At 42.2% G+C, this 288,358-nt stretch overlaps 5 protein-coding genes across 6 annotated transcripts; 4 read left to right on the top strand and 1 right to left on the bottom strand.

Annotated features, from left to right (window-relative positions):
* Window positions 1-56,070: 56,070 nt before the first annotated feature.
* On the bottom strand, window positions 56,071-61,016 carry LOC311503307 (uncharacterized protein). Its single transcript, XM_084565955.1, has 4 exons — window positions 58,959-61,016; window positions 58,620-58,806; window positions 58,162-58,289; window positions 56,071-57,888 (listed from the first exon to the last, which is right to left on the bottom strand). The coding sequence occupies exons 1-4, from the start codon at window positions 59,187-59,189 to the stop codon at window positions 57,571-57,573; spliced, it is 864 nt and encodes a 287-aa protein (XP_084422081.1). The 5' UTR covers window positions 59,190-61,016; the 3' UTR covers window positions 56,071-57,570.
* An 18,499-nt stretch (window positions 61,017-79,515) lies between these two features.
* Window positions 79,516-81,593, top strand: LOC311497627 (myeloid-associated differentiation marker-like). Its single transcript, XM_084557959.1, has one exon. It carries the CDS (start codon window positions 80,067-80,069, stop codon window positions 80,943-80,945), a length of 879 nt encoding a protein of 292 aa, XP_084414085.1. The 5' UTR covers window positions 79,516-80,066; the 3' UTR covers window positions 80,946-81,593.
* Window positions 81,594-82,027: 434 nt separating this feature from the next.
* On the top strand, window positions 82,028-172,525 carry LOC311495821 (testis-expressed protein 2-like). 2 transcript variants are annotated; one of them, XM_084555436.1, is made up of 13 exons: window positions 82,028-82,567; window positions 82,993-83,085; window positions 120,015-121,581; window positions 121,801-122,001; window positions 122,466-122,796; window positions 132,855-133,093; window positions 137,455-137,640; window positions 140,395-140,494; window positions 143,356-143,482; window positions 145,572-145,685; window positions 169,785-169,994; window positions 170,302-170,422; window positions 170,706-172,525. In XM_084555436.1, exons 3-13 carry the CDS (start codon window positions 120,040-120,042, stop codon window positions 170,886-170,888), a joined length of 3,354 nt encoding a protein of 1,117 aa, XP_084411562.1. In that variant the 5' UTR covers window positions 82,028-82,567; window positions 82,993-83,085; window positions 120,015-120,039; the 3' UTR covers window positions 170,889-172,525. The 2 variants fall into 2 exon arrangements, with proteins under 2 accessions (XP_084411562.1, XP_084411561.1); XM_084555435.1 differs by having other exon boundaries at window positions 82,969-83,085.
* A 2,463-nt stretch (window positions 172,526-174,988) lies between these two features.
* On the top strand, window positions 174,989-205,589 carry ccdc40 (coiled-coil domain 40 molecular ruler complex subunit; the record flags this gene model as incomplete). The annotated part of the gene is made up of 18 exons (XM_084566866.1): window positions 174,989-175,120; window positions 176,174-176,267; window positions 176,786-176,916; window positions 177,127-177,210; window positions 177,647-177,866; window positions 178,381-178,538; window positions 178,646-178,768; window positions 185,214-185,335; window positions 193,812-194,055; window positions 194,171-194,353; window positions 201,814-202,059; window positions 202,183-202,396; window positions 202,590-202,759; window positions 202,849-202,940; window positions 203,252-203,372; window positions 204,095-204,283; window positions 204,372-204,530; window positions 204,950-205,589. The coding sequence occupies 18 exons, from the start codon at window positions 174,989-174,991 to the stop codon at window positions 205,175-205,177; spliced, it is 2,910 nt and encodes a 969-aa protein (XP_084422992.1). The 3' UTR covers window positions 205,178-205,589.
* Window positions 205,590-209,180: 3,591 nt separating this feature from the next.
* On the top strand, window positions 209,181-212,720 carry card14 (caspase recruitment domain family, member 14; the record flags this gene model as incomplete). The annotated part of the gene is given in 6 exon segments (XM_084554477.1): window positions 209,181-210,235; window positions 210,239-210,323; window positions 210,727-210,864; window positions 210,951-211,152; window positions 211,154-211,271; window positions 212,553-212,720. Coding segments are annotated over 6 exon segments (837 nt in total). The 5' UTR covers window positions 209,181-210,109.
* Window positions 212,721-288,358: the final 75,638 nt, after the last annotated feature.

The raw sequence follows: 288,358 nt of genomic DNA, 5'->3' as shown, positions 1-288,358 counted from the left end.
GCATTGGCAAAGCAAAGCACCGAATACCGGACCTATACAGGCCGTCGGCCGGCACCTCGCAACCAGCTTCTCCCTTTTACTTTTACTCAAAAACTGAACGATATCAGTCTGTCATATAAACAACTTGACAACTCCGCCAAGGGACTCACAGTCCCCGAGAATGTTCGCTCAAAACCTAAACCGTCCGACGCAACTCAACCACCGCTACCATCCAACCACTGAAATGATCAAAGTAAGCTGCAGGTCTGATCTCACTGGATATATGCCATGCTTGTTTGTTGCTGCTATGTTGCGTTTGGGTTTAAATAAATGTAACGGAAACTGAGAAACCGGAGTCTGCTACTTTTCTCGGCATCATCCAGCCGCTCAAGGGTCATCCATTTCACAATGTTTCTGATTGATGTGATGTTTTGGCCCGCCATTCAGTTGCTCGGAAAAAAATTGGCCCCAGGCCAAACGTACTTGCCGACCCCTGGTCTAGGATTTTTAACAGGTGGGTTACAGATCTCTAAGTCACTACTAAACCAGATTGGATGCATTTCAAATGCATGAATTTGTATCCAAGGGATGTGTAATGAGGGGAAAACCATTATTTTTATCCTCCACGAGAGGGGGCCTGCGGCCGTCCAATTGGCTGAACGCCCACTTTCGTGGAGGATAAAAATAATGCAACAAGTCCTCCAACTTCTACGACCACGGTGGTCGTTTGTACATGCACTGTAAAACGACCCACTTGGTCGTTTTCCTTTCTTGCACTAGCGCTCCTACCGGTAACAGGAGAGTATTGCGGATTGCGGGGATTAATCCACTGCATCGGTATGTCATAGTTGGACGAATTAAGGTAAGTACAGCAAATGTGTTTAACATTTGAGAACAATATAACATGTTGTCAGCTCGTTTTAATGTTGATTCGCCTTCTACTATCTAGAATTACTACGGGGGATAATTAACGTTATAAGAGCTAACGTTAAATTAAAACAACTAGCCAAAAGTTTTTTTTTTTTTTTAAAGGTAGCTAGCTAGCTAGCTATCATGATAACAGTTACGTAAATATGACTTTTAGACAGGGTTGGGTCAGATTACTTTGAAATGTAATCGATTACTGATTACAGATTACATGGCAAATTTTGTAATCAGTAACGTAATCTGATTACTTTAGGATTACTTTTTACACAACTTGTACAAGACATACACAATCTTATTTTCCTCTGTCTTTAATTCAAAGTTGTGGCGATGTTGCCAAGTACTGAACGTATTTTTGCCGACTGGAACAGGTCTATTCCCAGATAGCAAGAGGCTGGCGGACCACCGTCAGCCCACTGGGGATAGACCTGGCAGTCCGCTGGAGTTTTGCTCATCGGTTCACTGGCGAGCGAGTTGTCGTCAAATGCCCCAATATTTTGTCACTATTGGTCTAAAACCTTTTTCATTTATTCAGTTATACTTCATCCATCACTTTAATAACATTTCATGTATTTTCTTAATATTCATGATAAGTTAAATTTCAAGAGATGGTGGACCACAAGTGGCATGCCACCAGCGGTCTGCTATCTGCCAATCTGTTTTTTTGCTATCTGGGTTGGTTGACGTTGACGGTTCCTCCATCTTGGGTTTTGATTTGAACCTTTTTCTTGTCAAGAAACTACACAGGCAAATGGATGATAATGACATCTAGTGAACAAACAAATGGGCTGCTTGTCAAATGAAAACACTGGCTAGGCTATCATAAAAAAGTTGCATTGTTTGCATGATAAAATGTAATCAGGTAATCCCCAACAATGTAACTGTAATCTAATTACGCATTTTTGTATTGTAGTCTGGGCTGATTACAGTTACTTGATTTTTGTAATCTGATTACGTAATCTAGATTACATGTAATCAGTTACTACCCAACCCTGCTTTTAGAAGACGTCAGGACATGCACAGGTGAATATCATGTTTGTAACCATGTTGCTAAAGCTAAATAAAGTTGTTTAAAAAGTGAAAACCTGGAATGGAAAAGGACAGACAGATAAGACAGGTGTCCATTGGTGTCTGTAAGCCGATTTTCAAATGTTATTATCATACTTTACATACTTAATTTACCAATCACAGTATCTATTGTTCTGAAGAGAAAGCGTTTGTTGAAGTAGTTAAGTAATATATTAATATAACTGCCCTATGTCTGAAATCAGGCATGGTCCCTGAGAACCTGAGGCCCTCATGACAGGTCAGAGTGATCATTGGATCATTTTAAAGTGTGAAGTAGTACACAATGTACATACTAGATTGTGTACTACATGCATACTGTGTTACATAATGCACCTTTTTGTCTAACTTGGCTACACTAATTTATCGCGTCATCTTCAAATACAGACTTTTGCATACATAGCCAGGTATTATGATTACAAAATATCTGCATACCTGAGGAATGTGTCGTCGTACATTTTCCAATACTCTTAAAGCAATTTAACAGTAATACTTAATGCTGTCTGTCTGTCTTGCAGTGGGACAAAGTGGAAAAACTCCTGGGAGCCAAAAGACAACATTCAAAGGTAACATCCTGAAATAGCCAATAAATTGTTTGACACTGTTACTGTGTCATAGGGATTTTGTTATTGTTGCTGTGTTGTATGCCAGTTATGGAGACTGACAGTTATATATTATTTGATATATTTGCTTTATGATCTGTTTTGCTTGATCTTTGAGGAGACAGGCTACATGAATTCATTCATTCATTCCTCTTCTATACCCGCTTATTCCTGTTAAGGGTCGCGGGGTCTGCTGGAGCCTATCCCAGCTGTCATCGGGCGAGAGGCGGGGTACACCCTGGACAGGTCGGCAGTCTATCGCAGGGCTAACATAGAGAGACAGACAACCATACAGAATTCCTTACTCAAGGAAAAGACACCTTTAAACTCAGCTTAATAGTTAATTTTCTAGCTCCAAGGTTCCTGTCTCCAAACATTAACCTCAGTCAGTCAGTCAGTCGTTTTTTATTCAGACATTTAAACATTTAACAGATAAAGACATAAATAAACATCAAGTCTGAAATGGAATAGGCAGAAGCTAAAGCTTATTGCGCCTATCCCAGTGAACATTTGGCCGTTTTCACACCTGACCTTTAACCGCTTGTCCTTCAACTATCCCTTATCTTTTCTTCTTCTTCTGTTCTTAATCTGTTGGACTGTCTATTTCCTAACCCTACCATAAACACTGACTGCCTTATCCATTGCCTTGGTCCACATCCTATGAATGGTTAACTTCACAGAATGTTTCTTTTGAAATATACCTCACGGGAGTACCCGGAGAGAATCCACGCAGACACAGGGAGAACATACAAACTCCACACAGAAAGGAACCAGTCGGCCCATGGATTCGAACCGGTGACCTTCTCGCTGTGAGGCATCAGTGCTAACCACCCTGGCTACATGAATGATAAATGTTAATGTCTGGTAATGTTTTAAAATAAAATACCTGCCACCTGTCTCTGTCTGTGTTCATTTCCATTCAATTCAGTTTCATGATTGTTTACAGTTTATAAATTAGCAGCCTGAATAGGTTTGTTTTCACTAAAAAAGGGTGAGGGGTTAACAGACAACTTCATCCAATCACACCCATTACAGTAGTTTAGCCAGCATAAAAGACAAGCCCATGTCATCGAGAAGTACATTCTTACCCATCAGCTGAATTTTTGTGCTTATATTGCTTGTTAATTACTCAGAATTGATTTAGTTTTGATTAACATTTATTGTTAAAGGCATAAGCTGTGAACCAGTAGTTACACTATAGGTGAGGATAGAAGTTACAATATTCTGAAATCAAGGAATGCCCTCTGTCGCATATCCTCATTAGTGTTTTGTTGAGATGCTGTTTTTTCATTGAAACACACAGATGTCAGAAATGACCTATTGGACATCATAACAACGGTATGTGTAACTGATTTACTCAAAGTCCCTTGACAAATAGCTGTTGTGATGTTAGTTTACACACAGGTTCAAAATGTCTGGTGGAATTAATTGGCAAAAACAAATGAGCAGATACAATATAAATTACTAATTCAGTTGTAAATCTATCAGATATGATTACCTTACATGATTTTTTCTCATTGTTAAAAAAAAATACTTATATCATGGGCTGAGCCCTCAAAAGGCTCTCTGAATCTAAGCCTGTGCACAGCTGTGTTCATGAAATGTGAAAATCCATACTTTGTTGTAGGACTATAATAAAGATATTGTTGGAAAGATCTCAACGTGGGGAATAACATATGTTAGTTTAGGGGTTGTAACTGACTCCTTCTTTGAACAATTGACCTTTGAACCCTGACTTCTGAGAATTTTTGAAGGCTTGTAATTCTGCATCAAAAGGGGCTATAGACATGGGACAAAGTACTGTAGAAAGCTTATGATGGTATCTTTTCACCCACTTGACAATTATATGCTTAAAGTCTGGTAAGAAATGTGTTTCCCACACCCTTAAACCCCCGGCTATGTATTCATTTTATTATTTATAACCTCCTATTCAAGGAAATCACTAATCGTTGTAGAAACTACAAATCCCTTGAGCTGCGACATACAGCTTGATACTAAGTCACGTGATATTTGTAGTTTTTTCAGTTTTCAAACACATGTTAAAATAGGGTTGTAAAAAGATATATATACTGATTACATCGAATATCTGGTATTGCCGAAGTAGCGATGACATTGCTTTAAGTCGATATATGTAAAGAAAAAGTAAAGAGAGTTTATTTAGGATGTGTTTAGAACCGCGCAATATAGATTTACGCCAAACAGCATTGCAGTTTGGTTCTCCCGCTTCAGTAGGCTTGTAGGTTTGGATTGGTTTATCTGCTGAACACATGAAATATTTACTACAGCCGAACTTGTAACGGCAGTGATTATAGTTGCTTTAAGTTAAGAAATGACACACAACACTGCATTTGAGTCGTTTATTTGAAAATATTATGAAGCTTTGCTGTAGCTTGGTTGAGCGGCAGAAACCGAACCCAGCCAATCCAGGGCGGACAGCTATAGACAGGAATCGAATGAGTCCAACTACGTCACTAGGCTTTCTGCCGACCTCATAAGATTCTTTTAATAATACAGTTCAAAATGCACGTGTGGACCAGGTTTAACGAATGCATTGAGTAATATGGCATTACTAGCATTCACTTTGAGGATGTGGGTAGTATTTTTACACTAATCGGCTCGTTTTCTACCCCGGGATGACGACGGAGGTTGACCGGCGGATCACATCAGGAGGCCGGCCGTTCGTCTCTGAGATGACCCGCCGCCCCCGGTTCCACAGGTGGCGCTTCACTTCTCCGAAATCATCGGAGCAAACTTCCAACCAGGCGTTATTTGGATAAACTGATCACATATTGGGGATCTGCACCGTTACTTTCTAGCATGAAAAAATATTAAAACTTAATAAAGTGACGTATTAACAGCTATAGAGCGGGAATTAAAACAACTTTTAGCCTGCTTATTACAATGCCGCTAGAGGGCACTAGCGCGGCTAGTCACCCCCAAACGTAACACTGGGTCGTAATTTGGGTGCAGGAAAAACGACAACTGTGGTCGTTCTGTAGAGGAGGACAGTCCGGAATCAAGAAAATTCCGCTTTTATTTTATTTTTATCTTTTCTAAATAAAAGGTCTGAATTCTCTATGGAATTGTCGTTTTTGTGATACTAAATAATTTTAAAACTTTTTTCTTTTAAATCAGATTTTCAATGTCATCTGGTGGGCCAGATATTACTGGAAGCGGGCCAATTTTGGCCCACGGGCCGCCAGTTGCCGACCACTGATCTATACAGTATGTGACATCGTCTGTCCTTAGACCCTAAATTTCGCTGAGGAACAACTACTATGATTTGTGTAGGGAAACCAAATTCTGACACAAGTTTCTGCAGTACATTATATTTCTGATGTTAGAAGCATTATGAGTAATGTTATACTGCAAATTGAAAACATGACATGTTTGTACCTTGTAGGTGCCTGACTACATAGTATGCACGTTGTGTACTACATGCATACTGTGTTACATAATGCACTTTTTTTTTTATCTAACTTGGCTACACTAACTTATCGCGTCTTCCTATATCTTCAGATATAGGCTGTTGTATACAAAAACAGAATGTGGATCATTTTACCAGGTATTACAAAATGCCTGTGTAGCAGTATAGAGATCTGTGGGTTTTAATTGACATTAATACAGCCAACCAGTGGGGGCGCACAGACCTATAAAACGTTTGATCCCCTTCCCCGGCGCCAGTTCTCTCTCTGCTCCCCGACTGGGTACGTCATTTCCGGTTCGGAACTTCTGCCTCGGGCAGAGCGTCTGATTGGGTGCCTCCTGTACTCCTGTGTGTGTGCTACTTAATTTTTTATTTTTTTTCCCTTTATTGCAAGATGCAAAAACACAATACACAAAAGCATATTCAAATACAATTACAGAACGTTGTTGCTTTCAGAACTGAGCGTGGCATTTCTTACATTCACAAAAAAGAAAGGATATAAACAGAACAATAATAGAAAGTAAAGCAATAGAAAAGAAAATCTTAAAGGGGATCAATCAAAAGTAAATGTTGATAAACTGTCATACAGCTGTAGGGCTTTCTTTGATTTCATAAATTTTAATGAATCAAAGTAGAGGCGCAGATCTTTTAAAAAAAATGTTGAAATGTGGGGTAGTTTTTGAAAATTTACATTTGTGTAGAAAGTATTTAGCGAGTATAACCAGGTTATTTATGTTATATTCTAACTTTCTGTCCTCCATTATGAAACCAAATCTCACATTATTATAGGTTAGGGGTGGTACATCTATATGATTATAGGTTATCCAATTTTTGAAGTCCTTCCAAAACAAATCAGATAGATTGCAAGAGAATATTAAATGTTCAAGTGTTTCTGCTTCTGTAAAAGGCACATTCATTACAATCCAAATTAAATTTAAGTCTTAGGAATTCACCGCAAGGATAAATGTCATTTATTGTTTTGAAGTGTACCTCTTTCGCTTTAGGGGGGATGGGAAAGCTAAGGAATTTACATCTAATTCTCTTGGCATCCAAGGTGGAGTATTCTTTTAATATATGTTTTCTTTTGAAAGAAAATGGAAAAAATTCTTTGGTGAGAGTAGATCTCAGAAATTTGTTATTACATTTTTTCTCTAATAAAGGTTGGTTATTTATGGACAGGGTGAGTAATTCAGGTGTTATCTGCATGTACATTAAAGTGCCCTTAATCATACAGATGAGAGCCTGTGGAATTACTTTAATTACCGCCCAGTAGTCGTTTCTGGAGCAATCAATATTATATTTATGGTTAAAATCATCAAAATCTAATATGTTACCTCTCCCATCCATAAGATGTTGGATGGACCAAATTCCACTTTCCTTCCATTCTTTAAAATAAATTGACTTCTTTTTTATTAGTATGTACCGGTTGTTCCAAATTGGGGTATTATGTGGAGAAAAATTGTGTTTGTAGATAAGTTTCCAATAATGGAGGACTTGCTGGTGAAATTTAGACAGCTTAATTGGCAGTTTGCTAATCTCAAAATCACATGTTAATAAAAATGTAATACCTCCAACATCCATAAATATTTTTGAAGGCAAATGAAACCAAAAGTGTTCATACTGCGTTATGAAACTTTTTAACCATTTTAGCTTCAGGGTTCCATTCATGGGGTCAAAGTCGATAGCATTTAGCCCTCCTTCTTCTATTGACTTAACTATGTCACCCTTTCTCATATAATGATGTCTATTCTTCCAAATGAAGTTATAAATAATTTGGTTGATGTTTTTAATCATGTTAGTAGGGATAGCTAAGGAGTATGCTGGATAATTAAAACGTGAGAGAGCTTCCATTTTAGATAATAAAACCCTTCCAAATATAGACAAATGTCTTTGCAACCATGAATTTAGAATTGTTTTACTCTTCAACATAATATTGTCAATATTGAATTTCTCTCTATAGTGTAAGTCCTTAGAGATAATAATGCCAAGATATTTAACCTCCTTTTTGATTGCAATGCCTTGAATAGACACCAGGGGGTGATCATGAATTGCCATTAATTCACATTTACTGAGATTCAAATAGAGCCCTGAAGCCTTGGAGAAAACAGATACAACCCTTAAAGCTTCTGGTACCTGTGTTGCATTTTTTAGGAAGAGAGTCGTATCATCCGCCAGTTGGCTTATGATTAGAGGTCTTCCCATAACATTTAACTGCTGTATATTTTCTGAATGTTTAATCATAACTGCTAACACTTCTGCAACTAAAATAAAAAGTAAAGGTGAGGCCGGACATCCTTGACGGATTCCCCTATTCACTGTAAATCTTTTACATGTTCCAGTCGGTAGAATTACAGCACTATTTATGTCTTTATAGAACATCTTAATTACCTCTCCGAAGCATTTACCAAAACCAAAATATTTCAATGTATCCATCATGAAACCATGTTCAACTGTATCAAAAGCTTTACAGAAATCCAAAAACAAAATGAAACCATCATCTTCAATCTTATCTGCATAGTCTAATAAGTCTAGTACTAATCTAATGTTGTTGTGAATTGACCGTTCTCTAAGGAAACCAGATTGGGATTCACTAATAACATGAGGCAAACATTCTTTTAACCTGTTGGCAAAGATATGGGCAAATAGTTTATAATCGACATTAAGTAATGTTATTGGTCTCAGATTATCTATACATTTTTTATCCTTTCCAGGTTTAGGGATGAGTGTTATTAATCCTTGTTTCATTGTAGGCATCATGACTTTATTCATAAAACATTCCCGAATGGCGTAAAATAACAGTTCTTTGATATCTTGCCAGAAAAATTTGTAAAAATTTGAGGTTAGTCCATCCTGTCCTGGAGATTTTCCGACTGAAATATTTTTAACTACTTTTTCCAGTTCCCACATTTCAATTTCAGAATCACACATCTCAACAAAGTCAATATTAAGAGAAGGAAGGTGAGTTTTTATATTCTCAAAGAGACCAATGGAACTTTCTCTGGAATATGAAGAAGTATATAAAGCTGAATAGAATCTGTGTACTTCTTCAGATATCAGTTTATGATCTGTACACTCTGAATTATTAATCATAAGAACATTAATAGCATTCCTCACTTGTCTTCTTTTTTCTAGTGCACAGAAATAAGCAGTATTTTTTTCCCCCTCTTCTATCCATTTTGCTCTGGATCTAATGAAAGCACCATGGGCTCTTCTTAGATATAAATCATCTAATTTGGATTGGAGAATCATAAAGTTAGACATATCTGCATTTGACATTGGTGATCTTTTACAGCATTTATCACTTTCTTGAACTAAGTAAAGTTCTTGTTCTTGTACATCTTTGCTTCTTTGTTTACCAAATTTGATAGAGAATTGCCGAACTTTATATTTGAAAAATTCCCATCTATTACTATAACTCCCAATAGTTGTGTCAAATTTAATCTCTAGTAGTAATTCTTTGATTTTTTTGCAATAGTGTTCAGACTTTAGTAAATCTGCATTAAATTTCCAATTAATATTTCTTTTCTCAGGACTTAATTTTGGTTTCAGTTCCAAATATAATGAGCAGTGATCTGTTAGAGGTGCACTTGACATAGAGACCTTTGAAACATGTTCAGAAACATCCAGTGTAGATAGCCATAAATCAATTCTTGACATACAACTTCCATTGGGTTTTAGCCATGAGAATTGCTTAACCATTAAATTTTTACTTCTCCATATGTCAATTAAAGAATGTGTATTGCAAAATTCAAGAAATAATGTGTTGAAATGATGATCTGCAAATTTTGAGGGACATCTGTCCAGCCAATCATCAGGTGCAATATTCAGATCACCACCGAGCAAAATTAAATTTGTGTTATAACAGGTTTTATATTGATTTATAGCCTCAGAGACCTCTAAAAGTAAGCGTCTATTCTGACTAAAGTTATTATATCCATAAACATTCATTATAATAATAAAACAACCTTCAATATTTAGAACAGCTGCCAACCAATGGCCTTTCTCGTCTGGTTTGTGCGTTATCACATTTCCCGGACATTTATTAAAACAAATAGCAACCCCTGCGGATTTGTTTGATCCATGACTAAACAGTATCTTATCTCCCCACTGGTTCGACCAGAAGGAGCAGTCTGCAGCACTTGAGTGAGTTTCTTGAAGAAAAGTGCAATGTGCTTTTCGCCCTTTACAAAACAGAAATATAGCTTTTCGCTTCACATTGTCTTTGAGTCCCCTTGTGTTCAATGAAACAAAAGATAAATTAGTGTTTAAACAGACCATCTGCTGGAAAACGTCACAGCAGTGTAAACATCAATTAACAGTTTAACAAAAGGTGCTTTGGTGTTGTAAACTAGTTAGAGTGTCTCCTCCTCAGATAAATTTCTCCGTATACCTGTTCATTGTAGATGTGTCAGACGTTCAGCGTTTATCTTCAGCTTGGATGCGGCGACCGTTTATAAATCCAAAAGGACCGCGGAAGTAGGCTTTTTCCCCATTCTTCCTCGCCTGGTCGATGCGGGGCCAGAGAGCTTCTCTCGCCATCCTGTCCTCCTTCGTGAGGTCCTCCATAAACCTGATACCTGCTTCAGTGCAGACCCTGGATTCCTTCATCAGTTTCCAAAACGCGTCTCTGTGTTGTCGTCTTGTAAACTGGATGATGATTTGTTGTGTTTTGTTTTCCGTCTTTCTGCCGATCCGATGAACAGTGTCCACAATGTCCTCCATATTTTCCTCCCATTGAGGGGCTATCTTGGTCAGTAATTGAATCACATCTTTCCTGGTGTCTTCGTTCATCTTTTCTTTCATTCCTCTGATTCTCAGGTTCCATCTCCGTTTATATCTGTCTTGCTCACTTGCTTTTTCTTTTATTTCAGCATTTACTGCCCTCAGGTGTTCCACTTCTTTTTCCAGCATTGAGACTCTTGTCTTACAATCTTTGACCTCTGCAGCATTGAAGTCAGAAGCTCTGGTCAAACTAGCAATCATCGCACAGTTTTGTTTTAGTTGCACGCCAAATTCTTCAAACCTTTGTTCTTGTGTGTCAAATCTCGCCACCAGTGTGTTAATTGCTGCAAGTATTTCGGAGTTTGATACCTCGTCTTCATTTGGTTTTGGTATTTTCCGAGTGTGAGCTCCTTTGGACGGGGTAGAAGGACCGGACTCACCGGCTTCCTCTAACGACCGTTTATCCCCACTTTTGTCGGTGTCCATCAAAGCCTCTGAGGCATATTCGTGGTCCCTCATGTGGGAGCGTGATGAAAAGTTCTCTTTAGGCTCTTGCTGAGACATTTTACGGTCGTTTTTACTGAAAAACTACTCATAGAGTACTTACAGACTTTAAAGGTATGTTCAGGGAGGATATACCTTCAATAAGACGAGTTTGGAGGAGTTTTGTGTGAGAGCCCGTGACGTGCGACCACTCAGTTCGCCATCTTGCCGACCACCACGGCTGCAGACCACGGCTGCAGACCGTGTGTGCTACTTAAATGGCCTTCGGTGGTGAGCGTCTCACTCTCTCTGCACAGTTGATTGCTGCTAGTTAGCGGCAGCTAATTGTCATATGATCACACCTGTGATCATATGATAATATGATAATATGATAATATGATGATACAATATGATCATAATATGATGATAATATGATAACCATCTACCTAGATGGTAGCTGTGCAGCACGCTCTTCTCCCTGCAGTGTGTTATGACCAGCCAACCCTGCTAGTATGTAGCCTCTTGACCTTTCCCACTTTGGTACACCTATGCTAGCTATCATTAACCGATTTATTGGGTCCCCAGATCCCCGTGGTCAACGTGGATCTAGGCAACGGGTGACGTCAGCATCAGCTGACAGGGCCGTGTGACGCTAATCACGCTACACATCGTTACGAGCTACGGGGGACCGCTGCTGTTTTGCTTTGCTGCTTTGCTATTATTGGCTTGATGCTGTGCTTTATGCATTGGATCATTTTCGCTGCTTTTATATTGTCTCTCCTGGTGTTTAGCTGCCCGTTGGGCGGCTCGGCCGTAGATCGTTTCGTGCATCAAGGAGATTCACATTTAATGGTTGATAGTGGGGTGAACTCCCCTTTATGTTCGATTATTTTGTTTTCTTTCTATAGTTTACTCAGTTTATTCCGCCTGTTTATTGGATTTGTTGTTTTTCTTTATTTTTGATATTCTGTTTGGTGGATTCCTTTGTATTTTTCATTATTCCTTTCTAGACCTGGCAATTGGCCGTTTGTATTTTTGTTTTGTTTATTGATTGATATTGTTTGCCAACTGCCTGTTTGATTAGAGTTTGGGTGTTTTTGTTATGTTTGTGTGCAATGTAGTGGAAATTTTCTGAGTACTGACTATCATAACAAAATATTGATGAAATGAACGTGTTTTTTGGCAGATAGTGTGTTATTTAGAAGCTGTGTTTCGATGCCCCATTCACTCCCGTAGTGGCGAAATTCCTTAAGCACTGACTGTCTTGTTTTTGCTCACACAAACCAAAACATATCTGCACCTGCTCAGCCGTTTCTGTGAGAACCTTCTCAAGGTCCCACGGTTGTTGAGAAAACTGATAGAGACAAAACCTCCTACGAGAGGAACAAGAACCAATGAGCAGAATGTACTTGTACAACGCCTTGTTTCAAAGATAAAAACTGTCTGCAAAACTAAAACTGGGGAGAGAATCTGCGGAGTTTTTCACAGATGTTTCTTCCCCCTTCATGAACGGTATACCACATGTACACTTTAGTCAGATATGTGTATCTATGACAGATGTATGTTTATCTTGCTGTTCTCTTCTCTCTTTGCTGTTCTCTTCTCTCTTTCTTCTGTCTGTACCCGGCTGGCCTTAGGCAGATGGGTCCCTCCATATGAGCTGGGTTCTGCTCGAGGTTTCTTCCTGTTAAAAGGGAGTTTTTCCTTGCCACCGTTGCCTTCAGGCTTGCTCTGGGGGTTTCAGGCCGGGTTTTTGTAAAGCGTCTTGAGACGATTTGTATTGTTATTGACGCTATATAAATAAAATTGAATTGAAATTGAATTGAATATACCTTTGTTTTCTGCAATAAAACTCACAAAGACAAAACCTTTGTTTTGAGATCTTTTTATTCGAAGTAGTGAAAAAAATCCACTACAAACTTGGTGTCAGAAGTGGGATTCCAGGCTGATCGCCGGATCCACGGCAGACGGCGACTGGCCATCCAGGACTCAGACAAACTGACGATCCTACCTCAACCCTGACAGCTTAAAGGTCGAGAGGGCTGACTGCGTGGACTGCAGCTGTCACCTCGGAATCCAACGAACCAACAAACCGCCAAAATAAACGGTAAAGACATTCTGATCTCCTAAAATTTATTCAAAGGCTGTTGTGTGTTTTGTTGCAAATTCAAAGACACATATTTTGTTTTTTTACAAAGGGTAAAAGAAATACAAAACAATTAAATTCGGTTTGTGACTTCGGTTTGTTTTGTTCTTACGTTCCAAACTTACTTAAAGGGAGTCCCCTTTGAGGACTCGCCAGGTCCGGTAAAGAGTTGATAGTGTCCTCTTTAAAACCGGGGTATCAACCTGGAGACACCCAGAGATAGAGAAATTAGAAAGTAAGGAAAAGGAGTCAGGGACTCGCCAGGTCCGGTAAAGAGCTTGGGTAACTCTTACAATCCGGGGTATCCACCTGGAAAAACCAGTGTAACGGTAGAAGTTTACACAGATTGATCGGGGACGCCTGATAATCTTCAGGAATAGACACCATGGGGTCTAATGGAAGTAAGAACCAGCCAACCGAACTCCGGGGTCCAATTTTCGATGTCATGAGAAAGAAATATGGGGAAACAAGTTTAAATTGTGCTTAATATTGGATAAAGGAATGAATGCCTTGATCTGGGAAAAGACGGTTTAGATGTTGATTTTTATGTAATATTTGAGTTTCTGCTGAATATGCAGCCTCATTCTATAGATGACTGATATTATAAGACTTTAAATTAAATCAGGTTGTTGATTATATTATTATATAATATAATTATATAATAATTATTATTATAATTCTCAAAGGCAGTTTTAGCATGAAACAACTGCAACAGTTGCAAACCTGTCTAAAAAAGAAAGAGGGGGATATTAAGTCAAAAAGAAAGATCAGGAGGGAGTCGTTAGAATGTACAGAGGAAAATGTGAGATGTCTTAAACAGTGGATAATGGAAGCGGAAAGTAGAGACAGAAGAAAGACAGGAAAAATGTTACCAAAGATAGATAAGAAAAGGGAGGAGAAGACAGAGATAACCGAAAATAATGCTTGTACTGATACACCACACTGTCCCACTTCTCTTTTTCCCTCTCTGTCCGGTGGGGTCCGAGGCAAAAAAGACGACGATTACGTACCAATATATCATCCCGCCCTGCCTGATCGCCTACCTGATGGACAACAAGGACAACAACCTCCGCCATACTTCGGACAGCAACACTTGCAAGACCCCGTCCTGATTCAGCCCGGAGCGCCTCCTCTCCCTCCGCCTCCACCCAAGGAGGAAGATAGAGAGGATGAAAAATCAGCTGTGGCTTCAGCACAACCGCGTGCAGACGAACATTCATCTGACTTAGATGGAAAAGAAGAACCTACTATAGAAATGCTCCCCCCTTTACCCGCAAGGGGAAGGGGGAGAGGGGCTTTCTTTACCCCCTTTTCCCGCAGAGGTAGCAGGGAAAGAAAACCTCCAACACGTTTTGATGACGGCTCCTTCTTGGCCCCCATGGTCGAGTACCCAGCAGGAGCTGAAGGCAACGCAGTCCTCATCTTCCGCCCAAGCGATGATGACATGAAGGAGGCTGCGAAAGACCTGCCGCCCATAGAAAAAGGAGGAACGGAATTAGCAGACACTCTCCGTCTGTTTTGTGGCATGTGGCGACCAACAGGACCAGAACTGCGGAGACTACTGCTGAGACATTTAGGACCCACGGAATATGCAAAGATTCAAACCACCGTGGAGACACCAGATTATAACAACCTGAAAGCCGAGAGGGCCTTATGGGACCCTGCTAAGGAATGGGAACGATGGGTGACAGCCATATGTCAAAAAATGCGTGAATCATTCCCCGTAAAGGTGGATTACAGCAAACTTCGAGACTGTATTCAAAAGGAAGGCGAAACGGTCGCGGACTATTTCCACCGCCTGCTCGATGTTTGTGTTCGCCATTCGGGCCAGAATAAACCCGCAAACTGGGACGGAGCGGAAACGGCCTTCGAAAACATCATGAAAATGGCCTTCGGAGAAGGCGGGTGGGCTGATAACAGGCTCTCGGAGCTCCTCAGACACGCCAAACACGCAGAGCAAAAAGAAAAAGAAAAGAAAGATAAAGCCTCCAAGCAAATGCATGCAGCCACTCTGAATGCTCAGCTGGCCTTGGCTCATCTGGATGAGCGTCCATTCAACAGGCTAAACAGGGGACGTAGACGTGGGAGAGGCAGGAGACGAGGATGAGAATATGGCCGCGGTTACAGCCAGTATGAACCCAACAAATGCTTCGCATGCGGCAAAGATGGCCATTGGGCCAGAGACTGTCCGGAGGTGCCATGGGGGAATGACAGAGGAAATCGCAGAGGCGGGCGGGACCCTCAGCTCGGACGGACCTCCTTTGCCTCGGACTGACCATCACAGAGAGGAGTTGGTAATGTAACCGCACATACAACAACACCCGCACCCGCTTCTTGCAAAGAAGAGCTGCTTTGCACTGATACAATGCTTGGCTTAGTACAGGATGAGATAAGGGATTTAGAGAAGCCCCCAGAGCAGGGAACATATGCATGTCTGTCCTCCTCAGGTTATAAAGAAATGCCCATAATAACATGTAGTATCCAAGGTCAGGACTTAGAATTCTTAGTTGATTCCGGGGCAACACACTCGGTGTTAAGAACCTCTGAAATGTCCCTGCCCCCTAGCGGTCGCTATACTTTCTCTATGAGTGCTTGTGGTTCCCGTACGAAAGAAAATTATAGCAAGCCAGTTACTTGCTCCTGGGTTTTTGAAGGGAGCACCTGTAAAACCAAACACTCCTTTTTGATGTCTGACATGTGTCCGGTGAATCTTCTGGGTCGAGACCTGATGTGTGCATTCGGTATTGTGTTGATTTGCACCCCCTCTGGAATACAAGTGACTCGTCCCAAATTAGAAACAGATGAATCTCTGCCTTTCACTTGTGTGAAGGTCAGCCCAAACACACCGCTGTATGCTTATCAGTGGTGGATGAATCATGATTCCTCAAAATATTTGACCGCCACAGCTGCCCCCCTGATCACCGCCTCTGCAGAGTGCATGAAACCAGAAAACTTACATTGTACCTCTTTTGTAAGCAAAGGAGGCCCAGACCCTGAGTATGAAAAGAAATTCTTTAAAGATTAGAATGATCAACTGACAATCACTGATATTTACACTAATGGCATACGCAGTGCTGCAGCAGTGGCACTCACACCTGCTCAGAAGAAACTCTATGATGTTCATGACTCTCATCCACACATTTCACTGTCTAAAGCTCCATCTGAACAGTGGCGTGATTTAGGTTCATTTGTAAGACTGTGTAAGGAAGCAAACGACTGGGTTCCCTCCCCCATACATAGGGGAGCTTTTTTCTCTTTCTCTCTTCAAGCTCACAGACATCCTCTCATAATGAGAGTTCACTGTCAGCGAGCGACTCATTTAGTTGATGATCTGCGCAGACGAGTGTCCACTTCCGCATTTTTATCTGCTGCACACACACATGCAGTGAAACCGACAGAGATCTCTCCGCTGCTCGCACAAGTCCCAAGTACATTATGGGCAGCGCACAAACATGATGTTGGCCTTATACGAAATTGTGAACCGGTTCAAATCACCCCCAAATCTGTGTACAGGCCTCAACAGCGCCAGTACCCTTTGCGCAAAGAAGCGATAGATGGCATTACTCCTGTTTTTGAATCCCTTCTCAAAGCAGGAATTATAATACCATGCGAAGACTCCCCTGTACAAACTCCCATTTTTCCAGTGAAAAAGATCCGCTGAGAAGGCCAGCCCACTTAGTGGCGTTTTGTTCAAGACCTACAAGCTGTAAATTCTGCTATTATTGCACCTACTCTGAATGTTCCCAACCCTTACACTATCTTGAGCCAAGTGCCCTCCATGTCTCAGTGGTTTTCTGTGGTTGATCTCTCAAATGCTTTCTTTTCAATTCCAGTGCATGAAGACTCCCAGTTTTGGTTCGCGTTCCAATTCAGAGGAAAGAGATATACCTGGACCAGACTTTGCCAGGGGCTCACTTGCAGCCCCACCCTTTTCTGTCAAGCTTTGTCTCGAAGTCTCTCTTCTCTCACACTCTCCCCAGGATCAGTTTTGCTGCAATATGTTGATGACCTTCTCATCGCAGCCCCCACGAAGGAACAGTGTGAGACAGACACCATCCTGCTCTTGCGCCATCTGGCGACAGAAGGACACAAAGCCTCTTTGTCTAAACTGCAGTTCGTGCAACAGCAGGACACATTTTTGGGTCACATTCTTACCCCTGGCGGCAAATCCCTCTCTCCCTTACGTGTTGAGGCGGTGGTTAACACTCCGAAACCGAAAACTAAAAAACAGGTTCTCTCATTTCTAGGCATGTGTTCCTACTGCCGCCATTTTATTCCCAGTTTTTCGGAGAGAGAGCGTCCGCTGAGGGATATTGCCTATCAGAGGGACCTGACGGCCCACAGCCTTGTCACGTGGACCCCAGAGGCAGACGCAGCGTTTGAAGACCTCAAACTGGCCCTGCAGTCCACCCCTACGTTGGGGATCCCTGACCCTGAAAAACCATTCACTCAGTTTGTGGATGAAAAACATGGTTGTATGACCTCTGTTCTCTAAAGCCAACTACAGAGTCAAACTTGAATGCAAACTTCAAGATCACAACATCAAGGGAGTCTGGCAGGGCCTACAGGCGATCACTGACTACAAGACAAAACAACATATTCATGACTGTGACCCCTCCCTGCCAGAGCGGCTTAATGACTTTTTTTGCCGCTTTGAGAACAACAGTGCTCAGGCGAGCGCTCTCTCTCACCTGCTGGGGGTGGGGCACTCTCCCCCTTCCATCACGGAGCATGATGTCCGCAGACTGCTGCGGAAACAGAACACCAACAAAGCTGCCGGGCCTGATGGTGTGACACCAGCTACACTAAAGAACTGTGCGGACGAGCTTGCTCCTATTCTCACCTACATCTTCAACTGGTCCCTTAACAGTACAATGGTACCTGCATGCTTTAAATCAGCTCTGATCATCCCAGTACCCAAGAAAACTAACATTACCTGTCTCAATGATTATAGGCCTGTTGCACTCACTTCTGTGGTCATGAAAATTTTTGAACGTCTAGTCTGTAGATACCTGTCACATATCACGCTAGACCCTCACCAATTTGCATACAGGGTAAATAGGGGAGTGGACGATGCAGTCTCACTCTGCACACATTTCATCCTACAACATCTTGATTCTAAGTCCACCTACGCCCGTGTACTGTTCATTGACTTTAGTTCAGCTTTCAACACCATACTGCCGGTCAAACTGTACAATTCTCTCCTGTCCATGGGAGCTAATCCCTCACTCTGTCAGTGGTTACTGAACTTTCTGTCTTGCAGGACACAGCGTGTTAAAATCCAGAACAATGTGTCATCACCCAGGGTTCTGAACACTGGCGCCCCACAAGGGTGTGTCTTATCACCACTGTTATTCTCTCTTTACACAAACAATTGTATATCAAATTCTGCATCTGTCAAACTGCTTAAGTTTGCAGACGACACCACTGTTATTGGCCTCATACGCGATGGGGATGAATCTTCCTATCGGGGTGAGGTTGAACAACTTGTGCAGTGGTGTGCAGACAATAATCTAATCCTCAATATAACCAAAACCAAAGAACTCATAGTTGACTTCAGGAAAAAGGCAGACCAGCACCTTCCCATCTCCATCAATGGCCAGATAGTGGAGTGGGTCCCCTCCTTCCGTTTCTTAGGCACCACTATCCATCAGTCCCTATCATGGAACCTGAACATTAGTCTCATTATTTCCAAAGCCCACCAGAGGTTACACTTTCTCCGTCAGCTGAGGAAATTTGGGGTCAGTAAAGCAGGCATGATCCACTTCTATCGGGCTACCATTGAAAGTGTACTCACCTTCTCCATCTTGGTCTGGTATGGTAGTGCCACCAGCCAGGACAAACAACGGCTTGAGAGGGTAGTGCGCAGAGCCTCAAAAATCATTGGCTGTAGTCTGCCTACCAAAGCCTCACATTTCATAACCAGAATTTCAAGGAAAGCCGAAAACATCATTTCTGACATCTCCCATCCAGCACACCATCTATTCACACCGTTACCATCAGGGAGAAGGTTCAGGAGCATAACATGTAAAACATCACGTTTTAGGGATAGTACCTATCCACAAGCTATTCGCCACCTGAACATGCACTAAGCACTAAGCACTTTATGAGTTAACTCCATAACCTCATTTACCTCCAACCTTACTGCTGCTTCTGTACACCATGCACTTTTTCTATGTGTGTTAAGTGTTGTTACCTCTGCTATTTATGTGCCTATTCTTTTTTGGCTTTAGTACTGTGATGCTGTGTTGTCATTATGTGTGTTACATGTGAGCATACCAAAACACATTCCTATCAACTGTATTGTTATATTGTTGAAATGGCTATAATAAACTTGAACTTGAACTTGAACTCTTACAGGAACACGGCGGTCAGCTCAAACAAGTGGGTTACTTCTCCCGTCTCCTAGATCCAGTGGCCAGAGGCCTCCCATTGTGCTTGCGTGCCGTAGCAGCCTGTGAATCCGCAGTGTTGGCCTCACGTGACTTTGTGGGTTATAACCACCTTAACCTCTTTGTACCCCACTCTGTGGCACACATTTTGCAAGAACAGAAAACCTCACACCTCACGCCAGCACGGTGGCTCAGATATCACACCACACTCTTAGGGCTTCCAAATGTTCAGGTTAAGAAATGTTCTGTGCTTAATCCTGCTACTCTCATGCCTCTGCCAGACGACGGCGAACCTCACTCTTGTATTGCAGAACTCCAGCACACCTGCACTCCAAGACCAGACTTAAAGGATACCCCTCTAACTAACCCGGATCTAATCTTTTATGTTGATGGTTCTGCTTTCAGAGATCCTGAGCGAGGAACGGCCCACGCTGGCTTTGCTGTTGTTGATGATGTTTCTGTGGTCTGTTCGTCTCCTCTACCTTCTCATTACTCTGCACAGGCAGCAGAACTTGTGGCCCTGACTGAGGCGTGCAAACTAGCCAGTGGGAAATCCGTTAATATCTACACTGATTCTCGTTACGCCTTAGGGGTTGTGCAAAATTCCTTAAATCTGATGGTAAACCTATTCTCCACCATGACAAAATAGCGGCATTATTGGAGGCTATCCTGTTACCCTCCAATGTAGCTGTCTGTCGGTGCCCCGCTCACACCTCCTCCCGAGACGCAGTGTCCTTGGGGAATGCACGAGCGGATGCGGCTGCCAAGAGTGCTGCTTCTCGTGTACAGCCTGCCTCCCTATCTTACTCTGACTCACCTCCCTCCTCATCACAATCTCCAGACTCCTCTCCCACTGCCTCTCTCTCTGCCCTCGCTTCACTCTCTACTCCAGCTGAGAGACGCCTGTGGGCCCAGCACGGCTGTGTGTTTTCGGAAGGCGTATGGAGGGGCCCTGACCAGAAGCCGTGTTTGCCTAGAAAGCTGTTTTTGCCTTATGCTAAGTTGTCTCATGGTCTTGACCATTCGTCAAAAGGAGGGATGTGTGCTATAGTGCAAAGACACTGGTACACAAAAGGCTTTTCAACATTTGCAGATGATTTTTGTAAAAACTGTCTGATTTGTGCCCAAAACAACCCAGGCAGACCAAAACCTCTGACACATCAAGCAGCACATCCTGCACCAGACAGACCATTTCAGCATGTTATGATGGATTTTATTGAACTCACCCCAAGCGAAGGTAAGAAATACTGCCTGGTGATGGTGGATATGTTCTCAAAATGGATTGAAGCGTTTCCAGCCAAACATGCAACCGCCGCGGTAGTGGCGAAAGCGCTGTTGACAGAAATCATTCCCAGATGGGGAATCCCTGAGAAACTGTCCTCCGACAATGGCTCCCACTTTGTTAACGAAGCCATACACCAGCTGTCCGCACAGCTTAAATTTGACCTCAAAGTACATTGCTCCTACCATCCACAATCGGGGGGCGCTGTAGAGAGGCAAAATGGCATGTTGAGACAAAAATTAGTCAAGTGTTGCCAAGACACCAACCTCAGCTGGCCCAAATGTCTGCCTATTGTGCTTATGTACATGAGAATGCGAGTGCGCATGCGATGTAACCTGTCCCCTTTTGAGATCTTGTTTGCAGGAACTCCGAATGTTGGGGTGGGACCTCCGGGACCCCCAATGGACACCATTCTCTGTGAAGGGAATCTGATAACTTATTGTATTTCTCTAACAAAATGTCTGTCTAAAATCAGAGAACAGGTAAAAGCAACCCTACCACCCTCTGCTGAGACCCCGCTGCATCCATTCAAACCTGGGGACTACGTGGTCGTTAAGAACTTCAGACGAAAGACGTGGAGGCATCAGCGCTGGCTGGGACCGTACCAGATCCTCCTCACCACCCACACGGCTGTGAAGGTTACTGAGAGGGCCACTTGGATACACGCCACCCACTGCAAACGGGTCCCCGAGCCGACAACGAGCGTAGACACCTCCCACTAGAGACGGAGCATCACTCTTCCTGCCATTGACTGAGAGGCAGAACAACATGGAAAGACCACGCCCCTGGCACCCCTTCAGACATCCTGGGCTCTGCGGTCTGCGAGGAACGACCTGCGTTCTCCTGATCCTGTCTGTCGTCATAATCACCCCATGGCTGTGGCTGCGACTGAAAGACCCTGCACCCACCTCCATCCCATCCACAACAACCCATCCAGCCGACACACCACTAAATGTCTCTAAGCGATCTGTGTCTAGGACGGACGCCTCCGGCTTCGTCGTCATCCATTGTGTTCAAGAACCTCTCTGTGGCCACTCTGGACGAGTCCTGTCATCACCTCCACTACAGCTATCCACCGGTTGCACAGGGCCCTACCGACCCTTCTCAGATGCATGTCTACCGCTCCAAGCGTGACATCGTACGCCCTGGAGGTACATTTGACCCCCACATCTATCTCGATGGGATAGGAGTTCCCTGCGGAGTCCCAGATGAATTTAAGGCTAGAAATCAGGTAGCTGCAGGATTTGAATCAATGCTTTTCTGGTGGTCTACAGTTAATAAAAATGTTGACTGGCTTAATTACATATATTACAATCAGCAGCGTTTTATCAACTACACCCGCAACGCTATTCATGGCATTCATCCCCAATTAGATCGAACCAGTCTTATGTCCTGGCAAAATCGACTGGCGCTGGATATGCTGCTGGCCAAGAAAGGCGGCGTCTGTAAGATGTTTGGTGATTCCTGTTGTACCTTTATCCCCAACAATACAGCTCCAGATGGTTCCGTGACCCGAGCCCTTGCGGGTCTAACCTCTTTAAGCGAGGAGCTGGCTACAAACTCCGGCATAGATAACCCGTTCTCTTCTTGGATGGCTAACACGTTTGGTAAATGGAAATCTCTCATTATGTCTGTCTTGTGTTCCTTGGGCATAATGATAGCAATACTGGTTACTTGTGGTTGTTGCTTAATTCCCTGTGCTCGTGCTCTGATAGAACGTTTAATCTCGACGGCATTTAGTAAGACCCCCTATACTCTACTGCAGCAGACTGACGTTCCTGTGCCGCAGGAGCAACCCCAGTTCCCCTCAGACTCCCCCGACTGTTCTTCTGACTCTGACGATGATACTAACGTTTGAGAAGAAGGTTTGTGTGTGATTTTCTTTCTGCCTTAAGCTTCGCCATACCATAGAGATACCTATGTCTCGAAAAAACAAAGCTCTTCTTTCTTACAATTTTTTTTTTTATGAAGTGTACTCTTAAACCTGTTTGGTGTGCGTACATGGATGCTAGATAGATTCTGTATTTCTATACAAATACATATATATTCTACATATTTTTTATTACATATATTTTGATTTTTTTTTACCTTTGATTTGACATATTACAGTGTTTTATATACTCTGTATTTGTCTATATATTTGACATATGAGGAGAAGTTGAAGATCAAGGAGATGGATTCCATACCATGCATCGTATGTGCTAGTAACCTCTCCATGGTGGTGGCCCTCTACTGTGCACTCAGCACATGGGTTGAAGATCATTCCTCCTATCAACTGCTACTACTATTAGATTATTATGATTGCTTTGTTTTGTTTACGGTAATTCCACTTTGAAGGTTTCATATTTACCTTCATACATTTAGTCTGATACTGATAGCCTGTAATTGTCACATTGAATTGTTATGTAATCTTCATATATTACTGTTATTGATTAATGTGTTGTACCAAGTAAGTGATTACACACCCTTATGACATCATCTGGATGAGACTAGACTTTGGGTTTTCCTCCATGACATTGAGGTTTTTCCCGTAGGTCTGACTCCATGGTTAGAATAGTTAGCGCAGGGGTCTTTTTGCCTCCTCTCGTCAAGAAAGGGGGGGTTTTTGGCTTCCTGTAAGTAGGTTCATGTGGCTGTGTTTTCCATCGTGAGCCCTTCTAACACTTAGGTGTTTCAGGGGTTCTTTATCCATTGAGGGTTTGCCTCCAGCGGTCCTTGTTGACGGGAAGGTGGGGTTCATGGATCACATGTTAGATAAGCTGACATGCTATATAAGAAGGGTGTGAATATTACTTCATGATATTATTTCACGTGAGTCAAACAATAATAACGTGATTCTGTGTTTAATTGTGTTTTATTTTACAACACCATCTTTATCAATGTTGATGCATTTATTTGTTTAATTGTTTATTACTTGTTTCACATTTGATCTCATTGGATTCTTGTGTTGCGTGATGGTCTTTGATTCTGATGGCTTGACATTTTGTTATATATACATATATTGTGTTGATTACATGTAATCAAAAGGAGGGAATTGTAGTGGAAATTTTCTGAGTACTGACTATCATAACAAAATATTGATGAAATGAACGTGTTTTTTAGCAGATAGTGTGTTATTTAGAAGCTGTGTTTCGATGCCCCATTCACTCCCGTAGTGGCGAAATTCCTTAAGCACTGACTGTCTTGTTTTTGCTCACACAAACCAAAACATATCTGCACCTGCTCAGCCGTTTCTGTGAGAACCTTCTCAAGGTCCCACGGTTGTTGAGAAAACTGATAGAGACAAAACTTCCTACGAGAGGAACAAGAACCAATGAGCAGAATGTACTTGTACAACGCCTTGTTTCAAAGATAAAAACCGTCTGCAAAACTAAAACTGGGGAGAGAATCTGCGGAGTTTTTCACAGATGTTTCTTCCCTCTTCATGAACGGTATACCTTTGTTTTCTGCAATAAAACTCACAATGACCAAACCTTTGTTTTGAGATCTTTTTATTCGAAGTAGTGAAAAAAATCCACTACAGCAACCCCACTGATTTCCCTGTTTTTCTTCTTTAGTTGCTGAGGTCCGGTGGTGGCGCTGGTGGTCTGGTGGTGGGATCCCCCCCGTTTGGTGTGCTGTGCTCCCCTTGGTTCTGGGTCTCTTCACCGATTTTGTGTGTGCATGTGTGGGCGACTGGCATGAGTGTCTGGGTGCTTATTGTTTTAGTTGGGTGTCTCCGTCCCAGCCCTTAGCTCCAACACACCAGGAGCCTCAGCATCCATTTTTTTCCCATTAGTTTCCCCTGAGTGAATGGTGTTTTTACTGTGTGTTTAAGACCATTTTTGTAATAAAGTATATACATAATTCCTTCACAAGTGAAATGTGTCTCTTGCCTTGAGTAAAACGAACCTGTACTTAAGGTTACTTAATACTGTCTGTCTATCTATCTGTCTTGCAGTAGGACAAAGTGGAAAAACTCCTGGGAGCCAAAACACAACATTCAAAGCTAACATCCTCAAATAGACTGTTACTGTGTCATATTGATTTTGTTATTGTTGCTGTGTTGTATGGCAGTTATGGAGACTGACAGGGGATTATGCCATATTGTGGAAATCAAAAATGTTCAAGTATAGACATGTTTCTTTTTTAATTAATTTTTATTGTTTGATTCAGACTGGTATTTAATTGATGACAAGTGAAAATCAGTTATTATATATCTTTGATATAACTTCTTTATGATCTGTTTTGCTTGATCTTTGAGGAGGCAGGCTACATGAATGATAAATATTAATGTCTGGTAATGTTTTGAAATAAAATACCTGCCGCCTGTCTCTGTCTGTGTTCATTTGAGACTGTCCTCCTCGAAAAAACGACCACATGAGTCATGTGTACAACTGCGAATTACGACCTCATGTTACGTTTCAAACTTAAGCGACCCCGAGCGGTCGAGTAAATATCGACACAGTTGTCGTTTTGCGTGCACCCAAATTACGACTCACTGTTACGTTTGAGGGTGAGTAGCTCAAAGTGATCATTGGATCATTTAAAAGTGTGTCATCAGTAATTTTATTATCACTATATGTATACCTGTCAAACTGTTTCAGTGAGAACAGTCTCATTCTAGCCTTCTCTTAACCCATAGCCTGCATCACTGTTTGACTGGCCATGATTTCTACAAAGGAACATAACATGCATATAATAGTAAGATACTGACTGGAAAATAAGGGGTAAACATGAAGTTAAACAGACAGGTAGCCCCTTGATTAGACAGTTTTGCTGATGTCATCCAGCATCAAAAGGACTTAAAGTCAAATCTAATTTTATTTATATAGCCCAAAATCAAATCAATTCAATTTGTCCCACGGGGTTTACAATCTATACAGTATGTGACATCCTCTGTCCTTAGACCCTCAATTTCATGAAGGAACAACTTCTATGATTTGTGTTGGGAAACTAAATTCTGACATAAGTTTCTGCAGTACATTATATTTCTGATGTTAGAAGCATTATGAGTAAAGTTATACTGCAAATTGAAAACATGACATGTTTGTATCTTGTAGGTGCCTGACTACATAGTATGTACGTTGTGTACTACATGCATACTGTGTTACATAATGCACTTTTTTATCTAACTTGGCTACACTAATTTATCGCGTTATCTTCAAATATAGGCTGTTGCATACACATACAGAATGTGGATCATTTTACCAGGTATTACAAAATGCCTGCATAACTGAGGAATCAATGTGTCATTGGAAACTGTACATTTTCCAGTAATTTTCAAACAATTTAACAGTAATACTTAATGCTGTCTATCTGTCTGTCTTGCAGTGGGACAAAGTGGAAAAACTCCTGGGAGCCAAAAGACAACATTCAAAGCTAACATCCTGAAATAGACTGTTACTGTGTCATATTGATTTTGTTGTTGTTGCTGTGTTGTATTGTTTGTTATTGTTGCTGTGATGACGGTTATGGAGACTGACAGAGGATTATGCCATACTGTGGGAATCAAAAATGTTCAAGTATAGACATGTTTCTTTTTTAATAATTAATTTTTAATGTTTGATTCAGACTAGTATTTAATTGATGACAAGAGTGAAAATCAGTTATATATTCTTTGATATAACTGCTTTATGATCTGTTTTGCTTGATCTTTGAGGAGGCAGGCTACATGAATGATAAATGTTAATGTCTGGTAATGTTTTAAAATAAAATACCTGCCACCTGCCTCTGTCTGTGTTCATTTCCATCCAATTCAGTTTCATGATTGTTAACAGTTTATAAATTAGCAGCCTGAATAGGTTTGTTTTCACTAAAAAAGGGTGAGGGGTTAACAGACAACTTCATCCAATCACACCCAATACAGTGGCTTAGCCAGCATAAAAGACAAGCCCATGTTATCAAGAAGTACATTCTTATCCATCAGCTGTGCTTATATCGCTTGTTAATTACTAAGAATTGATTTAGTTTTGATTAACATTTATTGTTAAAGGCATAAGTTGTGAATCTGTAGTTACACTATAGGTGAGGATAGAAGTTACAATATTCTGAAATCAAGGAATGCCCCTGTTGCATATCCTCATTAGTGTTTTGTTGAGATGCTGTTTTTTCATTGAAACACACAGATGTCAGAAATGACGTATTGGACATCATAACAACGGTATGTGTAACTGATTTACTCAAAGTCCCTTCACAAATAGCTGTTGTGATGTTAGTTTACACATGGGTTCAAGATGTCTGGTGGACTTAATTAATTGGCAAAAACAAATGAGCAGATACAATATAAATTACTAATTCAGTTGTCAGATATGATTACCTTACATGATTTTTCTCACTGTTATTTAAAAAAAAAATAAAAATTCTTATTTCATGGGCTGAGCCCTCAAAAGGCTCTCTGAATCTAAGCCTGTGCACAGCTGTGTCCATGAAATGTGAAAATCCATACTTTGTTGTAGGACTATAATAAAGATATCATTGGAAAGGGCTCAACCTGGGGAATAGCATATGTTAGTTAGGGGATTGTAAATGGCTCCTTCTTTGAACTATTGACCTTTGAACCCTGACTTCTGAGAAGTTCTGAAGGGCTGTAATTCTGCATCAAAAGGGGCTATAGACATGGGACAAAGTGCTGTAGAAAGCTTATGAACTCAGCTGTGTGACTATACTGAGTGGATATAGACAGAGAGTGGGGGCGCTGTTCAAAATGGTAAACATATCTTTTCACCCACTTGACAATTATATACTTAACTTCTGGTCACAGAAATGTGTTTCCCACACCCTTAAACCCCCGGCTATGCATTCATTTTATTATTTATAACCTCCTATTCTAGGAAATCACTAATCGTTGTAGAAACTACAAATCCCTTGAGCTGCGACATGTCGCTTGATACCAAGTCACGTGATATTTGTAGTTTTTCGGTTTTCAAACACATGTTAAAATAGGGTTGTAAAAAAGATATACTGATTACATCGAATATGTGTAATGAGGGAAAAAACATTATTTTTATCCTCCACGAGAGTGCGCGTTCAGCCGGATCAATTGGACGGCCGCAGGCCCCCTCTCGTGGAGGATAAAAATAATGGTTTTTCCCTCATTACACAACCCATTCGAGCTTATTATAATAACACCTGATCCAAATCCTATATTGCAGTTCAATATTAAGTGAAGAACGGGTGTTTTCAGTGAAAATGCAAAAAAAGCTCTCTCTCTGCCTGAGCGTCTATTTTTCTGTCCACACCACATTAGAGACTGTCCTCCTCGAAAAAACGACCACATGAGTCGTGTGTACAAGCGGTGAATTATAACCTCATGTTACGTTTCAAAGTTAAGCGACCTCTAGCGGTCGAGTAAATATCGACACTCCGGTCACAGTTGTCATTTTGCATGCACCGAAATTACATTTGAGGGTGACTCGCCGCGCTGTTTTAATTCGCGCTCTAGAGCTGTTGATACGTCACTTAATTAAGTTTTAATATTTTTTCATGCGAGAAAGTAACCGTGTAGATCCCGAATATGTGATCAGTTTATTCAAATAACGCCTGTTTGGAAGTTTGCTCGGACGTTTTCGGAGAAGTGAAGCGCCACCTGTGGAACCGGGGGCGGCGGCCGGCCTCCTGAGGTGATGGCCGGTCAACCTCCGTCGTCATCCCGGGGTAGAAAACGAGCCGATTAGTGTGAAAATACTACCCACACCCTCAAAGTGAATGCTACTAATGCCGTGTTACTCAATGCATTCGTTAAACCTGGCACATTTTAAACTGTATTATTAAAAGAAGGCTTATGAGATCGACAGAAGGCCTAGTGACGTAGTTGGACTCATTCTATTCCTGTCTATAGCTGTCTGCCGCGGATTGTCTGCGTTCGGTTTCTGCCGCTCAACCAAGCTCCAGCAAAGCTTCATAATATTTTCAAATAAACGACTCAAATGCAGTGTTGTGTGTCCTTTCTTGACGGAAAGCAACTATAATCACTGCCATTACAAGTTCGGCTGTAGTTAATATTTCATATGTTAATCAGATAAACCAATCCTAACCCTATCTACTGTTCTATAAAGCCAGAGAACCAAACTGTATTGCTTTTTGGCGTAAATATTGGGCGGTTCTAAACACATCTTAAATAAACTATCGTTACTTTTTCTTAACATATATCAGTTTAAAGCAATGTCATCGCTAGTTCGGCAGTACTAGATATTTGATGTAATCAGTATATATACACTATATTACCAAAAGTATTCGCTCACCCATTCAAATGATCAGAATCAGGTGTTCTAATCACTTGGCCTGGCCCCAGGTGTATAAATTCAAGCACTCAGGCATGCAGACTGTGAAACAAGACATTTGTGAAAGAATGGGCCGCTCTCAGGAGCTCAGTGAATTCCAGCGTGGAACTGTCATAGGATGCCACTTGTGCAACAAATCCAGTCGTGAAATTTCCTCGCTCCTAAATATTCCACAGTCAACTGTCAGCTCTATTATAACAAAATGGAAGCGTTTGGGAAAAACAGCAACTCAGCCACGAAGTGGTAGGCCACGTAAAGTGACGGAGAGGGGTCAGCGGATGCTGAAGCGCATAGTGCAAAGAGGTCGCCGACTTTCTGCACAGTCAATTGCTACAGAGCTACAAACTTCATGTGACCTTCAGATTAGCCCAAGTACAGTACGCAGAGAGCTTCATGGAATGGGTTTCCATGGCCGAGCAGCTGCAGCCAAGCCACACATCACCAAGTGCAATGCAAGGCGTCGGATGCAATGGTGTAAAGCACGCCGCCACTGGCCTCTAGAGCAGTGGAGACGCGTTCTCTGGAGTGATGAATCACGCTTTTCCATCTGGCAATCTGATGGACGAGTCTGGGTTTGGAGGTTGCCAGGAGAACGGTACATTTCAGATTGCATTGTGCCAACTGTGAAATTTGGTGGAGGAGGAATTATGGTATGGGGTTGTTTTTCAGGAGCTGGGCTTGGCCCCTTAGTTCCAGTGAAAGGAACATTGAATGCTTCAGGATACCAAAACATTTTGGACAATTCCATGCTCCCAACCTTGTGGGAACAGTTTGGAGCGGGCCCCTTCCTCTTCCAACATGACTGTGCACCAGTGCACAAAGCAAGGTCCATAAAGACGTGGATGACAGAGTCTGGTGTGGATGAACTTGACTGGCCTGCACAGAGTCCTGACCTGAACCCGATAGAACACCTTTGGGATGAATTAGAGCGGAGACTGAGAGCCAGGCCTTCTCGACCAACATCAGTGTGTGACCTCACCAATGCGCTTTTGGAAGAATGGTCAAAAATTCCTATAAACACTCTCCTCAACCTTGTGGACAGTCTTCCCAGAAGAGTTGAAGCTGTAATAGCTGCAAAAGGTGGACCGACATCATATTGAATTCTATGAGTTAGGAATGGGATGGCACTTCAGTTCATAGAATGAGTAAAGGCAGGTGAGCGAATACTTTTGGTAATATAGTGTATCTTTTTTACAACCCTATTTTAACATGTGTTTGAAAACTGAAAAACTACAAATATCACGTGACTTGGTATCAAGCTACATGTCGCAGCTCAAGGGATTTGTAGTTTCTACAACGATTAGTGATTTCCTAGAATAGGAGGTTATAAATAATAAAATGAATAATACATAGCCGGGGGTTTAAGGGTGTGGGAAACACATTTCTGTGACCAGAAGTTAAGTATATAATTGTCAAGTGGGTGAAAATATATGTTTACCATCTTGAACAGTGCCCCCACTTTCTGTCTACAGCTGAGTTCATAAGCTTTCTAGAACACTTTGTCCTATGTCTATAGCCCCTTTTGATGCAGAATTACAGCCCTTCAGAACTTCTCAGAAGTCAGGGTTCAAAGGTCAATAGTTCAAAGAAGGAGGCATTTACAATCCCCTAACTGACATTGTTAAATCCCAAGTCCCCATCTCACCTGTCTCCTCCTCAACTACCTCATCACTGACCACACCTACCCGGACCACACCCCCCTACCTTATATAATCCGGCCCTTCAGCCCTTTGACCCCTCTCTTTTCCCTCCAAACCATCCCACGAGAACAAAGAGATACTGGATGTGAGTTGTATGGGCTTTCACCTTTCTGATATTCATTTGGTTGATATTGCATATTGTTTGATTTATTCATTGTTTGTGTTTCATGATAATAGATTCCTAAGTTTAATCCTTTACCGGTAGAAAAAGGTGATTGTGGATGCATTACTGATGCAAGTGTAAAGACAACCTCATTTCTTATAATATATTTGATACTCTCTAGATTTATAATATTTCCTTTATTATTTTTTGTATTGACAAAATCATCCACCTTTATCATCCACCTCTACCATTCAGCTTTACCATTCATCACCAACAAACAACTGTTAAACTTCATCAAAATAAACTATTGGAACTTGGAACGCTGTCCGGATCCTGTGTTTAAATGTGCACCCAACATCTGATGTTCAGTGAATGAGCGACATAAGGATACATCTAGTTTACAGTTTTTTCAGACATGCTATTCCCCAGGTTGAGACTTTTCCAATGATTATTTATTATAGTCCTACAACATAATATGGATTTTCACATTTCATGGACACAGCTATGTTCAGGCTTAGATTCAGAGAGCCTTTTGCAGGCTCAGCCCATGAAATAAGGATTTTTTAATTTTTTTTTTAATTACAATGAGAAAAGTCATGTAAGGTAATCATATCTGACATTTTTACAACTGAATTAGTAATTTATATTGTATCTGCTCATTTGTTTTTGCCAATTAATTAATTCCACCAGACATCTTGAACCTGTATGACACACATACCTTTGTTATGATGTCCTATAGGTAATTTCTGACATCTGTGTGTTTCAATGAAAAAACAGCATCTCAAAACACTAATGAGGATATGCGACAGGGGCATTCCTTGATTTCAGAATATTGTAACTTCTGTTCTCACCTATAGTGTAACTACAGATTCACGGCTTATGCCTTTAACAATAAATGTTGATCAAAACTAAATAAATTCTGAGTGATTTACAAGCAATATAAGCACAAACATTCAGCTGATGGGTAGGAATGTACTTCCCGATGACATGGGCTTGTCTTTTATGCTGGCTAAGCTACTGTAATGGGTGTGATTGGATGAAGTTGTCTGTTAACCCCTCACCTTTTCTTAGTGAAGACAAACCTATTCAGGCTGTTAATTTAACCGTAAACAATCATGAAACTAAACTGAATGGAAATGAACACAGACAGAGACAGGTGGCAGGTATTTTATTTCAAAAACATTACCAGACATTAACATTTATCATTCATGTAGCCTGCCTCCTCAAAGATCAAGCAAAACGGATCATAAAGAAGTTATATCAAAGAATATATAATAACTGATTTTCACTTGTCATCAATTAAATACCAGTCTGAATCAAACAATAAAAATTAAAAAAGAAACATGTCTATACTTGAACATTTTTGATTTCCACAATATGGCATAATCCCCTGTCAGTCTCCATAACTGCCATACAACACAGCAACAATAACAAAATCAATATGACACAGTAACGGTCTATTTCAGGATGTTAGCTTTGAATGTTGTCTTTTGGCTCCCAGGAATTTTTCCACTTTGTCCCACTGCAAGACAGATAGATAGATAGTATTAAGTATTATTGTTAAATTGTTTGAAAATGATTGGAAAATGTACAATTTCCAATGACTCGTTGATTCCTCAGTTTTGTGGTCGGGGGAGTTATAGAGAAGTCTGTGTATGGTTATATTATCATGGAGAGAACAGTCACCGACAACGCCACCTGGGGAATTTCGCCCCAGGAAGTAGTTTTGAGTCCCAGCCACCTTAAAGGGGAACTCCGGCGCAAAATGAACCTGGTGTTAAGAACACATGTGTACCGAGTTCGACCGTTCTCTGGTATTTGTTTTCTGAACTCTCTTCGTTCAGTGCTTATCTATGCTCTCAGTGCTTTCATCCAGCAACAGACAGTTCAGTTTCCCCAAGATGGCGCCCGCCTGGATATGCGAGCCAGACGCGAACGGTACTGTGTTCCTTTTTTAATAAACTGCCTGTATACTTGCAAAGTTCTCAATGCTTCGGTTTACATGTAGAGACCCTAGTTATGCTACCGTGTAAGTGTGTAACTATACCTTGTTAGTGGTATAGAAATAGCGATTTCTTTTTATGTGTAGGTGTGCCCCGAAGGCTAGCGTTATACGCTAAATAGCGGTTTGCAAGAAAACTGGTCACATTTGACTAACAAAACAAATGCATGAAAACACATACCAGAGAACGGTCGAACTCGGTACACATGTGTTATTAACCCCAGGTTCATTTTGCGCCGGAGTTCCCCTTTAAGGACACACAGGTTCGGTTTACTCAAGGCAAGAGACACATTTCACTTGTGAAGGAATTATGTATATACTTTATTACAAAAATGGTCTAAAACACACAGTAAAAAACACCATTCACTCAGGGGAAACTAATGGGAAAAAAATGGATGCTGAGGCTTACCAGTGTGTTGGAGCTAAGGGCTGGGGCGGAGACACCCAACTAAAACAATAAGCACCCAGACACTCATGCCAGTCGCCCACACATGCACACACAAAATCGGTGAAGAGACCCAGAACCAAGGGGAGCACAGCACACCAAACGGGGGGGATCCCACCACCAGACCACCAGCGCCACCACCGGACCTCAGCAACTAAAGAAGAAAAACAGGGAAATCAGTGGGGTTGCACTAACACACAAACATAACAAAAACACCCAAACTCTAATCAAACAGGCAGTTGGCAAACAATATCAATCAATAAACAAAACAAAAATACAAACGGCCGATTGCCAGGTCGAGAAAGGAATAATGAAAAATACAAAGGAATCCACCAAACAGAATATCAAAAATAAAGAAAAATAACAAATCCAATAAACAGGCGGAATAAACTGGGTAAACTATAGAAAGAAAACAAAATAATCGAACATAAAGGGGAGTTCACCCCACTACTCAATCAACCATTAAATGTGAATCTCCTTGATGCACGAAACGATCTACGCCTGAGCCGCCCAACGGGCAGCTAAACACCAGGAGAGACAATATAAAAGCAGCGAAAATGATGCAATGCATAAAGTAGCATAAAGCTAACTAGACAATTCCCCTGCGGGAAATCGCGAGAGTGATGCAGTGGCCGCAGCAGTCTGCGATACCATGCTATATTGCTGCGACAGTACGATGCTACGATGCTATGATGATGCTACTATGCCAAGATGCTACTACAATGCTATGATGCTAAGATACTAAGATGCTATGATACTAAGATGCTACAAAGCTAAGATACTATGTTGCTACGATGCTAAGATGCTACAATGCAATTGTACCAAGATGCTATGATGCTTTAATGATCACCTGTTCATATAGTCATAATATAATCCTGGTGAAAATATTTGCGATTTACGTTGCAAATAATTTCATGTTTGACTACAAAAAGTAATGGTCAGGTCAAGACAGGTATGAAAGTATTCGCGACTTACGTCGCGAATGTCTTTACTAAATAGCATGTCTTTACTACCATGAGCAGCAGCTATAACAAAAAGCACAACTCAAATAGTCATTTAAGGCCTGGTTCCTTCTGACTGGATGGGTGTGAGTTTGATGTCATGCAGGGTACAACAAACCAAACAGGATGAGGAGGATGCAGTAGGCCTGGCTGAGAGAGAGAGACACTGAGAAGGGTCGTCCTTTATGCTTCGCCTTCTACAAACTGAAGGGCAGGTACAGGCAGCAGACCCCTCCCAGCTCCACCTGAAAGCCAGCATCAAATAAGGAAGAGAGTGGGAGGGATCGTCACACCCCCACCAGGATTATATTATGACTATATGAACAGGTGAATTATTATGATTAACGATCAATTATTACAATTTGCTCGTTAATCATAATAATTTTAACAATAAAACTCATTACTCCTACCTGAGCAATAGTTTAACAGTTTACGGCACAGTCTTACAGTTAGATAAACAATAATATTAAACTTAACACATCCAGGCTGTAACAAGGAATCAGCGATGAAGTGAAGACCTTCAAATTGTCCTGCGAGTCCAGCTCTTTGTCTCATGTTGGACGTCACTGCAGTCTGTCTGGATCAGCTGGAGGAAAACTATAGGCAGACAAATAGACATGTCAAATAATGTTATGTAACATACTTAATATAACTCTTATGAGTGTTCAACAGCTCATTATTTATTTCATTAAAAACATCATATTATATTAAATTACTCCAATTATATATATATACTGTCATTAATGTTGTTACAAGCCATAAACGTTTCCTACTTTATGTGATGGAATAATATATTTTTCAGTTTGACACAGTTTTAGTGGCTAACCCCACTAGCCTCCGCGTTAGCTCGCGGCTAACTCCCGCGGCTAACTCGCGGTTAAGTCCCGCGGGTCCGCAGTTAAATCCCGGTTAGCTCGCGGTTAAGTCCCGGTTAGCTCGTGGTTAAATCCCGGTTAGCTTGCGGTTAGCTCGAGGCTAGCTAGCGGTTAGCTCGCGGTTAGCTCGAGGCTAACTCCGCGGTTTAGTCCGCGGCGGTTAGCTAGCTGCTAGCTCCGCTAGCTCGCTAACATACATGAGCTATGCTGGAAGGCTAGCCTAAGGCTAAAACATTGGGCGGCGAGTAGTTAACTTCTATTAACAGTTCAGCTATGTTGGGCACAAACACTTAACATATAAATAATTCTAGAAATTCAATTACCTAATAAAGTGATAGCACCAACAGAGGAGGGAGGGAGAGAGAGAGGGAAGGAGGGAGGGGGGGGGGGGGGGGGGGGGGGGTCATGGAGTGTTCTGTCTCCCCATTGTAACAGTCTGAGAGTCCCTAATGTTTTGTCAGTCTGTGTCTGTAATGCTATAGTGGGAGGGGAGGTGGGGGGGTTGGAGTGGGGGGGGTCATAGTGTCAGGTTCTGGCTCCCTACTATAGTCCTGTAATGGGTTGAGGGGTCATAATGTTTTGGCAGTCTGTGTCTGTAATGCTATAGTGGGAGGGGGGTGGGGGGGTTGGAGTGGGGGGGGTCATAATGTCAGGTTCTGGCCCCCTACAGTACTGCAGTAATGGTTTGGGGGGTTTTAATGTTTTGGCAGATACTGTTATCCACTGAGAACTGTTTTCCCGCCTCTGGTCTGGTTGTCATGGCTACCAGGGTCAACTGCTGCTCCTTCTCCTTCTCCCTCTCACCTCTGCCTGAGTCAGAGGGAAAGTGCAAACTAGGATTTGCCCTCCGAACAAATGCTCATAAATCAAAAACTACAAGTCCTATCGGGAAAACGAACACATCGTGAGCGTCAGCCGAGGGTTTTCTACAATTTAGTGTTGTTCCCACGTGCCTACTGCGAAAATTGTGGCCGTAGTCGTTTTAGAAAAAAAGTATGCGACGTGAAAAATCGTCGAAAAATCGCTCTCGCTTTCCACATACACACACATGGGGAAAAATTCGAAAACTGGTCGGCGCACTCCTCGCTCGGAGGAGCCTGCAGCCCAAACCGTACGTCCCACACAAATAAAACCCACACCATCTGAAAGCCAACAAAAATCCCTACGTTTTTACATATTTTTTATCTCTGTACCTCAAAAACTGTGGCCACCACGTGAGATTGAACCTTTTTTTTTCAGAATATCACCGAAACTCTGAAGTTAGAGTGTCGGTTAGAGTGGGCCATAGAGCCCCATTATAAACGCTGATTTTTAATTTTTTCCCCCAAATTTCACCAAAACGTAAACTGCGACCCTGACCAAACCGTAAAAGGTATCGAAACGCCGTTTTCAGGAAGAGAAAGCTACACTTCCCGTGCCTCGTACAAACTTCCAAGCAAGTTTCTACAACAAAGCATGGCCGAGTAATCACTCGACAAAGCCAAGCTGTAAATTTTGGAATGTTGCCGCTTTTTTCGGGCTTCTCCATTCATTTCAATGGGAGATTTATCGCGGTTTTTCGCGAATAAATTTGCGAAAAAATCTTGTTTGAAAAAACTGTATAGAAGCACACCGAGTCCGATCGAGACGCACGTTTTGATGTATTTTGTGTCTGTGTGCGACGAACGGTATTTGAGTTGAAAAGTTTCGAAAAATCGGGTGTGGAAAAAGTTTAATAATAAGAAGAAAAACGTAGTGAAGAACAATAGTTTGCAGTGCTTCGCACTGCAAACTATTGACTCCCATAGCTTTGCTATGAGGGTCAATAGTTTGCATTGCGTAGCACTGCATCACTAACTAGACAATTCCCCTGCGGGAAATCGCGAGAGTGATGCAGTGGCCGCAGCAGTCTGCGATACCATGCTATATTGCTGTGATAGTACGATGCTACGATGATGCTACTATGCCAAGATGCTACTACAATGCTATGATGCTAAGATACTAAGATGCTATGATACTAAGATGCTACAAAGCTAAGATACTATGTTGCTACGATGCTAAGATGTTACAATGCAATTATACTAAGATGCTATGATGCTTTAATGATCACCTATTCATATAGTCATAATATAATCCTGGTGAAAATATTTGCGACTTACGTTGCAAATAATTTCATGTTTGACTACAAAAAGTAATGGTCAGGTCAAGACAGGTATGAAAGTATTCGTATACTTACGTTGCGAATGTCTTTACTAAGTAGCATGTCTTTACTACCATGAGCAGCAGCTATAACAAAAAGCACAACTCAAATAGTCATTTAAGGCCTGGTTCCTTCTGACTGGATGGGTGTGAGTTTGATGTCATGCAGGGTACAACAAACCAAACAGGATGAGGAGGATGCAGTAGGCCTGGCTGAGAGAGAGAGACACTGAGAAATGGTCGTCCTTTACGCCCTTCTACAAACTGAAGGGCAGGTACAGGCAGCAGACCCCTCCCAGCTCCACCTGAAAGCCAGCATCAAATAAGGAAGAGAGTGGGAGGGATCTCACTAGGATCCCCAGACAAAGAACGAGCAAATCGTAACAATTGATCGTTAATCATAATAATTTTAACAATAAAACTCATTACTCCTACCTGAGCAATAGTTTAACAGTTTACGGCACAGTCTTACAGTTAGAAAAACATCAATATTAAACTTAACACATCCAGGCTGTAACAAGGAATCAGCGATGAAGTGAAGACCTTCAAAATGTCCTGTTAGTCCAGCTCTTTGTCTCATGTTGGACGTCACTGCAGTCTGTCTGGATCAGCTGGAGGAAAACTATACACAGACAAATAGACATGTCAAATAATGTTATGTAACATACTTAATATAACTCTTATGAGTGTTCAACAGCTTATTATTTATTTAATTAAAAATATCATATTATATTAAATGACTCCAATTATAAATATATACTGTCATTAATGTTGTTACAAGCCATAAACGTTTCCTACTTTATGTGATGGAATAATATATTTTTCAGTTTGACACAGTTTTAGTGGCTAACCCCACTAGCCTCCGCGTTAGCTCGGGGCTAACTCCCGCGGCTAACTCGCGGTTAAGTCCCGCGGGTCCGCGGTTAAATCCCGGTTAGCTCGCGGTTAAGTCCCGGTTAGCTCGTGGTTAAATCCCGGTTAGCTCGCGGTTAGCTCGAGGCTAGCTCGCGGTTAGCTCGAGGCTAGCTCGCGGTTAGCTCGAGGCTAACTCCGCGGTTTAGTCCGCGGCGGTTAGCTAGCTGCTAGCTCCGCTAGCTCGCTAACATACATGAGCTATGTTGGAAGGCTAGCCTAAGGCTAAAACATTGGGCGGCGAGTAGTTAACTTCTATTAACAGTTCAGCTATGTTGGGCACAAACACTTAACATATAAATAATTCTAGAAATTCACTTACCTAATAAAGTGATAGCACCAACAGAGGAGGGAGGGAGAGAGAGAGGGAAGGAGGGAGAGATGGGGGGGGGGGTCATGGAGTGTTCTGTCTCCCCATTGTAACAGTCTGAGAGTCCCTAATGTTTTGTCAGTCTGTGTCTGTAATGCTATAGTGGGAGGGGAGGTGGGGGGGTTGGAGTGGGGGGGTCATAGTGTCAGATTCTGCCACCCTACTATAGTCCTGTAATGGGTTGAGGGGTCATAATGTTTTGGCAGTCTGTGTCTGTAATGCTATAGTGGGAGGGGGGTGGGGGGGTTGGAGTGGGGGGGTCATAATGTCAGGTTCTGGCCCCCTACAGTACTGCAGTAATGGTTTGGGGGGTTTTAATGTTTTGGCAGATACTGTTATCCACTGAGAACTGTTTTCCTGCCTCGGGTCTGGTTGTCATGGCTACCAGGGTCAACTGCTGCTCCTTCTCCTTCTCCCTCTCACCTCTGCCTGAGTCAGAGGGAAAGTGCAGACAAGGATTTGCCCTCCGAACAAATGCTTGTATCTCAAAAACTACAAGTGCTATCGAGAAAACAAACACATCGTGAGCGTCAGCCAAGGGTTTTCTACAATTTAGTGTTGTTGCCACGCGCGTACTGCCAAAATTGTGGCCGTAGTCGTTTTGGAAAGAAAGTATGCGACACGAAAATCGTCGAGAAATCCCTCTCGATTTCCACATACACACACATGGGGAAAAATTCGAAAAGCTGTCGCCGCACTCCTCGCTCAGAGGAGCCTCCAGTCCAAACCGTACGTCCCACACAAATCAAACCAACACCATCTTAAAGCCAACAAAAATCCCTACGTTTTTATGTATTTTTTATCTCTCTACCTCAAAAACTGTGGCCACCACATGAGATTGAACCTTTTTTTTTCAGAATATCACCGAAACTCTGAAGTTAGAGTGAGGGGTCAGAGGGAGGGATTTTTAATTTTTTTCCCCAGATTTCACCAAACGTAAACTGCGACCCTGACCAAACCGTAAAAGGTATTGAAACGCCGTTTTCAGGAAGAGAAAGCTACACTTCCCGTGCCTCGTACAAACTTCCAAGCAAGTTTCTACTACAAAGCATGGCCGAGTAATCGCTGGACAAAGCCAAGCTGGACATTTTGGAATGTTGCCGCTTTTTTCGGGCTTCTCCATTCATTTCAATGGGAAATTGATCGCGTTTTTTTCGCGACTACGTCGCGAAAAAATCTTGTTTGAAAGAACTGTATAGAAGCACACCGAGTCCGATCGAGACGCACGTTTTGATGTATTTTGTGTCTGTGTGCGACGAACGGTATTTGAGTTGAAAGGTTTCGAAAATCGGCCGTAGGAAAAAGTTTAATAATAACTAGACAATTCCCCTGCGGGAAATCGCGAGAGTGATGCAGTGGCCGCAGCAGTCTGCGATACCATGCTATATTGCTGCGACAGTACGATGCTACGATGCTATGATGATGCTACTATGCCGAGATGCTACTACAATGCTATGATGCTAAGATACTAAGATGCTATGATACTAAGATGCTACAAAGCTAAGATACTATGTTGCTACGATGCTAAGATGCTACAATGCAATTATACTAAGATGCTATGATGCTTTAATGATCACCTGTTCATATAGTCATAATATAATCCTGGTGAAAATATTTGCGACTAACGTTGCAAATAATTTCATGTTTGACTACAAAAAGTAATGGTCAGGTCAAGACAGGTATGAAAGTATTCGCGACTTACGTCGCGAATGTCTTTACTAAGTAGCATGTCTTTACTACCATGAGCAGCAGCTATAACAAAAAGCACAACTCAAATAGTCATTTAAGGCCTGCTTCCTTCTGACTGGATGGGTGTGAGTTTGATGTCATGCAGGGTACAACAAACCAAACAGGATGAGGAGGATGCAGTAGGCCTGGCTGAGAGAGAGAGACACTGAGAAGGGTCGTCCTTTATGCTTCGCCTTCTACAAACTGAAGGGCAGGTACAGGCAGCAGAGCCCTCCCAGCTCCACCTGAAAGCCAGCATCAAATAAGGAAGAGAGTGGGAGGGATCTCACTAGGATCCCCAGACAAAGAACGAGCAAATCGTAACAATTGATCGTTAATCATAATAATTTTAACAATAAAACTCATTACTCCAACCTGAGCAATAGTTGAACAGTTTACGGCACAGTCTTACAGTTAGATAAACAATAATATTAAACTTAACACATCCAGGCTGTAACAAGGAATCAGCGATGAAGTGAAGACCTTCAAATTGTCCTGCGAGTCCAGCTCATTGTCTCATGTTGGACGTCACTGCAGTCTGTCTGGATCAGCTGGAGGAAAACTATAGGCAGACAAATAGACATGTCAAATAATGTTATGTAACATACTTAATATAACTCTTATGAGTGTTCAACAGCTCATTATTTATTTAATTAAAAACATCATATTATATTAAATTACTCCAATTATATATATATACTGTCATTAATGTTGTTGCAAGCCATAAATGTTTCCTACTTTATGTGGTGGAATAATATATTTTTCAGTTTGACACAGTTTAATTTAAAAATATCTTCCCTTTAAATTGTAAAACTTCAACATTATTACTGTGATAAGCACCCGCTAGCAAGGCGGCGAATTAGCCGGCGGCTAACCCCACTAGCCTCCGCGTTAGCTCACGGCGAACTGCCGCGGCTAATTCGTGTTTAACTCCCACGGGTCCGCGGTTAAATCCCGGTTAGCTAGCGGTTAGTTAGCGGTTAGCTCGAGGCTAACTCCGCGGTTGAGTCCGCGGCGTTAAGGTAGCGGCTAGCTAGCTCCGTTAGCTCCGCTAGCTTGCTAACATACATGAGCTATGCTGGAAGGCTAGTCGTCGGCTAAATCACTGGGCGGCTGGTCGTTAGCGTCTGTTAGCAGTTGAGCTATTCACTGACCTAATAAGATGAAGGAAACGGGTCAGGGATGTTGTGTCAGGAGTTTCAGCAAAGCAGCCAGATATAATTTGTGTTTAAAATAAAGGAAACGGTCATAATGTCAGGTTCTGGCCCCCTACAGTACTGCAGTAATGGTTTGGGGGGTTTTAATGTTTTGGCAGATCATGTTTTCCACTGAGAGCTCTTTTCCCGCCTCTCGTCCCCAGCAGCTGCGTGTGTGAACGTGTGTAAGCTGGTTGGGGTCTGGTTGTCATGGCTACCAGGGTCAACTGCTCCTGTTAGAATGTCAGTTGGAAGACGGGGAAAGAGAGAGAAAATGCTGAAAAATGGCCTCGAACAGGAAGGACTTGTGGCCAAACCGTATTTCCAATCATTGAACCGACTTAACTTTGGGCATCTTGAGGCTTTCCTGAACGTCTAGATGTGTAATTTGTAGGTAAAATGAAGAAATGTGACCTATTCAAAGCGATTCAAAGAAAGGTTACGTCTGCTTTCCTCCAGAAATTTCCCTGCCTTTTTAACATGGCAGTCTATGGAGCTGTGGGTGGGTGTTGCTGGCGCATCTTTGTGTCTGACGCCAAAACTATAAGACTTACAGCTTTAGCAGACGAATTTGAGTGAGAAGACACATTTTCCTACGTTTCTATGTATAAATTATGTCTGTCGTGTGAAATTTGTGGCCACGGGAGCAGTTTCTGTGCAGTTTTTTGACTAACTTTCTTCTCCCCTCCTCACTCTAGCTGATGATGTCATCCACTCTAGCACAAACATTCCGCGCAATACACACCCATTATAAACCCTGAAATTTGAGTAAAAACCTACACAACTCTGAGGCTTCATAGTTTAAAAACGGTAAAAGTTGTCGACAAGTGAAGTGAATCTCTGAAGAGAAGGCAAGAGTACCTACGTTTTAAAGTTTAAATGAAGTCTCTCGGTTAAAGTATGCCAGAGCAGTTCATTGTTGAAAATGTCTGTTGAATTTTAATTTTTTTCGGGCTTCTCCATTCATTTCAATTGGGAAATTTGTCGCAGTTTTTTCGCGACTACGTCGCGAAAAAATCTTGTTTGAAAGAACTGTATAGAAGCACACCGAGTCCGATCGAGACGCACGTTTTGATGTATTTTGACCTGTGTGCGACGAACGGTATTTGAGTTGAAAGGTTTCGAAAATGCGTAGGAAAAAGTTTAATAATAACTAGACAATTCCCCTGCGGGAAATCGCGAGAGTGATGCAGTGGCCGCAGCAGTCTGCGATACCATGCTATATTGCTGCGACAGTACGATGCTACGATGCTATGATGATGCTACTATGCCGAGATGCTACTACAATGCTATGATGCTAAGATACTAAGATGCTATGATACTAAGATGCTACAAAGCTAAGATACTATGTTGCTACGATGCTAAGATGCTACAATGCAATTATACTAAGATGCTATGATGCTTTAATGATCACCTGTTCATATAGTCATAATATAATCCTGGTGAAAATATTTGCGACTTACGTTGCAAATAATTTCATGTTTGACTACAAAAAGTAATGGTCAGGTCAAGACAGGTATGAAAGTATTCGCGACTTACGTCGCGAATGTCTTTACTAAGTAGCATGTCTTTACTACCATGAGCAGCAGCTATAACAAAAAGCACAACTCAAATAGTCATTTAAGGCCTGGTTCCTTCTGACTGGATGGGTGTGAGTTTGATGTCATGCAGGGTACAACAAACCAAACAGGATGAGGAGGATGCAGTAGGCCTGGCTGAGAGAGAGAGACACTGAGAAGGGTCGTCCTTTACGCCCTTCTACAAACTGAAGGGCAGGTACAGGCGGCAGACCCCTCCCAGCTCCACCTGAAAGCCAGCATCAAATAAGGAAGAGAGTGGGAGGGATCTCACTAGGATCCCCAGACAAAGAACGAGCAAATCGTAACAGTTGATCGTTAATCATAATAATTTTAACAATAAAACTCATTACTCCTACCTGAGCAATAGTTTAACAGTTTACAGCACAGTCTTACAGTTAGAAAAACAATAATATTAAACTTAACACATCCAGGCTGTAACAAGGAATCAGCGATGAAGTGAAGACCTTCAAATTGTCCTGCGAGTCCAGCTCTTTGTCTCATGTTGGACGTCACTGCAGTCTGTCTGGATCAGCTGGAGGAAAACTATAGGCAGACAAATAGACATGTCAAATAATGTTATGTAACATACTTAATATAACTCTTATGAGTGTTCAACAGCTCATTATTTATTTAATTAAAAACATCATATTATATTAAATTACTCCAATTATATATATACTGTCATTAATGTTGTTGCAAGCCATAAATGTTTCCTACTTTATGTGGTGGAATAATATATTTTTCAGTTTGACACAGTTTCATTTAAAAATATCTTCCCTTTAAATTGTAAAACTTCAACATTATTACTGTGATAAGCCCCCGGCTTGCAACGCGGCGAATTAGCCGGCGGCTAACCCCACTAGCCTCCGCGTTAGCTCACGGCTAACTGCCGCGGCTAATTCGTGTTTAACTCCCGCGGGTCCGCGGTTAAATCGCGGTTAGCTAGCGGTTAGCTAGCGGTTAGCTCGAGGCTAACTCCACGGTTGAGTCCGCGGCGTTAAGGTAGCGGCTAGCTAGCTCTGTTAGCTCCGCTAGCTTGCTAACATACATGCGCTATGCTGGAAGGCTAGTCGTCGGCTAAATCACTGGGCGGCTAGTCGTTAGCGTCTGTTAGCAGTTAAGCTATTCACTGACCTAATAAGATGAAGGAAACGGGTCAGGGATGTTGTGTCAGGAGTTTCAGCAAAGCAGCCAGATATAATTTGTGTTTAAAATAAAGGAAAAGGTCAAACATGACTGAGAAATTGTCATTCAGTCAATGAGAAGAGCTATAGCTAAGAGGCCCAGCAGCTGTGTGAAAGCACCAAGGGAGACAGCGATGGTTTGGGGGGTTTTAATGTTTTGGCAGATCATGTTTTCCACTGAGAGCTCTTTTCCCGCCTCTCGTCCCCAGCAGCTGCGTGTGTGAACGTGTGTAAGCTGGTTGGGGTCTGGTTGTCATGGCTACCAGGGTCAACTGCTCCTGTTAGAATGTCAGTTGGAAGACGGGGAAAGAGAGAGAAAATGCTGAAAAATCGCCTCGAACAGGAAGGACTTGTGGCCAAACCGTATTTCCAATCATTGAACCGACTTAACTTTGGGCATCTTGAGGCTTTCCTGAACGTCTAGATGTGTAATTTGTAGGTAAAATGAAGAAATGTGACCTATTCAAAGCGATTCAAAGAAAGGTTACGTCTGCTTTCCTCCAGAAATTTCCCTGCCTTTTTAACATGGCAGTCTATGGAGCTGTGGGTGGGTGTTGCTGGCGCATCTTTGTGTCTGACGCCAAAACTATAAGACTTACAGCTTTAGCAGACGAATTTGAGTGAGAAGACACATTTTCCTACGTTTCTATGTATAAATTATGTCTGTCGTGTGAAATTTGTGGCCACGGGAGCAGTTTCTGTGCAGTTTTTTGACTAACTTTCTTCTCCCCTCCTCACTCTAGCTGATGATGTCATCCACTCTAGCACAAACATTCCGCGCAATACACACCCATTATAAACCCTGAAATTTGAGTAAAAACCTACACAACTCTGAGGCTTCATAGTTTAAAAACGGTAAAAGTTGTCGCTAAGTGAAGTGAATCTCTGAAGAGAAGGCAAGAGTACCTACGTTTTAAAGTTTAAATGAAGTCTCTCGGTTAAAGTATGCCAGAGCAGTTCATTGTTGAAAATGTCTGTTGAATTTTTTTTTTTTTCGGGCTTCTCCATTCATTTCAATAGGGAAATTTGTCGCAGTTTTTTCACGACTATGTCGCGAAAAAATCTTGTTTGAAAGAACTGTATAGAAGCACACCGAGTCCGATCGAGACGCACGTTTTGATGTATTTTGTGTCTGTGTGCGACGAACGGTATTTGAGTTGAAAGGTTTCGAAAATGCGTAGGAAAAAGTTTAATAATAACTAGACAATTCCCCTGCGGGAAATCGCGAGAGTGATGCAGTGGCCGCAGCAGTCTGCGATACCATGCTATATTGCTGCGACAGTACGATGCTACGATGCTATGATGATGCTACTATGCCGAGATGCTACTACAATGCTATGATGCTAAGATACTAAGATGCTATGATACTAAGATGCTACAAAGCTAAGATACTATGTTGCTACGATGCTAAGATGCTACAATGCAATTATACTAAGATGCTATGATGCTTTAATGATCACCTGTTCATATAGTCATAATATAATCCTGGTGAAAATATTTGCGACTTACGTTGCAAATAATTTCATGTTTGACTACAAAAAGTAATGGTCAGGTCAAGACAGGTATGAAAGTATTCGCGACTTACGTCGCGAATGTCTTTACTAAGTAGCATGTCTTTACTACCATGAGCAGCAGCTATAACAAAAAGCACAACTCAAATAGTCATTTAAGGCCTGGTTCCTACTGACTGGATGGGTGTGAGTTTGATGTCATGCAGGGTACAACAAACCAAACAGGATGAGGAGGATGCAGTAGGCCTGGCTGAGAGAGAGAGACACTGAGAAGGGTCGTCCTTTACGCCCTTCTACAAACTGAAGGGCAGGTACAGGCAGCAGACCCCTCCCAGCTCCACCTGAAAGCCAGCATCACATAAGGAAGAGAGTGGGAGGGATCGTCACACCCCCACCAGGATTATATTATGACTATATGAACAGGTGAATTATTATGATTAATGATCAATTATTACAATTTGCTCGTTAATCATAATAATTTTAACAATAAAACTCATTACTCCTACCTGAGCAATAGTTTAACAGTTTACGGCACAGTCTTACAGTTAGAAAAACAATAATATTAAACTTAACACATCCAGGCTGTAACAAGGAACCAGCGATGAAGTGAAGACCTTCAAATTGTCCTGCGAGTCCAGCTCTTTGTCTCACGTTGGACGTCACTGCAGTCTGTCTGGATCAGCTGGAGGAAAACTATAGGCAGACAAATAGACATGTCAAATAATGTTATGTAACATACTTAATATAACTCTTATGAGTGTTCAACAGCTCATTATTTATTTAATTAAAAACATCATATTATATTAAATTACTCCAATTATATATATACTGTCATTAATGTTGTTGCAAGCCATAAATGTTTCCTACTTTATGTGGTGGAATAATATATTTTTCAGTTTGACACAGTTTAATTTAAAAATATCTTCCCTTTAAATTGTAAAACTTCAACATTATTACTGTGATAAGCACCCGCTAGCAAGGCGGCGAATTAGCCGGCGGCTAACCCCACTAGCCTCCGCGTTAGCTCACGGCTAACTGCCGCGGCTAATTCGTGTTTAACTCCCGCGGGTCCGCGGTTAAATCCCGGTTAGCTAGCGGTTAGCTAGCGGTTAGCTCGAGGCTAACTCCGCGGTTGAGTCCGCGGCGTTAAGGTAGCGGCTAGCTAGCTCCGTTAGCTCCGCTAGCTTGCTAACATACATGAGCTATGCTGGAAGGCTAGTCGTCGGCTAAATCACTGGGCGGCTAGTCGTTAGCGTCTGTTAGCAGTTAAGCTATTCACTGACCTAATAAGATGAAGGAAACGGGTCAGGGATGTTGTGTCAGGAGTTAAAGCAAAGCAGCCAGATATAATTTGTGTTTAAAATAAAGGAAAAGGTCAAACATGACTGAGAAATTGTCAGTCAGTCAATGAGAAGAGCTATAGCTAAGAGGCCCAGCAGCTGTGTGAAAGCACCAAGGGAGACAGCTATGGTTTGGGGGGTTTTAATGTTTTGGCAGATCATGTTTTCCACTGAGAGCTCTTTTCCCGCCTCTCGTCCCCTCCTGCTGCGTGTGTAAGCTGGTTGGGGTCTGGTTGTCATGGCTACCAGGGTCAACTGACGCTGAAGTCTCCTTCTCTCTCTCACCTCTGCCTGAGTCAGAGGGAAAGTGCAAACTAGGATTTGCCCTCCGAACAAATGCTCATAAATCAAAAACTACAAGTCCTATCGGGAAAACAAACACATCGTGAGCGTCAGCCAAGGGTTTTCTACAATTTAGTGTTGTTCCCACGCGCCTACTGCGAAATTTGTGGCCGTAGTCGTTTTAGAAAAAAAGTATGCGACGTGAAAAATCGTCGAAAAATCGCTCTCGCTTTCCACATACACACACATGGGGAAAAATTCGAAAACTGGTCGGCGCACTCCTCGCTCGGAGGAGCCTGCAGCCCAAACCGTACGTCCCACACAAATAAAACCCACACCATCTGAAAGCCAACAAAAATCCCTACGTTTTTACGTATTTTTTATCTCTGTACCTCAAAATCTGTGGCCACCACGTGAGATTGAACCTTTTTTTTTCCAGACTATCACCGAAACTCTGAAGTTAGAGTGTCGGTCAGAGTGGGCCCATAGAGCCCCATTATAAACGCTGATTTTTAATTTTTTTCCCCAAATTTCACCAAAACGTAAACAGCGACCCTGACCAAACCGTAAAAGGTATCGAAACCCCGTTTTCAGGAAGAGAAAGCTACACTTCCCGTGCCTCGTACAAACTTCCAAGCAAGTTTCTACTACAAAGCATGGCCGAGTAATCACTCGACAAAGCCAAGCTGTAAATTTTGGAATGTTGCCGCTTTTTTCGGGCTTCTCCATTCATTTCAATGGGAAATTTATCGCAGTTTTTTCGCGACTACGTCGCGAAAAAATCTTGTTTGAAAGAACTGTATAGAAGCACACCGAGTCCGATCGAGACGCACGTTTTGATGTATTTTGTGTCTGTGTGCGACGAACGGTATTTGAGTTGAAAAGTTTCGAAAATCCGTAGGAAAAAGTTTAATAATAATAAGAAGAAAAAACGTAGTGAAGAACAATAGTTTGCAGTGCTTCGCACTGCAAACTATTGACTCCCATAGCTTTGCTATGAGGGTCAATAGTTTGCATTGCGTAGCACTGCATCACTAACTAGACAATTCCCCTGCGGGAAATCGCGAGAGTGATGCAGTGGCCGCAGCAGTCTGCGATACCATGCTATATTGCTGTGATAGTACGATGCTACGATGCTATGATGATGCTACTATGCCAAGATGCTACAATGCTATGATGCTAAGATACTAAGATGCTACTCAACTCAACTCAACTCAGCTTTATTTATAAAGCCCTTTAAAACAGCTGTGGCTGACACAAAGTGCTATACATAAAATATAACCTAAAATATAAGACATCAAACATAAGAGACAATATAAAAGCAATAAAAACAATATAAAAACAATAATAAATGATAAACAGTATTAAAATAATAATAAAACAGAACAGAAAACAGGGTCTCATGCTGTGTTAAAGGCCAAAGAATAAAAATGGGTCTTAAGATGTGTTTTAAAAATGGACAGCGAAGGGGCTTGTCTGATGTGTAGGGGGAGATCGTTCCATAATTTAGGTAACATGCTATGCTACTAAGATGCTACAAAGCTAAGATACTATGTTGCTACGATGCTAAGATGCTACAATGCAATTATACTAAGATGCTATGATGCTAAGATACTACAATGCATCATAGCATTGTAGCATCATTAAAGCATTATAGCATGGTAGCATCATTAAAGCATCTTAGCATCATAGCATTGTAGCATCTTAGCATCATAGCATTCAAATAGTCATTTAAGGCCTGGTTCCTACTGACTGGATGGGTGTGAGTTTGATGTCATGCAGGGTACAACAAACCAAACAGGATGAGGAGGATGCAGTAGGCCTGGCTGAGAGAGAGAGACACTGAGAAGGGTCGTCCTTTATGCTTCGCCTTCTACAAACTGAAGGGCAGGTACAGGCAGCAGAGCCCTCCCAGCTCCACCTGAAAGCCAGCATCAAATAAGGAAGAGAGTGGGAGGGATCGTCACACCCCCACCTTTAAGAAGGCTGTCCTCACTAGGATCCCCAGACAAGGAACGAGCAAATCCTCGTCAGTCAAACATGACTGAGAAGTTGTCATTCAGTCAATGAGAGGAGCTATAGCTAAGAGGCCCAGCAGCTGTGTGGAAGCACCAACTGAGGAGGGAGGGAGAGAGGGAGAGAGGGGGGTTCATGGGGTGTTCTGCCTCCCTACTGTAATGAATGTAATGCTGTGAGAGTCCCTAATGTTTTGTCGGTCTGTGTCTGTAATGCTATAGTGGGAGGGGAGGTGGGAGGTTGGAGTGGGGGGGTCATAGTGTCAGGTTCTGGCTCCCTACTATAGTCCTGTAATGGGTTTAGGGGGTCATAATGTTTTGGCAGTCTATTACTGTAATGCTTAAATGGAGTGGAGGGGGGTCATAGTGTCAGATTCTGCAGCCCAACTATAGTCCTGTAATGGGTTAAGTGGTCATAATGTTTTGGCAGTCTCTTACTGTAATGGTTAAATGGAGTGGGGGGGGGGGGGTCATAGTGTCAGATTCTGCCACCCTACTATAGTCCTGTAATGGGTTGAGGGGTCATAATGTTTTGGCAGTCTGTGTCTGTAATGCTATAGTGGGAGGGGGGGTGGGGGGGTTGGAGTGGGGGGGTCATAATGTCAGGTTCTGGCCCCCTACAGTACTGCAGTAATGGTTTGGGGGGTTTTAATGTTTTGGCAGATACTGTTTTCCACTGAGAGCTCTTTTCCCGCCTCTGGTCCCCTTCTGCTGCGTGTGTAAGCTGGTTGGGGTCTGGTTGTCATGGCTACCAGGGTCAACTGCTGCTGAAGTCTCCCTCTCACCTCTGCCTGAGTCAGAGGGAAAGTGCAAACTAGGATTTGCCCTCCGAACAAATGCTTGTATCTCAAAAACTACAAGTGCTATCGAGAAAACAAACACATCGTGAGCGTCAGCCAAGGGTTTTCTACAATTTAGTGTTGTTGCCACGCGCGTACTGCCAAAATTGTGGCCGTAGTCGTTTTGGAAAGAAAGTATGCGACACGAAAATCGTCGATAAATCCCTCTCGATTTCCACATACACACACATGGGGAAAAATTCGAAAAGCTGTCGCCGCACTCCTCGCTCAGAGGAGCCTCCAGTCCAGACCGTACGTCCCACACAAATCAAACCAACACCATCTTAAAGCCAACAAAAATCCCTACGTTTTTATGTATTTTTTATCTCTGTACCTCAAAAACTGTGGCCACCACGTGAGATTGAACCTTTTTTTTTCAGAATATCACCGAAACTCTGAAGTTCGAGTGAGGGTCAGAGGGAGGGATTTTTAATCCCAAATTTCACCAAACGTAAACTGCGACCCTGACCAAACCGTAAAAGGTATCGAAACGCCGTTTTCAGGAAGAGAAAGCTACACTTCCCGTGCCTCGTACAAACTTCCAAGCAAGTTTCTACTACAGCTACGAGCAAATCGTAACAATTGATCGTTAATCATAATAATTTTAACAATAAAACTCATTACTCCTACCTGAGCAATAGTTTAACAGTTTACGGCACAGTCTTACAGTTAGAAAAACAATAATATTAAACTTAACACATCCAGGCTGTAACAAGGAATCAGCGATGAAGTGAAGACCTTCAAATTGTCCTGCGAGTCCAGCTCTTTGTCTCATGTTGGACGTCACTGCAGTCTGTCTGGATCAGCTGGAGGAAAACTATAGGCAGACAAATAGACATGTCAAATAATGTTATGTAACATACTTAATATAACTCTTATGAGTGTTCAACAGCTCATTATTTATTTCATTAAAAACATCATATTATATTAAATTACTCCAATTATATATATATATACTGTTGTTGCAAGCCATAAATGTTTCCTACTTTATGTGGTGGAATAATATATTTTTCAGTTTGACACAGTTTAATTTAAAAATATCTTCCCTTTAAATTGTAAAACTTCAACATTATTACTGTGATAAGCCCCCGGCTTGCAACGCGGCGAATTAGCCGGCGGCTAACCCCACTAGCCTCCGCGTTAGCTCATGGCTAACTGCCGCGGCTAATTCGTGTTTAACTCCCGCGGGTCCGCGATTAAATCCCGGTTAGCTAGCGGTTAAATCCCGGTTAGCTCGCGGTTAGCTCGAGGCTAACTCCGCGGTTGAGTCCGCGGCGTTAAGGTAGCGGCTAGCTAGCTCCGTTAGCTCCGCTAGCTTGCTAACATACGTGCGCTATGCTGGAAGGCTAGTCGTCGGCTAAATCACTGGGCGGCTAGTCGTTAGCGTCTGTTAGCAGTTGAGCTATTCACTGACCTAATAAGATGAAGGAAACGGGTCCGGGATGTTGGGTCAGGAGTTTCAGCAAAGCAGCCAGATATAATTTGTGTTTAAAATAAAGGAAAAGGTCAAACATGACTGAGAAATTGTCATTCAGTCAATGAGAAGAGCTATAGCTAAGAGGCCCAGCAGCTGTGTGAAAGCACCATGGGAGAAAAGGGATGGTTTGGGGGGTTTTAATGTTTTGGCAGATCATGTTTTCCACTGAGAGCTCTTTTCCCGCCTCTCGTCCCCTGCAGCTGCGTGTGTGAACGTGTGTAAGCTGGTTGGGGTCTGGTTGTCATGGCTACCAGGGTCAACTGCTCCTGTTAGAATGTCAGTTGGAAGACGGGGGGAGAGAGAGAGAAAATGCTGAAATATCGCCTCGAACAGGAAGGACTTGTGGCCAAACCGTATTTCCAATCATTGAACCGACTTAACTTTGGGCATCTTGAGGCTTTCCTGAACGTCTAGATATTGAATTTGTGGGTAAAATGAAGAAATGTGACCTATTTAAAGCGATTCAAAGAAAGGTTACGTCTGCTTTCCTCCAGAAATTTCCCTGCCTTTTTAACATGGCAGTCTATGGAGCTGTGGGTGGGTGTTGCTGGCGCATCTTTGTGTCTGTGGCCAAAACTATAAGACTTACAGCTTTAGCAGACGAATTTGAGTGAGAAGACACATTTTCCTACGTTTCTATGTATAAATTATGTCTGTCGTGTGAAATTTGTGGCCACGGGAGCAGTTTCTGTGCAGTTTTTTGACTAACTTTCTTCTCCCCTCCTCACTCTAGCTGATGATGTCATCCACTCTAGCACAAACATTCCGCGCAATACACACCCATTATAAACCCTGAAATTTGAGTAAAAACCTACACAACTCTGAGGCTTCATAGTTTAAAAACGGTAAAAGTTGTCGACAAGTGAAGTGAATCTCTGAAGAGAAGGCAAGAGTACCTACGTTTTAAAGTATAAATGAAGTCTCTCGGTTAAAGTATGCCAGAGCAGTTAATTGTTGAAAATGTCTGTTGAAATTTTTTTTTTTTCGGGCTTCTCCATTCATTTCAATTGGGAAATTTGTCGCAGTTTTTTCGCGACTACGTCGCGAAAAAATCTTGTTTGAAAGAACTGTATAGAAGCACACCGAGTCCGATCGAGACGCACGTTTTGATGTATTTTGTGTCTGTGTGCGACGAACGGTATTTGAGTTGAAAGGTTTCGAAAATGCGTAGGAAAAAGTTTAATAATAATAATAATAAGAAGAAAAACGTAGTGAAGAACAATAGTTTGCAGTGCTTCGCACTGCAAACTATTGACCCCCATAGCTTTGCTATGAGGGGGTCAATAGTTTGCATTGCGTAGCACTGCATCACTAATAATAACTAGACAATTCCCCTGCGGGAAATCGCGAGAGTGATGCAGTGGCCGCAGCAGTCTGCGATACCATGCTATATTGCTGTGATAGTACGATGCTATGATGATGCTACTATGCCAAGATGCTACAATGCTATGATGCTAAGATACTTAGATGCTATGATACTAAGATGCTACAAAGCTAAGATACTATGTTGCTACGATGCTAAGATGCTACAATGCAATTATACTAAGATGCTATGATGCTTTAATGATCACCTGTTCATATAGTCATAATATAATCCTGGTGAAAATATTTGCGACTTACGTTGCAAATAATTTCATGTTTGACTACAAAGAGTAATGGTCAGGTCAAGACAGGTATGAAAGTATTCGCGACTTACGTCACAAATGTCTTTACTAAGTAGCATGTCTTTACTACCATGAGCAGCAGCTATAACAAAAAGCACAACTCAAATAGTCATTTAAGGCCTGGTTCCTTCTGACTGGATGGGTGTGAGTTTGATGTCATGCAGGGTACAACAAACCAAACAGGATGAGGAGGATGCAGTAGGCCTGGCTGAGAGAGAGAGACACTGAGAAGGGTCGTCCTTTATGCTTCGCCTTCTACAAACTGAAGGGCAGGTACAGGCAGCAGACCCCTCCCAGCTCCACCTGAAAGCCAGCATCAAATAAGGAAGAGAGTGGGAGGGATCTCACTAGGATCCCCAGACAAAGAACGAGCAAATCGTAACAATTGATCGTTAATCATAATAATTTTAACAATAAAACTCATTACTCCTACCTGAGCAATAGTTTAACAGTTTACGGCACAGTCTTACAGTTAGATAAACAATAATATTAAACTTAACACATCCAGGCTGTAACAAGGAATCAGCGATGAAGTGAAGACCTTCAAATTGTCCTGCGAGTCCAGCTCTTTGTCTCATATTGGACGTCACTGCAGTCTGTCTGGATCAGCTGGAGGAAAACTATACGCAGACAAATAGACCTGTCAAATAATGTTATGTAACATACTTAATATAAATCTTATGAGTGTTCAACAGCTCATTATTTATTTAATTAAAAACATCATATTATATTAAATTACTCCAATTATATATATACTGTCATTAATGTTGTTGCAAGCCATAAATGTTTCCTACTTTATGTGGTGGAATAATATATTTTTCAGTTTGACACAGTTTAATTTAAAAATATCTTCCCTTTAAATTGTAAAACTTCAACATTATTACTGTGATAAGCACCCACTAGCAAAGCGGCGAATTAGCCGGCGGCTAACCCCACTAGCCTCCGCGTTAGCTCACGGCGAACTGCCGCGGCTAATTCGTGTTTAACTCCCGCGGGTCCGCGGTTAAATCCCGGTTAGCTAGCGGTTAGCTCGAGGCTAACTCCGCGATTGAGTCCGCGGCGTTAAGGTAGCGGCTAGCTAGCTCCGTTAGCTCCGCTAGCTTGCTAACATACATGCGCTATGCTGGAAGGCTAGTCGTCGGCTAAATCACTGGGCGGCTAGTCGTTAGCGTCTGTTAGCAGTTAAGCTATTCACTGACCTAATGAGATGAAGGAAACGGGTCAGGGATGTTGTGTCAGGAGTTTCAGCAAAGCAGCCAGATATAATTTGTGTTTAAAATAAAGGAAAAGGTCAAACATGAAGTTGTCATTCAGTCAATGAGAAGAGCTATAGCTAAGAGGCCCAGCAGCTGTGTGAAAGCACCATGGGAGACGGTTTGGGAGGTTTTAATGTTTTGGCAGATCATGTTTTCCACTGAGAGCTCTTTTCCCGCCTCTCGTCCCCAGCAGCTGCGTGTGTGAACGTGTGTAAGCTGGTTGGGGTCTGGTTGTCATGGCTACCAGGGTCAACTGCTCCTGTTTGAATGTCAGTTGGAAGACGGGGAGAGAGAGAGAAAATGCTGAAAAAACGCCTCGAACAGGAAGGACTTGTGGCCAAACCGTATTTCCAATCATTGAACCGACTTAACTTTGGGCATCTTGAGGCTTTCCTGAACGTCTACATATGCAATTTGTGGGTAAAATGAAGAAATGTGACCTATTTAGAGCGATTCAAAGAAAGGTTACGTCTGCTTTCCTCCAGAAATTTCCCTGCCTTTTTAACATGGCAGCCTATGGAGCTGTGGATGGGTGTTGCTGGCGCATCTTTGTGTCTGACGCCAAAACTATAAGACTTACAGCTTTAGCAGACGAATTTGAGTGAGAAGACAAATTTTCCTACGTTTCTATGTATAAATTATGTCTGTCGTGTGAAATTTGTGGCCACGGGAGCAGTTTCTGTACAGTTTTTTGACTAATTTTCTTCTCTCCTCCTCACTCTAGCTGATGATGTCATCCACTCTAGCACAAACATTCCGCGCAATACACACCCATTATAAACCCTGAAATTTGAGTAAAAACCTACACAACTCTGAGGCTTCATAGTTTAAAAACGGTAAAAGTTGTCGATAAGTGAAGTGAATCTCTGAAGAGAAGGCAAGAGTACCTACGTTTTAAAGTTGAAATGAAGTCTCTCGGTTAAAGTATGCCAGAGCAGTTCATTGTTGAAAATGTCTGTTGAATTTTTTTTTTTTTCGGGCTTCTCCATTCATTTCAATTGGGAAATTTGTCGCAGTTTTTTCGCGACTACGTCGCGAAAAAATCTTGTTTGAAAGAACTGTATAGAAGCACACCGAGTCCGATCGACACGCACGTTTTGATGTATTTTGACCTGTGTGCGACGGACGGTATTTGAGTTGAAAAGTTTCGAAAATGCGTAGGAAAAAGTTTAATAATAACTAGAAAATTCCCGCAGGAAATTTTGAGAGTGACTCGAGGGCTGCTGCCGGGGTTATTAAAAAAAGAAAAGGAAAAAGATGTTAGCATTACCAATACTAATGTTGGCATTACCATTTGCCACGCTAACGCGCGGCGCTGACGCACTAAACTACACAGTAAATTTTGCAGTGTTAAAGTAACACTTAAAGAGTTAAATTTAACACCATTTCCGAGTGTATTTGGTCCAACTCGGAATTAGTGTTAAATTAACTCTTACCATAGTGTTTAGAATTTAGAGTTAAATTAACTCTAAATAGAGTAAAAATTTAACACTCGCTTACACTGAATAGTGTTATTGAAATTTTACACCAAAGGTTAAATAACACTGAAGAGTGTAAATATTATTCTTGGTAGAGTTGATAATTCACTCTTCTATGGTGTCAAATCAATTCTGATTGAGTTCCATTCCAGTACAGATTAACACTCTAATAAGTGTTGATATTACACACTACTGTGTTGATAATTTACTCTCTTGCAGTGAAAAACAAGCTCTTATAGAGTAAAATTCTAACACTGTATAGTGTGAATGAAATTTGACACCATTTCTGAAAATAAATCTTAGCAGTGTTAATTTTACACTTTTGTAGTGTCAACTTACATGCAACACCATTAAGTGAGTAAAAATCACAAGTTTCCACAAAATAATGCATTTAAGAACTTTATTAGCAGCTCTCAACTATGTCAGGCTGAAATATCATCTCATCAAAACATCTCATGTAGAATACAAATCTATATTTAAAACATTGACCTTAAGTCTGCATAAAATGACAATATGGAACAACATAGAAAGAAGAATCTGTCGTTCCATACTTCAATTGTACATCAAATGGTCTGAAGTAACGCAGCTCATTTATGTTCAACATCTTTAGAACCCTGTCAGGATGCAGCCTGACCTCTGTTTCCTGTGGAGATAAGCACTGTAAAGCTGCATCTTTAGCTTGACTATGAATCTCAGAACACACTTCTTCCATAGAGGAAACAAAACTATTTACAGCAGATTGACTTAATCCGGCTGCCTTGAGTTGTGCAACAGCAGAAGCACACATATCTAGAGTGCTCCTATTGGAGTTTCTCAACAGTTCAGATGTTGTGGTTACCTCATCTTTGTTACCCGTCAGCGATGTTGTGGCTGTCTCATCTACATTAGCTGTCACCACCTCTCCTGTGCTCAAATTAACATCAGTGTCAACCTCCTGGTCAATATACTCAGTGTGTTTGGTGTTTAAATGTTTCCTAAAACCAGAAAATGTACCAAACACACATCCACATCCAGTCTGGGCACATTTAAGCCTGAGATTTTTTCCAGGTAAGTAACCATGAACTAATCGTAAATGCCTAACAAGCATATTTGAACTTGTTAACTCAGCCTGACAAACAAAACACTGCATGATAGAGGAGAAACTTCAAGCACTAATGAAGCAACCTCGCCCTAACTTCAGAGACACGAGGACTTTCCTTGACCTTGCCGACATCAATGTTGTACACTGTGGTTTGGATAAAAGTGTACATGTTGTGGAGCATGCTGTTGTATGATGTGCCAAACACAAAATGAGCCTTAAACAGTTCATCAAAGGCACCAAGAGAAGAGGTTGACCTGCAAGGTATGGCATTCTTGTCAAGAATGATGAAGAACTGATGGATTGCATTCTTCTTAACTCCAACAGCCAGGAGATAGGGTTGAGCTCTGGTGGTGATGGCATCGAGATGCTCTTGAATGTTTGTTCCACTCTGCGAAGACAAACACATGAAGATATGATTACAATTGGACAATTGTAATACATAAAACCAAAACAAAAAGAACAGAAAAACTAAATAATAATACTTTAAGTGAGACATATTCACCACCAACTAGTTGCTTATTAGAATACACGTTAGCATCATATTGGCTGTCAGTACTCATTACAAAGCACTTTATTAATGCCTTATTGTGCATGACCATATTCTACAACTATTAGGCAATTATATAAGATTTGTCCCTCAATAACCTCCAAAAACACAAACCTTCTTGAAGACCACAAGATGCTTCTCTGCTTGGGATGCCGAAACCTTTCCTGGTCTCTTCCGACCCTGAGCAGAGGGTGGAATCAGGTGTAGCAGCAATAAAACCGACGAAAGGTCACTGTCCCAACCTGTAACAACAATCGTGTGTTCAATCTCAACACACTTCAGTTATGCGGGCTGTCAACAAAATTCAGTGGCTCTGCAATGGCAGTAGCATTTAAATAAATAAAAAAAAAAACAATAACGGAAAGATAGCAGTTTTATATCATCACAAGAAGTTATCCAAATCAAACCATGGGACAAACACTTCAGTGCTTTTGAAGTTTTGTTCAATATACTGCGTACATAATGTCCTCTTACATTTATCACACATCCAGATATGTAAATGTTTAGATATGATAATTATATATTCCAAGTATATGAGAGCAGCAGAAGAAGAACACGAACAATTATCTTACCAAAGTCAACATCAACTTCAGTGCCATCCTCAGGAGGATCAGCTGCCAGCAAGAGTTCTTCAAGCTCACTTGTGGATAGAAGCTTTCTGCATTGTTGGATGATCTTTTTCTTGAACATGACCGGCCACCTCTCCAGAAGCTTGCTTGAGGTATCCTCTCCAAACATCAGAATGAAATCCTGTTCAACCTGGGGTGGGGTGGTGATGGGTGACAATTTCAATTTCAGGCAACCAAAGTTAACGGGTGATAGTTATTGGGGTATTACTACAACGCCTGTCTACCGTCTTATAAAAACTATTCAACTGTCATAATGTTTTCAAAATAATGATAGATAATTACCAAGCCTTTGACGTCTTTAAAACGTGGAAAGTCAGACAGTATGTTGCTCGACTGCTGGGGGTCAAGGACCATGTTGCGGCGATACACAAACGTCAGTTTCATTTTCTTCTTGACAGTGTCCTCATCAGCTGAATGTTTCATCAATGAGATTGCTTCGTTGCACTCATCTTCAGTCAGGGCAGTCTCTGGATCGAACTCGGACTCTCGTCTGACAGTTGGTCCTCCAGACATGGCTTCACCAGATGATCCTTTGGCTGATTCTACATAACATGGGAAAATACAGTATTATAAATACTGATATCAAAAACAGTTTTAGAAACCTGGCAAACTTTTAAAGAGGTACTCTTTACTCTTTATACCAAAAGTATAAACTTAATTACTGACTGTACTGTGATGAAACATATCAGTGCTGGTGTTAATATTGACATTTTTTTCTTCACAACTTATGATTATTACTATTATTTTGTGCATTGAAAGTGGCTCAAAATGTCTACTGTTTTGAATCACCCTAAAATTTGCCATGCCAGCCTGTAGACAAAGTCAGAGGAATTGAAGGGTGTAGTTAGACTTCAAGAAAAATATTGTATTATTTTAAACATTATGTGCAACAAATGCAATAACTGATCTTGCGACTGTTTTGTTCCATACATTTTTCCAGTATTACCTCCAAACGACGATCGCCTGTCTTTAGCTGTGCCTCTCTGAATAGTTTTAATCCTCCAGGCCAAGTACCCAGTTCCACTCTCACCATCATAATAGTGCTCCTTGGAGGATGAAAGGATAACAAAAAAAAAGACATTCATTAATAACATTTAAAAGTGAAAACAACAGGCTCCGATAGGATTCAAAATTTTTCAATACAGCATTTAACATTACTACAACCATTACTGTGTGCAACTCACATAGCCACTCTTAGAGAATGGGTCACTGAGGTAGGGGAATAAGGTCACTATTCCTCTGGCGTACATTTCTTTCACTTGTCTGGGTGGGGATGTACTGCAAGGAGAAAGGGGTTTGCGGTTATATTCACTGGATTTAATTTCGATTTCAAATTAATCTCTAAGCAGAACACAAGGACTGTTAACAAATTACCCATTCTTTTCTGTCATGTCAGCTGCTAGTATGTTGACCATTTTTCGTCTGGTTTCATCAGTCAAGGATTTGGTTCGCCTGTATTCATTTATTACACGTTCCCCACCAGGTTTGTTGGTAAGAACGGATTCCACCAACTTGAAACACAATACAAAACAATTCAGCACATTAGGACTATATCCACTGCAAATCAGAGTTCACTTAAATGCTGGAAATAAATTCATATCATGGCTAAAGATGTCCCGATTCAATCTCAAAGATATCGGCGGAACAATCAGCAGACTACAGACAGTTTATTAATTCAGGTAAAGGCTGCACCGAAGTAACAAACACTGAAGAGCTCCATCCAGACAGTGACAAGGTTATAAGGATTACAGAGAGGATTTGTTAATTTATATTTTATTGTTAAAGATAATAATAATAAAAACAAGCATATAAATTTAATTGATTTTAATAACTTTGATGTACTTGAAGTGTACACTTTATTATAATAAAATAAAAAACTTTCAGGAGCTAAAAAACAAAAAACTTCAAGACATAATGAGATCAACAATGTCTTCCAACCACGTAAATGTCATAAGAACTTATTTCTAAGAACTTACTTGCTCAGCTTCTGCGTCCAACCTCTGGCGTTTTCTGGAGGGACTATCGGAAATGATGTCTGTGTCCTCAGAGTCCAAGGAATTGAGGGATGATGGTTGGGATTGCTCAGGAGAGGCTACCGTGGAAACAGATTCTAATCATGAATTGAGAAATCGAAATAAGAACACATTATATAGAGTTTGCTGATAACCCTAACCTGTCACTTCTAATAAACATCATAACATAATAGAAATTTAACAGAAACAAACCTGAGTCATATTTGATGGTTAACACCCCAGTGGAGGGATCCGTTACTACATCCTGAAAAACATCTTCATCCTACTCAGTCCCTGAACTGTCGACAACTTTCACACCTTCTGTTACAGCTGGGACACCAAACTTTGCAAATGCTGGGACACAGGAACGAAAGCTTGTGTAAACAAGAAAACCATTGCTTATCTAATGATAACATTTCACTACTCACTTAATATTCACTGAATCTGGATTACCTTTTACAGTAGGGCTCAAACAAACATTTAATGTGAATTAAAATTATTTTTTATGTTTTTGTACCAACTATACTTTAAGCAATGCATCCAAAGTTAAGGGTGTGGTTAGAAAGGGTAACACAAAACACATATAGACGTTTGTAAGATATTGATTCATTCCAAAATCCAAGAACTTAAAATTTTCCATCATTTTATATTAATATTCCAGTATATCAATTTTAAACAGCTACTATTACTATTAGCATTTAAAGCTCCTTGTGCAAATCTTAATTCCCTGCAGAGAGTATCAGCACAGTTCATGGTTAAAGTTCATGTGCTCATTATTACAATAAACAAAAACTATATGCACTGTATTCCCTCAAATTTGAGAATATACATAACATACATAAGAATATCATGCATTTCAACTGAACAGTCCAGAAGCGAGGCCACCTTTTGAGGTGAATCACGTTCACTTTGAATATAATAAAGTTTGTTTCAAGCCACCAAACTGCTGGGAAATAATCAGCTATTTTGCAGAAATGACCAGTAAGATTTAATTTAACTTAATCATGTCATCTTCCTGAAGGTGCCCAACTGTCATACGGATTTACTTTACATTGCTGTAGTAACGTTACTTAATCCTACCGTTACAATACAAAAACCACCGGGCGCGTCCGCATTACATGTGCTATTCAATGTTTCAAAACCCACCGGCAGCCGTGGTACGGGAAGCGTCACCAAAGCGGGCCTCCGCTGATCTATTTTTGACGGACACCGCGGGCAGCCCGCTTCAACACAGAGCACCTCGAGCGGGCAGAAGCCGGACACAGAAAAAGCAGAGAGGATCCGGTCGATTTTCAAAATAAAACACCCCGCGCAAACTACCGGTAGTAAAAACAGACAAAAGAGAAACTAATTAACTACGTAGCATATTTACACACGGAGAAGCAGATCTAGAAGCACATAAACGAAAGAAAATGACAAAAATCTGAGCAAGTAAACAAAGTCTGGCGGGCTAATCACTTCTGAAACGCTCCCGCTAGGGTTTGAAGTCGCGTGCAGGACCGACCAAAACAGCGTCACGTGACAGAGACGTGCGGGTTTCGGGGTTAAATTTAATGTCTCCAACACATTAAAAACGACAACGTCTGTCAGTAACACCTGCGGTAACTTTAAAATACAAAAGACAACGCTTACTCAGTACCCAGAGTTAATGTCTACCCGCTCATGCAAAGGCAACGGATAGTCCAGCTAACATGAACTTTAGCTAGTTTAGCCAGTTCCCCGTATTAACAAAGTTAACATAACTCTTGATAATTTGAGTGTTTGCTAGTTAATGTTAATTAGCTAACGTTAGCTACCTTAATGCTGCTCGCACAAGGACTTGACATTCACTCGGCCACTACACATTAGCCGTCTGAAATTCGGCATTTGAAGACATAAAACGAGTTAAAGTTCACAGTTAACAGTGATATAAAGTCATTCTAAAATGCTGCTTCTGTTGAAAGGACAAATAATGCGTTTAATAGTCAATTAGGAGACACTTACCGCAGTCCTTCGGCACGAAGAAAATGGCGGCCTGAAATTTCCATTAGACGAGGGGGGTGGGCGGAGCTTTCCAGAGTACGTTTGACACTCCGTAGTTTAACGACGTATATTTTCACCAACACTGGGCGGTATCTTACTCCAGCTGTTGTTGTAATAACTCTGAAGGAGTCAATGTACTTTGACACTGCATATTTAACACTGTAGAATTTACTTTGAGCTAAGGGTAGAGATTAGCACAGTCACGCACACACACAATAGAAAACATTCAGCTCAGATGTACACACAGAGCAAGCAGAGTGACAGTCACCTCAAAAAATGTCTTGCTTTACCTCTCTGTTACTGCCTGTCTGTCTTTTACCCTCTCTCTCTCTCTTTCTTTGTTATTTACTTAAATAAACTGAAATTAACTGCCAAGGACTACAAAAATGGCTGCAGCTGTGGCCCTGGCCTGAGGCTGCCATGGTGACTCTGCTGGTTGCCATGACTACTCACAGACACAGGAGAGGAGAAGGAAGAAATTTTGATTTTTTGCCCTCTGACAGTCCTCGCATTTGGGCTCACTGAGGCAAAACCAAAGCTCACATCAGAAAAAAAAATCAGACAGTGATTGGCAGGAGAAGTTCCCGAACACACTGATGTAATTTTGGTGTCTCTGGAGTAAATATTGTGGAAACTGTGGCGAGTATAAGAAGAGGGTGGATTCAGCTTTCCTCGAAAATCAGCTTCATATTTTGAATGGGAGTTTATTGGCAGTTGGAGCGGGACACTCCTCACTCTGGGTCACGCCATTCAAATTCAGAAAATGTCTCGTCTTAGGCGAGCACATTGTATGAATCAGGACAAGTTCCTCTACAAAAGTGGAAAAAATCTAATGTCTACGATGTAAGATGTGCCCAGGAGCAGCGTGGAAAGAGAAAAATTTCAGTGAATTTCAGACAGCCTCTACCACTCTAGCCTCTGAGGTCTCCCACTCTACGCCGAACATTCCACGCAATACACACCCATTATAAACTCAGAAATTTCACATGATTGATCACGATGATTGACGAGTGATTGATCGAAAAGTATAAAAGATATCAAAAATCTGAATAGAACTTTTATAGAGGACAAATTTACCTACATTTTAAAGTTTAAATGAAGTCTCTAGGTGAAATTTTGCGGGAGGAGTTAGCTTTTGAAAATGCCCCTCAAAAGTGTCAGTTTTTTCGTTTTTTCGCAGTTTCCCATTCATTTCAATGGGACGATTTTCGCAGTTTTTCGCGAATAAATTCGCGAAAAATTCGTGGATTCCTTATAAAAGTAATAGCACACCATTCCCGATAAAGGCGCACGTTTTGATGTAATTTTTGTCGGTGTCGCCCCAAAATTGCGGGGCGAGTTAGAGACCGAAAAAAGGTACGGAAGATGAATAATAATATAGAAGAAACACGCAGAAGAACAATAGTGTCTCGTGGCTTCGCCACGAGACACGACTCCCCATATAGCTTAGAGCTATATGGGGAGTCGTGTCTCGTGCGTAGCCTCGAGTCACTAATAATAACTAGACAATTCCCCTGCGGGAAATCGCGAGAGTGATGCAGTGGCCGCAGCAGTCTGCGATACCATGCTATATTGCTGTGATAGTACGATGCTACGATGCTATGATGATGCTACTATGCCAAGATGCTACTACAATGCTATGATGCTAAGATACTAAGATGCTATGATACTAAGATGCTACAAAGCTAAGATACTATGTTCCTACGATGCTAAAATGCTACAATGCAATTATACTAAGATGCTATGATGCTTTAATGATCACCTGTTCATATAGTCATAATATAATCCTGGTGAAAATATTTGCGACTTACGTTGCAAATAATTTCATGTTTGACTACAAAAAGTAATGGTCAGGTCAAGACAGGTATGAAAGTATTCGCGACTTACGTCGCGAATGTCTTTACTAAGTAGCATGTCTTTACTACCATGAGCAGCAGCTATAACAAAAAGCACAACTCAAATAGTCATTTAAGGCCTGGTTCCTTCTGACTGGATGGGTGTGAGTTTGATGTCATGCAGGGTACAACAAACCAAACAGGATGAGGAGGATGCAGTAGGCCTGGCTGAGAGAGAGAGACACTGAGAAGGGTCGTCCTTTATGCTTCGCCTTCTACAAACTGAAGGGCAGGTACAGGCAGCAGACCCCTCCCAGCTCCACCTGAAAGCCAGCATCAAATAAGGAAGAGAGTGGGAGGGATCTCACTAGGATCCCCAGACAAAGAACGAGCAAATCGTAACAATTGATCGTTAATCATAATAATTTTAACAATAACACTCATTACTCCTACCTGAGCAATAGTTTAACAGTTTACGGCACAGTCTTAGTTAGATAAACAATAATATTAAACTTAACACATCCAGGCTGTAACAAGGAATCAGCGATGAAGTGAAGACCTTCAAATTGTCCTGCGAGTCCAGCTCTTTGTCTCATGTTGGACGTCACTGCAGTCTGTCTGGATCAGCTGGAGGAAAACTATAGGCAGACAAACAGACATGTCAAATAATGTTATGTAACATACTTAATATAACTCTTATGAGTGTTCAACAGCTCATTATTTATTTAATTAAAAACATCATATTATATTAAATTACTCCAATTATATATATACTGTCATTAATGTTGTTGCAAGCCATAAATGTTTCCTACTTTATGTGGTGGAATAATATATTTTTCAGTTTGACACAGTTTAATTTAAAAATATCTTCCCTTTAAATTGTAAAACTTCAACATTATTACTGTGATAAGCACCCGCTAGCAAGGCGGCGAATTAGCCGGCGGCTAACCCCACTAGCCTCCGCGTTAGCTCACGGCGAACTGCCGCGGCTAATTCGTGTTTAACTCCCGCGGGTCCGCGGTTAAATCCCGGTTAGCTAGCGGTTAGTTAGCGGTTAGCTCGAGGCTAACTCCGCGGTTGAGTCCGCGGCGTTAAGGTAGCGGCTAGCTAGCTCCGTTAGCTCCGCTAGCTTGCTAACATACATGAGCTATGCTGGAAGGCTAGTCGTCGGCTAAATCACTGGGCGGCTAGTCGTTAGCGTCTGTTAGCAGTTTAGCTATTCACTGACCTAATAAGATGAAGGAAACGGGTCAGGGATGTTGTGTCAGGAGTTTCAGCAAAGCAGCCAGATATAATTTGTGTTTAAAATAAAGGAAAAGGTCATAATGTCAGGTTCTGGCCCCCTACAGTACTGCAGTAATGGTTTGGGGGGTTTTAATGTTTTGGCAGATCATGTTTTCCACTGAGAGCTCTTTTCCCGCCTCTCGTCCCCAGCAGCTGCGTGTGTGAACGTGTGTAAGCTGGTTGGGGTCTGGTTGTCATGGCTACCAGGGTCAACTGCTCCTGTTCGAATGTCAGTTGGAAGACGGGGAGAGAGAGAGAAAATGCTGAAAAATCGCCTCGAATAGGAAGGACTTGTGGCCAAACCGTATTTCCAATCATTGAACCGACTTAACTTTGGGCATCTTGAGGCTTTCCTGAACGTCTACATATGCAGTTTGTGGGTAAAATGAAGAAATGTGACCTATTAAAGCGATTCAAAGAAAGGTTACGTCTGCTTTCCTCCAGAAATTTCCCTGCCTTTTTAACATGGCAGTCTATGGAGCTGTGGGTGGGTGTTGCTGGCGCATCTTTGTGTCTGACGCCAAAACTATAAGACTTACAGCTTTAGCAGACAAATTTGAGTGAGAAGACAAATTTTCCTACGTTTCTATGTATAAATTATGTCTGTCGTGTGAAATTTGTGGCCACGGGAGCAGTTTCTGTGCAGTTTTTTGACTAACTTTCTTCTCCCCTCCTCACTCTAGCTGATGATGTCATCCACTCTAGCACAAACATTCCGCGCAATACACACCCATTATAAACCCTGAAATTTGAGTAAAAACCTACACAACTCTGAGGCTTCATAGTTTAAAAACGGTAAAAGTTGTCGACAAGTGAAGTGAATCTCTGAAGAGAAGGCAAGAGTACCTACGTTTTAAAGTTTAAATGAAGTCTCTCGGTTAAAGTATGCCAGAGCAGTTCATTGTTGAAAATGTCTGTTGAATTTTTATTTTTTTCGGGCTTCTCCATTCATTTCAATTGGGAAATTTGTCGCAGTTTTTTCGCGACTACGTCGCGAAAAAATCTTGTTTGAAAGAACTGTATAGAAGCACACCGAGTCCGATCGAGACGCACGTTTTGATGTATTTTGACCTGTGTGCGACGAACGGTATTTGAGTTGAAAGGTTTCGAAAATGCGTAGGAAAAAGTTTAATAATAATAATAATAATAAGAAGAAAAAACGTAGTGAAGAACAATAGTTTGCAGTGCTTCGCACTGCAAACTATTGACTCCCATAGCTTTGCTATGAGGGTCAATAGTTTGCATTGCGTAGCACTGCATCACTAATAATAAGAAGAAAAACGTAGTGAAGAACAATAGTTTGCAGTGCTTCACACTGCAAACTATTGACTCCCATAGCTTTGCTATGAGGGTCAATAGTTTGCATTGCGTAGCACTGCATCACTAACTAGAAAATTCCCGCGGAAATTTTTGAAGTGCCGAGTGGGCTGTTGCCGGGGTTCTGTATTGAAAAAGCACACCTCAAATAGCCACAAATGTTAGCAATTAGCATGTCTTTACATGCAGTCAAGCATTAGCCGCTAATGTTAGCAATTAGCATGTCTTTACTACCATGAGCAGCTGGCACGCTGGATGCTCTTGGTAGTAAAGCATTAGCCACTAATGTTAGCAATTAGCATGTCTTTACTAAGTAGCATGTCTTTACTACCATGAGCAGCAGCTATAACAAAAAGCACAACTCAAATAGTCATTTAAGGCCTGGTTCCTACTGACAGGATGGGTGTGAGTTTGATGTCATGCAGGGTACAACAAACCAAACAGGATGAGGAGGATGCAGTAGGCCTGGCTGAGAGAGAGAGACACTGAGAAGGGTCGTCCTTTATGCTTCGCCTTCTACAAACTGAAGGACAGGTACAGGCAGCAGACCCCTCCCAGCTCCACCTGAAAGCCAGCATCAAATAAGGAAGAGAGCGAGACGGATCGTCACACCCCCACCTTTAAGAGGGGTGTCCTCACTAGGATCCCCAGACAAAGAACAGCAAATCGTGATAATTGATCGTTAATCATAATAATTTTAACAATAAAACTCATTACTCCTGCCTGAGCAATAGTTTAACAGTTCACGGCACAGTCTTACAGTTAGAAAAACATCAATATTAAACTTAACACATCCAGGCTGTAACAAGGAATCAGCGATGAAGTGAAGACCTTCAAATTGTCCTGTGAGTCCAGCTCTTCGTCTCACGTTGGACGTCACTGCAGTCTGTCTGGATCAGCTGGAGGAATACTATACGCAGACAAATAGACCTGTCAAATAATGTTATGTAACATACTTAATATAACTCTTATGAGTGTTCAACAGCTCATTATTTATTTAATTAAAAACATCATATATTAAATTACTCCAATTATATATATATACTGTCATTAATGTTGTTGCAAGCCATAAATGTTTCCTACTTTATGTGGTGGAATAATATATTTTTCAGTTTGACACAGTTTAATTTAAAAATATCTTCCCTTTAAATTGTAAAACGTCAACATTATTACTGTGATAAGCTCCCGCGAGCAACGCGGCGAATTAGCCGGCGGCTAACCCCACTAGCCTCCGCATTAGCTCACGGCTAACCACCGCGGCTAATTCGTGTTTAACTCCCGCGGGTCTGCGGTTAAATCCCGGTTAGCTAGCGGTTAGCTAGCGGTTAGCTCGAGGCTAACTCCGCGGTTGAGTCCGCGGCGTTAAGGTAGCGGCTAGCTAGCTCCGTTAGCTCCGCTAGCTCGCTAACATACATGAGCTATGGTGGACGGCTAGTCGTTAGCGTCTGTTAGCAGTTTAGCTATTCACTGACCTAATAAGATTAAGGAAACGGGTCAGGGATGTTGTGTCAGGAGTTTCAGCAAAGCAGCCAGATATAATTTGTGTTTAAAATAAAGAAAAAAGGTCAAACATGACTGAGAAGTTGTCATTCAGTCAATGAGAAGAGCAATAGCTAAGAGGCCCAGCAGCTGTGTGAAAGCACCAAGGGAGACAGGGATGGTTTGGGGGGTTTTAATGTTTTGGCAGATCCTGTTTTCCACTGGGAGCTTAAATAGTGGCTAGCGCTGACGCGCTAGCTGCTCTGCTTTCTCTGTCTGTCATTTTACACACGCAGATTCAAATTAAGTGCTAAGAACTACTAAAATGGCTGCCTAATGTTAGCATTAGGTTAATGCATGTCTTTAATTTTTAGTGGCAAGAAATTAGTGGCTAGCTATTCGCTAACATGCTAATGGTGCCACTAATGCTACCACCAATTTCTACCACTAAAAATTAGCATTAGCCGCTAATGGTAACAATTAACATGACGCGCTAGCCACTAATTTTAACATTGGTTTAGTGTTAGCATGTCTTTTAAGCCACTAAAAATTAAATACATGCTAATTGCTAACATGCTAATTGCTAATATGCTATTCGCTAACATGCTAATGCTGCCACTAATGCTACCACCAATTTCTTGCCACTAAAAAGTAGCATTAGCCGCTAATGGTAACAATTAACATGACGCGCTAGCCACTAATTTTAACATTGGTTTAGTGTTAGCATGTCTTTTAAGCCACTAAAAATTAAATACATGCTAATTGCTAACATGCTAATTGCTAATATGCTATTCGCTAACATGCTAATGCTGCCACTAATGCTACCACCAATTTCTTGCCACTAAAAAGTAGCATTAGCCGCTAATGTTAGCAATTAACATGACGCGCTAGCCAATGACAGACAGACACCTGTCATTGTTCAACTTAGGTGCCAAAAGCCAAAATGGCTGCCCCACATACCAGTTACTTATGTCAGTTGGAAGTTTCCCGCCTCTTTCTGTGGAGACCCTCCTCTTCTGCTGCGTGTGAGCGTGTGTATGCCCGTTGGGGCCTTGTTGTCACGGTTACCAGTTTGAATTTCAGTTAGAAGATGGCTAGAGGGAGAGAAAATGCTGAAACAAACCTCCTCGAACAGGAAGGCCTTGTGGCCAAACCGTGTTTCCAATCATTGAACCGACTTCACTTTGGGCATCTTGAGTCTTTCCTGAACGTCTAGATATGCAGTTTGTGGGTAAAATGAAGAAATGTGAGCTATAAAGAGCGATTCAAAGAAAGGATTGCTTCTGCTTTGCTCCAGAAATTTAACATGGCAGTCTATGAAGCTGTGGATGGGTGTTGCTGGCGCATCTTTGCGTCTCACGCCAAAACTATAAGACTTTACAGCTTTAGCAGACGAATTTGAGCGAGAAGACAAATTTTCCTACGTTTCTATGTATAAATTATGTCTGAGGTGTGAAATTTGTGGCCACGGGAGCAGTTTCTGTTTTATTTTTTGCCTATTTTCTTCTCTCCTCCTCACTCTACCTGCCACTCTAGCACCAACATTCCGCGCAATACACACCCATTATAAACCCTGAAATTTGAGTAAAAACCTACACAACTCTGAGGCTTCATAGTTTAAAAACGGTAAAAGTTGTCGATAAGTGAAGTGAATCGCTGAAGAGAAGGCAAGAGTACCTACGTTTTAAAATTTAAATGGAGTCTCTCGGTGAAAGTATGCCAGAGCAGTTCATTGTTGAAAATGTCTGTTGATTTTTTTTTTTTTTTCGGGCTTCTCCATTCATTTCAATGGGAAATTTCTCGCGGTTTTTCGCGAATAAACTCGTCAATCCCTTATAAAAGTAATAGCACGGGATTCGGGATCAAAACACACGTTTTGATATATCATGTGTTGGGGTCCTCTCGCCGGTTCGGGCCGCATTAATCGGCGAAAAAGGGCGGAAAATGAATAATAAGTAAAAAAAAAAATAAAACTGCAAAGAAACACGCAGAAGATCAATAGTGGCCTCGTGCCTATGGCACGAGGCCACTCCTCCCATAGCTTGCTATGGGAGGAGTGGCCTCGTGTCATAGGCACTCGGCACTAATAATAAGAAAAAACGTAGTGAAGAACAATAGTTTGCAGTGCTTCGCACTGCAAACTATTGACTCCCACAGCTTTGCTATGAGGGTCAATAGTTTGCATTGCGTAGCACTGCATCACTAATAAGAAAAAACGTAGTGAAGAACAATAGTTTGCATTGCGTAGCACTGCATCACTAATAATAAGAAGAAAAACGTAGTGAAGAACAATAGTTTGCAGTGCTTCGCACTGCAAACTATTGACTCCCATAGCTTTGCTATGAGGGTCAATAGTTTGCATTGCGTAGCACTGCATCACTAATAATAGTAAAGCAGCAAAGCAAAACAGCAGCGGTCCCCCGTAGCTCGTAACGATGTGTAGCGCGATTAGCGTCACACGACCCTGTCAGCTGATGCTGACGTCGCCCGTTCCCCAGCAAGACCTAATAAATCGGTTAATGCTAGCACAGATGTACCAAAGTGGGAAAGATCAAGGGGCTACATACCAGTTAGCAGGGTTGGCTAGTCATAACACACCGCAGGGAGAGGACAAGAGCGTGCTGCACAGCTACCGGCATCTACCTGTGATATGATAATTAGCTGCCGCTAACTAGCAGCAATCAACTGTGCAGAGAGAGGGACAGGTTATTATCTTACTGGTCCGGCCCGCTTGAGATCAAATTGGGAATGTATGTGGCTCTCAAACTAAAATGAGTTTGACGCCCCTGATCTAGCAGAACAAGTATAGAGACAAGTCCACTGTCTGAAACCATGAGGAGAACGTTGGTAACTTTAATGAGAGAAAAAAGAAGCTCAGGCCGAGAGGAAGCTTTTTTTTTTTTTGCATTTTAAATAAAAACGCCCGTTCTTCACTTAATATTGAACTGCAATATATGATTTGGATCAGGTTTTATTATAATAAGCTCGAATGGGATGTGTAATGAGGGAAATACCATTATTTCAGACTGTCCTCCTCTACAGAACGACCACAGTTGTCGTTTTTCCTGCACCCAAATTACGACCCAGTGTTGTTTGGGGGTGACTAGCCGCGCTAGTGCCCTCTAGCGGCATTGTAATAAGCAGGCTAAAAGTTGTTTTAATTCCCGCTCTATAGCTGTTAATACGTCACTTTATTAAGTTTTAATATTTTTTCATGCTAGAAAGTAACGGTGCAGATCCCCAATATGTGATCAGTTTATCCAAATAACGCCTGGTTGGAAGTTTGCTCCGATGATTTCGGAGAAGTGAAGCGCCACCTGTGGAACAGTGGGCGGCGGGTCATCTCAGAGACGAACGGCCGGCCTCCTGATGTGATCCGCCGGTCAACCTCCGTCGTCATCCCGGGGTAGAAAACGAGCCGATTAGTGTAAAAATACTACCCACATCCTCAAAGTGAATGCTAGTAATGCCATATTACTCAATGCATTCGTTAAACCTGGTCCACACGTGCATTTTGAACTGTATTATTAAAAGAATCTTATGAGGTCGGCAGAAAGCCTAGTGACGTAGTTGGACTCATTCGATTCCTGTCTATAGCTGTCCGCCCTGGATTGGCTGCGTTCGGTTTCTGCCGCTCAACCAAGCTACAGCAAAGCTTCATAATATTTTCAAATAAACGACTCAAATGCAGTGTTGTGTGTCATTTCTTAACTTAAAGCAACTATAATCACTGCCGTTACAAGTTCGGCTGTAGTAAATATTTCATGTGTTCAGCAGATAAACCAATCCAAACCTACAAGCCTACTGAAGCGGGAGAACCAAACTGCAATGCTGTTTGGCGTAAATCTATATTGCGTGGTTCTAAACACATCCTAAATAAACTCTCTTTACTTTTTCTTTACATATATCGACTTAAAGCAATGTCATCGCTAGTTCGGCAATACCAGATATTCGATGTAATCAGTATATATATCTTTTTACAACCCTATGTTAAATGTGTTTGAAAGCTGAAAAAACTACAAATATCACGTGACTTGGTATCAAGCTATATGTCGCAGCTCAAGGGATTTGTAGTTTCTACCACGATTAGTGATTTCCTTGAATAGGAGGTTATAAATAATAAAATGAATACATAGCCGGGGGTTTAAGGGTGTGGGAAACACATTTCTTACCAGACTTTAAGCATATAATTGTCAAGTGGGTGAAAAGATACCATAGATACCATAGATACCAAGATACCATCATAAGCTTTCTACAGTACTTTGTCCCATGTCTATAGCCCCTTTTGATGCAGAATTACAAGCCTTCAAAAATTCTCAGAAGTCAGGGTTCAAAGGTCAATAGTTCAAAGAAGGAGTCAGTTACAACCCCTAAACTAACATATGTTATTCCCCACGTTGAGACCTTTCCAACAATATCTTTATTATAATCCTACAACAACGTATGGATTTTCACATTTCATGAACACAGCTGTGCACAGGCTTAGATTCAGAGAGCCTTTTGAGGGCTCAGCCCATGATATAAGTATTTTTTTTTAACAATGAGAAAAAATCATGTAAGGTAATCATATCTGATTGATTTACAACTGAATTAGTAATTTATATTGTATCTGCTCATTTGTTTTTGCCAATTAATTCCACCAGACATTTTGAACCTGTGTGTAAACTAACATCACAACAGCTATTTGTCAAGGGACTTTGAGTAAATCAGTTACACATACCGTTGTTATGATGTCCAATAGGTCATTTCTGACATCTGTGTGTTTCAATGAAAAAACAGCATCTCAACAAAACACTAATGAGGATATGCGACAGAGGGCATTCCTTGATTTCAGAATATTGTAACTTCTATCCTCACCTATAGTGTAACTACTGGTTCACAGCTTATGCCTTTAACAATAAATGTTAATCAAAACTAAATCAATTCTGAGTAATTAACAAGCAATATAAGCACAAAAATTCAGCTGATGGGTAAGAATGTACTTCTCGATGACATGGGCTTGTCTTTTATGCTGGCTAAGCTACTGTAATGGGTGTGATTGGATGAAGTTGTCTGTTAACCCCTCACCCTTTTTTAGTGAAAACAAACCTATTCAGGCTGCTAATTTATAAACTGTAAACAATCATGAAACTGAATTGAATGGAAATGAACACAGACAGAGACAGGTGGCAGGTATTTTATTTTAAAACATTACCAGACATTAACATTTATCATTCATGTAGCCAGGGTGGTTAGCACTGATGCCTCACACCGAGAAGGTCACCGGTTCGAATCCATGGGCCGACTGGTTCCTTTCTGTGTGGAGTTTGTATGTTCTCCCTGTGTCTGCGTGGGTTCTCTCCGGGTACTCCCGCTTCTTCCTGCCGTCCAGAGCCATGCTGGTTCGGTTCATTGGTGATTCTAATTGGTCATAGGTGTGCACGTGAGTGTGAATGGTTGTCTGTCTCTCTATGTTAGCCCTGCGATAGACTGGCGACCTGTCCAGGGTGTACCCCGCCTCTCGCCCGATGACAGCTGGGATAGGCTCCAGCAGACCCCGCGACCCTTAACAGGAATAAGCGGGTATAGAAGATGAATGAATGAATGAATTCATGTAGCCTGTCTCCTCAAAGATCAAGCAAAACAGATCATAAAGCAAATATATCAAAGAATATATAATAACTGTCAGTCTCCATAACTGGCATACAACACAGCAACAATAACAAAATCACTATGACACAGTAACAAACAATTTATTGGCTATTTCAGGATGTTACCTTTGAATGTTGTCTTTTGGCTCCCAGGAGTTTTTCCACTTTGTCCCACTGCAAGACAGACAGATAGACAGCATTAAGTATTACTGTTAAATTGCTTTAAGAGTATTGGAAAATGTACGACGACACATTCCTCAGGTATGCAGATATTTTGTAATCATAATACTTGGCTATGTATGCAAAAGTCTGTATTTGAAGATGACGCGATAAATTAGTGTAGCCAAGTTAGACAAAAAGGTGCATTATGTAACACAGTATACATGTAGTACACAATCTAGTATGTACATTGTGTACTACTTCACACTTTAAAATGATCCAATGATCACTCTGACCTGTCATGAGGGCCTCAGGTTCTCAGGGACCATGCCTGATTTCAGACATAGGGCAGTTATATTAATATATTACTTAACTACTTCAACAAACGCTTTCTCTTCAGAACAATAGATACTGTGATTGGCAGTGTTTGGAATAACGCCGTTTAAAAGAACGGCGTTAGGTAACGCCGTCATTTTTTCAGTAACGGGGTAATCTAACTAATTACTTTTCTCGTCGTTACAACGCCGTTAACGTTACTGGACGTTAAATGCGGTGCGTTACTATACATCGATTGAATAAACTGTGTAATCCGAACGCACCCCTGGCTCACCGCTAGTGAGGAGGTGGGTTAATAACGAGGTAAGCGATTATGATTGGCTAAGGCAGAGTCATGTTTCATGGTAGCCAATCAGAGCCAGTGGTTTTACACACATGACAGCACACGCGCCACACACACACGCACACAACAGCTAAACAGAGATTCGATGAAGCGGCAGAGATGGCGAGTCAGGAGCAATCCGATGAAAAGTTGGCATTTTCAAGGTGGAGATAAGCACTACTTCAATAAATAAAAAAAAATCATTGTGGTCAAAGGGAGGAACGTGCATGTAATGTGTACATTATGTCCAGGAGCAAAGACTTTCTCGACATCCGTTGTAAGCAACTCTAAATGAATGAAGCATCTCACAACGACACACGCATCTACAAAGCTAGTGGCCAAAAACACCGATACCTCCACCACAGACGATAGCTCGCCGTCTAAACCCTACCGAAATATAAATATTATAAAAATAAATTTAATATAAATATAATTATAAAATATATATATAAATATCAAAAGTTATGTACAAACACCTGTCTGTTCTACTCATTTCAACTGACTTGTGAAAACTGCTCAAAAAAATCCAAATTCTTTGACATATAGCAACTTTTTTTTTTTAACAGTAACGCAAATAGTTACTTTCCCTGGTAACGAATTACTTTTATTATAGAGTAATTCAGTTACTAACTCAGTTACTTTTTGGAACAAGTAGTGAGTAACTATAACTAATTACTTTTTTAAAGTAACGTTCCCAACACTGGTGATTGGTAAATTAAGTATGTAAAGTATGATAATAACATTTGAAAATCGGATTACAGACACCAATGGACACCTGTCTTATCTGTCTGTCCTTTTCCATTCCAGGTTTTCACTTTTTAAACAACTTTATTTAGCTTTAGCAACATGGTTACAGACATGATATTCACCTGTGCATGTCCTGACGTCTTCTAAAAGTCATATTTACGTAACTGTTATCATGATAGCTAGCTAGCTAGCTACCTTTTAAAAAAATAACTTTTGGCTAGTTGTTTTAATTTAACGATAGCTTTTATAACGTTAATTATCCCCCGTAGTAATTCTAGATAGCATACTAGAAGGCGAATCAACATTAAAACGAGCTGACAACATGTTATATTGTTCTCAAATGTTAATTAAACACATTTGCTGTACTTACCTTAATTCGTCCAACTATGACATACCGTAGTGGATTAATCCCCGCAATCCGCAATACTGTCCTGTTACCGGTAGGAGCGCTATAGTGCAAGAAAGCAGTGCATGTACAAACGACCACTGTGGTCGTATGAGTTGGAGGACTTGTTGGTTTGAAAACCGAAAAACTACAAATATCACGTGACTTTGTATGAAGCTACATGTCGCAGCTCACGGGATTTGTAGTTTTTACAATGATTAGTGATTTCCTAGAAGTTATAAATAGTAAAATGAATACATAGCCGGGTTTTTAAGGGTGTGGGCAGCCCCCCCCCAGCTCCAAATGCAGACTGAGAGGAGACGTCTAATGCACATGTACCACAGTGAGTCGAGGGCCGTTCACTGACCAAAATAAAAACATGTTCTCATAAAAATAAAGGTACATAAAATATTACTCCCCTTGTTGCTGGAAACAGTCTCTACAGGTTGGCCTATTTTTATATTTTATATAGTGGTGGGGTTGCCGGGGCAGAAGTGACGGGCCTGCCGGTGGGCGGTCTAGGGGTGCCATATGCTGCAGGTTAATTTTCTGTGTCAATTTACTTACTGCCCTTGAGTTATTCCCACCAGTTCTTCTGTGGTTTAGTGAGGTTTTAGTGAGTAAAGAATTCCACTAAAATGTTACAGTTTTTTAAAATCACTTTGCTACTATTTTCAGAACCTTGATGTCATTTTTCACAACTCTAGACACAAAACTCACAACCAATGATCAAAATGCATTTTTCAAAACTCTAACCCTTTTCTCAATTGCTTGGATACAATACACATAAAACTTAAAAATCCAAAAAAAGAAATTACAGAGGCACTCTGAAGTGGAAGAAGTATCAAAAAAAGCCTTTAATTTAACATGGCACATCCCATTTTTAACCTACTAGTTGGTCACATGGTGTGTGACATAATGGGAAGGCTCCACCCACTAAACACCCAAGGGTGTCCATTTTAAGCTGTGATCTACTTCCTGTGTCTATGCCCTGATGAAGGCCAAGATGGCCGCAACGCGTAGGCTCATGTGCTTTTAATCAGTCCGTGCCATGTTAAATTAAAGGCTTTTTTTGATACTTCTTCCACTTCGGAGTGCCTCTGTAATTTATTTTTTTGGATTATTACTTCACCCATCGCAGAAGAGCACCTAAGCTACAAACTTTTTGAAGTCTCCTGAGCGCCCTCAGCCCCTTTGTGTCTTCTTACACATAAAACTTAGATCATTTGTTCATTCAAAAAAAAAATCACCTGTTCAATATGATACAACTTAACATCAAAATACTAATATTTCAAAAGGCAATTCACACATTACATTTCAAATGAGTGTCTATTCATTTTCTTAAAATGATCTAACTATCAATTGATACAACTGCTCAAAATGATAAGTAACTGTTGCAAGTAAACATTGCACCTGCAATGACATCACAGCAGACCACTGTCAGGCCTGGATTCGCCATGGATTTCTTACATGTACAGTACAAGCAAGCAAGTTGAGGAACACTGCATTTGATGTTTTATAGTACTGTCCTTTATTTTCTACTGTATTTCATAGCTAATTACAATATTTTTGCTTTGATTCAAATACTGTAAACCTATGTTGTGATTGTACTGTCTTGAATTTCCCCTTGGGGATCAATAAAGTATCTATCTATCTATCTATCTATCTATCTATCTATCTATCTATCTATCTATCTAGTGTTTTGCATCAATATACTGTATTACAAACTTTGTTCAATGATTCCACTGTGTCTGTAGTATTCTCTCTACTACTGCAGTACTTTTACAGAGATGTATTTACTGTACTGTACATGTAGTACCATAATGAAACCTGTATCACCTATTTTGTTCTACAATATTTAATGATTGTACGAACAATGACACAGTGAAACTATCGGTTGCTTGTGTGTGGGTGATCTATAGTTCTGTTTCAATGGTATTTCACAGTAAATTTGTTTTTTGAACCAATGATTGTGCAAGTGCAAGATTTATTTAAAGATGTGAATGCACAATGCAATGTTTTGAACATTAGACAGCCTGTGTTACAAGTGATAACCGTTTTGAGTTTTGTGTCTAGAGTTGTGAAAAATGACATCAAGGTTCTGAAAATAGTAGCAAAGTGATTGTAAAAAACTGTCATAGATTTGAGTTTTCTCTCCACTGCACTGTTTTCATGGTATGAAGAAGCCTGCTCCCTGCTGCTGCCTGCCGGAAACTACAAGTATCCTTCTATCTGTGCTGTGATCTCCGAAAAGCTGCAGTTCACGTGGTTACAACAGGAGGGCGCACACAGTGACACCAAAACATACTGTATGTTGAAGTTGAAGGGTTTCTCTCTGTCAGTCTAGCATGAAGAAATAAACAGTTAACTGTTTCAGTGCAAGAGCAATAATGGATAAATAAAGGAAACACTGTGTCTAGTCTGTTTTTCAAGCATCTCACAGTGAAATGTCATGACTTCCATTTTTTCTGCAATAACGTACAGTGACAAAAATAAAAAAGCACCAAATCGATCATTAAAGCCATATAGAAAAGAATACAACCCCTCACCAACACATTATGCCTATCACCATTTATCAGCAGTCTGTCTTTGTGGAGAGTGCCTGCTCTCAAAACAGAAGTTTTTGTACTTGAGCTGCACAGCATGAGGGAATTGATGTATCCACTGTCTATTTACATGTATAACACAGAGAGCAGATGTGCCAATGCACAGAGGCAAAGTGATAGGTCAGGAACCTCAGAAAACTCTTTGAGCAAGTGTAGTGTCAACAGTACGCACAACACATTTACATCTTTGTTCTGTAAACCCTTTTACACTGCATGCACCTATGTTTGCAAGGCAAAGGAATTCACATGCAATCACACACCTACACTTATTTCCATTCTCACAACTTCATCTTCTGTAACCGCTTGTCCTGTGAAAGGGCACAGTGGCACTGGAGCCCATCCCAGCTGTCATCAGGCAAGAAGTAGGGTACACCCTAGACAGGTTGCCAGTCTGTCACAGGGCTAACACAGAGAGACAGGCAACCATTCACACTAACATGCACACCTACAGCCAACTAAGAATCACCAATGAACCTAACATTTCAGTTAGGGAGTGGGAGGAACAAATGCAGATACAGGGAGCCAATGGATTCAAACCCGGAACCTTCGTGCTGTGTGGTATCAGTGCTAACCACTGTGCCGACCTATTCACACAACTTAAATATTTTTAATATAAAATATAACTTAAAAGGAGAAACCAGATGCTTTTCACAAATTCACCTTCTCCCTTTAGCAGAGAGCAGACGCTGACAAACAGACCCACTGTGCAATACTTGGATGGTCTCAACAAATTGTGCCAAGCATACAACTTCACACAGTGCTTGATGAGGCTGTAGTTTATTACTGGGGCTTCGGAAAAAATGAACATCATTTCATGAGAAATGAAAGTGGGAGGAAGAGAGGTTTGTTTGCTTTTGCTTTTTATTGTGGTCATTTGCACCTACCTCTCGTAAGAATGAAAGTGCACTGCTGCAACCTCAAAAAGGAAGTAGGCGAGGTCTATTTTGACACAAACTGTGCTTCAGAATATACTCCAACAGACATTATTTCAAACTTTTACTCTGAGTGTAATTAAAGAAGCACTGAACAGGCACAAAAGGACTTGATGGTTCACATGATTTTTGTTTGAGCTGGTTGCTTCCATGGACTCTACTGGACTAGCTTTCTCAACTGAAGATTTGGTGGATATTTTTGGATTCATACCAGCAATTTGAGTTTTGAAAAGATAAATCAAGAGGAACCCAAATTGAGGTATTATTTGACACCTGCTATTCTGTCTCCTGGATACTGGATTATTAAGGTTCACCACTGTGGCAATGCCTGTGATTGTACTAGAGGCCAGAGACTTCACCAGCCCCCTTTTCTTGGTGCGAACATGTGAAGTCTTATCTAGTTGTACTGCCTTCAGTCTTGTGGCCTCACTGGAACAGCAGGACTTAAAACCTACTAATGACCCTAACTCATTTAGGATCTTCTGCATGTTTACCTGGTGCTTCTTCTTCACCCTTACCCTCCTCATACACATTCTCAGCATCATCCAGTTCCACAGCCTTATTCCGATATCTTGGAAGAACCTGACTATGACGGTGGCAGTGTTAGGAGCACTGATGAGTCTCAGCACCTCTGTGGTTTTCCCTTGGATTGTCATGAACCATCTAAATGTGTTGCCGCGCCCTGTTGCAGCTGCCGTGGCCTCCTGCTTCACCACCCTGGCCTACATGTCTGAGTTTTTCATGCTACGTACCCAAGCCCAAGAGCAAAGAGGCTACATGGGCAGCGTGCCTGGTCTCCTGAAGATTCTCCAGCTGTGGGGAAGCTGTCAGATGATTCCTCTGGTCTGTGAACTGCTTACTGGAGTACATTTTTGGCAGCTATGGGTGTCAGGTGTGTCATATGGTGTATGTATCCTCATGTCTCTGGTCACACTCGTGGTAATATTAGGAGACCTTGCAGGGAGATGTCTCCTACCTTTTGATCGCTTTCTGGCTGGCTTCAGTCTGACTGGAGTGTTGCTCTACATGTTGACAACGGTGATTTGTTTTACCAAGATACTGCAGCTGAGAGGCCGTGATCACAGCCTCAGTAATACAATGTTTGTTATCATGGAAACAGTGGTGTCCAGTATTACACTGTTAGCATACACAGTGGACCTTGCCTTCTCCATCAAACAGCTCTGTGACAGGAGTCTTGTGTGAAGTAGCAAATACAGTTCATCATGTGTTATCTATAAATCATTATATAATATTGTATGAAACCATCAACATAAATGAACTACACTGTGCAAGTTTTCTCTGTATAAAACTTAAAATGAAGAAACTGTATAAAGCTTACCATCATTATCACCTCATGTTGAGTTCTACACATTTTTACAGCGGTTTTATTGGTGTGACAGTGTTATATGATACTCATACCACAGTTCAAAATACAACCATTAAACCTCAACTATGTCACAGGTGCACTGAAGCAAACAGCATAATTTATGGACATGTTGTATGTACTGCTATTGTATGTACTGCTTTATTGGTCATCATTTAGAATACAGAGTCTTCACATAAAGAAGAAACTTGACCCTCAAAAGTTTCAAAGTAACAATAAAATTGTTGCTCTTACTAGGGAAAATTCACATTCCAAGTCTTATGTTTTCTGTCTGATGCCTGCACATTAATACCTCAGTATATTAAGACCAATTGCCTTTTACCAACACTAGATGGCAACATTACCTTAGCATAGACCCTATTAAAATCACAAGACTGAACCTAAAGTGTAGCATATGATATACATGTAACAGAAAATCATCTTCTATGATTGTTGGATGCTTGTTTTGTCGGCAAAACTACATTCACTTGATAGTTCATTAGGTACACTAACAACAAATGCATTCTAATGTAACAGTCCAGCACTAAATCTTAGACTCATGAAAGTTATGGTATTCAGCATCTGTTTAAAATAACAGAGAGCTGTTGATTCAACTGCATTTTCATTTTAAAGTACTATTGAATTGTATTGTACCGACACATTATTTTGACAACCTAATTTTAGTGGGCTAGGCTGTAGAAACACTTTAGTATTCAATTCAGTCCAGTTTAACAGCACCACAAATGACATCTTCCAAAATGACCATCCAGTTTAATCGTGATGCTGTTTCAATATCAGTAGAACATTAGAACAGTCACAAAGGAGGGTTTAGTACAGGACTGTTACATTATATGCACTAATTTTCACTAGTGTACCTAATGTTTTGTCAATCGAGTATATATTTTTCTGAAGGGCTTGTAACATGGCTTAAATCTTGAGTCTGTCTGTGAAGGTTCTCAGTCATCCAGGTCATGATATATCCAAAAAAAGTTTTAAAAAAGGCAACTGGACTTTTTTGGATAAATCTTGAGTCCTTTTAACCTTGCGTTATTCTCAAAATGTTCGTATTTTTTTCGTCTCCTGCGTTGATAAGCCAGAAAAAAAACTCTGTGCAACATGGTTTACTTATTTACATTTTACATTGTTTACCTTCTTAGATCTGCCTCATCTGCACTAGGCCTGTAAAGCAGATAGATCGAAAGCTCGATGGTCGGCGTGCAACCGCATAACAAGTTCTGCAATCCTGCGATCCTGAGTTTGATTACTCCAGCCTGGATATACTCCAGTGCGTTTTTTTCCTTTAAGGAACTGAATCCAGTTAGTCGTTGTCAACAGGCTGAGCGAGAAAATGAGGCGTTGAAACAAGTTGGTACGTGGATAACGCACTAAATTACTTTATGTCGTTTGCCTCTTTTTGGATCGTTATTTGGTGTATTTTGACGAAAAAAGTCCTCTACAAACGGTAAGCTATGTATGACTTGTCTCTCTTTTCTGAACAGTTCAATATCATCTCGCCCAGACTTTAAAAGAAATTCACTTTGAAACGAGCTAATTTTTCTTATGAAGCCTTTACGTTGTTACCTTCTTGTCTTGGCTTTAATAGCAAACATAGCATCGTCTGGTTTCACTAGTCGATTCTGATTGTCATTAAAGCTCAAATGTATCTAGTTAAAACTCACATTAGCTTATATAATCTATTCCAACAACAGTCTCATACAAACTACTATTGGAAAAGCCCTTTATTTTGCCATATGGTTGGGTCCCAGTCCGCAAAAAGTGTGCACTAAGGCTACCTACGAAGACGAATACGCCTCAGTTTAAATTGCTAATATTCCTGTTTTGTTTTCCTTCTGATTTGCACAGTTCTCTTGCTCATGTGTTTCTCAGACGACCCCCTGAGAACCGTGGACTTGTGAAATCTGACTCTGCAGCAGGCAGATGCAAGTCCCTGCCTGGATTGAATGGCACTGAGGATACAAGGTAAGCACTTAGCCAGTAAATCTGAACTCATTATTGATCCATCTCCTGAGCTATGTATTTCCTTAGTGAGGGAAAAGCCTGGATAGATACAGACAGAGAATAGAGAGGGAGACAGGAAGGACAAACATATTGCTGAATAATGAAGAGCAGAAGAAAATTATCTTAAGAAAATAAGAAACTTTCGAGGATCAAAAGAAACATCTGTCATACTGCTGTGAGGCTGTCCAACCAAGCCTGCTCCCAGTAGATCAGATTTGTAGAACTGCTGTGGTATTTAATTTGCTATTTTTGTATTTATTTACTGTTTATTTTTCCTTGTCTGTTCACTGTCCTTAACTGTCATGAAACCTGGCTACTTGATGGCAGGCTGTTCAGTGCCTTTTCCACATACCTTGAATGAGCACAGAAATATTACAAGTGTAAAACACAGCTTCATCAAAGTCAATAGCAGCAAGGGGTTTTACAGGTTTCTTTGCACACTCTGACCTCAAGGTATATTTAAAATGTCAGCTGACGTGTTACGGATAGTGACTTTCTCTCTTCTCTACATATTGTTCCTCAGCGATCTGGGGATTTGGCTACAACCCCCTTCCCCTCCAAAATGCTTACATTGACCTTGTTGTTTTGGGTTGTAAAGTCATGTAATGATGATGATGACGGAAGCTGTTGACATATGACACGCTGTACACAGCTGTACCCAACATGTTTTATTTTTGGTGCTTTCGGGTTATCTAAGATTACTTTTATCCATCACATGATCGTTGTCACGATTTCTCGGTGATGATATAACACTATCATTATTCTTGCAATCCTACACTATTCTATTGTGTTGCTCAAATCACTCAATTGCCTTGCCGTGTCCTATGCTAGACCTTATACTCTTTCTTGGTTCATAAAGTACTTTCTGTATAATTAATAGATCTTGTGTGATGTGAGTAGACTGCTACTTGGAATGGTTACTTTATTCTGAAAAACTAAATTCTGTTTCAGGGTAGTCAGGTTCAGGAACTGTGAATAAGAACATTTCTTCTTGACATTTAAGTCTACACTGAATTGTAGATATTTAGAAGCCATGACAATGCCCATTCGCTATTGTGTGACGATTCAGCCTTGGAGTTTTGGGGCTTTGCATCCGGCGGATATAGGGATTAAGACTACCTATTTGATACTGCAGTCACTGTTTACAGTGTCCATCTTAACTTGAGATGTGATAGTTTAGTTGGAGTTAAGAGACAACATTTACAACCAGAATTTCACTTGGTTAACAGTTTAAAACTGCTACAGTTACTTTGTTTGAGATATTTGTTTGACAAATATGTTGTTACCTTGCGTGCTGACAAAGTATGACAGGGCGTTCCGCCTCTTTTGTTCTCAGCATGGCTTGTTTACCTACATGAATTCAAACCCCACTGAAACGTTGTTGGCCAGTACTACTCGGACTAAATATGGAGATTGCATCTGGATTATGCATATTCATATGCAAATATCTATTTATAGATATTAATTCTCCTATTGCACATAAAAGTCGAATATTGCTATGTTTGCCATAGCAGCACCTAAGCTGAAATGTGTTTTTTGTGGTTCTCAGAAACAAAAACAAATCAAATTTAAAACATACATGACAGAAAATTTACAAAAAAAATGTAAAGTTTGTTTTCTGACTTTTTGTTTTGTTTGTGAAAAATAGAATGCGAATGATGATAAAAGAATAAAGATGTGTATGTACATGTGTATTTTGCTAGAAAAAGCAAAATCAGGATTCTGAACAAGGGTCGGAGCAGCAGATGCTGTGAAAAGAGATGTCACACTTCTTGTGTCTCTGCAGTACATCCGGCATCATATCTAAGTGGTTTGGAAAAGGATCAGGTCTTCATTTCCTGTCTCTGAAAATGTGTTAAAAATAAATGTGTTCTTGGCCTCTGAGCTGCTGGGCTCTTTAAAACTGCTCCTGCCATCTCTAATTTTAGTCCAGCATGCTCTACTTTGTTAACAAAATATTTCTGCTTTCTTTGTAATGCAGTAAAACGGGTATAGGCAGTGCATTTTCTCAAATCGCGTGTGTCATGTTCTTTCATTTTGAGACAAGAAGCATGTGCTGCTTGTCATGTGTCGGAGCTGGCCTACATGCCTGGTAACTGTACACCTGTTTATAGCTTTGACTCATTAGATTTGTTTGTTTGTTACGTGATTTGTTTGTTTGTTATGTGGTTCAGTCCGCATCAACGGGCCGAACCATGGTAGATTTGTTTGTTTGTTACGTGGTTCAGTCCGCATCAACGGGGCGAATCACGGTAGATTTGTTTGTTTGTTTCGTGGTTCAGTCCGCATCAACGGGGCGAATCACGGTAGATTTGTTTGTTTGGCTCGTGGTTCATAAAAGGACTAGGCTAATGATTGAAATATTAGTCGTTGATAGACATTGAATGGTGAGGAAAACGGGGTTTTGCAGTGGCAGTGTGGAGGGGGGGTGACTCCAGGACGCTGGAAGTCACTGTTAAGCCTTCTCGAGGTGTCGTGGGCCTAACTTAACGAAAACATCGGTTAAGGGAGGTGCCCACTTGAAAACCCCAATGACATGCTGAATACTGCTGTTGTTTAGGCCAGGTTCCTGATGTCTTCATGTTGCTTGGTAGCTATGGTTAGCTGCTGAGCGGGACATACAAGCCAGCAGCGTTAGGTTAGCTTATATTTCACAAGGTTCAAATTATCCTCTGTTGCTCTGTGGGCCTACAAGCCAGCAGCATTTACTTAGTTCATTTAGATTGTAGGTTAAGCTAGCCAGCAGCATTTGGTTAGCTTATATTTCACAAGGTTTGAGTTAGCGTCTGCTGCTGAGCGGGTCATACAAGCCAGCAGCATTTACTTAGTTCATTTAGATGGTAGGTTAAGCGTCATATCACATGACTATAGGTTTATTAGGGTTTCTCAGTTGGACAGGGCCTCTAAATGTGTTTTGCCTGGGATTTTGGCACAAGGGATTGTAACATCTAATCCTGTGTATTAATGAATGTTTCACTTTTTATTACGACATGCCTGTTCAGTGGCACACATCCACAGCCACGCACAACTTCAATTAAGACTACCGTCTTTCTTAAAGGGACAGCGCTATTTTTCTAAAGGTGCAGTGCATAAATTTTTCTTAATAAAAATAAAATAAATATGCTCAGTCTAACCGCACAGTGGATCGATGCTGATTTCCAGCTGCAAAATTTCTGCTCCATTTTATTATTTAATGTACACATGAGTGGGGTCAAGTTAAACATTTAATTTTGAATTTTATTTTATTTAATATTGTGCATTGTTGGAATGTGCTAAATAAATATTTTCATAATTTTGTAATTGATTTATTCTTTGAAACATTACTATTAATTTATGAAATTGCAATGCCTTGATTTTAGTGAGATTCGTACGCGGTCATAGCCATAAATCCAATGTTACTAATAATCGTCATAATAATTTCTTTCGGCGTTTCGACCTTGGGCTCTTCATTTTCGGTTTTCGGTTTCAGCCAAGAATTTTCATTTCGGTGCATCCCTAATTGTGATGTTGGTCAAAAAGTTGCAGCTGCCATCAAACATTTTTCTGTAGACAAAGGCAGCTCCCTACCTCGGGTATCCAGCTGCAGAAATAATGACCATTACTGAGACAATAGAAAAATATGTCAGACTGTCAACTAGCAGAGATTTCAGGCCTGTTTCAGGTGCTGTCTGCCTTGTGCAGTAACCCTACCTTTTATTTCACTGCCCCGTCAAAATAAGCACTTGTTCACAGAGAAAAGAGACAGAGGCAACGTAGGAGGGACGTAGCAGAGATGTACAAATATGGTTTATAAATATTGCTTCAGAGTTCCTCAGTTGAAAATTAGGCATCATTCTCAAAGCTGCAATGCATTCAGCATTTTGCATAAATAAACGCCAATAAACTGCTTTAACACTGTAGTCATTTGTTATCACAGTTTGACTAAGAAATGCATGACCTGATTCCTTTCACTCTGCCCAACACTGATAGCAATAAATACACAATCATATCATTCTAGGCTTTCCATTTGAATTATTGTTGGCCAGCTGTAAACAGATGAAAATGAGATGACAAAGCAATCTTTTTTTTCCTTTCTGTTCAACATTTTAGTTAGTTTTATTCACTTCTGGAGTAGCTTCTCAATCGTGTTTGATGTCTCATGGGTTCTTCTGAAGCCAGTTGTATTTAGAACTATATTTAGAAGCATGAAATTTAATTTGACAGGTGTGGTGAACATAATCAGAAAACAGGAAATCTGCATTATCCTATGGGATAATTCTGCTGTAAGACAGTCTCATAAACTGTGGTGGTTTACATATTTATCTCTTTTCATTCTGTATTTGGGAAAACGTATGAATATGTAACATGCTGACATTTGGCAATAGCCAGGAACAGAACTATGGACCATGACTAAACCGAGCACCAAGTCAAGCTCTCATGAAAAGAGCCCTGCATAGCACTAATAGCCTGTGTGTAAAACATTATTACATGGTGGCCCTCTTGAGCTCAGTACAACTAAACTCTTCTTTGTTTCTGTAACCACTGTCTAGTCAAGAAGAACTGGACATGTGGCCTGCTGCTTCAGGGTTATAACTGAAACAAGCCCGGTTTGTTAAAATACTATTGAAGAGAATCCTAAATAAAAAGACTAACAAAGAAGCTAAAACTTGGGCTTTGAAAATTACTTTAAGTGCTGTTGAAAAGGTCCATCACACCTCTTAAGTTTGAAGTGAAATTAGAGGAAGAACAATTATCTCCTCTGGGCACTGCTGTTAATGCTGACTGAGCCATACTTCTGTCACCGCTGCAGCCAGGAAAATCATTTAAAAATAATGAGAGCTGCTTGAAATAATGCAGTTTTGGCTGGGTGGCTGTGTCTCTTTTTTTTCCTATTTCTCCCTCTATGTCTAATACTTAAAACACAATTTTCATTTACTTCTTATTTTTGGTGGAAGCTCAGTCACATGCTCTTCACAAGCCAGTTTGTTTTCACTGTTGTCATCAACAGCTGAGACATTGTGGACAGCATAATTGAGCAATCCTACCATCTTGGTGACCTTGTAAGTAAGTCTTTACTCCTTGACTTCTCTCATAACATAAGACATAAATGTCATTTTCACAAGAACATTTGAATATTAGCAATACAAAAGGAGAAACTACCAACTTAATTCAATACTACTTGAATATAGTTTCTTAAGCCATATTTGTACTGGATTAGTGTTACCTGGGGACCTCTAGTAATTTGTAATGATTGTTATCTTAATCTCTCGCAAAAAGGCAAGAATGTCTGTTTTTTGTAAAATGAAGATTACACCTCAAATTACCTACCATATTTCTCCAGAGAGTTAAAGAGTTGTTGTTGGTTCTTATTCTTTGCCTTTTCCCACTTGAGAATAATGCAGTCTCGACAATTATAAATAACACGTTTGGAAAACAGTTTGGGCGCAAAGTTATGGGGCTAAAACACTGACCGTAAACACTACCATTGAAAGTAGAAATTGGCATTGATAACAAAAACTTGAACTGAAATATCTAGTATTGGCAGTGAAACATTTGTATTGAAAAAAGTTGTCAATCTTAAGTTATTTCACTAATCTCTTGCATTTTTATGTGTCAGTATTAATTCTCTGGTTTTCATTTCAAACTCAAACTGTCAGCGTTTCAATGTCTGGAGGAGGGGCTTATGGGGAGGGACATAGAAATGCTCATAACATATCATTTGCATATCACGGTCATAGGCAAGAAAGCGACAGCCTATGGGTCTGAAAAGTGAAGGCAGTGTGGACGAGCCTTCAAACGGAGTCATTTCATGAAATTTTGACAGGTGCCTGAGCTGTCAGAGGCCACTAGCCGTTAGCTGTGGTCTCTCTGCTAATCCACACCTGAGCTAATGACAACCCCCCCGGCCATGTTTGTGGTTTTAGTACCATTGGATGACTTTTGATACGAATAATACCTGACCGCTATAGTACCAACAGAACATCCAACATGTCCTCCAGTTTTATCGGTAAGTGAATTTCGAGTTGTCATTGGCCAACATGGCTGACCTGGTAGCTGAAGTGGTGAATTAGGAAAGGCTCCCCTCTTCTTTTTCCACTTGCTGTGATGAAGAGCAGAACTGAATGTCCTCATCTTCCTCTGTGGTGGTAGCGACATGGGGGAGGTCAGCAGCATCAAGCTTGTTATGATCATATTTTTGCAGAGCGAGAGCCGCATATTAGATGTGTCAGACTGACTGTTGATGGTGTTGGTGTGGGCTACGGGTGACAGTAGTCCATGTTCAAGCTTCAGTTACCTTGCAGAAAAGCCTCCGTAGGAGAATATAGATTTCATTAGGGCTGAATGATTTGGGAAAATAATCTAATTGCGATTTTTTTTCCCCCAGTATTGCAATTGCAATTTAATACGCGATTTTTTATTTTTTTTAATTTTATCCTTTTTTTCCCCCAACAAAACATAATGAATTCATAATGAATCATTCTGATTCTGATGAATGATTTACAATGATTTACAAATGACTAACACAATATTAGATACATTTAGTGTAAAATGTTCTTTCCCATAGGCTGGGCTCATTTGTTAGAATTACATTAAAAGATGTATGACTTGAAATAAATTACATTTTTATTTAACTGCTCATTACAGAAACATCTGTGGCTTTGCCACTGTGCATTTAAAGGGGAACTACTGTTTTTTTACAACCTGGACCTTATTTCTAGCATAAAATACCATTGTTTCCTCACCAGTATCACTTTTGTTTCACTTGCACTTGTTCAGGAGATAATTAGATCAGCGTATATCCATATAGCGGGAGTGGTCAGGGCATTGAAACGCAGCCTCTTAATAACGCATTATCTGCAGCGAAACTCGTTAATTTCGCCAATACTTTGTTATGATACGCTAGTTGGATACGGTGGAGTCCCGCCCCCTGCACGGCGGCCTCCCCCACCGAGTCCAAGGGGCAGCCCAGGATAGAGCTGGACTTCCTGATGATCTTATCCAGCGTCTTCCTTTCCCTCTCTGCTATGCCACTGCTCCAGCAGACCACTCCACACAGGATGGCCGACCCCACCACAGAGCCTGCAGAGTGTGGCCAGTTCGAACGTCTTATATGGCAGCGATCTCACGTTGCCCATGGTAACGGAGGGGAGAACAGCGCTGAGAAGTGAAGCGTCTCCTCTTTTCCCGATGCTGTTTTCCTGCTCTGCATCCACGGCGGGTGCCACGAAGTATCTCCGTGGGGATCTCATGTCTGTCCCCAGGGAACACCACAGCGCTACACAGGCCGATCAGCTGCTTCCTCCTGTGTGCACGCTGGCCGCTTCTTGCATAGTTATAGTTAGGATGACCAGTTTGATGTTGCTGACCTCCACCATGTCCCTGCCACCTCAGAAGATGATGAGGATGTTCATTGCTTCTCTTACTCACAGGGAGTGGGAAAAGAGCTAGTCCACACCAGCCAAACAACAGATGCATATGTCCAACCTGTAGAGGTTACTGCCAAAGGTCTCTGTAGCTCTCTAGGCCCCACGCTGGACAAATATGTCACCAATGATCCACATTGTAATTATTGGCGGAAAATAAAAGTATATCAGTATGAAGTTGACTATTCAGTCACATCTGTGGGATAAAAGAAAACAATGAAAACTTTGAAATATAAGTGATATTTATTAGATAGTTTGTAGACCAGCTACAGAAAGAGCTACTGAAAGAGACAATCATCTTGTAATAAATATAAATGCGCCTTTCTTTCATATCAAAAATAATAATGTCTCAGTGTAGTTGATAGCAGTTTTTAGTCAAAATCATAAATATGTACCCTGTTATCAGTTGCATCTTATTACCTTAATAGGAGCAGTCATACATCCATTTACAATCAAGCTTCTGATTTTTTTATTTTCTTGTTTGTTATAATTTCTTTATAGGTAAAAAAGTAAACCAGTATCATCAAAAACTCATTTACAAGAATTATAAATAGCAACATTGAATGTATTAAATAAAAGTATAGTTAAGTATAATGGCTTGGCTCAACAAAAGTAAAAATCTGATTTGATTGAATAATGTATTTTTAGACATGTAATACATGCTATGCTAATTAAGACGACTCTAGCAAAAGTTCTGCAATACTTAACAAAATCTACAAAAATCCATGGGCCGACTGGGCCTTTCTGTGTGGAGTTTGCACGTTCTCCCTGTGTCTGCATGGGTTCTCTCCGGGTACTCCGGCTTCCTCCCACCGTCCGAAGACATGCTCATTAAGGTAATTGGTGATTCTAAATTGGCTGTAGGTGTGCATGTGAGTGTGAATGGTTGTCTGTCTCTCTGTGTTAGCCCTGCGATAGACTGGCGACCTGTCCAGGCCGATAACAGCTTGGATAGGCTCCAGCACCCCCTGCGACCCTTCACAGGACTAGCGGTTACAGAAGATGAGTGAGAATTTAAATAACACAACTCATCAAGAGTGGTGTAGTTTCAGGTTAACTTACCTCAAGTAATGTTTTGAACAAAACATCAAACTGAACCAGTCTAGCATTAGCGTTCTTTTACCATTATCTTAATCGTTTGGAAAAAGTAATGTTAACATCAGCAATGGATTAATAGTTTCCAACGTCATACAGATGCCCTTTTTTTGAAAGTATCCTCATCATAAATTCTAGCTCTTCAATATTTTTGTTTGGGTGCGTGCTAGTTTGATAACTGTGACAAGCTCCCAGAGGCTATCTGGTTAGCCTTGTTAACACCACCGTAATCTTGCTGGAAGGCTAGCCTAAAGCAAATTAGCTGGCTTATCAGACAGTTAACTTAATTTACAGGCCAGCTATGTTGGGCGCAAGCACATAACATATACTTGAAATTCAGTTACCACACTTCTTCGATGTTCTGTTAGCAACTGCAGCAAAGCAGCCATATATTTGTATTCAAAATGGATAAAAACCACAAACAACCAAGAGGCTGTCATTAGCTCAGGTGAGGATTAGCAGAAAGACCAAGGCTAGCAGCTAGTGACCTCTGACAGCTACCATCCCTCACCTGTCACTCAAGTGCACAATCCCGCTGATTGTGCACAACTTTAAACCTGAATAAAAAATAAACGGGATGAGTTATAAAAAGAATCCACTCCTCGTACAGTTGTCATGAGTAGCAAAATAAGATACTGAGAGTAAAACTTTTTGTTTACTAGGCTAGATATTTTAACATTGGGGTCTATGGGGATTTCCTCCCCTCTGGAGTCAACCTCAAACGGTCACTCTATGAACTGCAGTCTGCAAACTGTCCATTTACGATTTATAAACTCATATCAAACACGGACACAACAATTACAATACCAAATAGCAAGACAAAATGGGAAAATGATCTTGCTTTCTCCCCCAGCCTCGACTCTTGGACAGAAATCTAGGTAGGTGTGGATCAACCTTTGTTGAGAGTTTTTTCCAATTGGAAACCAGTCAGAACAGAGGCCATGAAGGGTTGAGAACTCTAGTTTAAGCTACTGAGAGCAACTTTTTTTTTTTTTTTTTTTTTTTACTAGGCTGTTAACATATTTAACACACTGTAGTTGTGGCTTATAGCCCAACAGCTACAGTGTAGAACAATGATCAGATGAACAGTTATGAGATCAACACTCTGGATTCCTTTGCAGAAACACCCTTGATCTTTCCTATACTTTTCAACCCATCTCTAATGGTTGGATGTCATGTTATAGCACTAACAATACAGTGGGGGCACAAACTGAATTTTCGTCACATTATGTTTTGGACAAGATAGAAACCATTTGTCACTCCATATAAAAAAATGTTCTGAATGATGAGTACATCTCTCCAAGAGCCTGTTTGCAACTTGCTGCTGGTGCAGAATGCTGCAGCTTGTCGTTTTAGGATTTTTGATGCACTGACCACCTGTCCTCTACTTGTTTGTCTCATCATCGGTAAATGACTTGTTATGCTATTGTGATTTCAAAGCAGCAATTTTTCTCTGATGGGCCTCTGACTGTTCAGAATATGACTCATTTAAACTTCCATGCTTTGTGTTGTGGTGATGCTTCAGATTATATTCTTAAGTGACAGTAACAGTTTTGTTGCAATTGAGGCACACAGGCACAGCATTTCTAAAAGTTGGCACTACAAATACGTACTTATCAGTCCATTCTTTATGAAAGCTGCAGTTGTCTGCATCAACTTTCCTCATAAGGCTCTTTGAGAGTGCTTGAAATATATTCAGAAGGCCTTTCCTCTGCCAGTGTTCTCCACAAAGTATGACCTTACATGTGGGAATGACGGACATCATGACACAAACATGATGCCTATAATATTGCAACGGCCCCTTAGAGGCTTGCTGTAGTACAGGTAATATGAGCCTGTTAACACTGGCAAAGGCTAAAAAATAAAATTGCTGAGGTCGGAGATGTAGGGAGTGAGGAGGCCAATAATTTTGGAGGCATTGTGTGTAAAGTGCTTTGAGTTTGCAAATGGCAGATAGTCTCTGATGGCAGCGTTTGTGGGTGTGTGTCAGTGATGTGTTTCTCAAAGCAAAGCTCGCGTTGTGTTTTTCCTATTGCTCCCAAAAGCACCTCTCCCCCCAGACCCTCCATTCCCTTACTGAATTTAACTGACACAGAAAACAGCACGGACAAGTTATGTAATATGAAGCTATTTGTGTTGTTCACTAATAAAAACTGACGTTAGTGTCACCGTTTAAAATCCATTTTTGTGCTCTTGATTTTATTCAGACCATGCAGATTTACAATTATATTAAGAGAATAGGTCAAAACTTGGAGGAACTGACTCCAGGCATAACGTGAACTAGCTTAGATTTATAAGAGCTAACACAGATAAATTGAAAGTCAAGTGTTTACTATAAATTCGCTATATTCACTCATACTTTATTTAATATTTGATAAATCTGTCGTCTCAGCATTATCTTTAGTACTCCTGTTTATGGATGGCATTATTATGGTAATGACGGACTGATAAAAAAACGCATGCTCTCATTTTACTTTAAGACATTTCATATACTGTATAAACTGTTTTCAACAGTTGGAATAGCCCATAATTGTGGGCTTTTGTTAAGACAATAGAATTTAAAATAATCTCATAACGAATTGCAAATACTTTTGCACGTTTCAAATAACGTTGTGTTTGTTTTGTGGTTTTCCTATTGGTCCCGAAATCATCTCTAGCCAAATTTTAGATCAGAGGTGTCAAACATACAAAACCGATCTGCCAGAGGATCCAATCTGGCACGAGACATGAATTTGCAAAGTGCAAAATGCGGAAATTATATAGAATACTGGTATTTGAGAAGGTTCATTAAGTATGTGGAATGTCCTATGTTCAACATAGTTCCTGGATGCAACATAGTCTTGTGTTGTTCTGTTGGTACAACTGCAGCACGACATTACTTGTATCTAAAGTAGGGCTGTAGCAAATAATTCTATTTTTTAATATATGAATAAATTGATTCTTAATTTTTCGATTAGTCGACTAATCTATCAATTATTTTTTCTATTGTATTGACTATTTTCTGGGTAGTTGATCATAGCAATACATATAACTGAACTTTTCCAAGTAAATGTGATTATTCAAATTGAACATAATGATGACATATTTAAACATGATGTCTATGAATTTACTATGCAACAAATGGATTTATTTAGTGTAATTAAGATGTTTTTACTATTTTCTGTCATGTATTCTGTGTAGTTAACATGCATAAGTATGTTTTAGCTTAAGTGCTGATTGTAATTGGTAATCTGCCAGTATTACCCTGTAGTAGTGTGTCATCATTCTTACTAACATTAACCTGCATGACTATGTGAGAGGAAACAAAGCAGACACAGGGAAAACATGGAAACTCCACAAAGAAAAATATCCATGCTTTGATGATAACCTCAGGCTGTTTTCACCCACATAGAATGGACTGTTCATAGAAATACAGAAATTCACGTTTAGTTTTAGAGGTCTATACGTGCCGAAACGATCTGCTTCTGTGCTGACATGCTAGCGATTAGCATCTGCTCGAGTCTGTGTTGAGTTATATTCTTAAAAACAACAACTCCTAGGCTCTGACCATCAACTAACAATCCAACTAGGGCCTTATCTAATAAACACTGTGATAATTTGACGTATTTTATGTAAATGAGTGTATTAAAGCAATCAGTGTAATCAATGACATCAACAAGCCATTGCAGCCTTAAACTAAAATCATCCAAGGGAAGCAAAACCATAAGCACGGCCGAAGGGTTGTCATTAGTTAAAGTAAGGATTAGACTGGAGCCTATCCCAGCTGTCATCAGGTGAGAGGCGGGGCACACTTGGAACAGGTCGCCAGTCTATCGCAGAGCTAACACAGAGAGACAGACAACCATTCACACTCACATGCACACCTACGGCCACTTTAGAATCACCAATTACCTAACGAGCATGTCAAGCCAAGTTGGGTCGAACCCTGTCACCCGATGGTGGCTGACTTGCGCTGCTTGTCGGGGGGAGGGGGTGCAACAGGTGGGCTACTGCTCTGCTCTGTGCTTGATGCAGCAGCGGCAGAGCTACTCTGGCTAGTAGCAGAGCTAACATTTGCCTCGCCAGAATCACTTATGGTGTGCTTAAAAATGTGGATATTTTCGCCTGTTCTTCAGGCAGTGGGGGTCGACGCGACATGTTGTCCTCTTCTCTCTCTGTCTGGCTATAAGTGTGTGTTCATGTGTTTGTTTGTGTGTACGTCGGTGCAGAGCTCCACATATCGTAAAACGGAGAGCAGAGGAAAAGCGTAGATGTGTGATGATGACGAAAAGGAAATGAAATTAGATCAGTAACATTATTATTTATTAAAAGAACACAGCCCAGATGTGTTCTATAGGAAAAGTGACCTGAAATGACTTTTGTGACGTGCTGATATAAGTAAAATTAACTTGACTTTCGGGGGGCACACCTCCCCAATATAATGGTATATATAATGGTAGGGGAAGCACTGGGGGCATATCAATTTTAACATTATCTTTAACTTTCAGTCAAATCCCAGTGTGGGTGACCTGAGAATCTTTATTGCCATCAATTGTTTTCTTATCCATTATGCTAGATTGACACAGCTGATGTTCTCTGATAAAGTACTGCCAAGGGACAGAAGCCTTGTATTTATAAGGAATTTAGAATTACTTATTCATTCACACTCTTAAAACTGTAAAATGTAAATTTAGGAAAGAAGCAATAGAACAAAAGGAACCATTATTTTATTTAAAGCATTGATAATGAAAGATTTGGCACAGAATACAGTGGTACACTGAACTTCTAAGAGCAATAACATGATCTTACTTGTCAGCACAGTATGCTGGTTATGTTGCTTCATTGGTTCTAGTTGGCAAAGGAGTGCTGGGAGACAGTTGATACCCATTATGATCTCACCACCCAACATTTCATCCCTGCCTCTCTGACCAGTTTCTCAACATTCTTGAGAACAGTTTCACATTTTTTGTTTATTCATCTGCAGAACAGGAAACCTGAAAGGACTTTGTGAAATGCATTTACCAGTTTACCACTTCTTTGTCTCTTAGACACACAAACACAGTCCCTCATAGATTCGGTAAATCACATCAAGCTCTGTACTGTTCTGCTCATATTGCATGTATTTCTTAGGGGCATTATGGTGAGCGCTGGGTAGTGAGACACTTTCCTTAGCAAGTACAAGCACCAGGAAAGCCATTACTGCGATTAGTGCAAATAAACAGCAGGATTCAAAGTGGGGCTTTCTCTAATCCCTTCCTTGGCAACCTGAAAAGTGTTCTGTCATCTCATTATATCTTTTGCTGGTGTCTTTTCCTCTTGTTGTTCAGTCTCCATTCACACAATGTTCCGTGGTCCACAAGTGAAACATGAGATTCATATAAAGGAACCGTGGAAAAAAATCCTGACTTTTTGTAGCTTTTCCTGCATTCAGTACAGTGTGTGGCTTTTTCTGCCAGTTCGGAAAAACTGATAAAAATTGATGCAGCCAGTTTGTTATGAGTGGTCTGAGAGTGAAACGCTGTTATTCAGCGAGCCGTTTCAAATTTGAGCCTGTAATGACGTAGAAAGTTTGTATATTGATGGGCCACACACAAAATAAGTAGTATAACCACAATCCTCTGAGTAGCATGACTTTTACTAGCCAGTTTTGTTGCTAATGTGCTTGAAGAACGAGTTGAAGTGTTAGAATGACACATGACATGAGGGAGGGTTCGTTTCCTTTCCTACAGTTGCATTTATGGCTTCAGACTGGTTGACAGTGTGATTTGGATCTTCTGATGAGGTCATGCAGTAGTCATAGTAGATATTGAGTCATGCTACTGTAAAAACTGGGTATTAAGGAATCCAAAGTCCAAACATGACAGCGTGTTTTGAGGAAGAATTTCTAAAGATATATGTGATGTTGTAGTAGAATTCTCACTTCAATCATTGATATTCAACATATGCTATCCTTTGTGAACCCACTTTTCCTTGTCTGCTACAATTAGATACTACTTCAGTTCAAAGATGGCGCGAGCTGAGTGGACGTCTAAAAATGAGATTTTTTTTCTGAGTGTGATGTACACTTCACGTGTACGTTCTTGCCTTTTACCTCAAAGAGGTTAATGTAGTGCCTATACATCCACCTTGAAAAGGCAACTTTACCTCTGAATGCTGACGAACTCGCCATTGCTGCAGACTATCTCTGATCGCTTGTATGATACTGCTTTGTGCTCGTTTGTATGTAAACAACACCCACCCAACTGAACACTGCCCTGCCGCTGATTGGCTTACCATCTTACCCACCTTAGCCAATCATCATCACTTATGCGGCTACCGGGCCCACCCCACCCCACCCAGAGGAAAAAAAAAAAAAACACCTTTGCAGCTCTTGTGGCTGGCTGACAGTGCAAGTAACGCACCACATTTAACTGTTGGTAACGGTAGCGGCGTTGTAACGGAGGAAATGGTAATTAGTTAGATTACTCGTTACTGAAAAAAATAACGCTGTTAGTAACACCGTTTATTTTATGGTTTTGAACGCCGTTATTCCCATCACTGGTCACAAAGGAATCCTAACCAGGGCCGAATTAAAGCTCTTCAGTTGAAACTCGCGAACATTGAGTCACCGAGCGCTAGCAACAAAGCTAGGTCTGGCAGCCAAGCTATGGAGACTGATGAGGCTAATGCTAGCTCAACTCAAGAGGACACAGTGGCGGATACAAACAATGCCACAACTGTGGAACAGTCCATTCCTATGCCGGTTACCGTTTTGGAAGCTATTAACAACATGAAAACTGAGTGTTGTTCTTCATAATATTCACTCGGTGTCTCGCTATGGGATGCAGCCTCCTGCAGCCCTGATAGAAGCATTTATCTCAATCCGCCAATCCTGATTGGCCGGTGAAGGTGTTCATCCGCGCCTCACCCAGTAGTCCCACCTACTATATATAGTGTGCGCGGATAACACTCCCTCAATTCAAAACCTCTTCTCACCTGAGAGCTTATCTCATGTTAGAGCTTTCACTGGCTTAACTGTCCACCAGACAGATCTTCCTAGCTTCCGTCACCGGACGCTAGTGTTGTGCTCTGGCTTCTGCCTTGTCCGTTTCATACCAGACCGGACCGGTGTATTTCTTTTTTCCAGCCCCTCCACGGCGGAATTTCTCTCGGCTCCCCTCCACGGACGCTCGAGTCGGTCGAGCTAAGCTAGCACACCAGCTACTCCTCTCGACCCCAAGCTAGCACACCAGCTAGCTACGACCTTTCCCCACTAGCACTCCAGCTCGTCGGCGAAATGGCCTCCATTAACAACCCTCACACCAGAGGAGATTCTCGGCTCTGTTCCTGCGGGAATAAAATCTCGGGGAGGGACACCCACTCGGTGTGCAGTACCTGTCTGGGGGTTGACCACGCCAGGTTAGCCCTCGAAATTCCCGGGTCCTGTGGACACTGCAAAGTGTTCACGGTCAAGAGCCTCAGACGCAGGCTAGCCCGCCAAGTTAGCCTCGCGGACCGTGACCCGTTTCTCCCCACCGCTGACCAAGGCGCAGCCGCGGAGGAAGGCGAGGACATGGCCGGGGAAGCTCTGGAGACTGGCTACGACTGGGCCGCCCAGTGCGAGCAGCTCCAAGCTCCCCCGTTTCCCGAGGAAGACATTCTGGAAATTGGCCCCACGGAGGATGACGATGACGCCTCGTTCCTCGTATCAGAGGACGAGGAGGAAGACGACACCTTCGTGGCCCCAGCCCTGGCTGAAAAGCCGAAGCTGACCAATTCTACCAACAGGGAGGAAGGCGAGGCGAGCTCTCCAGCTCCTTCCCTCCATGTGGACCTGCTTAACATGTGCAAACGTGCGGCAGAGAAGCTGGAGGTCCCCTGGCCGGTTGCAATAGCGGAACCCACCCGGTCCCGCTACGAAGGCAAGTGGCTTCCCCTGGCCCGTAGTGCGGTGAAACAGCTTCTTCCTGTCTTCCCCGAGTTGCTGGCCGAGCTGTCCAAAATCTGGAGTAATTGCCCGTACAGCAACAGGAGCCCCATCCCGGGCGCAGCATCCCTCGACTGCGAGGCGATGGAAGCCCATGGTCTCCTCTCGATGCCTCCGGTGGAAGCCCCCGAAAAGCACCCACCCCTTCACCTCCAGTGCAGCGCAAATCATTTGCTCAAGCTGCTTCCCAGCCGCCGCATTTCAGGATACCGAAGCGGCCGCAACAGCCCGGCCCGCCCCCCCCCGCCGAGGAGGGAGCCCGGGGCCGGCTGGCACAGAAAATCTCCCGCCCCGACCGCAACCCCGCCGCCTACTCCGGCTGCCGCAGCTTCGGTCCCCCAGGCGAGAAAGAAAAAGAGGGCGGCCTGACAGCCTTCCTCTCTTCGGGTGGAGCATCCGACCGTTCCCCGTTACGGAGGCCCACCGTGGCTTGTTCGTGTGCGTCCCACGCCGCCGCCGCCCACTCCAGAGCCGGTCCGCGGGAGGAGAGACATCGCCTCGGAGGTTTCCCCGCTCTACCGCAAGGGGGCGCCACAGCACCGCTGTCGGAGCGGGGGCTGCAATACGCTTCTCCTCTTTCTCTCAAGTGGGAAAAGTGGAAAGCAACCGCAGCTTCGCCCTGGGTGTTACGCACGATTTCTCGGGGATACAGGCTCCAGTTCGCCGCTGTCCCTCCCCGTTTCTCTGCCGTAATACAGTCACAAGCACAGGGAGAATTAGCTCGAATCTTACAGGAAGAAATCCTCTCTCTGTTAGAAAAAAGAGCAATTTCTGTCGTATCTCCCGAGCAGAGTCTGTCAGGCTTTTACTCCAGATATTTCCTCGTTCCCAAACGGGGGGGAAGAGGAATCCGCCCTATTCTGGACCTGCGGGCTCTGAACAAATTTCTGCGGAAATACAAATTCAGGATGCTGACACATGCGGCACTGCTGCGTCTGGTAAGACCGAACGATTGGTTTTCGTCCGTGGATCTGAAAGACGCGTATTTCCACATTCCCATTTACCCCCCTCACAGACAATATCTCCGATTCGCCTTTCAGGGGGTGTGCTACGAATACCGGGTTCTCCCATTCGGCCTGTCTCTCAGCCCGAGGGTTTTCACATGGTGCACGGAGGCCGCTGTGGCCCCGCTCAGACGCCAGGGCGTACGGCTGGCCACATATTTGGACGACTGGCTCCTGTTGGCGCAGTCAGAACAGGAGGCCAGGGTTCACACGCGCATTGTCACAGAACACCTAATGGATTTGGGTTTTGTGATAAATACAGAGAAGAGCCAACTCTCTCCGACGCAGGAGATATCCTTTTTGGGATTATCCCTGCGCTCCGTGCCATTCACTGCTCGCCTCTCGAAGGAGAGAGTGAAAACTTTCAAAGCTTGTCTCGCGCGCTTCCGTCGACACAGGTCTGTCCAGTTCAGAGTGTGTCTTCGGCTGCTGGGTCTGATGGCTTCAGCCATCCTCGTTATCCGTCTCGGCCGTCTTCACATGCGGGAATTTCAGCGCTGGTCGCCTCACTCAGGTTGGATCCCGTGCGTCATGGCGCACGGTGGATAACGGTCACGGCGGATTGCGTGACGGCTCTGCGCCACTGGCGCGCCCCGGCTTTCCTCACTCAGGGGGTGTCCATGGGCACCGTTTCGTCCAGAAAGGTGGTCACCACGGATGCCAGCCTATCCGGCTGGGGTGGCATTTACGAGGGCAGGTCTGTGAGAGGACGCTGGAGCCAGGCTCTCCAACGTCTTCACATAAACTTTCTCGAGCTCTCAGCTGTGTTTCTGTCCCTGAAACACTTCCTCCCGTTCCTCTCGGGCCACCACGTCCTGCTGAGGACGGATAACACAACGACAGTAGCGTATATAAACCGCCAAGGTGGTTTGCGCTCTCGTGTGTTGCACACTCTGGCACGCAAACTGATCCTCTGGAGCAGTGTGCACTTTCTCTCCCTGAGGGCGACTCACGTCCCGGGGACCCTGAACACAGGTGCCGACCTGCTGTCCAGGGGCGCGCCGATGTACAGGGAATGGATGCTACACCCGCAGGTCATGGAGCAGATATGGGCGCGCTACAGCCGCGCCAGGGTAGATCTGTTCGCGTCCAGAGAAAACGCTCAGAGCGAGCTGTTCTTCTCTCTGCACACTCTGGACGCTCCCCTGGGCGTAGACGCACTAGCGCACGCTTGGCCGCACAAGCTGCTCTACGCGTTTCCCCCACTCGCCCTGATACCCCCCACTCTCGCCAGAGTGAGGGGGCACAATCACAAGCTGATCCTGATAGCTCCGCACTGGCCAGTGCTGCACTGGCTAGCGGAGATATATCAGATGCTGTGCGCCCAGCCGTGGCAGCTGCCGGTGCGCAGGGATTTGCTCTCGCAGGGGCGGGGAACGGTGTTCCACCCGCACCCGACTGCGACTGCAGCTGTGGGCCTGGCCCGTGAGTGGCTCAATTTGACCACTGCTGGGCTCCCTCAGAACGTGGTTAACACTATACAAAACGCCAGAGCTCCATCCACTAGGTCTCTGTACGGTTCCAAGTGGGGAGTGTTTGAGCGGTGGTGTCTCGAACGGGGCCACATACCTTTTCAGTGTTCTGTGCCAGCGATACTGTCGTTTTTACAGGACCTGATTGATAAAGGAAAAGCCTTTTCCACGGTTAAAGTTTATCTGGCAGCTATAGCGGCTTGCCATATAGGATTTGGGGACAAAACAGCGGGCCAACACCCTTTGGTGTGCCGGTTTATGAGGGGCGCGCGCAGGCTTCTCCCTGTCTCCAGACCACTGATACCTCCGTGGGATTTAGCGGTGGTTCTGGAGGGGCTTAAAGGCCCCCCATTTGAGCCATTGCTGGGAGCGAGTCTCAAATACCTGTCCCTTAAGACAGTGTTGTTACTGGCTCTCGCCTCTGCAAAGCGAGTGAGTGATATCCATGCGCTCTCTGTGAGCCCTGTGTGCGCTCAGTTCGCCCCGGGGAATACGCGTATGGTTCTGAAGCCCAACCCGGTCTTTGTACCTAAGGCGGTGGGTTCATGTTCTCCGATTGAGCTCGCGGCGTTCACCACTTCTCCGGGTGAGCAGCGAGCGCACATGCTGTGTCCGGTTCGAGCTGTGCGCTCTTATATGGACAGGACACAGAGCATCAGGAGGAGCGATCAGCTGTTTGTCTCCTGGGCTGAACCCCGAAAGGGGCAGCCGATCACAAAGCAGCACCTCGCCCACTGGGTGGTGGAGGCTATAGCTTTGGCGTATACGAGCAGGGGACTGCAGCCACCGGCGGGTGTGCGTGCGCACTCTACCCGCGGGATGGCCGCATCCTGGGCTTTGTTTAGGGGAGTGTCTGTTCAGGACATTTGTTCAGCAGCGAGTTGGTCCTCGCCTCTGACTTTTGTTCGGTTCTACATGCTTGACGTGTCAGGGCCGTGCGTGGCAAGCGCGGTCCTGGAGTCCTAACTGGAACCCATTCTAGGATCTCGGTGGCTTCTAGTGGTGGAAAAAACATTCAGGATCCAGCTCATTTAACCGGCCACCAAAGACAACTCAAGAATCATGAATCTAGACGTCTATTTAGCCAGGTCAGTTGAGTCCTTCCACATTTGATTGATATTACGGCACCATTCAAACATCTTACATCTAGCAGAGAAACAAAACTTACTTGACCAGAAAGTTTTATTTCTCTGCCGAGTGAGTCAGGGAGTGAAGCGTCATTCTCATCTCAGAGAAAGCACTGTTGCCACCTATAGACCATATTTTAAAATTTAGACCATTAACCACAGACTGTTTTCTTCTAGACTGTAATGTTATAATACTTAATCTCACTGGAACATATATATATATATATATATATATATGTGTGTGTGTGTGTATATATGTGTGTATGTATATATATATATATATATACAGTCATGGACGAAAGTATTGGCACCCCTGGAACTTTTCCAGAAAATGCACCATTTCTCCCAGAAAAGTGTTGAAATTACAAATGTTTTGGTATACACGTTTATTTCCTTTAAGTGCATTGGGACAACACAAAAAAGCAGAAGAAAAAAGCCAAATTTGACATAATTTTACACAAAACTCAAAAATTGACTGGACAAAATCATTGGCACCCTCAACTTAATATTTGGTTGCACACCCTTTGGACAAAATAACTGAAACCAATCGCTTCCTATAACCATCAACAAGTTTCTTACACCTCTCAACTGGAATTTTGGACCACTCTTCTTTTGCAAACTGTTCCAGGTCTCTCAGATTTGAAGGGTGCCTTCTCGCAACAGCAATTTTTAGATCTTTCCATAGGTGTTCAATGGGATTTAGATCCGGACTCATTGCTGGCCACTTCAGAATTCTCCAGCGCTTTGTCTCCAACCATTTCTGGGTGCTTTGTGAGGTGTGTTTTGGATCATTGTCCTGCTGGAACACCCATGACCTCTGATGCAGACCCAGCTTTCTGACACTAGGCCCTACATTACGGGCCAGAATGTTTTGATAGTCTCCAGATTTCATGATTCCTTGCACACAATCAATGCACCCAGTCCCAGAGGCAGCAAAACAACCCCAAAACATCTTTGAACCCCCACCGTATTTGACTGTAGGTACCGTGTTCTTTTCTTTGTAGGCCTCATTCGGTTTTCTGTAAACAGTAGAATGACGTGCTTTGCTAAAAAGCTCTACCTTAGTCTCATCTGTCCACAAAACATTGTCCCAGAAGGATTGAGGCTTACTCAGGTATGTTCTTGCAAACTGCAGTCTTGCTTTTTTATGCCTCTGTGTCAGAAGTGGGGTTCTCCTCGGTCTCCTGCCATAGCGCTTCATCTCATTCAGACGACGACGTATTGTTCGAGCTGACACCGTTGCACCCTGAGTCTGCAAGACAGCCTGAATTTGTGTGGAAGTTGACTGAGGTTGTTTATCCACCATTCGAACAATCCTGCGTTGCATTTTTGCATCAATTTTTCTCTTTCGTCCACGTCCAGGGAGATTTGCCACAGTTCCATGGGTTAAAAACTTCTTGATTATATTGCGCACAGTTGACAAAGGAACTTTAAGATCTCTGGAGATTGACTTGTAACCTTGAGATTGTTGATATTTTTCCACAATTTTGCTTCTTAAGTCCTCAGACAATTCTCAGCTCTTCTTTCTCTTCTCCATGCTTGGTGTGGCATACACAGGCAAACAACACAAAGGTTGAGTCAACATTTATACATTCCAACTGGCTTCAGTTTTGATTTCTATATTGCCAGCACCTGTTACTTGCCACAGGTGAGTTTAAATGAGGATCACATGCTTGAAATGAAATTCTTTACCCACAGTTTTAATAGGGTGCCAATGATTTTGTCCAGTCAATTTTTGAGTTTTGTGTAAAATTATGTCAAATTTGGCTTTTTTCTTCTGCTTTTTTGTGTTGTTCCAATGCACTTAAAGGAAATAAACGTGTATACCAAAACATTTGTAATTTCAACACTTTTCTGGGAGAAATGGTGCATTTTCTGGAAAAATTCCAGGGGTGCCAATACTTTCGTCCATGACTGTATATATATGTGTGTGTATATATGTGTGTATATATATATATGTGTGTGTGTGTATATATATGTATATGTATATGTATATATATATATATATGTGTATATGTATAAAATCAACAAACGAGTATTATAAGCAAATGTTTATTTTTTTTTTAGTCATGTCAACACAGTACACACACCTGCACATTTAACAAACATTTAACAAATTTAAATTTTAAAAAACTGTACATTTATGATTCTACACATTTCCATAAACTTGATAAATTGGATTCTCCCCATTCTCAGCACGTGTTTAAGATATGGTGCTGTCCATTCCCTGCTTTCTCTTCATCTTCTCCAGTCTGCCACCATTTCTGTCTGGAGAGAGATGTGACCATCATTTGATGGTCGAGACGATTTCCCGGTCCGTGGCCCCAGATGTTAGGCGGTTAGGCCTTACAGCAGCTGAAACATAAACGCACAAAGCACAAATGATTGGAAATTAACATTTTTGTATCACTAGGTAATATGGCTACTGTAATTCTATTAAAACTGATCCTGATGACAATCAATTCAATTCAAAGTTTATTCTGGTGTCACATCTCAAGTGTTTCCCCAGTGTTAAACAAACTGTGAGTAGTCAGTATCATTATGTAATCAATGTTTAAGATTCTTAAAAATAGAGTCTGTAGGTTTGTTAATTGCAGTTTGTAAACACAACATTTAAACTGACCCCCTGCTCTCTGGCTCAACTGTGCACCCCATCTGCCCCTGACAGCAGTTGTCAGGACTGACCCATGTTCAGCTGCTGTTCACTTTGAACCCTTCTCTGCTTTGGCCCCCAAAGTTCTCCTTTGAATATTTAGTCAAAGGAGAACTTATTTATATAAAGTCGCCACCTGGATTTAACTAACCAAAGAGGTACGAGCCTCCTATTGGATAATTACTGCATGGGTAATTATCTTTCAGCAGGTAACAAGTTATTTAACCCCAACTGATGCAATGAGTAGCTTCTCATTTCTTAAACAACCATGTCGAAAGACACATCCCGTGGCCATGGAAAAGATGTTAGTCTGTTTGAGAAGGGTCAAATCATTGGCATGCATCAAGCAGAAAAAACAATTGGGTTAAGAATTGTCCAACGCATTATTAAAAACTGGAAGGATAATGGGGAACCATCGTCTTCGAGGAAGAAATGTGATCGGAAATAAATCCTGATTGATTGTGATCTGTGATCACTTACATGTTTGGTGAAATCAAATCAAAGAAAAACAACAGCAGAAATCAGGGCTATGTTTAATAGTGAAAGTAAGAGCATTTCGACACGTACAATGTGAAGGGAAGTCAACGGATTGGGACTGAACAGCTGTGTAACCTTAAGAAAACCACTAATCAGTGAGGCTAACCAGAAAAAGGGCTTCAATTTGCTAGGGAGCATAAAGAATGGTCTCTGGAGCAATGGAAGAAGATCATGTGGTCTGATGAGTCCAGATTTACCCTGTTCCAGAGTGATTTGCGCATCAGGGTAAGAAAAGAGGCAGATGAAGTGATGCACCCATCATGCCTATTGCCTACTGTATAAGCCTGTGGGGGCAGTGCTATGATCTGTTCAGCAACATTATGTGCCCAAAGACTGAGGTCATCTGACTACCTGAATATACTGAATGACCAGGTTATTCCATCAATGGATTTTTTCTTCCCTGATGGCACGGACAAATTCCAAGATGACAATGCCAGGATTCATCAGGCTCAAATTGTGAAAGAGTGGTTCAGGGAGCATGAGACATCATTCTCACACATGGATTGGCCACCACAGAGTCCAGACCTTAACCCCATTGAGAATCTTTGGGATGTGCTGGAGAAGGCTTTGCGCAGTGGTCAGACTCTCTCATCATCAATACAAGATCTTGGTGAAAAATGAATGCAACACTGGATGGAAATAAATCTTGAAATAAATCCAAAACAATGCCACAGCGAATGTGTGCTGTAATCAAAGTTAAAGGCGGTCCAACAACCTTTTTTGTTGGTGGTGACTTTTTTTTTGACCAGGCAGTGTATTTCTTCGCTTTAATGTTCTGCGTACCTACAAAGGTCTGCCCAGGACAAACTGCAAGGGCGAAGCGCATCAAACCTGGCAACTTGGTAGAAGTCCACTTTGTCAAGGTGTCAATACACATGCCTACAGCTAGGTGGCGCTGTAATAAGTCAATTTACGTTTATGCTCATATCTCGAGAACCGTGTGCCCTAGAAACAAAATTCTTTCTCCCTCTGATTCCTTACATAGCCCTGGTTGTAATGGACTAGACCACCCTCATTTCTGTCTGCCATTTTTGTTCTGACATTTTGAAAAAAATTGCACCTCAAAGCAAAATCAACTCCTCCTAGCCCATTCATCAAATTCTCACCAAACTTGGCATGTACCATTTATGGACAAAGATAATGAAAATTCTTCAAAACAACTTCAGCAGGGTTATTGATTACAAAGTTAATGGCTAATTTATTTTTACGGCGTGCAACAGTATAACTCCAAAGCTAATACTGTGAAGTATATACCCAAACTTAATCGAACTTCATATCATTGATAATAACATGATTCTGTACAAGCACCCCAACTTTTGTGACCCTTGGTCTCTAGGGGGCGTTACAAAGGTAACATTTCAATATCTCCAAAACTGCAATAGCTAACTTCATGAAATTTGGCATACACAACCTGTAACATATTGTGTGGACACCCATCAAGTTGCGTGACATTACATCTACAGGGGGCGCTACACGTGACACACTTATATGACTTTAAGGCCTATAACTTTTGAAGTATTCACCCAATCCTTGTGAAACTTAGCAACCATCATTATAATATGCTTGCGTACAATCATGTCAAGTTTCGTGAAATTCGGGCCGTAGGGGGCGCTACAACGACTACATATTTATATCTCACAAACCACCACAGTCAACTACTTGAAATTTGACTATAATAATCTGTGGATGACTCCTTACAAGCCCACCGTTTCGTGCAATACGGTCTATAGAGGGCAGTACTGGTGGCTTATGCCTCTGCGCCCCGCTCGGGGGCGACTTCGCCACAGCCTGGACCCCTTTATGATCCCTTGCAATCATCTAGTTCTTCTTTTTTTTTTCCAGAGAAATAAATAAAGACACTGGAAAAGTTGTTAAAGTTTCAAGACAAAAAAAACTGCACTGGTTTATAGTTGTTACACAAACAAGCAAGTTTCATTAGAAGTTCCTAAACCTCAAACTTCCCACCAGTCCCCTAGAACTGAAGAAGCTACTCGGAGGAGTTGTGAAACGTCTTCTCAAAAACAAAAAGGACTCTACAAGTCCACAGTTGCCTTTTTTAAACTCTTTTTTGGATGGAAGCACAATATATCTGCAATTGCTAGGCCAGCAGAAAAAAAAAGACAAATGGTCAGCTGGCAGCTGAAGCAGAATCTATGGCAGAAGCCCTAATGTTTAACTAGCTGGAAAAAAATGTGGAAAAAGAAAACAACCCCTGCTAGTGCCTACGACAAAACGTCTGCTATTTTAGGTTCATCTTCTATATTTATTCAAAATGAATAAGCAGGTTTAACAACAAAACAGTGCAGTCCATCCTTTCCTGAGCCACATTTTAGGCTAACGCTAATCGTTAGCCACATAGCTAAATGCTAGCGTCCTTGTTTAAATTCAGGCTCGACTCTAGACACAAATTATCTTTGTATTCCAACTGCCAACGCTTTGTCTCAAAAACAAACGTTATCATAAACATAAAATTGATGCATTTCACTCACCACGTCTTTGTTGTCTGTCTCACCGGAGTGCATGGGCAGTCATCAGCACTGGCCACAATGACATCAGTGGTGTCAGTCACCTGGACCGTTACGTGGCCTATGTTGAGCGGCTATTGATGAATTTGAAATGGTAGCTGGTTGACCGTTGAAAGTCCGCTGTTGTAAGATTTAACTTTAAAATTTCAGATCAACTGGATATTGTGATATCCGTCCTGTTTCGACAAGAACGCTATAGTTAAGGGTGGTAGTTGATTTTGATTGACATCGATAATATATCATAAGACCGTTTTATTTGTTTATTTTTATCAAATCTGTGACCAATGTAGCGTTTACTACACTTTTCAAATGTATCGTTAGGGCACCGCTTCCTTTTATTGTAGGAAGAACACGGTTTAAATCAATTTATCAGTCTCGGTTAAATCATTTGCATATCTGAAGGAGTGAATCCTTTTCTACAATTTGTATCTTGCCGGCTGAACGCCACCTGTGCCAGCTTTAAGCCAGACCTGGGCCAAATAATAATAATAATAATAATAATAATAATACATTTTATTTCTAGGCGCCTTTCAGAACACCCAAGGTCACCGTACAGGTAAAACAGGGTTTAAAATACATTACAGAAATCAAAAGCATTTAACAAACTATAATACACTAAAAGATACAACAAAGAGATAAAAGATTTGGTTTAAAAATTAAAAATCTGGAGAGAGTGACAGTCAAGGAGGGTATGATTGGAGAAAAAGGTGGGTTTTGAGATGAGATTTGAAAATTGCCAAAGTGTCGATGTTGCGGATGATGGGTGGAAGGGAATTCCAGAGGCGGGGGGCGGAACGGCTGAAGGCTCTGGACCCCATGGTGGTCATGCGGGCAGGAGGGATGGTGAGGCTGATGGATGAAGATGATCTAAGAGTCAGGCTGGGTGTGTTGACGTGGAGAAGTTCTGTCAGATAAGGAGGGGCGAGGTTGTGGAGGGCTTTGAATGTTAAGAGCAGAATTTTATAGGTGATGCGGTGGGTGATGGGAAGCCAGTGAAGCTGCTGGAGAATAGGGGTGATGTGATGAGAAGAAGGGGTCCTGGTGATAATCCGGGCAGCAGCATTTTGCACAAGCTGTAGTTTACGGAGGGACTTGAGGGGGAGACCAGTGAGAAGTGAGTTGCAGTAATCCAGGCGGGAGGTGACGAGGGAATGGGCCAGGATGGCGGTGTTGTCGGCGGTGAGGGACTGGCGGAGACGGTTGATGTTGCGGAGATGGAAATATGCAGACCGGGTAATGTTATTAATGTGAGAGTGGAAAGACAGAGTGCCGTCCAGGACGACACCCAAACTCTTGACTTGAGGGGAGGGGGAGACAGAGGAGTTGTCAATGGTGATGGTGAAACTGTTAGCTTTGGAGAGGGTGGATTTAGAACCAATGAGAAGAACCTCAGTTTTGTCACTGTTCAGTTTGAGAAAGTTGGAGGAGAACCAAGTTTTGATTTCTTGGAGGCAGTCACAGAGGGAGGTGGGAGGGAGGATGGAGGTGGGGTTAGAGGAAAGGTAGAGCTGGGTGTCGTCCGCATAGCAGTGAAAGTGGATATTGTATTTATGGAATATGTGACCAAGGGGGAGGAGGTAAATAATGAAGAGGACTGGACCAAGGACAGAACCTTGTGGTACACCAGAGGAGATGGGAGATGGCTGGGATGCAAAAGTTTTTAGTTGAATGAATTGAGTTCGGCCAGTGAGATAAGAGTGAAACCAGTCCAGGGGTGTGCCAGATAGTCCAATGGATGCCAGTCTATGGAGAAGGATGGAGTGGGAGATAGTGTCAAAAGCTGCGGTAAGGTCAAGGAGGATGAGAATAGATAGGAGTCCAGAGTCTGCTGCCAGGAGGAGGTCGTTGGTTATTTTGAGTAGAGCTGTTTCAGTGCTGTGATGGGGACGAAAACCGGATTGGAACTGTTCGTAGAGGTTATTGTCGGAGAGATGAGAGTGGAGTTGGGATGCAACTGTTTTTTCAAGGATTTTAGAAAGGAATGGCAGATTGGAAATAGGCCGGAGGTTATTGAAATTGCTGGGGTCTGAACCAGGTTTCTTGAGAATCGGAGTTACTGCAGCACATTTGAGAGATGGTGGGACAGATCCAGAGGTGAGGGAGGAGTGGATGATGGTGGTGATCAGAGAAGACAGGTGGGGGAGACAGGCTTTGACCAGGGGTGTCGGAAGGGGGTCGAGTTGACAGGTGGATGGTTTTGATTTTCTGATAAGTTCCGATACATCAGTAACAGAAGGAAGGTGGAAATTAGAGAATGGTTGAAAGGAAGGGGGTCGGGGGGGAACAGGAGGGAGTGCACTGTAAGAGATGTGAGAGTCCAGTTGCTGATGGATAGTTTCAGTTTTACCATTGAAAAAGTTCATGAGTGAATTACATTGTTGAGCAGAGTAGAAGTGTTGGGGGAAGTTGTCCGGAGGGTGTAGGGAGTTGTTAAGTAGAGAAAACAGAGTCCGAGTGTTCCCATCACCAGCGTTGATGAGACCTGCATAGTGTTGTGATTTGGCTGTGTTGATTGAGTCCTTATAATGGAGGATGTGGAGGTGATACATTTCCTTATGAACGGTGAGACGGGTTTTATTGTAGAGACGTTCCAGTTGTCGTCCTTTAGTTTTGAGGAGGCGGAGTTGAGGTGTAAACCAGGGAGCAGAGCGGGTGAATGATACAGTCCGGGTTTTTATGGGAGCAAGTGAAGTCAACAGTGAGTGGAGACTGTTGTTGTAGTGGAGAACGAGTTCATCAGATGTGGAAGGGGAGGTGATGCTGGGAAGTGATTCTATGGCCGTGGTGAGGGTTGTCAGATTAATGTCCTTGATGTTACGGAAAGTGATTATACGTGATGGTTTAGTTTTGGAAATGGACAAATTCAGATTAAATGATATGAACATATGGTCAGAGATGGGGAGATGAGTAGAAGAGCAGTTAAAAGGGGTGACACCAGAGCAGCACACCAGATCAAGGATATGGCCCTTGGAATGGGTGGGGAAATTAATATGTTGCTTAAAATCAAAACTGTCCAAGCATGATGTAAAATCCTTCGTGAAAATATGGTTGATGCTGTCCATGTGTATATTAAAATCACCAAGCACAATGGCATTGGGAGAGTGTGTGCAGAGGAGAGTGAGAAGAGAGGAGAACTCATCAATAAAATCCTTGTTGGGTTTGGGAGGACGATAAACAGCAGCTACTACAGTTGGTGTTGGTCCAGTAATTTGCAGAGCCACTGATTCAAATGATGAGTATGTGGGAAGAGAGAGAGGCGACACGCGCCATTTGTCGTGGTGAATTATCGCGAGACCTCCTCCTCGACCGGTGAGGCGGGGCTGACAAAGGTAAACAAACCCAGGTGGAGTGGATTCATTTAACTGGGAAAAGTCGTTCGGTTGCTGCCATGTCTCTGTCAAGCATAGAAAATCCAGTTTGGAATCGAGGAGGAGGTCCTGGAGAAGAAGTCCTTTGCCCGTGAGTGAGCGGATGTTGAAGAGTCCGAAGTTGACATCACTGCAAACGGAGGTGGAGACATGGTTAGCCGACTTGGCTAGGTTGGCTAACATGCCGCAGTTCGCTCGTCTGTCGGGTTTTCTGCGAGGACGGCGAGTTGTGGACCAGATGGAGTTGATGGCAGATGAGTGGTTGATGTGGAGTCTCAGGCGGGACCCGCGGTGGATGTATTTCCGACGGGGGAGCCGAGCAATGTCCGGGTAGAGATGTAGCACCGGTGGAGGATCTGACAGGTGGATCCGCAGCTGGAGGAGCTCGGCAGCTGTGTACTGGTGAAGGGCTGTCGATGGACCTAGTATACTGGATAGGACAATCCAGACTAGGATAAACCATACTGCCAATCCGTTATTCCACATGATGGACGAGTGGAGGTGGTAGCTAGCAGGTAGCCGCAGCCAGGTGAGGAGTGGGAGTCCAGCAACACGCCACAGGTAGTGTAGTCAATATTATTATTATATTCAGTCTGTCCGTTTACCAAAACGGGCAGATCAGACTGTTTCAAAGCCACTGCACCAGCATAAACCAAAGTCTATTAGGTCGCAAGACCATAATGACGTTCAAGACAAAAAAAGTTACCGGCGAGCAGCGGCAGCAAGTCACGCCAGCGTTCACTCGACCGGTTACGTGGTGGTTGATGTCACTGCTATGTGGGCGTTTACATGATCACAATGAACTGATAAATGGCAATAACAGGTAACTGTAATAATCCATTGTTAGGTGTTTACTATGCTGTATTATGTCTCGAGTGAATGTACTGGAAAAACTTTCTTTCGCAAACTTTCTGTCCTAAAATGTAATCTGTAATGTATTCCCTTGGATTACTCAAGTAAAGTAATGTATTCTAAATACTTTTGGATTACTTCTAGCTCACTTCAAAATCGTCTAGCTGTGCATGTTTATCTGGGACACTGAACACATGCTTTAGAGAACGATCTAATTACTGTCTTCAGAGAAAAAGTTATGCAAGTACACAAAACACAAATGTGGTCACAAAATAGAATAGTCTTCAGTTTCCTTTACCTTTATTAATTTCCACAGCTCAGAAATGAGGGAAATTAAAGTGCAACATGGCTGCTTTAACAAGCAGGTGTGTAACAAAGCAAAATTATTTGGCATGGACACAACTTGACACAGTCCTCAACCAATAACTCTACGGCATATTTGCTATTAATATCATTTCTTCTTCCCTTTTTTTAAATAATATTATCTTAATTTTATTTATTTTGTTTATTATTTTCCATGTATTTTTATATATATGTGAACATGTTGGGGGTGGGAAATTGTTATGTTTTAGGACGTGCTGTGTATGTTCAGATGTGTTTGCTCTGCGCAGTGCGTGTTTGTTAAACTGTGTTAAAATAAAGATATTGTTGGGGGGGGAGATACCGCTTCTGTTAGACCTGTACCTGTAATTAATTTATGACACTGGCTGTGAACTCTTAAATTGAACTCAGTAGTTATTGGTGGAGAGAACAGTAGGGACACACAGATCAGCCACTGTAAACCACTGACAGGAGAAGTAAATAACATTGACCATCTTGTGACAATGCAATGTTCTGCTGGGAAACCTTTGGACTTGGCATTCATGTGGATGTTACTTAGACCTGTACCATTCACCTAGACCAGACAAGGTACCCACACCCCATAGCAATGACACTCCTTGATGGCAGCAGTCATCCCTAGCAGGATTCAACCTGACACAGGTACACAAAAGCGGTATAGGAACAACTCAAAAAAAAAAAAAAACACAAGATATTGACCTGGCCTCCGAATTCCCTAGATCCCAAACTGATCAAGTATCTGTGGGATACCCTGGAACAAGCCTGATCCACAGAGACCCTCCCCTCAACCCATAGGACCTGAAGGCCCCAGTAACAACATTCAGTTACCAGACACCACAGAACACCCTCAGAAGGCCCATGTCCATTCTCTGATGAGTCAGGACTGTTTTGGAGGCGTAAGGGAGACTTACACAGTATTAGGCAGGTGGTCATTATGTTATGCCTGATCTGTATAGCAGTGACAATACATCCATCTAACAAAATGTCAATGGCCAAACTGCACTGTGACTTTCAGTGGAATGTCTTTTTACCTGAATGAGGAATCATGTACCTTTTCCTGACCTATCATGTAGCTAACAGACCTACATGGTTATAGCTAACACACAGAGAGGGATTCTATTTTTAAGGCCAGCAAACTTATGTTCATCAACTATTTTCACTTACTAGTTATTTTCGTTGATTCGTTTGTGGATTTTTGTAATTGTCCAGCCTAAAATAACACTACTGAAAGTAATTTCTTATTTTCTTTGGATTCCGTTCAACTGTCCCAAACCACCTAAAGTTTATTTTATTTTTAGATAAAAGCACCTTTACTCATCTATGTCAGGCTGGAATCTTGTTTAAAGTAACGTCTTGAACAGTAAAATGATTAAATGATCAAAATAGCTCCTGATTTATTTTCTGTTCAATGATCGTAGCCTTAACCTATAATACTCAATATTACATGAAGTAAATGGAAAACTAAATAAAACTTTCCATTGTAAAGTCCAGGCCTGTTTCTCTGGAAAATAGAAATTTTATACCAAATGTTTTCAATTACAGCTATATCTTCTTATGTTTACGTCCTTAAGATAAGATATGATGATCCTTTATTTATCCCACAATGGGCATACATTGAACAGCTGGTGAGTCTCATTGCTGGTTAGTGCTGCTTTATAAGGATGAACTGCTGTGTGAACACATCCCTAATGAGTGCAAAACGTTAGTGTTAATGAGGCTGGCTTGTTTCTGTAAATGGCTTCATTTGAATTAGTGGCAAGACTGCATTCTGCACTGTCTGCTGGGTCTGTCCTTTGGCTCGTGGAAAAGCTCTGGGGACCCAAGACAAACAGGATTCTCCCGTCAGTGTGTGCAGATGCATACTTAGATGGACAGCCAAATACATATTAAATGAAGTACACATGTCCGCTCTTCCGATATGTTTGTTTCATTTCCAGAGTTCTTAATTGGGAAGCAGAACTAGCTTTAAACTGTACACACAAACACATGCATACTTACCCTCCTTATCGCTAATCCTAATGTGCTGTTAGCAAATACTGCTAATTACTTTGAATTTTGCATGTTAAAATGAAATCCATGTCCAGCTGACTATCCATTAGAATGGCCTCATTGTGCTACTGCTGTCCAAAGGCTGCCAAGCAAAGGACAGAGGTGGCTGGCAGACTGCCTAACTGCATAAAAACCTCACTCGTGACCCATGTAACAATGTGTGGTTATGTTGAGTCTGTAAATGTGTGAGCCAGCATGACCTAATGTCACCCCTGTTAACAGTACAGAATATTTGTCAGGTGGACAGGCTAGACAGGCATTTCCATAATTATGTTTTCACTACCAAAAATGTGCCATTTCAAAATACTTAAAAATTTTCACTATACAAAGTAATAATTGAGGTTATAATCATTAATTTTTCTGATACCTAAGATGTCTTTGAATAAGGAAGCGTGTAGCTTAGGAAAAGTACACTTCAAACAACAAATCCTTTTAAATATTACTTCATCATTCTGCATTACACTAGGCAGTTTAGCATTCATTAATACACAGGATTAGATGTTAGAATCCCTTGTGCCAAAATCCCAGGCAGAACACATTTAGAGGCCCTGTCCAACTGAGAAACCCTAATAAACCTATAGTCATGTGATATGACGCTTAACCTACAATCTAAATGAACTAAGTAAATGCTGCTGGCTTGTATGGTCCGCTCAGCAGCAGACGCTAACTCAAACCTTGTGAAATATAAGCTAAGCAAAAGCTGCTGGCTAGCTTTACCTACAATCTATCTATCAAATCACTGTAGTACTTATTTTTTTACTACTGGCTGCAGGTACAAGAATACATTTCACTGTGCATTGTACTATGTATAACTGTGCATGTGACAAATAAAACCTATCTATCTATCTATCTATCTATCTATCTATCTATCTAAATAAATAAATAAATAAATAAATAAATAAACATAAACTTCTGCTTTGAGAACACCATTCCCTCCAGGGTGGTATGGCGCTTCTCAAATAACAAGCCGTGGATTAACCCTGAGATTAAAGCTCTGCTGAAGGAGAAGAAGAGGGCTTTCAGATCAGGGAATAAGGAGGAGCTGAGGACTGTGCAGAAGGAGCTGAGAAAGAAGATCAGGGAGGGAAAGGCTACAGGAGGATGATGGAGGAGCAACTGCAGCGGCAGGACATCAGAGGGGTGTGAAACCTGGAAACCATCTCAGGCTACAAAACACCCCATGCACAGGTTGAGGGGGATCGACAGTGGGTCAACGATCTAAATCTACATTTCAACAGGTTTGATCAAGCACCCACTCCTCCCCCCATGCAGCCGCTCCCTCACTTGCTGACACCTGGCTTATGCCCTCCTCACGCAGCCCCTCACACCTCTGGCTCATCAGACAATACAACCACTTCAGATAAAAGCGAGGAAAGCAGCTGGACCGGACGGTATCAGCTCCAGGCTCCTTAAGTCCTGTGCAAACGAACTGTCTGGAGTTATGGAGCATGTCTTCAACCTGAGCCTTGAGCTGAGAGTGGTACCACAGATTTGGAAGACCAGTGCCCAAAACATTGCACCCTAAAGACCTCAGCAGCTACAGACCGGTGGCTCTAACATCCCACCTGATGAAGACACTGGAGAGACTGATACTGGGACATCTCCGCTCTGAGGTGGGCCCCTCCATGGACCCACTACAGTTTGCCTACCGTCCTAATGTTGGAGTGGAGGACGCCGTTATCTTCCTGCTACACCGAGCTCTCTCTCACCTGAAAAAGCCCGGCAGCACTGTGAGAATCACCTTTTTTGATTTCTCCAGTGCGTTCAACACCATCCAGCCGGTGATTCTGAGAGACAAACTGGAGAGGATGGGTGTGGACCACCAGCTGTCTACATGGATTCTGGACTACCTCACAGACCGACCACAGTTTGTGAGAAACAGGAACTGTGTGTCTGACCTGCTCACCGGTAGCACGGGTGCCCCCCAGGGGACTGTTCTTGCCCCCTTTCTTTTCGCCCTCTACACAGCAGACTTCAGACACAACACAGACAGCTGTGTACTGCAGAAGTTCTCCGACAACTCTGCGATTGGTGGCCTCATCAGAGGACGACGATGCAGAGTACAGAGGACTGACGGGGAACTTTGTGGAATGGTGTCAACGAAACCACCTCCTGATCAACGCGGGGAAGACCAAGAAGATGGTGGTGGATTTCCGTAGACGTCGTTCTGCCCTCCCCTCACCAGTGAACATCCAGGGAATGGACATTGAGCAAGTGGACTCTTATAAGTACCTGGGTGTTCACCTCAACACCAAACTGGACTGGACTCACCACACTGACGCACTCTACAGGAAGGGACAGAGCAGGCTCTACCTTCTGAGGAGACTGAGGTCTTTTGGAGTGAAAGGGGCACTCCTGAAGACCTTCTTTGACTCTGTAGTGGCATCAGCCATCCTGCACGGAGTGGTCTGCTGGAACAGTGGCATCACAGAGAGGGACAGGAAGAAGCTGGATAAGATCATCAGGAAATCCAGCTCTGTCCTGGGCTGCCCTCTGGACTCAGAGGGGGAGGTGGGTGACAGGAGAGTTCTGGATAAACTGTCATCCATGCTGAACAATGAGTCCCACCCCCTGCACGGTGATCTGACAGGACTGAGGAGCAGCTTTAGTGACAGACTGCTTCACCCTCCATGTGTAAAGGAAAGATACAGAAGGTCTTTCCTTCCTGCTGCTGTTAGGCTCCACAACGTACAATCTTAATATGTGCAATAGTATTACACCATAAGTGTAAAAACATTTTTACAACTCAACCCGTGCAATATTACAACTCAATCTGTGCAATATTCCTAGCTGATTCTGTTCCACTATTTATCTTTATAGCTACCATTTTGCTCTTGCTATTTTTTTATTCTGCATCTTTCTGTAAGCTGTTGTGAACTGCAATTTCCCCATTGCGGGACTAATAAAGGTTTTTCTTTTCTTATTCTTATCTATCTATCAATCAGTCAATCAATCAATCAACTGAACCAGGAACCAAACCGACCACATCTATATTGATGTGAAAACATACTAAAGTCACGCAGCCATCTTTACCTTTAGCTAGTTCCCCAGCTAGCATGCTTCCTACGTACCCATAGCCACTCGCTTGCTCTCTCTGCTGCCCGGGACATGTTGCATACCGCAGTCCTTTGGCTTTTTCCACATATGCCCAGCTCGCTCAGAAGAGCAATCGCAGACTTTGCCACAAATCCACGGCAACACACTTCTACCGGGCGGAGATAAGCCTTCCAGCCATGCTAACTCTGCATACTTAGCTCTCTTATGCTCGTTAGCCTCCTCAACTCTATTTTCCCACGGGACAGTCAGCTCTATGAAATAGACTACTTTCTCTGGCTCAGACCACAACTACAGATCTGGCCGTAGTCGGGTGCTAGCTATCTCGGCTGGATTAACTAGTTGTCCATTTAAATCCGCCCTCATCTCCCAGGCTCCTCCTACTCTTAGCTGTCCCGTGTTATGCCTGATGCCTGCTTGTCTAGCCTTTTCTCCCTCCCGTACAAACTTAATGCGTCTATTTTCTCTGTTAACGGCCATGGAATTTACATTCACCCGTTTTTCCTCAATTGTAGCTGCTAAACATTTCAGTACCTGATTGTGACTCCAGGTGTAACGTCCTTGGGAAAGACTAACCTTACAACCTGTCAGAACACCGTAAAATCACAATTGTAGATATCGATCTAAATTCAGAGATGAAGAAATAGTGAGAACTGACCTGTAAACTCAAAAATTCCCACATTTGCATGCTCTGTGCGAGAGGTTGAGGCAAATCCGCTCGTGGCATTACTTCTACTGTGCGATACCTTTATGAGGAGCGACCAGGATTTCAAACAAGTTTGATTTTCTTGCGAACACACAATTTGTGATTGGGAGGTTGTCGTGAGGTGTTAATCTCTCCCCGTTACCCCACGTATACTGCATGAAGCACAACATGCGTTTGAGCCGAAATTCGGCCCGATTCAAAAAATAGTCGCACGAGTGGCAAATCGCACAGTGTATGCCCGGCCTTATCGATTTTTGCTGAATATGAGAATGTGGTAGGTATTTGCAAAATTGTCACAAGGGTGGTGTGTGAGATTTGGGGCTCTATACACTTGGCTTGTGTCTTGATATCAAGGTGCCTGATAGCTGCTGAACTTAAGTCTAACCATACAGCACTTGATTTGCAAGCACCCACACCGCAGTCACACATGCAAATATACATCTTTTAAAGAATATACGCTAGTTCATAAAATCCAGGAGGAGATGATATACCATTTATCACTAGCATGAGAAATGATGTATCTTCTCCTCCTAGATTCAATTTAGGAATTTTCACCCCTTTAGTGTCCCCAACAGGAATGGCAGATTCTCTGTGCGGGGGCTTCCTAGGGATTATTCCTCTAACTTGAAGTGAAGTTTCTGTGCTGGTGTTCAGACCAGCCTGTTGGATTTTCAAGTGCAGTGCTATTTATAGTTGTGTTGTTAATTAGTAATCAAAATAGATGATTATTTTCCTGTTGGTTCTTGTTGCCTCCTTTGCAGACTGTGACTCGGTGGGAGTACTGAAATGAACAGCCAGCATCCTAGCCATGCAGAGAGCAGTCCCTCCACAAATAAACAGCCCACCGCTTTGGCCCCCAAACTCCAAGTCCAGCGATCACTGTCAAAGGAGAACATTACCATCCACTTCTCAGCTCTTGGGAAGGAGGAAGAGGAGGATGAAGAAGAGCTGTACAAGACAATTTCCTCCACTACCTCAGCCACCATGGATGACTCAAATATTGTGACAGCCTTAGAAGCATGTGAGGAGATGATTGAAGAGATGCCATTGGACTCTGCTGCCGAGGTTGTAATTACTGAATCACCTAGACTTTCTCCTGTTTCTAGACAACATTTTTCTCCCACACAAACTCTGTCTTCACATATTTCTGAGCAAAAAGGCTCAACTTCCAGTTCCTCTCCTACAAAATCTTTTAGCTTTCCCTCCAGTGACAAACCTTTTATAAGCTTGGTAAAGTCTTTCTCCTCTGACGCTGAGTCTCATGATGGGATCTCTTCTGTTCCTGCTCCGTCATTAAGTCATAGGCATCTCATGAAGACTCTGGTCAAATCATTGTCTTCAAATATATCTCAGGACCCACCCTCCTCCTCCACACCCTACCGTCTTCCAGAATCCCGCCTTAACCTGCAACTTTTTAAGCAATTTGCACAATCCCGGATGCCATCTGCTGCCGTGTCATCAGCCGGTGATTCTAAAACTGCCCCCTGCTCGCCACTAAACTCACCAGATAACAGGAGCTTCTTCAAAGTCTCAGAAGTCGAGGCACGAATTGAAGACACCAAGCGTCGTCTTTCTGAAGCCATTGCAGAACCGTTCCAACTCCTGAGTAAGATCATGGATGAAAAGAGTGGTAGCTTAGTTGGCAGCAGCATTTACCGGCCCAAGTCTCTCTCTGCCAGTGCCTTAGAACCCTCAAACATTACTTCAGTCAATGGTCACCTCGAGAGCAACAACAATTACTTCATCAAGGAGGAAGAAGGAGGTGACTTGGAGGCCGAAAGCCCCAACAGCAGAGCTTCTGGTACAATTGAATCACCTATGAACCCTTCTGTTGACACTAAAAGCCCAAACAAATCATCTTTACTTTCTATGTCATTGGATAAGTGTACGATGTCCGCTCTTGCTAAACAGGAGGATGAAGACTTTTGCATCCTGCATAGCGATGACTTAGACACTTGCACTGTCACAGAAGGTGAAGGTGTTGATAGATCTGATAATACAGGAACTGGTAGTCATACTAAAATGCCACTAAGTGGTAGTACTGAACCATGCAGGGAAGATGAATCTAGAAGTACTGAGCAGGCACCTAGTGTTCCCCACTATACTCTCATCATCCTGACCCTATTGATCTATGGGTATTTTGTATTACCTCTGCCTACTTACATTGGAGGAATGATGCTTGGGATTGGACTGGGATTCTTTTTAGCCATTGGTCTTGTGTGGGTGACCGGACCAAAACATTCTGAAAATGACAAAAGACATTCCAGACACCACGGGAAGCTGTGGAATCTGACCAAGTTGGACATCAAGGAACCAGAAATTTGTAAGGTCAGTAAATCTTTAACTCCTTGGTCAGATTCATTTTGTCATACTGCAGTGTCCGTCGCAAGATATTCAATATTTTGACCATTTAGAAATGAAATCAAACTGTCGAGATTACAAAACATCCACAAAAGTTCATTCAAGTAGCTTTTTCAATTCTAGGTGACCACTCAGTCCTTTGAATGCCATACACTTTATGTAAAATCAACAATGTCCTCCTTGTAGGGCTGGATGAATGAGATACTGAACTATGACCCAGAGACATACCATGCCACACTGACGCACTCTGTGTATGTCCGCTTGGAGGGCTCCATCATTCGTCTGTCTAAACCCAACCACAACATTGCCCGCCGTGCTGCACACAATGAACCAAAACCAGATGTAAGCTTCATCAGCCAGAAGATCTATGACCTCACCAACAGCAAAGTATGTGGGTATATCGCTATTACACATCCAACAGCTCTGAAGTCCTATTAAAGTTGTTCTTTAGACTCTGTAACATGTCCAAGCAGTGAATGTCAATTAACATTAGCTCAGAAATCTTCATAGATATATGGTAAATGGCCTTGCTTTTATACAGCGCTGTTCTACCTATTGGTACTCAAAGCACTTTACAGTCACAGACACATCTACCCATTCGCTCACACAAGCACTCACACATTTACACAGCAGCAACTGGGGGTTCAGTGTCTTGCTCAAGGACACTTCGGCATGTGGCACATTCCGAGGATCGAACCGCTAACCCTCTGGTTCGTGGAAAGCCCGCTCTACCTACTGAGCCACTGAGCCGCCCCCTAAAAACAGCAGATCATAGAATATGGTCAATTTTGATTGACTCTGAAGAAATTAATCAAGAATGAGACTCAGATTTTTTCCCAATTTTTTCCCAGGTGTATCTGGCACCACTGAACCTTGCAAGGAAGCGAATATGGAACAAAAAATACCCGATCTGCATTGAACTTTGTAAACAAGATGACTTCATGTCAAAGGCAGAAGAAGACAGGTGGGAGGCCAGTGATGGCATTAGCACAAAGGCCAGAGTAGAAGGGAATGGAGGACCACAGGAGCAAAGATTGTCCTCCACTTCCAGCAGAGACCTGACCATCTACCTGTTCGGAAGGACTGGGAGGGACAAGGAGGAATGGTTCCAGAGGTTTCTTGCAGCCTCTAAGCTCAAGGCAGACTTGAAAAAAGGTTCCTGTGTTGTTGGGAGTAAGAGAGGTGAGTGAATGTGCATCTATTTGTTTGTTGAGCATAGATTAACCCTCCGGCCTTGTTCAGAAACGCTGTTCACTCATCTTGTTCGTGGCCAAAAATGGTCACTTACAGATTGAGTCTGTATTTTTTTTTAGAGTTTTTGTTTTTACTGCATTAAGCTTTTAACTAAAATCAGTTCTTGTACTAAGTATAACAAATTAATTCCTTTTTATTGTTTTAACCCTTCAAGTGTCAGTTTGTTTGACCATGCACATGTTGGAAAACAACCTCAAAAATTACCATTTGCTATATTCTCAGAGCAGGACACAGAGGCATAAGTCACCAGTAGCGCCCCCTATAGACCCTATTGCACGAAACTTGGTGGGCTTGTAAGGAGTCGTCCACAGATTATTATTGCCAATTTTCAAGCAGTTTACTATGGTGGTTTGTGAGATATAAACATGTAGTCATTGTAGAGCCCCTAAAGCCTGAATTTCATGAAACTTGGCATGGTTGTACGCAAGCATATTATAATGTCAGTTGCTATGTTTCATAAGGATTGGGTGAATACTTCAAAAGTTATAGGCCTTAAAGTCATGTGAAATGTTTCCATGTCACCTGTAGCACCCCCTGCGGACGTAATGTCACGCAACTTGATGGGCGTCTACACAGTATTTTACAGAGTGTGCAGGCCAAATTTCATGAAGTTAGCTATTGCAGTTTTTGAGATATTGAAATATTGCTTGTGTAGCGCCCCCAAGAGACCAAGGGCCACAAAAGTTGGGGTGCTTGTACAGAATCATATTATTATCAATGATATGAAGTTTGATTAAGTTTGGGTATATACTTCACAAAATATTAGCTTTGGAGTTATACTGTGCCATGCCGTAAAAAATAATTACCCAGTGACTTTGTAATTAATAACCCTGCTAAAATTCTTTTGAGAACTTTACATTATCTTTGTCCATAAATGGTACATGCCAAGTTTGGTGAGAATTGGATGAACGGGCTTGGAGGAGTTGATTTTGCTTTGAGGTGCAATTCATTTCAAAATGCCGGAAGAAAATGGCAGGCGGAAATGGGCGTGGCCTAGTGCATTAGAACCAGTGCTATGTAAGGAATCAGAAAAATAATTTTGTTTCTAGGGCACACGGTTCTCGAGATATGAGCCAAAACATAAATTGACTTATTATAGCGTCACCTAGCTGCACGCATGTGTATTTTTATGTTTGATTTTCACTGCTTGTTTGTTAGTGTTGTTTGTCTGTGTTGATCACTATGACGTGTGTTGCTGCCTTTCTTGGCCAGGTCACCCTTATGAAAGAGGTCTTGATCTCAATGGGTTTTTTATCTTGTTAAATAAAGGTTATAATAATTGACACCTTGGCAAAGTGACATGCTAGGACTTCTACCAAGTTACCAGGTTTGATGCCTTTTGCCCTTGCAGTTGGTCCTGGGCAGACACTTTAGCTATGCAGAATGAGATAAATCATAATAATAAGAAGAATAAAAATCACAACATTAGATGATTACAAGTGATCATAAAGGGGTCCATGCTGTGGTGAAGTCGTCCCTGAGCGGGACGCTTATAGTCAAATTTCAAGCAGGTGACTGTGCTGGTTTGTGAGATATAAATACATAGTCGTTGTAGTGCACTCTACAGCCCGAATTTCACGAAACTTGCCATGATTGTATGCAAACATAATGACAGTTGCTAAGTTTCATAAGGATTGGGTGAATACTTCAAATGTTATAGGCCTTAAAGTCATACGATATGTTTCCATTGTTGGGACCCTAACCTGGTGGCGAGCTATGGAAGCTCACCATGCATAACCAAGTTAACCACATGTTTGTCTTTGTCTTGGAAACAAAGGCAAGCACCAGAACTCTAAGTCCCACAATCCTCCAGGTGTGAAAACTGACCCAGCAGTTATCACCGGCTGACAGTGGCATGTGACCTCTGAGGTTATCAGGTCATCAACAATGCTCTGTTTGGCCTGTGTTCTCTCTCTTGCTCTCTTCCACCTCTTGTCCTCCACTCCACACCTCCACGTGGAGACCCCCAGCTGCTCAGCTGCAGATGGCTACCAGGTAGTCTGCTAACAAAGAGCAGCTACTCCAGGCATGTTCTCCTTGCAGCAGCGAAGCGAGATCCTGCTTGAGGAATCTGCACCAGCAAGTCTTTTAGCTAACAAACAGAAGGTTGGCAGGCTAAACCCCCAAACAACAGGAGCCACACGGCTAGTTAGCACCGAGCTGCTAACAAGCTACTTCAAAGGACTTCAAGGAGCGGCTGGTTTCCCTCCAACGTCTGCCATCAGGAACACACAGCAAAGACTTCCAACTTTTCCCAGCTCGGCCCTTCCATCAGGAACCGCCAGCTACAGGAGCAACACAACAGAAATGGACTTTTCCACCAAAGCTGGTAGTATGACCTGGGCCTAGTCAAGCTAAGTTAAGCATTGAACTCTTAAGATTTGACTTGATGTGATATTTGTTTTTATTGAGTTGTTGTGATCGTTCGGTTGTAAGGTTAGAGTATTGTTAAGTTGATGTTAGTTTAGATTATGCAACACATAGACTCAGGGTCTCTTGCATGCTAAACTAACCATCCTTCCTCTAACCTGGCACTGTGTCTGTGTCATAAAACTCTTATCACATTCCACACACGCACTCAGCCAGCACATGGCACATGAGTGTCCCTACTCAGCAGCCATCTTGTTTTGTGTTCAAGGCCCCAGCAGCCATTTTGACACACACACACCCGTATAAAGTACACTGTAGTTAGATCGTATGTTTTTACTTTTATTCTTGTTAATAAATGTCTTTTAAACATACCTGTTGTCTGTTTAATGTTGTACAAGAATGAATTTTGCCAACTTCTACACTGTCAAGAACTCCAAATTCCTTCACTTGAACTATTTGTTAATGTGGTAATTTTGATAGATAGATAGATAGATAGATACTTTATTAATCCCGAGGGAAATTCAAGCATCCAGTAGCAGTTACAAACATTGAACATAAAATACAAAAGCTATATAAAAAATAGAAAGTGACTAGAAATAAAATGTTTATACAACTATAAACTATGTTAAAAATATAAAGTGACCTGTTAGAAAATATAAATATAAAGTGACCTGTTAGAAATATAAAGTGACCAGTAGAAGTAGAAGGTTTTTTTTTTAATTTTTTTTTTTATATAAATATGAGAGCTACAAATGGGAAAAAATGAATGAAAATCACAGTCACCAGATGTAGCAGAGGTAGACAGACATGGTAAATGACAGAGTGTCCAGTAAGTAGGTGCAAAAGATTTGTCCATTGTCTATTGTGTCTCCAGCCATCACTGAGAGCTGTTGTACAGCCTGATGGCCAGGGGGACGAAAGAGTTCTTCAGTCTGTTGGTGGAGCAGGATTGAGACAGCAGCCTGCCACTGAACACACTCCTCTGCCTGATGAAGGTGTTGTGCAGAGGGTGGTGGGCGTTGTCCAGTATGGACAGCAGTTTGTTCAGGGTCCTTCTCTCTGCCACTGTCACCAGAGAGTCCAGCTCTGTGCCCACCACTGAGCCAGCCCTCCTCACCAGTCTGTCCAGTCGAGCAGCGTCCCTCTTCTTGCTGCTTCCTCCCCAGCAAACCACAGCATAGAAGAGGACGCTGGCCACCACAGACTGGTAAAACATCTGCAGCAGTTTTTTGCAGACGTTGAAGGACCCCAGCCTTCTCAGGAAGTACAGACGGCTCTGTCCTTTCCTGTGAAGTGTGTCCATGTTTGTTGTCCAGTCCAGCCTGTCGTCCAGCTGCAGCCCCAGATATTTGTAAGTCCGGACCACCTCCACATCCCAGCTGCAGCCCCAGATATTTGTAAGTCCGGACCACCTCCACATCGACCCCGTTGATGGAGATGTGATTTCTTCCTTCTGAAGTCCACCACCATCTCCTTGGTCTTGGAGGTGTTCAGCTGCAGATGGTTGGACCTGCACCACCTCATGAAGTCCGCGACCAGGCTCCTGTACTCCTCCTCCCGTCCATCCTTGATACAGCCAACTATCGCATTGTCATCTGAGTATTTCTGCATGTGGCAGAGCTCAGAGTTGTACTGGAAGTCAGATGTGTACAAGGTGAAGAGGATGGGAGAGAGCACAGTCCCCTGTGGTGCTCCGGTGCTGCTGACCACAGTGTCCGACGTGCAGTCCTTCAGTCTGACGTACTGTGGTCTCTCTGTGAGGTAGTCTGTAATCCATCTCACCAGGTGTGAGTCCACCCTCATCTCTGTCAGCTTGTCTCTCAGCAGGAAGGGCCGGATGGTGTTGAAGGCGCTGGAAAAATCAAAAAACATGATTCTCACAGCACCGCTCTCCTTGTCCAGATGAGAATAAGCCCTGTGTAACAGATAGAGGATGGCATCCTCTACGCCCACCTTCTCCTGGTATCCAAACTGCAGTGGATCCTGGGCGTGGTGGACCTGGGGTCTGAGCAGATGGAGCAGCAGCCGTTCAAAAGTCTTCATGATGTGGGATGTTAATGCAACTGGTCTGAAGTCACCCGGCTCCCTGGGGTGTTTTGTTTTGGGAACCGGGATGAGACATGAAGTCTTCCAGAGCACAGGGACCCTCCCCAGCTGCAGGCTCAGGTTGAAGACATGCTGAAGCGGCTCTCCCAATTCAGCAGAGCAGGCCTTGAGCATCCTTGGACACACTTTGTCTGGGCCCGCTGCTTTCCTTGGGCGCAGCCTCCTCAGCTCTCTGCTCACCTGATCCTTGGTGATGGTGAAGGGGAGGGGGGTTGAACTGTCCGTGGTGGTGGTGGGGAGGGGGAGGTGGGTTGAACTGTCCGTGGTGGTGGTGGGGAGGGGGAGGTGGGTTGAACTGTCTGTGGGGGTGGTAGGTGGGAGAGCTCTGCAGTCCGAGGTGATGATGGACGTGATGGGGGTGTGGAGTGGGCAGTCACTGTCTGTGGGAGCTGGAGTATCGAACCTGTTAAAAAACAGGTTCAGCTGGTTTGCTCTCTCAGCATCCCCCTCTTCTGTGCTGCTGCCCTTCTTCTTGCAGCCTGTGATGGTTTTCATGCCATCCCAGACCTCCCTCATGTTGTTGTGCTGCAGCTTCTGTTCCACCTTCCTTCTGTACTCCTCCTTTGCCTCTCTCAGCTGGACCTTGAGTTCCCCCTGTACACGCTTCAGCTCGTCTCGGTCACCATCCTTGAATGCCCTCTTCTTCCTGTTAAGGATGTCCTTGACATCACTGGTGATCCAGGGTTTGTTGTTCGGGAAGCAGCGTACAGTCCTAATGGGGACCACAACATCCATACAGAAGTTCAGGTAGTCAGTAGTGCAGTGGGTGACCCCCTCGATGTCCTCACCATGTGCGTCCTGCAGGACGTTCCAGTCAGTAGATTGAAAGCAGTCCCTCAGAGCCTCCACTGCCTCAGGAAACCACTTCCTGAAGGAGCGTGTGGTTGTGGACTGTCTCTGGATCTTTGCCTTGTAGTGTGGTGTGAGCAGGACCAGGTTATGGTCAGACTTTCCCAGTGGGGGCAGAGGAGTGGCAGTGTAAGCTTCCTTCACGTTGGCGTACAGGAGGTCTAATGTCCTGTTCTTCCTGGTGGGGCAGCTTACAAACTGGTGAAAGTCTGGTAGTGTGGAGTCCAGTGTGACATGATTAAAATCCCCAGAGATGGCGATGAAGGCGTCTGGGTGTTGTGTTTGCAGTCCCGCTACGGTGGAGTGGATGACGTCACACGCGGTCTCGGCGTGTGCACGCGGAGGGACGTAAACACAAACAACAATGGCGTGGGAGAACTCTCTGGGCATGTAATACGGTCTGAGACCTACCGCCAGCAACTCGATGTCTCTGTTGCACACAATCTCCTTCAACGTAACATGCCCCGGGTTGCACCACCTGATGTTAATAAACAGTGCGAGTCCTCCACCTTTGCGTTTGCCGCTGCGTCTGCAGTCCCTGTCCGCTCTCACCGTCGTGAATCCAGGTACATCCACATTAGCGTCCGGTGTGTTCTGGGTGAAGTTTCAGAGAGACACAGTAAACTGCTCTCCCTGAATGTCCTGTCGGTCCTCACAAGGGCCGCCAGCTCGTCCGTCTTGTTGGTGAGACAGTTAACATTCCCCATAATGATCGAAGGAACCGAGGGCTTGTACTTCCACCGCTTAGCCTCTAGCCTAGCCTTCACCTTCGCCCCGGCTCTGCGGCCTTGTCGCCTCCTCCTCAGCTCCTCAGGTATGGGGTGAACAATGCCGGCTCGTCCCGTTGTTTGGAGTAAAAGCAGCTTCTCCCTTGAATAAACAAGTTGTCCACCGCTGTGTTGCCGGTAAAAAGACATTGTATCCATAGGATATATAAAGTTACACAGCAAGTGTAGTTAAAAAAAGAAAAAAAGTTGAAAAAAACACACTTTAAGCACTAAAAACGACACGACACGTACGGAGCTACTGGATCGGCGTCCTGCTCGCGCCGGCGCCGGAAATAACATTTTGGTTATAGTTATTAAGTTAATTATTAATCAGAAATCCAAATTAACAATTTAGTCAGTTATGAGACTGATTTGATGAATTGGCTATCTTTTCCCTTCGTAGAAGGGTGGTGCCCCGAGGTGATCTAGTAATTCAGATCGAATTACTCAATAATAAATAATTATTTTTGATAATTATTAATTATTTATGATAGCCAAACAATATTAACAATATTGAGTGCCTTAGTACACAGGCCCAACACTGTGTCACCTGTAGCGCCCCCTGTTGACGTAATGTCATGCATCTTGATGGGCGTCTACACAATATTTTAGAGATTGTGTATGCCAAATTTTATGAAGTTAGCTATTGCAGTTTTGGAAATATTGAAATGTTGCTTTTGTAACACCCCCTAGAGACTAAGGGTCACAAAAGTGGTGCTTGTACAGAATCATATTATTATCAATGATCTGAAGTTTGATTAAGTTTGGGTATATACTTCAGAAAATATTACCTTTTGAGTTATACTGTTGCACGAAATAAAAATTAATTAGCCATTAACTTTTTAATCAATAGCCCTGCTAAAGTTCTTTTGAGAACTTTTCATTATCTTTGTCCATAAATGATACATGCCAAGTTTGGTGAGAATTGGATGAACGGGCTAGGAGGAATTGATTTTGCTTTGAGGTGCAATTTTTTCAAAATGGTGAAAAAAATGGCATGCGGAAATGGGCCTAGTCCATTACAACCAGTGCTATCTAAGGAATCAGAGGGAGAAAGAATTTTGTTTCTAGGGCACACAGTTCACGAGATATGAGCCAAAACGTAAATTGGCCTGCCTGCCACCTAGCTGCAGGTATGTGTATTGACACCTTGTCAAAGTGACATGCTAGGACTTCTACCAGGTTTGATGCCTTTCGCTCTTGCAGTTTGTCCTGGGCAGACACTTTAGCTACGCAGAAAAAGATAAATCATCATTATTATTATTATAAGAAGAAGAAGAAGAAAAATTGCAACACAATCAATAGGGTTCCTGCAACTTGTTTTGCATGGACCCCAAAAAATCAATAGGGGTCCTCATCAGTCCTGGTCATGAAAACCAACATTTCATTTAAATTCAAAATTTTAACCCTATAAATGCCTTTTAGATTATATAATGCTAATGGAGACATAAAATCTAATTTTTTTGCCAAGTAATACATGCTAACCATCATTGCAGCTAAATGTATGCCAATAATTAACAGTATCATTATTGTTTTGTGCAGTGACAGAAAAACATAAGCCTCCCACTTAGCATGTTCATGGACAAAAATGTCCATCTCCTATTTCCTTTTACAAAATACTTAATTTGGCACCAGTCCTAATCATGAAATATACAATTTTAATTACAGAATTTTAAGTTAGTTACAAGTATTTGGTTGTAAGTAGTGCTTCAAAATGCAAAATGCAAAAAAAAAAAAAAAAAACTCCAGCAGGCTGTTCAGCAGCTGATCAAAACTTTAATACCATAGCCTTAAAAAGACAAAATTTAAACATGGCAGGATTGATGACCAGCACAAGCAAGGCCTCTCGCACAGTCATCTTAAATTTCTTCAAAGATCTTGAGGGTTATGAGACAAAGGGGTCAAGTGGTAGACCCAAAAGCATTACACACGCACTGAGCCAGAGGATCTGGCGTGCTGTTGGTGAAAACACAATGCCGATCCTCGACCCAAATTAATGCTCTTACTGATGCTGGCTACAGTCCGATAACCATAAGACGGCATCTGCGAAAGGAGGGCTTAAAGAACAAAAAACATCTTCAAAGGCCACGTCTCCTCCCATGACACAGAAGGGAAAAGGAGCACCAAACTTGGGACATTGACGGGTGAAAGAAAGTTTTATGCTCTGACGAGAAAAATATTAACTTGGACGACTTCAAACGTTTCTGACATAAGGAGATCCCACTGGAGATGTTTTCTACGTGGCACAGTGGAGGAGGCTCCATCATGATCTGGGGTGCTTTTTTTTTGAAAGTTCCTACTTCAGGTGGTGCAGGGGCGTCAAACAGCGGCTGACTATGAGGAGATGATGGAGCAGGCATCCCTCTTGACTGAGGGCCCTCGTCTAGGCGGTAATGACTTGGTATTTCAACAGGACAATGCTGCAACTCACAATGCCCACCTAACAAGCACTTCTTCCAGGAGAATAACGTTGCTCTTTTGGACCACCCTGCATGTTCCCCTGATCTAAATCCCGTAGAGAACGTTTGGGGATGAATGTCAGGGAAAGTTTACAAAAAAACGGATATCAGTTCCAGACCCTCGATGCCCTTTGTATATTTTGTAGCTCTGCTTACAGTCTGGTTATGATCCAACAGTGCGAAATGCAAATTTTTGTAATTTTTCCCATGGTCTTAAGATTTTGTTCAGGAGTGTACTTGATGGAACCTAATATTTTTTTAATCATCATTGCAGGTCAGTACCAGGAACAGTAACAAAGATTTCTGTTTTTGTTTGCATTATTACTTTTTTTGAGCAGTGACAAAAAAGGCAGAAACTCTCAGCTGGCTTATCAGTGGCCAAAAATGGCCATTTACTGTTTGTTTTTACAAAATGATATTATAAAGATAATTTTCTGCTTTCAACCGCTATTATTAGAGTCGGTTTTGACCATGAAATCCAAAATTGCATTAAATTTCGGAATTGTAAACCTTTAAATTTGATTTGAAAAGTAAAGCAGTACTTGTCTACATTTATCATCATCAAAGAGAACAACAACAGCATATGTAAATGTGTGTGTGTGTGCATTAGTGTATGAGGGAGTGAGAATATTAAATTGTTTCAATGAGAGTGTGTGTGTGCGGGTGTGTTTGTGTTTGTGTGTGCATGCCCTAGGACCAACAGGATGTGCAAACCACAGTAGAGTGGCCCTTGCAGACATTAAAACCCTGTTTTACCTGTACGGTGACCTTGGGTGTTCTGAAAGGCGCCTAGAAATAAAATGTATTATTATTATTATTATTATTATTATTTGAGCTGCAATTTCACTAACATTTGTCATGCACCAACACAAATTATTATCTGACATCCTTAAACTCACACAGTCAGAATTGTGTCACTCATTTACTCAATTGGAGTGTAGTAAGCCATCATACGGCCCTACTGGAAACTAACAATAATACATGAAATTGCTTCCTTGGCCAAAAATGGACAAATGACATAATCTGGAGGAAAACATTAAAACCTACAATTTTCAAGTGTTGAGTTTAGAATAAAAGCCATTTTACCTAAATTCTTATAATTTCATGCTGTAAATAATGAGGCATTATTAGGTGGCCAAAAGTGGCCATGATAGAGCCAAGTTGTACAATTGTATGTATACAGTATATTATTTATATATTTAAAGAGCTGATGTTGAATTTAAAATATCTGAAAAAAAATCTAGACCCTTGGGAAATTTTCATTAATTGCATTAACAAATGGTCAAAAAAAGTAAGTGAAATTGTCACAAATGGCCAGCATAGAGGTCAGAGGGATAAGAAATTGTTCTGTATTTGTTCATTATGTTTCTAAAATGGCCACAAATAAAAACTGAAGCCTCTAATTGTGTTTTCTGATGTTTGCTGTGACCTCCAGCTGTGAACACTCACAGTCGCAACAGCAGCCGCAGCAGTCTGGATGAGGTGCTGGCATGTCAGCTAAGGTCAAAGGAATTATCAGTCTGCCCTGCATCTGCTGGCAGTGCCAAAACTAAGACTATGTTGGACTACAATGTCTACATGGGCTCTTTACTGCCACAGCAGTCGGCAGTCAGTCCTTCAGCTGCCAGTCCTATTCTCCAGAGTCCACAGAGCAGCCCCGGGGCTGATAAGAAGGTAGCACATACTATATTAACATTTTATTCTTTCTAATTTCCTATAATCTGCAGTTTAACCTTGCTGTTAAAAACACAACAAATGTCTGTGAAGATTATCTGTCATCCAGGTCATTCATGCATTTGGTGGGAGGAATCCAGAGTACCCAGAGAGCCCTCAAAGACACAGAGAGTACATACACATTCCACACATAAAGGCCCCAGTAACTGGACTTGTAGAGTTTCTTGAAGACATTCCTCCACTCATCTAAGTAGCTTCTTCAGTTTGAAATGACTGGTGAGGAGTTGGGGTTTAAATCGAAACATCTGTCGGTGTAGCCCATCAGATACTCGCTTGATTAGTGTCTGTCAATGACCTGTTGTTGGGGGAGACTATTTGGCCCTGCCCTTTCTCCAATGAATGGTGCGCTAACAAACCATTATCATTCAAATGATCCAGTTTCAAGGTGTGAACGGGGGTGGAACTACTTGGGTTCAGATACAGTCTTAACTTTATTGTAAAATGATGGCAGATTATATCTCAGTCTGTCTCTCTTGTTGAGAGAAAGATTTTCCAGGTTTGACATAGACCGTTTCTAACTCATCTTTCAAACCATCGGTCTTTTCTGGCTAAAATATGGACATTGTTGTCTTCAAAGGAGTGTGCTTTGTCCTTCAAGAGAGGTGGACCATTGAATTGTTTCCTGACAAGCTGGCTCTCCTGTGTTGATCCATGCATTTGTGGATGGGTTGTTTTGTTTCCCTACTGTTCAAGTCTGTGCACTCATCATTGCACTGAATAGCATGAACTATGTTTCTCTGTTTTTGCCTGGGTGTTTTGCAGTGTTGTGGGTAATGCGTTACAAAGTAACTTTTTTCGTGTAACTTGTAACGCGTTAGTTTCGTGCGTTAAGTAATCAGTAACTTCGTTATTTTTTTAAAAAGTAATCCGTTGCTTTAAGAATTACTCCGGATAAGGAAAGAAAAATTCCGACTGCAGCTTGCTTTTTGTCAGACAGTGCTGTGCGGATGTGTCAGCGGAGGCGCAGCGCTGTGATGATGCGTCTGTGCCCTGCTAACCAACGTTACCTGTGTGTGTGTGTGTGTGTGTGTGTGTGTGTGTGTGTGTGAGTGTTTTTGAACCGCCGGCAGGATGGCAGAGAGGACAGCTTTTGAATCGTGGAAGTACGCACATTATTTTCAATTCGCCAGCGAAAAGGACAAGAACAACATAACGGAAAAATGCACACTCTGCGTTGGTGAAAAGCTTCTGTCGACCGCAAAAAATTCCACTTCCAATTAAAAAAAAAACATCTTGTATCCAAGCACCACTCTGTCACCCTGGTATTGTTATCCTGCAGAGTTAATTTGGTTGGATGAATGACGTTATTCATTGTCAGGACTTCTCGGTGCATTTAAAAGAGGCTGTGTGTCGCTGAGTTGCAGCATGTGCGAGGTGCTGCAAACGGCTTTTAGTTTTTGGTAACGCATGAGTACTCTAACGCGTTACTTTTATTCATAGGTAACGCTGTAACGTAACAGATTACCTTTAATTGATGGTAACGTTGTAACCTAATTAACTACTTTCCAAAGTAACTATACCCAACACTGGTGTTTTGTCACTGGGGTGAACAAGTTTCTACCTTAGTGTGTTACCGGGTTTGAAATGAACAGGAATGTGGTGTTTCCTGAAAATTGTCTTTAAGGTTTATATGGTCTGTTTTTGCTCCTTCTCCTTACTTTCCATCATCATGGGTACAGTCTGTGCTCAGTGCTGATGACAACCCCCAGTTTAATGTTCAGGGGGTGGTGCTGAATTACAAAATAGGTGCTGGTTGATTGTGAGTTTTCTATATACTCCAATGTTGAGGCTTCTGTCTTCTTCAACATGCACAATGCAGTCCAAGAAGGCCAAACTATCTCCACTGATGTCCTCTCAAATAAACTTGATGTTGTTGTCCACTGCATTGATGCGCCGTGTGAACTATTCCACCTCCTGTGTTCTGATTTTAACTCAAGTGTCGTCCACATGGACGTGATTCCTGTGAAAGAGTTCAAGGCTTTGATCTCTACTTCCTCCATATATACGTTGGTCACTATCAATGAAAGGGGTGACCCTATCACACAGCCGTGTTTTTGCCTATCAAAACCTCCATTAAAATGGAAATAGCTGGAAGTCAGGTACAGGTCGAGCAACACGCAGACTTGGTCTGTGGGTGAGGTTTTGCCAAGGTGCCGTCCTTTAAACTCAAGAGAGTTTTCGATGTGGTGAGGAGTAGGGAGGTGGTTGCCAGGTGCTTGGCGATGTTATATGTGACAGAGGTTATGCTGCTGACAATAGGTCTGAGTGGGGCTCCTTCCTGGGGGAGTCTATAAATGCAAGAGGTGGTTTCTCCAGGGTTCAACCTGTAGTACAGTCCCTGACAAAAGTCTTGTCACTTATCCATTTTGTAGAAACAACAGTTTATAACCTGACTTTTAATTAATCCATTGGTTTTAGAAATGGCTCATATGAATGCTAAAACCCTCCCAAATTATGTTTGATATACTAAAATAAATTTGCTTCACTGAAGAAAGATTGATCATTTAATGAACACAGAAAGGTCAGATTTTGGCAAGACAAAAGTTTTGTCGCCTACAGAAAGTAATGTGAAAATTGAACAAATCATTTACTTCAAATACAAAAATATGATGCATAACATCAGTGAATGAAGTACTGGTGCTGTGAGATCCATATTTAACATCTTGTATGACTTCCATGAGCTTGAAGGACTGCATCCATGCGGTTCGACAATGATTCATACAATTTATTGATGAAGTCATCAGGAATAGCAAAGAAAGCAGTCTTACATGCCTCCCAGAGTTCATCAAGATGCTTTGGTTTCGTCTTCCATGCTTCCTCTTTCATTCTTCCCCAGACATGCTCAATGATGTTCATGTCTGGTGACTGGGCTGGCCAGTCCTGGAGCACCTTGATCTTCTTCGCCTTGAGGAACTTTGATGTAGAGATGGAAGTATGCGATGGAGCACCATCCTACTGCAAAATTTGACCCCTTTTATGGTTGGGAATGTAAGAGGTAGCTAATACTTCTTGATATTTTACGCTATTGATATTGCCTTCCACCCTGCAAATCTCTTGCACACCCCCATACTGGATGTAACCCCAGACCATGATTTTTCCGCCACCAAATTTAACTGTTTTCTGGGTGAATCTCGGATCCATGCGAGCTCCAGTAGGTCTCCTGCAATATTTGCGGCGGCTGTGATGTAATTCAACCGAAGATTCATCTGAGAAATCCACCTTCTGCCACTTTTCCAGCGTCCATCCTTTTAGCAGGCTGTGGGCCTTGGCAAATGCCACACGTTTTTTTAATTGCCTTTTGTTTAGTGCTGGTTTCTGGGCACTGATTCTACCATGGAGGCCATTTCGAGACAGGATTCTACAAACTGTTCTGGTTGACACGGGGACTTGAGGTGACCAGGCCTGGTGGAGCTCTGCTGCAGTGGAAAAGGGGCTGGCCTTGGATTTTCGAGCCAACAAACGGTCCTCCCGAGCAGTTGTCTTGCGGGGTCTGCCGGACCTGGGCTTGTCAAAAACATCTCCAGTCTCTTCAAATCTTTTTCTTATTCTTGTAAGACTGCTTTCTTTGCTATTCCTGATGACTTCATCAATAAATTGTATGAATCATTGTCGAACCGCATGGATGCAGTCCTTCAAGCTCATGGAAGTCATACAAGATATTAAATATGGATCTCACAGCACCAGTACTTAATTCACTGATGTTATGCATCATATTTTTGTATTTGAAGTAAATGATTTGTTCAATTTTCACATTACTTTCTGTAGGCGACAAAACTTTTGTCTTGCCAAAATCTGACCTTTCTGTGTTCATTAAATGATCAATCTTTCTTCAGTGAAGCAAATTTATTTTAGTATATCAAACATAATTTGGGAGGGTTTTAGCTTTCATATGAGCCATTTCTAAAACCAATGGATTATTTAAAGGTCAGGTTATAAACTGTTGTTTCTACAAAATGGATAAGTGACAAGACTTTTGTCAGGGACTGTATAGATGTCTATCAATTACCTTTTTCTTTTCCAGTTGTTGTAGGTAGTTAATTATTTTTCGTCTTGTATGTGTTCACGTCTTCAAGAAACTTTAAAAGTCCAGTTACCTTTTTTTTTTAACAATTTTGGAAACACAACAAATATTGTGACATACCCATGCAAAAGCTGTAGTCAGATGAGTAAGAATAGTTGTATTGGTAGGGGATTCTTTTTTTTTTTTTTTTTTTTTTTTTTTTTTTAAATCCAGCAGAGACATGTAGGATTCATCTAATTTTCTCCTATTGTTTATGGTAACTCATCTGCTTTGCCTTTAGCTTCAGGGTACTTCGGCTCAGGTGCAGCCCAGGGGAGAGGAGGAGGAGGAGAAGGAGGAGGAGGAGGAGGATAATGTTGCCTGGGTGAATGCGGCTCTTGGCCGGATCTTCTGGGACTTCCTGACCAAACCCTGCTGGTCTGAACTGGTCTCCAAGAAGATTCAGATGAAGCTCAGCAAGATACGGGTAAGTGGAACAAAGCCTATAACAAAAAGTCACTTTAGAATAGAACCTAAAACAGCAGATGATAGAAAAAGGCAAAAAGAAGATCTTCACCTTCCTGCTGACAACTTGTGTCCAGGCACACCCTACACACACAGATAAGGTCTTCAAATGTCACTGAGGATCTCTTTGCAGCTCTTTGAATGTCCTTGCAGCTTCATACTGGGTTTACAAGCGGAGGAAACCCAGTATGAAGCTGCTTGTAAACCCAGTATGAAGCTGGGTTTACAAGCAGAGGAAAAGAGTCAGTAATATGTTTTGATTTGTGTGAATACCCACAACTTCCTGTGGAAACCTTGTAGTCTAAGAACAAGTGTGGAAAATGTTTTGTTCTGTCCCTTGAGGACTGAACAATATGCTCTGCTTGCAGCCATGTATTTTAAGTGCAGAAAAACTGAAAGATGATTTAGATCTCTTCCGGGAAGACTGAAACATCTCAAACAAACTAAACTGAGGTCAGTTGCCTCGGTTTTACACAAGCTGTATAAACAGAGATGTGCAAATTAATACAGAGATACTTATCTGCAAGCAAGCTAACACGTCTTGCTTGTCAAGCAAATACCTTACCGTGCTTTTACTCCTCATTATTCCAAAACCGGGATTATTTATCCCTTAGGTTGGTTAATTTGGGCTGGTCCTGGGGTTGCGTTAACCGAATATTTTACGTCATTGACTGTTTTTTTAAAACTGTGACGGAAAAATCTGTAGGCCATTTGTCATTTTGACAGAACAAACTAAAAATTTAGACAATAACAAGGATAGCCCCAAATAACAAAAATTGACAATGTCAGTAGCGAGTGTTTCCACCATTTGCCGCAATGACAGCTTGACAGCGACGTCTCATGCTCCTCACTAGCCTCATGATGTTGTTCTGAGGCAATGCGTTCCACTCTTCCACAAGTGCTACATGCAGTTCTGCCAGGTCACGTGGGGCTGGGGTACGATTATCCAGTCTCTGCTTCAGCTGGTCCCAGACATGCTCTATAGGGTTCAGGTCTGGGGACATTGCTGGCCATACCATATGAGGCACTCCGACTTCCTGAAGTCGAGCTGTGACAATTCTGGCACGATGTGGTGGAGCATTATCATCCATGAACATAAAGTTGGGGGTGTGCTGGTGGAATTGGGGGATGATGATGGGTTCTATGATGTCTCTGCGGTAAGAATGTGCAGTGACTGAGCCATCTACAATAACCAAATCTGTTTTGCGCTGACTGGTGATGCCTGTTGAAGACTGTTGCACCTCCTCCACCAAAGCGAACCCTGGGGACCATGTTGACCTCGGCGTATCGCTCACCTCGCCTTCTCCAGCAACGCTGACGACCATCATTTCTGTGCAAGGTGACCCGACACTCATCAGTGAACAGGACGGTAGACCACTGCTGCATTGTCCAGGTCACATGATCTTGTGCCCACTGCAAACGTTCACGGCGGTGTCTTGGTGTCAGTGGAATCACCTGCAACGGTCGTCTGGCATTCAAGCCAAAGCGGTGGAGTCGGTTGCGAATGGTTTGTCTGGAAACCCTAGTACCCCTCACATCTCGTAAACGGGCCTGCAGCTGTGTGGCAGTTGCATAACGATGTCTGAGTGCATAGGTCCTTAGGTACTGGTCATCGTTGCGGTCTGTCACTCGTGGGGCTCCACTCCTGGGCCTGTCACCGACCCGAAGGCGCGCTATGGCCAGGTGGCACTGCTCGTCCGTTAAGTGACGTCGTGTGTTCATGGCTGTTTGAATGATGAACTTGGAATGACTTACTGACAATACCAGCTTTTTATACCCACAGAATGTTGAAATTGATGCCACATTGAAAAGGGTTGTCTTTTAGTATTTTTTGGTATTGGCCTTCATGGCTTCACGGCAGTGCCTGCGGCCATCTTGTGTGACGTGTGGATGCTGCAGCAAAAAGTGACAGAGTGACAATGAGTCAGGCTGCTTTTTATGGATTTTTATGACCCTGTCAGTCAAAATGACAGACAACGGAAAAGTCTTGCGCAACCTCTGGCTCAGCAGTGACACTCCATTCTGGAACAAATAAACAGAGTTGAGCCCCGTTACAGAAGGTTGCAGTTGCTTCCCAGGGAGTTTCGTTTGCAGTGTGAACACACATTGCCCATGGACTAATACAACTACTAAGTAGTTATAAGTATAAATGCAAATGTAAACAAGTTTAAATGCCAGTACCCACACTCCTAATTGAAAGTGAAGACTATGCTTCACTTTGTTATTTTCTGACTTCCTGAAATCAGTTTTCCACCAGCCAACTTTATGAAAAATCACAAAACTGTTTGCAAGAACATAGTATTGAGAGTACGTCAGAACTTTGTCTTGATTGCCCTGTGAACATGAACCAAACCAAGGTTAAATGCAATACCGTATTAATGCAATACTGTATCAATTACTGCCTGTATCGGAATGAAATAAAAGTGTGAAAGCATCTGAGACAAAGCGGTAATAGTGGTATAAACTTGTCAACTAGAATCTCACACTTGTTTCCAAGGTTGTAGTGCAACAGGCATTATTAGGCCTGTTTTTGTCCCTCTGTTATCCAGATATCCATGCTACACTGAAAGCTCCTAAAAATCGGGCACTGTAGTCCTCTATATCTGCTATGGATTTTATTTGTTTAGATTTGTTCTCAAACAGGCTTTGTTATGTTCTTGAAATTAATTATGCACACAAGTTGTCCTGATCCCAGTTTTATGCTTGTCTCTTTCAGTTGCCTTACTTCATGAATGAGCTTACTCTGACAGAACTGGACATGGGCTCAGCCACTCCCAGAATCCTTGGAGCTTCTAAACCCTGTGTTGATTGTCGAGGCAAGAGAGAGATCAGTTTAAAAATCATAACGCACACCTGCACACACACACACACACACACACCCACACACACACACACACCCATGCACACACACACACACACACCCACACGCACACACTGAAATTTCTGGTCAGTAACATTAACCATGAGCTCTGTATTTTCTCCCAGTCTCCCAGTAGAAGAGAGTAGAGTAGAAGTGTTCAGTTGTTGGTCAGGATACATACTGTATGCTGCAGCCTTCATCATATGCTTCCTTCCTAGGCAATCTAACCGCACGTGACCAACTTAAAGTGCAAGTGTGAACACACCCAGGATGCATTTGAGTGATTCCATTATTCTGCATTCCTGTGGTAGTGTGAACACACAATGCCTCTTAAGTCACATTAACCAGTAACTAGAGTTTTGCCTCATTCATTACAAACATTTTTTTTGAATTATTGCCAGGAAAGCCACCATAGCACCTAAGCTTCTCAGAAGAAAGAAAAATACTGCCTTTCAAAATCACAATTTGTCTCTGCATAAACAGCTTCCCTGCTCTTCTTTTAGAGAACTGAGAAAGACTTAACCAGTGAACTGTAGATAACTTCAAATCATGTCATCCTTGCAACCCCACAGATGCACAGATGTGACATTTTGTCTCATGACTAGCCATTGTGGCACTCTTTCTCTCACCAACATCACAATGCTGAGGCTGTGCACCGGTGATCACCAATAACTATAGACAACCAATTAAATATTAGATACAATATTTTAAACTCACATTTTATAATTTAAATCATTTATTAAAATACTGCAATATTTATATGGGGAAATGGTGACAAAAACTATTCCGCTGAACATGCATAGGCTAAATGGGGATTAATGTCATTTCACTGGAGCATAACATGTACTTACACCCACTGAGCTTGTCAGGCTGTGGTACACTGGATCTCAGAAAGACTTGCACACTGGTTAAATAAAGTGCAAACCTTTTGCCTCCTTCATAGCTGCTGCCAAATTGTCTGACTTACAGTAGCAATGCTCAGAGCTCAAGAATACAGATGAAATCTATGGATGTAAGACATTTGTGCTTGACTGCTGTAAATAAATCTGCTTTACTGAAGGTGTTGCATAGTGTAGATCCTGGAAAATGCTTCCTGAGTAAAAACTTTGTTTTCAGAGGGCGAATGGAATTTGATTGGTTAGTGGTCTCTTACAGGCAGGCTCAAAGCATATTCACAATTCTTATGGTTATTTGTGGACTAGGTGAATTGAAACTTGACTTTGTGCGGTCTTAGTTCTACCCGACTGTGCAGGCTCAAGGTGGCTAAAGTGTCAGCCAAACATGTTCTACAGTCCCGGCTTCTCTCTCCCTCCCTCCTGAGCTATGAGTCACTGCCTCATGTTTATCACTGCAGTACTCACATAACCATGTAAACCATGTAATGAGAGCACAAACTGATTGCATCTCCAACTGAGATAGCGACAGTGTTCCTTGGATCAGTTCCAGGCAAAACCTTAGAATGCACTTCAAACTCTATCACAGTGCAGGTTTCATTGATGTTGTTTACACATTGCCAGCGTTAATTGCACTTATATTCAGAAATGGCAATATGTTGACAAATGTTTTTATCTCTTTCTAACACATGTACATGAATCACATGTTCATCACAGGCCTCATTTTTTAAAAATATTTAGGAGGTGAGAGGAAGGAAGCAGGCAAGAGGTGTATGCTTCAAACAAAAGACTCACTGTCCGTTTAATTACTGAAAGTTTTTAGCTTTACTAAACCCTGCGCCTATTTCTGGAAAGAAAACAAACCCAACATATACCAATCCTGCTGTATACCATTAAAACCAACCAACTGGTGAAGTGAATGAATAACACTGATAATCTCATTACAATGTAATGTTCTTCTGGTAAACCTGTATCCAGGCATCACGTATCATGTGCCACCACCTGAACATTGCTGCAGACCAAGCACACCCCCAACTTCTTCCATTGCTCCATGGTCAAATTCTGATGCTCATGTGTCCATTGTAGGAGCTTTCATCAGTGGACAGGGGTCAGCATGGACACCCTGACTGGTCAACAGCAAGGCAGCCCCATACAAAACAAACTGTAATCCACTGTCTGTTCTGACACCTTTCTATCAGAACCAGCATGATGTTTTTCAGCAATTTAAGCTACAGGAATTCATCTTTGGGACCAGACCACACAGACCAGCCTTCACTCTCCACGTGAACCAATGAGCCTTCACGACCATTACCTTGTTGTCAGTTCACCCCTTTTCCTTCCTTGGACCACTTTTGATAGCTTACTGACCAATGCATACCAGGAGCACAACACAAGAGCTGCAGTGTTGGCGAAGCTCTGAGCCAGTAGCCTGGCATAGCTAGACTGTTATCAGAATATGAGTCTGGTAACACACAATTGTGATCTGATTATGGGGCATGTTTCAACTGATTCCTACAACTAATCAGAGCCATTTTGTTGTAAACAGATTCAGCTCCACGGTGCTCAGATGTCATGTGTAACGACGTTGCTGTTACTGTTTTGTCCACTTAAAGCCCATCCAGATGATTTCACTGGCCTTTTCCATTCAGCATTCCATCTGATTTGCGATCGGATTTCCCAGATCGGATTTTAATTCAAGGTCTGAACAGACCCGAAGTTTGCTTATTTCAACTAGTATCATTCCTAAATTTGAATGAATAGATATTTACAATGAGACAAAGCAGAACTGGAGGAGGAGGATGGACGGAGTATCTGTTTCCCCTTAAATTTGATCTTACATCCCCAAATTTGACACTTCACACTTTCACTTCTTCTTTTTTCTCTCAGATCAATTGATTTTTAATCATTGCTGTGTATTTATCAGGTCTATGGTTTGACCTTGAAGTCTCCTATAGTGGCTCCTTCCTGATGACCCTGGAAACTAAGATGAACCTTATCCGCCTGGGCAAGGAGGGAGAAAGCCTCCGCTTAGGGGAATTTGGCAAAGATGGGTAAGGCAGTCAAACTCCCATCACGCCACACACACATCTTTTAACATCCTGGATTTGATGCAACTTCCCCCTTTACCTAAGTCCCTTTCTAGTCACTTCTCTCACCTGTTTCACTGAGTTCTATGTATATTTTCTGTCTCTCTACCTTTTGGATTCTACCTTTATTCTGCTGTTACTTGGATGTCTTTATGCCCTTGGTGAGTGCTTCTTGACTTTCAACAGTAAGCTCTTCTAATCAGCTTTCATTTTCCAGTTAAAACGGGAGTTATCGCATTTCCTAATCCACACAATGCATCCAGTCATTAAATATTAATTTCTTCTTAAAGGGGAACTATCGTTTTTTACAACCTGGACCTTATTTCTGGCATAAAATACGACCGTTTACTCACCCATATAACTTTGGTGTTATTTGGAGTCCTTCGATATGTAGCTCCAGCGGAGCGCCGCGTATATCCATATAGTGGGAGTGATCGGGGTACCAAAACGCAGCCTCTAAATAATGCATTGTCTGCTGCGAAACTCGTGCATTTCACCAATATTTTGTCATGATACCCTAGTGCTATTCCCCATTGAGTCTGGAGTTGCCTGTTATCTTTTTGCGGTTATCTTTTAATGCGTTGTTTGTGCCCCATATATATCATATTTTATGCCAGAAATAAGGTCCAGGTTGTAAAAACCGGTAGTTCCCCTTTAATGTATTTAGTGCTCTCATCATCGTATTTCCCTGCTTTCAACCTCCAACTTCATTTTAAGCAACAAAGAGGAGAATAATGAGTTTATATACGATCACAAAACTACTGCACAGATGGTACAAATACCACTTTTTCTCTCTTGGATACTTCAGCTCATGTTATGGCACAGTCTAGTAATGTGGCACTGAAATTAAGTAAATACACTGCTCAAAAAAATTAAAGGAACCCACAAAGACATCAGATCTCAATGGGAAAATATTATGCTGGAAATTTATACTGATATTAGCTGGGTACTGCGTTAGGAAGGAAAGGATGCCACATCGTTTGGTGGAAATTAACATTATCAACCTATAGAGGGCTGAATTCAAAGAGGCAGTCAGGATGCTGCTGTTTAGGCTGTAGAAGTCTGTGTGTTTCTTCATGGATATGCCTCCCTAGACCATCACTGACCCACCACCAAACTGGTCATGCTGAACAATGTTACAGGCAGCATACCATTTTCCACGGCTTCTCCAGATTATTTCACTTCTGTCACATGTGCTCAGGGTGAACCTGTTTTCATCTGTGGAAATCAAAGAACGCCAGTGGCAGACCTGACAATTCTGGTAATCTATGGCAAATGCCAATCGAACTCCACGGTGCCAGGCAGTGAGTATAGGGCCTCCTGTCTCCTGGAATCTCCTCTTCTCTGTACTGGGACACGCAGCAAACCTTCTGACAATGCCACATATTGATGTGCCATCCTGGAAGAGTTGGACTGTCTGTGCAACCTTTATAGGATCCAGGTATCGCCTCATGCTACCAGTAGTGACACTGTCCCAAGCTATATGCAAAACTAATGAAAAAAGGTCAGAAAAGAAGAGGAGGAAAAAAATGTCAGTGGCCTCCATGTGAAAAAAAATAATTCCTTGGGGGTTGTTGCATTGTTGCCCCTCTAGTGCACCTGTTGTTAATTTCATTAACACCAAAGCAGCAGAAAATGATTAACAACCCCCGCTGACCAGATAAATTCATTCATTCTTTCTTCTGTAACCACTTGTCCTATGAAGGGTCGCTGGGCAGATAAATATCACACAAGTTTAATTGAACTGATGCTATACTCTGATTAAACAGTGTTCCTTTCATTTTCTTAAACAGTATATATCGGACAGAGGAAACACGGGATTTCGTGACACAGAGGAAGAAACACTTGCATTATATTGGACTGGTGCATCTACCTCATATGTCCACAGTATATTTCTCTCAGGATTAGGCTGGTTTCCAGTAAATGAGAACTGAGACTGGAAACGAGTTCAGATGCAATTTGACATAAATTCAGACCAGAGAAGTCAATAGAGAGAGGTCAACACATGTAACTTAAGATAGCATCCCTAATCCATTTGTTCATATGTTCCCAGATACAGGCCACGCACTTACTGCCTTGCTGATAGTGATGAAGAGTCATCCAGCGCAGGTTCATCTGATGAGGAAGACTCCTCTGACCTTTCAAATGATTTGGCTGGAGCAGAGGGGTAAGGATGTACAGTACATTTCTCTGTGCTTACTTTATTCATTAATAATCACAGTTTCTTTAAATGTGTACCAGTGTTAATTTTGACACCACCTTTTTAGACTAAGTCTTAGTCTTCAGATGAAAATGCTTAGACAGTTCAGAATCAGAATACTTTATTAATCCTTCAAGGAAATTATTTTGCTGCTGTTGCTCCCCTAAAGTGACAGTTGCTAGTTGAAAATACAAATACAATAGAATAAAAGTAATACAAAAATTTATGAAAAATAAAGTAAGATGCATTTAAAGTAAAAGAAACAGTATTGCACAAGTATTCACAATATACAGAGGTAAAGAGTTTGCAAATAAATTAACAGCGTCTGAAGTGTTGACAGTGTTAAGAGTGACCAACACTCAGCGGGAGGAGTTATATAGTTTGATGTTTCATAGTTTTATTCGAGTTTTAGTCAACAAAAAGTCATTGCACTTTTAATTATTGACTTTAATTATGTCATTGTAACTAACAGTATTAATTTTGGCACCTATTTTATATGTCATCTTTAGAAATTTTCTGCAACGTAAAAATTAAAGTGCAATAAACACAGATGTTGAAAAGCAGTACAATGGCTGAACACATATTCCTGAGATATCTCTGCCAGTGTATTTGAGAGGGCAGTACTCTTACCAAGTATTGTTTAGGTAATTCCATTATATAACATAATTAAGTAAAACCATGCATGTACACATTTTAAAGTAAAATAACATTCCAAGTATTAAAGAATTGTTGGGCACTCAATATTGAGGTTTGGCTATCACAAATAATTAATAATTATCAAAAATAATTATTTATTATTAAATAATTGGATCTGAATTACTAGATCACCTCGGGGCACCACCCTTCTAAGAAGGGAAAAGATAGCCAATTAATCAAATCAGTCTCATAAATTACACTAAATTGTCAATTTGGAATTCTGATTAATAATTAACTTAATACCTATAACCAAAATTACCACATTAACAACTAGTTAAGGTGAAGGAATTTGGAGTTCTTGACAGTGTAGAGGTTGTGCAACATTAAACAGACAACATGTATGTTTAAAAGACATTTATTAACAAGAATAAAAGTAAAAACATACGATCTAACTACAGTGTACTTTATACAGTGGTGTGTGTGTGTGTGTGTCTATGTGGGTGTGGGTGTGTCAAGATGGCCGCTGGGGCCTTGAGGCCTTGAACACAAAAGAAACAAGATGGCTGCTGAGTAGGGACACTCACGTGCCATGTGCTGGCTGTGCCTGTGTGGAATGTGATAAGAGTTTATGACGTGCCAGGTTGAAGGAAGAATGGTTAGTTAGCATGCAAGAGACCCTGAGTCTGTGTGTTGCATAACCCTCAACTAACATCAAATCACTATCAGTGTTGGGCAAGTTACTTCAAAAACGTGATACATTATGTATTACTTGTTACTGTCATTTCAAAGTAATTTGTTACATTAGAATATTACTGTCTCTGAATTGTAAGGCATTACACTACTACTGCATTACTTTTAAGTTACTTTCACCAAAATAAGTGGAAATATATATATACTTATCTAAATGTATCTTACAGTGGCGAGGTGGTTAGCATTGATGCCTCACAGCGAGAAGGTCCCGGGTTCGACTCCATGGGCCGACTGGCCTCTCTGTGTGGAGTTTGCATATTCTCCCTGTGTCTGCGTGGGTTCTCTCCGGGTACTCTGGCTTCCTCCCACCATCCAAAGACATACTCATTAGGTTAATTGGTGATTCTAAATTGACTGTAGGTGTGCGTGTGAATGGTTGTCTGTCTCTTTATGTGATAGACTGGAGACCTGTCAAGGGTGTACCCTGCCTCTCACCCGATGACAGCTGGGATAGGCTCCAGCTGACCCCGCGACCCTTAACAGGAATAAGCGGGTACAGAAGATCAATGAATGAATGAATAAATGTATCTTATTATGCTCCTTAAGCCTTAAGCCTAACAACAGAAGAATGTAATAGGCGCAGTAAGGGGCGATTCGAGGGTCAGAGCTTTAGGAGCTTTTAGCAGCCCCCACCAAAGACTGGACAGACACATCTTCCTTTAATGTCAAACTACTGTGTCACAAAGCTATCATTTGGTTTAAAAAATTAAGAAAAGAAATTGAATTTAAATGAGAAGATGAGGTAGGAACAATAAGTGCAAAACAGACTTAAGGTCAATAAACGTCAAAAAAGCAACCCCGCCTAACATCCTGACTACCAGGAAAAAAAATATTATCCAATCACAATTTTTTTAATTCCCCAGTCTTTGTAAGGTAATTAGAATGCTGAAAACATTTTTATTTTTTTAAAAATAAGTTTTTATTTTTAAGATTTCATATAACTGATGAAAAGCTTAATATAAACTGTGGACAGTGGTTGATTGACAACCTGCACTGTTAGCTTACCAGAGAGAGAAAAAAAACGTCAGCTAGTAAACTCCTACTGAACAATAACAACAACAGTAGAAGTTAGGGCTGTTGCTAATGAGAGTACATGGGAGAGGGAGGGGTAAACGAGAGAGGTGGATTATACCACATACTTTCTTCGATTGTGCTATAATAATCACATTTTTTTTTTTTCAACTCTTATTTTTAGGGGTGCTGGGACAAAGTTTAGGGGTGCTCAAGGGAAAAAAAAGGGGCTTGACACGCCTATGGGCGCAGGGATGGCTCGTAATGCAGTACAAGGAACAATCATAGCCAGGATTTAGTTAAAAACAGACCTTTAACTGCTTTCGACCTCAGTTTGCTTTCTTTTCACTAACTTAATGTTAGCGTGGCACCGCTCTAAATGTTTCGTTGGATTACTTGTGCTATTTCGCGATGTAGATAGATCTTTTGGTTTCACACATAAAGTGCACTTAACTACTATGCTCCTCATATCTTTGTCTCTAACAAACTGAAAATAATGAGAGTATGCCCATCTCGAAAATGTACTGTCCCGAGCTTGCTTCAGCCGTAGTCGTCTTTTACCAGTAACGTAACACAGGAAGAAACGTTTTACAATTTGCGCCGAATTTTTCCTCCTCTGCTGATCTCGCGGTGTTATTGGCGATAGTATAAAAACAAAGCACCACTTAATTTCGGGTTAAAATACATTGTAACGCGCGTTACTGACCTTTGTACCGAGTAAAATATTACCCAATTTTTTTTTGGAATGCCTTACATTACTGCGTTACAGCAAAAAGCAATACATTACAGTAATTATAATTTTTTTATTATTTATTATTTATTTTTTTATTATTAGTTTATTTGTCAGGGACAATGCAGCGCAATACATACATAGCTATCACAGTCAATGCCATAACAATGTCTGTAGATGTGTTACATAAAAGGTTTTGCAACCCCAGTCCCTGGTCAGACCTTTCTGTAAACATGTTGTAGTCTAAAAGTTCTATAAATTCTAAAAGTGTAGTATATGTGTACAAACACCTCTCTATGCACATAGAAACCAACAAAACATCAAGGGTAATTTTAGTGTTCACATCCTAACCATACACAACAGAATAACCACAACATACCAGTCACAACATACGCCAATACAATAACACAGAAAGCAAATCACATACGATACAACCCCCAGATACCTAGCCGCCCGCAAACTCTCACCTATGGGAGCAGCCAGTCACACACACAACACAGGCAGCAAAACATCACATCACGTAAGACCCAGTCCCCAGATACCCAACCGCCCGCAAACTCTCACCTATGCGAACAGCCAGGCATCAGCACAGACAGTACAATAAAACATAGACAATAGAGTATGTGTATGTGTGTGTGTGTGCGTGTGTGTGTGCATGCGTGCGCACATGTCTTAATGGTCACAACCCTGATTTACTTTCAGCCAGTGTTTTACCTTACTGTTAAATGTTTTCAGTTGTGTTTGTTTTTAGTTCTATCGGTAAGTCGTTCCAAAAACGGGTTCCTATTACTGAAAAACATGACTGGCCGAAAGAAGTTTTGCGCCCCTCTACTGTGCAGTTGACACCCACTGCTCCCCTTGTGGCCACGCCCCTTGCCTTTGTTTTCATGACAAATGGACAGAGTACAGAGTATTACTTTTGTAACGCGTTACTCCCAACGCTGATCACTATTATAACCTTACTATCAACTCAGTAAAAACAAATATCACATCAAATCAAATCTTAAGAGTTCAATGCTTAGCTTTGCGAGACTAGGCCCAGGTCAGTTTGGTGTAAAGTCCATTTTGGCGTGTTGCTCCTTAAGCTGGCGGTTCCTGATGGAAGGGCCGAGCTGGGAAAAGTCGGAAGTCTTTATGTGTGTTCCTGATGGCAGACGTTGGAAGGAAACCAGCCTCTCCTTGAAGTCCTTTGAAGTGGCTTGTTAGCAGCTCGGTGCTAACTAGCCGTGTGGCTCCTGTTGTTCGGGGGTTTAGCCTGCAAACCTTCTGTTTGTTGGCTAAAAGAGCTGGTGCAGATTCCTCAAGCAGGATCTCGCTTTGCTGCTGTAAGGAGAACAGGCTCTGTTCTCTTTGTTAGCAGGCTACCTCACAGCCAGCTGCAGCCGAGCAGCTGGGGGTCTCCATGTGGAGGTGTGGAAGACAGTCAGAGAGAACACAGGCCAAACAGCGCATTTTATATCACCTGATGACCTCAGAGGTCACATGCCACTGTCAGCCAGTGAACTGCTGGGTCAGTTTTCACACCTGGAGGATTGTGGGACTTGAGGTTTCCAGTGCTTCCCTTTGTTTCCAAGACAAAGACAAACATGTTGTTAACTTGGTTATGCATGGTGAGCTTCCATAGCTCACCACCAGGTTCAGGTCAGGTCACAATAAATTGCCGTCTTGCAACTTGAATGCTTTTCTGTATTACTTTGTATTTGGACTTATATACAACAAGGATTCATTACAGGGACTACATTTATAGACCATTTTAGTTAGCTAAATGCCAATCTATTAAACACTACTGTACATTGTTTAAAATGTACAGCAACTTGAAAAGTACTACACTTATTTAACTTAATAGTAAGCTAACTTGCCGTGATGGAGGCTCATAAATGGCTGCATGATGCGCCTTCAAATGCCATATTCTTCTCAGCTAATTTGTTGCCATAGGGCTTGTGGCAGTACGCTAGTTTGGTAGGCTACTGTCAACTTAGATCCAATCCAATGACAGGAATGCACATTCAGTCAGCATGACAGTCATGAATTTTGAATGTCCAATATTTAAATAACATTGCATTATCAGTAGATTAATGTTGATTGCATTAGTACCCCCTTTTGAGTTAACTGAGGTATAACAAGGTTGAAACAGGAAGTAGGCTGCATGTTGCGGGAAGTAAAGGTGATGCCAGTGTTAAGAGAGATGCTAGTAGAGCAGCATGGTGTGCCAATATCTATTGTAATCCTGTGATTTGCCCCACCTAAAGCGTTGTCTGTGCGGAATTCTTTGTTCTTTAATGATGAATCTTAGTCATTGATGGGATGTTATTGTTCTGTTTTGTTGATGATAATGTCAGACAGGTTTTTTTAAGCTTATAATATGCCCAGTTTATCATACCTCAGTGAAATACAGTTAATATTAGTAAATAAATGAATTACTGTACATTGTATTTTGGACAGTTTGTATAGTTAGTATGTATATAGAACATGTTGAAGGAAAAAAACAATCCAAGTCTTAGTTCCAAGTTTGCTGAAGTGGTGGAGGTTTATTGGAGTTCCAGGTCATGGTGAGCCTACCGACACAGAGTGGATCTGAGACCAGAGACCGACCCTGAATGCAGGGCCAGAGCACAGATATACCCTGTCCCTGGGTGTGGTTGCAGACAGTTCCTGATTAGATCGTATAGTGGATGTATATTGGTCAGCTGAGGGCAACTTTACACAGGAGGGTGAACTCAGTAGGGGGCAGGGGTGGCTCCCAGACGTGGTCAAACAAAGGGCAAAAGGACAAAGGAGTGACACTCAGGTAGTCTGATCAAGGCTCTGATCAGCAGGGGAGAGGAGATGGGGAGGGTAGACAAAGGAGTTTGATCAGGAAACTCTGATCGGCAGGGGAGCAGAGACAGGAGAGATTAACATATGGTTGGAATTGCCCCAGACGTGTCAATTCCTAATGTCTCTTCGAAGTTTACTTCTTCAATCCACCCTTTTTTTTTCTTTTGTTTTTCCAAATAACAAAAGATAACCATAAAGCAAAGCAAACGAAAGACAACCATATAACAAAACCAAACATTAGGAAGATAGAGCAATGTCAGTTTTCACACTTAATCAAAATCAATTTCAATTTTGTACAAAAAGTCAGAATTCTCATCTTCTAGTTGTAGGTTGCATTCAGTTGTGGTTGTAGCCGAATACATGATTGTAGCACTTGTTTTAGTAATCAGTGATTTACAAACAGATTTGAGGCAGGTAACTAAAAGACTGAGAATAAGCATTGCACCAACTCCAAGTAATGCAAATTCAAAGATTAAGTAGCCCACAAATCCCAATTTCCCTTTAAGCCAATCAAACAAACTGGTGTCAACAGGATGATGTAAAGTCTTAGCAATGTTGTTCATGTGATTGGTTATTTCTTGAATGGTAGCATTGTGATCAGGTATGAATGTGCAACACTCAGTTCCAACAGTGGCACATGTTCCTCCTTGGGAGGCCAATAGATAGTCCAGTGCGGCACGATTCTGTAGAGACATCATTCTGATGGCAGTCATTTCTTGTGAGAGTGTGGCTATGCCCTCTGCAGTCAAATGACAGCACCAAAAATCTTGTCCATGACGTTTGTGTATGCGTGAATAAGTCCTTCTTCACAATGTGGACCAGAGGGGGCAGAGTAAGGACTCACATGGCTGGTACTGCATGACCAAGACCATACACTCTGACCACCCCTTTTGATAAGTATTCATACGCTTTCATGTCACAAATCCAATATTTGCCTTTTGGTAAAGGTATGGAACATAGGCTTGCTCTGACAGCAGGATGGTAGTGATCCTCATCTGTTCCTTCACCTGTGATTTGGGGTCGTTCAGGTCGTTCATCTTCTGGTGTACAGAAAAGTCCCATTTAGTCAGATGTAATCCACTCAGGTTGAATCCTGGTATCTGGAGATGCGCTTCACCGTCTTTTCCTGGGACACCGGTGCCAGCGCTGCTCCTCTGTCTCTCCACCATTTGTTGCCATTCTGAAGAATGCCTTTCATCTGCTTCTGGGACTTTGGTGCCAGCTTTATCCTGTGGGGGAGGGGGTCCTTCTATTGACCCGATGGTGACATCTTTTGGGAAATCTCCGACAACTTGTTTGAGCTCCTGCCGGTTCCAAGGCTTGTAGACCATGTCCTTTCTTATGGTCATGAGCGGCTCAAGTGTTGTTGCAGCTGGTTTCCTTTGTCTTCCCGCTTTCCTCATTGTAGCCGATTCCTCTGTAGTGCTCTGGATCGCCATTTCAGCTCTTCTGTACTCCAAAACAAGATCATCGTCATCGTCATCGTCCTCGCCGTCGTCGTCGTCGTCATCGTCATCAGCAGTATTGCAGTCCTTTAAGCTTTTTAAAGGGTTAAGATGCTGGACATGTTCAGCTCTGGTCGGTGGCTCATCTACCTGGCGATCTGCTTTAGTTCTTATCTGCGTTGTGTTACATTCTTCCAGTTGGGCCAGTAACTTTTTGTTTTGGTCAGTGAGAGAAGCAATTTGTGATTCAACATGGAGACGTCTACTCTCATCCCTCCAAAGCCTCAGAGAGAGAAAATGCTTTTTCTTGTCTTTACGACAACTCAGTCTCCCTCTCAAATTCTCTAACCTGTGCTGGTCAAAAGTGCCATTCGGAGGGAATTTTAGGTGGCCATCATCAATCGTTATCTTGGCCCATGTTGTCACAAACTTTAAACTCTCTCCACCGTAACTGTCAAACATGTGTTTTGCAGGACCAGTCAGCTCTCTCTCTAACCTTCCACTGAAACAACATCCCATTGTCTGTCTGTAAGATCTTAAAAAAAACTTCAATACCGCTTGCTACTGCTCACAATCACTTTCAATCAAAGCTCTGCTCAGAATCTACAGGTCAGTTTACACAAAATGGACGACCAAATCAGCCCCACGGCTATAGGTCCAATTAGTCTCTCTCTCTGGACTAAACTCAAAGTGTTCCAAACACTGAGGACCACGTCCACATCAGCCCCACGGCTGTGGTTCCAATAAGTCCCTCTCTGGACTAAACTCAAAGTGTTCCTAACACTTTCCAGCTACCTGGAATATTTTGACCATCACCTCAAAAGCAGTCAGATTCTAGCATGAAAGGCAAACAAGCTTACAAACAAGTTACTCAGACAGACACAGTTACCCTATCATCACTCCTACTCACAACCACACAGCAAACTTACTTAAAATCACGGATGGCGTCAACTTCTTTGGATTTCCAACTTCACAGACTTTCCAACAGCACATGGCAGCACTAAATGGGTTCTCAAAAAGGTACCTCACCTTTTAGTCAACTTAGAATTCTCAATTCAGTGGTGTGTCTTTGGTCTGGAAGAAGGAGTCTCCGTGGAAGTATGTTGCCATCCGGGTCACGGCACCATATTGTTGAAGGAAAAAAACAATCCAAGTCTTAGTTCCAAGTTTGCTGAAGTGGTGGAGGTTTATTGGAGTTCCAGGTCATGGTGAGCCTACCAACACAGAGTGGATCTGAGACCAGAGACTGACCCTGAATGCAGGGCCAGAGCACGGATATACCCTGTCCCTGGGTGTGGTTGCAGACAGTTCCTGATTAGATCGTATAGTGGATGTATATTGGTCAGCCGAGGGCAACTTTACACAGGAGGGTGAACTCAGTAGGGGGCAGGGGTGGCTCCCAGACGTGGTCAAACAAAGGGCAAAAGGACAAAGGAGTGACACTCAGGTAGTCTGATCAAGGCTCTGTTCAGCAATGGAGAGGAGATGGGGAGGGTAGACAAAGGAGTTTGATCAGGAAACTCTGATCGGCAGGGGAGCAGAGACAGGAGAGATTAACATATGGTTGGAATTGCCCCAGACGTGTCAATTCCTAATGTCTCTTCGAAGTTTACTTCTTCAAACACTAGTGGGTACAGTGCAATGTTTGTATTGAAACTGAACATATGTTTCCTTGTTTAGTCATTCTTTATCTGGATCACCACATTGCCAGAGTCTTCATTAAATAAAAGGCTTTAAGGTTACATTTTCTGACTCTCATGTTGTTCATTGAGGGAGTTTTGCTGCCTGTATACTGTTGGTTAAGCCAGGGGTTCTTAACCTTTTTGACCGCGGGGCCCAGTTTTCCCAGTACAAAGTGTTCCGGGGCCCATTCCAATATTAACACTTTCATTTTAATTGATCCGCGTCTTGGTTTGATTTGTAACCAATGACTAATTCAAAATAGTGATGGTTTAACAAGCTAAAACCTTGTGAAATAAATGATATGATACACTGTGACCATCTCAAAGACATTTATTTATATCCTGTATGTAAACCTGCACATACAACAACACTGAACAGCATAGCAATTATAACATATCAAGTTGCTACAAGAAAAAATATAAAGGCTCAAGGCTCAATATTTACATTTAGATAGACTCTAAAAAAAAAACTATGAAAAATTCTGATAACTAAAAGTCTGTGGTAATAAAATAAATACATTCAAAATAATAAAAGTTTCAAATTAAATACACTATAAATAAAATATAAATAAAGTGCAAATTAAAATATTGCATTATAACCTACTGATGAATTTGACAATTTAGCAGTCTTCATTTTTGCATGGCAGAACTAGAAGTTACTCTTCAAATCTGTGACAAATGAACAATAACAACAGTCACAGCCAGGGTTACCAACCGCCCCTTGTAAAACGGAATTGTCCCGTATTTAGAAACAAAAGTACACGTCCCGTATGGAGCTGAAACGGCACACACTTTGCCCCGTATTACAGTGAGAATCAAAAATAGTGTGTAAAATGTCAATGGAATGAATGAATAACACGGCGCTTTATATGAACATATATTAATCAAATGTGGTAGGACTCAACTGAGCCGGTTCAATAGATGTCTAGATTCATGATTCTTGAGTCTTCTTTGGTGGCCGGTTCAATGAGCCGGATCCCGAATCTTTTTTCCACCGCTAGTGACCAATGAGCTGACAGAGGGAATCCCGCTCATCTCATTGGTCGAGGTATGGTCGCTTACTTAAGCCGGGCATACACTGTGCGATTGTCGGCTCATTTTGAGACGATTTGCCACTCGTGCGACCATTTTTTGAATTGGGCCGAATTTCGACTCAATCGCGTGTCGTGCTTCGTGCAGTATACGTGGGGTAACGAGGAGAGATTAACACTTTACGACGAGCTCCCGATCACAAATCGCGTGCTCACAAGAAAATCAAACTTGTTTGAAATCCTGGTCGCTCCTTGTGAAGGTATCGCACAGTAGAAGCAGTGCCACGAGCCGATTTGCCTCAACCTCTCGCACAGAGCATGTGCGATCGCTGAAGTTACGTCAAAACAACTTCGATGTGCGTCTCCCACTTCCGGGTTCCTCTTCTTCCTCTACTTCTTTTTGACGTTGCAGTTCCGGATACAAAAGTCCGACGTGTGGTATATGGACGTACAGTGTGAGCAGTCAAGTCGCATCAGAGCATCAGGCCGTATAGGGTGAGAACATGATTTGTAGACTGTGAACTTTTGAACTCAGCGATCTAGTCGTGCAGCTTGAGACGGAGCTGAATCAAGGGATTTAAAATATCTTACAGTGTATGCCCGGCCTTAGAAGATACTGACAAAAGATCACTTGTTTTGCATGTGGGGTGGCACAATGGCGAGGTGGTTAGCACTGATGCCTCACAGCGCGAAGGTCACTGGTTCGAATCCATGGGCCGGCTGGGCCTTTCTGTGTGGAGTTTGCATGTTCTCCATGTGTCTACGTGGGTTCTCTCCGGATACTCCGGCTTCCTCCCACCATCCAACCAATTAACCTAATGAGCATCCAAAGACATGCTCATTAGGTTAATTGGTGATTCTAAATTGTCTCTCTGTGTTAGCCCTGCGATGGACTGGCGACCTGTCCAGTGTGTACCCCCGCCTCTCGCCCGATGACAGCAGACCCCTGCTTAGTCTAAGTGGGTATAGAGAATGAATGAATGTTTTGCATGTGTTCACTCAAAAATATGCATCTAATTCAACTCAGGTTCGAGTCAAATAGTTAAAAAAAATCGTTTCACACCGGTTCGAATCCATGGGCCGGCTGGACTCTTCACCCTTCCACGTCTGCCGGCCCTGCCAGTGAGGTGTCCCTTTTTATTTTTCAGGGAGTTGGTAACCCTAGTCACAACAGTCCATCCTCCGCTATGGTGAAGGCTTTCTTACCCTGCGCCACACGTCTGGCTACGATATAGCTGGCTTTCAAAGCACATTTAGCGTTGCCAGTCAGTGACACGATAGACTCTCGGGTATGCCTCGCTACCTCCATTCACAAAGCCGAACTTAATAAAGTCAGGGTTGCGCACAAATTTAGCCTTTTAGGAGGGGTTGGCATCACTTTCATCTTCATTTTTTGGTTTAAAAACTTCTCCATCACTTCAGGAAAAAGATCGCAGCTAGCTTCTTCTGCTGCTGCTCATTGGAGTGTGCTAAACAACTGGCTGACGCATCACTGCCACCAAGAGGTGGGAAGCTGCATTGCGGTCCCGCGGCCCTCGCGGCCCACAAGTGCAGAACTGAAAGTTTTTTGCAGCCCAGTAGTTGCCGCTCGCGGTGTGAACTGAGCGAACTGAAATGATGAACAAAATAGTGAACAAACCTCTCAATTCAGTGCGAGCAGTAACCATACATCTGCATCATCGGCCAGTACAGCAGCAAGAGCTTGAGCAAAGGCAGAAGCAGCTTGTGGGAGAGGGAGTGCAGAGAGGGAGGCTAAGTTAAAGCTAGCACAGGCTGAAAGAGAAGCAAAACATAAAACTGAGGAAGCAAAGGCAGTCCTGGATAAAGCAAGTCTGAATGCTGACATAGGAGCGTTGGTTCTTCAGAGAGAAGCGGCTGCTGCAGTAGTTAAAGCAGGTCTTAAAGACAATTGAAGAGCAGGTCAGAAAACCTTCTGCAAAGCCAGTAGAATATCTTTAGAGAAAGAGATTGACTATTGTACAATCCATATGATAGTCAATCATATGTAAGACAATAAAATGCATTGCGGACTGAAAGCCATGCTGATGACAGCCTAGTCACCTGGGGAACATACACTGCCCGGCCAAAAAAAAAGAAAGAGGTACGAGACTCCTATTGGATATTTATTGCATGAGTGATTATCTTTCAGCTGACAACAAATTATTTAACCCCAGCTGATGCAATGAGTAGAGAGGACAGCTTTTGAATCATGGAAGTACGCACAATATTTTCAATTCGCCAGTGAAAAGGACAAGAACAACATAATGGTAAAATGCACACCCTACGTTAGTGAAAAGCTTCTGTCGACCGCAAAAAATTCCACTTCCAGTTTAAAAAAAAAAACATCTTGTATCCAAGCACCACTCTATCACCCTGGTATTGTTATCCTGCAGAGTTAATTTGGTTGGATGAATGACTTTATTCATTGTCAGGACTTCTCGGTGCATTTAAAGGAGGCTGTGTGTCTGTGTCAGTTAAGTTGCAGCATGTGCACCACCCGCAGGAGGAATATGAAGGGTCCGGTGCAATGTGGATCGGGCAGCAGACCAAGGCGGGGGCCTTGGCGGTCTTGTCCTCAGTTATGGAAGCTGGCTTTCGGAACATGGAACGTCACCTCTCTGGCGGGGAAGGAACCGGAGCTTGTGGAAGAGGTTGAGCGCTATCGACTAGAAATAGTCGGCCTCACCTCGACACATAGCGTCGGCTCTGGAACCCAAGTCCTTGAGAGGGGTTGGACTCTCTTCTTTGCTGGAGTTGCTCCGGGTGAGAGGCGGAAGGCCGGGGTGCGCTTTTTGCTTGCCCCTGGACTATCGGCCTGTACGTTGGGGTTTTCCCGGGTGGACGAAAGGGTTGCTTCCATGCGCCTTCAGGTCGGGGAACGGGTCCTGACTGTTGTCTGCGCGTATGCGCCAAACAGCAGTTCAGAGTACCCGCCCTTTTTGGAGTCCTTAGGACGGACGCTGGATGGCGCCCCGACTGGGGACTCCATTGTCGTGCTGGGAGACTTCAACGCTCATGTGGGCAACGACAGCGTGACCTGGAGGGGCGTGATTGGGAGGAACGCCCTGCCTGATCTGAACCCGAGTGGTGTTCAGTTATTGGACTTCTGTGCGAGTCGCAGTTTGTCCATAACTAACACCATGTTCGAACATAAGGTTGTTCATCGGTGCTCTTGGCACCATGACGGCCTAGGTCGTAGGTCGATGATTGACTTTGTAGTCGTATCATCTGACCTGCGACCGTATGTTCTGGACACTCGGGTAAAGAGAGGAGCAGAGCTGTCAACTGATCACACTCCTCAGCCTCCCCGGCAAGGTCTATACCAGGGTGCTGGAAAAGAGGGTCCGGTCGATCGTTGAACCTAAGATCGAGGAGGAACAATGCGGTTTTCATCCCGGACGTGGAACCATGGACCAGCTCTTTACACTCACTAGGGCGCTGGGGGGGAGATGGGAGTTTGCCCAACCAGTCCACATGTGTTTTGTGGATCTGGAGAAGGCTTATGACCGTGTCCCCAGGAGCATCCTGTGGGGGGTGCTCCGGGAGTATGGGGTGGATGGCTCCTTACTAAGGGCCATTCAGTCCCTGTACCAAAGGAGCGGGAGTTTGGTCCGTGTAGCCGGTAGTAAGTCGGACCTGTTCCCAGTGAGGGTTGGACTCCGCCAGGGCTGCCCTTTGTCACCGGTTCTGTTCATAATTTTTATGGACAGAATTTCTAGGCGCAGCCGGGTGGGGGAGGGTGTCGTGTTCGGTGATCGGAGGATCTCGTCCCTGCTTTTCGCGGATGACGTGGTCCTCTTAGCTTCATCGAACAACGACCTCCAGCTCCTGCTGGGGCGGTTCGCAGCCGAGTGTGAAGCGGCTGGGATGAAGATCAGCACCTCCAAGTCTGAGGCCATGGTCCTCAGTCAGAAAAGGGTGGATTGCCCACTCCGGGTCGGGGAGGAGGTCCTGCTTCAAGTGGAGGAGTTCAAGTATCTCGGGGTATTTCGGGCATGTCCCACCGGTAGGAGACCTCGAGGCCGACCCAGGATACGATGGAGGGATTATATCTCTCGTCTGGCCTGGGAACGCCTGGGGGTTCCTTCGGAGGACCTGGCTGAAGTGGCTGGGGAGAGGGCTGTCTGGGCTTCCCTGCTGAAGCTGTTGCCCCCGCGACCCGGACCCGGATAAGCGGAAGACGACGAGTACGAGTACGAGTACTATACCCAACACTGTTAGGGAAAGACTTAGTGACAGAATGGAAAGACAGCTGACAGGAGGGAACAGTCCCCGCCGGGGCTACAATGGGTTAGCAGCTCATTGTGGCAGTAGCCCAGGCTTTAATAAGCCGTGGGCTACACCCCACTTCGCTACAAATGTAAATATCGATAAAATACCCCTAGAGTCTGCGAGAGCAGGGGCGGAAGATGACTCACCTTTGACTGATACGGTTTTTGACTCTGGAACGAACTTGACACTGAGTAGGCAAAGCATGTTGTTGGAAGCCACTAATTCAGATGGAGATGGGAAGAAGCAGCAGGTTTGTGTGTGTGGCTGGCAAAAGGTAACAACGGTAAAGGGCCTCAGAATCCATCAAGGGAGTAACACAGGGACCCCACATTGATATCTACAGTGGCTTGCAAAAGTATTCATACCCCTTGAACTTTTCCACATTTTGTCACATTACGACCACAAACATGAATATATTTTATTGGAATTTTATGAGAAAGACTGACACAGAGTGGCACACAATTGTGAAGTACAAAGAAAATTATACATGATTTTAATATTTTTTTACAAATAAAAAACTGAAAAGTGCAGTGTGCAAAAGTATTCAGCCCCCCTGAGTCAATACTTTGTGGAACCGCCTTTTGCTGAAATTACAGCTGCAAGTCTTTTGATGTATGTCTCTACCAACCTTGCACATCTAGAGACTGCAAATTTTGCCCATTCTTCTTTGCAAAACGCCTCAGTCAGCTCAGTCAGATTAGATGGAGAGCGTTTGTGAATGGCTGTTTTCCGATTTTACTACAGATTCTCAGTTGGACTTAGGTGTGGACTTTGACTGGGCCATTCCAACACATGAATATGTTTTGTTTTAAACCATTCCATTGTTGCCCTGGCTTTATGTTTAGGGTCGTTGTCTTCCTGAAAGGTGAACCTCCGCCCCAGTCTCAAGTCTTTTGCAGACTCCAACAGGTTTTCTTCCAAGATTGCGCTGTATTTGGCTCCATCCATCTTCCCATCAACTCTGACTATCTTCCCTGTCCCTGCCAAAGAGAAGCACCCCCAGAACATGATGCTGCCACCACCATGTTTGACAGGGGGGATGGTGTGTTCAGAGTGATGTGCAGTGTTAGTTTTTGCATTCAGGCCAAAAAGTTCAATTTTGGGCTCATCTGACCAGAGCACCTTCTGCCAGATGTTTGCTGTGTCCTCCACATAGCTTCTGGCAAACATCAAACGGCACTTCTTGTGGTTTTCTTTTAACAATGGCTTTTTTCTTGCCACTCTTCCAAAAGGGCCAGATTTGTGCAGTGCATGGCCAATAGTTGTCCTGTGGACAGATTCCCCCACCTGAGCTGTGGACCTCTGCAGTTCGTCCAGAGTCACCATGGGCCTCTTGGCTGCATCTCTGATCAATGCTCTCCCTGTTCAGCCTGTAAGTTTAGGTGGACAGCTGTGTCTTGGTAGGTTTGCAGTTGTGCTATACTCTTTCCATTTCCGGATGATGGATTGAACAGTGCTCCGTGAGATGTTCAAAGCTTGAGAAACCTTTTTTATAGCCTAACCCTGCTTTAAACTTCTCCGCAACATTATCTGACCTGTCTGGTATGTTCCTTGGACTTCATGATGCTGTTTTCTCCCCAGTATTCTCTTAACAAACCTCTGAGGCCGTCACAGAACAGCTGTGTTTGTACTGAGATACACACAGGTGGACTCTATTTAGTCATTAGGTCAACATTCGGTCATTCAGCAATCGTCAGGTGACTTCTGAAGGCAATTGGTTGCACTCAGAGAAAAGGGGGATGAATGCTTTTACACACCGCACTTTTCAGTTTTTTTGTTTGTAAAAAAAATAAATAAAATCATGTATAATTTTCTTTGTACTTCACAATTGTGTGCCACTCTGTGTCAGTCTTTCTCATAAAATTCCAATAAAATATGTTCATGTTTGTGGTCGTAATGTGACAAAATGTGGAAAAGTTCAAGGGGTATGAATACTTTTGCAAGCCACTGTACTTTCTTTATTCTTTCTTTATTCTTTATTTCAAGGATAGCCCCTTGAGATGCACCATCTCATTTTCGAGGGGGTCCTTACAATAATGACAAACAGTACAAAGATGATAGGCTAAAAAGTAAGTACTAAACATGATTCCAAAACACATAAACACAAAGACACTCACACACTCACATACCCACACACACTCCAACAATGCTCCCCAAAGCTAACCCCCCATCTCCACCTCCACCAGCCCGTATTACACAAACAGGGTACGATCAGAGAAATAAATAAATCCCTCTGCGAGAAATAGAAGTAAATTTGTACACATAGGCATACTATACACACAAATAAATACATTTGTTATGCACACGTAAGGTATAAGGTACATAATTGTACACAAATGCACACATATTTACAGTACAGTAGACAAAAGGAAAACAAGTATGAGTAGAGTGAGTCCTAGAGAGAAAAGTTAAGACAGATCAGAAACAAGAGCAGGATATTTGAAAATGCGTAATTAAAGATGATTTGAAGATATGAAAAGAAGTCAACGACCTAAGTGAGGAAGGAAGGTTGTTCCAATCTGATGGAGCTTTAAATTTGAATGCCCGACGACCAATTTCTTTGCTGATTCTAGGTGTAACTAGAAACAAATGGTCCGTATGCCGTAGGCTATACTGAGAACTAAAAGGGATTAAAAGTTCTTTCAAATATGAAGGGAAATTAAAATGAATACATTTGAAAATAAGTGTTAACCAATGGAGTTGCCTTCTGGACTTGGGGGCAGGCCAGTTCAAGGACTCATACATTAGACAGTGATGGGTTCTATAAGGACACCTGAGCACAAATCTACAGAGACTATTATATACTACATTAAGAGGACGGAGATTTGATTCAAAGGTGTTACCATAGATCACATCAGCATAGTCCAGTATTGGGAAAATTAATTGTGTTATAATTCTTTTCCGGACTTCTTGTGAGAAGCAGTCAACAGAACGATAAAGTGATTTCAGACAACTAAATATTTTCTTGGTGATTGAATTAATATGAAATTTAAAAGATAGCTGGGAATCAAGCCAGAGGCCTAGATATTTAAATTCTTCAACTTTTTCAATTGATGTTCCATCAAGAAGGCTAATGGACCAGTTATTTAACAGCGAAGGATCAGGTCGAGTGCAAAACAACATATTATATGATTTCCTTTTGTTCAAGAGAAGCTTGTTTGAAGAAAACCATCTTTGAACCAGATTGAAATCAGATTGTAGAGAATGTTGAATTTGTGAGATATCAGAGCTGGAAGAGTATAATACAGTGTCATCTGCATATAAATGAAGTTGGCAGTCAGAACAGATTTGAGGGAGATCGTTAATAAAGATCGAGAACAACAGAGGACCTAGGGAGGAGCCCTGTGGAACACCTTTATCAATGATCTTAAAATCTGACTGACTTCCCAGAACAGAAACACACTGACTTCTATGATGAAGAAATGAATTAAAAAATAATAAAGAGTTAGTAGAGAGACCAATAGCATACAATTTGTCTCAGAAGAAGATAATGATCAACCATATCAAATGCTTTTGAAAGGTCAATAAATATAGCACCTGTAGGCATATTGCTGTCAGCTGCTGACAGTATGTCATTTGTAAATTTTAAAAGAGCAGTGGTGGTTGAATGGCTAGGTCGATAACCTGATTGGTATGGAGATAGTATATTATAGTCTGTAAGATATGTAGATAATTGATTAAATATTAATTTTTCAAATATTTTTGTTATGCTATTGATAATCGAAATTGGTCTATAATTATCTATGTCTGAGGTGTCACCTCCCTTATGAAGAGGGGTTAATCTAGCACTTTTCCATGAAGAGGGTGTTTCACAAGTTGCGAAGGATAAATTGAATAAGTCAGCTAGTGGAAATGACAAAACTTGAGAGGCAATCTTAAAGAACTTAATTTCCAAACCATCTGGACCAGCACTGCATCCAGAGTTTAAATTATCAATAACCCGCTGAACGTCAGTTGGAGAGATAGTTTTAAAGCAAAAGGAGCTGCCACACCTAGTCGATGTGAGACCAGAGTAAGTGTAACCAGACAGAGAGCTGCCAATAGTGGAAAAGTGCTCACTGAATGCCTCTGCAATTAATAAAGGTTCACACACAGTTTGATTGTTTAATCTAATATGCATTGTAGGGCTTTTTGTGGATTTATTGGTTATACTATTGATTCCCTTCCAGAATTTCTTTGGATTCTTAAAATCAGTTGATAAGCAGTCCTTATAATAATTTGCCTTTGCATTTCTTGTGTTAGTTTTACATTTATTCCGTAACTCCCTATAAGCATTCCAGTCAGCAGGATCCTTCGTTTTACGGTATTTTTTCCAAGCCTTGTCTCTTTGTTTGAATAAGTGTATGAGATCTCCCTTGATCCAAGGTAGATGTCTGCCTTTGACCCTAACTGATATCCAAGGAGCATGCTTGTCGATAATCTCGACAAACTCGGTATAAAAGAAATTCCAAGCATCTTCAACAGTTGGAATTAATTGAAATCTCTCCCAATTTATATTTAATATGTCCTGAATGAAGTGTTCAGGGTTCATTTTATGAAAGTGTCTTACTTTAATCAATTTAGAAGGAAGATGAGGTATTTTGATTTTCCAAATACAAAAAACCATAGAGTGGTCACTAAAAGAGTCAGGTAAAACCCCAGATTGTAAAATTCTACCAGGATGTGAGACTAAAATCCAGTCAAGCAAAGAAGAAGAACTGGGACCGACTCTAGTGGGTTCAGTTATGAGTTGTGTTAGATTTATACTATTAAAGAGATTGCGATCTTTTTGAGAGGAGCGATCCAGCCAATTAGAATTGAAGCCACCTAATATGATCTTTTCACTGGTGCAGTCTAAAGAATTAATAGTAGACAAAATACAATCAGTAGTTTCTGCTGGAGCAGATGGGGGTTTATAAATATTTCCAATGATTAGTTGTTTATTTTCATGAAAAATTATTTTCACGAAAAGGGCTTCAAAATGCAGGGGATTCTCATTTGGAAGAATAGGTTCAACAGTCAAAGTTGAGGATACATATGTTAAGAGGCCCCCACCTCTTGAGCCTCTATCGTTCCTAAATAGAACATAATTGTCAAGTTTAGCTTCATCATCAGGAATATTGCTGTTTAGCCAAGTTTCAGACAGAGTGATGCCATGGGGTTTATTATAGGTAAGCCAGGCTCTCAATAAATCAATTTTAGATGGCAAGCTCCTAATGTTCAGATGAATAACATGCAGCCCTTTAGCACACTTCATTATTCCAAGATAACTGAATAAGTATGCGCAAAATCTGGCAGTAGGAATGCACACAGAGCATCATCGCAATGATGGAGGTAGTGACTGGTGAGCATTGGGGGGAGGCGGCGATAGAGCCGAGTGAGACACAAACTAAGAACATATACACACACACACACATACAGATGGACGTACACATACAAAACAGAAAGCAGGGGAAGCATAAGGCACGTTCACAGGCCGTGTTACTCCTCACAGCTCACTGCCTGGTCTGCTTGGCTCATGATAATAACAACCAATGGAAGAGAGAAAAAAAAAAAAAAAAAAAAAAGCAGTCTTGGTAAAGAGAAAGTAAATTAGAGTTGTAGGGAGAATCATCACCACCATTATCATAGTCGTAAAGTAGATAACTGCCTATTATTTAGCTTAAGCTAAGCTTTAACAATAATTTCAAAAACAAAAACAGAAAACAAAACAAAGTCCTATTCCTTTTAGATCCTTTTATTTATTTTTCATATTTTTCCTTATCCCTTTTCTTCTCCCTTTCTTCCTTCCTCTCTTCCATCATTTAACATTTCCTTCATTTCATTTAGAACTTTAACGTCTTTCCTTTTTACCCATAAGTTTTACGACGTGTCACTTTACCCACGTTTTACGTCGCCGGGTCCGTCACCATTTACGGCAAACAAAGGAGGCATCAAGCCAGGTATATCATGCAGTCATGCTGAATGCATACTTCTTAAGAAGTGCATTAAGTCAGTCGGTTGAAGTCCAACAACAGGAAATAATCCACATTTCACAGAACATGAGCACCCCGAACGTTCAGGCAGGTACAAGCACTGAGGCGGACAGAGAGGCCAGCCAGCTAAAGAGGGAGAAAATTAGTGGTCAGAAACCAAGGGTTAAATAGACAGGTGCAGCAGAAAATAACGATGGGGCTAGTGCGCTAGGTAGGCTTAAAGGGACGGCAGAGAACAAGTTGAAGAAAATGGGAGATCTCATTTACGATTATGGTAAGGAAAGATTTGGCGTGGCTGAGAAACGGAAGAAACTAGGTCGGCGTTTCCGATGCCTGAGGACAAAGACTGAGAGGCTGAAGAAGAGTTTCTACCCACATGCCATCCGCCTGCTCAACTCTGAGCCTTAACCGGACTTAAACACCACTGCACCACTGCACTTTACTCACATAGCTGCTTAATACTGTAAATGTGTGTATATATACAAACTACCCCCCCTCTAAGTTTACACTGGAGTTTTACGGTCTATATTTTATTCTATATTACAATCTGTATTTTATTCTGTTTTTCTCGGTGTACATTACACCTTGTGTGTTAAGGAATTTGCAGTTACTACTGTTTTACTGTAGTACTTACTTTTGAATAATATCGAAAAATATTCAGCCATGTTGCAAAAAACTAGCAGTAGCAAATTACAGGTAAACACGCTGACTGTCACGGGTGTGCGCAGCGCTCAGAGACGACATCATCCGGGGTGTGTAGGTCAATCACAGACCCCGGATGATGATAACAGGCAATTCCGGACCCGGGAATAGCACTAGTACGATAACAAAATATTGGTGCTGCTTTTTCCTGCATAAATCTCTTAAACCACAAAGCACTTTTCAAAACTACCAAACATTCAATTATTTTGAGGATTTTTAACCCTTTAAATGCCAGTTTGATTGCTTAAAGTCACTGTTATTATTCATGAAAAAACACAAAAATTTGTTATTTTCCATAAAACTAATGTGGAGGGGCTAGAGAATTTTTTTTAAATCAGACTTGGACGTGACCAAGATTATCTAAAATATTGTCTTTAATGTGTTATTAGTTTTTGTGTGGGATCAGATTTAAAATGTACTACCCTTGAGTCAGTGGAAAAAAATATAGACAAATATAAATATATAAAAAATAGACCGTACTGCAGGAAACTTGGTGGGCTTGAAAGGAGTCATCCACAAATTATTATTGTCAAATTTCAAGCAGTTTACTGTGGTGGTTTGTGAGATATAAATATGTAGTCATTGTAGCACCCCCTCGAGCCCGAATTTCACGAAACTCAGCATGATTGTACGCAAGTATATTATAATGACAGTTGCTAAGTTTCATAAAGATTAGGTGAATACTTCAAACGCAATATGTTACAGATTGTGTATGACAAATTTCATGAAGCTAGCTATTTCAGTTTTTGAGATATTGAAATGTTGCTTTTGTATATATACTTCACAAAATATTAGCTTTGGAATTATACCGTGCCATGCGGTAAAAATTAATTAGCCATTAACTTTGTAATCAATACCCTTGCTAAAGTTCTTTTGAGAACTTTTCATTATCTTTGTCCATAAATGATACATGCCAAGTTTGGTGAGAATTGGATGAACAGGCTAGGAGGAGTTAATTTTGCTTTGAGGTGTAATTTTTTCAAAATGGTGGAAAAAAATGGCAGGCAGAAAAGGGCGTGGCCTAGTCCATTAGAACCAGGGCTATGTAGGGAATCAGAGGGAGAAAGAATTTTGTTTCCAGGGCTCAAGGTTCTCGAGATATGAGCCAAAACGTAAAGTGGCTTATTATAGCGCCACCTAGCTGTATGCATGTGTATTGACACCTTGGCAAAGTGGAACGCTAGGACTTCTACCAAGTTACCAACTTTGATGCCTTTTGCCCTTGCAGTTTGTCATGGGCAGACACTTTTAGCTAAGCAGAAACAGAAGAATAAAAATCGCAGCAAGATCAATAGAGATCCTGCAACGTTTTGCATGGAACCCTAAAAAAAATGCAACAAAATCAATAGTGATCCTGCAACTTCGTTGCATGGACCCCTAACTAACAGGCAGAGCACTCTTCAAAAGGTATTAGACAGAGCATGTGAATATTTTTGGTAAAAATGCGTACAGACTAAGTATATATGTATATTTTTATATAATGTATGTACACGTCTCTTTGTCTATTTCTCTACATGTATTTAAATGTAACAAATCTCAGTTTTAGAACATAGTGGAAAAAATGTATCTGTCTTCCACTGTGTTGCGAAAATCATTCTTACAGCTGCTGACGTTTTATTTGGAATGGCTGTTTTTGTCGAAAGACATATCCTGTGGTCGGGGAAAAGAGGTTAGTCTGTTTGCGAAGGGTCAAATCATTGGCAATGCATCAAGCAAAGAAAACATCTAAGGAGATTGCAGAAACTACTAAAACTGAGTTAAAAACTGTCCAACACATTATTAAAAACTGGAAGTATAGTGGGGAACCATCGTCTTCAAAGGAGAAATGTGGCTGGAAAAAAAACTTGATTGATCGTGATCAGCGAACACTTAAACGTTTAGTGAAATCAAATTGCAGAAAATCACCACTAGAACTCAGGACCATGTTTAATAGTGAAAATAAGAGCATTTCCACACGTACAATGCAAAGGGAACTCAAGGGATTGGGAATGAACAGCTGTGTAGCCTTAACAAAACCATTAATCAGTGAGGCTAACCAGAAAACAATTTGCTAGAGAGCATAAAAATTGGACTCTGGAGCAATGGAAGAATGTCATGTGGTCTGATGAGTCCAGATTTACCCTGTTCCAGAATGATGGGTGTATCAGGGTAAGAAGAGAGGCAGATGAAGTGATGCACCCATCATGCCTAGTGCTTACTGTACAAGCCCGTGGGGGCAGTGTTATGATCTGGGGTTGCTACAGTTGGTCAGGTCTTGGTTCAGCAACATTATGTGCCCAAATAATGAGATCAGCTGACTACCTGAATATACTGAATGACAAGGTTATTCCATTAATGGATTTTTTTTCTTCCCTGATGGGACGGGCGTATTCCAAGATGACAGTCCAGGATTCATCAGGCTCAAATTGTGAAAGAGTGATTCAGGGAGCATGAGACATCATTTTCACACATGGATTGGCCACCACAGAGTCCAGACCTTAACCCCATTGATTATCTTTGGGATGTGCTGGAGAAAGCTTTGCGCAGTGGTCAGACTCTCACATCATCAATTCAAGATCTTTGTGAAAAATTAATGCAACAGCAGATGGAAATAAATCTTGTGAAATTGCAGAATCTTATTGAAAACAATGCCATAGCAAATGCGTGCTGTAATCAAAGCTAAAGGTGTGTGTGACCTTTTTTTCTGGTGGCGCCTTTTTTTTTTTATGGCCAGGCAGTGTATTTCACTATGTTTTCACTAAATGTATCTTTCACTACACCATTTATTAAATGCTGATAAAGTGATGGAGTGCTTCATTTCCCCTTTAAACTAAACTTGTTTTATAAATGTTTATTTTTTACATATTTATCTATGTAAAAGAGACAAAAGCTATATCTTATGAAATAGGCCTGTTACAAAGGTCTCATTGCAAGTAGTGACTGAGAATTATTTGAACTGAGAAACAACACATTACTGCCTGACTTCTATAGGTTTAACACATGGCTAATTATAACTATCACTTCACTGTCAAGTAAGTTTAACTCATTCTTTCACAGTTTGGTCGGAGGACATAAACCAAGCAAGATCATGCGGTTTGTGGATAAGATTACCAAGTCCAAATACTTTCAGAAGGCCACAGAGACAGAGTTCATCAAAAAGAAGATGGAGGAAGTGTCCAATACGCCACTTTTGCTCACAGTGGAGTTGCAGCAGCTCCAAGGAACGCTGTCTGTCAACATACCCCCTCCTCCCACTGACAGGATATGGTATGTTAACGAGTAGTTTTTCTTCTTCACAGTCTACTGAATGCTGCGCAGATTAAATTACCTTGTTTGTCAAAAGGATGAATTGTCACATTTTCGTCAGAGATGGCACTTTCACACCCACATAAGTCTGGTGCAAACAAAGGTCTTTAAGACGACTACTTTGCACAGTTTCCTCTTGTGTGACCCTGGTTTCTTGGTGTAAATTATTCACTGAATACATATACAATAAGGATTTCTTAAATCCTACTATGCAACAGCATGTTTTATTGAAGGGTCTTCATGATTTTTTTATTTATTTTTTTGGTAGGTATGGCTTTAGGACTCCACCTCACCTAGAACTGAAGGCTCGACCTAAACTGGGAGAAAGAGAAGTCACCTTGGCTCATGTTACAGACTGGATAGAGAAAAAACTGGACCAGGAATTCCAGGTATTGATAATAATAACATTGTTTCTGTAATTCAACTACAATGTAGCGCAGCCAAAAAAACACAGTAAATATTTTGTTTATTTGTTGTTAATTGACAAACAAATCACCACCAAAAATACATTTAGCATCTTTACAATACAACCCTGATCCTGTAAGAGATATTTGCACACTGCCTATCATGTTCATATGGTTCACTGTACAGTAGGTGTCAAAAATCTGTCAAGATTACCAAATATTTAACACACCATTCTCATTCTTTCTGTTTTTTTCTGCCCTCTTTTAGAAAATCCTTGTAATGCCAAACATGGACGATGTGTGGCTGACTATCATGCATTCTGCCATGGATCCACGCACAGCTGGTGGACCCCTAGTTGGCTCCTTACTGGACCCAGAACCATCTCAGCCAGACATGGAGAGCACCAGCCAGTCAAGAAGATTGTTTACAGTGTTTCCTAAATCTTATTAAGTCTCAAAATGGGAACTGGAGCCAAAGTCATTATGTCTGGCACTACTGTAACACATTCCCGTAAGAAGGCGCCCTCTCACTTAACATAAAAGAGAGCGCATGAATTGTACAGGAACGAGGTAGTCAGTAGTATTTCTCATGCCAGCGGAGAAGAAGAATTGTCTTTGAAGGGTTTATGTAATAACAAGAACCTACTGAACGGAAGCTGAAATATGAACGGAGTCACGTTTTGCTCATAAGTGGGGTTGGGTTAATTTAATAAATGGGAATCTATTGATATATATATATTATTTCCTATGAATATGTCGATGTGGAAGTATTCACCAGATACCTTACAGCCCGCAAATGACAAGAGATGGAGCATGGTAGGGTCCTAGAGCTGCAGCAAGTAGATCTATAGAATTTTTATTTTTTTTAATATTGAATCAGGTAAAAGAGTACATTTGAAAAGCTCAGATACTGGATGTTTATTCACCATTAAACATTAAAACCTTTAAGTGGCTTTCTATCAGAAATTTTGAACAGGTGTTATCTAACAGTATTTCTTTGTGCTGTGATCAGACATTGAATTGCCAAACCCCTCTCTTTATGCCACTCATGCCGATATGTATGTCTTATGGACATGCTCAAGGGCAAACATACACAATGGAAGAAAACTTGTCAATCACTATGTAAATCCATTATGACAAATACCGTTCTATACAATGACATAAAAGTGACATGTGTTAGAATGATCGTCTTTGATATGAAAGTGTATGTATGATGAAAAGTCTCTCTCGAGGCCTCTGTATTTGAATGTATGTATGGATATATTTGGTTCCAATTGTTATTCTGTGAAGACAGTTTTGACCCAGTCACGTTGGGTCTGGGGTATGCAAATGATTTCACAAAAATTAGTAAACTGTTTTCTTTTTCATATCTTTCACTTGGTCAGTATGTTTAGGGAATACAGGGTGGTGTATTTATCTGTGGATCACTTGTACATTATGGTATTAGTGTTGATGATGATGATGTTGGAAGTGAACATGACCAATTCTGATATGTCACAGTGCTTTAAAATACTCTACCCACCATATTGTACGTACACTTCAGTGTAGTGTAACAGCACTTGAGTGAAGTTAAGGTACGTACCTTATATATTGCCAAGAATGTAAAGCATTATCTATAGGACTCATATTTGTACCCATATTATAAATCTTAAACCAAAAACCTTGATTAAGCCTGCAGTACTGAATCTGCCTAGGTACATATCCTGTATTAATACAGCATAGTGAGGAGATATTTACAGTTGAGCTCCAATAAATGCATTAACATTGTTTACAGGATATGTTGTTTTCATTTCATCTCTTTGGATACTAAAACACTGTAACACAAAATTAATCTTTGGTCTGTATGATCACTTTTTTCCTATATGTGCTGTTTTTTTGTGTTATGTATTGTTGAATGACTACATGAAGTTGGTTAAGGTTTCAGGGTTTTTTTTTTGGTTTTTTTTGGTATAAACAGAATAAGATTTTTGGTGAAATACGAAGATCATGACATGATTTCTATCTGTGAATTAATAATGACTTTTTAAAATGTCCATGTAATTTTAAGGCTTAAATCAGTGATGATGTGTATCTGCCTTATTTATAAAGCAAAATAAATCTATCAGTTAAAATCTTTTCTTTTTTTTTTTTTTTTGCTTCAGCTTCTGTATTCTGAATTGCAGGTGTAAATATTGCTTGTTAATTTGCTTTTTGACTGAAAGGGGTATTCTATTGAGGCCAGTCTAAGGCAGGCGTGGACAGGGACAAAAAATCGGACCTGGCAATTTGGACCAGACCCGCCCACCACATTCGATAACGCACGCTTTTTCAGTCTTTTTGGTCTCTTAACGTGTATACCAACTGTACAACTCTTTAAAACCACGTACCTTAAGCCATGAAATGAGTTAAGGAGAATCGGTGAGAGTGGACACATTAAAACACATTAAAAAATGTCATTTATTAACACTACAAAAATGTATACTCCACCACTCCATCACAGTAATGAATCTTAAAGCAGTATCCGTAATTTTCTTTCATTAGCCTACATTGTCTTTTGGCTACATAAAAACTGCACCAAACTAATTTTTTTTTTCCAGGCCTAAAAAGTAGCTTAGGCCTACTAGTTAAACAATCAATAGCCTAATAACGAAATCAGAATGCTGCCTGCTAACTCACTTTTCATGTTAGTCAGAGTGGTGGCTTTACATTTACAAATATACCTAGAATTAAAGCTGCGAGCAGCATTGAACGGCCCTCATACCCCGCGCCCGTCAGGGACCGGCAACTGTGGTGTTACTGCAGGTCTTAGGGGATACACGGGTGTAACAATGCACTATGGCATGATGCATAGTCCGTGCAGTTGAATATTTTTCAGAGCACATCATCTGTGACGGCTGTTTTGAATGTATTCTTTCTGTGGCATCAAAGTATGTTAAAACAGCTTCACACAGACACACACACAGACCGACAACCCACCAGAGACAAATGGCTCCGTTGCATAGCCCCATTGGGTCCCTGCACTTTGTTGCTCGGGCCCAAATAATAATAATAATAAACGATACGAATACAACAGGGTCCTTGCAACTCCCGTAAAGCAGTCCAGCTTACCGCATGTTCTACTAGGCTACATCGGGGATGGGCAACTGGCGGCCCGGGGTCCTGCGACCTCACTCGAAGTGGCCCTTAATAATTTCTGAAAATTATAAAAATGTGTCCTCTGCGGCACTGAATCAGTTGTAATGACACAGTTGGCCACTAGATAGCGTCTGTAATGCAGACGCCGCCTCGTGCACGCTTCCACCGGTCTTCTACACCAGTGAAGAAGAGACGCTTGAAGAACAAGTTGTTGTTTTTTTTCTTTTCTTTTACAGTTTCTCTCTCGGTCTCAAAAGATCCTAACAGATAACGTTACGCTAATAGGTATTGCACTGCACACCGGCGCACCGAGCCAAAGGAGGAAGTGTTTCATGATATGATTGGGCCAGCTCCGTGTCAGTCAATGGGCCACAGACCAGCGTGTGTAAAGGGTCGGTGGTTAGGAAACAAACTCTTGCGCTGACTTTATTTATTTATTTATTTTGCCGAGTGCAATCCTACGCAAGCAGTACCAAATCGAAAGGGGCTGGTGTTTAACAATGTGCTTGGGCCAGCCCAGTGTCAATTGGGCACCTGATCTAGTTTTATGGGCCGGTCAGACCAATATGTAAATTTAAAAAAAGTTTTGGGACTGTCGGCCCAAATAGCACGTCGGCCCACCAGGAAAATTCTCGGTATGCCTGATGGCCAGTCCGTCCCTGTTTAGAGGTATTTGTAGTGATGGAGGAAGTATTCATGAAGTTTCAAAATAAACTGCTACGGTGTCAGGTTATTCAGAATTATTAGAAGTAAAAAGAAAGTGCTAAGGATCAGAATTGTTTCTACCAGTGTTTCATATCACGAGATTATGTTTGCTATGTATTATTATGGCGGTTAAATTTCTAAGCATTATTTTTTATAGGATTTCTATAAAGTATTTCTAAAGCGATTGTAGCTGTTATAAACGTACGGTGTAAAGTCTTTTAAATTACATTAACTGTTGATATTATTGCCTTAGCGGTCTAAAATAGGTGGTTCAAAACACAAAACACGACTTTTTTGAATAGCTATCTATTAACCACAACATCCGGTCTGACATTACGAGCACTGCGCAGGCTCCTCCAATAGAAGTTGACTGTTGCCTAGCAACGCCAGTTGGCTGGTTTGTCGGCGATCGTACGAAGGTGGTGAGTATGGGGTCAAAATAAAAGGATATTGTTATTATTTTGTATTAAGACATATTGTACTTTTTTCAAAGATTGATAGCAATGCAAAAGTTAGCATCCACTGTTGTGATTGTTCAGTTAAGCACTAAGCAAGCTACGTGTTGTTGATTCTGACTTTGAGGGATTTGTATTTTCTGTGACATCCGCATAAAACAAACAAAAGCTAACTAAATAAAAATATAAATAAAAATTAATTTGGTAAAAGAAAACATGTGAAATATGTTAATGTAGGCTACCTACTTCAGAATACTTGTTGCGCTCCTCAGATCCGATGCAGAGTACAGGAGGGGATGAGGAGGGAAGGGAGGGAAGCTCCAGCCAAAGAGAGAAAGGCAACAGTCTGCAGGATGGCAGTAACAAAGCAGCAGAGGACAGTGGTGCGACTGTCCCACCTGCTCTACAGGTATGATATCTGGACAGCTGAGGTGGGACATAACGAAGTACAAATACTTCGTTGCTGTACTTAAGTCGATTTTACAGGTATCTGTACTTTGCTTGAGTATTTATTTTCTGACGACTTTTTACTTTTGCTCCCTACATTTGCTCACAAAATGACCGGCCTGTTGGCGATACCTGTTGACCTGATGCTGAAGGTGCCTGTTATCAATCGATGTAAATTCACAGGGGACTGACAAACTGAGTCTAGAATTAGACCAGTCGCGTCATATTTAGTAAGAAGTCGATCTGTGCACATGCACAGTTATAAAGAAAAAAATACTCTCCGATACCCTACGTCAACTCTGTACACCGGTATGCCTGTTTACTTCTACTGGGTTGAACAGGCAGCCTGTTGATTAGTTTGAGCTCTGCTGCCACCTAGTGACTGGAGGCTTGTTTATCGTTCAAGCATAAATAAAGACACTAATACTGAAAGTCCCCGCTGCCCAGTCTAATCTGAAAAGAAAAAAAAAAAAATGGTATGGTTTGATGGTTTGGTGCCTGTTGCATCAGCTTTTTGAGGATTTTTTGGAAGCCATTTTACGTTAGCAATGCTATGGGAACACATCGTTTTGATAGCTATCTCTCGGTTTAAAAACAACAACCCAATAACCCTCAGTTTATTATTAAAAACTTTCCAGATGCTCATGCAGGACTTCTGGTAAGTTCAGTCTAGATTGTTCTGCTAGAGCCTTTTTCATTTTGCATAATTATCTATGGATTAATTGTTTCATTAATGGCAAAATTATTTTTACTTTTTACTTAAATACATTTCAGAGCCTATAGTTTGAGGAGTTGAATGAGACTATTACTTTTACCAGAGTATTTTTTTTACACAAATATCCGTATTTTTACTTAAGTACAGAATGTGAATACTTTTGCCACCTCTGCTGGAGAGTAAGTGTTTCCTCTCTGCCTTTTGTTACTACTTATGGAAAAAATATTTTAATTTTCTTTCATGTTAATGTATCTCTAATCTGTCAAGGACCTTTATACATGGTTCCTCTGTGGCTCACAGGATCAGTCAGCACCACAGTCAGATTTCCCCTTCCTGCAGCCTTACAGTGACCTGAGTATGGCATACGAACATTCCCCTGCAGCCGCAAACTTATGTAAGTCACGCACACAAATACTATGAGACTGACAACAAAGCAACACAGCATGACACAACATATCACAGGCATTTACTGTGGAAATTCACACAGAAATATATAAGTAGTGAAATCCTTGTGATCAGACTCTCCATGCCTAAAGGATACTACATACCTGCATGGACTTCATACACAAGATTTAGTCCAATACAATACACATTGTTGGAGACATTATTGTAGTAATCTGTAAATTCTTCCACTGTTCAACAATCTGACAGCCTTTAAGTGACATACATTGAATAATTCAAGGAAAAGTATTATCCTTAATTAAGCTGAGTACAGAAAACTTTGTTGTCCAAAAGTAACAAAATAAATGTTATTATACCTTATTTTTCTTAACATGGCAATAGAAATGTATGCAGAAGCTAAACACATACATTGATTTTGAAGACCAAGATTAACATGAAATACTTCCAAGTCAATATTATATAATTTTATCTTATTTAGAAATAATGCATTTTATTTTGTGTGTATTTCAGTGGAAGAAAATGTTGCTCTGGTCTTGGAGACACCTCAGCTTTCCAACCTCAACAAATCAGAAGAGGATCAGGAGCCACTGCCAGAAAACAAACATGAGGAAGAGGAGTTCATAGTTCTTGACCCTGAACATGTCGGTGTCTTATCCTCCAATATTTATGCAATCAATAATGATTAAAAGTAGATTATGTCTTACTTCTCCTCAAAGAGTAGACACTGGTAACACTAAGAAGTAGTCTGCACAGAGCTGAATGTGATTCCATTCACGCACAGTACTGTCAAAAGAGTTCATCAGCATTATATATCTTCCATTTCATTGATACTTCTTTCAATTTGTTGGCAGCCACTGGTCAGAAGGCAACAAGATGCTCTGAGCATCCAGCTCAGCCAACAGCTGGAGAGGATTAACCTGGGACTGAAGGAAAAGGTTGGCTACTTTTCTGTCAACAAATATTTTTTTCTGCCATTTTCTGTTCTTATTTCCTCTACTTGAACACACATACACATTACCCTGGGAATTCTTTATGGCTTACAAGATGCTAACTTAACTTTGAAGGCCCTTCCCAACCAAGCTCCATCATATCTCAATCTCTCCATCATTTATACACATTCATGCACTTTCAGACCTCTCTGGAACATTCAGCCGCCTGACATCCGATACATCCCGACTGATGATCTTCAGATCCACCCTCACACACTTACTTTGGCATTTGTCTTCAGTGCTGTAAATACACAATTTATTCAGTATAAAATGACAACATCCATGAACATACTGTATCTGTGACAAAGAATGCACAGGTGTTAAAATCATAGTCTTAAATTGTTTTTTCATTCGTCGTTGTGCTATTTTCATGCTGCCCCAGATGGCAAAAGAGGAGGGAGATGCCTGCCACATACAGGAGGTAGGTATTGAGATGTTCAGGGTACAGGAGCAGCTGGCCAGACTGCAGAACAGACTGGAAGACTGTCACAAAACCAAGTCACAGTCTGAAGCCAAACATTGGCAAGCCCAGGATCAGCTGAAGGCCACAAAGACACGATATTCCAGCATCACCAGTCAGGACAGGGGAGCTAAAGCCAATGGTGAGCGTGACTTGTCATTAGGTGATCATGTGTTGTTATCAAGGAAATTATTTTACTCCTGCACAGTATTAGTCAGCAAGATAAAATAAGATAAGATAGGACTTTATTTATTAGGGTGTTAGAGCGACAGTACATTTGTGCAATCACACCCAGGCAAAGAGGTATATTGTATATTGTATTAGAGCTGTCAGAAGTTAGAGCAGTTTTTACTTGTGTGATGGTAACGCAGTCATCTGAATAGTGACACAGCTGCAAATACACTGATGACATTTTTGATGAAGTTCTGTGGACTGAAACACATGGGTCAAGATGTTAGTGTGTCACGATCTGACTTTATCAATTTCATTAGATCAATAGCTCAAGTTTAAATGTGTGCGCACAAATGGTTAAAAGTAAATGTAAACTGATTTACCAATGTTGTTTGAGCCGCAGTAAGACAGTGCCAGTGTCAGTGCCAGTTCATATTCTAAATTGAAGAGGTTTTGTTAATGTTGACTCCTCTATCTTCTCCTAGTGTCTCAGCTACAGGCAGAGTTAGACAATGTGATGCTGCACCTTGTCTTTGCGCAAGGAGTCAGTGACGATCTTCATTCTAAAGCCAAAACCATGAATAATGCCAGATGCAAAGTGGAAATTGAGAAGACTCAGGCAGAAGACCAGAAACTGAAGCAGGTAGACAAGACACAATCAAAACATCAGATCTTTCAAAGTTTAGATTGCATTTTATAGTATCATTTACTAGGTTACTGTTATTGATTAGAAAACACCTGTTTCATCAGGATTTGTATGTGGAGCGCCTTACAAGAGTGATGGAGCAGCTGACACAGCAGAAAGCCTTGTATGAGGCCCAAATCAGTGCTCAAGAACGGGAGACACAGGCAGCCAAAGAGGTCCTGTCTGAGGTAACTGTGAGACAGTATCCACCTGTATGCTCAAAAATGTTTCTAGAAACTAGTGCAGTTGTTAATACTACAAACAGCTGCAATTATATATTTTTTGGCCACTTACAAATTCTTTCCTTACAAAATTTACATGACTAACATGTTAGCAAACTATAATTACACATCCAGTGGATACAGACCAGCTGTCTTTTGGAGTTGTTTTCCTGGCCACATTACAAATCTTAGACTCACTTAGTCACTTTTAGCACTACCGTGACCTCCACCAACTCCTAAAGTAAATATCTAATTTAGATTAGATTAGATTCAACTTTATTGGCATTATACATGTACAGGTACAGAGCAATGAAATGCAGTTTAGCATCTAACCAGAAGTGCAATAAGCACTAAGTGCATGTAGAATAAACAGTATGATATATAAGCGGTATCGTACAGGTTGTTTTTATGGCATATGGACAATATTTACAAATGAAAACCTATGTACAGGTGAGACCATACAATTGAAACCAGATGTTTACATACAGTGTGTTAAAAGACACATAAACATTTTGTTCTCACTGTCTGAAGTTAAATCAGACTAAACCTATCCTGTTTTAGGTCAGTTAGGATTACTAAAATTATTATTATTTGCTAAATGCCACAATAATGAGAGAGCGAATTTCTTAGAGAATTTTTCATTACTTTCTTCAAAGTCACAAGTTTACATACGCAAAGATTACTATGTCTTTAAACAATGAAGGAAAGCCCTGATGATGATGTCATGGGTTTGGAAACTTCTGATAGGTTAACAGACAACATTTGAGTTAATTGGAGGCACACCTGTGGATGTATTTTAAGGATACACCTCAAACACACTGCTTCCTTGTTTGACATCATGGGAAAATCAAAAGAAATCAGCCAAGATATAAGGAAGAGAATTGTGGTGCTCCACAAGACTGGTTCATCCTTGGGCACAATTTCCAGATGCTAGAAGGTGCCACGTTCATCTGTTCGAACGCAAGTATAGACACCATGGGAATGTCCAGCCATCATACCGCTTAGGAAGGAGACGGGTTCTATGTCCCAGAGATGAACGTTTTGGTCCAAAACGTGCAAATCAACCCCAAAACAAAAGCTAAAGACCTTGTCAAGATGATGGATGAAGCTGGTAAGAGAGTGTCATTCTCCACAGAGAAACGAGTCCTGTACCGACATGGGCTGAAAGGCCACTCAGCGAGGAAGAAGCCATTTCTCCAAAAGCAACATAAAAAAGCCAGATTACAGTTTGCAAATGCACACAGGGACGAAGACCTTAATTTCTGGAGACATGTCCTGTGATCTGATGAAACTGTTTGGCCATTATGACCATCGTTACATTTGGAGGAAAAAGGGGGAAGCCTGTAAGCCTGAGAACACCATTCCAACTGTGAAGTATGGGGGTGGTAGCATCATGTTGTGGGGCTATTTTGCCGCAGGAGGAACTGGTGCACTTCATAAAATAGATGGCATCATGAGGAAAGAACATTATGTGGAAATATTGAAGCAACATCTCAAGACATCAGCCAGGAAGTAAAAGCTTGGGCGCAAATGGGTCTTCCAAATGGACAATGAGCCTAAGCATACTGCCAAAGTAGTTACAAAGTGGCTTAAGGACAACAAAATCAATGTTTTGGAGTGGCCATCACAAAGCCCCAATCTCAGTCCCATAGAAAATTTGTGGGCAGATCTGAAAAGGCGTGTGCGAGTGAGGTGGCCTACAACCCTCACTCAGTTACACAAGTTCTGTCAGGAGGAATGGACCAGAATTCCAGCAGACTATTGCGAGAAGCTTGTGGAAGCATATCCAAAACGTTTGACCCAAGTCATACAGTTTCAAGGCAATGCTACCAAGTACTAAGGAAATGTATGTAAACTTCTGACTTTGAAGAAAGTAATGAAAGATTCTCTAAGGAATTCTCTCTCTCATTATTGTGGCATTTAGCAAATAGAAATAATTTAAGTAATCCTAACTGACCTAAAACAGGAGAGGTTTAGTCTGATTTAACTTCAGACAGTGAGGAAAAAATGTTTGTGTCTTTTAACACAGTGTATGTAAACATCTGGTTTCAACTGTACATACAGGTGAGTGAGCAAGATATACACAATGATTGACTGAGGTACTACGAACATATTATACGGATGGATTTGTGCATTAAATGTAAGTAGACTTTAAAGGTGACAGAGAATGAAAAAACGTTTTTACCTTGTCTTAGTTGAATAACGGTAGTCTGCCCGCATTCACGAACATACGAAAAGTGCTAGACATTCTGAACATCTCCGTTTCATAGAAATTCCTCCTTTAGAAATGTCAGCCAGAAAATGGCCCAATCTGAACAACGGATACATATTACGTAACATGTATCTCACTGCCCCCCCACTCTCATTCAATTCCCTCCCCTTCAAAATAATTTGCATACATCCGCCCTCTCGCCTCCAACGGGAAGTACATTGCAGCAGTGCTTGCGGAGTTCAAGGCGAAATGGCAAGTCGCGTTCCGAGGTGTGCTCTTCCAGGCTGTGCAAGCGGTGTGCAAACTTTCCATTACATTCCCACCGAAAGAAATGCACGAGATGCGTGGCTGCTGTTCATTTATAATCGGATTCCAACTACATTCAACCACAGACTGCTACTTTGCTCAGCCCATTTCACCTCTGACAGTTTTACAAACCTGGGACAATTTCAAGCCGGCTTCTCTCAGCGCTTGATGCTATGTAGCGGAGCAGTTCCAACTTTGCTATCAAATCATCCTCAACAACCAGTACAAACTGTAAGTATCAAGTTGTTGTTAGATTGTTTTTAAAACGTTAAAATAGAATATTCGTTTTGGTTTGTGTAAGACTACTGTTCGCACTTTAGAGTAACGTTAGCATCAACCATAACTTAGCACAGGTGACTAACACACCAGGCTTGATTTGTAACGTTAGCGTTACCATCGGGACAGCGGAATAGTAGCTTTTTAATGTCTTTATCTACTCCGTTTATTGTGTTCAACATTAAGAGTTTCGTCTATTGCTCTCAACTAGCCTCTGGTTGACCTCCCCTGCTAGGGTAACAAGTGGCAGCAAATGCAGCCAATCAGCGTCAAGTGCTTGCATTTCATAATGAGGTTGCCAGTTAAGCCCGAAGGGGCGCCAAATAGGTGCAAAACCACGCGTTTAAAATCCCCCACCCTAATATAGCTTTCTGAGAGAGGTTTTTAGGAAGCTTCTAAGGCATTACAGACCCAACCAAAATTTTGTTGTCTACATGTCACATCACAGATCAAGGATAAATACCCCGTTCAATCATTCTATGTCACCTTTAAACAGGAACTATAACATAATTTACAATAAAGGAGATGGGCAGATGATAAATTAGGCGATACAGAATACAGATAAAGTGAGCATTAAACAGCACATAAATAATAAGCAGTAGCTACCTAATGTTACTAAACTAGTGCATTATTCGGTACATAGTGCTGTGCAAATAGGTTGTTTAAAAGTGTGTGTGTGCTAGGGCTGGGCGATAAAACATATCTATCGCGATAGACACGTGATCAATATCAATAGAAAATACGTTCGATAGAATGTTCGATAATTTCACTTGAGCTCCTTTTGAGAAAAAGGAAGAAAACCCCGAGCCAGAACTGTAAGTCATTCTGGGGGATGAAGGCAGAGGAAGGGCTTTAGCCACTCGACCTATCGCAGCCCAGCTTAGCTAGATGGCATCAACAACAACAACAACAGCAACAAAAAAAAAAACCGGCGTGGAGTGAAAGGAGAATATGAGTGCGACAGCGCGAGAGGAAACTGTAGATAAAAAAGGAAAGGTCACGTCACCAGTTTAGCAATATTTTGGTTATTTTAAGTCAGTTTCGTTTCTCTGCGTATTGTGCGTAAGGAGTGGAGGGGTGTGAGTGAATTGGTGGAATTGGGGGGGCTCAGAGCTCTGGGGAAAAAGCTATTCCTTAGTCTGCTGGTCCTTGTCGTGTCGTGTGGGAGGAGTCCTTAAGAATGCCGTGAGCTCGAAGCAGGCAGCGCTTCATCTGGATGTCCTCAATGGCAGGGAATGGCGTTCCTGTGATGCGCTGGGCAGTTTTCTACACCTGCTGAAGTCCTTTGCGCCCCACGACAGAGGACCGCAAAGTGTCCTCAGGAAGAAGAGCCGCTGGTGAGCTTTCTTGACCAGGCTGGAGGTGTTGGTGGTCCAGGACAGGTCCTCCGAGATGTAGGTCCCCAGGAACTTGAAGCCGGAGACATGCTTGACGGCCATCCCGTTGATGTGAATGGGGTCATGCGTGCTTCTTCTTGGAGTTGGATCCATGCACAGGTCTGCAGTCGTGGGTGAAGAGGGAGTAGAGAAAAGAGCTCAGCACACTGCCTTGTGGCACACCAGTGTTGCATGTGACAATGGTGGAGCAAGTGCGGCCTGACCTCACATGTTTGTCTGTTGGTCAGAAAATCCATGATCCAGTTGCAGAGGAAGGTGTTAGTACCCAGGTTTCCAAGTTTGGTGATTAACTTGGAGGGGATGACAGTGTTGAATGCTGAGCTGAAGCCGCCAAACAGCAGTCGTGCATATGTGTCATTGTTGTCAAGGTGTGTGAGCACTATGCTCCTCGTGCTGCTGTAGGCAAACTGGAGTGGGTCCAGTGTGGGTGGGAGGGAGTGAGCTGGTGAGCTCACCAGGATCTTCACGGACATTTTCAACCTGTCCCTCGTCGCACTCACCCCCATCATCATGAAGTGCTTCGAGCGACTGGTCATTGCACACCTGAAGGTCTCCCTCCCACCCACACTGGACCCACACCAGTTTGCCCACCACCTACAGGAATGCCCTCTTGTCCCGCAGTCTTGCGTGGGTTGATCCAGCTCAATGCTGTGCGAACATCAGTGGAGGAGAGTGTGAGGGGCTGGTGGTCTGCAGGGAGTGTGGTCTAATTATGGGTGGAAATATCACTGTGAGTGGCACCTTTCATATTACCTAGAGTCACTTAATCTATTGGCAAAGATGTTGATCAATGACGTTTTACAACATTCATAAAGTAAAATTATCTCCTGATTCATTTGACCAGTGAAGGAAAATTGGTCTCGGACAACATAGCATTTGAGATTACAGGTTATGACAGCACAATATTATCTTGATTTGACTGACTCAAATCAGTTTCTCTCTCTCACACACACACGCACGCACGCACGCACACACACACACACACACACACACACACACACCCACACACACACACACACACACACACACACACACACACAAGAAGGTTATGCAGCAGGGAGCCAAGCAGAGTGAGTCAAGGGAACAGGGAAGCAAGCAGAGTTGATAGATGAGGTGTACTGAATTTAGGTAAGATTTAAAATTTACAACCAATAACCAAACAACGATGTGCAAATGTGCAAGAAAAACAAAAGTCCAGAGTGTCATCTGTCACACATAGATGAGGAGTTGTACAGACTGATGGCTTGGGGCAGGAAAGATTTCCTGTAGCATTCTTTGAGACAACGAAGTTGTCTGAGCCTTCTGGAGAAGGTGCTCCGTTGTCTGTCTATTGTGTGGTGGAGAGGGTGGTCGGGGTTATCTATGATTGATAACAGTTTGTTCAGAGTCCTCCTCTCCACCACCGATTCAAACGTGTCCTGTCTGCAGCCAATGATAGAGCCAGCCCTCCTGATCAGTTTGTTCAGTCTGTTGGCGTCGCTGGCTGTAATGCTGTTCCCCCAGCAGACCACAGCAGAGAAAAGTGTGCTGGCCACAACAGACTGGTAGAAGATCTCCAGCATCTTGCTGCACACATAGAAGGACCTCAGTTTCCTCAGGAAATAGAGTCTGCTGCAGCCCTTCTTTTACACAGCTGTACTGTTGGTCCTCCAGTTCAGTCTGTTATCGATGGTCACTCCCAGGTATTTGTAATCCTCCACCATCTCCACATCCCTACCCAGGATGCTGAGGGGCAGAGGAGCTGTTCCCTTCCTCCTGAAGTCAATCACCATCTCTTTGGTCTTGTCCACGTTAAGCAGCAGGTGATTCCTTCCAGCCCACCCCACAAATCCATCCACCAGCCTTCTATATTCCTCCTCATCCCGCCCACCGCTTATACACCCTACAATTGCAGAGTCATCAGATCCACTTAAGTTAGGAGTTAGGAGGTCTGAAGTCAGGCTTAAGGAGTTTGCAGGAAGAAATTGGCAAAGCCAAAAATGACTGAAATCAGAAATGACTGGAGCATGACTAACTGTATGGCACAGTCGACTATCTGGTGGCATGGTACAGCTTGAGTCCGGCAGAGTAGAGTGCTGGTGAATTGCATGAAAGGGAGAGTGGCTGCAAGCTAGAGGGGTGTTTAGAGGGGGTGTTGAGGTCTAAGTATAGTGTAGATATAAAGGTTAGTGAAGTATCAAAACAGCATCAGCCTTAACACCTTTCTTGTTTATTTCTCCAGGCGGAGATGGAAATGGAGTCTCTGTTGATGGCCCGTAAACAGCTGCTGCAGCAGTGGAATAGCAGCCTCATGGGTATGAGGAGACGAGATGAGGCCTTCAGTGCCATGCAGGAGGCCATGCGGTGAGAACGAAGGAAAAGGAAGGCTCAATATCAATCTGCTACCGATTCACTTTAAATGTGATTATAGTGTATATGTAACAGATGATGTCCCTGCAGGAGACAGTATCTTGGGGATGATGTTTCAGTGGTGGATTGTTGGTTTAAAGTGTTGGTTGGTTTCAAACTAGACGAATAAATGAAAAAACTCAAATTGATATTATCATTAGAATAGATTGTTTCAACATTTGAAGATATGTTTATCTACCCTCCCGGGGCAGCATTTTTTCATGAAACAAGGGGGGCGGCACGAGGACTTGGGAAAAAATATACAAATCTTCGCAGCTACATGGTTTTCTACTATCTGTCATATCACTGTATGGGGAATTGGCAAATTGGCACCCCCTGCAGCTGCCCCTGTTGTGTGAAATGGCCAACTAAAAATAGGTAATACAAAGCGATTATGTGGTCACCAAGGTGAATTGGTTTAGTCTTGACTTCTGGTCGTGAGTGACAGCGTTGGGGGATGGGAAATCTGTTGATTGTCGAGTGTCAAATAAACGCAGAGATGGACAGAAAAAGGTCAAAGCCATCAGGTGACCAATTTAGGAAAAAAAGAAAAGAGGAAGAGGAGAAACGAGCAAAATATAAAGGTATGCTATGTTCTCTCTGTATGGTTACAGTATCCATGTCATGAGTGAAGGGCTAATGTTAATTGGTGGTATACGTTTGTTAGCCTTTTTGCTATGATGCTTGCAATGCTTATACAACAGTAATTCGTCTTAACAAACACCAGATCTAATTTCACCGTAAGATTGTGCTTTGCAACAAAACTGTTACAAGTTCAGTTATTATTTATTTCCATCATGTTGGGTCCTGTAATTAGCCAACGGATTGTTCATATGTGTAGGTAGTTTCAAAGATGAACATTTGCCATTTGCTACAACTCTATTTCATGACAAGACATAGTTTAACCAGTCATAATGAAAAGTGTGCCAAGCATAGAATTGGAGGCAGTAACCAAGGAGCTAATTGTTCCTCCATGAAAGATAGATTAATATAGCGTCTAACGACAGACATTTAGCATGTAAGGGCATGTTTATTTAAATTTGCAATTCATGGATGTTTTGTAAGAGTTATATTGTAGTCTTTTGATGTCAGTTTCAGTTGCAATTCAATTGAAATTTCAGGGGCATATTTTGGAGCATCCTCTACCACTGGTCAGGATGAGCCACCCACCTCCCCTGCTAGACAAGACCTGCCATCTACCTCATCAGCTACACAGGTCTCTTCTGGAGTGGTCTCCACCCTTCAAGGCTCACTGGCCTTGCCGTCATTAGTATCAATCACTCAATAGGGGAGCAGATTTCATATGATGCCATTATTGATGATTTTGCTAGCCTGACGAGCCAGACCCACATTAAATGTAGGGTCTGGGCACTCTCCATAGACAGGGCTCAACCGGAGGGGTGGGATAAACGGTTGTCTTTCAAACTCCCTCTCCACGCAACAGGATAGCAACGCAATCAGAGCAACGAAGAAGGTGACATTCAGAGCGACGGAAAAGAGAGTTCCTTTGTCAGAGAAAAGCCAGAGCCCGTCTACGGATTCCTATTATTATTATTCCTATTAGGCTTCCTATTAGACATTCTCTGGAAAAGCTTAACTTCAAGTCTTTCAGAGTGGCGGCCAAAGCCGATCAAAAGAAAGTTGTTCGCTAGCAGCAGCCATCGTTCTGGTAGTTCTAGCAGGATGGGGAATTCACGCGTAATTCACGGAACTTATGGTCGCAGGTCAGTCGTCATCATGTTAAGCCTGCCCACCAACTCGTGATTGGCCCGGTCCATCTTGGATTTTTCGAAATCTCAAGTCAACGGAGAGTAACTAGACTGCCCCTGGAAGCAAATAAGCAAAGCAAAGTAATTAGATTCTAGGCTATGATTTTGCATCAAGGAAGGCCAGAAAGGGGGAGTCACGTGACCACCACGAAGGATGTAGGAGGCTTTGTTCGTGCTGCTGCAGTCATCCCCCAAAAATTTAATAATAGTTTCATACTTTGTGCCTTTTTTTAAAACTTCTGCCCACTTTTCTGGTTTTTGAAAACGTTTTGTACACGTGATGGCTTCAAGCTCAAGGAAAGCAACCGGTAAACAACTTTGTCGTTCAGCTGATAACGAGGAGTTAGCTGAGCTAGTTAAGCTAGCAGTCGCTGAGGCTATCAAAGAGGCTATCCCTACTCTTGTGGATGATGTGGTCGCTCGGCTCACGATTAAAACACAGGCTTTGGTGGATGCTCAAACTACTGAACTTCGGGGTGAGATGGTTACCATACAGGAAAACATTTCGAAGTGTACTGATTATATGGAGACATGTGAGAACCGTCTGGCGGAGGTGGACCGGCTGTCAATGGCTGTGGGCAGGTTGACCGAACAACATGGCCGACTGGAGGATAAGATAGCTGATATGGAAGACCGGTCGCGCAGAGATAACATCAGAATCCACGGAATACCCGAAAATGCTGCGACAGTGCATGCTCTGGCATACCTATCCGATGCAATCCCACGATGGTTCCCACAGCTGGATCCAGTTGAGATTATGCGGGCCCACCGAGTAGGCGCTCCTAAAGAAGATGCCAATGGCAAACCCGTGTCTCGAACTCTGATTGTAAAGTTTCTCCGTTTTACCGATAGAGACAAGATCCTCACAGCTGCACGTAACGCTGCCGTGGAAATGGAAGGAAAGATGATCCGCTTCGCTCCTGACTACAGCCCTCACACCTTCAAGCACCGACTGGCTTTCTCTGATATAATGGGCACCCTGCAGAAGCTGAACTTCCGCACTTTCCTTCTGTATCCTGCGAAACTGAGGGCTATGCGCGGAGAGGTGAGCAAAGTCTTCAACACACCTCAAGAGGCGAAGGACTTTGTTGATTCCATCAAAGACTGAAACACACATTTATTCAGGTAATTTAGTCAGCTGGGCTGCTCTTATATGTTGTGCATGAGAGCAGCTGTTTATATGTTCAGTAATGCCTCCTTAGACGTGTCATTGCTTTTTGACTTATATGTGCAATGTTCTTTATTGTATGCGGATTAATGGACGTTGGTCCTTACCTTGGAATGTGTGTCTACTGATCTAATTTAAAGTTTTAGACTGCGTAGGGCTAGAGATTTGAACGCACAATTTATTTTTTATTTTCTATATTGTTGTTATTAGTATTATTATTATTATTATACATCTTATTATGCCACTCCTCATTTATTTGCTCACTGGTTTAGTTTTGTGGCAGTCGTTAAAACAGTATGATTCTTTTATTCTTGCATATAGAGGGGGGTGGCTGCGGGGCATTAGGGAGGATCATGCCACCTGAGGATCACGGGTCCAACCTATGGGGGGGTATGCGTCTCCATGGGAGGAGACAGGAATTTTTGTTGTTGTTAATATTTTTGAGTGTTTGTGCGTGGGTTCTAAGTTTATGCCTTCTCCCGTTCCTCGGAGTAAGGTGGGTTTTGGATGACTGGGGTGTTGGGGTGGGAGGGGTCTCTCTCAGTATTTTCGTCTTTTTTTTTAATCAGTTCATCGCACTCTTTGTAGTTTATGATTGCACGCTTAGTGACTGAATGGATTGTGATTTACATCTAACTATTATCAGTCAGTATGAGTAGTTTACACGTCATTAGTTGGAATGTTAATGGGCTGAATGGTCAAATTAAGCGCACAGCCTGTCTTGATCTTCTTCGCAGACAGCATGCGGATGTCGCTTTCATACAGGAATCTCATTTAAGAAATGCAGATGTTCGTCGTTTTTCAAATAAATACTGTTATGTTGCTGCATCTGCGTCGCTGGACACCAAAACCAGGGGCTCTTTAGTGGTACTGAAACGGAATCTTTCTGTAAACATATTAGGGAAATTTGGTAGTGGGGATGGTAGGGTTTCTTATGTTAAAGCTGTTATATCTGGGCGTAAATTTGCCTTTGTTTCCATTTACGCTCCATCTCAATATGAACCAGATTTTTTTCCTAATTTAACCTCAATACTACTGCATCTTCAGGAATTTTCACTTATTCTCGGGGCTGATATGAACTCTTTTGTGAATTCAGCGTTGGATAAATCTGTTCAGCGTTCCACGCCTATCCAGCTACGAGCGTCCAATGATTTTCAGAATTTTTTGTCGGCACTCAGTTTAACAGATCTGTACCGTACCATCAATCCTACGTCTAAACAATACACATTTTACTCATCTAGACATCACAGTTTCTCAAGGATAGATTATATCTTAGCTTCATCTACATCTTTCTCTGAGATCCATAATGTTGTAATTAAGCCCTGCCCTTTGTCTGATCACAGTATGGTATCGGCGCATTTTACACTTTTGGGCACACCTCCCAAAGCCTCTCGTTGGCGGTTTAATGTCTCACTTCTGAAAAACGAAGACTTTTGTGGTTTTCTCAAAGGTAATACAGGTTCAGTTAATGACTCTAGATATCCATGGGATGCCATAAAAGGCTGTATTAGGGACTCTTCAATTTCATTTTCATCCCATCTGAATAAAAAGAGGCTTAACAAGATAACTGAGTTGGAAAATACCCTATCCAGCCTTGAGACTCAACAACAGGGTACATTTTCTGAGACTTTGTGAATGAGAATTGCAGTGACACGGACTGAACTAAACTCCTTGTTGAGACGCAGAGCAGAGTTTTTAATGCATAGAACCAGAAGAACATATTATTTCAATGGAGCCAGGCCGAGTAATCTTTTAGCGTTGAGGTTAAAAAATCAGGAGAAGTACTCAAATATTATGGCAATTAGAACACCCCTTGGGGTTTTAAGCGATCCTCGGGGTATCAATACAGAATTTTAAATTTTCTACTCTAATCTTAATAAATCTGAAATTTAATTTGATGTAAATATGTGCACAAATTTTCTTGAGGAACTCCATCTCCCCTCTTTGTCTGATGATGAATCCATGTCACTTAATGCCCCTATTTCCCTAGATGAGCTAAAAAAGGCTCTTGTTAACATGAAGAAGGGTAAATCCCCAGGTTGGGATGGGATTCCACCAGAGTTATACGGTGCATTCTGGGATGAATTGGGACCACCACTGTTAAATATGATTAATACGGCTATTGACAAGGGTGCATTCAATCAAAGTGCAAACACAGCTATAATTACATTACTTCCAAAACCAAACAAGGATGCGACTCAATGTGGCAACTACAGACCTCTCTCCCTTCTGAATGGTGATGTCAAATTGTATTCCAAGGTACTTGCAACCCGATTGGAAATGCATCTTAACAAATTAATACATGATGATCAAGCTGGTTTTATTAAAACTCGTCTAGCATCTGATAATGTGCGTCGCTTGCTGCACATTATACATGCTGCAGGTAGCATTCAATTCAATTCAATTCAATTTTATTTATATAGCGTCAATAACAATACAAATCGTCTCAAGACGCTTTACAAAAACCCGGCCTGAAACCCCCAGAGCAAGCCTGAAGGCAACGGTGGCAAGGAAAAACTCCCTTTTAACAGGAAGAAACCTCGAGCAGAACCCAGCTCATATGGAGGGACCCATCTGCCTAAGGCCAGCCGGGTACAGACAGAAGAAAGAGAGAAGAGAACAGCAAAGAGAGAAGAGAAGAGAACAGCAAGATAAACATACATCTGTCATAGATACACATATCTGACTAAAGTGTACATTGAGTGCATTGACTCTCCCTGTTCAGTTCTATCACTGGATGCTGAGAAAGCGTTTGATAGGTTGGAATGGGAATATCTCTGGACAGTTTTGGCTAAATTTGGGCTAGGAACTAAATTCATTGATATGATTAAAATCCTATATGCCAGTCCCTCTGCAATGGTTTGTACAGGCAATTTGTGCTCTACCCAGTTTTCTGTATTTAGGGGAACCCGTCAAGGATGCCCTCTTTCACCTCTATTATTTGTTTTATCCCTTGAACCATTAGCCCAGAAAATCAGACAACATCCGTTAGTGAACCCAATTACTTTTTGTAATACACATCATCGGATTTCGTTATATGCTGATGATGTTCTTCTTTGCATAGGTGAGGCTGATTCTTCTATACCGCATCTTCTGTCTACTTTTGAGTCGTTTAGTTCTCTATCCGGATACAAAATAAACTGGAATAAGTCAGGGTTGATGCACTTAAACTCAGCTGCATGTCAGGTTTCCTTGCCCTCCTGTATACCAATTGTTAAGAGTTTTAAATATCTGGGTGTTGATATTTTTCCTTCTACCTCAGTCATTGGCCTAAAAAATTTTCAAGATATTTACAGAAAGGTAGAGAGAGACCTTGAGAGCTGGACGAAACTTCCATTATCATTACAAGCTCGTATATCCACAGTAAAAATGGATGTTCTACCTCGGGTAAACTTTTATTCTTCTATGATACCTCTCGCCCCTCCTATTGGCTACTGGGAGAAATTGCACAAGTTGATTTCTAAGTTTATATGGAAAGGAAAGAGGCCTCGCTTAAAACTTTTAACTCTCCAGCGTGATAGGTCCCAGGGAGGACTTGCCTTGCCAAATTTCAAGATGTATTTTTGGTCATATGCACTGCGTCCTCTTTCCATATAGTTTAATCCTAGCTCCTCTGTGACTTGGAGATTGATTGAGGAGAACCTTTCCCTCCCTCATAGACTACAGGACCTAGTATATTCCAATATCCCACTGAAAACGGCCAAATTACACTTAGGCCCTGTAATTTCTTCTCTACTCACAACTTATCGGGCTGTAATGAAGCATGTGCGTTCGGACCCTAAATGGCACAAACACTCACCAATTTTCAACAATTTTTCACTTCTTATTGACAGTAAACCAGTCTCATTTCCACAGTGTTTCCCACTGTGGAAATGAGACTGGTTGTTTTAAAAGACCTGTGTGTTGATAGTGGTCTACGGGCTTTTAACGACTTGAAGGCTGAGTATAATTTACCAGGAACATCCTTTTTCTTCTACCTTCAGTTAAGATCAGCTATGCGGGCTTATGGTGTTCCATGGGGCTCAGTGCTCCCTACACATCCTCTTCATAAATTACTATTTTCAACTGGTTCAACGTGGGGAGTGGTTTCTAAACTTTACAAATTCATTTCTGACCCTCACAAGTCACTGCCAGTGGAAGCTACATGGCATAGGGATCTTTCTGTAGCAAATGAAGACATTTGTTGGGACAAAATATGGAAAAACTTGAGGGACACATCTAAGAATCCAGACCATATGCTAATACACTTCAAATTTGTCCATAGGATGTATCTCACACCTAAAAAGCGACATTCTATGAAAATCATTCCATCTCCCAATTGTGATTTATGTTCATTAGGTGTCCTGGGATCCTTTATCCATATGTACTGGGAATGCCCAGGGGTGGCCGAATTCTGGGAAAAAGTTTGTCATACATTAAGCGACATACTTGGAATCAGGGTCCCACTCTCGCTATTGTTGCTCCTACTTAATGACGACTCCCCTCTAGATCTGACCCTGCAACAGAGATGTGTTCTGTGGGGGGGTCTCACTGCTGCCAAAAAAATGTTGGCTCTACGATGGCAACCACCACATTCTTTGACCTGGCAGCAGTGGGCCAACACCTTTCTTGATATAGTTTTGATGGAGTGTTCTGTTGCCCGATTACATGGAGCCAGCGTTAAAACTCTTCGGGAGTGGGAGGTGGCTCATAGACTGGTGAAGGACAGAGTGCAACATGATATGCCATAAAAAGTGCAGAATGTTCTATTTTTTATTTATTTTATTTTTTTCTGAGAGAGACCGGGGGTGGGGGGGTAGTTTGTTCATGGGGTGTGGGTGTTGAAAATTGAAAATTCTACGTTTGAGTGCTGTATTTTGTCTTTATTTCAATAAAGAATCGATCACAAAAAAAAAAGGAAGGCCAGAAAGGTCAGGTTGTAGCTTATTAGTGTTTTCTGTTCTTAGTGCAATAGTGTAATAATTAGATTTTCTTTAGTGTGTTATTTGTGTGATGAAGGATTTGTGCTATTTAGAATATCCATTCTATATTGTATTTGCATATTATTCTTAATATTTTATATTATTGTTTGTTTTATATATCCGATTGTGTATATTTTTGCCACATTTATGTATATAGAGCACATTTATTTAAGTTCTGATAACTTATACTGTTTTTGTGCAGAATTGTGTTCATTGTCTTTTGGCAATGTTGGAGGTGGAGACTGTGCACCTTAAAAAGTGAGTTTCCTGTTGTAATTGCAATAGTTGAATAACTGAATTCTCTCCAGTGTGATTTTCAAATGTTCTATTGAAGGAATTGTGCAACTGAGAAATATAACTTTCTGTTTCACTTATATTGTTATAATAAAACATGGCTGTTTATGCAAAATTTTGTGTCATTTCTTTTCACGGGGGGCGGGGGGCGCTTGGAGGGGGTCTCGCCCGGTGAGTAATTCAATGTAGAACCGCCACTGATAATAACATCCATTTTCATTACTGCTTGGTTCCTTCAGAGCGGTCAAGCACCAGCTGATCTTGCTGGACAGAGAGATTGAAGGCTACAAGAAGTCCACCACTGCAGAGCAGGAGCAAAATGAGTCACTGACTATGCAGTTGAACTGGTCTCAGATAGATGGCGCTACTTCCAGAAAGCTGATCAGTCAGAAGCAGGTTCAGCAAGAGGCTCTGCAGGCCCACTACAGCACCTGTCTCAACACTCTGCGCGAGACAGAGCGTACTCTCTCCATACACACAAAGGTAGATAGAAGGCAAATGTTCCTGTGTTTGTCCAGTGTGTAGATTTGTCAAATTGTGTACTATTCCACACTGATTCTCGCTTGTTTCTCTCTTCTTTACTCCTTGATTTTCCTAGGAAGCCAGTACACACCAAGCTGAACTGAAGTATCAGCAGAGGCAGGTGGAAAAAGAGAGTGCTGTGCGCCTGGAGCTAGAGGACAAGATTATGACTTACATGCACCAGAAGCTCAGCCACAACAAGTCTGCCAAGTACTCCCAATGGCTCACCAGTAAGAAAGGCAGTCTCAAGAACGAGAAGGTAAAGATTGCACTTACGAAGGGAAAAGCTTCAAGAATGTTTAGGCTATGAGAAAGCCTTTATCATTGTTGAGTGAGCTCTTTTAGTCCCAAATCAGTGATTTACAGCTGTGGATCTCACAAGAGCTATTAAATTTGAAGCAGCTGACGTTTTTACTTTAGATTTTACTTTAGATTCCAGTAAGCTTGCTGTACCCACTGAAAGTAGTAATAAGATAAGTCTTAAGACTCACCTTAATCCTTATCCATTTCATAAAATGAGATAACATGTCATTTGACCATATTTTAACCCCCCCAAAAATATTAAAAAACTGTTTCATTGGGTTCCATATTAACACTGGACATGTTCCACTAAGCTTGGCAGTCAAACTTGTCCAAATAAATGTTTATGTACTGTATGTGCTTTTTCAATTGAAAGTCTGATTTAATTATGTTTGTGGCAAATTAGTGTGTTCAGTGTGTTTAGTAATGTTGGGCCTGTGTACTAACGGCACTAAATACTGGGGTTTGGCTATCATGAATAATTAATAATTATTACAAATAATTATATATTATTAAATAATTTGATCTAAATTACTAGATCACCTCAGGGCACCACCCTTCTGAGAAGGGAAAAGATAGCCAATTCATCAAATCATACAATCATCATATCTTACAATATTTACCAAATTGTCAATTTTGGGATAACTTAACTATAAACAAAATTACTACATGAACAACTAGTTAAAGTTGAATGAATTTGGAGTTCTTGACAGTGTAGAGGTTGGCAAAATTCACTCATGTGCAATATTAAACAAACAACAGGTATGTTTAAAGATATTTATTAACAAGAATAAAAGTAAAAACATACAATCTAACTACAGTGTAGTTTATAAGAATAAGAAAAATCTTTATTTGTCCCACAATGGTGAAATTGCAGTTTGCAACAGCATACAGAAATGGCAGAGATTGCGCAGATTGAATAGTCAGATATTGTACAGACTGGTGTAGCTGTGTTATAAAGTTATTACACCTTATGGTGTATTGATATTGCACATATAAGGAGTGCTTATTTTGAAGCCTAACAGCAGCAGACCTTCTGTATCTTTCCTTCACACATCGAGGGTGAAGTAGTCTGTCACTGAAGCTGCTCCTCAGTGCTGTCAGGTCACCATGCAGGGGGTGGGACTCATTGTCCAGCATGGAGGACAGTATAGCCAGAACTCTCCTGTCACCTGTCGTAGCGTTATTGCCAAGTCAAGACATAAGGAGGCAGGAGCCTATCAGAGACACACTAGCTGTTAGGTCCAGGAAATGTTGCTCTGTTTATTGTTGCCATGACAACCCTAACATTCTAAGTCACCTAGCAGGACTTATCTCTACATCTCCCTTTTCCAGTTAGTTTCCAAGAGAGACCTTACTTTAAAAACGTCTGACTAGACATGAGGAAACTATCCAATAAACACAGCTTTTCTAGTTGTAACAATAAACCAATAGTATATAAATATATACATTCACACGTATACGATCACAGTCACCTTTTTTTATTTATTTTTTTATTTTTTTTAAAAACACACAGTATATACATTTCTATCTCAAGAGCCCAGGCTCTTCCACTGAGTGAGGGAATTATTGTTACCCAGCATTCACTCAGGGTAGGTGTTCACATTTTTTCGTAGTTCAAGCGAACTGAAGCAGTCCTGACTCTGACAGGGTAGCGTCTCTCGTTCACTGGAGTGTGTTTGTGACTTAAGTCTCACCTTTCAGGGGTGATGGATCTGTCAGTAGATCTAGCAGGATCTGCCGCTGGAGTGGTATTTTCCAATGACAGGTCAGGGATCTCGGTGGGTGTGGCAGGCGCCACAGGAGTCTGCGAGAGATGGAATCTGTTCCTCCGCAGGCTGCCTCTTGAAGTCTCCACGATGTAGAATCTGGGTGTTCCTGCAGTGGACACCACGGTGCCTCTCTGTTGTATGTCCTTGACCCACACGTGGTCACTGGGCTGCAGTTCCAGCATGTCACATGCTGCGTGGCGACGGTTGTAGTTCTGCTGCTGTTTCTGTCTGTAGCTTTGCTCCTTTCTTTTCAAGTCCTCCCTATCTGTACATGATGGGTTGAGCTGGGAGGGAAGGACAGGAATTGTTGTGCGGATCTTCCTCCCCATGAGTAGCTCTGTGGGACTGTATCCATTGGCCAGAGGAGCAGAGCGACAGGCCATCAGGGCCAGATAGGGGTCACTGGATTTCTTGAGGAGATTTTTAATCGTCCTCACAGCCCGCTCTGCGTGTTCCTGCAGTGGACCCACAGTTTGTGGGAAGTGTGGACTGGAGGTGATGTGGCCGAAGCTCCAATCCTGTGCAAACTTCTGAAATTTCTCTGAAGCAAACTGTGGGCCATTGTCTGTGCGCACCACTTCTGGTATGCCATGACGAGCAAAGATAGACTTGAAGTGTTCAATCACAGCCTCTGATGTTGTGAAAGTAAATTTTGTTACTTCAAAGAAGCGAGAATAATAATCCACTATGACTAAATACTGTCTGTCTTTCATTTGAAACAGGTCTGCTCTTACTGTAGACCATGGCCTTTGCGGGAACTCAGTGGGCAACATTGTTTCTCTCAGGGTTGTTCTCTCTCTGGTGCATGTATCACAACTCTCTATCAGTTTTGTCAGTTCTTTGTTGAGTCCAGGCCACCATACTGATGTCTTGGCTCTCTCCCTGCATTTGGTTATGCCGAGATGACCCTTGTGCAGCTTGGCTAGTATATCTGCTCTGAGCGATGGCGGAATGACAAGTCTGCTGCTGTAGAGAAGCAAGCCACTTTGAACTGTCATTTCTCCTTGAAATGGCAGATATGGCTGGAGCACCTGGCCTATTGAGAACTTGTCTGGCCATCCCTCAGCACAATACTGCTTTATCTGTCACCGAGGGAAGTTGATTTCTGATGCTGTGCTCTGCTCCACTTTTGAGATGACACCTTGCTGCTCCATGCGATTTAGCTCCTTTTTGACTTTGGGAGGGGAAGTGAGACTCGCCTAGGTGTTGAGACTGCGAAAGGCTTTGCATCTTTCTTGAGTACGATGGTGTACTCATCCCCCATTTTTCCGAGTCCAGAGAAGAGCTTTGGGAATTCCTGCTTCACCACCTCGCTTGTGTCCAGGCTGACGACCAGCTGCAGGTTTCCTCCTGGCCCTTTTAGAACCAATGTAGCTTTTGATAGCTGATCGTACTGGCCCTCGTCATACAGTTCTTTGGGTATGGCTGTCACATCTGCGCCTGTGTCAATTTTAAACACTGCTTTGTGGCCATCCATTTTTACCTCAGTCATCCAGGGACCAACACTGTCCCCTGTCTCTGTTGACATTGAGCCCAGGAAAGAAACTCCATATTCTTCATCACTATCCTGTGTGTGTGACATTGTGGCCATATTCACCTCATGTAACTTTTTTGACCTACAGACTCGAGCATAATGTCCTTTTTTTCTGCAATGGTTGCATGTTGCATCCTTTGCTGGACATTGGCCGTGTCCTCTTGTGTCCCCACACCTTCTGCATGGTCTGTTCTGTGATTTACTGAACACTGGTTTGGACCGTGGTTGAGCCTGTTTTGTTTTGCACCACCGCGCTGCTGTGCGTGCATGCTGTCCAGCTGTGTGTTCATCAGGTCTCCTTTGCAGTCAGCTTTTAGCAGTTCGTTTTGCTTTTTCACGTGTTCACTCTGTTTAACTAAAGTGACAGCTTTCTGTAGTGTCATTTCAGGATCCAGCTGTAATCTCTCTGATAGACGTTTGTCTCTCAGACCCACGACCAGTCTGTCTCTCACCATCTCGTCATGTAACGCGCCGTATCCGCAGTGCTCTGCCAGGCAATGTAACGCAGTGATGAACGAGTCAGCTGACTCGACCGACTCTTGCTGCCATTGATTAAACATAGCCCGTTCATATATGACGTTCCTGCGAGCAACGAAGTGAGCGTCCAACTTCTCTTTGACTGTGTGGTACTCACTTGCTTCATCAGCCGTTAGGTGCAAGGACGTTAGAATGTCTTCTGCCTCCTCGCCCATTGTGTAGATCAAAGCATTCACTTGATTTTCGTCTGCTTGGGTTTCCAAACCTGAAGCGATGCGAAATCTGTCAAATCATTTGATCCATTTCGGCCAGTCCTCTGTTTTAAATGAGAATTTCTCCGGTGGAGCAACTTGAAACTGGTTAATGATGAACGCTGTCGATCCGTTGCCTTGGTAACGTTACTGTAAGCTACAAAGTTACAAACCGTTTCCTTCCGCGCAGCGGTTGGCATCACTAACACTAAAAAGACACTTTTTTCACGAAAAAAATAACAAACCGCCAGCTGACGACTCACTTGGCTACTAATTAACTTCTGACTAATTAACTTCTGACACCATGTCGTAGCAGTATTGCTAAGTCAAGACGTAAGGAGGCAGGAGCCTATCAGAGACACACCAGCTGTTAGGTCCAGGAAACGTTGCTCTCTCTATTGTTGCCATGACAACCCTAACATTCTAAGTCACCTAGCAGGACTTATCTCTACATCACCCACCTCCCTCACTGAGTCCAAGGACAAGAGCTGGACTTCCTGATGATCTTATCCAGCTTCTTCCTCTCCCTCTCTGTGATGCCACTGTTCCAGCGGACCACTCCGTACAGGATGGCTGATGCCACTACAGAGTCATAGAAGGTCTTCAGGAGTGCCCCTTTCACTCCAAAAGACCTCAGTTGCCTCAGAAAGACAAAGTTCCCCGTCAGTCCTCTGTACTCTGCGTCGTCATCATCTCTGATGAGGCCGACAATCGCAGAGTCGTCAGCACTTCAGCAGCTGTGAACTTCAGCAGTACACAGCTGTCGGTGTTGTGTTTGAAGTCTGCTGTGTAGAGGGTGAAAAGAAATGGGGCCAGGACTGGTGGTCCACACCCATCCTCTCCAGTTTGTCCCTCCGAATCACCGGCTGGATGGTGTTGAACGCACTTGAAAAATCAAAAAATGTGATTCTCACAGTGCTGCCGGGCTTTTCCAGGTGACAGAGAGAGCTTGGTGTAGCAGGAAGATAACGGTGTCCTCCACTCCAACATTAGGACGGTAGGCAAACTGTAGTGGGTCCCTGGAGGGGCCCACCTCAGAGCAGAGATGTCCCAGTATCAGTGTCTCCATCATGTGGAATGTTAGAGCCACCAGTCTGTAGCTGCTGAGGGTCTTTAGGGTGCAATGTTTTGGGCACCGGTACCATGCACGAGGTCTTCCAAATCTGTGGTACCACTCTCAGCTCAAGGCTCAGGTCGAAGACATGCTCCATAACTCCACACAGTTCATCTGCACAGGACTTAAGGAGCCTGGAGATGATACCATCCGGTCCAGCTGCTTTCCTCATTTTTATCTTCCTGAGTTCTTTTCTCACATGCTCTGCTGTGAAGGACAGGGATGGGGGATGAGTGGCTCCATCTTGGTGTGAAGATGTAAGTATATGGTCTGGTGAGCCACAGGTGTGAGAGGCTGAGTGAGGAGGGCATAAGCCAGGTGTCAGCAAGTGAGAGACCTGCTGCATGGGGGGAGGAGTGGGTGCTTGATCAAACCTATTGAAATGTAGATTTAGATCGTTGACCCACTGCCGACATGGGGTGTTTTTTTTAGCCCGAAATGGTTTCCAGGCTTCTCTACACCCCTCTGATGTCCTGCTGCTGCAGCTGCTCCTCCATCTTCCTCCTGTAGCTGGCCTTTCTTTCCCTGATCTTCTTTCTCAGCTCCTTCTGTACAGTCTCCAGCTCCTCCTTATTCCCTCATCTGAAAGCTCTCTTCTTCTTCTTCTTCAGCAGAGCTACAGTTTGTGTGGGTGTGTCAAAATGGCTGCTGAGGACTTGAGGCCCCAAACAAAGAAAACAAGATGGCTGATCAAGTAGGGGCACTCAGACCACGTGTTGGCTGAGTGCATGTGTGGAATGTGATAAGAGTTTCATGAGGTGCCAGGTTAGAGGAAGGATGGTTAGTTTAGCATGCAAGAGACCATGAGTCTTTGTGCTGCATAACCTAAACTAACATCAGCTTAACAATGTGGCAGAGCCAGCTATACTATAACCTTATGATCACAACAACTCAATAAAAACAAATATCACATCAAATCAAAGTTCATAGTTCTATGCTTAGCTTAGCTTGACTAGGCCAGAACATACTACCAGTTTTGGTGGAAAAGTCGATTTCTGGCGTGTTGCTCCTTTCGCTGGCGGTTCCTGGTGGAAGAGCCGTGCTGGAGTTCCAGTACTGAGAGGCAGTCTTTGCCATGTGTACCTGATGGCAGACGTTGGAGGGAAACTGGCCGCTCCTTGAAGTCCTTTGAAGTAGCTTGTTAGCAGCTTGATGGTAACTAGCTGTGTCGCTCCTGTTGTTTGAGGAGATAGCCTGCAAACCTTCTGTTTGTTGGCTAATAGAGTTGTGCAGATTTCAAGCAGGCTCTTGTTGCTGTGAAGAAAGAGGCCTGGAGTAGCTGCTCTGCTAGCAGGCTACTCAGGCAGCCAGCTGCAGCTGAGGAGTGGGGGTCTCCACAGAAGAGGTGTGGAGATGAGGAGAAGAGGAGAAGAGTTGAGGAGAAGAGAGAGAACAATGGCCAAGCAGGGCTTTTATATGACCTGATGACCTCAGAGGTCACATGCTACAGTCGGCCAGTGAAGACTGCTGGATCAGTTTTCACACCTGGAGGATTGTGGCACTTAGAGTTCTGGTGCTTCCTTTGTTTCCAAGACAAAGAAGTCATGTGGTTCACAACTTGGTTATGCATGGCGAGTTTCCATAGCTCACCACTGGGTTCAGGTCCCAGCAGTAATTAGTGTATTATACACATTCAATATCGGTTATTATACTAATATATTCTTGAATAACTTTATGGATATCATAGAACTTTGCTGTACATTTTCCATAATGAAAGTCAGTGACAACAATCATTAGTTCACACCATGTCACCAAGCTGAGGTAACACACATAGACTGTACAAAATATGGATGTCCCCACTTCCACCAATGGAGCCATATTATCAATGATCCGTCCATACTTGCTGTTGTCATGGCAACCGTTAGTCATCATGATGTCACATTTTGTTTCCATAGCGTCAAAAAAAAACTAAAACGAAACTTCTCAGAAAAATTGACAAAAAATATTCGACGTGTGATTTTGTGTATAAGTTTGGCCCAAGCCCCATCCACTAACATCGACTGCAGCCGCCCACTAGGGGGTACTCTAGTATATACAGTATATTGCTTTGACTGTCCTCAGTCTTTATATACAGTCTATGTAGTTAGGGTCTTATTATTATAAACGCTTCATTCAGAGACACAGATTGGCCCTTTAATGCTTCAGTATGTAACACCCCATACAAAGTGGAAAGACACAAAACTGTAAAAACAACAGATTCATGATACCCTAAGGATAATGCTTAAAAGTAATACATTTTTGTGTTGCTCATCATCTCTTTCTCCCTTCTAGATATGTCATTTGCAGCAGCTGGAGAACAAAATATTTGCTGTTAGACTTGAGAGCCAACAGATTGACCAACACGTCTACAGCCTGGCCCACACCCAGGAGACCTTAGATGAGGAGACTGCAAAGTGCAACAAGTTACTGACTGTCCACCAGACTAAGATTTCTTCATTTATTAAACTCATTGACCAGAAACAGACGGCAGTCGCCAACTACAGCACCAAGATTTCTCAAATTCTCGCCAACACTGGGGTGAGAGATTGTGGGGAAGAAGTACTTCTTGGCTGTCTGTTCTTTATGTGGATAAATGAATGGAAGTGACTGGGAATGGAGAATAAAAAGCTGCTTTTGTGATGTGTGTACATCTGTTCCCAGCATGAAGACCTGAATCCTCTGCAAATCAAGGTGGAGGCAATGATGGCTCAGATTGAGGAGCTGACAGCAGATATCAAGAGTGACCAGCAGCTCTGGATGAGATGTCAGGGGGCTCTAGTAGGACTGACACTGGAGATGGAGGCCAACAGCAGGGAGATGCACAAACTGCAGACAGAATACACTGGAATGCAGCAGAAGAAAATTCGCCTGGAGAGTAAGCAGTATACACAAGGTTACACAGTCAGTCAGCTGTCAGTAAATGATAGTTTTAGGCCATTTGTTATCTTAAGCTAGTAAAGAGCAAGTCTGAAAACTATATGTGAAGGTTTAACCACTTAACACTTGACTCTATCTAATCACTAGCTCTATCTACTCAAACAACTTTGACACCAACTCCAACCCCCTAGGTCAGATTGAAGTAGGACATCGAGAAGAAAATGAGCTGGAGAAGAACTCAAAGATGCTGAAGAGAGACCTGCTGAAGCTCAACACTCTGCTAGGCAAGAACAGACAGCTGAGCCACTCTCTGGAGCAGGAGAACACACTCATGGAGACAGACTTCCTTTACAGACTGAAGGCACGACACAGTTGCTTAGTTACATTTAAATTTGCAATTTTCTGCAGTTTTCAAGTAAATAATTATTAAATGTGAATTAATATGGCTAGGAGGCGGAACAGGAGTCTGTCCAGATACAGATGAAGCATGAGAAGACACAGGAGGAGAAAGAGCGGCTCCTCAGCAGTCTGCTAGAGGCTGAGTCAGTCACATTTTGCCCTTGTTCATTTATTTTTGTGTTAATCAACTTAAAAATGTTATTCCCTGATGAATATGATATATGGTATAGGTAATATTTTATTATTTAGTAACACTTTAACGGTAGCACATATCCATCTGATTTATTACATTAGAAAAAATATGTTAATGTCATTGTCAGTTTATTTATACAGCAAATGTTGACCAAAGTGCTGTACAGAGTAGTCTCACATATTTGTTGGTTATGACTCACATACTGGTTGCTTTATTGGCATGTGTTACTTGTATGCATGCTTCTGAATTTGTGCCCTGTAGGCGGCAAATCATGCTGTGGGAAAAGAAGATCCAGCTTGTAAAGGAGACTCGTTCAGCAGTGGACTCGGAGGTGGGCCAGGGAGACATCCAGGTGATAAAAGTTGAAATACATCGCATGGAGGTAAACAGCAAGCACAATATGATTATGCAATGAGACAATAAACATTAATATTACATCTAGATATGCAAACACTACACTCCTTGATTATGGCCTGACCTCTGATACAGTTTTTAAGGTATAATCTTTGTCAGATGCAGCAAAATGTTGTCCAGAATTGAACTTCCAGATGTTAAAAAAAACAACATGTTTCACCTTTTATTTCCCTCACCTGCTCTGTAAAAAAATTATTTTTATCATATTTATCTTTTTTTCGATACTGGCAACAGAAATAAGAGCATGACACAGACAGATCAGGTAGCTAAGTGGTGTTTACTTTGCAAAATAATTACCTGATAAAAATCCCTGTGTTGTTGTTGAAGGCACAACAGGGAGTGATGGAGGTAGTCCATGTCAAGATTAATGTCACTTTACATTGTTATTCAAATTTTTATCATAACCATTTGGTGTCTTTGAAGCATGGGGATATAAATAAACTAATTATATAGTAGTATAATATTAATAATAGTACTTTCATTTTGAGCAATTGCACATACAGTACTTAAAGTTATTGTAATGTACAGTACAATAGCATAGTGATTGTATATGTTTAGTAAGCAAAAAATGTGTTGCTGGGTCAACTAAAGTAACTCAGTAAAGTACAACATATATCCTTTATTGGTTTTATATTTGCATTAATGTTTGTTGACACCACTCAATGAGTGTTTGTGTTTGTGTTTGTGCAGATGCGACTTAACCAGCTGATGAAGCAACAGGAGCGGCTGCTAAGGGAAAGTGAAGCAACTGTGGCGAGGAGGGAAACAATAGTCCTGCACAAGGAGGCCATTGTGCACAGCTTGCAGAAACAGACCACAAAGGGCGAGCTGAGGCGCTTCATACAGGGCCTCCAGCACAAAATTCAGGAGAAGCACAAAGTAGGACAAGTGAACTTTCCATATCTGCTAGTACACTTGGAGCAGGTTGCGCAGTTATCTTAAATTAAATTTTTGTGTGTGCGTTCAGGCTGTGGCAGAGAGTGAGCAGGTGATCAGGGAGCTCCAGAAGAGCCAGGTGAGTCTGAGCGACAGGCTTGTGCAGCAGAAGCAGAAGCTGATCGAAGTTTGTGGCACCAGCTGCATCCTTGACTCTGAGTTTGTAAACCTACAGGACACCAAAGATGGGGTAAGGAGCACATACGGTAGTAGTACCACAGTATTAGACATAAGTACACATGAATAAATTGTAAATCTGCTGTATATTTCTGAAATCTGCTGGTTTGTACATGCACTGGTGCTGCATTGAAGTTCCTCATTCTTAAAGTAATAAATAATACTTTGCATGTGTCATTCATGCAGAGCTGAAATATGTGCTCAGTTAGTCAGCATTGTATAATTCTCATTAAGATGTGGTGAGAATGTTTTTGAAGTTTTTTTTGGTCACTTATGCTTGTGCATCACAGTTTCTACTCATGGAAAACACCATGAGCCACAGATACAACTACTCATTGCTTCTGCCACCCTCTATGATTAATCCTGTAAGTTTTCTAACAAGTGGAAGCACAAAATATGTCCTCTCCCATTCTTTATGTCCTATCCGTCTAGAACCTTGCCCATCTAGTGACTCTTCAGAGTCGGACCAAGGTACTGCAGAGAGTGTGTGAGGGCAGCTACCAGGCCTCATCCACCAGTGAGTCAGTGGGAGCAGCTCTGCTGAGCCAGAAGCAGCGTATTCACACTGCCAGCACCATCTTGCACCACATGTGCGAGGAGTTCCCCCAGCACCAGGGTGCACTCCGGGGACTATCACTGGCTGCACAAACCATGGAGTGAGGGGAAGATAAAGAAGTGACAGTGAGAACAGAAAAGGAAGTGGTGACGATGGCAGGGAAAGATTAGATAATGTGGCCTGAGAGGACTGAGAGCTCATTTATTTTAATGTTTACTTTATTCTATGTGTCAAATGAAATACTGATTGTAAACAACATGAGAAAATAAATGAAGTACACACAGAAGTCTTTCATAGTCACTTTTTTAATCCGGTATGGAAATACTGGATTAAAAAACTGTAGTCTAATCTATATAACTGTCAGTGTAACATATGGGAACCATTTTCAGTTACGCATTTTGTGTTATTTATGTTTCCCCCACGGTCCAACTAGCAATACTTCCTTGTTTTGCAGAACAGAGAGCTGCATTGAGGAAGTTGGGAATGCAGTTTTTTAAAATCATTTCAAATATTATTCATGCACTGAGCTATCAGTAGCACATGTGAGTTGTTTATGTTCATATATTTGTTAAGGAACATAACAAATATTTGACAGTATTGGAAGGTGGGTTTCAAACAGCATCTTCTCTGTCCTCAAAAAAATCATTCAGTGAATTCAAAATTATGAAAGCACACCAACTTTTTCAGATATTTGCAGCAGCACTCGACATGACAGTTTACATTATTGTTCATGTTAAATAATAGCTAAACAGTCATGATTTTCATATATTTATTCGTTTGTATAAATATGGCCTCACTTGTGAATTAATTTTGCCACAAACTGTGGTGAATTAGTCTGAAAGCATTAGATTTTTTATATCAATGACAATTCATTGCTAGATAAAAAAATAAATAAAAAAAATAAAAATAATGATAGGCTATGATTAATTATAAAAGCAAAAGCATTCAGTTCTGGCAAATATCTTTAAATCGCTTGGCACTTCATTGTTTTATAGGAATGATCTGCCTGTGCATATGTTCAGTTTGATGTTGCCTGCAGAAGTCAGAACAGATCGCTCATGGTCATGGAGGCCTGGTAAACTTGCACCAGGCCTCGAAGACTCTTGGTGCGGTACACTGATTTTGTTGTAAGGATCAGACACGTTACTTTTAAAAAATCATTAGTTATAGTTATTAGTTACTTCTCCCAAAAAGTAACTGAGTTAGTAACTGAATTACTCCACTATAAAAGTAACTAGTTACCAAGGAAAGTAACTATTGTGTTTAAATACATTTAAGAATTTATTTATTTATTTTTTCTGAGCGTAATGTACACTTCACGTGCACGCTCGTGCTTTTTACCTCAATGAGGTTAAAGTAGTGCCTGTACTTCCACCTTGAAAACGGCAACTTTACCTCTGAATGCTCCAAACTCTCCATTGCTACAGGTTATCTCTGATCACTTGTGTGATACTGCTATGTGCAGGTTTGTGTGTAAACAACACCTGCCCAACTGAACACTGCCCTGCCGCTGATTGGCTTATCATGAAATCTTACCCTACCATAGCCAATCATCATCACTTATGCGGCTACCCCACCCCACCCAGAGGGGAAAAAAAAAAACACTTTCACAGCTCTTGTAGCTGGCTGACAGCGCAAGTAACGCACCACATTTAACTGTCGGTAACAGCGTTGTAACGGAGGAAATAGTAATTAGTTCGATTACTCGTTACTGAAAAAAATAACGCCGTCAGTAACGCCGTTTATTTTAATGGCATTATTCCCATCACTGGTAAGGATACAGAAGGCTGTGATTTTTATAGTTGTAAACATGACTCTCCTGCAAGTGTGGACAACTCAGCCTGTTCCTTGAAATACTGTGGAACCAGCTCCTCAGATTGCATACTGTGTCTTTGAGGACTAGCACCTGGAGGCAGCTCACTGCTGTTGTTGTCACCGTCGATATGCATGTACAGGCCTTTGAGCTAATAAAAAGAAGACAACGTCCTCTCACTCATTTACTAACTTACTAATTTCAGCTCTGACACACCAATCAGAGACAACTTTCCCCTGACTTTCAGTTCATGTGAGCTGGAGAATGAATGTTTCTGCCAATGATGCAGCAGCCTAAACAATAGATCTTCCAAAATTATTTTGTTACTTATAACTAGTTTTCTTTTCTTCGGGTTCATGTGGAAATAGCAAATACTGGCTATTTCAGGTTGTTTGCCTGTGCAGTCCATCTTTAAACTTTAAACCAACTCAATGCTTCAGTCGGCAGAGTTTGGTCGTTATGATTCAGAGGTCATTTTTCCAGTCTCCTGCATGATTTTGACAACAGAGTAGTGCACACGTGCTCTTAGGCTTTCTCTGACAAGTAATAAATTGTTCAGTTCAATAAAATGCAATAAAAGTTTTCTTTTTACATCCCTACTTGTTGGGATTCTCTGTAGCTTATGGTTATGCTAATTTTTTACTGTAGTTGGTGTTGTATGTAAGAGCTTCATTGCACTCATAACTTCTTTTCTTAAAAACACATGCCTATGTTATCGCTCTGTTACAGACCTGGGCCCGTATTCCTAAAGATTCTGAGAATCCTCTCAGAGAGCTCCTAACTTAGCCTAAAAATTCCTAGCTAGGAGTCTTAGCTTAGGAGTGATTCCAGAAAATTCTTAGAGAACTCTGAGCAAGGAATGGACAGAAACTCTTATCTTAGTGAGGAGGTGTGGTTGACCCCGTTTCTAGGTATGAGTCATCATTTCAGATTAGATGATCTTAAAAGCTAGATAAAAATAATCTTTTGGTGATAATTGGTCTAGAATGGATGTCAAATTAATAGACTTAATAACAGAATTTAATCTCTATGAAGACTGTATAATTATAAATAATACTTTACATAAAAATAAATAAATAATAAATAAAGTAAGATATACTTTAAAAATTATCCTATAAAATGTGTGATTAAACTCAGGCCCACTTGCACAGTATTCACATGCTGATAATTCTATTTATTTGCTTCCATTCTTTTACCATGCTGGTAATTTTTGCTTTCATCCATTTGGTTTTAACGAGGTTAAAATGGCTCAGCTTTCATCAATTTCTGTGATCGCTAACCGGCCTAGAAGAAGCAGTGTTGGTTGGCATTCAAATCTTCCAAAAACCGAACAGCAGTGGAGAAGAAATGAAGCAGGAAACCCAATTGAACAGAGGAACAGTGTTTGCTTCTGGCTCAACTGGTCAATGAGAATAAAAGTGTTCTGAGACCTAGATTTGGCCCCAAGTCATCACTGCTGCATTGTTGCATTTTTTGTATTTTTCCTGTTGCTAAATACCTCAGTGTTGTGATGACTTTCATTTCCGGTGATACTGCGATTGTAACAAGCTTGATTGTCATTCAGTGTTTAGAGAATATCTCTCCTGCCTCTTCTTTCAGCCATTTTGTCTTCTGCTTAAGAAACTCCTAAGCCTCTCAAAAGTCCTCCTCCCTGCTCTTAACAGATCTCACCTTAGGAGCACTCTTAAGAGCTAAGATTCTTTAGGAATACCTTTTATCTTTACTAGGATCTACTCTTAACTTTGAGGGAAAATTCTGAGAAAACATCATGATTCTAAGAATTTGGCCACTGGGAGCAACTCTTTGTGCTAAGAATCTTTAGGAATACAGGCCCAGATTTCTAAGCTTCCACAGTCTTCCTTTTATCCTTAGAAGTCAAAGTTGAGCATGCTTTTGTAGGATTTGGTGATCATGTAGTGTGTTATGTGTGCAGCATATTCCCCCAAAATGTTTACAAATTCATTGTTGAACAATCTCTTCAGAAGTTTTGCTCCTCCACTTTATTATTACCAATCCAATTTATTATTGTTCAGTCATCCTCATTACGTTAAGTGACATAAGGGAGATAAGCAAACCTTGTATTGTTGACAGAAGACAGTCGGGTTCCCAAATATTGGATCATATACTTTAGATAGCAGCAGTTCTGCAGTTTTGCAGTAATAATGAGATATAATGATAGGAAGATGTTTTGTTAACTGGCTTCATGTTATGAACTTTGTCATTTCTGAAGGGGCAGTTTCACACTTTGAGATCTGATAATTCACTGGCTCCTTAGTCCCCTTATTAGCAACTGCTTTCAGTCAAACCACAATATTGATATGAAACAATGAAATACCTCTGCTTGAGTTTCTGTTGGTGCAAATTTGTTATTGTCTGAAATCTTTTCTTTAATAATCTTACCAACTTAGCCCTGTTTCCTGTTGCCGGTAGCTTCAACAATTTCCGACATTCTTCACTATCTGCATATCTTTTACAGTAGGCGCCATGATGGCTTATATGTTTGCATAAACCCTTTTACATGCAGTAAACAAGGAATTCACACACAAGAGCCTTACGTTAGCTTATTTCCTTGTACGATTTCCTTGTGCTGACAGCTCATGCCAGCTACCTCCCCCAACCTTAGTTCCCTTTCTTACTGCGGACTTTGTACTTGGTCGCTCATTGTTTGCTCCTGTCAGCGGTGTGGTATGTGTGTTTGCTATTGTGTGATTAGGAATTGTTAAGGTGAACTCAAGCTTTGTTCATTTACAAAATAGGCTGTGGCTCGACTCTGTTCTCCAGACAAATCTGGCATGATTCATTAATAAAGTGAGGCAGAGATTTATGATGCAGTTAGATATATGATGCTCAAAGCAAACAACATTTAAAAGCTACCAAAAGTGGGAATATGGTGAGGTAGATAAGTGTGGCTTGATCAAGTTTTTTGAGTGTGTGTGTCTGAGATGTGAACTTGTGTGCACCAGCATGTTTTTATACCAAACTCACAGTGTCAGTCACTCTTTGAGCTGCATCACAAAGGTCTTGTCTTACAGGTTTTCCTACCTGGCCACACACAAACAGATATGCATGCTTTGACACAACCACCCACAGCAGGGCGTGGAAAGAGCCTGGCCCTGTTACAACACTGCCTTGCTTCTTTCAGTCAGTCTGCTCTTCCGTCTGTCAGGGTGTGTGTCCCTCTCCTCCACCTGTGCCCACAGTCAGGCATTACTACACACTTGGGATGGCAGGGGAGTGGGTGTCTGAGGGTCCAGATCTGAAAGAGATGGGAGAGGAGGAACTGTGGGAGCTGATCAATGACAACTGCCACCGGATATCCTTAGGGGTGAAGCCATGCATTGTGATCCCGTAGCTCAGGCAGGCCAGGGTCCTGACCGAGATGGACGAGGACGAGATCCTGTCCTGCCACAACCTCACCAACCGCTGCATGAGAACCAGTGAGAGATGAATAGTTGTTACAAGGCTTTTAAAGTACATTGTAAATTATTCTGTTTAACTCCTCTTTTACTGCGTCTGGATTGTTTACAATGACTGCTGAGTGCACCGCTAGGAAATTCCAGCAACACCTGCAGTACAGAGAACAAATATTTATTTAGAAAAGCAACTGTTAATGCTGCTTAGAGTGTCTGTGCAAATTGTCACAAATTGTTAAAATTTCTGATTTGGGATTATTGTACTTGGGTTAAGTTATTTTCTCTCTGAGGTGAAATCAAATGGATGCGAGCAAGCACTTACATCGCCTGATCATTATATTCAAGGCTTTTGTTGTTGATAACATTATTTCAATTCAATTGTGACTGAAGTTAGGGATAATATTACGTTAGAGTGTTTTATTTATAGGCCACATGATGGGTCTGCTGAGGACTCAGGGGAGGAATGGTGCTGTGGCCCTGCTGGAGAGCCTGATGATCCATTACCCGACCCTCTACACCCACGTCACTGGACGCAAGCCAAGCACTGAGCCCTCAAGATTTAGTGGTCAGTGACTCTTCCTCTGTGTCAATGAATGATTTGCTTTTCCGTTATTCTTGCTATACATCTGAAATGCATTGCTCTCCTCACAGGCCTGATAAAGTACTCAGAGCTGACTGAGTATCTGGTCAGAGCAGTAACAGGGATGCAGAAGGAGCTACAAGAGGCTCGAAGTGAGGCTAGGAGAATGAGTGCCAGCTGCACCTCCCTGGAGTCAGAGATTGGAGAGATGGTACAGAAGGAGGAGAGGTCCAGATACCTTCAGTCCGAAAATGAACAGATTCAGAGACACTTGTGTGCAACGTGAAGTGACCAAGCTGAAGGATGAGAAGTGTGATCTATATATACGCTACACAACAGCCATTGATGAGAAGTCACTTGTGAACGACCGGCTCCATGACCTAAACCTGCAGGTCAGTGCTCAGAAATACAATCAATGATCTTCTCCTCCTTGTCTGAAGCATAAAGCTTATCATCCTTGGGGAAAGTCATGAGGGTGTCAATATTAAAGAACTGAAATCTGAGCATTGAAGTTTGATGTACATTTGGAATGCAATGCCTTCTGACCTTGGCACCTGAAAACAGTTGTATAATGCTTTTGTGCATCTGATTTTGCTCCAAAACTATTTTTTACAGAAAGGCTGTTACAAAGAGGGGTGTAGGGTTTGATAAATGAGACGGATAGGGTCTAATGGAAGATGCTCTGAGGCAGCTGTTCCCAAACTTTTTTGGCCGTGCACGCCCTTCTATGTCCCATCCAGGTTGACGCAACCCCACACCTAAAAAAAAACAAAAAAAAAAACACGACAAGCCTTTTTATAGCCATATTACAGGCGGCATGCTTAATCATGCTCAAATGACCAGAACAACTGGATATATTTGGGCTCAGGTAGCTCATACAATGGGTCATATGTGTAGGAGCACCTTAAGCAAAAGGTCGATGATAGACTTTGTAGTTGTGTAATCAGATCTTCAGTCTTATGTCTTGGACACTTGGGTGAAGAGAGGTGCAGATCAGTCAACTGATAGATCAAGAGATGGATAAATTATTTATCCCGTGGGAAATCCGGCGCTGAGTAGCTTCATCACATATAAACACGAGGAATTACAATCATGGATAGATGTTGTTCAAGTTCCTTGCATCTGCCGCCGATGTCAGGGACTCCACAGAGACCATCCCTGATACACCCAACAATTGCACTGTCATCTGAGAACTTCTGCAGATGACATCACTCTGTGTTGTGCCTGAAGTCCGAAAATGTACGGGTTGAATACGACAGGGGAGAGCACAGTTCCCTGTGGTGTTCAAGTGCTGCTGACAATAGTTCCAGGTCTCCCAGTGACATAGTCCGCTATCCAGGAAGTGTCCACTCCCATCTCTATTAGCTTGTCTCTCAGCAGCAGGGGCTGGATGGTGTTGAATGCACTAGAGAAGTCAAAAAACATGATCCTCACAGCACCATTCCCCCTGTCCAAGTGTGAGAGAGTCAGATGGAGCAGGTACAGGATGGCTTCATCCACCCCCATTTTTACCTGGTACGCAAACTGCAGTGGGTCAAGAGCGTGGGGGACCTGAGGCCTGATGTGATAGATCTGCAGCTTCATGATGCTAGATGTCAGGGTCTGTAGTCGTTCATCTCCCTTGAGTGTAGCTTCTTGAGGATAGGGATGATGCATGATGTCTTCCACTACAGGGGTACCCTCCTAAGTTGCAGGCTCAGGTTAAATACATGCTGAAAGGCTCCCCCAGCTCAGAAGCACCTGCTGGTCAGTGCAAAGTAATCGTGGGGACACTCCATCTCGGCCGGCTGCTTTGCTGGGACGGAGCCTCCCTTGCTGTCCACTCACCTGACCTGAAGTGATGGTGATGGTGCTGGTGTGAGGGGTGGGTACAAGCCACTTGTCTGCAGCAGTGACTGTGGAAGGTGGGGGTGATGGTGAGGGTTAGGCGCTATTAAGTCTGGTGTTGCTGGGGTGAGCTGGATCAGGTGGCAGGGAAGGCTGCCCAGTGGAAAGAACACTGCACACTCCTGAACCCTACCACCATGCCCTCTTAGAGCATTGCAAGGACTCAGACAAAGTCTCGTCCATATCCTTGGCAGAGGTTACTGAGTTAGTTAAGAAGATCCCCAGCGGCAAGGTGCCAGTGGTGGACAAAAATTCACCCTGAGATGCCGAAGGCTCTGCATATTGTTGGGCTGTCTTGCTTGACTCGCTATTCAGTGTTGGGACCTGGTGGTGAGCTATGGAAACTCACCATGCATAATCAAGTTAACCACATGGCTGTCCTTGGCTTGGAAACAAAGGAAAGCACTGGAAACCTCAAGTCCCACAATCCTCCAGGTGTGAAAACTGACCCAGCAGTTCATTGGCTGACAGTGGCATGTGACCTCTGAGGTCATCAGGTCATATAAAATGCTCTGTTTGGCCTGTGTTCTCGCTCTCTTCCCCACTCTTCTCCTCTCCTGGACCTCCAGCTGCTCATAATAGTGATTTGATGTTAGACTCAGGGTCTCTTGCATGCTAAACTAACCATTCTTCCTTTAACCCCCCCCCCCCCCCCCCCACACACACACACGTATAAAATACTCTGTAGTTAGATCGTATGTTCTTACTTTTATTCTTGTTAATAAATGTCTTTTAAACATACCTGTTGTCTGTTTAATGTTGCACAAGAATGAATTTTGCTAACCTCTACACTGTCAAGAACTCCAAATTCCTTCACCTTAACTAGTTATTAACATGGTAATTTTGGTTATAGTTATTACGTTAATTATTAATCAGAATTCCAAGTTTACAATTTAATATATTTTATACTTCTCAGAAGGGTGGTGCCCTGAGGTGATCTAGTAATTCAGATCCAATTATTTCCCATGGAGGTCTGGGACGGTACCTGTGGAGTGGCAGACTGGTGTGGTGGTACCCATTTTTAAAAAGAGGAACTCTGGTGCTCCCCAATAGTTGGACTCTGGTGCTCCAACTATTGGGGGAATCACACTACTCAGCCTCCCTGGGAAAGTTTACTCCCAGATACTGGAAAAGAGAGTCTGACCGTTAGTTGAACTTCGGATTCAGGAGTAACAATGCAGATTCTGTTTTGGTCGTGGAACAATGGACCAACCCTCAACCCTTGCAGGGTTGCCTTGGTGATCATGGGAATATGACAATCCAGTCTATGTGTTTCGTGGACTTGGAGAAGACCTATGACCAAGAAGGCCTATGGGGGACTTTATGGGGGGTACTCAGGGAGTACAGGATATGGGGGCCATTGTTACGAGTCATCGGGTCCATGAGTTCCTGCCTCAAGCAAGGGAGTTCAAGTATCTCGAGGTGCAGTTCGCGAGTGATGGTCATGGTCAGTCCTACGGTCATGAACTGTGGGTAGTGGCTGAAAGAATGGCATCACGGTTACAAGCGGCTGAAATGAGGATCCTCCAAAGGGTGGCTGGGCTCAGCTTTAAGTGCAGTTTAGTCCTCTGTGGGACTAGACGCTGTAACCTACAAATGTAACCTACATCAGTGAGAGCCATTTATTCTTGTTGGGGCTGTGTCTTTTTTTGCTGGTCAGGTTATTTTTTATTTCTACTTCCTGCTTCACTTTCTCCTTCCTGCTTCACATTCAGCGAAATTACACCAAAATTTCGCTGAGTTGTAGAAATCCTTACATTCAAACCTCTTCAGTCAGTTTTTCTTTGGTGTGTACCATCTTTATTGATCCAAAATAATCAATTAGAAAATCCCATCTGGCCTGGGAACACCTCCGGATTCCCTGGGAAGAACTGGAATGTGTTGCTGGGGAGAGGGACGTCTGGAGTTCCTTACTTAGCCTGATGCCACCGCGGCCTGACCTCAGATAAGCTGATGGAAATTATTGAATGTACTCCAGTTACTAAACACAATACTGAAAAACAGTGCAGAACCAGAGATTTCTTCCAAATGCCTTGAACTGTTGATATTGTATTCTGGGTTGCTCCCTCCACAGATTATTTTTTCTCCCAATATTTTAGTCTTCAGACCTATGCAGGCTAAAGCTTGGTTTATACTCCCACAAGGAATCAACACGGAGCTGGTGTAAGCATTTAAACCTGTGTGCTGGTGTGTTAGAATTGTTCCATAATTCGATTCCGATCGCCCGAAATTTTTTGAGCAGGGGCGTAGCAAAATGGCTCTGTAGCGCCATCTATGGACCAGCCCCTGAAGCCTGTTGTTCCTAAAAATCTGAGAATTTGCACACATATGTAACATCCCAAGACGTCTGTTATTTTGATGGAACAGTGAAAATTTGACATATTTTGTGTTTGGGTATTTATGCCTCCATTCTTGACGCCTTATCAGATTGACTTCAAAAGTTGGAAATAAGCTATTAAGATAAGGCGAAGGAAAATATCAAAGCTTTGTGATTTTTCGTTGAAGGGGCGTGGCCGTTCTGGCCCCTCAAAGTTCCATGACTCGCCATACAACAGGAAGTTGCTGTAATTCAGCCATACTTTGACCAAATTGCATCAAACTTTACAGTATTGTTAATGGTCCCTAACTGCACACATCCATATGTCAATACTCACACAATTATTGTAGCGCCACCTACTGAAAACAGGAAATGTCTTATATTGTAGTATGACCTGCTTTTACTGTCAGGGTGATTGGATTCACTTCAAATGTTGCCAGGACAGCTTTACGCTTGCCATGATGACTTACTGCGTCAAAGTAAAATTAATGACAGTCTTTTTAATTGCGGCATCATTTCAAGTACTGTGCTACTTTATCCAGCAGATGGAGCCATTGCATTTCTCTCTGGTGGGTTGTCTGTCTGTCTGTGTGTGGCTGCGTGCGTGTGTGTGGTGGAGGGGTGGTGGGGGATTTCAGCTGCACAGACTATTGTCTATGGTATGTCAGGGTGTTGTGGGCTGATGTCATATTATGTTACAAAGGTTTTAAATGTTTATGGTCAGTATGGAGTGAATTTGTTTCAACTTGGTCAGCCTTAACACTGTTGGTTAACCTGCCGTAGTTGGTGAAGCTGTTTTAACATACTTTGATGCCACAGAGAGAATACATTCAAAACAGCCAAGACTTACAGCTGTCACAGATGATGTGCTCTGAAAATTATTCAACTGCATAGACCGTGCATCATGCCACGGTCCATTGTTACTCCAGTGTATCCCCTGAGACTTGCAGTAACCCTGCAGTTGCCAGTCCCCGACGGGCACGGGGTGCGAGGGCCCATTCAGCGCTGCTCGCAGCTTTAATTAAGCTACCATGAATGTTTGTACGAGCCCTCGGCCTTCTTCTACACGAGTAACTTTGCTCAGCTGATGAAGAAGCTCTGGACACCGCGTTTTATACCGGCCCTTCAGCAGCCGCTAACCACACTTTGTATCCCCGCTGATGAATCCAGAGTTCAAGGCGCCGCTGAAGCCATACTACAGGAGCTGAAATCCTCCGACAACATCTTTGAAAAAATCAGTGACCTCTACGATACGCTGATTGGAGAGGACGTGGTGAAAATAGCCCTACTTCGTAGGGTCTCCAGTACCTGGAGAGGAACTCCGGGGAAAGGAGTGGCCTCTTAGAGAGAAATACGTCTTACGGACATTTGAGTAAAGTAAGTAAAGTAAAAAATCCTCCAAAAAAAAAAAAAAAGTTGAAGTAACTGTTCCTATATCTCTTATTTAGACGCATTTATCGTTGTGATATTCTTTATCTTTAGAATACGTTGTAATATTTTGTATGTGCATTTATCTTTAGAATACGTTGTAATATTCTGTATGTGCATTTATCTATCTTTGTTTTGTGTCATGGGTAATTGTTTGAGAGTACTGTTTAGAGCTGTGAAGGTGAGATACATCGTATGGGAACTATCGGCTATTCTACACCAGTGTTTGGAATAACGCCGTTTAAAAGAACGGCGTTAGGTAACGACGTTATTTTTTCAGTAACGCGGTAATCTAACTAATTACTTTTCCCGTCGTTACAACGCCGTTAACGTTACTGGAGGTTAAATGCGGTGCGTTACTTTGCATTGATTGAATAAACTGTGTAATCCGAACGCACCCCTGGCTCACCGCTAGTGAGGAGGCGGGTTAATAACGAGGTAAGCGATTATGATTGGCTAAGGCAGAGTCATGTTTCATGGTAGCCAATCAGAGCCAGTGTTTTTACACACATGCCAGCACATGCGCCACACACACAACAGCTAAACAGAGATTCGACGAAGCAGCAGAGATGGCGAGTCAGGAGCAATCCGATGAAAAGTTGGCATTTTCAAGGTGGAGATATAAGCACTACTTCAATAAATAAAAAAATTCATTGTGGTCAAAGGGAGGAACGTGCATGTAATGTGTACATTATGTCCAGGAGCGAAGACTTTCTCGACATCCGTTGTAAGCAACTCTAATTCAATGAAGCATCGCACAACGACACACGCATCTACAAAGCTAGTGGCCAAAAACACTGATACCTCCACCACAGAAGATAGCTCGCCGTCTAAACCCTATCGAAATATAAATATTATATATATAAATATAATATAAATATAATTATAAAATATATAAATATTGAAAGTTATGTACAAACACCTGTCTGTTCTACTCATTTCAACTGACTTGTGAAAACTGCTCAAAAAAATCCAAATTCTTTGACATATAGCAACTTTTTTTTTTTAACAGTAACGCAAATAGTTACTTTCCCTGGTAACGAGTTACTTTTATTATAGAGTAATTCAGTTACTAACTCAGTTACTTTTTGGAACAAGTAGTGAGTAACTATAACTAATTACTTTTTTAAAGTAACGTTCCCAACACTGTTCTACACCAGACCATTGCCAACAAAGTGAAGGATGTTAAAAAATGTAAAATCAACAGTAACGCTAGACCTTCAGACGTGAACAAATTAGAAACGCTGTTGGATACGAACTAAGGCAGAAGATATATGGGAAGCGATGGTGCAAAAAACTCTGACGTTTATATATCTGAAAGCTCTGTGACTGAAACGTTTAGTCGTCTGATCGGATATATTAGCGAGGGTTCACCCAAACTTGATGTGTTTCACCTGTTGACGCTTTACACTATGATCCTAGATGCCTTGTCCTGTTACGTTCAAGATCATCAAAGTGATGATATCTTTTATGTGTTGCAAGACTTGCATGGTGTTATACTGCGCAAATTCACAGCTCCGGTTTTAATCGAAGTCTGGGAGATCTTGAAACGTGAACCCCGTCGCTGTTAAGTCATGTTTTCTGTTGTTTTTTTTTTGTGGATAATAAACTATAAAGGTAAAAACAGTAAAGAGATCTCTGTCATTCTTTAACGTTTGAAGGTGAAAGATGGAGAAACGGGGAGACCGTCTGATGAAAAAGCTCTATTATACACCTTCACATCCGGGTAGTTTTGGAGGACTAGAACGTCTTCAGAGGGCTGTACAGGACGAAAGCGGGGTTAAAGTAAAAATTGATCGAGTAAAAGAATTTTTATCGAAGCAGGATGCTTATACTCTACATAAACCTGCCAGGATACATTTTCCTAGAAACAGAGTATTTGTACCACGGCCCCTGAATCAATTTCAAGCGGATTTATGCGATAAGCAAGCTTTATCAGAGTACAATGATGGGTATAATTATTTATTAACGGTCATCGATATTTTTTCAAAGAAAGCGTATGAAAAAAGGGAAGTGAAGTGACTAAGGCCTTTGCCTCTGTGTTACGGGAGAGTAAAGTGCCTGAGAAAGTACAGACGGATGCGGGTAAAGAATTCTTTAACAAGACTTTTAAAGCTCTGATGAAGAAGCAGGGTATTAACCACTTTGCCACCGCCAGTGATCTCAAAGCCTGCGTCGTGGAAAGGTTCAACCGTACACTAAAGACTAGAATGTGGAGGTACTTCACGGCCAGAAACACACGTCGATACGTAGACGTTTTGCAGGACCTGCTTAAAAGTTATAACGAGAGCTATCATAGCAGTATAAAAATGAAGCCGAACGACGTCACAAGCGAGAACACCCCCGTGGTATTTCAAAACTTGTACGGGACATTTCCTTTCCGTCGATAAAAAACACTTTGAAGTTGAATTTAAAAGAGGGAGACGTGGTGAGGATTTCCAAACTCAGGGGGGTGTTTGACAAAAAGTATGAGCAGAGTTACACGGATGAGCTGTTTACCGTATCAGAATGTATCCCGCAACTTCCAGCGGTGTACAAAGTAAAAGATTATGACGGCGAGCTTATCGACGGAACCTTTTACGAGACCAAACTACAAAAAGTGACTGTGACTGAGGACAAGCCGTATCAGGTGGAGGAGATTCTGGATGAGCGTTTTAGTCGAGGTAAAAAATACGTGTTGGTGCGTTGGAAAAACTGGCCTGAAAAATTTAATAGCTGGGTAGCCGCCAGTCAGCTCATCGATGTATAAAGTCGGCGCACACCTCAGTTTTCATATCACAAAGAGTCATGGAAGCGAGAACAGAAGAGGGTTTTTACGTGACTTTACCTTCTAACGCCAGTCTCAATGTGTTTCCTGAAAACACTATCGCCAGCTACCGTGTGGATTTAGCGCAGCATCTCCACTTGGAGGGTCCTTGGCAAGTGGCGCTGACGGAGGTCTCCTACCCGCACACGTGGTATAATATTCCCGAGGACCAGTGTGTTTTTCACTGGATCGACACGTGGCAGCATGGAGCCCTGGAGATGAATGCACCTGTGGACCATTTAACCGAAAAAAAATTTAGCCTGCACACCAGGCGTTTTGAAAGCGGATATTACGGTGACAAAGAGTGCGTCTTGAAACAGATAAACGCGTGTATGAGGGAAATGCAGAGCGACATTACTCTACAACATAATGATTGTAGACAGAGGTTTCAGTGGTTAGGCAGCGGTTGCTATAGATTACGTTTTTTCCCACCGATGGCCTACATGTTAGGATTAAAACCCGGCGAGTGGTTCACGAGCGGCCTGCTAAAAAAGTCTCCTCACCTCGCTGATATAAAAGCGGGTTTTTATCATATGTTCTGTTATAGCGACGTGGTGCAGCATCAGGTGGTGGGTGACGCTTACGCTCCGCTCTTACGAACGATTCGAATTGACGGGAAATTTGAAGATGTTGTGACACAGTCCTTCAGCCCCGCCTACTACGTACCGGTAGCGAAAAGACACATTGAAAACATCAGCGTCGAACTCAAGAACGATCAGAACCAACCGATAAATTTCAAGTTCGGCAAAGTGATTGTGACTTTACATTTTAAACCGATTAAAACACAGCCCTGAAAATGGTGGTGGCGGAAGCTCATCCTGACCTTTATCGATTCGTAAGTTATTATGAAGATCAAGTGGGGAGCGGGCTGCCTGGGTTACATGGGGCCCCCGTGATGTACGGTAAGGGGCTGGGATCCATATTTTCAAAACTATTTAGGTTTGTGACTCCGCTGGTCAAAAAAGGTTTTATCATCGCCAAGCCTCATCTTAAAAACGCTGCCAAAAACATCGCGTCGGACGTAGTCGGCAGGGTCGTGCAGCGCGTGAGAGGTCCAGAGGGGGAAAATCAAGAAGGATCAGGAATTATGCTTCTCGCTCGACGAGCCGGAAAGAGACCCCCCGGACGTCGCGTAGCAGCTCATAAAAAGCGCGAGCCACCCGCTCGTACTAAATCAGTGCAGAGACGAAGGGCTAACAGAAGGAAGTCCGAAGATATATTCTCCTGAAGATAATGGCTCTTTTACATTACAAATCGCCGGAATGCAGCATGACGGAGCTGGACTTATTCGCGGCTCCGGCCACACAGATGTCTATCGAGCAGAGCCAGTATACAGAGATTTCCCCTCTTTCGGCTCTCACAGACGCCGGTCCCATTGAATTTTTCATCCCCGGTGATGGAGAGAAATACCTGGATCTCACCAACACTCTGCTTCTCCTGCGTCTACAAATTATGAACGAAGACGGGACAAACTTGGCGCAGGATGCTCGTGTGGCCGTGATCAACTATCCCCTCAATACCATTTTCTCTCAGGTCGACGTGACCCTGGGAGATAGATTAATCTCCCAATCCAGCGCCACACACCCCTACAGAGCTATGATTGAAACTCTGCTAAACTTTTCAGACGATTCGTTGAAAAGCCAGTTCAGCGCCGGGTTGTTTTACAAAGACACAGCCGGTTTTCTGGATTCAACCGTGACGGCTGCCGACGGTCCCAATAGGGGTCTGGTTAAAAGGGCCCAGTTTAGCGCCGCCTCGAGCGAGTTTCAAGTGTTGGGGCCCCTGCACGCGGACATCTTCTTCAGCGAGAAACTGCTTTTGAACAACGTCGACTTGCGCGTTAAACTGACCCGAGCGAGCAACGCTTTCTGTTTGATGAGTCAGCCCAACGCCGACTTCCGTCTAAAAATACTGGGAGCTTCTCTGTTTGTGAAAAAAGTAACCGTTTCCCCCGCTGTACGTTTAGGTCATTCAGCGGCTCTGATGAAAGGCAACGCCCTCTACCCCTTGTCGAGAATCAATGTGAAAACCTACTCTATTCCTCAAAACTCCAGACTATGCAATCAGGAGAACCTGTTTCTGGGCGTCATGCCTAAATACGTCGTTTAAGGCATGGTGAACCACAACGCCTTCACCGGAAGAAAAGATCTCTCGCCTTTCAACTTTACCCACAACGACGTGGAGTACCTGGCTCTGTGTCATAACGGCAGGCAGATCCCATCCAAAGCTTTCCAACCCCGATTTAACAGCGGCATTTCCATGAGAGAATTTTATAATCTGTTCACCGCCACCGGGAGACATCTGAAGGATTTACCTCTGTCTATCGACCGCGAAGATTTTGAAAGAGGTTATACTTTATTTGTTTTCAATCTGAGCGCCGACGAGGACGTCGGGGCTCTCTCCCCTGTATCCAGCGGTAGTTTGAGGCTGGAAATGAGATTCCGAGTTCCCTTACCTCTCACCCTCACCCTCATCGTCTACGCCTGTTACGATTCCATTCTGGAAATCAATTCAAAACGACAAGTGCTGGTGGATTATTACTGAAACGATGAATTCTACGCAGCTGGAAACACTCTTGAGCGGGTTACTGGGCGGTGTATTCAGCGGTGTCTGGGCTTCGGACGAATTACCTTCACTACAGCCCTCGCTACCCGTCTACCATATCGTGAACACCCACCCCCGTCATCTGCCAGGAGAGCACTGGCTGGCCCTCACTCTGGAAAAAGATGGAAAGGCCACGTTCTTTGACTCCTTCGGATTCAGCCCAAATTTTGAATATTATCCTAAGAGCATCATGCATTTCCTGGAACGTCAACGCGGAATAAAAAAGATCCTATACCACGGTCGTCAGCTCCAGCATGAATTATCTGACGTTTGCGGTCAACACTGCGCGTATTACTTGTGCCAGAGAGGAAGAGGCCTGTCTTACGCCAGCGTGCTATCTCACTACACCGACGATGTCGTCAGAAACGATGTCATGGTATCTGAATTTGTTAAGAAATGTCAAAAATGTCTGGCGGTCCCCTGCCGGGGAAATTGTAACCAGTTAGCCTGTTCTCTACAAATATTTAAAGACTGCTACCGCTTGTGATATTAGAATGAAAAAGTCTGCGACACGGATTCAATAAAGCTTTATTAAACACAAACTGAATTACAGACTCTTTCTTGCCGTACAATTTATTTATTTTTTAAAATGACGATATCAAGGAGTAAACTCTGCCCACTCCACAGGCGAGTATTGTCTCTTTTTCGATCGACGGACAGAGGGGGGTTCGGCAGCAGCAGCAGCAGCAGTAGTATCCGTCTGCAGCGGGCCAAAGTTTTTGAGTCTCCTAAACTGTTCACGGGCTCGCGGGTTAGTCACAGAGGTCTCGGGAATATTAAGTTCTGACAGAGTCATGAGAAATTCTGTCCATCCTTCGGGAGGCTGTTCATTCCCTTTCTTATAGGAGCTGGTCAGATGTTTGACCAGATTGAGCATATGAGATCCTCTCACAGTTTTCCCTCTGTAGATAAATTCACCTTTCGACGTCCACCCGCTGTCGCTCTTGGATAGTTTTTTCATCACATACTCGGCATTTTTACGACTGCGAGTCGGCAGACTCTTTAAAACATCTTCCTCCTCCTCCCCCCCTCCCTCCTTGACGCTCCACATTCTCCCCCTGATGCAGCTCCTCTCGCGGCAGACTCAGAGTTATCGGTTGAACTTCTTTCTCCCCTTGTCTGGCGAGGCTGAGATAGCGTTGGAGCAGAGCATTGTACTTCTTAATTTTTTCATAAGGATTCAATCCTCTATCCTCTAATATCTCTCTCATCTTTTCATCCAAATCTTGCTGGGCCGTTTGTCTGATGGTAGTGCCTGTAGCCGCTGTCGACTGACTCAGCCGGTTTAACTGATGCGGTGACACCAGAAACATTTTCTGCGTGGTCTTCAGAGCCATGGGGAGTAGAAAAGAGGCCTATCGACGTCTAGCAAAACCTCCTATCAATTCCCCTAAAATAGGAATGGCCACTCCTAGCAGAGGTAAAAGGAAGCCTCCTGTTTGTTGTAACACCCTGCGTTTGCGCTTCACGCAGGTTTTCTTATCGGCGATGATTCTGATATATTTCTTATGTCTTTTTAACTTCTGATATTGCTGCGGAGAAAGGGGTATATTTCCCTTCAAAAGATTCAACGCAATCTCACACAGCGACTGGAGAAGATCTGGGGAGCAGCTCCTTAAAATATCCTGCTGTTTCTTCGGTGTGGCCTTGGACAGAACTTTAAGTAAGGGGCCGTTTCTTTTCAGACGAGCGTTTGTCATGGTTCTTTCTGCAAGTACACGATAGGCCACTCGTGGGGTAGTAACCCCGCTCTCAGTCTGAACCGGTCAGGGCACCGGTGAGTTAAATCCAGTAATAAATAGGAGTGAGGCTGACTAGTGGCATCCTCTAAACTTTCTAAAAAGTATTTTTTTCTGGAGGGAAACATCTGTTGAGCTAATATATTCATCTACTCATATTCTGAGTGAGCATAATGACGCTCATATTTCGGTGATGTCGGTACTGGGTAAAAATTCTCACCACCTCCGGATGATCAGAAGCTTGAAAGATGACGTCGTCTAAAATAACCAAGTGTGTTTGATCGGCTGGAAAAAGAGTCTCATCTTCAAAAGAATCAGGTAATCCCTTGACAAATTTAATCTTTTTATTTTTCTTCTGCAGTTCCATATACAAAGGTTGAAAAGAAGTATAAATCCACACAATATTGTCAGGTACATCATTCATGATATGTTCACAATTTTCCAAAACATTTTTTACAAAAACAGTTTTTCCACACCCGCTAGGCCCCACCACCAGACATGAAAAAGGCAATTGCAATCTGGGATCAAACTCAATCTCCTCTCCTAGGGGTTTTGACATTTTTTTATTTATTATTTTTTATTTTCAATAACCAAAGGGTTCGGTTCGCCCGTCAGCCAAAAGACGCCTGTTGTCATACACCACCCTGAACTTCTTTTGGAATGAGGAATTTTTCAGATGGAAGCCCTTTTTATCTCTCACAATGTTCTGCTGAGGCACCGTGATGACGGCGCCATGGTCAGGATTTTGAATGTAACCCTCTACCAACTGTTTAATGCTGTCAAAATTGATTTCTTTACAGCTTTCTTGAGTCAGCGTGATTCCCTTAACACGCAAGGACACTTTACCCCCTCTGGTCTGATAGGCGTAACTTTTAGGCCCCGCCGCTGCAAACTCTTGGATGCTGTCCCCACCCAGCTCGTCGGTCAGCTGTCCCAAGTAGTTACCCGTCGGAAGCGGGGTCTCTCCCTCTCTGACGATGTAGATTAAACTGTCCGTGTCGTTGTACAGAATGCGCTCAGGATTCTGCACCTTCTCCATAAAACTGTACAGAGTCAAACGAGCATAGGCAGTGGTAAATGCAGCAATGAAAATGTTGTTGCTTTTCCTGGGAGGGAGAATGTAACGCTCACCGTACCGCCACTGCACCATCACCACCTCGTCGTTCAGAAAGGCGAAATGCTTGACGACATGCTGCTCTGAAAACAGAAACTTGAAAAATTCTTCAGGTTTTCTGACGAGGCTGGTCTGAGCCAGCTCGGTTCTCTGGGCAAACTTACCCCAAAAGCTGTTGAGACATAATTTGGCTATCTGTCTTTTAGCAGGGTTAGGATGGATTTTAGCCGGATCTAACTGAATACCCTGGTTAGCCGCGTAGTCTCTGACATACCTGTCCCTGCTAGCCTCATCCGATGCTTCAGAGGGGTAGCCTGAAGCCTCCTGTTTCCCTTTCAAAAAGGTGTTGATGTAACCCCTAAAGATAGAGTCACTCTTTTTGTCAAAATGCCAGACTTCAGTTATTTCAGCGACGCGATATCCAGCGTCGAGGGCTTTTGTGAATTCAGGGGTCAGCCAGGTGCCGGATAAAGCTCTCTCTTTCTCGCTATGCATGCACGAACCGGTTTGACTGTTTATTTCAGCGCACACGCGGCAGAGAGTAAACACCAGTTTACCTCGCTCGGTTTTGTAAGGCAGAATCGGCAGAAATAACCCTCGAGGAGGATGCACGACGGCTTTGATCAGACCAAAGTACATACGCGGATCTTTAAAATCCTGACGGATAATTTCAGGGTGACCGAAAGGGTACTCAAAGTGCACGTTGACATAGGGGTACAAGGATGTGACGTCCACGTAACGAACCTGCTCAGTGTCACTTGCCGTGTACCTCAGACGGATGGGACAAGTTCTACCTCCAAACAGCGCATCGCGAGGCTTTAAAGGCTGCGGAGCGCGATGATGACTCAGGAACTGTTTCACTCGATCGTCAGACTTTGTCATGTGGGTCCAGTCATGCTCCCATATGAACTGTACCGAGACCTTTAGCTTAGACCGCAGGTTTAACAGTTTTTCTTGCCAGGCCCAGTGGAGCTGCTCAAAGGGAATCTTTGTCAGGGGGTTAACTTCGTGGGGTGAGAAACACTTGGGACACCCGTGAAAGAAACAGCCGAGAAACTCCCACACCTTTTTTACACCGTCAATTTCTGCATACCCGTCTACAACATATTTCCCCAGCCTCTTCTCACCTCCGTTGAGAGCGTGTCGAATAGCGACGTTTTCGCTGTGTGAAATCCATTCTAACCACAGAATCCCCGCGTTCGAGTAGTTTTTAATTGGCGATTGTAGTTATCGGTGGGCGGGAGAGCCAGAGTGTGGGGAGGAAGAAAGTTTGTTTTAAAAACTTTCATGCACGCGGAAGCGATCGTAATGCAGGTGAAAGGGTCAACGCGTGTCTCTTTGATGAATTCGTCGCGAAACTTTAAACAAGACGCTGCTAGGATTTCAGTGTCTTTGTCACAATAAAGCACGGCCTCTTTTTTGAAATCAAATGTACAACCATCCTTGGTGGCGTACCAGGCTGTGAATTTTTTCATTGTCTGCGCCGACATTCTGTCTACGCCGTAAGCGTCTGGAGGTGGGTAAGAGCCTACATAATTTAAGTGATGCTCTGAACTGAAAAGGTGCGGGGAGAAACCTTTGCTTAATTCGTCGTCGTCGCGCGGACCGATCTCAGCATCCAGACCCATGGCTGCGGGCATGTCTGCTAAGCGCATGGTTAAAAATGACAGTGAGTCGATGTGTGTTTGATGGAATGCCTCATCCACCATCTGCAACACCTTACTGCCCTGCATAATTATGCGGGGTGTCATACCTTGGCGAATTAAATGGTTGAGAAGAAGGTAACTGTCAAAACCCTTAGCGTTGTGAGCGATGAAGATGTAACCTTTGTATTCCTGTTTTCTGAAACGCTTAAAGAAGCTTCCTGCGCATGTTAAGCCCCAGGAGCCCCATTTCTCACCTAGCAGCGTTTGTGTACTGATGTAAAAGGGTTTGTGTTCGCCTGATGCGTCTACGAGTGTTTCAAAGTCATAAAACACTACCTGCTTTGAATGGTCAGTCTCAACTTTCAAAGGAGTCATGTAACACAGATGGTCTTCGCCCGGATCCTTTACGGAGCACACGGGGCATGTTTTAGGTCTACATCTGTGCTGGGTGGTGCCGCTGATAGCATTGTAATACACCGCTTTGCAAGCATTACATTTTTTAATCATCTGACAATTGCTGGCAGCTTTACCCGCCGTAGGGTGGTGGTAAGGCACTTTATGTTTGACATAACAGACGTTGGATCGGCACGTCATATTACAATCAGAACATTTGATCCGTTTTACCTTGCTTTTTGTACATTCTGATGTAAAACATATGGAACAGCGGCCCGAGCAGCGGTGCTTCCATAACTGACCATAACCTGTGTGACAATAATTGCAAACATGAGGCGTACCCAGAAATGTTTTCAGGTCGGTAATACCGTAGTAGTGGTTTTGATGGAGGAAAAGATAGAGGGTTTTAGGATGCATTCCTTCACACGTTTGAAACTTAGAGAGAGCTCGCTCACCTTCCGCTCTGAAGAAGACAACGATTTTACAGCCTAAAGCCTGTTCAAATTTAATAATGTCATTAAACCTCACAGGAGTGTCGTGTGATAACCCCGCCCGATTCTGTAACACTCTAGCTTGTACGGTGGCCTCAGCTGTGGTTAATTCCCGATTTAACAGGAGCGCGAGGTTAATGGCAAAGCATAATTGATCGCTAGGGTTAATGACTATATGTAAGCAATGTGCTTTTTTCCTGCAGATTTCATCATTGAGAATGGTTTGTATCTTTCTTTTAACACCCCCTTGAGGACTATGTACCACCTGCACGACTAATTCCAGCGTCTCATCCGTCATAAGGGACATGTTTGATTGCACTAATCTGTCGAGAAGATTTTGAAATTCATTTAGATCTATATCACCGTCGTGAGCGGCGATGACAGAGATGTCTTTCCCCCCTTAATTCTAACTGCACCACATCCCCCTGTCTGGCATATGATAGAGCTCTTTCTACCGACTCTTGGACAGAACCCATCACGTTACAGTAAAACTCTGCATAATCAGGCACAGGACCGGGAGAGGGAAAATTTAGAAATTGTCGTATTTCAACGTTGTTAAATTTGTCTCTGGAAATCACCCTGGGGGGTTCAGGATTTTGTCCCGCACCCCTCTGAGCGGCAGGTGTTGCAGGTAGGTGGCTAGTAGACGGTCCGGGTAACGGCTCATCGGATGGACGATCGGCACGCGCTTCGAAGTGGGGAGGTACACGCTCGTGGAACGGTTGACTGGTTGTAGACGGTCCGGGTAACGGCTCATCGGATGGACGATCGGCACACGCTTCGGAGGGGGGAGGTACATGCACGTGGGACAGTTGAGTAGTAGGAGGTTCTCTTAAACTCTCGAGAGCTCCGTTTACATTGTCAAGATGCTGTAAATCAGAAGGTTCAAGGCGAGCAAGAGCCTCGTTTAAATTCTCTAAATGCTGTAAATCGTTTAATGGAGGTAAAGTTTGCGAGTGCGGCTGATCAAGACGTTGTTGAGGGAGTTCTCTTAAGGCTTCAATTTCTGCATGAAATAACTGAAGAACTGACTGCGAAACCGAATTTTCCCCTTGGTTATTGTTATTCATGATTAAAACATACAACTCTACCCGAGTAATGCTGAGACCAGATTCCAAGCCGAAGAAAGGATGTTCCAGAATTCTCTGAGGGCCCTTCTCCTTGCTCGGCGCTGATGTCCTCTCCTTCTCGTCCTTCTCGTCCTTCTAATCGGCCGTATCACCATTCGGAGCGGCTGGGGCCTGGAGCCTTCTGAATGGTGAGAGATGGATTTTAAATATAACCGGACGTTGTTTAAAATGACATTTTCAGATAAAAATGTTCTTACCGACAGCCGGATCGCTCTCTTCTTTCTCTGACGGTCTGGGGTTTATGGGGTAAGGCAAATCCTCGGTGCTGGAGCTGTCATTCCCTTCTTCACCTTTCCAAATCAAAAATTAGAAAATATCATGACGAGACACATCGCTTACTTTAACATTTTATCAGCGCCTCATTGATAAAATGTTCTTACCGGCAGTCACCTCACTCTTCTCTGGAGTGTCCGGTCTGAGGACTAAGGCCTGCGCCAGATCTCTGACGCTGGAGGAATTATGGCCTTCTTCTTCTTCTTCGTCTTTTAAAATCAGACAGTCAGAAAATATGTTAAACTGTCACAACGAGTAACACCTCTTACTTTTACATTTTATCACTGCATCATCGGAAAAACGTTCTTACCGGCAGTCGACTCACTCTTCTCCGGAGTGTCCGGTATGACAATTATGGGATAAGATGGGTCCTGCTCATCAAGTCCCTGCTCGCCTTCTAACGTCAGTTCAACCTCTGTCAAAGTATAATTCAAATAAAAGTATAATACCGATAAAATACAATACACGTATAAATTCTGTGTGTGTGTGTGTGTGTGTGTGTGTGTCTGACAAAGAGTCAGCTACCTTAAGCAGTCTGAGGCACTGACCAGGCTACGGTCTGAGCAGGAAATGCTACAAACAGAGAAATAAAGTGAATATAAGTAAAGTAACTATTTCTAACTATTTCTAAAGTAGGATAAGATAGTTTAACTAACCATTCCGCACTGTTATGGAGGGTGTAGCGGGTATTACATCAGGGGTGTCTTGCATTAAATAAAAAGAAAAAGAAAATTGTCATGCAGCAGTTTAAAAAAATAAAAAAAATAAATATATATATATATATATGTATGTATATATATAGTCGAATCAAATGACTGTCTTACTTAAGAGGGTCTGGCTGTCATCAACATCATCATATTCACGGAAAAAGATACCTCTTTTTTCAGTGTCTGGAAGAAAGGGCCTGATGTTACCGTATCAATAAAATATGTATTTCATCATCTAGGTTTTAAAAGGGCTACATACAAGATTCCATTATCGCTGCTTTCAAAAACTATTTCTCAGTGTCTGAAAAACAAATTTGGGGAGCTATGTTAGCTCTAATGCACAGAATTAACCGATAATAAATTGAAAGACGTGACTTCACCGCTGAAGCGCTTCTTTGGCTATGGTTCTCGGGAGGGTTTCAAATAGTTGATACAATCACTCCGCAGCAAAATGAAATGCACGTCTGACGCTCGGTTTTATACCAGACTCTGTTTACTGAACCCCGCGAATGTATTTGTGGCGGGAGTGCCTTATCCGTAGAAGGGTTGAGGAGGTTAACTTTTCACACGTGTTTTAGGCCGGGGAGTATGTGCTTCTAAACGTGACCTTTGACCATCACCCTGCGGCTGGCAACTTTTACGTTTAACATTTCACGTTTAACTTAAACACCATCAGTTTTCTCGGCGCCTTCCACACCGAGGCTTCCTGAATGACGCTCACAGGCGTCTCACTAATGATCGTGGACGTGTACGCTCTCTTGCTCATTTTTATTTTTTAATTCTGGCACGGACTGAAGCATGAAGCACCGAAACAACCTCATCGACTGAAACTATCTTCAGCTAACTCATAAACTCATAAACTTCTGGTTAAACTTATCCCAGGGAGTAAGGGGGGTGTCTGCGTGTGTGTGTGTGTGTGTGTGTGTGTGTGTGTGTGTGTGGGCGGGTGTGTGTGTGTGTGTGTGTGTGTGTGTGTGTGTGTGGGTGCCTGCGTGTGTGTGCGTCTGCTGTTTCTGAGAAGAGCGTGTCTGCATATGCGCCTCTGCCTCTGTGGCAGAGGGACACCCCCATATGGATCCACTCACTCACAACTTTATCAAAATACTCATACGCTCAATTGTTTCACCTTTCACCTTATCAATAATTACCTGAGTTTCTCACCAATTTCACACGACGCTCTAAGTACTCCCATATGTTCAACTTTAACCTTTATCGATATATCTGCCTTTTACGGTATCCTACTATCCCATTCAGATTACAAAATGCCTGCACAACTGAGGAATCAATGCGTCATTGGAAATTGTACATTTTCCAATAATTTCAAACAATTTAACAGTAATACTTAATGCTGTCTATCTATCTGTCTTGCAGTGGGACAAAGTGGAAAAACTCTTGGGAGCCAAAAGACAACATTCAAAGCTAACATCCTGAAATAGCCAATAAATTGTTTGACACTGTTACTGTGTCATATTGATTTTGTTATTGTTGCTGTGTTGTATGACAGTTATGGAGACTGACAGTTATTATATATTCTTTGATATAACTGCTTTATGATCTGTTTTGCTTGATCTTTGAAGAGGCAGGCTACATGAATGCTAAATGTTAATGTCTGGTAATGTTTTAAAATAAAATACCTGCCACCTGTCTGTCTGTGTTCATTTCCATTCAATTCAGTTTCATGATTGTTTACAGTTTATAAATTAGCAGCCTGAATAGGTTTGTTTCCACTAAAAAAGGGTGAGGGGTTAACAGACAACTTCATCCAATCACACCCATTACAGTAGCTTAGCCAGCATAAAAGACAAGCCCATGTCATGGAGAAGTACATTCCTACCCATCAGCTGAATTTTTGTGCTTATATTGCTTGTTAATCACTCAGAATGGATTTAGTTTTGATTAACATTTATTGTTAAAGACATAGGCCGTGAATCTGTAGTTACACTATAGGTGAGGATAGAAGTCAAAATATTCTGAAATCAAGGAATGCCCCCGTCGCATATCCACATTAGTGTTTTGCAGGGGTGGAAAGTAACGAGTTACATTTACTTTCGTTACTGTAATTGAGTCGTTTTTTGTGTACTTGTACCTTTGCTTTACCTATGAATTAATCTATTAATATAAAAATATTTTAACTGTATGTTTAATGAAAACATGGTATTGATTATATGATGATGTTTGTTTTTTATTCACAGAGGAAACATCCATCAAAGATGAAAGTCTACACTGACCTCGTGAAAAAAAGTACGATATTTTAGTACTTTTTCCACCTCTGCCTAGTGGATATAGACAGCAAATGGGGGCGCTGTCCAAAATGGTAAACATATCTTTTAACCCACTTGACAATTATATACTTAAACCCTTATACCCTTAAACCCCCGGCTATGTATTATTCATTTTATTATTTATAACCTCCTATTCTAGGAAATCACTAATCGTTGTAGAAACTACAAACTACTGCGACATGTAGCTTGATACAAAGTCACGTGATATTTGTAGTTTTTCTGTTTTCAAACTGTATATGTTAAAATAGCGTTGCAAAAAGATATATATACTGATTACATCGAATATCTAGTATTGCCGAACTAGTGATGACATTGCTTTAAGTTGATATATCTTAAGAAAAAGTAAAGATCCAATTCACGGCGGACAGCTATAGACAGGAATCGAATGAGTCCAACTACGTCACTAGGCTTTCTGCTGATCTCATAAGCCTTCTTTCAATAATACAGTTCAAAATGCACGTGTGTACCAGGTTTAACGAATGCATTGAGTAATACAACATTAGTAGCATTCACTTTGGATGTGGGTAGTATTTTCACACTAATCGTCTCGTTTTCGACCCCGGGATGACGACGGAGGTTGACCGGCCGATCACCTCAGGAGGCCGGCTGCTCGCCTCTGAGATGACCCGCTGCTCCCGGTCGGCTGGTTCCACAGGTGGAACTTCACTTCTCCGAAAACGTCCGAGCAAACTTCCAAACAGGCGTTATTTGAATAAACTGATCACATATTCGGGATCTACACGGTTACTTCCTCGTATGAAAAAATATTAAAACTTAATTATGTGACGTATTAACAGCTCTAGAGCGGAAATTAAAACAGCTTTTAGCCTGCTTATTACAATGCCGCTAGAGGTCACTTCCGGCTTGTCACCCTCAAACGTAGCACTGAGTCGTAATTTGGATGCGTGCAAAACGACAAATGTGACCGGAGTGTCGATATTTACTCGACCGCTAGAGGTCGCTTAACTTTGAAACGTAACATGAGGTCGCAATACGCCGCTTGTACAAACAACCTATGTGGTTGTTTTTTGAGGAGGACAGTCTCGAAATGTACATTATTTTTCAGTTTTGGGTAACTTTACCTTTTTTTTAAAAAAACTTCTGGCAGTTCACCACTTATAACAATAAAAATTCTTCAAAAGAACTTTAGCAGGGCTACTGATTACAAAGTTAATGGCTAAATAATTCTTACGCCGTTGCGCAGCATAACTCCAAAGCTAATATTTTGTGAAGTATCCAAACTCAATCAAACTTCATATCATTGATAATAATATGATTCTGTATAAGCACCCCAACTTTTGTGACCCTTGGTCTCAAAGGGGCGCTACACAAGCAACATTTCAATATCTCAAAAACTGCAATATAGCTAACTTCATGAAATTTGGCATACACAGTCTGTAAAATATTGTGTAGACAGCCATCAAGTTGCGTGACATTATGTCTACAGGGGACGCTACAGGTGACACGGAAACATTTCATATGACTTTAAGGCCTATGACTTTTGAAGTATTCACCCAATCCTCAGGAAACGTAGCAACCCTGATTACAATATGCTTACGTACAATTAGTGTTGTAGTCAAGACCAACTAACCCGAGACCGAGTCAAGACCAAGACCAGAGCATACCAAGACCAAGACAAGACCAAGACTTTAAGGGGGCGAGACCGAGTCAAGACCAAGACTGAGGAGGGACGAGACCAAGTCCAAGACCAAGACTGAACTGAATAAACAGAAGCATAAGTCTATTTCTGATATTGAAAAATAAATTTATTTCAAACTGTTGATAAGGCCAACTTAAACACACTTCACCCTCGCCCCCATCAAAAAACAAAACAAAAAGAAAATCTCACTTCAAGCTGACCAAACGAAACGCCGATATTGCCAGAAAAGCACGCCTCATGGAAAAACAGGGAAAAATTCAACACACACGGACATCAAACTGTAAAGTATTCATTAAACTAAACGAGACACCAGAGCAAGCCAAAGTGCTGGTCATCAGGAACTTCGAGGAAATGGACAAACACGAATGATTATCACAATCACACACTAAGGTATGATGACTCATACACAACACATCACCCTGATACAGTCTGAAAGAACTCATTCATCTACAACTGGAAATAATAGGGATATAATTCAAAGGATTGCTGATCATGAAACGCTGGAACTGAGAACATTTCAATACACTGACCATAATTTACTGGACTTGGAGCACGGTATAGACCCGGACAATAACTTCTTCTCTAACATCAACGACAACTGCTACTATTACACAGCTGAACAGTACAATCAGACCATTAAAACGGACAGCAAATTGTCTATAATCCATTTCAATAGCAGAAGTCTGTATGCAAACTTCAATAACATTAAGGAATATTTAGGTCAAGTTAAAAAAAACATTTAAAATAATTGCAATATCAGAAACGTGGATCAATGCAGAAAAAGGAATGGATTTTGAACTGGAGGGATATGAATTTAACTGTGTAAACAGAAAGAACAAGAGTGGAGGAGGAGTGGCTGTGTATGTGGATAATAACTTGAATTATATAGTAGTAGAAAATATGATAACTGTCACTGATAACTTATTAGAATGTATAACAATTGAAATATGTAAGAAAAAAAGAAAGATGTAATAGTCAGCTGTATATACAGAGCACCAGGCTCTAGTATTGAAGCATTCAAAGACTGGATAGGGGGAATGTTTTCAAAAACTAATCAAAAAGTGGTTTTCATTTGTGGTGACTTCAATATTGATTTGCTCAATCCAAACAAGCACAAAATGACAGACGACTTTATCAATACAATGTACAGCATGAGTTTACATCCAAAAATCACCAGACCTAGTAGAATCACATCCCATTGTGCCACTTTAATCGATAACATATTTACCAATGATATTGAAAATAATACAATGAGCGGACTATTAATTAACAACATCAGTGACCACCTACCGGTGTTTACAGCAACTGCCAGAGAAATCAGCAAGAGGAAAAACTAAAATACAGACGTGTGAGGAGGAAACTATGAGTATATTTAAAAATGATTTACTGGCACAAAATTGGGAAAAGGTATATAATGAAAGTGATGTTGATAGTGCATATGAAACCTTTTTACGAATATTCACATCATTATATGATAAAAGTTGTCCAATAAAATGTTACTACAGAAAACAAAAATACAATGATCGACCATGGTTCACAAAGGGATTACAAAATGCCTGTAAAAAGAAAAATACACTATATATAGAGAATTCATAAAACAAAGGACTAAAGAGGCAGAAAAGAAATATAAAAACTATAAAAACAAGTTAACCAATATTATAAGGGTATGTAGGAAAGAATACTATAGTAAAATATTATATCATAACAAAAGCAATATTAAAGGAATATGGGGCATATTAAATAGTATTATTAAAAATAGTGCTAAACAACAGAGCTACCCTAAATATTTTATTGATAATAATATTAAAAAGGACAATATGGATGATGTGGTCAACAGCTTTAATCATTTTTTTTTTGTAAATGTTGGACCAAACCTGGCAAGGAAAATTCCAGATTCATTGTTATCTGAGGACTGCAATGATAACCTTATAGTGAGAAATCCCAGTTCAATGTTCCTTACAGCAGTGGAAGAAAAAGAAATCATAGATACAGTAAATAAATGTAAATATAAAACATCTACTGATTCAAATTAAATTGATATGAAAGTTGTAAAAAAGGTCATTGAGGGGATTTCTGAACCACTTGCATACATCTGTAACTTATCATTCCAAACCAGAAAATTTCCTAACAACATGAAAATAGCTAAAGTTGTGCCACTGTATAAAACTGGGGATAGACACCACTTCACATTACAGGCCGGTTTCTTTACTTCCACAATTCTCCAAAATTCTAGAAAAACTATTCAATAACAGATTAGACAAATTCATAAACAAACATAAATTACTTTCTAACAGTCAATACGGATTTAGAGCAAACAGCTCAACATCACAAATCTGTACAAATAAAATTAAAAAAACAGCTCAACATCACTGGCATCAACAGAAACAATAGAGGAGATCACAAACGCTACAGATGAACGGGTTGAGGGGGTTAATATTGTACTGGGTGAGAAGTTATTTAAGTAACAGAAAACAATTTGTGAAGTTGGGGGAACATTCATCGTCATGCTTGGACATTGCTTGTGGCGTAACACAGGGGTCAGTATTAGGTCCAAAACTATTTATACTTTACATAAATGACATATGCACAGTTTCAAGAACATTTAAATTGGTGTTATTAGCAGACGACACTAGTATTTTTTGTTCTGGGGGGGATTTACATGAACTACTGGGGAGGATCACCACTATGTAGAATGTTTACTGCTGTGTGTGTGTGTCCCCCCCCCCCCCCCGTCATGTAACATCATCAGTTTGTATCATAAGATTCCACATGCAGCTTTAGTCAGATATGTGTATCTATGACAGATGTATGTTTATCTTGCTGTTCTCTTCTCTCTTTGCTGTTCTCTTCTCTCTTTCTTCTGTCTGTACCCGTCTGGCCTTAGGCAGATGGGTCCCTCCATATGAGCTGGGTTCTGCTCGAGGTTTCTTCCTGTTAAAAGGGAGTTTTTCCTTGCCACCGTTGCCTTCAGGCTTGCTCTGGGGGTTTCAGGCCGGGTTTTTGTAAAGCGTCTTGAGACGATTTGTATTGTTATTGACGCTATATAAATAAAATTGAATTGAATTGAATTGAAATGTGCAAACTGAAAATGTGGTTTGACAGAAACAAATTATCGTTAAACTTAAGTAAAACCAAATTCATGTTATTCGGCAATTGCAATAAGAATACACAAGTATAGTTACAAGTAGATGGGGTGGATGTTGAAACTTCTTAAAATCAAAAACATTTTCATTTCCAAACAGCACAAATCATGTACAATGCCATAAACAATTTACTTCCTGGAAACATTCAAAAATAGTTATTTTTTTTTTACAGAGTTGGGGGTTATAATCTGAGGGGTGAGTTCAACTTAAAACATCAGCGGGCACGTACAACATTAAAAAGTTTTTGTGGAGTGAGGCTGTGGAACAGATTGGGTGTGGAGCTCAAGCAATGTCCAAGCATGAGGTTTTCACGAGGTACAGGGAGGAAGAAGGGCTTTAACAATTGGGTGTTTTCATAAATGATAAATAATTTATGTAATTGTTTATTTAATCTAATTCTTATCTATTTCTTTTCTTTTTTTATGTAAATATATATTGTTGCGACTGACCGGCAACCACAAAAAAAACAATAAGCCGCAGTAGGCTAAACACAGGAGAAAAACTGAAGACGCGCACACTACGAACTTCACTTCACTTCCGTTTCAATTTGACTCGCTCTTATTCTTTTTTACAATGCTGTACAAGCTTACGGTTGTTTTCATGCGTCCCGTGCAAAGTAATAAAAGGCAAAATTCACATTAATACGGTCAACAGAAATTTTCACTCCTGATATTTACCCTACCCCATGATTAAAGGCCAGCACCGGTGAACAGGCGAGCACAGTCACTTATTGACTTCCGAGTACATGCCCATAGTGACCCACCCCTCCACCCAAGTGCCAATACGATGTGCGCACACATGCCAAATACAGGAATACTAAAAGACTTACATGGATGGCTCCTACATTCCGGCCCCTAATTATGCTGTAGCGCTAATTACACAACCAGTAGCATGTAGGAGACAAAACTCGAAACATCAGCAATATAGCAAGATTCACATTCAAGTAACCCACGCCCATAACCCAAAAGTCTCTGCCACCTAGAATAAAGTCATTCATACCTGGAAAAATGTCAACACAAGTCCTCTCACATGTGTAAATGTCCAAGTCATGAAAATATGTCCATGTCTGCAAAAAAAAGTCTCAAAAAGGTGAAGGTCTTCAGGGCTCCTCTGCTTCTTGAAGAAGACACACTTTGGTGATGGGCCTGTCCAGGTAGTTGGTCCTTGTCCTGATGCGAATCTGCCGTACAAGTCCTCTCTTATCAGGAACTGTCTCCACAACCCTTCCAGTAAGCCAAGAGTTGCGTGGTGCAGAATCATCCACGATGATAACGAGGTCTCCAGGAACAAAGTTCCGTCTGGTACTCTGCCATTTTTGACGCTCCTGAAGTTGACGCAAGTACTCCTTGACCCAGCGCTTCCAAAACAGGTCAGACATATACTGCACTTGTCTCCATCGACGCTGAACGTACATGTCCTCCTTTTGAAACACTGTTGGTGGTAACGATGGCTTGGACTTAAGAAGCAGAAGGTGGTTAGGAGTCAACGCTTCTAAGTCGTTCGGATCAGTGGACGCTTTAGTTATAGGACGGCTGTTAATAATAGCCTCCGCTTCACAAAGAACCGAATGAAGACCTTCGTCATCAAGATTCTGTGTTTTCAGACTGGAATTCAGCACCTTTCGTATTAACCTTTCCCACACTCCGCCATGATGCGACGCAGAGGGGATGTTAAAAATCCACTTGATTTCCATCTGTAGAAGTGTGTCTGAGCATGATTCCATTTTTCTATCGCTTCCCTCAACTCGCGTTGAGCTCCGATAAAGTTTGTGCCATTATCTGAACGCAATTCCAACACCTGACCACGTCTTGGTATGAACCCACACGGAAAAAAAACATATAAACATATAGGTTTTAATATAGGTTTTGAATATGTGACATACATAAAATTGGCCGTTTTCATATATTATATGCACATATATAGTTACATATATGTGCCTATATGTACTCCATATATGTACTTATATGTTCACCTATATTTCACATATATATATATATATATATATGCACCTATATGTTCATCTATATATTCGTAAAATTATTAAAATCCATAGCTACATGGCCTACACAAACAAATAAAAACCCAAAATGTAGAACTTTACATAATTTATTCACATTATCAAATAAAACAAAAACACGAACAAAAATAAATAAAATATCAAAAACTGAATAGAAAAAACAAAAAATTATTCTTTCTTTGCTCTTCTAAGCTCATATAGAGCTTTTCTACCTATTGGTACTCAAAGCGCTTTACAGTCAGCCACATCTACCTATTCGCTCACACAAGCATTCACCAGTGCCTGTGTGATGTTAAAGATTAATAACCAGTGCCACGCATGTGGCACATTCCAGGGAACAAACCGCTAACCCTCTGCTTTGTGGACAACCCGCTTTACCTACTGAGCCACAGCCGCCCCTTAATGGACATAACAATCTGCCCTCGGCTGGTGGCCGGCAGCATCCATGTAAACACTTATTCCGATCATGACTTTCGGGTACCGGCCAAGGTTTGCGGCCTTTCTGCCATTCCACTAAGTGCTCCTCGGCTTCCTTTTCAGTCCCTTCCAAAAAATCTTTAACTGAAAAACTGCGGACACAGTCGAGGGCCAAAATACTATGGGCATATATCCTCATATACGTTCTTTTCATGTTGGAAATGCGGTATATATATGGCATATATACTGTTGGGCCTGGGTACTAAGGCACTCAGTATTGGGGTTTGGCTATCATGAATAATCAATAATTATCAAGGGGGGCGGCTGTGGCTCAGTAGGTAGAGCGGGTTGTCCACGAACCAGAGGGTTAGCGGTTCGATCCCCGGAACGTGCCACATGCCGAAGTGTCCTTGAGCAAGACACTGAACCCCCAGTTGCTCCCAGTGCGTGGCACTGGTGTGTGAATGTGTGTATGCTTGTGTGAACGAATGGGTAGATGTGTCTGAGACTGTAAAGCGCTTTGAGTGCCAATAGGTAGAAAAGCGCTATATAAAAGCAAGGCCATTTACCATTTACCATCAAAAATAATTATTTATTATTAAATAATTGGATCTGAATTACTAGATCACCTCGGGGCACCACCCTTCTAGGAAGGGAAAAGATAGCCAATTAATCAAAACAGTCTCATAAATTATATTAAATTGTCAGTTTGGAGTTTGGATTAATAATTAACTTAATAACTATAACCAAAATTACCACGTTAACAACTAGTTAAAGTTGAAGGAATTTGGGGTTCTTGGCAGTGTAGAGGTTGGCAATAATCACTCTTGTGCAACATTAAACAGACAGGTATGTTTAAAAGACATTTATTAACAAGAATAAAAGTAAACATACAATCTAACTACAGTCTACTCAAAACAGAGGTGTGTGTGTGGGTGTGCGTGTGCGCGTGCCAAAATGGCCGCTGGTTGTGGGTGTGTCGAGTTGGCCGCCAGTTGTGGGCGTGCCAAGATGGCCACCGGTTGTGGGCGTGCCAAAATGGCCGCCGGTTGTGGGTGTGTCAAGATGGCCGCTGGGGCCTTGAGGTCTTGAACACAAAGGAAACAATGGCTGCTGAGTGGAGACACTCAGACCATGTGCTGGCTAGTAGATAATGTGATAAGGGTTTTATGAGGTGCCAGGTTAGAGGAAGGATAGTTAGTTAAGCATGCAAGACCCTGAGTCTATGTGTTGCATAATCTAAACTAACATCGAATCACAATACTCAAACAACTCAATAAAAACAAACATCACATCAAATCAGCATTTCTAGTTCTATGCTTAGCTTAGCTTGACTAGGCCCAGGTCATACTACCAGTTGGTGGAAAGTCCATTTCTGGTGTGTTGCTCCTTTAGCTGGCAGTTCCTGATGGAAGACCAAACTGGGAAAAGTTGTAATCCTTGCTGTGTGTTCCTGATGGCAGACGTTGGAGGGAAACTGGCCGCTCCTTGAAGTCCTTTGAAGTGGCTTGTTAGCAGCTCGGTGCTAACTAGCCGTGTGGCTCCTGTTGTTTGGGAGTTTAGCCTGCAAACCTTCTGTTTGTTGGCAAAAAGAGCTCGTGCCGATTCCTCAGCAGGATCTCGCTTCACTGCTGTAAGGAAAACAGGCCTGGCACCCAGCTGCAGCCGAGCAGCTGGGGGTCTCCACGTGGAGGTGTGGAGTTGAAGTGGGGAAGAGAGTCAGAGGGTAAGACAGAGAACAAAGGCAAAACAGCGCATTTTATATGACCTGATGACCTCAGAGGTCACATGCCACTGTCAGCCAGTGAACTGCTTGGTCAGTTTTCACACCTGGAGGATTGTGGGACTTAGAGTTCTGGTGCTTCCCTTTGTTTCCAAGACATGTGGTCAACTTGGTTATGCATGGTGAGCTTCCATAGCTCACCACCAGGTTCAGGTCCCAACAATACGCATATACAGTATGCTATATATATGTGGCATATATATTATCATATAGGTGCATATATAACGTATACTGTATATGCACATATATGAAACCTATATGCAGTTTATGTGTGCATATATGCTGCATATATACGTTATATATGCACATATATGATAATATATGTGCATACATGATAATATTAGGGCCGGGACTCGATTAAAAAAAATAATCTAATTAATTAGAGGCTTTGTAATTAATTAATCGAAATTAATCACATTTTAATCGCATATAAATATTTGACCTGAGAACAGTGAGAAGTAATTTTTTTCATATGGATTTTTAGTATACCATTGAATAATGACTGAAATTTCCCATCCATGGGGCCAACCAAAGCGGTCTCATCTGCTTCTTCATTCATGTTCACTGTGGTTTGTTGTTGTCTGAAGTAATGAACGCTAGTTGGTGCTCCAGTATAATCGTTCCGCCGAAACTCATCCAGTGAGAAACGTTCCGCGGTGCAAAAATAAAAATGTTTAACGCGTTATTTTTGTGTAATTAATTAATCTTAATTAACGCGTTAAAGTCCCGGCCCTAGATAATATATGCGCATATACGCACACATAAACTGCATATAGGTTTCATATATGCGCATATATCCTCATATAGGTTCTTTCCGTGTGGGAAGCGTCTGAGGGCAATAATGAAGGAATCAGTGTCTAAAGATGACACTACTTCAAGATGTACAGCTCTTACTGCCAGGCATGTAAAAATAACTCCATACCTTTTTGGTGTACCCCTTCCTCGCAGCACGGTGGAACAGTGGGTAGCGTTGGTGCCTCACAGCAAGAAGGTTGCTGGTTCAAATCCCCAGGGTGGAGGCCTTTCTGTGTGGAGTTTGCATGTTCTCCCCGCGTGGGTTTTCCGGGCACTCCGGTTTCCTTCCATCATTAAAACATGCTAGGTGTTAGGCACCGGTCAGGTTGGCCCACAGTGGCGGCACGCGCAAGTGCAGGGGCTCAGGACCGACCCTCCATGTCTGACCATGCAATCTCGTTATATGATACTTGTATAATATAATGACAAATAAAGTCTCTTTATCTTTCTTTATCTTAACCTTAAAAGGTCCAAAGCAATCCACTCCGACTCGAGCGAATGGAGGTTCGTCTGGTGAAACGCGGTCCTGAGGGAGATGTCCCGGTGATGCATGTAGTCTGCGGCAGACAATATAGTTCGCTTAGGTCTTTCTTATTGCGACGCTGGCACCTGGAATCCAATACTTCTGCCGAAGCTTTGAAAGCATATGGTTACGACCACCATGTCCTGTCTTTTGATGTATATGACGAAGAATAAGATCGATAATGTGGAGATCCTTGGCCAGTATAGCAGGATGTCTTGCCTCATCTGGCATAGCTGCTTGACTAAGCCTACCCCCAACTCTTAAAACGCCTTCTTCAAGAATGGGATCAAGCTTGTAGAGGTGGCTAGTTCTCTTCACACTTTCCCCTTTTTGTAAACTGGCTTTCTCATTTGGAAATCTCTTCATTTGACAAAAGCAGACAATTGCTGTTTCTGCCTTGTCGAACTCTTCAACAGAAAGAGAACCTCTCGCAGCCTGAGCTTTGATGCGCTCCATCTCTTTCTGTATCCTTTCTTCAAGCAGCTCCTTTTCCAAGCCAGACTGAGTGAGAGTTGCCTTCAAATGCTTCTTCTTTTGACCAAGATTCAACAGTAAGCTCTTGAACCTAAGAAGCCAGCCAACCTTCCTTTTCAAACGGATCCATGAGGAGAAGCAACTGATGAAATGCAAAACCAAGTCCATCTGCTCATTAGCTAGGATTGCATTCACTGACATAGCTGTCTTAACCTCAGGATCTTCTGAAGAGAGTTTTCCAGAGAGATCAGGGTTTACTGGCCACTTCAGCTCTGGCTCAGAAAGAAACTTTGGTCCTGACACCCAAGTGTCAGCCTTCAAAAAAGATTCTACTTTAGTTCCTCTAGAAGCCAAGTCTGCAGGATTACTTGACGTATTCACGTATCTCCATTGAGATGAATTAGACAATACAAGTATCTCTGACACCTGATTGGCTACAAACGTTTTGAACCTTGAAGTTTAATTTCTGATATACTTCAATACAGAAGTACTATCGGTCCAAAAAACTGACTCCAGCAGTGGCATTCGCAACTCCTTCCTCCACATCTTATCCATTCTGCTCGCGACCACTGCAGCTGTCAATTCCATGCGAGGGATGGTGATAGATTTCAATGGAGCCACACGTGCCTTTCCCATTACAAAAGCACAGTGTACCTGCCTGTGGATGTTATGCAGTAACAGGTAAGTCACTGTTCCGTATCCATCCAGTGGTGTAGCTGGGCAGAAGCAACTTCTCCAAAGTTGAGAGGTTTCAAGCATCTGTCAACCTTAAAATCCTCAAGCTGATGGAGCTCCTGCAGCCAAACTGTCCACTCTTTGGCACCAGCGACTGGCAAAGCATCATCCCAACCCAGCTGACTTCTGCACAAGTTTTGAATAATTCTTTTGGCAGATAGCACAACGGGCGCCAAGAATCCTAAAGGATCTTAGATAGAGCTGATAGTGGATAGGATCCCTCTCTTTGTCAGAGGTCTATCCTTGAGCATGATTTTAAACTTGAATGAATCTGACTGGATGCACCACTGTACCCCCAATGACCTTTCCACGGGCAAAGTGTCACTGTCCAAATCAAGATCCTTAACCTCTACGGATCGGTCCTGTTGAGGTATTGCAGCAAGCACAGTGTGTCTGTTGCTAACCCATTTGGCAAGCTGAAAACCTCCTTTAGCACACAGAGCACGAAGTTCTTGATAAAGCGATACTGCCTCCTCTTCAGAACCAACGGATACAAGGCAATCGTCAATGTAGAAGTTATGCAGAATGGTGTCAACCACCTCAGGACTGAACTGCTCCTGATTATCTTCTGCACATTTCCTCAGAGCAAAATTTGCACAACTTGGAGAAGATGTAGCTCCAAACAGATGTGCACCCATCCTATGCTCCACCAGATCCTGACTGTAATCTCCATCTGGCCGCCAAAGAAACCTTAACAGGTCTGAGTCCAGACTTGGTACTCTAACCTGGTGGAACATTGCCTCAATGTCAGCCATAAGTACCACAGGTTCTTTTCAAAACCTGGTTATGACTCCAACCAGTGAGATAGTGAGATCTGGGCCCTGTAGAAGTTCTGCATTCAAAGACGTTCCTTGAAATGTAGCCCCACAGTCGAAAACGACCCTGATCTTTCTTTTCTTTGGGTGGTACAATCCATGGTGTGGTATATACCACACCCTACCATCACAGCGACCCAGATCCTCAGCTGGCACTCTCTCAGCATAGCCCTTGGAGATGATATCGCTCATGAACATGGTATAGTGTTGAAGGAAAAAAACAATCCAAGTCTAGTTCCAAGTTTGCTGAAGTGGTGGAGGTTTATTGGAGTTCCAGGTCATGGTGAGCCTACCAACACAGAGTGGTTCTGAGACCAGAGACTGACCCTGAATGCAGGGCCAGAGCACAGATATACCCTGTCCCCGGGTGTGGTTGCAGACAGTTCCTGATTAGATCATATAGTGGATGTATATTGGTCAACCGAGGGCAACTTTACACAGGAGGGTGAACTCAGTAAGGGGCAGGGGTGGCTCCCTGACGTGGTCAAAACAAAAGGACAAAGGGACAAAGGAGTGACACTCAGGTAGTATGATCAAGGCTCTGATCAGCAGGGGAGAGGAGATGGGGAGGGTAGACAAAGGAAACTCCGATTGGCAGGGGAACAGAGACAGGAGAGATCAACATATGGTTGGAATTGCCCCAGACGTGTCAATTCCTAATGTCTCTTCAAAGTTTACTTCCTCAATCCACCCTTTTTTGTTTTTTCAAATAACAAAAGACAACCGTAAAGCAAAGCAAAAGACAACCATATAGCAAAACCAAACAACATTAGGAAGATAGAGCAATATCAGTTTTTACACTTAATCAAAATCAATTTCATACAAAAAGTCTTTCTATCTTCTAGTTGTAGGTTACATTCAGTTGTGGTTGTAGCTGAATTGTAGCAGTTGTTTTAGTAATCAATGATTTGCAAACAGATTTTAGGCAGGTAACTAAAAGACTGAGAATTCACCAAATCCAAGTAATATCAATTGGAAGTTTAAGTAGCCCAAAAATCCCAATTTCCCTTTGAGCTAATTAAACAAACTGGTGTCAACAGGATGATGTAAAGTCTTAGCAATGTTGTTCATGTGATTGGTTATTTCTTAAATGGTAGCATTGTGATGAGGTATGAATGTGCAACACTCAGTTCCAACAATGGCACATGTTCCTCCTTGGCAGGCCAGCAGATAGTCCAGTGCAGCACGATTCTGTAGAGACATCGTTCTGATGGCAGTCATTTCTTGCGAGAGTGTGGCTATGCCCTCTGCAGTCGAATTTGCAAGGTCTTCGATCGCATGAGAGAGATCTCTTATCTGATCTAGAGCTGCCATGACTCCGTAATTCGTAATGACAGCACCAAAAATCTTGTCCATGACGTTTGTGTATGCGTGAATAACAGTGATGGGCAGTAGCGTCGCTATTTTAGCGACGCTACTAGCTTAACTACTTTTGTCAGTAGCTTGGCAGTAACGTCGCTATTTACAAAACCAAGTAACTTTTCAGTAGCTAAGCTCTTTTATTGATCAAGTAGCGCGGTAGCGTCCTCGAAAGCTAATTTCTCGTGGACATTGGACACAACAGCATTTCCCTGCAGCCATCAAACACATAAATTAGCAAAACAGGATGTTTCTGTGTCGACAAAAACACGCCGGGTACAAGCGCATGCGTAGGCCTACAGAATGTTCACGGTGACGACATAGACAAGCGACACACACACACACTGGAGAGAAAAGAGAATGGCAGAGAGCCCAAGATCCGTGGAAGAGCATGAGCATACACCGTGGCCATACCTTCAAAAGTATGTCACTTTAGTGGCCAATGTTCCCTCTAAGCTGCGCGCTTGCGCAATCGCGCACTGCTCGCACGTTCTCCGCGCACAAGAAAATCTATGCAGCGCATAAAAAAATCCAACATGAACTGTAAATAAATTAAACAAGTAAATTGTTATTTGTTTATGTACCATTTTGCAATGTAACTCAGTGAGTGACAGCTGTCCAGCCAATGATATGATGCGGTTCACTTACGCTGCCAATCATGACAGTACGTGCCCATCCATATGCACCGCGGCGCCGGTGTTTTGCAGGTTAGCTAGGTAACAGTGCGGCGGAGTTAAGGCAGTGGCGCCTCCACTCACCAAGACAAAGTAAACATTAAATGTAGTTCTTTTAAGATGGAATAGCTGTCGGAGTGTGTGCAAACAGAAGAACCATCGGTGAAACTGGGTAAGATTTTTCTTTTTCGAGAGAGAAAGGTCTGCTCTGCAAAACTTGGCGTTGCCAACAGTCCCTTGAAAAACAGAATCGTTCCGTATTTAGAAACAAAAGTACGCGTCCCGTATTGAGCTGAAACAGGACGCACTTTGTCCCGTGTTACCGTGAGAATCAAAAGTAGCGTGTAAAATGTCAATGTAATTAACGAGTAACAAGGCGCTTTATATGAACATTTACGGTAAACTGTGACCAATAAGCTGACAGCGGGAATCCTGCTCATCTCATTGGTCGAGGTACTGTTGCTTGAGAAGAAGATACCGGAAGACAACAAAGCTACAACTTTTCCTCAAACTTTCTGTTTGAACTTTTCTTATTGCACTATTACAAGAGGAATGTTCTGCTTTCTATTGTTTTATATTAATTTATACAGTTAGACTTAGACTTAGACTTCTTTAATGTCCATAAAACTTACATAAAATGGAAAATTGTCTTTGACAGTGGCATAAAGACATACAAGCAACACACACACATCACAGACAGCACTATGCACAATAAATAGATGAATATAATATATAGGTAAAAAGAAAAACTTTTAAGTTAAGCAGGACAGGTTTCTGCTTAAGAAAGATATTTATTTTAATCTGTTAATATTAATATTTTTTTAATACAGGGTTTATTTTATCTCTGAAAGGTGTACATGTGTCAGTTCTTCCAGAGCAGGACTCTTCCTCACCCAGACAAGAGCAGGACCCTCACACTGACATATAACATACTACACAGCTCATGAACAACAAGATTTTTGTCCTTTTTATGTTAAGTGGGCCAAATCACTTATATTAAAAGTAATGGAAATTACTGCTATAATGGGATTCTTTTGATAAACTACGTAACTTGCTATGATCTCAGGTTTTGGACAGGTGTGATACTGGTGTGTGGCCCCAGTGTGCATGTGTGATGTTGCTCACAGTGGTCCACAGTGTACTCACAGAGTTTTTGTGTATGCCCAGACACATGAAAAATTAGAGGGAACATTGGTGGAGACCATGTTTTTTTATTTACTTACTGTATTTTATTTACAATTTCAGAGGGCATTCTTGCTGAAATATAGCAATTCAGTTAAATTACAGTTAAATAACAGTTCTTAGGAAAATACAATTACAATGTTAATTTGTAAACTAAACTCATATTTTTGTCCTATTCAGACTCATTGCTATAATTTTTTCTTACTTTATTTACTTACTTTATTATTAGTGCCGAGTGCCTATGACCCGAGGCACTACTCCCAGAGCTAGCAAGCTCTGGGAGTAGTGCCTCGTGCCATAGGCACGAGGCACTATTAATCTTCTGCGTGTTTCTTTGCAGTTTTATTATTATTAGTGCCGAGTGCCTATGACACGAGGCCACTCCTCCCATAGCAAGCTATGGGAGGAGTGGCCTCGTGCCATAGGCACGAGGCCACTATTGATCTTCTGCGTGTTTCTTTGCAGTTTTATTTTTACTTATTATTCATTTTCCGCCCTTTTTCGCCGATTAATGCGGCCCGAACCGGCGAGAGGACCCCAACACATGATATATCAAAACGTGTGTTTTGATCCCGAATCCCGTGCTATTACTTTTATAAGGGATTGACGAGTTTTTCGCGAATTTATTCGCGAAAAACCGCAGAAAATTTCCCATTGAAATGAATGGAGAAGCCCGAAAAAAAAAAAAAATCAACAGACATTTTCAACAATCAACTGCTCTGGCATACTTTCACCGAGAGACTCCATTTAAATTTTAAAACGTAGGTACTCTTGCCTTCTCTTCAGCGATTCACTTCACTTATCGACTCCTTTTACCGTTTTTAAACTATGAAGCCTCAGAGTTGTGTAGGTTTTTACTCAAATTTCAGGGTTTATAATGGGTGTGTATTGCGCGGAATGTTTGTGCCAGAGTGGATGACATCATCAGCTAGAGTGAGGAGGAGAGAAGAAAATTAGGCAAAAAATAAAACAGAAACTGCTCCCGTGGCCACAAATTTCACACCTCAGATATAATTTATACATAGAAACGTAGGAAAATTTGTCTTCTCGCTCAAATTCGTCTGCTAAAGCTGTAAAGTCTTATAGTTTTGGCGTGAGACGCAAAGATGCGCCAGCAACTCCCATCCACAGCTTCATAGACTGCCATGTTAAATTTCTGGAGCAAAGCAGAAGCAATCCTTTCTTTGAATCGCTCTTTATAGCTCACATTTCTTCATTTTGCCCAAAAACTGCATATCTAGACGTTCAGGAAAGACTCAAGATGCCCAAAGTGAAGTCGGTTCAATGATTGGAAACACGGTTTGGCCACAAGGCCTTCCTGTTCGAGGAGGTTCGTTTCAGCATTTTCTCTCCCTCTAGCCATCTTCTAACTGAAATTCAAACTGGTAACCGTGACAACAAGGCCCCAACGGGCATACACACGCTCACACGCAGCAGAAGAGGAGGGTCTCCACAGAAAGAGGCGGGAAACTTCCAACTGACATAAGTAACTGGTATGTGGGGCAGCCATTTTGGCTTTTGGCACCTAAGTTGAACAATGACAGGTGTCTGTCTGTCATTGGCTAGCGCGTCATGTTAATTGCTAACATTAGCGGCTAATGCTACTTTTTAGTGGCAAGAAATTGGTGGTAGCATTAGTGGCAGCATTAGCATGTTAGCGAATAGCATATTAGCAATTAGCATGTTAGCAATTAGCATGTATTTAATTTTTAGTGGCTTAAAAGACATGCTAACACTAAACCAATGTTAAAATTAGTGGCTAGCGGGTCATGTTAATTGCTACCATTAGCGGCTAATGCTAATTTTTAGTGGTAGAAATTGGTGGTAGCATTAGTGGCACCATTAGCATGTTAGCGAATAGCTAGCCACTAATGTCTTGCCACTAAAAATTAAAGACATGCATTAACCTAATGCTAACATTAGGCAGCCATTTTAGTAGTTCTTAGCACTTAATTTGAACATGCGTGTGTAAAATGACAGACAGAGAAAGCAGAGCAGCTAGCGCGTCAGTGCTATTTAAGCTCCCAGTGGAAAACAGGATCTGCCAAAACATTAAAACCCCCCAAACCATACCTGTCTCCCATGGTGCTTTCACACATCTGCTGGGCCTCTTAGCTATAGCTCTTGTCATTGACTGAATGACAACTTCATGTTTGACCTTTTCCTTTATTTTAAACACAAATTATATCTGGCTGCTTTGCTGAAACTCCTGACACAACATCCCTGACCCGTTTCCTTCATCTCATTAGGTCAGTGAATAGCTTAACTGCTAACAGACGCTAACGACTAGCCGCCCAGTGATTTAGCCGACGACTAGCCTTCCAGCATAGCGCATGTATGTTAGCAAGCTAGCGGAGCTAACGGAGCTAGCTAGCCGCTACCTTAACGCCGCGGACTCAACCGCGGAGTTAGCCTCGAGCTAACCGCTAGCTAACCGCTAGCTAACCGGGATTTAACCGCGGACCCGCGGGAGTTAAACACGAATTAGCCGCGGCAGTTAGCCTTGAGCTAACGCGGAGGTTAGTGGGGTTAGCCGCCGGCTAATTCGCCGCTTTGCTAGTGGGTGCTTATCACAGTAATAATGTTGAAGTTTTACAATTTAAAGGGAAGATATTTTTAAATTAAACTGTGTCAAACTGAAAAATATATTATTCCACCACATAAAGTAGGAAACATTTATGGCTTGCAACAACATTAATGACAGTATATATATAATTGGAGTAATTTAATATAATATGATGTTTTTAATTAAATAAATAATGAGCTGTTGAACACTCATAAGAGTTATATTAAGTATATTACATAACATTATTTGACAGACAGACTGCAGTGATGTCCAACGTGAGACAAAGAGCTGGACTCACAGGACAATTTGAAGGTCTTCACTTCATCGCTGATTCCTTGTTACAGCCTGGATGTGTTAAGTTTAATATTGATGTTTTTCTAACTGTAAGACTGTGCCGTAAACTGTTCAACTATTGCTCAGGCAGGAGTAATGAGTTTTATTGTTAAAATTATTATGATTAACGATCAATTATTACGATTTGCTCGTTCTTTGTCTGGGGATCCTAGTGAGGACAGCCCTCTTAAAGGTGGGGGTGTGACGATCCGTCCCGCTCTCTTCCTTATTTGATGCTGGCTTTCAGGTGGAGCTGGGAGGGGTCTGCTGCCTGTACCTGCCCTTCAGTTTGTAGAAGGCGAAGCATAAGGGACGACCCTTATCAGTGTCTCTCTGTCTCTCAGCCAGACCTACTGCATCCTCCTCATCCTGTTTGGTTTGTTGTACCCTGCATGACATCAAACTCACACCCATCCTGTCAGTAGGAACCAGGCCTTAAATGACTATTTGAGTTGTGCTTTTTGTTATAGCTGCTGCTCATGGTAGTAAAGACATGCTACTTAGTAAAGACATGCTAATTGCTAACATTAGTGGCTAATGCTTTACTACCAAGAGCAGCCAGCGTGCTAGCTGCTCATGGTCGTAAAGACATGCTAATTGCTAACATTAGCAGCTAATGCTTGACTGCATGTAAAGACATGCTAATTGCTAACAATTGTGGCTAATGGTAGAATTAGTGGCTCATGTGTGTAAATATACATGTTAAAAATTACTATTTGAGGTGTGCTTTTTCAATACACAACCCCGGCAACAGCCCACTCGGCACTTCAAAAATTTCCGCGGGAATTTTCTAGTTTTATTTACAATTTCAAAAGGCATTCTTGTGTAACTAGAGCTAAAAATGTGCTCTGATTTGTATTTATTTTTTTGTGTATTGGGCTATTGTTCAATGAATAAATCATATTTTAGCCTTTATCTGACTGACAGTTGTGTTGATCACTAAAATTGCATTGACTTGGCATGCAGTTTGATTAACTGAAAGTAGCTTCTAATGTAGCTTATCAAGCTACTTTTGACAGATTGTAACTTAGCTTGCTACATTTTTATGGGTGGTAGCTTCTGTGTAGTGAAGCTGAATTTATTGTAGAGTAGCTGGTAGCTTAGCTCACTACAAATATCAAGTAGCTTGCCCATCACTGGTGAATAAGTCCTTCTTCACAATGTGGACCAGAGGGGGCAGAGTAAGGACTCAAATGGCTGGTACTGCATGACCAAGACCATACACTCTGACCACCCCTTTTGATAAGTATTCATACGCTTTCATGTCACAAATCCAATATTTGCCTTTTGGTAAAGGTATGGAACACTGGCTTGCTCTGATAGCAAGATGGTAGTGATCCATATCTGTTCCTTCACCTGTGTTTTGGGGTCGTTAAGGTCCTTCATCTTCTGGTGTACAGAAAAATCCCATTTAGTCAGATGTAATCCACTCAGGTTGAATCCTGGTATCTGGAGATGCGCTTCACCGTCTTTTCCTGGGACTCCGGTGCCAGCGCTGCTCTTCTGTCTCTCCACCATTTGTTGCCATTCTGGAGAATACCTTTCATCGGCTTCTGGGACTTTGGTGCCAGCTTTATCCTGTGGGGGAGAGGGTCCTTCTATTGACCCGATGGTGACATCTTTTGGGAAATCTCCCACAATTTGCTTGAGCTCCCGCTGGTTCCAAGACTTGTAGACCATGTCCTTTCTTATGGTCATGAGCGGGGCAAGTGTTGTTGGAGCTGGTTTCCTTTGTCTTCCCCCTTTCCTCATTGTAGTCGATTCCTCTGTGTTGTTCTGGATCGCCATTTCAGCTCTTCTGTACTCCAAAACAAGATCGTCGTCGTCGTCGTCGTCATCGTCATCGTCATCGTCATCAGTAGTACTGCAGTCCTTTAAGCTTTTTAAAGGGTTAAGATGCTGGACATGTTCAGCTCTGGTCGGTGGCTCATCTACCTGGAGATCTGCTTTAGTTCTTATCTGCGTTGTGTTATCGTTACATTCTTCCAGTTGGGCCAGTAACTTTTTGTTTTGGTCAGTGAGAGAAGCAATTTGTGATTCTACATGGAGACGCCTACTCTCATCCCTCCAAAGCCTCAGAGAGAAAAAATGCTTTTTCTTGTCTTTACGACAACTCAGTCTCTCTCTCAAATTCTCTAACCTGTGCTGGTCAAAAGTGCCATTCGGAGGGAATTTTAGGTGGCCATCGTCAATCGTTATCTTGGCCCATGTCGTCACCAACTTTAAACTCTCTCCACCATAACTGTCAAACATGTGTTTTGCAGGACCAGTCAGCTCTCTCTCTAACCTTCCACTGACACAACCTCCCATTGTCTGTCTGTAAGATCTTAAAAAAAAAACTTGAATACCGCTTGCTACTGCTCACAATTACTTTCAATCAAAGCTCTGCTCAGAATCTACAGGTCAGTTTACACAAAATGGACGACCAAATCAGCCCCACTGCTATAGGTCCAATTAGTCTCTCTCTGGACTAAACTCAAAGTGTTCCAAATACTGAGGACCACGTCCACATCAGCCCCACGGCTGTAATTCCAATAAGTCCCTCTCTGGACTGAACTCAAAGTGTTCCTAACACTTTCCAGCTACCTGGAATATTTTGACCTTCACCTTAAAAGCAGTCAGATTCTAGCATGAAAGTTAAACAAGCTTACAAACAAGCTACTCAGACAGACACGGTTACCCTATCATCACTCCTACTCACAACCACACAGCAAACTTACTTAAAATCACGGATGGCGTCAACTTCTTTGGATTTCCAACTTCACAGACTTTCCAACAGCACACGGCAGCACTAAATGGGTTCTCAAAAAGGTACCTCACCTTTTAGTCAACTTAGAATTCTCAATTCAGTGGCGTGTCTTTGGTCTGGAAGAAGGAGTCTCCGTGGAAGTATGTTGCCATCCGGGTCACGGCACCATATTGTTGAAGGAAAAAACAATCCAAGTCTTAGTTCCAGGTTTGCTGAAGTGGTGGAGGTTTATTGGAGTTCCAGGTCGTGGTGAGCCTACCGACACAGAGTGGATCTGAGACCAGAGACTGACCCTGAATGCAGGGCCAGAGCACAGATATACCCTGTCCCCGGGTGTGGTTGCAGACAGTTCCTGATTAGATCATATAGTGGATGTATATTGGTCAGCCGAGGGCAACTTTACACAGGAGGGTGAACTCAGTAGGGGGCAGGGGTGGCTCCCTGACGTGGTCAAAACAAAAGGACAAAGGGACAAAGGAGTGACACTCAGGTACTATGATCAAGGCTCTGATCAGCAGGGGAGAGGAGATGGGGAGGGTAGACAAAGGAAACTCTGATTGGCAGGGGAACAGAGACAGGAGAGATCAACATATGGTTGGAATTGCCCCAGACGTGTCAATTCCTAATGTCTCTTCAAAGTTTACTTCTTCATATAGTCAGCATGAAACAACCTGTCCTTATTAAACCTCTTTTTCAGATTCAGGGCATGCTGCTCTGCAACTTTCTTATTGTTAGGCATTTTCACATCGGTCTGTCTCATAGGCAAACCAATGCTATAATGACCATCAACCAACTTTGCTGAGTCGGTAACTGATTCCATGAACTGTCGATCCTCTCTTGACAGGCCAAGCTGCTCATCCTGAGTGCATTCGGGAAATCTGCCTTCATCTGCTGTCTCCACAGTTCATCAAGTCTTACAACAGAAATCCTATTAACAGTGACAACTCGCTTTACTAGTGTTGCTTTCGTCAACGAAAACTATGACTAAATATTGTCGTCAACGAACCTTTATCACGTGACTAAAACGAGACGTAACGTAAATGCTGGTCATGCGACGATGACTATAATTAAATGTATAATGCAATATTGTTGACGAATAAAAACGAGACTAAATGTGGTTTACAAAATAAAAACTATGCTAAAATGTCTCTCCATTTTCGTTGACCAAAACGAGACGAGACGAAATGTTACAACGTCATTTTGTCTTGTTTAGTCGCGTTATTATTATTATTTTGTAGTTTTTCTGTTTCCTGTGTCCAGAGCCCGTTTCTCTCGTAGGCGACGTCACTTCCTCAAGCTCCACTCGCGGCATATTTAGAAGATGCAGCTGCTCCAGTGAGTCTGCGACTCTGCGTGAGTACTGAGTAGCGAGAGAACTGTGAGTAGGCTACTGAGTAGTGTGACAGAGAAAGGGAACGATGGCCGGCCAGCCGGGGGTCTTTGGTAGAAGAAGAAGAGAAGACATTTGGAAAAACTTTAAATACACCGAAGTGGAAAATAAAACCGAATGTCTTGTGGTGAAAGATAGGGAGAAGTGCGGCAAATAGTAAATAAATAGTAAAATAAATATGTTGTAAATTCAAATCAGCGTCTTCCGTGTCTGGAATGGATGTATTCTTGAGTCTATAAGGTAACAATAATATAATAAGAACCTTGTTTGAAATAGGTTTGGCTAAAAGAAAATTTTGGTTTTGTCTATACTACAAGGTAGGCTACTTATACTGTATTGACTGGGTTAAATAGAATTGCATTACTAAAAAGAGACTAAAATACAATTTTCATTGACTAAAACTAGACTAAATGTCATCAGTTTTCGTTGACTAAGACTAGACGAAAATGTCATCAGTTTTCGTCGACTAAAACTAGACGAAAATAGTCATGGATAATTCTGACTAAAATAAGACTAAAATGCTCAGACTTTTAGTTGACTGAAACTTGACTAGACTAAAAAGAGTATGAACATGACTAAAACTAATAAAAACTAAAATGACAGCTTGACACAAAGACTAGACTAAAACTAAAATTAAAACAGGCCGCCAAAAACAACACTACGCTTTACACAAGCAGAGTGACCACTGCAGTCTCCTTTAAGAGGACCATTCACAGTCCAACCCAACATAGTTTTAATGGCGTAAGGGCCACCATTCACACTACGAATAACTTCCCATGGCTCTAAGGCTTTAGGGACATTGGTACCAATCAAAATGTCCACCCCTGAGTCAATTTCTGATATCTTCACACAGTCAAGGTGTGGCCGTCCTTTAAGATCTTCTTGTCTAGGAATGTTGCCTTGATGGACAGGCATGCATTTCTGCGTGAACATGTCAGGTAGATCACAGAAACAATCTGTGTCCAGTCCAGCTACCTCCAAGTCTGACACAATGTGACGAGAACCACTTTCTCCTGACCCATTGTTCGCAGAAGAATGCTAGTTCTTCTCCCTGTGAGTTTAAGCCTGTTCATGAGCCCTTTGGTACAGAATGATGCCGAGCTCCCAGGATCTAATAAGGCATAAGTAACCAAAGTTCCATGCCCTTTCGGGGCGGCTGTGGCTCAGTAGGTAGAGCGGGTTGTCCACGAACCAGAGGGTTAGCGGTTCGATCCCGGAATGTGCCACATGCTGAAGTGTCCTTGAGCAAGACACTGAACCCCCAGTTGCTCCCAGTGCGTGGCACTGGTGTGTGAATGTGTGTGTGCTTGTGTGAGCAAATGGGTAGATGTGTCTATGACTGTAAAGCGCTTTGAGTACCAATAGGTAGAAAAGCACTATATAAAAGCAAGGCCATTTACCATTTACCACTTTCTTAGACTTTACTCAAACTGGTAATATAGAGAGGGTACAATCACGCTCACCGGCCCCGGTAAGACCACTGAATTGCACAGAGATTAAAGAATTTTCACTTGCCGTCTCTGCTTCCTTTTTAGCTTGCACTAAACCAGTTTCCCCTTCCTTGGGGTGGACATGCAACATGGTAGGGTGCTTCCGATTGCATACTTTACATCAGGGATGGGCAACTGGTGGCCCGCCCGCGACCTCACTTGACGTGGCCCTTAGATTAATTTTTGAAAATTATAAATCTGTATCCTCTGCGGCACTGAATCAGTTGTAATGACACCGTTGGCCACTAGATGGTGTCTCTAATGCAGACGCCGCCTCCCACACGCTTCCACCAGGTCTTCTCTACCAGTGAAGAAGACGTTGAGCTGTGGCTAAGAGCGGAGGAGAGAGAAAACTTGATCGAGAAAATCGGGTCTTTCAGGTGAAAGAAGATTATCTGTTCACAGAATGTAAAGGCAAACCTATGTGCTTAGTCTGTTTAGAGACGCTATCGGCCGTGAAAGATTTCAATTTAAGTTGCCGCTACAACACTTTGCACAAAGCTAAATATGAGAAGTATACTGAAGCTGCAAGGGCTGATATCGTAGCGGACCTTAAATCAAAAGTACTCAAACAAAGGCGGCTTTTTACCAGTGCCCACTGCTGATAGTGGCGAGGTAGAGTGGGTGTACAGGGGAAATGTTGAACTGTTTCTTGGTGTAAAAATGCACAAATTAATAAAAAAAATAATAATTATAAATATATATGTATATAAATATATTCTAATTATACACACACAAACATATTTAAAATGGCAGTTTTATCATATCTGGTTAAGTGCGCGGTCCTATGTGGCCCTCTGGTAGTGTCGATGAAAAATTGTGGCCCCCTCCATCATTTAGGTTGCCCATCCCTGCTTTACATGAAAGACGTCTTCGGCAATCTTTGCTCCTGTGCCCAGTGCACAAACAACTGAAACACACCCCATGCTCTCTCAAGAAAAACATCTTTTCACTATGTATCGTCCTTTCCAATAGAAGGCACAGATCCAAGATATGTCCAGCTCCACAAAACAAGCAAACTTAAACAGGTGAGCCCTTTTCTCTCCTTATTCCAGGTTCAACTTTCTTTTACACTGTTGCAACGGTGGTGGCAAAGCTACTTCCCTTTACGTTCGAGCAATTTTGAGATTTAGAGTGTCTCACATCCTTCCTTACAGTCGCTGGAGAATCCTGCAGATCTCCAAACAGTGGATCACTTGCAATTTTCACTTGCCTTTCAATAAACTCAACAATCATCATCATCATCATCATCATCATCATCATCAACCGTTTTTTATTCAGGGAGAAATTGACTGAGCATCAAGCTCTTTTACAGCAATGCCCTGAGTTACAAAAACATACAACAACAATAATCAAAATAACAAAACAAGAACAATAAAAGATAAAAAGGGCAAATAATAATAATAATAATAATGGTAAAAATATAAAGTAGTAAAATGGCTTGTAGTTGACATGACAGAGCCAGTTGGCCTACGCTCTGGTAAGTCGCGCTCATCAGACCATCGCTGTTGACAGGCACCAGGAAGATGAGTTGAGGGGTTGTACCTAAGTGAAGGGACGCAGGGATACAGCAGGATACCATCCTCTGTTGTCCGATTGATGACAGTGCGGCCGGATCCTCGATGGATGTAGCGTTTCCTGCGTAATATCCTTGTCGCCCGGCAGAGGTGGAGCACATTTTCACTGATCGCTGTGTTGATAGATGACAACTGCAAAAGTTGTAGGGCAGTGTATCGAAGGGCCAACATCAGCAAGGCATATGCTCAAAACTGACACAGTCCAACGCTATGCACAAGCTGCGTCCTTCTCCTGCGTTAGGCCAGCTGATCAGCCACCGATGTCTCAGCTGACAGTCAACCGACTACATCAACTTGCAGTCACCTAACGTTAGTCTAGCTAGCACGAAGCCTCAATCTCCCCGCAGGTCAGTCAACCGACTATACCCAGCAGCTGGACAGTCAACCGACTAGAAATTCAGTGTAGGATGGAAAGGGAGAGAGACACTAGCATACGAGTCCAGCACAGCTTCCACCACACAAGCAGGCAGCAAATCCAAAAGCAGTGAAGGCTATCTGATAAGTAGCCTAACGTCAATTCCTCAGGGCAATAGTCAACCGACTATTGAGAGTCCAGATAGTGGCAGCAAGAGAGTAGACCTCGAAACAACAACTAGTGCAGACCAGTCACCTCGCTGATGGCAATCGGCAGAAAAAACAGCTGATCACCCGGCGAAAAACCGTGCAGGTTGGCCTACGTTCAGAGGCAAACTTAAGGGAAAACGGGAAACACGCAATAAAAGTATGGAAAAACAAAATAAACAATCGAAATAAAAAGGCTATCTATAACAGTACAGCTAGACTAAACGAATATACAAGAATTAAGGAAAAATAATCGGGAATAAAATAGTAAATATTAAAAAATCTGAATAAAAACAAGTCAGACAGAGCGGCTTGAGCAGCCAGCATCCCCGTTGCTAGGCGAAGAAAGGTAGGTAGCTCTCCATTGAAACCTCTCCTGTAAATCACAGGCAATGTCTCTCCATCTATCTCTGAGTTTATAAGGCAATTTCTTAATGACCGTTTGCATATTAGCAGGGACATCCAACTCATGACTGGATTTAACCTCTCCCATAGCATTGCAGCATCCTCGCAACAAAAAGCTATACGCCTGCAGGGATTTCACATCCGCAGACTTTATCACTGGCCACGTGAAAACTTTCTCCATATAGGCAGAAGCGATTTTCAGTGAATTGCCAAAGTGTTCTTGCAGCAAACATTTAGCCTTAGCATATCCAAATTCAAGAGGCATATGCTGACAGCTTCTTACCAACTCCCTCGGCTGTCCTCTGGTATACTGCTCAAGAAAATATAAACAATCTTTAGCACTGTGTGTCTTTTCTTTAGTGCTATGTTCAAAGGCCCTCATGAAGGTTTGATACTGTAAAGGATCCCCATCAAATATCTGCACATCACGTCTAAGAAGAAAAAAGAGAGACTGTTGCTCAACCAGCAAGGAGGTAATTAGTGATGCAGTGCTACGCAATGCAAACTATTGACCCTCATAGCAAAGCTATGGGAGTCAATAGTTTGCAGTGCGAAGCACTGCAAACTATTGTTCTTCACTACGTTTTTTCTTCTTATTATTAAACTTTTTCCACACCCGATTTTTCGAAACTTTTCAACTCAAATACCGTTCGTCGCACACAGACACAAAATACATCAAAACGTGCGTCTCGATCGGACTCGGTGTGCTTCTATACAGTTTTTTCAAACAAGATTTTTTCGCGAATTTATTCGCGAAAAACCGCGATAAATTTCCCATTGAAATGAATGGAGAAGCCCGAAAAAAGCGGCAACATTCCAAAATTTACAGCTTGGCTTTGTCGAGTGATTACTCGGCCATGCTTTGTTGTAGAAACTTGCTTGGAAGTTTGTACGAGGCACGGGAAGTGTAGCTTTCTCTTCCTGAAAACGGCGTTTCGATACCTTTTACGGTTTGGTCAGGGTCGCAGTTTACGTTTTGGTGAAATTTGGGGAAAAAAATTAAAAATCAGCGTTTATAATGGGGCTCTATGGGCCCACTCTGACCGACACTCTAACTTCAGAGTTTCGGTGATATTCTGAAAAAAGAATGTTCAATCTCACGTGGTGGCCACAGTTTTTGAGGTACAGAGATAAAAAATATGTAAAAACGTAGGGATTTTTGTTGGCTTTCAGATGGTGTGGGTTTTATTTGTGTGGGATGTACGGTTTGGGCTGCAGGCTCCTCCGAGCGAGGAGTGCGCCGACCAGTTTTCGAATTTTTCCCCATGTGTGTGTATGTGGAAAGCGAGAGCGATTTTTCGACGATTTTTCACGTCGCATACTTTTTTCCTAAAACGACTACGGCCACAATTTTCGCAGTAGGCGCGTGGGAACAACACTAAATTGTAGAAAACCCTCGGCTGACGCTCACGATGTGTTCGTTTTCCCGATAGGACTTGTAGTTTTTGATTTATGAGCATTTGTTCGGAGGGCAAATCCTAGTTTGCACTTTCCCTCTGACTCAGGCAGAGGTGAGAGGGAGAAGGAGAAGGAGCAGCAGTTGACCCTGGTAGCCATGACAACCAGACCCGAGGCGGGAAAACAGTTCTCAGTGGATAACAGTATCTGCCAAAACATTAAAACCCCCCAAACCATTACTGCAGTACTGTAGGGGGCCAGAACCTGACATTATGACCCCCCCACTCCAACCCCCCCACCCCCCTCCCACTATAGCATTACAGACACAGACTGCCAAAACATAATGACCCCTCAACCCATTACAGGACTATAGTAGGGAGCCAGAACCTGACACTATGACCCCCCCACTCCAACCCCCCCACCTCCCCTCCCACTATAGCATTACAGACACAGACTGACAAAACACTAGGGACTCTCAGACTGTTACAATGGGGAGACAGAACACTCCATGACCCCCCCCCCTCCTTCCCTCTCTCTCTCCCTCCCTCCTCTGTTGGTGCTATCACTTTGTTAGGTAAGTGAATTTCTAGAATTATTTATATGTTAAGTGTTTGTGCCCAACATAGCTGAACTGTTAATAGAAGTTAACTACTCGCCGCCCAATGTTTTAGCCTTAGGCTAGCCTTCCAGCATAGCTCATGTATGTTAGCGAGCTAGCGGAGCTAGCAGCTAGCTAACCGCCGCGGACTAAACCGCGGAGTTAGCCTCGAGCTAACCGCGAGCTAGCCTCCAGCTAACCGCGAGCTAGCCTCGAGCTAACAGCAAGCTAACCGGGATTTAACCACGAGCTAACCGGGACTTAACCGCGAGCTAACCGGGATTTAACTGCGGACCCGCGGGACTTAACCGCGAGTTAGCCGCGGGAGTTAGCCGCGAGCTAACGCGGAGGCTAGTGGGGTTAGCCACTAAAACTGTGTCAAACTGAAAAATATATTATTCCATCACATAAAGTAGGAAACGTTTATGGCTTGTAACAACATTAATGACAGTATATATATATATAATTGGAGTAATTTAATATAATATGATGTTTTTAAATAAATAAATAATGAGCTGTTGAACACTCATAAGAGTTATATTCAGTATGTTACATAACATTATTTGACATGTCTATTTGTCTGCGTATAGTTTTCCTCCAGCTGATCCAGACAGACTGCAGTGACGTCCAACATGAGACAAAGAGCTGGACTAACAGGACATTTTGAAGGTCTTCACTTCATCGCTGATTCCTTGTTACAGCCTGGATGTGTTAAGTTTAATATTGATGTTTTTCTAACTGTAAGACTGTGCCGTAAACTGTTAAACTATTGCTCAGGTAGGAGTAATGAGTTTTATTGTTAAAATTATTATGATTAACGATCAATTATTACGATTTGCTCGTTCTTTGTCTGGGGATCCTAGTGAGGACAGCCCTCTTAAAGGTGGGGGTGTGACGATCCCTCCCACTCTCTTCCTTATTTGATGCTGGCTTTCAGGTGGAGCTGGGAGGGGTCTGCTGCCTGTACCTGCCCTTCAGTTTGTAGAAGGCGAAGCATAAAGGACGACCCTTCTCAGTGTCTCTCTCTCTCAGCCAGGCCTACTGCATCCTCCTCATCCTGTTTGGTTTGTTGTACCCTGCATGACATCAAACTCACACCCATCCAGTCAGTAGGAACCAGGCCTTAAATGACTATTTGAATGCTATGATGCTAAGATGCTACAATGCTATGATGCTAAGATGCTTTATTGATGCTACCATGCTATGATGCTTTAATGATGCTACAATGCTATGATGCATTGTAGTATCTTAGCATCATAGCATCTTAGTATAATTGCATTGTAGCATCTTAGCATCGTAGCAACATAGTATCTTAGCTTTGTAGCATCTTACTATCATAGCATCTTAGTATCTTAGCATCATAGCATTGTAGCATCTTGGCATAGTAGCATCATCATAGCATCGTACTATCACAGCAATATAGCATGGTATCGCAGACTGCTGCGGCCACTGCATCACTCTCGCGATTTCCCGCAGGGGAATTGTCTAGTTTCATTTTGTTTTTCCATGACCGATACTAGGTGACGATGATCAAGACTGTCTTGCATTACAGGGGCAGAATGATCAAGTTGGGACTGGAACTGAGGACATGCTTGAGCACTCTGTATACCGCTTTGTTCCATTACTGGCTCCAACTTTCTCTGCATGTCTCACCTTAGGTCTTACATCCAACATATCTGGACGTAACTGGTCACCTACAGAAATATGCTGAGATGACTTACCAACTTTCACAGGCACAAATGTGTCAGCATCAGCATTCAATGTTTGAACCTTCTTCACTCGAGAGCCAGAGGCTCTTAACACATTTACTGTAGCTACTGATGCAGCTATTTGCGTCTCCAAGTTGAGCTGCTCTTTTCTTCTCCTAAGCTGCTCCTCTTGCTACTAGGGCACAGTAGTAGAACGACTGTGTCTTACTAGTAACGTTTTTTACACTACTAGTGCCACTTTTGGCCTACTAGTGCGCAATCAAACCCTACATGTAAACTACTGTGCTGCACTAGTAACACTACTACGCCCTACTAGTAGGCATGTGTCACGCACTAGTAGACTCCTGGACCCTACTAGTAGCACCAGAATGCCCACTAGTAGCAATAGTAAGGCATTTTTGACCTCACTAGTACTATCTCTGACAAAAACACACCTTTTTAAAATTGCTTTTAATGTTTAGCTCAGTTTATTGTGTTTTTGATGTTATATTTCACATTGTTTTGCTAATTTGATGTCCTTTTTATGTAAAGTGTCTTTGAGTATCTTGAAAAGCGCTTTTAAATAAAATGTATTATTATGTATTATTACTAGTAAGTACAAAAATGTCCACTAGTTGTACTAATAAGGTATATTTTACCTTATTAGTACTACTAGTAACAGCGAGAATGCCCACTAGTGTTACTAGTGACAGATATTTTTTTCTTACTAGTGTAACTAGTAGAACAAAGTTTGTCTTACTAGTGAGCCTCCGAACCCAACATGTAAGGAGTTTGGCTGTACTAGTATGACACAATACACTACGAGTGCGCAACTAGCGTGCTACTAGTATGCAATTGCACACTACTAGTGCGCGACTTCATTCAACTAGTAAGACATTTCTGTAACATGTAAGACATTTCTGCACACTAGTAGGACAACTTTGGCATACTAGTAGGACAACTACGTCTTACTAGTGAAGCAAAACTGTGCACTAGTTGACAACTGTGCGCTACTAGTACTACTAGTGACACTATAAAATTCTACTAGTTAACATCTACCGCCTCACTAGTAGAGTACTACTAGTAAGGTGCAAAAGTCCCCCACTAGTGCTACTAGTGGATATTTTGCCATTTACTAGTGCTACTAGTACACATCTTGGCCCTTACTAGTGCTACTAGTAGACATTTTGGCTGTTACTAGTACTACAAGTAGACATGTTGCCCTCTACTGGTGGTACTAGTAACATCATGAATGTCTCACTAGTGCTACTAGTAGACATTTTGCCTGTTACTAGTAGTACTTGTAGACATTCTGGCCCACACTAGTAGTACTAGTAAGGTCACAAATGCCGTACTAGTACTACTAGTGGACAGTTCGGTTCATACTAGAAGTACTAGTAACATCATAATAGTCTCACTAGTGTTACTAGTGGACATTCTAGCCATTACTTGTGTACATGTAAGTTGCAAGATGTAGCCACTAGTAGTACTAGTGGACTGCATGCAAATGAAGAAGGTGGGACATGGATTTTGATTGGTGAATGTTCAAACTGTGTGCTTGAGGCCTTAAAGGGGCAGCTCTGAATACCAGAGTGTTTAGCAGCAGTCATTTTGGATGATGTGTCAACTTGTTTTGTATTATTATAAAATGAAAATAAACTCAATGCATTTCTAATATTAAAATGGTTATTAATTAGGTCATTTATTTATTTTTCTTTTATATTTTTTGTTTATTCATGTTTATTACATATTTACTACTTACAAATCAATATCAATTTTATCTTCATTTGTAGGAATTCAAATATTCTAAGCTAATCTAGAGACACATAGATATTTAGTGGCTAAGATATGCCCAGAATTATTATTTTAATAGTTTTTGTCATTACTTTGGTCTCTCTAGTAGACCAAAGTATATCCGTGATATCCGTGATATCAAGGTTGATATCCGTGTTATCAGTGATATCCGTGAGATATCATGGATATCACGGATATACTTTGGTCTACTAGAGAGACCAAAGTAATGACAAAAACTATTAAAATAATAATTCTGGGCATATTTTAGCCACTAAATATCTATCTATCTGTCTCTAGATTAGCTTAGAATATTTGAATCAACCTTGATATCACTGATATCACGGATATCACGGATATCAAGTTGCAACCTTGATATCCGTGATATCCGTGATATCGCGCAAGAGTTGTCGTTTTTCATGCACCCAAATTACGACCCAGTGTTACGTTTGGGGGTGACTAGCAGCGCTAGTGCCCTCTAGCGGCATCGTAATAAGCAGGCTAAAAGCTGTTTTAATTCCCGCTCTATAGCTGTTAATACGTCACTTTATTAAGTTTTAATATTTTTTCATGCTAGAAAGTAACGGTGTAGATCCCCAATATGTGATCAGTTTATCCAAATAACGCCTGGTTGGAAGTTTGCTCCGATGTTTTCGGAGAAGTGAAGCACCACCTGTGGAACCGGGGGCGGCGAGTCATCTCAGAGACGAGCGGCCGCCCGGCCTCCTGAGCTGATCGGCCGGTCAACCTCCGTCGTCATCCCAGGGTAGAAAACGAGCCGATTAGTGTGAAAATACTACCCACATCCTCAAAGTGAATGCTACTAATGCCGTGTTACTCAATGCATTCGTTAAACCTGGTCCACACGTGCATTTTGAACTGTATTATTAAAAGAATCTTATGAGGTCGGCTGTCCGCCGTGGATTGGCTGCGTTCGGTTTCTGCCGCTCAACCAAGCTACAGCAAAGCTTCATAACATTTTCAAATAAACAACTAAAATGCAATGTTGTGTGTCATTTCTTAACTTAAAGCAACTATAATCACTGCCATTACAAGTTCGGCTGTCGTAAATATTTCATGTGTTCAGCAGATAAACCAATCCAAACCCTGCCTACTGAAGCGGGAGAACCAAACTGCATTGCTGTTTGGCGTAAATCTATATTGCGCGGTTCTAAACACATCCTAAATAAACTCTCTTTACTTTTTCTTAACATATATCGACTTAAAGCAATGTCATCGCTAGTTCGGCAATACTAGATATTCGATGTAATCAGTATATATATCTTTTTTACAACCCTATTTTAACATGTTTGAAAATGAAAAAACTACAAATATCACGTGACTTGGTATCAAGCTACATGTCGCAGCTCAAGGGATTTGTAGTTTCTACCACGATTAGTGATTTCCTCGAATAGGAGGATATAAATAATAAAATTAATACATAGCCGGGGGTTTAAGGGTGTGGGAAACACATTTCTGTGACCAGAATTTAAGCATATAATTGTCAAGTGGGTGAAAAGATACCATTTTGGACAGCGCTCCCACTTTCTGTCTGTATCCACCAGGTATAGTCACACAGGCACAAAAGGCAGAGTTCATAAGCTTTCTACAGCACTTTGTCCCATGTCTATAGCCCCTTTTGATGCAGAATTACAAGCCTTCAAAAATTCTCAGAAGTCAGGGTTCAAAGGTCAATAGTTCAAAGAAGGAGTCAGTTACAACCCCTAAACTATGTTATTCCCCACGTTGAGACCTTTCCAACAATATCTTTATTAAAGTCCTACAACAAAATATGGATTTTCACATTTCATGAACACAGCTGTGCCCAGGCTTAGATTCAGAGAGCCTTTTGAGGACTTAGGCAATGATATAAGTATTTTTTTTTAAACAATGAGAAAAAATCATGTAAGGTAATCATATCTGACAGATTTACAACTGAATTAGCAATTTATATTGTATCTGCTCATTTGTTTTTGCCAATTAATTCCACCAGACATCTTGAACCTGTGTGTAAACTAACATCACAACAGTTATTTGTCAAGGGACTTTGAGTAAATCAGTTACACATACCGTTGTTATGATGTCCAATAGGTCATTTCTGACATCTGTGTGATTCAATGAAAAAACAGCATCTCAACAAAACACTAATGAGGATATGCGACATAGGCATTCCTTGATTTCAGAATATTATAACTTCTATCCTCACCTATAGTGTAACTACTGGTTCACAGCTTATGCCTTTAACAATAAATGTTAATCAAACTAAATCAATTCTGAGTAATTAAGAAATATTTGGCTATTCGCCATTAGTAAATTTTTGCGATACATAATTACTTCGCAAAACATCTCTCATGAAGCATAAACTTTATTAACAGAAAAAAAAACTTACTGTGTAGGACTCGTCACTTGCCACTGGAAGCTCCTTGTAGCAGCCTACGTTCCTGCTGGATCCTGCAGCTTAGTTGGCAACCTCGAGTCAGGGGGGAGGCTGAGGGGATACACCGTTCTAAAGTATTTTGAAAGTGATTGCAGTACCAGTTTTGGCCAGTTTTGGCCACAATCCTACATACGGTTCCTTTAATGCTGTGTAATGCATCCGTTTTTCAGTGCAGTGCTGTTCCTGCATGTACTAATAGTAGTAGCACTGATGCTGCTGCCAGTACATCAGAGACAGCAGCTATTTTTCAGTTTTGTAAATATTGTCTATAATGTGTGAAGTCCTACTTTAGGTTAAAATTTATTTGAGAGTTGGCCCATCCAGTTAAGATAAATGTTATGTTGTTAGTTGATAAAATCTGGATGAAGGATATTTTATTTTATTTTTATTTTTCAGTCCCCCCTCCCCACCCCCATTGGTCAGGGGGTTTGCGGGTACCTTAAGAGCTATACCAACAGTAGCTTAGTCTTCAGGTGGGACACCCAAGTTGGACAGGTCTGAAGGTAGAGGCCTGACAAAAGTGCAATCCACTTCTCCAGGTTGGGGTTGGACACATAGCTAACAACCCAATTCAATAAAGAAAATACTGTTACTATAAGCACAGAAAAAAAGTGCTGGAGCATGATGTGTACACATGATGCCCCCTTCACATTTCTGACTGCCCCCTCATATATGCCTACCTAGAACCAGCCCTGATCACACACCTTGACTTTCTTCCATATAACACACATTTCATTCATAATATTATAAATACAGGCCTATAATTCCTGCACGTTTTGTTTTTTATGAATTGTGTGAAATGGCCAAATAAAAATAGGTAATACAAAACAATTATGTGGTCACCAAGGTGAATTGGTTTAGTCTTGACTTCTGGTCGTGACAGCGCTGGGGGATGGAAATCTGTTGATTGTCGAGTGTCAAATAAACGCAGAGATGGACAGAAAAAGGTCAAAGCCAATCAGGTGACCAATTTAGGAAAAAAAGAAAAGATAAAGGTATGCTATGTTCTCTCTGTATGATGTCCGTGAAGGTTCTCAGTCATCCAGGTCATTGTATATCCAACAAAGGTTCAAAAAAAGGCAACTGGACTTGTAGAGTTTTTTGAGAAGACGTTTCACCACTCATCCAAGTAGCTTCTTCAGTTCTAGGGGACTGGTGGGAAGTCTGAGGTTTAAATAGGAACTCCTCCTGAAAAAACATGCTTGTTATGCTAATAACCAGAAACTGGTGCAGCTAATTTCCATTAACGACTGGGTACTTACCTGTTGTTGAGGGGGGGCTGTTTTTGTCCCTGTCCTCTTCCCTATGAATGGTTCTCTAACGACTCTTGTCCGTCAGAGGCTCCAGTGTCAATGAAGTGTCAATGTGAATGAAATTGAAACTTCTTGGGGACAGAAGTTAAAACTGTATTGTAAATAGATGAAAGATTAAATCTCAGTCCACCTCCTCTTGTCGAACAAAACACCCAGGCAAAAACAGAGTAATGTGGTGTATGCTGTTCAGTGCAGTGAGGAGTGTACAGATTTATACATTGGGGAAACCAAACAACCCATCCATAAACACATGTACCAGCACAGGAGAGCCAGCTCATCAGGAAACGATTCAGCGGTCCACCTACACTTCAAGGACAAAGGACACTCCTTTGAAGATAACAACATCCAAATCTTAGCCAGAGAAGACCGATGGTTTGAAAGAGGAGTAAAGGAAGCCATCTATGCCAGACCGGAAAAACCTTCACTAAACAGAGGAGGCCTTTTTTTGAACCTTTGTTGGATATCTCTGTATGATTACAGTATCCATGTCATGAATGAAGGGCTACTGTTAATTGTTGGTATACGTTTGTTAGCCTTTTTGCTATGATGCTTGCAATGCTTATACAACAGTAATTCGTCTTAACAAACTTTTTCACCGTAAGATTGTGCTTTGTAACAAAACTGTTACAAGTTCAGTTATTATTTATTTCCATCACGTTGTAGGTTGTAGATAGTTTCAAAGATGAACATTTGCCATTTGCTACAACTCTATTTTGTGTCAAAACATAGTTTGACCAGTCATAACTAAAAGTGAGCCAAGCGTAAAATTCGAGGCAGCAACCAAGGAGCTAATTGTTCCTCCCTGAAAGATAGATTAGTATAGCGTCTACTGACAGACACTTAGCGTGTAAGGGCATGTTTATTTAAATTTGCAATTCGTGGATATTTTTTTCGTGCGCGGGGGGGGGTGGTCTTGCCCGGGGCGTAATTCAATGTAGAACCGCCACTGATTATAATTATTATAACATCTAATCCTGTGTATTAATGAATGTTATATCTAGCCTAGGCTAGTGACTGTTGCGAATAGTGCAGCTGACAACTAGGGAAAGACCTAGTGACAGCATGGAAAGACAGTTGACAGGAGGGAACAGTCCCCCGGGGCTACAATGGGTTAGCAGCTTTAATAAGCCATGGGCTACACCCTACCTTGCTACAAGAACGACTAATGATAACATACCCCTAGAGTCAGCGAGAGCAGGGGCGGAAGATGACTCACCTTTGACTGACACGGTTTTTGACTCTGGAATGAATTTGACACTGAGCAGGCAAAGCATGTTACTGGAAGCCACTAGTTCAGATGGAGATGGGAAGAAGCAGCAGATTTGTGTGTGTGGCTGGCAAAAGATAACAACGATGAAGGGCCTCAGAATCCATCAAGGGAGGAAAAAGTGCTTGGCAGAGGGAACACAGGGACCCCGCGTTGATAGCTACTTCTTAAGAAGTGCGTTAAGTCAGTCGGTTGAAGTCCAGCGACAGGAAGTAACCCACAGTTCGCAAGACATCAGCACCCCTAACGTTGAGGCAGGTACAAGCACTGAGGCAGACAGAGAGGCCAGCCAGCTAAAGAGGGAGAAAATTAGCGGTCAGAAAGCAAGGATCAAATGGCCAGGTGCAGCTGATAGTAGGCAGTGGGAGGACATCAATAGCAATTTGGTTACTGCGCTAGGTAGGCTTAAAGGGACAGTGGTGAGTAAGATGGAGAAAATGGGAGATCTCATTTATGATTATGGTAAGGAAAGATTTGGTGTGGTTGAAAAACGGAAGAAACAAGAGGGACAGGTAGTTAGATCTAGGCGTCAGCAAGAGATCGATAGGCTCGTCCAGGAGAGGAGACTCCTTAAGAGGCAGTGGAGGAAAGCTACAGATGAGGAGAAGACAGGTATTGATTGTTTACAGGCAGATGTGAGGGAGTGGTTGGCAGCGCTAAGAAGGGTGGAGAACATTAGGAAAAATAGGAAAAGGAAAGACCGGGCTAGAGTAGCATTTTTTAAGGACACATTTAGGTTTGTGAAGTCACTGTTTAGCAAGGAAAAGAATAGTAACCTCACGGTACCAAAAGAGAAGCTTGAGGAGTGCATAAAGATACCGACAGGTTTAGAAAGATGGCACTACCCTCTGACATTCCACCTATTGGTGAAGTAGGTAGCCAGTGTGATGACAGCCCACCAAAGTGGAAAGAGGTTCAAGAAGTGGTAAGACGCGCAAGAGCCTCATCAGCCTAATGGGGTCCCCTACCGGCTGTATAAGAGTGCAGTGTATAAGATGTACTGAGGTTCCTGTGGAAATTGATAAAGGTAGTATGGAAGAAACAGGTTATTCCCAAGGCATGGCGCAGGACAGGGGGGATTTTTATTCCCAAAGAGAGGGAAAGTCTACTTAATGTTGAGGGGAAGATTTTCTTCAATGTTGTGGCACAGAGGTTGTCCAGTTACTTGGTGAAAAACAGACTAGTTGATACATCGGTGCAAAAGGCTCGGATCCCCGGCTTCTCTGGATGCTTAGAGCACACCAGTATGATTTGGCACCAAATTCCGTTAGCAAAGCAAGAGAAGAGAGACCTGCATGTTTTATTCTTAGACCTGGCTAATGCTTTTGGGTCAGTACCACACAGTTTTGACTTCTTTAAAGTTCCAGGTAGTATAAAAAACTTAGTCAAAGCCTACTTTTTAGACATTCAGCTCTGCTTTGCCACAGCAGAGTACACTACAGCATGGAAGCAGCTGGAGGTAGGCATCATGGCAGGGTGTACAATCTCTCCACTAGCTTTTACAATGGCAATGGAGGTCATTATTAGGGCTTCCAAATGGGTGGTAGGTGGAGAAAGGCTGCAGGGAGGGCTTCGCCTCCCCCCAATTAGGGCCTACATGGACGACATGATGACTACAACGTCAACCGCTCCTTGTACCAGAGATTGCTGGATAAGCTAAACAGCAACCTGCAGTGGGCTAGGATGAAAGCAAAGCCTATTAAATCTAGGAGTATTTCCATTGTTAAAGGAAAGGTAGTAGGTAAGAAGTTTGTTATAAATGATGACGTGGTTCCCACAGTGCTGGAGAAGCCAGTGAAGAGTTTGGGCAGATGATATGATGCAAGGCGCAGTTTGAAGGGTTGAGGCAGGAAACGGTTCAAGGCATTTCAAGCATAGAGCGGTCAGGGCTACCAGGGAAGTTAAAATTATGGTGCTTGCAATTTGGTTTACTGCCCCGGCTAATGTGGCTGCTAACAGTGTATGAGGTTGCCCTCTCAAAGGTAGAAAAGTTAGAAAGGATGATTAATTCATCCTTTCTAACATCATTCATCAGAAAATGGCTCGGTGTCCCACGCTGCTTAAGCGGCACAGCCTTGTATGGGAAAGGCATATTGGAGCTCCCAGTTACCAGCCTAACAGAGGAGTTTGAGTGTGCTAAAGTTAGACTGGAAATGACTCTTACTCAGTCAAAGGATCCAGCGGTTAGGAGTGCAGCGCCCACTGTTAAGACAGGGAGGAAGTGGAACCCAAAAGAGGCAGTACAGCAAGCACAGGTAGCTCTTAGGCATAGGGATACCATAGGCAATGTACAGCAAGGTCGTGGAGGCTTAGGGCTGTGTGCAGGGAAACCTCTGTGGAGAAAGGAGAAAGATGGTAGTGGAAGAAGTACAGAAACAAGAGGAAGCAGTAAGATGCACTAAGGCAGTGTCGCAGGCTAAGCAGGGCCAATGGGTGAACTGGGAGAGTGTGGAGAAAAGGAAGTTGAAATGGAGAGAGCTTTGGAGCATGGAGGCTAGCAGGATTAGATTTATGATAGGGGCTACTTATGATGTGCTGCCAACTCCCCAGAACCTAAACCAGTGGGTAGGTGAGGATGCTGCCTGCCCACTGTGCACTTGTGTATGCACGCTTAGCCATATTCTGACAGGTTGTAAGGTTAATCTTTCCCAAGGACATTATGTTAGCAGAGCAGCAAGTCACAGCGGCTACTCGCTGTGTGAACCCCATATTAGCACCGAAACATTACGGAAAAATGAAAAACGAGAGACGGTCTGCTGCTCATGGCACTCACACTGCAACTGCAATCAGCTGTGTGCAGGAGGCCTTTTTATTAACCCCGCCCACCAGACAGGTGGGTTCTGTCAGTGTCCATCACAAATGAAATCAAACTAAGTTTTCCTATTAAAGAAAACATAAACATTCAATAATGGAGAGCACCATTCAACACCCCCACTTGCTCTCTCATTATTACAAAAAAAAACATTACATTACATAACATTTAACAGCATAACCTTTACATTCAGTCAAAAAGGGAAAATATATCACCTTTCCAGGGTTTTCCTTTTAGTTATCTCCAAACATAAACTTAGCAAATTTAACTAACTTAAATTTTGTTGCAGGTTTGGTCATCAAATCTGCAACCATCTGGTCAGTTGGACAATACTCCAATAATATCTTTCCATCATTCACAGTGGACCGTATGAAGTGGTACTTAATATCCACATGTTTACACCTCTGTCTACTGACAGGATTCTTAACTAAAGCAATGGTGCCTTGGTTGTCCTCATACAGCCTAGGTAGCGCATATAGATGTTTATCAATGCCATCTAAAAGTTGTGTGAGGTACAGACACTCTTGGATGGTAGCAGCCAGAGCAATATACTCTGCCTCACAAGTGGACAGTGCTACAGTGGGCTGCTTTTTGGTCTTCCATGACACTAAAGTGCCGCCCTTCGTCAGGCTTACACAATACCCAGATGTACTTCTTCTGTCATTAACATCACCAGCCCAATTTGCATCACTATAAGCTTGTATACCCAGGTTCTCATCAGATTTTCTGTAACACAACTTTTTATCACTTGTGCTTCTTAGATACCTCAGCACATGTTTAACTGTACCAAAATGCTGTTCAGTAGGTTCAGTAAAATACTGCGACAGTTTGCTTACAACAAAACTCAAATCTGGTCTTGTACAGACAGTCAAATAAATCAGACTACCCACTGCCTCTCTGTATCTTGAAACATCACTCATCAATGCAGCATCATCTGTGTAGTTCAGTTTTTGTTCACAAGGTGTTGACCTAGGTTTACAATTCTGCATGTTGAACCTTTCCAGGATTTTTTCAACATACTTTGCTTGTGACATTGTTACACAGTCGTCACTCTGGTTAAAATCAATGCCAAGAAAATTTCTTAGTTTGCCCAAGTCCTTCATTTTAAACCTTGCTGTAAGCATGTCCTTTGTAACCTTCATAGCATTTTCATCACTTGCTGCAATTATTAAGTCATCGACCCAAATTACCATGATCACCTTCTCATGTTCGATTTGCCTTGTGTAAACACAGTGGTCAGCCTGGTTTTGTAGAAACTTGTTTTGTGTCAAATACTCATGTAACAACTTGTTCCAATTCCTGCCAGATTGTTTTAGCCCATATAATGACCTCTCTAGCTTGCACACCAACTCTTTGTGTGAGATTTCACCTCGTACCCTTCTGGCTGTTTCATGTAGATCTCACAGTCTATGGGTGCATTTAAATAGGCAGTCTTCAAATCCATTTGGTGTAAGATCAAATTTTCCTGTGCTGCTTTCTGCATCAAAACTCTGACACTAGTCATGTTAGCTGTAGGAGAAAATGTCTCCTCATAATCCACACCTCTCTTTTGACTGTACCCCTTAGCAACATATCGGGCCTTGTACTTCTCAGATCCATCAACATTGGTTTTAATCGAATACACCCATCTACCCCCCACTGCTTTCTTACCCTCAGGCAAGTCAGTCAAGGTAAATGTGTTGTTCTCCCTAAGTGAATGCATTTCCTCATCCATTGCTTCGACCCACTCTCTTGATTTATTTGAGGTTACAGCTTCTGTAAATGAAACAGGTATGTTACACATCACTCGATAACAGTAATCTATGTTACTCTGGACCTGATCAGTCTCCTCCTCAGACACATATTTAGACATATGGCAATCTGTGTATCTGTCTGGCGGCCTCCTCTCTCTAGAAGGGTATCTGCTAGACTCAGGCTCACACTTGACCTCAACTGTCTGTGGCTGGTGGTGGCTCACTTCAGGTTTATGTTCTACTACACAGTGATCTGGACTTCTGGACCTGTGCTGTATGAAGTCATCATCTTCAGGTGCAAAATTAGTCTGTGTCTGTCGTTCTTCACATGATTTAGCCACAAACTTCACCAATCTGTGCTTCTGCACTTTCTTACTGACAGGAAAGTAGACAACGTATGCAGGGCTGTTTTTGTCGTACCCGATAAAAACACACTTTTCACACCTCGGGTCAAGTTTTCTCTTGTCTTGTTTATAAGCAAAACACTCTGATCCAAACCTTTGCATTCTAGACAAGTTGGGCCGTCTTCCTGTCAACATCTGGATTGGCGTCTGCCCTGTGCGTTTATTAAAACACCTATTTCTAACCACAGCAGCAGTCTGGACTGCATAAGTCCACAGTTGTTTTGGCAAACGACTTTCAATTAGCATGCACCTTGCCATGTCAAAAAGTGTGCGCCAAATGCGCTCAGCAGTCCCATTTTGGTGAGGAGAGTAAGGTGCTGAAGTTTGATGTCTGATCGCATTTTTAATGAGCAAAGTCTGGTACTCTTTTCCTGTGAATTCAGTACCTTTATCAGATCTGAGACATTTCACCTTGCCATATGGGGCTGTATCAGCTAGAAACTTCTCTGTGGCTAGGACTGTGTCACTTTTGTTCTTTAAGAAATACACAAACACTGTACTGGAAAAATCATCAGTAAATGAGAGTGCATATCTATACCCATCTCTAGACTCTGGGTGGATTGGTCCTGCCAAGTCTGTGTGTACTAGCTCTAGAGGGGTTTTAGCCCTCACATCAGGGTCTCTGCTTCTCGTCTGATAAAACTTCCCCTGAGTGCACACTTCACAATGTGGAGGTTTGTTTGTTGAACCCTTAATTTTCATACCATCCACAACATGTTGTAACCTCTGAATGTCATTGTAATTACAGTGCCCTAGTATCTCATGCCATGTCTGTATATCATGACATGCCTTGCACTGATCATCACATTCATCATCATCATTATCATCATTATTTACTGTGTGCAAATAATATAGTCTATCATGTACGTGAATGTGGAATTTGGTACCGTCTTTGTGGATCAGAACATCCTCCCCTTCCTTGAAGACCACAGTCGCTCCGCTGGCAGTAGCTGCTTTCACAGATAAAATGTCTTGTGAGTAGGATGGGATATACAGCCCCTGCCTCAGCGTTGTGTTCAGGTGTCTTCCTCTGCTGTCGATCAGACAGACTTCTGCATCGCCTCGGCGCTCTGCCACGCCCTTGCACCTCGTGCCGTCCGCCAGCTCCACGTAGTGTGTTTTGGCCTGGAACCGGTCATCAAACCTCTTAAACTTTGCAAGATCTGTGACAATGTGCGAGGTTGCCCCACAGTCGACCATCAGGCCCCTCACGTCGACTCCTGCTGCCCCCTCGCTCACCCTGAAGGCATACTCCTTGTCCTGGTCATCTGTCTCCCCGGAGACTTTTCGTGCGTCGTCTCGGTTTCGGCGCTGTTTCCGTCTGCAGGTCGTGTCCCGGTGTGTGGTGCTCTTGCAGTGACTGCACCACAGTTTACGCTGGCAGGCTCTGGCCAGGTGTCCCTTCAGGCCGCATTTAAAACACACCACGTCCGCTGCGGCCCTCTCAGCTCCCCGGTCACCTGTGCCAACGGGTCTTGCTTTCTGCTGCCGCACTTTCATTACGTTGTCATCTGTTGCTGCGGCGCGCATCTTCTCTGTGTCCTCGTAGCTGCGTAACTTTGTTTTAAATTCAGCAAAAGATATCGTCTCATCACGTTGTGTGACATGGATCGCGAATGGTTTGAAGGACTCTGGCAAACCTTTCAGAACCATCGCTACCAATAGCCCGTCACTTAATGTCTCACCGGCATTTCTTAGCGCTGTGATTGCGGTCTCTGCCCGGATCACGTACTCCGTCACACTTTCACTGTCTGATTTCTGAAGTGAAGTCAGTTCTGTATAGAGGCTTATGATGCGTGGCTTTCCTTTACCTTGATAGTAGTCTCTTAAAATCTGTAGGGCTTCCCGCCCATCATCGGCAGCCTCGCGCATCACCAATGACAAACCTTTGTCGTCTAGAAACTGAATGAGTTCCGCATAGGCTTCGGCATTCTTTCTCGCATCTTCAAGCAGCTCCTCTGCGTCTTCAGTGGTGGGCTCTGTTAAAATAATGTCCTTTAACCCTTGTAAACGAAGGTGGCCCAAGAATTTCGCCTCCCATAACTCATAATTCTTTTCATCTCCATCAAACAGGAGCCGCGACCAGCGGCTACCGTGGTGGCTACTCGTATCTGCAGCCCGTCCGCTCATGGTGCTAACAGCATGCTAATCGTCACCGGTACACCGGTGGAAACACGCTTCAAAAATTGTCTCTGGATTTTCCTGGGCCCATAACCTGTTAGCAGAGCAGCAAGGCACAGCGGCTACTCGCTGTGAACCCCATATTAGCACCGAAACATTACGGAAAAATTAAAAACGAGAGACGGTCTGCTGCTCATGGCACTCACACTGCAACTGCAATCAGCTGTGTGCAGGAGGCCTTTTTATTAACCCCGCCCACCAGACAGGTGGGTTCTGTCAGTGTCCATCACAAATGAAATCAAACTAAGTTTTCCTATTAAAGAAAATATAAACATTCAATAATGGAGAGCACCATTCAACACATTACCCTTGGTGTCACAATCAGGTACTGAAATGTTTAGCAGCTGCAATTGAGGAAAAACGGGTGAATGTAAATTCCATGGCCATCAACAGAGGGAATAAACGCATTAAGTTTGTACGGGAGGGAGAAAAGGGTAGACTAGCAGGCATCAGGCATAACACGGGACAGCTAAGAGTAGGAGGAGCCTGGGAGATGAGGGCGGATTTAAATGGACAGCTGGTTATTCCAACCGAGATAGCTAGCACCCGTCTACGGCCAGATCTGCTGTTGTGGTTTGAGCCAGAGAAAGTAGTCTATTTCATAGAACTCACTGTCCTGTGGGAAGATAGAGTTGAGGAGGCAGAGTATGCTGAGTTAGCAGCAGACGCAGAGCAAAATGGCTGGAGGGCTTTTGTCCGCCCGGTAGAAGTGAGCTGCCGTGGATTTGTAGCAAAATCGGTGATTGCCCTTCTGAGCGAGCTGGGCATACGGGGAAAAAGCCAGAGGACTGCGGTATGTAACATGTCTCGGGCAGCAGAGAGAGCAAGTGAGTGGCTCTGGACACGTAGGAAGCATGCTAGCTGGGGAGCTAGCTAAAGGTAAGGGTGGCTCCGTGACTTTAGTGTCTTCGCAAATCATTATAGATGTGGTCGATTGGTTCGTGGTTCAGTCCGCATCAACGGGGCGAACCACGATAGATTTGTTTGTTTGTTTCATGGTTTAGTCCACATCAACAGGGCGAACCACGGTAGATTTGTTTGTGTCGTGATTCATAAAAGGACTAGGCTAATTATTGAAATATTAGTTGTTGTCTAATATTAATGGTGAGAAATGGTGAGAAAAACTGGGTTTTGCAGTGGCAGCGTGGAGGGGGGTGACTCCTGGATGCTGGAATTTACTGTTAAGCCTTCTTGAGATGTCGTGGGCCTAACTGCAAACTCAAAAACGGGCGGCAAACACAGAAACACGCTACAAATTCAAAAACGCACTGCAAACATGTAAACGCTCTGCTAGTACAGAAATGCGCTGCAAGTACAGAAACGCACTGCAACCACAGAAATGCGCTGCTGCCACCGCTGTTGACACCGCTGTTGTAGGACTAATCTCCCACGACAACGAGACAGCCTACAGGAGGGAGGTGTCCCACCTGGAGGACTGGTGCCGGGAGAACCACCTCCTGCTGAACGTCAGCAAAACAAAGGAACTGATTGTGGACTTCAGCAGGAAACAGCAGAGGTATTTCCATCCACTTATTATCTGTGGCTTTGAGGTGGAAAGAGTGGACATCTTCAGATACCTGGGAGAGACCATCTCACAGGACCTGTCATGGACTCATCACCTGAACACCATCGTGAAGAAGGCCAGACAGCGTCTCTACCTCCTCAGACGCCTCAGAGACTTTAAGCTAAGCTGTACCAGGCAGGACTTCCTGGCCCTCAAAAGGGTGGTCCGCTCAGCGGAGCGGACCATCAGAACCCCCCTCTCCAACCTGCAGGACATTTATACCATACGTTGCAGGTTAAGAGCCAAGAAGATCCTGAAGATCCTGAAACAGCCCAGCCACCCCGGACACTCTCTCTTCTCTCTACTGCCATCAGGTTGGCGTTTCCGATGCCTAAGGACAAAGACTGAGAGGCTGAAGAAGAATTTCTACCCACATGCCATCCGCCTGCACTTTACTCACATAGCTGCTCAATACTGTAAATGTGTGTATATATACACCCCCCCCCCCCCAGTTTACACTTGAGTTTTACCGTTTATATTTTATTCTATATTACAGTCTTTTATTCTATTTTTCTTGGTGTACATTTACACTTATATTGTTTACCTTGTGTGTTAAAGAAATTGCAATTACTACTGTTTTACTGTAGTACTTATTTTTTTCACTGTGCATTGTACTATGTATAACTGTGCATGTGACAAATAAAACCTATCTATCTATCTGCAAGTACAGAAACGCACTGCATGTTCAGAAACGCGCTGCAAATTCACACAGCGGAAATGTTTCCAGAGGACCCTAAAAAGCGATGGACCTTGTTTGCTCAAACCCTGATCCTCCGAGGAGTTAATGACTACTTCTCGGCAGTGTTTGAGGTTTTGGTCCATTTTGATCATTTTAAATACAAATAATACCTGGCTGCTTTGCTGCAACTTCCACCAGAACATCTCAGAAATGTGTCCTTCACTTTATTTGGTAAGTGAACTTCGAGGATTATTTACAGTATATGTTAAGTGTTAGCAGAAGTCAATTAAATAATTAGTCGGCTAATGAATTAGCCTTAGATAGCCTTCCGGTGTGTTAGCGAGGCTAACGGGAGGCTAATGGGAGGATAACGGGAGGATAATGGGAGCTTGTCACAGTCAACAAACAGGCACCGAAGTTAGAACATAATATTAAAGTTTTAGAATTTAGAGGGATGATATTTTTAAATAAAGCGCATCTGTGTGAAGTTGGAAAATATTATTCCACCACGTAAAGTAAACGTTTATGTCTTGTTGACCATACGATCAATGTTACGACAACGTTAATGACAAACTTGGTTCGGTTTGATATAAAGTGTTGAGCGGTGTTCTGTTACAATAAAATATTAATATATAGTAGTATAATATGTTGACTTTTTCCTTGCCCTGTTGCACAGTGGTAAGAGGTATATTAAGAATAACTATTTACATGTCTCTTTGTGTAACGTGATCCAGACAGGCTGCAGTGACGTTCAACATGAGATTAAGGGCTGGACTAACAGGACTTCTAGTCAGTGCAGAGAACAATTTGAAAGTCTTCACTTCATCACTGATTCCTTATTACAGCCCGGATGTGTTAACTTTAGTTTTGATGTTTTTCTAAATGTAAGATTATGGCTATTCAGTGTTGTTTGTGCCCAACATAGCTAGCCTATTCAAACTATTGTTTGAATGACAGTAATAATTTTTGTTATTAATAAATAACTTATTACAATTAATGATCAATTATTATGATTTGCTTGTACTTTCAGTTGACAGTGATATTTTAACGTAAAATGTAACATTTACTGTCAGCACAAAAGACCTAAGGAGTGTAAATACAAAGAGAATTTATTGAAATGTGACCTACAACTTCTGATTGTAACATAACTTAAATAAAAGACATTAAACACAAAGTGGTGACTGTATTTCAGACTATAAAATGTAAAAGTAAACAGGTAGTCAAACAAGGTTTGTACAAGTCTCAGTGGGCTTAAGGGTGGGGTTGTAGGAATGAATGACCTCTTGCATGTCACTGCCACTTCAGAGGATGATGAGGATGTTCAGTGTTGCCCTTCCTCACAGGGAGTAGGAAAAGAATAGGGGAACGCTTTTCCATCAAAGTTCACACCAGCCAAACATCAGACATATATGTCACCAATGATCAACACGGTAACTATGGAGGAAAATAAAAGTATAAATACTTACAGTAATGAAAAATATAAAGGCAATACCATTCTGTCACATCTGTGGGATAAAAGAAAACAGGATCTTAAAATATAGGTGACATTTTTCAAATATAATTAATATAATATATAATTGAACTAAGATAACTTAATATCAGCCGTCTATTGTTGAAGCAGGTACTGGTACATACAGTGTGGCAGACATGGAGGAGGCATCACAGGTAGGTATGAGCTGAACCAGTTACTGAAAGAGAAAATCATCTTGTAACAAACATAAATACACCCTTCATTCATATCCAAAATAAAGTGTGAACATAGCTGACAGCAGTTTACTTCCCCTACAGATATAGAATCAAAATCATAAATATGTGCTCTATTTGCTATAGTATCTTTAATAGGAGCAGTTAGTTAAGTAAACCAGTATCAATAATTAGCTTACGGTAGGAACTATAAATAGCAACCATCGAATGTAACAAAGCTTATTAAGAACCACTTAATAAAAGTATAATCAAGTGATCCAAATAAACTACTGTGCTCAACTAAAGATCTAAATTTAGTTTCACTATTTTGATTAACTAACATATTGTCACCCTGTTAAAATAATCGCCTAACTAATTTTTTCAAGTTTTTCAGGAAACACAAAAAACTTCACCAAAAGTCTCACACACTTGCCATAGGCCATCATCTTAAAGGGGTAAAATCACATGAACTGATCAACTGAGGATGTTGGCGATTTTACCATAGGTGGCCGGCGTCATGAGGAGATGATTTCAGCAAAAAAAAAAAATTTTGACAAAAAATGACTTTTAACAGTGTGACGATATGTAATAAATGTTTTGCTGCTGTAGAGAACTTGCCAAAGCTCTGCAATAGTTTAAATTGAACACAAGTTACGACAATACCATTTTTTTAAAAACGTTGAACGGATTTGTGTAGCATAATTTCAATTAAACAAATTATTATATAGAGTGTAGGAGCGGTCGGTAAAATCAACGCGCATTCTGTCGTAGTGTCACCATAATTTGTCCTTTTATTTCACCAAAGCAACATAACAATAAGAACATTTTATATGAAACAGAAAAACCCGCTTTGTCTCTCTAATGCAATTGAAAAATAGCTTGCCCTTCCGCTCTTTAGCCAAAACCTGTTCACCTCATCAGGTGACATCTATATGTAGAGTCAACACCCCCTGATGTCATCATGACGTCATCACATCATCATCATCATCATCATCTCAGCAATATCACTTCTGCATGATTAACAATACTTAACTATGATCAGCATAATTTGATATAGATGGCAGCATGATTATAAATTGCTCACATGAATATGATATGGTATATGTGAAACACAGATTTAGTGTAATGGCTTCAACATTCCGGCCCCTAATTGACCGGTATGGGGCAATTCATACATTTATACATCAGAAGCATACACTCAAGAGTCCTTGGTGACAATATTCAAGAGGGGGGGCATAGGTCAGACCTCTCTCATCAGGTCATGTCTTGTAGAAGGCACAGCTTTGTGATGGGACTTTCCAAGGTGCCATTTTGTGTCCTGATCTTGACCCGGCGTACATGTCCTTTTTTATCGGGGAAAATTTCCGTAATTCTTCCCATGGGCCAGGAGTTGCGTGGTGAGCTTTCATCGATGATCAGCACTAAGTCCTCATGCTTTAGATTCTCTTTAACCTTATTCCATTTCTGTCTCTCTTGCAGCAATGGGAGGTACTCTCGTGTCCAGCGTTTCCAGAAGAGATCAGCTATATATTGAGTCTGTTTCCATCTTCTCCTGGAATAGGTATCACTTTTGTCGAAAAGTCCAGGTGGAAGAGTAGGCATTCTCTTCATCTGAAGCAGGTAGTTGGGTGTCAGAGGTTCTGGATCTTTCACATCCTGAGATAAGACTGTGATAGGCCGGTCATTCATGATTGCCTCTACTTCGCATAGAGCCGTTTGTAGACTCTCGTCATCCAGGGTCTGTTCCCTTGTGATGGAGTAGAGGATCTTTTTGACTATCCGGATTAGCCGCTCCCATACGCCTCCATGATGGGAACCATAGGGAGGATTGAATGTCCATTTGATACCTTCAGCTTGAATCGAATGCTGGATCTTATTAAGGTTAAGGTGAGTAAGTGCTTCATGCAGCTCTCGTTCTGTACCAACGAAATTTGTACCATTGTCAGAGACAATCTCTTTCACTTGGCCTCGTCTGCAGATAAATCGCTGGAGTGCAGAAATGCAGGAATCTGTATCCATTGAGTAGGCCATCTCTAGGTGTACTGCTCTGCATGCGAGGCATGTAAACAAGGCTCCATACCTCTTCACTCTGCAGCGGCCATGCTTGACTTCTATGGGACCAAAGTAGTCTAGTCCATTATGGGTAAAGGGTGGCAAGTCAGGTGTTATCCTGTGTAGAGGTAGGTCTGACATTTTTTGTGTCATTGCTGTACCATGCCACCTCCTGCAGAGTACACAATCCTGTGTTGTCCCGGTATTCTTACTTGATGGAACATTCCTTCGATGTCCCCCATCACTGCTACTGGTTCCTGTTGGAATCTGAGGAATACACCCAACAAGGTGTTCGTAAGGTCAGGACCCTGCAGCAGCTCAGAGTTCAGAGAAGTTCCTTGAAAAGAAGAGGTACAATCAAACACCACCCGGATTGTCTTTTTCCTTTTGTGGTAGACACCATGGTGAGGAATGTACCACAGTCTTCCATCTTTCCGGTGGAGTTGTTCCTCTGGCACTCTTTCTGCATGCCCTTTCCTTAATACATCATTCATGAAGCCATTATAATCTTTCCGAAAGGCTTCATCTTTCTGGAATCTGTGGGCAAGACTTAGTGCTCTTTGTTTTGCCACCTTCCTGTTGTTTGGCAGGCTGATGTTGTCCTGACGGAACGGAAGTTGTATTTCATAATGGCCATCTTTCTTTTTGACTGAGCTGTTCATCACATGCAGAAATTGCTTGTCTTCAAATGAATGTTCTTGTTTTTCATTGTAGGCTAATTCTGTGAAGTCCTGGTTATATTGATGTACAAGGAGCTCCTCCAGCTTGACCACAGATATCTTGTTGGACATTATTCGTGGACGACCATGCTCATCCATAGGTGTAGTACTGCCAAGAGGTCCACTTATAGTCCAACTAGACGTGTTAAGACTGCGTAAGGCCCTTCACCTTGACTATTGATCACTTTCAGTGGCTCCATAGCCTTTGGGACGTTTGCACCAATCAATAGGCCTACGTCTGCCTTGATGGAACTTAGGTGGACATCCTTTAGATAAGACCATCTTTTTGTGTCCATCTCTGTAGGAATGTTCTCTTGACTGACAGGAATGGCATTTTGTGTGAAGACCTCAGGAAGTTCTATGAAGCTGTTGCCATCCAGGCTGCATACTTCCAGTCCTCTCATAACATGGGTTTTCACAGGCTTTTCATGACCCATCGTTCGGAGTAAGATTTCGGTTTTCTTTCCTCTAACAGACAACTGTTCCATCAGTTTCTCTGTGACGAAAGTAGCATTGCTTCCAGGGTCTAGAAACGCATAGGTTTCAATCAAACAGCTTCCTTTATGTGCTTTTATTTTTACAGGTACCACTGCCAACTTGTAGTCTGTGGTTCTGTCTCCTGTTTGTGCCGCTGATGATACCATAGCAATTTGTGCTGCCGATGAAACTTTAGCAATGCCATTGCTCCTGGTGTCTGAATCCTTCTTAGCTGCTGGTTTGGCATTTCCTGGAGAAGTTCTCCATATGTAGGACAGTGGGATGTTTCTTCTCACAGGAACGACACGTGAGACGTCTTTTACATTCTTTACTCATATGACCTTTAACCAAGCAGGCAAAGTAGAGTCCATTTTTCCTTAGCAGTTCAACTTTCTCCTTGTGGGGAATCTTTGTCATTGCTTGACATGTTTCCATCACATGATCTCCTTTACAGAAAGCACAAGGCTTGAAGAAAGCATCGATGGCTGTACAGATGCCCTCTGGCTTGTCCCCCTTTTTCCTAGCCTTGGTCTTCGTGTTGGCTTCTGTCTTGGGAACTACTGCTGTAGCAAAGCTTTTCTTGCTGCTAGATCTCATATAAGGCAAGTCATTTTTGGATTTTCTCCCATTAGCAGAATCCTGGATATCTCCAAAGACAGGATCTTGAATTATTCTGGCTTGTTTTTCTATAAACTGAACAAGGTCATGGAATTTAGGTCTCTGCTGTGTTCTTTCAGTGATGTTACATACAGCAGACCGCCATTTCTCCCGAAGTTTAAATGGTAGTTTGGAAACAAGCCGTTTCATGTTAGATGGTAAATCCAGCTCTGACATGTATGGGAGGTCCTGAACCACATTAACACAGCCCCTTAGATAGCTGTGAAGTGCCTTTCCATCATCTGTGCGTATTGAGTTCCAGTTTAAGGCCTTTTCCATGTATGCTGTTGTGACTTTGAAGTCATCACCAAAGTCATATTTTAGTAGGCGCTTTGCTTCATCATAGCCTGTTGTTGCACTCATGTGAAAGCAGCTTTGCACTAGTTCTTTTGGCTGACCAACAGTATACTGTTCCAGGAAGTACAGTCGATCCTCATTACTGTTGGTTTTGTCCTCGATGTTATGCTTGAAAGCCTTCATAAATGGTCGGAAAGTGAGAGGATCGCCATCAAACACCAGAACCTCCCTTTTTGGAAGTTTAGCTTCTCTCTGCTGCATCACCAGCAGATCTGCCAAGTCTGTCTGTCTTTGCATAATATTTGTAAGATCGAGGCTCTGAGCTATTTCAGTGGATTGGTCTCTCCTGTGTGGTCCGTCAGATACGACAACTCTGGGTGTATGAGGTTTTGTTGTAGCTCTTGGTGGTTGCTCAGGCTTTTCTGTAATTCCAGCTAGTGGTGGGTACCGAGTGTGTATAATTTTTTGTAAGGGTGTTTTAGGTATAGTTCATATCCGTGGAAACTCCAGTTGTTCTAGGCTTACTTCTATTTTGTCAGATGCATTTATTTGTTCCTCCATTTGTTTTCCAGATTCTTCACTTTCAAATTCCTCCAGAGCCTTCAACCTCGCATCAGCTGCAGCAATATCTGCTTCCAAGTTCAGAGATTCCATCTTTAAACTCAGCTGATGCGTCTCCATTTCCAGTTCATGTTTCTTATTAAGAGCTTCAGCTCTGGCCAGTAGAGCAGCTTTGTCTGCAGCAGCCTTCATGCGCACTGAAGCAATGGATGAAGATTTTGAACATTTAGAAACGTTTGAACCCTTTAAACCAGTCTGTGAGATACTGTCCCCAAAGTCCACAAGAGTTTGTGGGTCAGGCTGAGATTTTATCCATTGATCCACCTCAGTCAGAAAAGCGTCATAATCTGCCATTTTTGGCTCATACCAGTCCAAAGTTTAATTTATTCTGACATCCTCAGGCAGCAGTTTCTGAACAGCTTCATGGCACCTTTTAAATTCATCCAACACTGTTAGAAATGCATTTGTTTTTTCATTGATATTGGCAACATCAACACCTTCTTTCATCATTGTTTTTATTTCATTCATTTTCCGTGTAGGCTACAATGTGAAAGTTTCCCTCTGCGCTTCGCGCTGAGTGATTTGAACGCCTCCCTTTGTTGCGCAGCGTCCATTTCAGGAACACCGGCTTCAGTGACTCCACTTTCAGTTCCTTCTGCCATTGTTTCACTTTTCGTTCTCAGCCTTTAATATTCGTTTGTACAGTTTTTTTTTAAGTAAATCCGACAGCTTTTGTTTGAATATTCGTTATTTATTTATTTTTTCCTTCCTTCACGCAAACAGCCGTGCTTCTGTTTCAGTCCGTTTTATTGGTCACTTTATTTCAGGCCTTTCTTTGTTTCGTATGTTACATTTTATTTCCACCTGCTCGTGATATTTCCATTCAGAACAGTTTTCCGCTTTCTGTACAGCGATATTAAGCTGTGTCCAGCAACATAGTTTCAGTGATTTCGTAGTTTATTTGGCAGTTTATGGATTTATTTGTCTGCTCATCGTTTAATTTGTCACTTTAATGTTTGAACGTAACCGGATTCAGAAAACAGCGCATCCGCTTGTTTACTCACGGTACCGGTGAAATCAGATGGTAAATGGTAAATGGCCTTGCTTTTATGTAGCGCTTTTCTACCTATTGGCACTCAAAGCGCTTTACAGTCATGGACGCATCTACCCATTCGTTCACACAAGCACACACACATTCACACACCAGTGCCATGCACTGGGAGCAACTGGGGGTTCAGTGTCTTGCTCAAGGACACTTCGGCATGTGGCACATTCCGGGGATCGAACCGCTAATCCTCTTCCTACTGAGCCACAGCCGCCCATCCTGGCAGCAGTCCAGATCCATCCAACACGAAACTCCATTCATGTCATTTCCACTGAATCCATTCATTACCACGTTGACTGGCGTCCTTTCTGGCGTTCAGATGGGCTATTTTTCAACTTAATGTAGGAGCGGTCGGTAAAATCAACGCGCATTCTGTCGTAGTGTCACCATAATTTGTCCTTTTATTTCACCAAAGCAACATAACAATAAGAACATTTTATATAAAACAGAAAAACCCGCTTTGTCTCTCTAATGCGATTGAAAAATAGTTTGCCCTTCCACTCTTTAGCCAAAACCTGTTCACCTCATCAGGTGATATCTATATGTAGTCAACACCCCCTGACGTCATCATGACGTCATCACATCATCATCATCTCAGCAATATCACTTCTGCATGATTAACAATACTTAATTATGATCAGCATAATTTGATATAGATGGCAGCATGATTATAAATTGCTCACATGAATATGATATGGTATATGTGAAACACAGATTTAGTTTAATGGCTTCAACATTGAGTGTGGTATAGTTTAGGTTAACTTACCTCAAGTAAACTGACGTGGTACTAGTAGCATCATACCAGGAGCAAGTAGCGAGGCCACCACGTTAGCCAGCTGCTAGCACGATGGGTTTGTTTTGAGCAATCCATGGCTTTGAGCAAATAAGGTCCATCGCTTTTTAGGGTCCTCTGGAAACATTTCCGTTGTGTGAGTTTTTGAGTTTGCAATGCATTTCTATGTTTGCAGTGTGTTTCTGTATTTGCATCGTGTTTTTTTACTTGCAGCGCTTTTCTGTACTTGCAGCGTGTTTCTGTATTTGCAGCACGTTTATGTATTCGAAGCACGTTTTTGTACTTGCAGCGCGTTTCTGTACTTGCTGGTTTTGTGAGTTTTTGTGTTTGTAGTGCGTTTTGTGTTTGCTGGTGTTGTGAGTCTATTTGCACGTGTTTTCTTAAGTTGCAGTGCGTTGAGCTCTCTTGGCCACCGTACCGTCTTCACGCGAGCAGAGATGAACAAACAAAAGGAAAAAAAAAATAGTGGGGAGCCGGCTCTCACTCGTTAGGAATCGGCTCTTCTGGTTCACTACGAAGGCTTTTGTGCTTTTGGCATGACACATCACTAGGTCCTTGCATTCAAGTCCCGCAGCACCATATAAGCACCTTAAAATGAGACTAGCGGGGCTAACGTGGTGGTTACTATACGGTGGACAGTGGAGCTAACCACAGGGCTAAGTGCTGCTATTAGTTTGTTGTTTGCTAACTTGTACAGCGTTACTTTGTCTTTGTGTAAGAATCTCCGTAATGTGGTGACCCACAATGAACACTGAAAGCGACATTCACCAAGAGACTGTACCTTTAAGGGAGTGGTTTTTGAGGTACGAGTTCGGGGTTTACGTTGTGTGGCAGATTTTCACCTCGCTATACAGTGTTATATTGATATATGAAGTGAAGCGTAAAGCTGACTCGACGCATCTCCGTCTCTTGTCTCCGCACTTATCGCACTCCACATTGGTGACCCCGACGCGAGTTAGATATGGCTATGTCGCACAACGATGGTGGGGAAAATGCCGCTGCCAGCGGTGCTATCTACGCTGCCACCATGAAGTTACCGGACTTTTGGCAGCACAACCCACGGCCGTGGTTTCAACACATCGAGGCCCAGTTCCAGCTGAGAGGAATAACACAGGACGTTACAAAGTATTTCCACGTGGTAGCAGCCTTATATGCATTTTGACCCATCCAGTCGTTCACACAGTAGTGTGAACAGTCGGAGCAGTGGGCTGCAGCCTCTCAGGACCGCGCCCGGGAAGCAATTTGGGGGTTAGATGCTTGCTCAGGGCACCTCAGCCATGGACATGGCGGGAGTCGTACCTGGGCACCTCTAGCCACTACTCCACAACTCCCCACAAATGTGACATATTTTCTGACTGTCTGGTTTTAAAAGACAAAGAAGGCTGTAAATCCTCCAGCATCAAATATGCCTAAATCATCATACTGGACACTCCGGAGAAACAACAGAGCAATGTGACTGCCGTTAAGAACATTTTATCTGTCATAAGGTAAAAAAAAATAGAGAGACACTAACTAAATTGGAAAGTGATATTAAAAAGCTGGAACAGGACTACATTGCTACCAAAAAGGAAAAGCACCTTAACGCACTAACGAAAGCAAGAATGTAATATAATAATCTATGCACCAACAAAGCGGAAGCAGCGATGGCCAGGACTAGATATCATTATTACGAATTTGGGAACAAAACAAGCAAACTCCTGGCATGGCAAATTAGAAAGGAAACATCTGACAAATTTATACACTCAATAATAACAGAGGACGGCAGACTCCACGATGATTCAACATCCATAAACATGGAATTCAAA

Source organism: Chelon labrosus, assembly GCF_963514085.1.
Source record: "Chelon labrosus genome assembly, chromosome: 2".
Lineage (NCBI taxonomy): Eukaryota > Metazoa > Chordata > Actinopteri > Mugiliformes > Mugilidae > Chelon > Chelon labrosus.
This window is presented reverse-complemented; position numbering and strand designations above follow the sequence as displayed.

Coding starts and splice junctions, on each gene's coding strand:
- LOC311495821 (XM_084555436.1), top strand. CDS start 120,040: ATGAACAGCCAGCATCCTAGCCATGCAGAGAGCAGTCCCTCCACAAAT. Junction 122,002..122,465: donor ATGACCTCACCAACAGCAAA/GTATGTGGGTAT, acceptor ATTTTTTCCCAG/GTGTATCTGGCACCACTGAA. Junction 169,995..170,301: donor CCTCCCACTGACAGGATATG/GTATGTTAACGA, acceptor TTTTTTTGGTAG/GTATGGCTTTAGGACTCCAC.
- LOC311503307 (XM_084565955.1), bottom strand. CDS start 59,189: ATGTCTGGAGGACCAACTGTCAGACGAGAGTCCGAGTTCGATCCAGAG. Junction 58,807..58,958: donor TTAAAGACGTCAAAGGCTTG/GTAATTATCTAT, acceptor ACCCCACCCCAG/GTTGAACAGGATTTCATTCT. Junction 57,889..58,161: donor ATCTTGTGGTCTTCAAGAAG/GTTTGTGTTTTT, acceptor TTGTCTTCGCAG/AGTGGAACAAACATTCAAGA.
- LOC311497627 (XM_084557959.1), top strand. CDS start 80,067: ATGCCTGTGATTGTACTAGAGGCCAGAGACTTCACCAGCCCCCTTTTC.